The sequence below is a fragment of the Lepidochelys olivacea genome (genome assembly GCF_965140295.1).
Source record: "Lepidochelys olivacea isolate rLepOli2 genome assembly, chromosome: 3".
Classification (NCBI taxonomy): domain Eukaryota; kingdom Metazoa; phylum Chordata; order Testudines; family Cheloniidae; genus Lepidochelys; species Lepidochelys olivacea.
Window position 1 is genome coordinate 160,215,338 of NC_140413.1, and position 230,142 is coordinate 160,445,479.

At 41.5% G+C, this 230,142-nt stretch overlaps 5 protein-coding genes and 1 long non-coding RNA gene across 8 annotated transcripts; 3 read left to right on the top strand and 3 right to left on the bottom strand.

Annotated features, from left to right (window-relative positions):
• Window positions 1–7,547: 7,547 nt before the first annotated feature.
• WDR26 (WD repeat domain 26) lies at window positions 7,548–53,136 on the top strand. Of its 3 annotated transcripts, none has more exons than XM_084623516.1 (15): window positions 7,548–8,257; window positions 10,107–10,206; window positions 10,319–10,375; window positions 18,924–19,060; window positions 20,486–20,583; window positions 21,585–21,741; window positions 23,567–23,689; window positions 27,349–27,487; window positions 35,524–35,664; window positions 38,965–39,084; window positions 42,037–42,182; window positions 42,522–42,600; window positions 43,236–43,365; window positions 46,435–46,620; window positions 48,189–53,136. In XM_084623516.1, exons 1-15 carry the CDS (start codon window positions 7,896–7,898, stop codon window positions 48,212–48,214), a joined length of 2,001 nt encoding a protein of 666 aa, XP_084479642.1. In that variant the 5' UTR covers window positions 7,548–7,895; the 3' UTR covers window positions 48,215–53,136. The 3 variants fall into 3 exon arrangements, with proteins under 3 accessions (XP_084479642.1, XP_084479643.1, XP_084479641.1); XM_084623515.1 differs by having other exon boundaries at window positions 7,760–8,257; window positions 23,633–23,689; XM_084623517.1 differs by lacking the exon at window positions 23,567–23,689.
• A 6,990-nt stretch (window positions 53,137–60,126) lies between these two features.
• CNIH4 (cornichon family member 4) lies at window positions 60,127–74,430 on the bottom strand. The gene is made up of 5 exons (XM_084623288.1): window positions 74,304–74,430; window positions 71,528–71,596; window positions 68,036–68,148; window positions 61,668–61,808; window positions 60,127–60,336 (listed from the first exon to the last, which is right to left on the bottom strand). The coding sequence occupies exons 1-5, from the start codon at window positions 74,370–74,372 to the stop codon at window positions 60,309–60,311; spliced, it is 420 nt and encodes a 139-aa protein (XP_084479414.1). The 5' UTR covers window positions 74,373–74,430; the 3' UTR covers window positions 60,127–60,308.
• Window positions 74,431–76,525: 2,095 nt separating this feature from the next.
• Window positions 76,526–147,004, top strand: NVL (nuclear VCP like). The gene is made up of 23 exons (XM_084624654.1): window positions 76,526–76,715; window positions 78,308–78,381; window positions 80,254–80,306; window positions 80,424–80,523; window positions 82,416–82,470; window positions 83,094–83,363; window positions 86,857–86,983; window positions 87,300–87,376; window positions 87,672–87,806; window positions 90,044–90,145; window positions 92,145–92,262; window positions 92,994–93,138; window positions 96,224–96,494; window positions 99,419–99,637; window positions 101,172–101,276; window positions 103,304–103,366; window positions 105,646–105,765; window positions 108,370–108,469; window positions 117,707–117,813; window positions 130,203–130,279; window positions 133,509–133,597; window positions 140,849–140,919; window positions 145,860–147,004. Exons 1-23 carry the CDS (start codon window positions 76,659–76,661, stop codon window positions 145,902–145,904), a joined length of 2,580 nt encoding a protein of 859 aa, XP_084480780.1. The 5' UTR covers window positions 76,526–76,658; the 3' UTR covers window positions 145,905–147,004.
• Window positions 147,005–162,062: 15,058 nt separating this feature from the next.
• On the bottom strand, window positions 162,063–171,217 carry DEGS1 (delta 4-desaturase, sphingolipid 1). The gene is made up of 3 exons (XM_084622696.1): window positions 171,062–171,217; window positions 167,605–168,347; window positions 162,063–164,676 (listed from the first exon to the last, which is right to left on the bottom strand). Exons 1-3 carry the CDS (start codon window positions 171,141–171,143, stop codon window positions 164,530–164,532), a joined length of 972 nt encoding a protein of 323 aa, XP_084478822.1. The 5' UTR covers window positions 171,144–171,217; the 3' UTR covers window positions 162,063–164,529.
• A 688-nt stretch (window positions 171,218–171,905) lies between these two features.
• LOC311517408 lies at window positions 171,906–181,073 on the top strand. Its single transcript, XR_014710684.1, has 3 exons — window positions 171,906–172,156; window positions 173,183–173,275; window positions 174,116–181,073. It is a non-coding gene; the product is annotated as an uncharacterized lncRNA (long non-coding RNA).
• A 14,969-nt stretch (window positions 181,074–196,042) lies between these two features.
• FBXO28 (F-box protein 28) lies at window positions 196,043–226,409 on the bottom strand. Its single transcript, XM_084622232.1, has 5 exons — window positions 225,890–226,409; window positions 205,998–206,107; window positions 204,471–204,609; window positions 201,935–202,130; window positions 196,043–198,119 (listed from the first exon to the last, which is right to left on the bottom strand). The coding sequence occupies exons 1-5, from the start codon at window positions 226,103–226,105 to the stop codon at window positions 197,725–197,727; spliced, it is 1,056 nt and encodes a 351-aa protein (XP_084478358.1). The 5' UTR covers window positions 226,106–226,409; the 3' UTR covers window positions 196,043–197,724.
• Window positions 226,410–230,142: the final 3,733 nt, after the last annotated feature.

The following is a 230,142-nucleotide window of genomic DNA, read 5'->3' on the forward strand; positions in this document are numbered from 1 at the left end:
TGACCCAAAATTTGGGTCACTATCCCCACCATGCTCCCTCCTTTGAAATTTGATGTGCCTCAGGAATCTGACTAAGCATGTCAATTTTAGTAGACTTACAAAAGTCAAATCTTTAAATGAAGTTGTGATGCAACCATGTCATTATAATCCTGATTCTCTACTGTCTTGTGTGATTTTCACCTGTGTAATGTGGATTTAAAATGCTGACTGGTGTAAGCAAGTGGAGAATTCTGATCAGTGAATTATACTCCGCACAAGTGATACGAGGCAGTGGAGAACAGAGAGAGATACACTGATCTGATTTCAGGTTTGGAGCCTCTGAGTGTAACTCAATCTTGCATACATGCAGAGCCCTACTGAAAGTCAATACAGCTCTGCATGAGTGCAAGGTTTCTTGCCATACAGCTTTTATTCAGACTATGGCCAACTCCTGTAATATCTGTGTAATAAAGATATATGTGTGCATGCACACACAATTTATATACAATATATAGTCTATATTTAATATGTATTTGGTATTTATATACACTACTTATATACCAATGCACAGAAACACACATTACAGGTAGGATTGGTTGCACAGCCTATGAAGATTGCCCAATACTTGCCATTATAAGACCCTGTTTTCAATTGCTTATCATTTTACCAAAGCTGAACTGCTTAAGCTGAAATTTACCATGACAGGGGTTTGCCTCATGCTGACATTTTTGTCATTTCTGAGAACAAGGCTAGTAAAAAAATACATTGGTTTGCCAGTTTAACACACACACTAGCAACCTTTTCTCTGAGATGGTATAGTGCCCCTATGTTTTGGAGCAGAACTTAAGTTTAGCAGGGTGGCGATGGCCTGTGTGTCAAGGATATGTCTCTTGTATTTCTGTGAAAATCCACCCAAGTGTGGCCAAGTTATAAATCTTTGAAAAACTATTGCATTTCTAGCAAGTCTCTAGACATCCCTGTGGCCTGCACAGCTTCCCGCGGCTCCCATTGGCCAGGAACGGCAAACTGCGACCACTGGGAGCTGCAGGCGGCTGTGCCTGTGGACGGTCAATGTAAACAAGCTGTCTCGCAGCCCACTAGCGGATTACCCTGACAGGCTACGTGTGGCCCACGGGCCACAGGTTGTCCATCACTGACAGAGGATAACAACCTACCACTGCTATCAGTTGTCCATTAGCTGAAGTGGCAGATGTCTGCAGTAGATTTAGAAGTCCCAACCCCACGGATGACCCATAATGGATTTTTTAAAAGTTTTCTTTTTTGAAAGTTACAGTCAAAATAACCATGTTAAGAACATTGCAATCTTAATAAAGTCAAGCACTCAAAAGTTAAGAAATGGAGGACTTAAGGTTGTCCATGCAACATTAATTCAGTCCTTTGGTGCATATGCACTAAGATACAGTTTTAATTACATGATCACATTCTGTCTTTTCTACAGAACACCTGGTTCATTCAGTGAACAGGCTGGAACTGCTTTGGGAATGAATCAGCACTGTGTAGTAAAGAGAAAAGGAGTACTTGTGGCACCTTAGAGACTAACCAATTTATTTGAGCATGAGCTTTCGTGAGCTACAGCTCACTTCATCGGATGCATACCGTGGAAACTGCAGCAGACTTTATATACACACAGAGAATAAAAAACAATACCTCCTCCCACCCCACTCTCCTGCTGGTAATAGCTTATCTAAAGTGATCATCAAGTTGGGCCATTTCCAGCACAAATCCAGGTTTTCTCACCCTCCACCCCCCCACACAAATTCACTCTCCTGCTGGTGATAGCCCATCCAAAGTGACAACTCTCTACACAATGTGCATGATAATCAAGTTGGGCCATTTCCTGCACAAATCCAGGTTCTCTCACCCCCCCACCCCCATACACACACAAACTCACTCTCCTGCTGGTAATAGCTCATCCAAACTGACCACTCTCCAAGTTTAAATCCAAGTTAAACCAGAACATCTGGGGGGGGGGGTAGACTAACACGGCTGTTACTCTGAAACCTGTGTAGTAAAGGAGACCATCACCTGCAGCCATCATTTGTTCCAGAAGTAGGAAGATGTCAAAGGGCACACCTATCTTGCAGTGTCCATGGCTCTGCTGAAAACTGCCTCTTTCCATCCACCCCACCCAGGACCCTTAAAAAGGCCACATTCTAGACATTCAAAACTTTCCCCTTCTGGGATCCAATTTATTAAGCCCTGGAAAAGATTTTTAAAATAAAAAACTCAAACTTTCAAACTCTTCATCCAAATTTCAGCTAAGCCCAGTCCTTCCTCACTAAAGGTCTGTCCTCTTCACATTCATTACTTTTACATAGTCTCAAGTTGGGCAGAGACCCTCCTCTCTGAGGGTCTGTCTTCCTGCTCTCCCAACACTTCTTGCCTGAAGTTCAGCCTTCTCTGCTAACTTACAGCCTTGCAGAAGCCTTCTTATTCCCCGCAGCACCTGTCAACAACCAAATGCAGCTGTCTCCCCCTTTATAAGGCCCAGGTACCTTTCCTTAAGCCCAAGTGGGCAGCAGGCAATCAGTTCAGATGTATTGGACTGTAATAGGGTGCACTCACTTCTTGTGCACACCCTCTCAGATTGTCCCTACTCTGGGATAGAGCAGTGCCCCCAGGCTCCCTCCCTGGAGACAGTGTCTTCACTCTCTTGGGGCTTCCTGGCTATAGCTCTCCAGCTGTGCCACTGGAGTTCAGTTCCCCCTTTGGGGAGCCTCAATACCCAGGCCACTTCCCCCCAGTGACTAATGGGGGGTAGGGGTGGCCCAGGCCAGCCCACTACTCCAGGTCCCAGCCCAGGGACCCTGTAGATCACAGCCATCTGCTATGTACCTTTAACTATATCACATGGCTTCTCAAATTCCCAGGGCCACTTCTCCATGGCCCCAAACCATCTTCACCCTTACCTCAGGGCCTTCTCCTACTAGAGTCCCAGCAACCAGCTCAGGGCTCTTTCTCACTCTCCCTGGTTTCTAGCAGCACTGCTCTATCAGACACCCACACTCATACAGCTGCAGCAAGGCACTGAACACCCTGCTCTGGCCCTGCAGCTTTTGTTATACTAGGCTGCTGGGCCTGATTGGCTGTGTCCCACACAGCCACTGTAGGCAGTTTGGAGGACCCTCTCCACTGCCCTTTTTTGGGGCAGGGTGTGGCAGGGTCACAAGATCTCCAGCAGGGGGCCTCAGAGGGTCTGGTATACCATGTCACATGGACTCAGTGCCCTCTTAAACCTATTGAAGGTACTGAGATGAGTGGGTCTCATCAGGAGGTTCTGGAGTACCTGAAAGAGGGGCAGCAGCTTACACTTTCTATGTAGATGTGTGTCACATCTTGCCACATAAAGGACAGGTGTCAGGGGACTCTGTAAACTGTGCCAAACATATGCCCATGTTCATGTGTCCGTGAAGGAGCTGCCAACTGAGATCCCCAGTGGATCGTGGGTCCGGATGGTGTACTGGGGCTCTCCACCCTCCGCAAGTGACAGCAGGTCCCACCACTTTTGTGTTGGGGTGGGACATGAGGGCAAGGAAGTGGATGGTATGAAGCACATGCATGTAGAGATGTTCTTGGGGCATGGTTTGGAGAAGGGCCTGCTGGATGGTGCTCAGCCAGCTTAGGTGGTGCACTAGAGGTATCCGGGGTGGGGGAGAGAGGAAATCACAGGGCAGAGGCCTGATGATGAGAACTGGAGGGCTGAGGTTGAGGAGTTGGCAGGAAGTGCCCTCCAGCAGGATGTAACAATGCTGCCTCTGGTGGGACACAACTGAGAGTATCAATTCAGGACAAATTGCTTAGAGCAGCGCAGTCAGACCCAAACTGGTGGTTTTCCACCTCTCAGGCACACCACACCAGCCAAACAGAGAGGACTTTGGTTTCACCCCACTGGCTAACCATAAGTCATACAAGCAATTCCCTTAGACACTCCAGTTTCCCAGTATTACCACCAGTGCCACTTGTTATAGGGACGAATGGTTATGAAAACCAATTCCCCAGTAAAAGAAAAAAGAGATTCTCCTGATCCCAAAGGACCAAGCCCCAGACCCAGGTCAATATACAAGTCAGATCTTACTCACAAATCACACTGTTGCCAATCCTTTAGAATCTAAAATCTAAAGGTTTATTCATAAAAAGAAAGAAACACAGATGAGAGCTAAAACTGGTTAAATGGAATCAATTACATACAATAATGGTAAAGTTCTTGATTTAGGCTTGTAGTAGTGATGGGATAAACTGCAGGTTCAAATCAAGTTTCTGGAGTACATCCACAGCTGGGATGGGTCATTCAGTCCTTTGTTCAGAGCTTCAGTTTGTAGCAAGGTTCCTCCAGAAGTAAGAAGCAGGACTGAAGATAAAATGGATGGGTTTCCAGGGTCTTTTATATTCTCTGCCAGGTGGAAGGATACCCCTTTGTTCTTACTGTGGAATTCACAGCAGCAAGATGGAGTTTGGAGTCATGGGCAAGTCACATGTCCATGCATGACTCAGGCCGACACCACTGTTTACATGTTAGTTTGAATGTTCCCAGGAAAGCTCAGATGTGGATTGGCATCCCCCAAAGTCCATTGTCAGTTAAGTGTTTCTTGATTGGGCACTTACTGAGAATAGTCCTTTCTCAAGAAGCTGACCAACTGCTTAAATGAGGCTACTTGGAATCAAACACACTGAGATACAAGTACATAGCCAATATTTATAACTTCAACTACAAAATTGATACATGAATACAGATATCATAATCACAACCAGCAAATCATAACCTTTTTATAGACACCTCACATGGCAACCTTTGTAGAATATTTGCTGCAAATATATAACAGTGGCTGCAATGATGATCTATACAGTCACAGTTTATGTGAATACTGTCACACAGGACCACTCAAGATAGGTGACAAAAGCTTTCCTCTCCTGGAGCACAAAATGGTGGATGCACAGGGTAGTCAAGCTCATGCACTGGCCAAGCACCACGGGGTCCACCGGCCAAGCACCACGGGGTCCACCCAATCCCTCTAATTGTAGTCCAGGGGTCTCTGATTCTGGTGGTACTACCCAGGACTATCTTCAAGCACACCAAGGGGTACTCCACCACCTACATATGAAGATGTGCCTCTGACAGATGTATTAGCACTGGGACAGGCAGATCTAGGCCTGCCCAAAAGTTAAGGCCCACCCCCTCAACTAAGTGGGAGGAACCACTAAGCCCGAGTCACAGTTGAGTACTTGGGACAATGAAAGAGAAAACAGAAACAGGTTAAGGGTTAAAGTTATTAAGTCAAAGGTTAAAAATAAGGCAGCCAGAGGGGGACACAGAGCAGAGAACCCCGGACAGTGCCCATCACTCCTCAAAGGTGTCTAAGGAATTTGTAGACACCACCTGGGTAGGAACTCTACCCAGATATGATTGAAAAAGGGAATGGAAATAGACTCCACAGTCACAGAGTACCCCCATCCAACTTCCTTCTTCTGGTGTGATGGATGGCCATCTTTGCCAAAGCCAGGAGAAGATGGACGAGGAGGGGTGCACAGATCAGGAAAAGCAGGGGCAAATGCAGCTATAACCTTAGTAAGAGGTTCTGGAGGAGCCAGAAGAAGGGCTGCCACCTGATATACCCTACATAGATGTGTACTAGTGTCTCCCTCTCATCACAGGAAGGATATGTATCAGAGGAGTGCATGAACCACGTCAGGTACACGCCTGTGCTCATGGCTCAGAGGAGCCACCAACTAATATCCCTGGTGGGAAGTGAAACCAGAGTGGAGCACAGACTGGCCCACCAGGGTTCCTTGCCCTCTTCCAGTGGCAGCAGGTCCCGCCACCTGGTGTCGGTGTGGAACACGGGGGTGAGGAAGTGAATAGTATGAATGGTGAGTGCATACAGATCTTTTCCAGTCATGGTTCAGAGGTGGATCAGTTGGATGTTGTGCAGCCAGCTCAGGTGGCATGTCAGGGACAGCAGGGAGACTCACAAGGCAGGATGACAAGATCCAGAGGGCCAGCGTGAGGAATAGTCAGGGAGCACCCTCCTGCAGCACCTGCTCAAGGAAAGTTGGAGAAGCAGGAGACAAGGCTGCCCTCACCTCCTGGAGCACACAACAGGAGACATGCAGGGTGGACAGCCTCATGTGCTGATCAAGTGCCGCAGGTCTACCCAGTCCCTTTGATCGTAGTCCAGGAGATCTCTAAGTCTGCTGGTACCAGCCGGGACATCCTCTGCCACACCAAGGGGATTCCACCACCTGCACATGAAAATGATAGATATGGAGTGATAGATATGGAGTGGATGAGACAGATGATTGCAGAACGGACAGTATTGTGGTTATGGCAGCTGAATGCACCCTGGAGAATTGGAGTCCATCCCTGCCTCTGCAATGAATTCCTATGTGTTGCTAGACAAGTCACTTGAAACTAATTTTTTCAGATGTGGTCACTACTCTTATACTCCTCATTTCCTGGGACCAGATTTGCAAAACTGCTGAGCAATCACAGCTACAATTGAAGTTAATGGAACTGTGCTTTGAACACATAAAGTGCTATGTAATGATATGTACTCTGCCAAATTATATCCTAGGTATCTGTTTGGCATCCAAACTTACTGGGAACTTTTTACTTTTATCTCTGTGTCTCGGGAGCCCATCTGTAAAATGGGGATAATAATATCCTCTCACCTCACAGGGATGTTGTGAAAATAAATTCATAGAGGTTTGTGAACACTATGATAAAGTTCATGAAAAATTAATAATTCTGCATTGAGAGCAGGGTTTGACTAGTATGTTATTAAACAATGAGGAGAAAACAAAATATTGATTAGTTGCTCATTAAGTGAGAACTGTCTATACTATGCACTGACTGCAGTAGGCTTCTGTGGAAAAAATACTATGGGATCATGTAACTAAAGATGATCTCCTAATGCATAGGCACAAGGGGGCCAAATTAGGGTTTCACTTTAACTCTGGCATTTAACTTTTCAGTGATCACTTGGCAACCTTAATAATGTTCTTTTAGCACATTTGATGTTGGGGTGTGTGTGTGTCATCTATCCATCTATCTTTGTGTGGGTGTATGTGTGTGTGTATCATCTATATATCTAAGTATGTGTGTATATATACACGTGTGTGTGTATTTACACACTCGCCTACAGATGTGCATACACCTATATATAGTCTGTCCATATGTATTACAGATCAGGACACATGTACACAGTGTGTATACAGAGACATGCTAGGTAGGCACACCGGGCTGGGTGGGAGGCAGCTAGACAGGTGCGTGGCAGAGCCCCCTCTGGGTCTGTGCCCTCCCCCCATCCCCTGCCGCTGCACAAGCAGGGTGAAGCCCCGCTCTTCTCGGCCCCCCACCCCATAGGCTCCACACCGGCTCCGGGCGGCGGAAGTGGGTGTAGGGGGCAGTATAGGAATTTCCTGTGACGTCCCGGCCCGGACTCCATTAGGCTGCAGCTGGGCAGAGAAGTGACAAACCCAGCGGCGCGGAGCAGGCCGGGCGCCTGGGGCGGCCGGGCGGGGGCTCCAGGCGGCGGCGGCGGCAGCAATAACAAGAGGGAGCCCAGAGCGGGCGGCGGCGCTGCCTCCGGGACCCCGGGGGGGACAGGGCCCCGCTCCTCCTTCCCTCACCTCCCTTCCTCGCCTCCCCCGCCCCCCGGCTTCCCACCACGGCCGCTCTCGGCGAGGAAACTCTGGCCTCCGCTTCCTCCTCCTCCGACTCGGACACCGGCGGAGCCTCCCCGCCCCCGCGGAAGAAAGCCCGGGCCTCCCCGGCGGCGGCGGAGGGAGCAGGCGAGCCCGGGGCTTCCGCGGGCAGAGCAGGCCTCACCTCGTCCCAGTCCCCCTCGCTCTCCGCCGGGCTCGCCCCCCCTGCCGCCCCGCTCAGAGGCAGCAGCGCCATGCAGGCCAACGGGGCAGGAGGAGGCCAGCAGCCGCCGCCGCCGCAGGGGCCGGCGGGCCCGGAGCTGGGCTGCTTGGGCGCCCAGAACGGCGAGGCCTCGTCGGGCTCGGCCGCCGGGGAGCAGCTGGCTCACGCCAACGGGCTGCTGCCCTCCGCGGCCAATAGCAGCGGCGGCAGCAGCATCAGCCCCGGCGGCCTGAGCGTCAACAACGGGGTCCCGGCCGCCGGGGGCCCCGGCTCGGCCGCCGCGGAGCTGGGGGGAGGCGGCGGCAGCGCCCTGAAGAAGAAGAAGCGGCTCTCGCAGTCCGACGAGGACGTGATCCGGCTCATAGGGCAGCACCTCCACGGGCTGGGCCTCAAGTAAGTGCCCGCGCCTCTCAGAAGGGAGACCGATCCCTTTCTCCCTCATACGGCGGCGGGCTAGTGGGGGTAAGGGAGCCCCACACGGCGAGGCCCCGTTTTCCTCCCCTTCCCCTCTAGCGGTGCTATGTGGACCCCCCCCGCCTCCTCCTCCACAGGGACCAGAGGGAGGCTGGGTGGGAATGGGGCTCCGGGCCCCTCCCCTGCTGTAGGTCCGCGCTGATGTAGCTGAATTGCACATCGATAGGGAGAGAGGAGTCAAAAGTGGGGGAGGGGGCTGGCTTGGTGCAGGAGTGGGCCGGGGGAAAAGAATGGTGCTGGGAGACTTGTTCTGTTTTAGGGCACCATTTGTGCCCATGGGAGACAGACCAACAAATCTGTTTATGACCCACATACGTAAGATTTGGACGGTGGAGGGGAGGAAAGGGGCCGCCTTCTCCCACATACTACCTTGTCACAGCTTGATATCCCATTGTATAGAGAGATCAGTAAGTGTATATGAAGGGGAACTGTGGGGCAGACCTGATGTGTTGAAAATAATGACGTGAGGGGCCTGTCTTTAAGGCTCTTCCATTCAAGCTTTGTACATTCGAGACAGACGGTCTGAACCGTGGTGGGGAACAGGTAGAGCTTCCTCTGCCAGAGATGACAGTATGAAAGCCCAATCACATACCACTAAACTCAGATCAATACAAATGTGGTAGTGGGGGCGAAGTGATCTGGTGAACATAATGGAGCCTGGACACTTGGAGGTTTTTGTTTTGTTAAAGTCTTAAGAGCTCAGTGGTTAATTGTAAACAAACCAACCGAAGAATTAAACCAGTATTTAGGATTCTGACTGCAGAGCCTGTGTTCGTGTAATTGGATGAAAGCTTTTGTAGGTTTGGTTTGGCCATATGTCTAATAGCTTTTTCAAAGGCTATCTATAGAGTGAAAAAATTAAAATGACAAATAGGTTGGCTCTTCCGTGGCTTAGAGCACTGCAGTATTTTTGGGTGAGTATGCAGTGGAGGGAGGCGAAATAAAAATACAGAGAGATGAACCATCTGGATTTTATAAACACCCCTCTCCCCCTTTTCTAAATAAAACATAATAGCAACTAGGTGGATACTGAGATTTTCGGAGGGCTCCTATAGATGATGCCCCAGAAAATAAAGCTACAAGGGAAGTACCAAAGGAGAGATGGCAAACTGTTGTGGGGCTGGATTGATTCTAATGAACTTAGTACATAAAATAAAATGCACCACTGACATAGGAGGCAGATTCTCCACAGCAGGAGACAGCTTGTGACTGTTTATAGGCTACACCACAGTAAATATGCTATTTTTAGCACAAAAGGGGGAGGGTTACAAGTTAGTGGGTTTGCTTATTTTTTATTTTAAGGAACGAACCTTTTAAAGTCCTGACATGAACAAAGGCTAGGACTATCTCTGCAGACATGTTAATACAGAGCAGTGGCAGCCCTTTATACCCATTCTCTACTGAGGGTTATAGAGGCACATCTAGTGTTTATAACCTATATTTTCCTCTGTGCAGACAACTTGCTGCTAAAAACTGGTTTATTTCTATCTAGACATGCTTGTCCGAGATGATTAGTTAGTCAAAGACGACCATCTTGGCACTTCATGCAAGTTTTCAAACCAATCAACCACTCTTGTGGATAGAGAGCTGTCTATTGAAGTGAATTGAGTGATTGGAATACTTATCTGTTCACGTGTTTCTGAATCTGGTTATAACTCTTTTGCTTCATAAAAAGTCAGTTTTTATCTATTGCAGGCTTATTGCAGTGGGTGGTGCATTTTAAGGGTAAAATTGGTCAGTTTTTTTTTACACTGTATCTCTCCTGCAGCCAGACTGTTGATCTTCTCATGCAAGAGTCAGGATGTCGTTTAGAACATCCTTCTGCTACCAAATTCCGCAATCATGTAATGGAAGGAGAATGGGATAAGGTAATGTATGTGAGGCATATAGGACAGCACAACTACTGTTAAATGTATAGTATATGAAATGCATTTCATGGTTCTTCAAGCTTATGTTTCTTTTTTATACCAATTTTTGCAGGCTGAGAACGACTTGAATGAACTTAAGCCATTGGTGCATTCTCCTCACGCAATTGTGGTAAGAAACACATCTTGAATTGTTTCAGATATAGTTTGGAATAATTGTAGTAATACACTTTTTTTGTACCTAGTTGAGAGTTAATGTATTTATTTTAGTAAGCAGCTTGAAGTCTCGAGCACAATACTAATTTGGTCTCCTGTCATTTTGTAGTATGTGAGAGAGAGCCTAAAAATATTAAGACCAATACTCAATGCATTTAATGTGTAAATTTATTAAAGTCTTTCTTCATGGATTCAAATTGTGTACTCCTGTATATCTAATTTAAAATCCATACATTGGATAACTTCAGTTGAAACTGTTTGTTTAATTCAGTTACTTTAGAGAAATTCGAAAAGTGCTTCTGAGTTTGAAATAGCTGATTTTTATATGTTTTCTTAAAGAACCAAGCTTAGATACAATGTAGAATACCTAGGTACTGTGGGAGTTTGCATACTGCAATAGAATGTTATGGGAATATAGTCGCTGTTATAGAAAATGAACAATACTGTTGCTTTTCTAGCTAGCTTTTAAAGAACAAATATGTGTGTGTCACTCTTTGGAATTTTTGTAGAGCTTTGTCCTCTTTTAAATTATTTTTAAAGCAGACCAGTCTGGTAATGTGTGTTCACTCTGTTCACGCTATGGTTTCGATCCTGTGACTTGACAGAGTTACAGCTTATTTGGTTTTAATGTATGTGGTTTCAATAACTTTGTGGACTCTGACATACAAAGAGTTTCTGGTTTTATTTCTATGACCCAGGATCAAAATGGTTACATACAGCCCTAGTCTTTCTTCAAACATCTTTTTTACTATGTTAAATGTTACTGAAATTAATTGGACATAAGCTATTCAGTGTAGTTTTGTAGTATTATTTGCGGAGAAAAAAGTAACACTGCTTTTTGAAGTGCCTGTGGCTGTACACAGTGAGGAATCAGCTGATGGCTGCTTAGCTTTTTACTTCTAGCTGATTCATTTTGTTGTCAGGAGGAGAGTTTCCTGCCTGGTGGGGGAGGGGAAGAGAGAGAACAGGAAGTGAAGTAGGAAAAACAGATGTTTAACAAAACATCAGTGGCTGCCTGAAAGAAGTTACATCTTGTTCTGTAATTGTGTGAAAGTTTAACCCCTCCAAAGTCTTTTCTATTAAGCTATAGTTCTAGTACCTGTATTTTGCTTTGCAGGCTAATATTGAAAGGCAAGCTTTTTAAAAGACAGCAGGAAAAAAAACCTGGGTCAAGACAGACTATACAAACAGAGTATACCAAAATAATGTGTACATTTTCAGTGTCTCCTGAGGAGTGAGAATTCAGAAGCCTGTTACATACCCAAGAGTGTAGCATCTATTGAATTTAGAACTCTGATAACATTTACATTTTGGGGATATGCGTTTTCGCGATTCCGTTCAAAATGGTGCTGTCTATTCTAGTGCATGAAAAAATTGTCAAACTATGAGGATTTTTGTACAATAGGTAATCTTGACAAAAGAGGAAAACAAGGACGATTTGCTTTTAGAGAATCCAAAGTATGAAGAACAGGAGTACTTGTGGCACCTTAGAGACCAATAAATTTATTGGAGCATAAGCTTTCGTGGGCTACAGCCCACTTCATTGGATGCATAGAATCCAACATATAGTAAGTTGGAAGTTGCCATACAAACTGTGAGAGGTTAATTAGTTGAGATGAGCTATTATCAGCAGCCCTAACCTTGGGGAAAATGAGTAAAACTCATAGAAATGTGAATTTTGTTTTCAGACTCTACCTTCTCTAAACTAGGTTGATGCTGTAAAGTGTATTTTGTTCATCTAAACTGAGTCTGATGAATAAAAAATAACAAATACTGACTTTAATTTATTTTCTTACTACTGTACATGTGGCAGACTTTTTTAAATAAAAGATGTAAGGTACGGGGATAGGACTTTATCTGTTTTATCATCCATATCTTTAGAGTCAGATGTTTTAGTATTTGAGTTTTTTTTAAAAGCTATTAATAAACTTTTATAGGGGTGACCTATCAAGTTTTTTTTAACGTTGATTGGAAGATATTTGTCTGGATTATTTTATGGTTATTGCAAGATTTCAGTCCAATTTAGAGCAATAAGTAGCAACTGTAAAAGGAAAGCTCACTTGATTTTTTTTTAATTGTTTTTTACAAAAAAAAAAAGTCTAAGCTGTGACAATCTATAGAACATAATCAGATCTAATAAAAGATGATTAAATCTCTGGGTTTTGCACTTTCAGTGATGTTGTAGGTACTTCTATTTATTTTAAGGGGTGGGGTTATCTTTCTCCCACTCATGGCCCTAGTGGTGGGGGGAGTTAAATAATTCAGGTTTTTGTTTTTTTGTTTTTTAAATCACTAGTAATCTTACTAGTGCCTGGACTTCATCTGTTTCCACCCTATCATGAACAAAGTAAAACAACTCAATTCAATGTGTACACACTTTGGCAACTTTATATTGACAATCTTCTGGTTTCTGTTTTTAAGTCAAACTTTATCATAATTTTAGATTTTAAAAAATGTGTTCATTCAGCTGATGTTGAACAGCACTTAGTAGAATAAGTGCAGTAAATCGCCATATCCTTTAGGGAAAGAAATGCTGTTTGTGTTTTATGAACCAAGATCATATGGGTTTGGGTTTCTGAATCTCAACCTGGCAGTTTGACCACATGTATCTGAAGTTGAGTGGGCGGGGGGGGGTGTATGTAAAAAGTCAATCTTACTGACATTTTGCTGTAAGCTTTAATAGGCTAGGGAATCTTACTTTTATTGTGACTTGGTCAAGGGTGATCTGGATATCAAAATTTTCACAGCTTCTGATCAAAAATGAGCTATGTGAACATAGAGTTGTACTGCATGTATATTCTAAATTGTCTGTGAACATGGGCATAAAGTGCTTTGAGATCACAGATGGAAGTGCTATAAATGCTGCATATTAAGGTACAAACTACTGATCTAAGTTTAAACTTGTGGGTTCATTAAACAGCTGCTGCATCTGGCCTGAGCTAAAAATGAAAAGTAGCCTCCCCTCTTAGTTAATTTGTAAACACCACTGAAAGGCAATTGTGCCCTGTACTACCGTTGAGTAATATGGCTAGCCATGTCTATACTTCGTGTCACATAGTATGGGGGATGCAATTGGGTGAGGAGCCAGAAGAAAGCCTTATCCAGAGTAGTGGACCAAACATGAAAATCAAAACTTTCTTCTGGTGTTAGGTCAGAGGTGGGCAAACTACGACCCATGGGACCACAGGCGCCAACTTTTGTTGGTGCTGGAGGGTGCTCATGCCCCTCCGCCCCCTCCCTGCTCCTGTTGGACCTCTCCCCTGAGCATGCTGCATTCCTCCTTCTCCTCCTCCCCCCTCCCAGTGCTTGCTGCGCAAAACAGCTGTTTCACGGCACAAGCGCTGGGAGGGAGGGGGGAGAAGCAGGACACGGCAGCGCGCTCAAGGGGGAGGCAGAGGTGAAGCAGGTCAGGGAGCTGCCAGTGCGTGCAGAGCACCCACCAATTTTTCTCTGTGGGTGCTCCAGCCCCGGAGCACCCACAGAGTCGTGCCTATGCACGGGATCCTTCTGCCCGGCCGCTGAGCTCCTGGCCTGGGAGGCTAGCCCCCAGCCACTCCCCCACTGTTTTCCCTCCCCTGCAGCTCCTGGGGCAGTACAGCAGATCTGGTGCTCTGTGCTGTGCAGTGGCGTGGCTGACTCCAGCCAGGTGGTGCAGCTGTAGCTCCGTCAACCGCTGGTCCTCCAGGCAGCGTGATAAGGGGGCGGGGAGGTGGATCGAGGACAGGGGAGTTTGGGGGGAGTACTTAGGGAGTGTGGATGGGGGTGGGGTGGGGAACGGGGGGGTTGGATGGGGGCAGGGGTTCTGGGGGGGGGCAGTCAGGAATGGGAGGAGGGGTTGGATGGGGCGGCGGGGGGCAGTCAGGGGTCGGGGTTCTGGGGGGGCTATCAGGGAAGGGGGGGCCCATCAGGGGGCAAGAAGCAGGATGGGGGGCCGGGCCATGTCTGGCTGTTTAGGGAGGCACAACCTCCCTTAGCTGGCCCTCCATACAATTTTTGAAACCTGATGTGGCCCTCAGGCCAAGAAGTTTGCCCATCCCGTGTTAGGTGGTATTTTCAAAAAATGTAAGGATATCCACTTTGGTTTTTGGCCCAGGCCAGCATTTCAGTCAGTGCACTTGTAATTTCCAAGTGAAATTTCACTTGTCTACACTTGATTTGGGGTTATTCTGTCAGATAATGGTATTCATCCTAGCTAGGTGAATTTGAGCATCACACTTTTAAGAGAGATAGCACTTCTACCTGCAGTTATGTTCAATGATCATTTGAATTCCAACTGGGGGCTTTCAGGTTTCCTAACTCTATGGTATCAGCTAAAGGCTTGTCTACACATGAAAATTAATCTGGAATAAACTAGGGTGTGAATTAAGAGCAGATTAACTATTCCTTATTAACTCCATGTGGAATTAGTGTGTCCACACATGGAGGTTAATCAGGAGTAATTTGCTGTGTAGAGAAGCCCTAAAAGATGTAATGATTCCTTATTGGAAGGGGATACACTCCAGGATCCTCTCATGTTTTCCTTTTGCTTTCACTCAGAGGCCTTGTACCTGGTTACCTAAAAGAGAGTTGCTAGATGCAGCTTCCTCTAGTTTCAGTCAATGGCTTTGCTGGATTGCCTAGAGGAGGCTACTCAACAACAGGATAAGAGTTTCTGTCCCAGGAATGGCATGCACAGCCTCCCTGTGGACAGGAGAGCAGAGATCCAGACCAGTTTGGAATAACTTACTTTGCTGACATCAATCAAGTGACTTTTTTTTTTTGTTGGGGGGGGGTATTTAAATTGGGTTGAGGTTTTGTTAAACTTGCTTGAAAAAATTGTGCTATTGTTAAGTGCCACTATTAGTAGAGTATCTTATTTGATTTTTACAAAACTGCCATAGGTGGAAAAACAGAATATTGAAAGTTAAGGCCCTGATTCTTCAAACCAGACACATAACTTTACTCACATAAATATTCTCATTGACTTCAACAGGACTATTTATGCTAAGCATGTACATAAATGTTGCAGCATTAGGAGGCTAAAATTATATTTTTATTAAACTTCTCTCTTAGTGGTGGTGATTGTCACTTCAAAACAAAATTGCTTTGATGTTAACAATGAAAAGTTATTTAGATTTTCAATATACTAATAAAATTGTTATGAATTCGTTTTTTATATATGCAAGTCAGTTTTTCAAAAATAAAAGCCTAAAGTAAGGTTCCTAAATGATATACGAACACACATTCCATTGACTTCAAACCACAAACACAGATCAAAACACTTCAATTTTCTTGATTTCAATTTGAGGACATTCAGAATATCAAAAGATGGTGTTGCTTGTAGTTCTAGAATGGGCTATTTGCTTATCTGGTTTGCAGGGTTTTCACAGTAAGGATGTTGATGGGGCCCTGGACTTTGCTTTTTCAGCTTGGATGAGTATTTTAAGAGAAACCACTAAGAAGTTCATATTTTATATAGAATCTTTATATAACTAGGAAACTAAGAAAAAGTACAAAACATCCAGTTTCGTCCCGTTTTATAGTTTAAGCACTGACAATATATATACTTAAACCACGTAACATTTTTCAATCCTGATTTTGCTCAACCCTGTTCAAAGCTTAGACCCTAGCAATTCTCTATGTATGGTCACTTTAACATTGAACCAATTTTAGTGTTAATTATGTCATAGAAACAGCAGAATGCAACACTTCTTCCTCAATTCATCTTTAATGCTGTACATCAGGTTTAAAAGGAAAGGTTTAAAGGACTTTTTAAAAGGAAAATATGCTCTGAACCAACTGTGAGAATGTACATATTCAGCTGTCTTGGCAACAGTACTCTGCCTTGGTTGCTATACACAATATAAAGGCTGAACGTTGGTCAATTTTGACATGCTTCTTGTACTAGTATGGATAAAATGAGTCATGGAGACAGTGCCTCTGCCTTGCTTTTACAGGGATTTCCATGAAATTGCTGATATTGGCACAACAACAAAAAAAACATTTATTATTTTCTCTTCTCTTTTCTTCTTCCACAGAAATGGCTTTCATTACCTGGCATAATGGTCCTAAAAAGGGGTAGAGGTAGTGATTGGATGAAGTAGTTATCTCCATGCAGATAAGGGAAACCAAGAAAAAGTGAATGGATGGATACATAGGAAACAAAATATTGTCTGAGATAATGCTGGGAGAATTGGAGAATATTCAACACGAAGTTCTGGATAAGAACTGAGAAAACAAAGTTTTAAAAAAAACCCCACCAAACTTCAGTGTATGTGGTGATCACCTACCATGAGGAACCAACCCCTCCACTTTCCTAATAAGTGGATAGGAAGTATTAAAAGGGGAAGGCTGACTTCTAATGACTCATCACCCCAAAATCTGCAACATTATACCTGTAAAAATTGTACAGATACTCTGTTTTCTAATGGGCCTCCTCTTCATGCCGAATGCAAACAAACTGAATATCTGTGCACTGACAGAGAATAATATAAAGGGGGTTCTCACCTATCTGGTACAGGACATCAGAGTATTGGAAAACTAAGATGCTATAGTATGAAATTAGCTACAAATATCTGTCCGATGATGCATATCTAGCTAATTTCATACAATTCTGAAAGCTATACAATAAGTCAGCAGTTTTCTTTCATGTACATGAAAACTTGATACATGTGGTTTGTTCTCAAGAGTTACAGAAGGTCTGTTGCACTCAATGTTTTAATGAAGTGTAGTAGTCATAGGCTGTATTCATAATCAATCTGGAATGCATTCCAGTTGAAGGAAAACAAATATTTTACCTAAATGTTTTAAGTTCCCTCAAAAAGCATCAGACAAAACCACTACTAGATAAAATATTTAAGATCTATATCTCTCACCTAGTCAAATGCATAGCAGGAATGAGATTTTTATGAGACTCATTGTAGTAGTGTATCTTTCTCCATGCCATTGTGATGACTGTACTATATATCTGAAACAACATGAATGAGAGATAACTAATGTTCTTTTAAAATATTGCTTGCATAGTCAGTCAAATGTTAAATTGAGTAAAACTCAAATCAAGAGACAGTCTCAAGTAATTTAGCCTTTAGTCTTAAAACTTAGGATTTTTTTTAATTTACAAAAATTACTCTATATATCTTTCAATTAAGTTCTAGTTATTTAAATATTCTATTGTTAGCAGCTCAGAACATTTCAGCATTGAGCTATTGTATGGAAAAACAGAATTAAATGAAACTGATCAAATAGAACAGTGTAGCTACTCTATCCAAGGTGAAGTGCAAAAATGAACAACATGCAGTAAATCATGTAAAGTTAAGGTATCACAAATGTTTTATATTTCTTAAGTGTCTTGATTTGAAGAGGCTAGCACCTTGCTCAATTATATAATGCACTAATATGAGTAAATACATGTAGTGTTGAAAAGCTGATGGTCTTTGGGGTCTGCTGGACTCACATGGGGAAAGGCGATGATCAAATATTGAAGTGTACTTATGATCTGTCTTGCACTTCATTCAGTTTCTATAGAGATGGGGAAAGCATAGTAAGTCACTATTTATTTTATTTATTTATTAATTAAAAATTTAATTTTGTTTCACTCTAGATATTCTCAGGTTTTCCTCTTACCCCATTACTTGTTGAAGGCCTGGGATTTGTTTTTTCTCATGGCGATAGCCACTAGCAGCAGTGGAGACAGGCAAAAGATGCATACATCAAGTGGCTGTGCTTATATAAAGTAGAAGCAACTAAACGGTCTCACTTTCATCTTAAGGATCAGCATGTTAAGAAATTTTGGGGGCTCCACATTTTAAATGTGTAACTGAATGCGTTCCTTCATTTTGTGTCCATGAACATGTTAACAAAGTTAACATAATGACTATTGATGAGAAATGTGAGAAAATGTGTGAAGGTCACATTGGAATTCTGATAGGAGTGAATATACGCTAAGTGAGCCCTAAATGTGGGAAGCTATATCGTTCCGCTTTCAGTAAAAAGAAGATGGCAGTGTTAATACTTATGGAAAACAAGTTTAATTTGCACGGTGCCTTGTTTTGCCTAGTTGCAGAGTTAATACGTTGCTACAGCATGTTATACAACTATAAAGAGAATCCCTTGGTGAGCTCCTACATAATCTGTGTAAAACCAGTTAGGGGGTTGACTTGCTGACCTACTGGTCATGCTTTGTACAAGCATGCAGCATACTTTTTTTTTAAAGATTGGGCATGAGATTGAGGGAATCCCATGTAATCCTGGTTTGAAGGATAGTGACTGAAAGGGATATGGGTTCAAAATAGGGAGAAGAAGATATTCAGAGCTCCAGTAGGCAGGTGGAAAAAAATTTTTTGGGTCACTTCTAACGTAGTTACCACAATTATATTGAAAGACCAGGCAGAAGTAATGATACATTACATGTAGCTGTATTTCTGAAGGGTATAGTAGAATGGCTTCTATTGTTCTGTTTAGGCTCAAACATTTTCTGAAACTTCATTCAACCTTTTTCCCCTGACTGCTGCTTTCTGTCATGTCAGAGGATGAAGTTCTTGCTGTTACAGCAGAAGTACCTGGAATATCTGGAGGATGGCAAGGTCCTGGAGGCACTTCAAGTTCTACGCTGTGAACTGACACCACTGAAATACAATACAGAGCGCATTCATGTCCTCAGTGGGTAAGGGTGTTTAAGCTTGGACAATTAGTTCTACAGAATATCCTGAGGGATTGTGTAATTCTGTGGAAACAAGTGCTGGTCAATATTTCCTGAGCCCTCTCTTCATAACATTAAAAGTGCACATGAATCATGTGGAATAAGTAAAATTAATGTCTTGGTAAAACTGAAGCACTCTTCTCCCTTTTTGGCCCACTCCTGTTGAAGTCAGTGGGGAAAACTCCATTGCAGAAGTAGGGTCTCTTATCTCTTCCCCTCCTTCTTCAATCTTTAGTACTAACTTTGTTTTAAAAATCTGAATTATTTATGCTGTTGGTGATCACTACTATTTAAAATGGCAAGGGGAAGAAATTTATTATACTGACAGTATTGTTGTATCGTGATTCATATCATATCCTTATTCATCCAAAATAAGTGTTTATATATACTGCCTTTATGGTATCAGAACCTAAACTGATAAGGACTGGAATTATGTCCTTTAAAGGAAGCATGTTCAGTCTCTTTTCCTATAGCTGAATAATTCTCAAGTTGGTAGATGTAGGGGTTGGGTTGTTTGTTGTGTGTGGTTGTGTTGTTTTGTTTTGGAGTGGGGAGAGGGGGTGCAACATGTGCACAGTCTTTCTTTTTTTCATCTCTCCTGAAGACCAGTCTAAACAAGATCGGTTTTGTCTCTTATCCATTACCTTGTATTGGTACCTTCTCTCCTTAAAGCTTTCTAGTTAGTGACAAAGCAAAAGAGAACTAGAGCAAATGTCTATTGTCCATCACCCGGACTCCAACAATAAATCTTACTAATGCATTGTATCGTCACCATCCCAAGGACGAATTGCAGAGCCTGGTAGTGTTGGCGGCGTTGACAATGCAATTATGCTAGAAATTCAGAAATTTAGTATGATGCAGCTTGAAACACATCTGTATACCTCAAACACACTGGGATCAGTTAGCATAGTCAATTTTGTTTACATCTAGGTATATTTTGTGCCATCATTGACTAGTCAAACTTAATGTAAACTTCTGAGTCCACTGAGTTGGGATTTTTGTATTGAAATTCATAAGCTTTTGGGTTAATCTGCATGGGGGGGAAAACAAAATATATTGCTTACAAAATAAAGCATCATTGTTCCCTTCAATTTGCCCCAGTCTAGTCTTTGACTCCTCATACATTTGTCCAAGCTTTCACTTGAGTGCAAGTTGGTCAGGAGTGACTGTTTTGTGTGTCCTAAAGATCAATACATTCTGGCTGTAATAAGTTGATGTGAGAGGGAGGTCCCAAACAGAGGTCTCTCTTCTTAGAACCCCCTCTACCCCACCCCACTTAAATATGAATTGTAAACAGGAACATCTCCATATACACCATCCTTACAATTGAAAAAAAAATTTTAAAGGTTTAGACCATAATAGGATTTTTCATTCACTTTGTTTTAACAGGTATCTGATGTGTAGTCATGCAGAAGACTTGCGTGCAAAAGCAGAATGGGAAGGAAAAGGAACAGCTTCCAGATCTAAACTCTTGGACAAACTCCAGAGTAAGATGTTTAATGTTCAGCATTTAAATAGATTTTTCTAAATACACCCCAAATATTTTTCTAGTACATTCCATTTAATAGGATAACTTTCGAGGAAAGTTTATTCTAATTACACTTACTATCAATGACTGGTGCTTTATGGGGAAGGTAATTCTGGTTAATGGGAATGACTGAGTGATTTTTTTGTGGGTCTTAGGTCTTGTGCCTCTCAATCTTATGCTGTCTCTAGCTGTTTGTAATAACAGCTTTCAGTTCTCAGTGTCTCTGCTATATGTAGAAAGTATATGAATTGTTTTCACTGCTATCTGCTCTGTCAGGTTGCTTCTTCCATGTCACTCACTTGTGATAGGCCAACATGTTGGATGTATTGCAGCTGCCCTTGATATTGACTCGGAGACTGTCTGATCCTAGAGCATGTGGTATCTCATTTCAATTCTATGGGTCTATCATATAAAACAGTAGTTTTCAACCTGTGGTCCGCTGACCTTTGGGGTGGGGTGGTCGAAGATTTCCGAAGGGGTCTGCACTCCCATTTGAAATTTTTGAGGAGTCTGCAAATGAAAAGAGGTTGGAAAGCACTGCTGTAATGTGGTGGACTCTACTGCTCCATTAATAGCAGTACTAACAGTGTGTTATCTTTTAATTGGGAATTCCTCATAGTGAGTACAAAAGGTGGTCTAGTGGAGACTCTCACAGTTGAGGATGTTACTGGTAAAATCAGCATGCAGCAGTCTACTTTGTATAAATGAAACTTTTGCTGATCAAAAGCAACAGAGAGCTGAAAAAGTGTAGTTCTGTTTGAAAACGTCAGTGAATCTGAGTTCATCTTTGGGTCCTCAGTTACACAGTTGTAAACCAAGTTGAGCAGTTGGATTTTTTTAATTTAGAGCTTTTTATGGGTTTTTATTCAGTAAAGATCTCAAAGATAAAATGTGCATTTGTAATTTTTGTGGGTATTTTTTCTTTGTTTGTGTTTGTTTTTTTTTTTTAATTTTTTTAAGCATACCTACCACCGTCGGTGATGCTTCCCCCAAGGCGTTTACAGAATCTGCTACGTCAAGCTGTGGAGCTACAACGAGACCGGTGCCTATATCATAATACCAAACTAGATAACAATCTAGATTCTGTGTCACTGCTTATAGACCATGTTTGTAGTAGGTAAGAATTTCTTTTTCAACTTTTAAAATTGATGGTATTTTTTAAAAATATATAATACAATCCACTTACATAATATTGTTCCTTTGAAATGTAGGTACATTTGTTTCAAATTAGAACATGCTGGAGTACACTGGGAAAAGCCAGGTCCATTTAGCTGACTAACTTTAACTGTTTGTGCAGACAAACTACAGAACATGTATGAAGATGCTTCTTAATGTCTGGCTACTTCTCCTTAAGGGAATGAAATTTACTGTTTAATGTGATGGGTGTATGTATTGAGGATTTAGCCTTAATCTAGGTGCACAAACTCGCAATTTATTGGCTGCAAGTTTGATTATTCTGTCAGTGTCTAATAGCTATCAAATTGTTACTACCCATTCTTTGTCTTCAAACTTCTTGGATGCATAAGGTAAATCTATGTTTACTGTTCAAGGTCATATTCCAGATTTAGCCTTTAATTAATGAATGCTATTACATTTTAGAAGTTGAAATTAAATAAGAACATGCAATTCATTCCACTCTCTAATTCTTGGTCATAGCTAAAAATGTGTAATGCAAACTGAGTAAGACAGAACACACACATACATGTTTTTAAATTTGGCAACGTTTGTTTCATAAGAAAACACACACATTTCTTAACTCTTACATATGAGTGCAAGTTTCACATGTACACAAACTCATTGATTGTTTAGATAATAAAGGAATTTTTTAAAACTAGAGTAACATTGGTGTTGCTTAGAAATTTAAAATGTTGTGAAACTTGTGCAGGCACCAGGGAGGAAGTAACTCAATGGTGGTATATCATGCACACAGAGAAACAGTTGCTGTGTTTTGAGTATTTTTCTTCAGACAATTAAAGCTCCTCAGGGATCTAGCAGAAGTGACATGAATGTAAGGACAAAGTTTGTAGATATTTCAAAGGTATAATTAGGGGGTAAGGCCACAAGTTGCTGGACACTGAAGTAGCACAAGAAAAGGGGATGGTGTTTTATATTTTTGGTGGTTGGAGTAGCAGTTCAATTCTTTGGCTCATAATTAAGATTTTCTTCATATTAAATGCTTACTACAGAGAGCTGCTACTAACTTCTCAGTACTCCCCTGTAATTCTGTTTGTCTCTAAAAATTGCCAATATCTCCAACCACATGGGATTTTTAGCTTTAGACTATTTGGTATCTATTTTTTAAACTGAAGATTTCCATTTCAATAGTCTTTTCAATACTTTTATTTAGAATCTAAATGACCATCTTAATATAACTATATGTTCAAGTAATTGTTTTGGCTTTAGACTTTTGTGCTTTTAACTGCCACAACGTCTTAAATTCCTTTCTTCTATGGACTTTTGGCCATCTCACTTCATTTCAATTCTGGGGAATAACTAGTGGTTTGAAGGCTTTCTTTAATGTATGTAGGAATTGGGGTCCTTGTACTTAAGAAAGGATTCTTAACGTTAGGGCAGTAATAAATTGTGTACTGTATTGATTTTTAATACTTACTAACAGTCTAGAAGTGTGTTTAATGCTGTGTTTTGTATCCAGCTAACAAGAGAGTGATATCAATACAATCGAGACAACCTCCTTTAAGATGTAGTGATATAAAATAATACAATAATATTTGATAAGGGCCAAATGTAACGAGACTGGGCTTGTCTAAACCCCACCCAAAGGAAATATATGCCCACATAGGTCAAACTTTTATCTTTTTCTAATTTTGTATCCTCCACACCCAGACATGCATACTGGGTGTGTATGTATATGTATATATATATCAATTAAACCATAGTCTCATGTACCCCCTTTCTTCCCCTCCCCCCTTCCCCCCCAAAAGAAGACACTTCAAAACAAAGGCTTCCACTCTGTCCTCAACTCAACCTATTGTACCTACCTATTGCAGGGGTCTGAGATCAGTATGTGGTGCGCCGTACATGCTGCAATGCTTGGGCATAATGAGGTGAGTTAAAGACAGTGGAAGCCAGATTCTGGATTTTGTGTTTAGGCCTTTTTAAGTATGTGTAAACAAATTGATAGAATTAAAGTAACAGTAATCTAATAGTTTAAAAAGACAATGAAACTTGGATAATGTTAAAATTGATAGGATAGTCTACTGGTAACTTCCACTTTCATATTTATTATTATTATTATTATTATTTATTTTTAATGGCGTTAATCTGTATGGATTTCTGACAATATTGGAATCTGGCATGCTTATATCACATTAACAGATACAATACTGAGATAAACAGACAGGATTGCTGCTTCTCAGGAGGTGGAATGATGGAGAGGGCTCAGAGTGGTGGGTGAAGCTTTTTCACATTACTGGCCTTGTGATAATGGAGAATTTAATGGTGGGCAGGTGGGGGACTCTTTCCTGCATCATTTGATTTTATAATCAACCCAATTTTAACTCCCCCAACCCTTTTTGAGAACTAGAAAGTGGAGTCTGCGTACTTACCTGGTTCTCCTCTCCTACCACTTCAGTTTGTAGTTGTAGGATTATGCATAGGAAGATGACTTTTATTTAAAAAACACTGAAGGTTTTGGGAGCAAAGTGAACATTTCCTCTTGCAGATATTGGATTAGCAACACTGTCAGTTTTGATGGTGTCTGTTTGATTGATCAATGTTTTCATTGTAAACGCTGGAAATAAATTCACTTTCACGTTTTTGTTAAATTATTATTCCGGTAATTTTAATTTAGTTCTTTTGGTCTGTTTTTAAAGGATTAAATTTAGAATTCTAAACCTGTGAAAACACAGTAACTGGTGAACCATGGTGTTGACATGGTGGAATAAAGCATAAGGAAACACTAAGGCAGGGGTAGTCAATAGGTAGACTGGTGATCTGGATTTGGCCCACGGATGCTTTTGAATGGACCCTGAAATTTTTTTTTTTACTTATTTAAAAAAAAAAAAATCCAACAATTTTTTTTTTTTTCTCTGGAGTCTGGACCTTGATTATACCTTGACCAAGAAATTTGGATCTTGACAAAAAATAGAGTACCCCTGCATTAAGGGCTTGTGTACACTTGAAACACTACAGTGGCACAGATAATCCACCTCCCCGAGAGGCAGTAGCTAGGTCGATAGAAGAACTCTTTTTTTTTTTTTTTTTTTTTTTTTTCATGGCACGTTAGGTAGGCTTAACTTCATCACTCAGGGGTGTGGATTTTTCACGCCCCCTAATCAATGTAGCTGGATCAACCTAAGTTTTTAGTATGGACAAGACCTAAAGTTTAAGTGCGCTATACTGAGCAGATGAGTAATAAAGGACTTTTGTGAAAGCAGAAATGTAGAGAATCATAGAATATCAGGGTTGGAAGGGACCTCAGGAGGTCATCTAGTCCAACCCCCTGCTCAAAGCAGGACCAATCCCCAATTAAATCATCCCAGCCAGGGCTTTGTCAAGCCTGACCTTAAAAACTTCTAAGGAAGGAGATTCTACCACCTCCCTAGGTAATACAAGTATGAGAAGTATGATTGAGCATGAGTATTCAGTTAACTAAACAAAACCTGTTCAAACTACTATCCCTCTTAACCAACATCTTGTCTTGTGGAACAGAACTTGATATTCTTGGGTGGTTACATCTTCTGAAAAGAACAGTGATTGAATACCTGTTTAATACATACATCACTATCTGTGAGGTGCAACTTCTGAGCAACTTGCTTCGTTAGTTGAGTGAGAAAAACATCTCTCTTCTCTCCTTGTTTCCTTGCATTAGTGTAAGTTAGTTGCATGGACTCCTTGAATCTGTCAGTGACGGTCAGGTCTGCTGCTATAAATGATGCTTGTGTACCATGACTTTCATTCATTAAGTTGATATTTATATGTTCTTGCACAAAACCATTTAGTGTATTTTTTTTTAACCAAGTCCCATTTTTTTAAAAAAGGGATAGCAGCTTTAGAAATACAGTATTAGAACTGGCAGAGCAGTAGTAAACATTAATAACAAATTATGCTTTAAAACAAGTCTTCCTATAACCACCGTGTCTCAAATTCAGTTTACACAGTCCTAAGATCACAAACTTCTCGATTGTCTAGAAACAGTTACAGTACTGGGAAATGCCATTTGAAAATACCGTGTACCCCCTCAGAACATATTGAATTAGGCTAATTTTCTATTTAACCATTCTTAAAAACCACAAAGCCATGACGTTGGAGGCATGCCTCCAACTCTTTTTTCAGTTCTAACTAATTGTAAGGGGGGAGGTGGGGTGGTGTTTTCCTGCCTTATGTTTTTCTGATTTTTGGGAGGATATTGCTTGCTGCTCTGATTAGTGTAATACCAAGAGTGTTTTGCTACTTAAAGAATGCACAGAGAGTATCTTGAAAGGAATCCACATCTTTGGCATACTAAACAAATTTGTAGTACTTTTTTGCAGCATTGGCTTAATTACGTCACTGACTCTTACCAATAAAAATTATTGAATAAAGAGAGAGAACTTATTTTAGGACAGTCACTTGTGTCATGAATTTGTCAGTATTGAGTGTAAGGTAAGATTTTGTAACAATGTTTTATGACTAGTTTTACCTAAATTGTATTAATTTATTGCAGTAACTCCCTAGTCATGGATCAGGACTGCTTTGTGCCAAGAACTGTACAAATACATAAAAAATGGCTCCTGCTCCTGTTAACTTGTAAGCTCTATGGGGCAGAGAGTGTCTTGTGTTTGCACAATGTCTTGCACATTGGCATCTCTGGAAGCTATAGTGACATAAATAACACACGCAATCAGCCAGGTGATTTCAAACACTGCATAACTACTTGTAGTTAGTGCCAGTTGGTGAGCTGCAAACATAACCGAACTTCTCTCCATTTTTCTGCATGAATTTAACTTTTTGATGGTAGGATCTTCCTTGACACATAATTGGTGGGGAGGGGGATTAGCTGCTATTGAAATAGCTTACTGCTCTGTTTTTGTTTGCTCAGAAGTGGGGTAGTGTTTGTATGTAGCTTGCAGAGTAACAAAATACCTCAGTGATAAACACTATATTAAAAATCTTGTGAGTTTCATTTCTTGAAAATGATCTTGTAAAAGTTAGTATTTCCATTACTCCTTTTTAGCACATAATTAATCACTTCTGTGGAGTTGCCAGAAATAACTAAAGTGAAAAGTTGTGTAAATTGTTAATTTATTAACCTTAACTTTTATTACACTAGTGTCTAGAGGCCCAATCAGATTGGTGCATTGACTGTTGTATGTCCTAAAAAACTTTAGGAAGATCCAGTTAGTGTCCTGAAGATCTTATAATTTTAATTTGAGACGCAGTGAGTGTAACAAACAATAGGAAGGAATGGAGAGGGAAGTCTGAGGATAACAGTAAGATCTTGTGACTTAGTAGATTGGCTATATTCACATCTTAATGTTTTGGGGTCATTTAGGGGGGTTTCTTTAATGAATATGACTTTTTTTAAAATCACCAATATCTAGTGGCCCTCAAACTAGACTGATACTGGCTAGTTAATCTTCATAATGAGCTTTGAAGACGATCCTGTCTTTTTTTGAACATACATGTTAACTGCAGAAATCTTTACTTTTATAATTAGTTTTTACCAATTGTTTATCGGATTGTGTTTAACAAACCCTATGGTTTTGTTTTTGCTTTGTTTCAGGAAACAGTTCCCATGTTACACACAGCAAATACTTACAGAGCACTGTAATGAAGTATGGTTCTGTAAATTCTCCAATGATGGAACTAAACTAGCAACGGGATCAAAGGACACAACTGTTATTATATGGCAGGTTGATCCAGTAAGTGCTCAGACTTTAACGTGTGTGTTTAAAGATAAAAAAGACCTAAACTATCTGCATTTCTTCTAAATCATGCAGTGTTTCTTAAATTTTCATTGTGCTTTTGCCTAAGGCTTTCCTAAAGTTTTTGGTATTATTTCAGTGAAGACCTTTATTTTAAATCCTCTTTACTTTTAATTATTTGAATTATTTTAAATAGAAGTCCTGTTCACCATTTAAACATGCCACCCCATCTTTGAATGATAAAATGTTCACAGACCATATAGAAGTTTCATCAACTATCTACTAGTTGCCATTGTACATACAACTTGAGGAACTTTTCTTGATTCATGTTCTATGAAAACCTGGCAAAACTCATCAAGAAAGGATGTACAGTTTTTTTGATTTTTTTCCTTCAAGACTAAGTTCTCCTGACGTTTTAAATTGTTACTATATATTGCTTATTTTCTTCTGCTACAAGAAGCCAGCCAAATCTCCTTACCCTAGCTATTGTATATCAGTATCTTTCCTGTCTGTATTGTATTTTCTTGTAAATAAAATGCTTGAGCTGTCACTCTGAGATTATTCAGGTCCTAGTGATATGTTGGTGTTTCAACCGCATTATGAATTGGATGAAATTATGTTCAGTTACTAATTGAAAACATATTAGGAAATGTGCCACAAATACATATACATAATGTACTATATGATATATGTATATACATATCAACGTGCATGTGCACACACAATATTCTGGTTTCTTAGAGTTGTAACTCAAACCTTTTGAGAAGACTTTAAAAATTATACTGGGTTGTTATTACTCAAACCCCAGTTATAAATTTGCAAGCTGCTCCTGCGTCCTGCAGCAGGATCTGAGTTGAAGGACAGTCTCCTCTTCTTAACCCTCTTTCCCCCCTCCCCCAAAAAAAAAAATTAGGAGGGAATATACCAGTTGAACTCTTTACTTTTGGGGGAACGGTGGGGGATCTTGAAAATAGTTAACAGACGAGTTGTGTGTGTACATACAGCTTGGAAAAACTTACTGCTAAGGATTCTCAAGGCTTGGTGCTAGAGATGATTTTTAATTGGAGCCAGACCACTCTATAGTTTATAAATGTCAGGAGGCTGTTAGAAAAGAGTTCGTTGTTTTTGTGTTTTTTTTTTTGTAACATGGATTGAAAGTTCTAGCTTATTTAAGGAAAGCGATTTTAAGGGCAGATCTGTGGTACAAAATGGCACCTCCAGTAGTAGCAAGCAGTTTCATAGTGAATCATTAATTATATACTATTTAATCATACCAAAATAAATGCACTTTAGGTGTTTGAAATTGTGCCAAAATGTTAAGCAAGCAAGGGTCACTAGAAGAACAAACTAGTGAAACACAGCTTTTCTAATGGTGGTTATTTGGAGAAATTCCAAGAAACTGTATTAACTCTGTTAACAATCAGTAGATTTGAAATGCATTCCTGAGTAAAGCTGAAGGGAACACTTTTGTTACAGGACATATTGAAGATGGATTTAAATTGCATTAGGCCGTACCAGTCATTTGGTTTCATAGTTACCAGGGCATATGGAGTTCATTTATTTCTCTTCCCATTGTTTCAAGTAATTGTTGAACGTAAACAAAATAACTGGTTCGAGAGACTGTCAAACTTTATCCCAAACTTATTCTATTCCCTGTCTATGTGCTGATAGGGAAACATTCTTCAGATTTTCAGTCTATTTGAATCCTTTTGGGTTCCATCAATAGTTCAGCAAAGAGTATTCAGACCCTCATATTTGCCCTGAAAATAAACTTCTCCCCATCCCTGAAAGTCCAGTGTAATGAAAATGCTGCTGCTGAAATTCTTTCTTTCCTGTCACTCTGACTATCCCACGCACATTGAATTCAATCTGGTCTCTTGCATCAGCTTCAGCCTCCTCACCCAGAGGCTCTACAAACTTATCTGCCCCTATATTTTTGCTCTCACTTTCTCTGGCCCTTCTTCCACTACTTTCAGTCCTACTAGACTGCTCACTTACTCTGATTCTGTCACGTCAGTTAGTATCTTGACTTAAATGGGACCACTTATGGGGAAAGATACTCTACTCTACCTTTGGTCTTTCTGTTTTGCCTACTTGCTATATCTAGAAGAACTACCACGTGTCCTCTCCTCAAAATCCATCCTTAAAGACAAGCAGAATGAAAAAGTTTCCTGCCATGGTCGCCTTTTCCTGAACTATTGTTCCATGTCTTTTTTGTCTTGTCTTGTCTGTCTTAGAATGTGAGTTCTTATAGTAGGAAATGTTGTAACTGTTTGTTTTGTAAGGGGATATCAGCTTAGTGTTGTGAAAAACAATATAATTATGTTGACCCTGTTCAACACTTTTTGTGGCGTTTTTGGCTTTGAAATTGAAGTAAATCCATACTAGTTTTGTAGCTGTGCTGCCACAGCTGATCGCCAGGCACAAAGAAAGAGACTTAAAAATATTTACCAGAAGCCAATGCAGAAGCTTGGGGAATGGAGCTGCAGGGGCAGGGCCTTGAGGTGTGTGTTAAACTTACATTTGTTGTTATACCTCCCCTATAATTTCCTTGTTGGAAAGAAGATTAGATCTTTCCCTTTCCTCAGCGCCTCCTTGCAGTTGGAGTGGGGTGAGATCTGTCTCATGGAAGAAAGGTTGCCTGTTATTCTTCAACAAGACAAGGGCCATAGATTGATCCTCCGTTGGACTTTCAGCATTTAGGTAGAAACAGACCTTTCAATCTCTGGGAGTAACATGGGCTCCGCCTCCTAACTAGTTCACCAGTTTCTGACTCCACAACTACAGGCAGGTGAAAAACAGACCTCTCCTTGCAAAGTTTAGATTAATAACCGAATTCTGCTGGTCTGTTGCAAACTTCTAAAATCTGGAGCAACTGGATTTCAGAGTAAAAAGACCTAAGATTTTGGAAGGCATGGGGAGCACATAACTGGCTATAGGGGGGGATCTTTCCTGCCTGAGGTACTGCAGCAGCACGTTTTCCCCTTGCAGCAGCAGAACAGCAAGTGGTTTGGCAGTGAAACATGAAGAAAGGAGAACTTTGCTTTTCTTGCTCTTACCCCCATCATCGAATGCGTGGACAGATTTGTCTTTTGTGTGACAAAGAGAAGGATTTGGTGGTTGCAGCCTCTCTAGCAAAGGGATTGCCTAGGCGTCCCTCTCCCAGTGGACACAGAAGGAGGTGCAGGAGAAATGGCAGGTGACTGATGTGCCCTCCCCTAGCTGGTGAGGGCAGACGGTTTCTGACAGTATCTTAGAGCCTTCAGCCTATGTCCTCAGTCACTGAGGACCAGTGTGGCCACAGAGAGATCGTGTTGTTTGTTTGCAGATGGGGAACAGCAAGGTGAAACCAGTGAGGGGGGACTTTAGGACCTGCCCTCAGCCATTTATCTAGCCCTCTTCTGTGTGCTTTGAGCGGTTTTTCTGTTTGGGCACATCTCCACTCAAGAATCCAGCTCACCTGTCTATCCGGTCTTATCGCAGATTCTCCAAGGTTGGGGACTGCTCACTTCCAGGGTATGGCTTGAGTCAATTCAGTTTTATTAAATCACATATGACATATGCAAACACAAAAAGAAAAACTCCATTTAAAACAGCAACATCCATATAATGCATTAAAATGTCAATCGGAACTTCTTCAACGTAATGTGTGAAGGGCAAAAACTGCCACTGATTTAATTACTGGTGATTAAGAAAATACTAAAAACATTATCTCTTTTGTATAAAGTATTTATTACCATCTCAAAAGGCAAAATCTAACATGCACTCAAAAGCTGGGAAATTCTACAATCCATAAGAGGACGTGGATCTTCCAACACTCTCTATTTATATGGGCAAAAACAAAGATAGGAAGGAACCTTTCCATAGCAGCCTTTAAGGACAGCAATTTCCATGGTTTGAAATCTTAACTGAGTATTGCCTTACATAAATGAGGATTTGATAACTCATTCAAATATGGTTCAAAAACATGGGCAGTCTTCAAAATCCTGAACCATAGCTGCATCTTCGTGTTTGGTAGTATCTGTCACTCTGAGTAGTTGACTTAAGTTGATGTAAAAGATATTGATAATAAGTAAATAATAGAAAAACCTAACTTAGCTATAATAAATTGAAGAGTCTTCTACCATGGACATAAGGAATACCCGGGTTGTTCTCCATCTCCTGAAGGTAAGGACAGGACAATCTAAACCCTGGAAGTACCTCTCAGGCTCTCTGACCAGTGGAACCTTGGTTCTCATGGAACCTTCCTACCTGTGCCACCCAAGCACCCCTCCGCTTCCTTCACTGGGGGTACTGCCTCTCTCTGTCAGGGGGGAGTGGAATTCTCTCCAAGATCCCAAGTGAAAAAGAGCTGCCTTGAATAAGGCTAAAATTAAAACAGAGGGAGGGATTGTTGGAGAACTCACTAGGTCTCAGAATGCATTCCAGAGTTCCTGTATATATCCCAAGGAGTCCAAAGAGCCCCAAGCAAAAGGAGAGATATTGCCTATCCCCTTAACAAGAGGATGTGCAAAAAATGGATGCAACAAGCTGTACTCCATTTCCTCTCCTCGCCATCACAGAAAAAAGCCAGAGGAGTTGAAGGTAAGATTCAAGGCCCTGATGGCTAAAAGGAAAAGTGCCTAGACACATGTGACTCACCCCTGCGATCCTAGGTGTAAGTCTTCTGAGACATTGCAAAGTGTGTGGCAGGGTGTTTGTTTTGATATTGGTGCAGTTGTTGAAGTCCATCTGGTTATAGCAGGAAAACCTCAAAAGAGGTCTTGAAGAGTAAAATGAAGTTGGTTAGACTTTATCCATTATTAGTCTAACCTTAAGTGAAAGCTTGTTCCGTTTGAGCTGGATCCCCTCAGCTTTAACGTTAGATAGTGGTACTCGGCTACTTTGTTATCTACATTGTCGCAGAGGAGTGCAGATCTCTTGGCAGTTTGTAGATGGAGATGTGGTTTCTAATGCAGCTGGGACCTGATTCTTGGCAATTCATTTTCAGCCCATCAGAGAGAAGCAAATATCTTGTTCTTATGGGGCAATAGACTACTTTGCCAGTCCCTTCTATATTAGGATTTTTCATAGACAAAAGGAAGCTGAGACCTGACTTCAGGAATGGGACCTTCAACCCTGCCTTTAGTGTGTGACAACTTTTTGGACTACCAACCATGAGCTTCTTCACGTCCAGGAGGCACAGCAAAGTCATTCTTGTCCAGGAGAAGATACTTGAAGGTTGCTGCCATGGAGACACTGTCCAGCTGAAAACCCGCGTGTAGCTCTAACCATTCCTACTGTTCTCACTGTAGTCAGGTCCATCTGGAAGTGAAAAATGAGAGGCCCCATTATTACTGCGTAAGGGGACTTATTTTACAATAACAGCACGATAGAAGAGACCTGTCCTCTTTCTACACTGCAGAAGGACTGTATTGTAGCAGTGCTTCACCATGGGTTGCCTGGCATTTAAAAGGAATTAATTGGGGAGAGTTTTTTTGGTTGTCAGTTGTTCTGACAATCATGGTTACTCTGAGGATATCTTTTCCTGAATGTCCGCTTCAAATTCCTTCCAATTTGGCAAAGAGACTGGAACAGAGACTGATACTACGATTCCACAAGTAGTAGAAATCCTCCAAGAAGGCATAGCTTTGGGAATGATAAAGTTTCTGCATTATTTTGCATCCTTTGGTTAAGAAACTGGCCGAACAACAAAAACACCTCAGTGCACCTGGACATCCAGCAATTTCTAGAACAGCCTTGTTGACCAGGCATTTTTGTGGTTATATAAAATATAACCTTATTTTAATGCCCTTAGGCAAAAAGCCATTCAGGTGACCATATGGCTGTTAACCAATGCATTGACTAAATTCTGCGAAATAGTTCTTAAACTTCAGTGGGTACAGTCTTAGGAGGGAATGCTGCACGTTTCACTGCAGACAAGTTTTTTGTAAGAGAGAATCTGTTTATTTCAGTATCTTTGTTCCCTTTCTTAAAGCTCTTACACTGCTCAAAATTCTGTTATAGGATTTGTGGACCTTGCTTCACCAAAGAATAGGAAAACTCCTCTGTCTGAACGGGGGTGTGTGTGTGCAGTAGCAAGGTCTGTACACCCAGCCCATCTGAGGCAAACGAAGGGGTATATGAAGGTGTTCATGTACTTAAATTTAAAAAACTGTAAACTCGTTTCCTGAAGTAGGCATATGTTTTAAATTAAATCTAAAAATCTTAACCTAAACTGGAGAGCAACTTCAGAGGAAGGAGTTTAGGCTGCTGCCAGTGTCTGAGGTCTGTCTGCTTCAGGCAGTAAGCATTGGGCCTTCTGCATTAAGGATCTATGGACCTTGCTATTTAAGAGAGGAAATTTTCAGGTAAGCACAAATAAATAATCCTAATCTATCTCCTTTTCTAGCCTGTTTTCAGGTTCCATAAATACCTCCAGTGCCTGTCTTTGTGCTTGTCCTTGTTTTCCCAAGGGGTTGGTAATTAATGAGTCTAGTCAGTTTCACTGCTGCAGTTTGGACCCTTATGGGCAGCAGGGAAAATGGCAAGAATAGTCCTTGCTTTCATTCTGAGTGCTTGGGAAAATGTGAAAATGGCAAGAATGGTCTCTTCTGCCCATAAGGTTCTGATCTGGAGCAGTGAAAATGACTAAACTAATCCCATTTCCTCAGCTTTGGCTAGCAGCAATGAACAGTGACAAAGGAACTGGATCTGTGTGCAGACTCAGTACTGCATTGGTTCAGAAGGTTAACTCTGCACTCTTTACGTGCTGGGGTGATTTAGTGGAGTTGGGTGTTTGTTTTGTTTTTGTTTTCCAAATCTATGAAGAGACTTTTCAGTGTGGGAAAAGACAAACGCCACAAAGGATAGTGGGCAAATAGAAAATGTTTTCAAATAATGGAGAGTAAAAATACCTAATAAATACTCCCCTGATTGACCAGTTATAAGCTGTGATCACTATATGCTGCATCTTTAATGAGACTTGGGACAGACTCATGAGACTTGACACTAGTGTGACTACAGTGTCATGGGCCAGTACTCAGCTGGAACATTTCAGGGTTTGGATCAAGCCAGCAACTGACAAGGTGTTGAATACCATAAACACCTTAATATGTCAAATAGTGGATAAATATCTTAAGACTTCACTCTAATGAGCTGTCCTACCATTTTTATTGCTCAGCACTATCTTGCATTTTACACTCTACTACCATTTTAAAGTGATTCAGTAGGCAAAAGGAATGCCTGCTGTATTAACTAAACCGTCAGTATTAATGACTAAATAGAATTAAAACAAAGGCACTTCTTCATAATTGGCTGTCAGTCCTGAAACATATCACTTTAATAAGGGAGGCTCTTACATTCCTAAAACTACAAAGAACTGGAGGAAAATATTCTTATTATGGTCAATTGAATATTTTATTTTCAAACTAGCAGTTGGAAGTGTCGTAGCTGACTATGGCACTAGGATCCAGGAACTCTGAAATTCTAATCCTAATTCTGTCATGTTCACTGCCTGATCCAAGGCACCTCACCTAACTTCTGTCTTATTTAAGCATCTTGTAAAACTTGGTTAACAATACTTGCCTACTTCACAAGGGTGTAAAGACTGGTTCCACTGCATAAAGTTCCTACAGTGCTTTGAAAATTAAATATTGCATAATTGCTAGGTATTGTGCATAATCTAAGGTATGGGCCATATTGTAGTATTTTGCACAGAACTCTGTCAACAAAATAAAGGAAGAATATAACATTCTCAGAATACTTACTAGTACTTCTCTTTGTATGCTAGGGATCTTGGAAAGGCTTTTTTGTGTGTATATGGATCTACTCTATAGGGTAATAACTGCTCACTTACAAATAGAGATTTATTCTCGAAAGAGAATGTTTTGCTTTTAAAAGATAATGGCCAAATCATACAGGCCTGAATTGGGTAGAAATCCTGTCGAAACTCAGGACTAAACAATTTGAGCTGCTGTCAAGACAACCTCAGCCAAATTCTAATGTCAAATATTGACTAGTCTTTTTAATATATATGTATTTGTTTTACTTAGGATACACACCAGCTAAAATTGCTTAAAACATTAGAAGGCCATGCATATGGTGTTTCTTACATTGCTTGGAGTCCAGATGACAACTACCTTGTTGCCTGTGGCCCAGATGACTGCTCTGAGCTTTGGCTCTGGAATGTACAAGTAAGCAATCCAATATTAATACAAAATTTCATGTTTAACTCTAGCAGTTGGCTTTGTTATGCACTGGAACTGTTCAGTAAGGATGAAATCACTTCAGTAAGCTTGTTTCTATATAGGTGAACATGGAAACATTTGCAGTTTTTCATTTTATTAAAAATGTTGCTAATAGACCCAGATCTTTCCCAAATCTAGGTAGAATATAAAATGTCTATACTAAATGTTAACAGAACTGAAACTAATTTGTCAGTGAGTCTACTCTCCATGGATCTTCTGTCCTTTCAATTCTGGAATACCAAGGGGTGACTGTAATGTTTCCATTCCAAGTGATCATCCACACTAGAGAGAAGTTACTGTGTGGTGTTTCTGAAGTCTGGATGATACACTTCAAGAGGATTTATAAGGAGTGAATTCCTTTAGTGCCATGGTTTTTACAAAGATGAGTTGTAATGTTTCTAATGTTCAAGTGACATTTACAGGGCTTATCTCTGAGGTGAGGAAGTAGCCAGGAATCCAAGTTTTGTGGTTTCTTTAATTTTGTGATCCAAGTGGCCAGTGTGGTAGAGTCTGACCCATTCACATAGTGCTGAAATGCTTGTAGGTGTGATCCAAGAGCATTTGGTCCTGTCTCTTTGTTCAGTGTGTGAGACAGTTGAGAGAGTAATTTACTTTTGGCTTTAGAAGAAGCGTGTGGCCCATACAGACTGTGTCTGGCCTAAAGGACAAGTTCAGATTGTGAAGAATCTAAGGTGTCATTTAAAATAAAAAGGTTTCTAGCACCTGTGGCTGCAGAGATCACATTTGAAATAAAGTTAACAGTGTAAACCAATAATTATGTTTGCAGACAGCCTGAAACCATGACTGAGAGGTAAACTCTGTTCCTTATTAATCTCTGTTGGAATGTTGACTCTTAAAAGACCTTTCAGTATCAAGGTTACATATTCCATTGCTGATCATTTTAGGGGATGGGTGTGTAGCCCTTGAGAGAACAGGGAGTTGTTTCAGGGAAGGAAGTACATAGGGGAGAAAAGAGAGAGAAACAAAAGGCAGAAGTAGTGGCCTAAAGGGCAGCAGAGTCACTTCCTAAAATTTCACTCTGGTCAAACCTCCCAGTGATACCAGTGGGAGATCAATGAGGATTGAGGGGAGTATGAAGTTCAGAATTTATATCCCAGTAGATTTATATCTCAGACCACAGTGAAACATGGCATTTGGCCCTTTCAGATGAGTGTGACACTCCTACTTTACAATCCATGGACAAAAGTTCATCCTAGCATGGAGAGTTTAAGATGCAATATCCAGAGAATGGTTAACTGTAAGCTACTGTAAGGAAGACAACCCATTGCAGAGAAGCTAAATGAACTCTTTGCATTGGTTTTCACTGCAGAAGATGTGAGAGAGAATCCCACCCCCTACCCATTTATTTTTAGGTGACAAATCTGAGGAACTGTCACAGATTAAGGAGTCAATAGAGGAGATTTTGGAACAAATTGATAAATTAAGAGTCAGCAGGGGCAGATGGTATTCAGCCAAGAGTTTTTAAGGAACTCATATGTGAAATTGCAGAACTATTAATTGATATGTAACTTGTACCTTAAATCAGCCTCTGTACCAAATGACTGGAGGATAGCTAAGGTAACGCCGGTTTTTAAGAGGTGATCCTGGCAACTGCAGGCCAGTAAGCCTAACTTCAGTACCAGGTAGGGTGCTCTTAAATTATGGTAAAGAACAGAATTATCAGAAACGGCAATAAACATGATGTGTTGGGCAGGAGTAAACACGGCTTTTGTAAAGAGAAATCATACCTCTCAAATCTTTAAAAATTCTTTGAGGTGGTCAACAAACATGGGGACAAGGGTGATCTAGTGGATATAGAGTACTTTCAGAAAGCCTTTGACAAGATCCTGCACCAAAGACTGTTAAGCAAAGTAAGCAGTCATGGGAAAAGAGAGAAGGTCCTCTCATGGATCAGTAGCTAGCTGAGATAGGAATAAAGGATCAGTTTTCACAATGGAGAGAGGTAAATAAGGAGCATCCCCCATGGATCTGTCCTGGGACCTGTCCTGTTCAACATGTTCATAAATTATCTGGAAAAGGGGGTGAACAGTGAGGTTGCAAAATTTTCAGATGATACAAAATTTAAGCAGCTTTGGACTATTTGAGAAGAGTTACAAAGGGATCTTGCTAAACTGGGTGGCTGGGCAACAAAGTGGCAGATGAAATTCAGTGTTAAGTGCAAAGTAATGCATGTTGGAAAAAATAATCGCAACTATACCTATAAAATGATAGGGTCGAAATTAGCTGTTACCACTCAAGAAAAAGATCTTTAAGTCACTGAGGACAGTTCTCTGAAAACATCCGCTCAATGTGCAGTGGCAGTCAACCTAATAGAATGTTCGGAACCATTAGGAAAGCAATAAATAAGAACACAGTAAATAATATATATACACACATACACATGCCAATATATAAATTCATGGTACACCTACACCTTGAATACTGTGTGCAGTTCTGGTCTCCCGTCTCCCCCCCCGGCCAAAAGCGTAACTGAGCTAAAAAAATGAGATAAGTTAATGCAGGATGGGTCCATCAATGGCTATTAGCCAAAGTGGTCAGGGATCCAACCCCCTTGTTCTGGGAGTTCCTTAACCATCTGACTGCCAGAAGCTGGGAGTGGACAATGAGATGGATCACTTAATTGCCCTGTTCTGTTCATTCCCTCTGAAGCCTCTGGCCCTGGTTGCTGTTGGAAGACCGGATACTGGGCTAGATAAACCACTGGTTTGACCCACTATCACCATTCTTACATTCTTAAGATTTTTGGTACTCTGCTTTCTAGTAAAAAATAATGGACTGTCTCTGCATTCTTTTGGTTTCCTCTTTTCTTCACTCTTTCTGTGCCTGTCATTTATCTTTTCCCTTCCTTCATTGATCTTTCACTTTCTTCTTCCCTCAAAATCCATTAAATACACTCACTGCCTGTCCTGGCTTCAGATCTGAAGTGGAAGCAAAATGAGGCGGAGCTCATTGCAGCAGCTGGAGTCAGAACATGGCTGACAGTTTCCCATGCTGAAAGAAAATTAGAATGACCCCAGCTCCACCTCCTTGTTGCTCCCTAGAAGACTTTCATAGTGTGCAACCTTTTTTAAAAACTTTTTTAACCTTTTTATTCAATTAATGCAGTGAAATGTCCATAATTAGAAACACTAGGTTAAGTTTTCATGCACATCTGTTAATTATATGTCTGTAGGGGTGGGCAAAACTGGACTTTGTAGTGGTTGATTTTCTTTGTTTCCTCTCCAGACTGGGGAGCTGAGGACAAAGATGAGTCAATCTCATGAAGACAGTTTAACCAGCGTGGCTTGGAATCCAGATGGGAAACGCTTTGTAACAGGAGGGCAACGTGGACAGTTCTATCAGTGTGTAAGTTCTACCTGTGTGTTCATGTCCTCTCCGAACACTTGCTTCATTGCAGCTGAAAACAGCAGATTGTACTTAGGAGTAAAAACTAGGGCTGTCAATTAATTGCAGTTAATGCCTGCGATTACCTGAAAACAAAATTAGTACTTAACTTTTTTTTTTTTAATTGCATATCTCTGGGCGGGGAGGTAGCCTCTTGTGGAGTGGGGGCTGAAGCCCTGAGCCTATATTTAATATATGGAAAATATTTTAAAATATTTAAATAAATGGTATTCTATTATTGTTTAATAGTGCACTTAAAACTGTGATTAATCACGATTAATTTTTTTAATCGCTTGACCACTCTAGTAAAAACAGGTGTAACATGGTTAATGGGTCTGTTTTCTCTATCTGTTGAGGTAGTCACTAGAGAACATGTAATGAAAAATAATTTAACTTGTTATAAATTTAGTTACCCGTGGAATCTTTTGGCCCTCCTACGTTTGGAGGTAAAGTAGCATGTATACTAACGCCCTGACAGACTTTTTCATTCTTTGGTACCAAAGCAGGAGTATTACTGAAACAAACATCAATATGCTGGGTCAGTTTAGTTGATTTGAACAACTTCTTTAGCATTTGCTGACTTTGGTTCACAGGAATCATTGACTAGTGAACACTTTAGGCCAAGGAAGCTAGCTTTCTATAGAATTCATATTGACTATTTAAATTTCTAGCGTGCGAAGCTATCATTTTTTAACTATTTACATTTAAAAAGGGAGGGAGGAATCAGTCCTATGGATATGCTATGGAGTTCCATCCATTTGGGGGTCCGATTTCTTGCTGTCTGGGGGTATAGCAATGGCGTTGAAAGAGTTGAGGTCTTCGAATAACTGGCTGACTTGAGCCAGGAGTTTAGATTTCGACCATGTCAAACCTCAAAGGAAATGGGACAGGGGATTCTCCTGTCTCTGTGTTGGTTTGAGGGTGGAGATGGAAGGCGATTCCAAACAGTATACTAATTCTCATGATCACCAACACTTTATCCGATACGGGACAAGAGAACTCTTCTCTCGTGCATCATTCTTTTAGTTACTCCTACTAAAACCTCTCATCAAAATTCCTAAGGGTATGTCTACACTGCGAAATTAGGTCGATATTATAGAAGTTGATTTCTAAAAATCAACTCTATACAGTCAATTGTGTATGTCCACACTAAGCGCATTAAGTCATCGGAGTGCGTTCTCACTACCGTGGCTAGCATAGACTTATGGAGCGGTGCACTGTGGGATAGCTATCCCACAGTTGATAGGGGGGAGCGTTGAAACATTTGCAGCTGCGGGAGGAAAAAAAGGGAGAGTAGTAATGGGTAGACTTTCACCTTGAACCAAGCTGTTAACATTACATAGCACATGTGCCTTCGGTACAAGGTCGCATTTTGCCTCTTGTATTGAGGGCCTGCCGTTTTGCTGTGAGAGATCACACACGCAGGGCCAGGCAACAGAATTCGGCTTGCAGGCAGCCATGGTAAGCCACAGTCTTTCGGCTTCTTCAATCTTCATACCTTGTGGGAATGGTTTCAAACAGCAGCACCCTCCTTTCCCATACCAAGCACCCGTTGGGTTGGCCATTTAAAAGGAGGGGCTGCGGTTTTCAGGTTAACAGGTAACACAAACCCAACTAACATCCCCCTCCCCCGAATTCTCTGGGATGATGGCTTCACTCCTCCTCCCACTACGTGACTAGTATCAGGGAAGATCCTTGCTGGCCAAACGCAAACAGCTCAGTGTGAACAATGCTCCCCCTGCCCCCGGCATGGCTAAAAGTGGGGATGATTTCAGCCAAAGGCAAACAGCCCAGCAGGAACGGCCACCTCTGAATGTCCCCTTAATAATGTCCCTGGAGGATTTGCACTCCATCCCCAGACACATTAACGGACTTTTCTAGTAGCTGTATTGGCTGCGAATGCATCCCAAGTCTTCAGGGCAAATTAATCATTTAAACACACTTGCTTTTAAACCATGCATTATATTTACCAAGGTACACTCACCAGAGGTGCCTTCTCTGGCTTCATGGTCCGGGAGCCCGGTTGGGAGTGTATTGGCTCCAGGGTGATAAACAGTTCCTGGCTGACAGGGAGAACAGTTTCTCTGCTTGCCTGTTGTGCACTATCCTCCTCCTCCTTGTCCCCAAAATCCTCATCCCAGTTGCGTGAGACTCCCCCCTTGCAGGTGTCCACAGATGGGTGGGGTAGTGATAGGGGCACCCCCTAGAATTGCATGCAGCTCATCACAGAAGCGGCATGTCTGGGGCTCTGACCCGGAGTGGCCGTCTGCCTCTTTGGTTTTTTGGTAGGCTTGTCTGAGCTCCTTAATTTTCACACGGCACTGCTGCAGGTCCCTGTTATAGCTCTGTGCATCATGCCCTTGGAGACTTTTTTTCAAATATTTTGGCATTTCGTCTTTTGGAACGGAGTTCTGATAGCAAGGATTCATCCATACAGCGAGCAGATCCAGTACCTCTCATTCAGTCCATGCTGGAGTTCTTTGCAGTTCTGGGACTGCATGGTCCTCTGTGCTGATGAGCTCGCCATGCTGGCCAAACAGGAAATGAAATTCAAAAGTTCCCAGTGCTTTTCCTGTGTACCTGGCTAGTGCATCTGAGTTGAAAGCGCTGTCCAGAGCAGTCACAATGGAGCACTCTGGGATAGCTCCCGGAGGCCAGTACTGTCGAATTGTGTCCACACTACCCCAGATTCAAGCCGGCGATGTCAATTTCAGTGCTAATCCCCTCCTCGGGGAGGAGTACAGAAATTGATTTTAAGAGCCCTTTAAGTCGACAAAAATGGCTTCATCGTGTGGATGGGTGCAGGGTTAAATTGATCTAACACTGCTAAATTCGACCTAAACTCATAGTGTACACCAGGGCTTAGAAATCTAACTTAAAAGAACACCTTGGTTATATTTCCTTCCTAAACAGGATCTAGATGGTAATCTCCTTGACTCCTGGGAAGGGGTGAGAGTGCAATGCCTCTGGTGTTTGAGCGACGGGAAGACTGTTCTGGCATCGGACACGCACCAGCGAATTCGGGGTTATAACTTTGAGGACCTTACAGACAGGAACATGTAACTACCTTTTTTCTTACAAATTCTTAACTCTCATAAATCTAGTCCGATTCCCCTGTTGAGAAAACTGTTAGTCTGTGTAATGTATCAGAACATCTCTCTACATTGTACACTTTCTCTGTGGACCCAGCAAATACTGAAATAGAACTAGATGACTTAAACTCAGTTCTGGTTGTAATCCCCTTTCAAATATAATACTAATGGCCCACTTAATTATAAATATGAATGGAAGTATTGCAACTGAAAACTTTTGTGCTTTCTTGGTGTTACTTTTTTTTTTTTTTTAAATGTCCAAATAGTAGTGCTCCTAACATTATGGTGTCTGTCCTGTGATTTCAGAGTACAAGAAGATCATCCTATTATGTCATTTACTATTTCAAAAAATGGCAGATTAGCTTTGTTAAATGTAGCAACTCAGGTAAGTTGATAGATTTAAAAATACAAATAAGACTTTTTCTTTCCACTGCTAATTTTATTTTTTTTAGAAAATCTGAGGGAATTTTGGATCTGTAATGATATTAAACAATAGACAAAGCAGTATTCCATACACAACATATGAAGTTCACAGTATGTACATATATACAAATAAACAAATGTAGGATTCTCCAAAAGGGAAGATCTTTTTTTTTTAAGGCTTAACAAAACATAGTATGAAGGGAAATATTTTGACTGTAAATTACAAAATATCTGCTGCTAGATTTAAACACTTCATTTTACTATGTTTGGCTTCCCAACGTTGCAGCAATATTCTAGAGTTATCATCCGTGGAATATTGGTGTTCCACATAACTTTTCTTTATGGACTTCCGAATTTAAGTATTTTGGAAACCCCAAACTAGAGAATTGGGTGCTAGAAAAAGAGACAGGACAAGCATTTAAGCCATTGTTCTAGTGCATGAGATCCATTCGGTTTCACATTATAGTTTGTTTTATTGCCTAAGCTTGTTGACATGCCAAAAATGAACAAATGATAAAAGTGGAATACTTCAAAGGTAGGTGCTGGATATTGTCTTACAATAAAAATAACCTTCGGCATGCTCTTTGCCCCCCACAGGGAGTTCACTTATGGGACTTGCAAGACAGAGTTTTAGTGAGAAAGTATCAAGGTGTTACACAAGGGTTTTACACAATTCACTCGTGTTTTGGAGGCCATAACGAAGACTTCATCGCTAGTGGCAGTGAAGGTAACATCGGCTTTAAAGACTTCAGATGTCAGTTGATGTACATTTCAAGCACACACTGGGTATAAAAGGGGATGATGCAATGAATTTTTAATTAATGTTAATGCTGTTACCGGCAACGATCATCTGTAAAAGAAAGTTATTGTCCACAGGAGTGAACGAAAGTGTGTCTCAGTGCTGCTGAAGTTAGATACAGTAAGGAACAGTCCTGCTCTAGCAGAAAGGATAGCCTGTATGCTCTGCCTCTTCCGTCTCTCTCCTATAATGGGTTTATAGCACTGAGTAAGCTTTAACTATGTGCGGGTATGTTGGGTTTTTTGAGAGGCATGACATTAGCAGTTGTGCTTTTGGCCAAAATAGTTCTGTAGTGAGTAACTTAAGTTCATTTGATTGGTAGTTTTTCAAAGGCAGGTGTGGTCAGATAATTTTAATTCCAGGAGAGCAGTCATCTCAACTCAAGTGGAATTAATTATAATGGGAGGAAAAACAAAGTCTCAAATCCAGCAGTTGATGACATGGCAACTCTAGCAAAGGTTGTTCTTTTGTGACTAAGATTTGTGTTTTTTGTACTTAAAAATAGTCTATGGTGAGTATAGAATTTAGTTTACCGAACCTGTCCCAAACTGCTTTCGAGTGAACTAGTTCAGGCTTGTGAGGGGCTTAGCTCCTTCAACTCCCATTTGAGATCAATGGGACTTGAGGGGGCTGACCCCTGCTCAGGCCCAGTATTTGTAGTGCACAAAGGTAAACTGAGTAGCCACTGTTTGTACTTAATAGCTCAAAGTGGAGCCTCTTCAGAAAGAGGTGTTGACTATGACACACTTTCTTACATATTTTATTTTAGTGGAAACTGCAGAAAGATCTTTACATTTTAAACCAAGTTTCTCCTCTGTCATTACCTAGTGGAAGATACCAGCTGAAAGATAGCACCTCTAATGCAGTGTCATCCTCCTCATCTTTGAGCTAGTCTAGTGTGGGGTTTAGTAGTTGTGTGCCTGAAAGTTCAGGGCTTGTGTGCCTAGCCATACTGATGCTTTGTGTGGGGGAGTGTACACGCTACAGTACACCAGTCTTTTTTTTTTTTTTTAATTGACACTTCACTTATGACCTACTATGTGTGTGACATTAATGTGGTAATGAATTTTTCCAGGTCATCTTAAGAACAGCTTTTTTTATTTTTTTTTATTTTCAGTGTCTAAAAACTACCCAGCTGTAGTTGAAGCTGATGGCACCTTATTTAGATTCGGACTGCTAGAGGCTGTTGCCTCTTTGCACTGAATTGTTGCAAATGTGGCTGCTGTGAAAGTCTCTCTGTACAAAAAAAGTAACAGATTAGAATGCCATAACCTCTTAAATGTAAAGGTATGTTGTCAGCTAGGTAGGCTTTTTGCTACCACCTGCACTTATAGGAAGAAAATAAGAAGTCTCTTTTGAAAGTAAAATTGACTTCTGCCTTAATCTACCTGGTGTGTCCTTTTTCCTTTTACACACACATCCACTGTCAAGCACCAAAATACTGGCTTGTGTTTACACTTTGATTCTCCACACAGCAGATGCTGGGCTTATGGCCCAGAATAGACAGAGCACTGGTTTTGTTTTATTTGATAACAGAATGGATACTTATCTCTATCCTCTGAAATCAGGGGATAGAAAAATGTAAACACAAGGTGTGTATTTCATGCAAATACCATAATGAGCTGATTAAGCAGAAAGCAATTTCTCTACCAAATGATTCCCAGATCCTATTCTACCAGGTAGGTCAGAGAGTTGAGCCTGTTTTGTAAGGGCCCAGGGTAAGGTGTGTTTTTGTTTTTGTTTTTAACCTTCAGAATCACATTGGATTGTGTAAAGTGTTGTCTTAGTCTGTTCCTTAAAGCTTTAATTCTGAAAAGGTAGTCTAGTAGTGTACGTACATGTGAGTAGATAGTTTGTTGTAGCTCAGTTTACGTAGCTCCATTTGAGAGAACCTGATGCAGCCTTTAGTAACAAGTCAATCTACAGGTTTGTCAGAAGCTGTTAATCTACATTAGGAGACAATATCTCATTTTAACTAGTTGGTCTTAAATAAAATGCAGTTCATTATAAAGCAGTGTGGGGGTTTTTTTTATTTGAGAGATTTGCAATGGATTATTTGACCAGTTACTATTTTTTTAAAATAGGAGTTGCTACTGTTCACAAAAGTAGGTTCTTTAGAATCCTATTTGAAATCTATGTAGTATGTAGGTCTCTACAACTTCAAAATGCCATACAAACATTTAATTAATCCTTACCTTGTGAGGTTGGTCAGTAATTGTTTCTACTTTACACATAGGGAAACCGAGGCACAGCAGAATTTTAAAGGTGTATGACCCCATTAGGTCATTTACCAAGTTGGTTAGAATTTTTGGAGGCCTCAGTACCAAGACTTGTACTTTAACTATGCTAAATGCAGCCTTATTTATTACTCATAAATATTGCATCTTAACACAAGGTCCATGTAATACACATGGATTGTCCTCTAAATATTGTGTTTATATATATCTATATATAAAACATATATAGATACATATAAATCTGTGTGTATATAATATAAAAAATTATATAAAATCTCTATAAATTTTTATATAATTTTTTATATCTATCAAGACATTGTTCATTGATCACCAGTATTTTGCTTGAATCCACTTGCAACAGCATAGCCTTAACTTAGAAGGAGGTTGATTTTGTGTTTCTGGCCATGCGTTGGCTGACCATTATAAGATTCAGTGCCATCTTAAATGCTTTCCCTCAGATAATGAGCTCACTAGCGTTGTAAGTCTTAATAAGACATGTCTGCGTTGTGCCCACACTCTTGATTAGATCCTCTCTTTAGACCTTGATTTAGACTTTAGTGAAACCAAAATCTTGTTGTGGTGTTGCACATTAGCAGGGTTCAATTTTAGAATTTGCAACACTTAATTTTTTTTGCAATACTATGTTTTAGGTCTCTGGAAGAGTGCAATTTTAATATGAAAAAATTAGGAGATTTATGTGCTTAGAACATTTTAATTCAATATTTCTCATGCTTCTGCTTCAAATCGATGTTTCTTTTAGATCACAAAGTGTATATTTGGCACAAACGTAGTGAACTGCCAATTGCGGAGCTGACAGGGCACACGCGTACAGTTAACTGTGTGAGCTGGAACCCGCAGATTCCATCCATGATGGCCAGCGCCTCCGATGATGGCACTGTTAGAATATGGGGACCAGCACCTTTCATAGACAACCAGGATATTGAAGGTAAAGCAACTTCCATGTATATTTAAAAAGAAACTGTAATAGAAAGCTTCTGTAATTGAAATAATCCATCCAGTTGCTTTGGATTTCTTGACAATAATTAAAACATACAGTAAGAATATAAATAATATAGTAAACAACCCTCAAACAAAATTGAGTTTCCTGAAAAAGGCCTCAATCATCAGACCACAAAATAATCTGTCTACATATTCCCCCAAACATATACAGCTGGAAAGTGATGCTATCAGAGGCATCCAGGAACCATTTAAACCCCCAACATGGAGCTAGAGTGGATTATAATGTCCCTAGATACCTCAAGATGGCTTAACATTGCCTGTGTTCACTGCATGTAGAATAACAAACTGTTATGCAAATATTAAATAACAAATACTAACCTCACTCTGGAAACAGAATGAGGTTATTTAGCCTTAAGTGAATTTAATGCCCCTGAAAGATACTAGATAGCCCTGGTGACTAGTCACTTCCCCAGAGAACTGGTACAGCACGGGCAGTAGAATTGCAAGTTTTCCCACCCACTGTTGTCTCAGTTCTATTGAGGAAATTCCCTGTATTACAATGAGGGTATTTCAGTTTCCATGTCTATTCAGTCCCTAGCCCTTCTACTGAGATTGCTAACAAGGTGGCTGCTGATGGTAGCTCTTGTATGAATACTTGCCACTGAACAGCTGTCTGGTGGTAATGACTTAAACTAAATCAGCCCTGTACTTTGTATTCTATTACCAGTCCCAACAAACCCAAAATGCTTTCCAGCTCACGTTCTCCTCATTCCTTTCCCTTCACATTTCTACCACCTGTATGCTAATCTAAAATTTAAGATCTGCCTCCCACAGGAAAGCAAATGCCTGTATAACATGAGTAACAGGAAAAGTGGGGCAGGGGGGTAAACTTTAAGTAAAAACGATGTGGATTTATTTTATATAGTGCTCTTGTATAACCTAGGTGGAATAGTTGGATTAGTGTCCTGATACTTCAGGAATCTGAAAATAAGCAAACAGTTTTTGTAATTGTTTTCACTTAATGTTCTCTGGGAACTTTTGAAGCCCAACAGGGCTGTCTCCGTAGTGACCCTTTCCCAGTATAGATCTATATCTAAAAATTGTCAGAGTAAGTAAGAGATTCCAGTAGGAAAAAAATCATGTCCGTTCTAAATCAGTGTCCACTCCATTGCTTATTTTTAGTGTCACTAATTTTTTTTTGTTTTTTGTTTTAAGTAGTGTGTGTTGAGTAACAAAAAAAACCTCTCCAAATACTGTGTATTAATCTCCTGAAAGAGAGGAGAGGATATTTGGAAGTCGGAGCGTGCTACTTTTTGTTAAAGCGAAAAGATTATTGGTTACATACATTAATAGAATGCAAAAGAGTAGCTCCCCTTCAGTGAGGAGGATAAAATCCATAGCACATGATTACTCTGAAGCGTGTTAAATTTGTGTGTATGTTGCATGTATATAAGTAAGTTATAATTATATATCTTGTAGTGGAGGTTGTTACACCTTGAAAAAATTTCTTATCCAAGTTTAATCTTTTTTACCTTTCATCTTGTCTTTGCTCAGAGGAATGCAGTAGCATGGATAGTTGATGGCGAATTTGGAGCAGACGACTTCTCTTTAACTTAAAATTAGTCGTATTTTAAATGGCTTGGGATTTGGTGCAAACAACATGATTGATAGCTGGACAGACATGCTCGTCATGAAAAAAGAACCATTTCTGAAGCCCGATCGGGGCCAAACATTTACCACCTTGCTTCATAGTAACCAGTTGAGATGAAGCACGTCGTCAGAACGATGTTGGACGCCGTGTCGAATTTCCCCCCCCCCCCCCCCCATCGGTTGTGAAGAACTGTGCTACATTCAGGCTAACCATTGAACTCAGTATATATATTTTTTCCCTCCTGCCTTTTTGTCTGGCGGGCTACCGTTCTTGTTGCTCTTCTGTGTAATGAAGTTTAAATGCTTGTTTGGAAAACTTTATTTAACAGTTTAGAAGGCTTGATAGAAAGAGTGCTTTAGTCTGAAGAGTATACATTGGATAGGAAAGTATTTCCTTCTCTTGTTTCTCTAAATCTCTCTCCGCCTTATTTAGCTTGAGATCTTTGCAGCTTGGTTCATGGACTCTAGCCTTGCCCATTGCGCAGTATATATCAATCCAGACGATAAACCAGTGAACTATGTCAAAAGCACTCTCAATATCACACTTGACAAAAAGTTTTGTACTTTTCACATAGCTCGTTGCCCTGTAAAGGGGTTAACAGCACAATTTTTTTAAAAAAAAATAAATTATTTATAGGATTAAAGTGACTTCATTTGTATACATTTGGAATTTAAACCAGCTTAAAAAACAGTGTCATGAAATGCAGTATAACTGATGCTCTTTTAGAGTATCATGCAAGACATGGTCAAAAGCAGTGGCTGGAAGGAGTTTTACACAGGCTACGTAAAGTATTCTTTTAAAAGAAACCTCATTTCCCATCTTAATGAAGAAACAGAATTATTTAGAAGTGAGAGCTATCAAAATGCACCATGAGACTAGTAGTTTAATAAACAGGACAAAGGTCAGTTTTTAGATTACATAAATACATGCAACAAGTTTTTGTCTTAACTTGTGCAACAATTCTGATAAAAGCTTAGGAAGGACCTGAAACAAGGATAATGTTGTTTTGCTTTGTAATTTTAAAAGTACCTTTATCATCCAAATTACAATCCATATTGACAATTTGTATAATTTTTCCCCTAACTTAAATACAACTGCAGCATTTTCCTTAGTATTTGACTAACAAAGATGCATAGATTTTTGTTTTTTGAGGTATTTTGAAGTTTACAGGTTTAAATGTGTCTGCTGGACCTTGTTCTGTGCTGGTGCTGTGAATAGCCTGACATTTTTAGGAATGGTTCCTTAATTTCTTATTAAAAAGACAGTTTGAGTACTGTATGCTTCTCAAAATAAACAGGTGGCCTGGTATCTCTAGTGTGCTTCTGCACTACTCGGCAATTGATTATGGAATGGTGTTAAATTCCCTCTTCTCAACTGGATGGTGAAGGTAGTATCAGGGCTGCCATGAAGTAAAGAGGGAGCAGGGAAGAAGGCAGGCCATCATGAAAGATGTGAACAAAAGGGTGGCTGAGTCTCCTACTGGGACTAAGTAAGTACTCTAGTGTCCTCCTTGGTTGGTTGAAGGGATAACTGTCCATGGGAAGAAAAAACAGACTTGTGGTTGGGTAATGGGAATGGAGGAAATAACACAGTCATAAGACCCTTTTTTTTTTTTTTTAAAGGGTGGGGCCAGGACCCAAATGGATGCTCCCAAGGCATATAATACAAGAGAGATTCTAACAGACTATGGCCATTAGGTTCTTTGACTCTCGCTTGTAATCTTAAACACTTAAATTATACACACTTTTTGCTGAGACCAATCCTTAATTTGACCTCATCCTATATTTTGATATTTTCCCATCTGAAATAAGAACTGAATTTCAGTACCTTCAATCTCGTTCATTTGTCTTCAGCTTCCTAAAATGACTTTAAAATTCAGCTGAAATGCTTTTTAAACAAATATAAAATAGTGTTTAATATTGGAATTCAATATCTGTGTAGACTTGGATTACAAACAAACTTTAAACCAAAAAATGGAAAATTAGTTCTCTTCTCTTGACCTGCTAATTCTGGAGATCAACATTCTGTTTCTCCTGCCACCGTTGATGGCATGTCACAGCATTAAGATGATCGTCTTGGTTCTGTGGTGTCAGTGATACTCGTACAGGTTTCAGGAGAAGCAAAGAACACTGAGCTCAGTCTTGGCAAGCTAACCATTTTGGTTTAAATACAAGTCAAATATCTGAATTTTTTACAGTGCTTTACATCTTCAAAGTAGCGTACAATTGATAACAGCAACTGTGCTGCTATTTATACTTTCCAGGCTTCACATATATTCTATTAATTTGGCATTTTAAGCATTTTTAGAGCATTACTGTCTCCTTTAAACCTAAATAAAAATCTCTTCTCCACCAAGAGCATGTAATGCAGTCACTGAAGGGTGTTTTTTTTAACCCTTTATACTTTTAGATGACGTGGAGCCCATTCTGTCGTTCTTTGTTCACCCAAAAACTAACACTGACTTCACTGGGAATTTTGTGTGTGTGTAAGGAATGTGGGATCAAGCCCCTAATATAAATCCAGAAGATTGATTTGTGCTTAGTCACTTCACAGGATTTTCAGCATAGCGCCTATAGTTAAAACTATTAGCAGGGACTCCCTATCTAGTGTAAGCTACAGTACAGCACACTTGAGTCAGTACCTTCTTTTTCATTGAGAATTGTGACAAAGAATATTAAACTTTAATTCTCTTGCCAAAATACTTATTTCTTCTCTTCCTCCTCCACCCCCCCCCCCCCCCCCCGGGCAAGCTTCTGGACTTTAGAGTCTACTCCTAATGTATACATGGTGAACACTTTGGAATGGGGTTAGTGAGAAGCACATTTTGAGATTGCCATTTAAATTTAGTTATGTAACTCAACTATGCAATATAGATGGGAAGGCTTCTGTACCAGCTAGATGGTGTGGTTCATTTCTAGAAGTCTGTCTTACCAAGTTTGCTATATACATTGTGCCTGCGTCTTACACGTGATATGCAGATACTGATAGAAAGGTGAGACTGTGGCTTTATGGTACTTAGTCTGACAGCAAGATTACCTGTAGGCCTATAGGCTGTGAATGATGACTGGCTACTGTTCTAGACTCTAGACTAAAAAGAGCAGCCTAAACTATTCTTAACATGCTACCACATAGTCATAATGTGTGGTTTGAAAAGTACCAATACTTTTTGCCCATAGACCAAAAATAAGACTTTGGCTATGGAAAAAGCAAATGCAGTAGACTCATCTGCAATGTGTTCATTTCCATGTGCTTAAAAATGTTCCTAGGCTGGGATCTAAGGGTTGGAGCAAATAAGAGTCCTATTTCTCCCCAACAATCAGTTATGTCTAGTAACTGATGCTATACTTCTGGGGGAACATACTGTAAGCTTGGTTTTTTGCATTTTTTTTTTGTAGCTGTTGATTAAAATATTCACAATAGCTACTCATTATCAGCAATGTAAATCTTTCCTGAATTATGCTTAACCATTTATCTGAATGTGCCTGTGCTGTTCAGGTAAGTAGTTTTTTGAGAGAGATGATGGAACGCAAAGGGGGAAATAAGCTGCTGTTACAAATCTCTGTTCTGAAAAACTTTTATGTCCAATTCCCTCATTCTTTTAGTACAGGTTCTTCAAATGTAAAAGAAGTAACCCTAATAATTTTAAAACTAGTGCAAAGATGCAAGCTGGAAAACTATTCAACTCTTGCCAATAACTTGTCATCCTGGTTTCAAGCAATTAACGTCTAATGCAATCAATTCACTATTGGCAGTATTTGTGTCTAGTGGCATCTCGCTGCACCAATAAATAATGCTCCCAATTCAAACAAAAGTTTGAAGGTTTCTTTATTAGGATATTGCTTCCTGGAAAGTAGAACTGACACAAAATCAGTCTATGTTGAGTATATTATATACATAAAGGTGGGGGAAATCAACATACAGGTCTAGTTTACAGCCAAATTTGTTGGCTGATATGAGGGACAACCAGAAGGAGAGAAGACAGACAGACTTTCAGTAGACTTTTTCAAATCCATATCCCTAAAACAATAAGTTGTCTCAATTTAATTTATTTGAAACTCCTAGAACGAGGAGCACCAATCCTATATATGGCTTTAAAAAAATACACATTGGTTCGTGTCCATTTTCAGCTACCATACTTGATTTAGGAAGAACTGCTAATTTTAAAGACAATTAGCAAAACTTCATTAACTCTTGTACACTTTTTTCTTTTTAAAACAGGGTGGACTTCATTGAATTGTGCAGTGTTGAATTGCTGCAGTAGCTGCCTCTTGTTGCTGAAACACAAACTATAAACCCATTTCCTGTCTGCTAAACCAGATTACCTGGGTTCAGTAAAACAGCTAAGTGTGAACGTTTTCCTATTTGGTATATATGAGAGAGAGAGAGTGTGAGTGTGTGTGTGTATTACATAGACATGGAACCAAGTGTTCTAGGTACTGGTCATGTTTTACTGCATACTTTGTCATGTTGTGTGTATGTGAAATGTCCTCTGACTACAGGCATCAGTTAATATCGGTATATTTTTATAAATTTGAAATTCAGTGTGCCCCATCTTTCACTTAAACATTTTTCCTTGTTAGGGAAATGTGCTAGATTTGAATCTTAACATTTTTAGGCACAGATGGAAAAAAGTTATTGGCTCCTTGAAAATGTATGGGACAAAATGGATCATCAAAGCATGTATGTACTTACAAACCAAGCTGTAGAGATCAAGAAAAGAACTTTACTGTTGATCTCAAGATTTCTAAATTGTCAAGATTTATATGGAGTTGTGGTGGAACTAGTTAACACTTAGAGCTTTTGGTATGTAATGACTATTTGCTATGGACTGATATTAAATGTTTCAAAGGATTGCGTTCTTAAACTTTCTGGATTTTTTGTTACTGTCCTCTTGGATTATATTTAGTAGTTTAAATTTCTTTGCTATATTACATTAAAATATAAGAATGTTGGGTCTCATATTTATTTTTCACTTGTTTTACTAATTATTTACAGAACACCCTTTGTTAACTTTTTTATTTTATAAATGTGTAGTATTTTAAACATCTTTAAAAAGAAAATTGTTCAATTGGAACTACATAACTTCTGATTTGTTTTTATTAGGGTTTTTTAAAAAAACACTTTTTCCATGTCGGTGCACAGCACTTAACAGAAATGTTTGTATTCCCTTTCTTCAGTTCAATAAACAGAATGAATAACTGGACTGAATAGTTCTTAACACTCCTAACCTTCAGTTACATGGCTGTCAATTGGCTGTCCATTACACCTCAGATTTGACAATTAAAATAGAACTTTCAATATTTTAGCATTTTAGTGAATATTTTCCCAAATATGTATTTGAATCTAACTTAAATGAAGCTGACCCTTTCTAACTTGGCTCAAAATATCTATGTGTAGACTCCTAGGCTTTGCTTGTTCAGGTTTAACCTACACTAGCTGTTTTGTAATACTTGACACTTACAGCACTTTACTTTTTAGCATCTTAGTCTGTGCTTATCTACATCCTATTAATGTGTGCACTTTCAAAACACAGTACAAGCACTGACTGACTAATCCTTCCCATTCATATGAGAGGGCAATAATCTAGATAGTAAATGCTATAGGGTAGGGATTGTCTTATTTTTTTATACAGCACTTAGTACGGTAGGGTGCTGCTACATTGGACCTCCCAGGTAATGCTGTGCAGCGGTATTTAAACTACTTTTTTTGGGGTAGGTATTTCCCAACCACCTTAAGTCAGATCCTGCTTGAGGCTAGCATTGAAACTACAGTGTTGACCTAAAGGAGATTCCTCCTCCTAGCTTCCCCTTTTATTGCATGAACTACATGCGTTCACTTCCCCTGCTCTCTGTTCTCTTACCTGATATCGTGATGTTGATGCCAGTCTCCACCATCTAAACGTTAAATTTTCAAATAAGCACCTTCCTTGCTTTCTGCTACGGGGCTCCTTACAAATTTAGAGGAGAGGCTTTGTAATCCTCTGCAAAGCCACGTCTTTGACCTTTCAGTTCGTTCTTAAATCTCTTCTTGGCCATAACCCCTACAACAATCTTGACAACAGAGGCAGCTGCTGCCCTGAATTCACTGGCTATCAGTCTGACTGTCACAATGTTTCCTTGTGCTCCTCCTGGCTGTCTCTACGTGTTGCCTCTTGTTATATACTTAAATTGTAAACTTTTTAGGATGCTGGGACCATTTTTTAAAGTGTTGGCACAGTCTCTGGTGCAATAGCTCCTAGGTCCTACTATAATATAAACAATTAGTATAAAACTGTACCAGTGTTGAAAAGACATGAAAAAGTTAAAGCCCAAGGCTGACATACTATTAGCAAGCTTTTAAGGGCTTTCTGTAAAGGACTAAGGCCCTCTCTTGTAAAGTGATGCTAAAACACTTTTGTTCACAAAGGAGTACGCTCCCTCCTATTGATCATCTAGAATACATCTTTCTCCCCCCTGTAAATTCTAGTGATAGTCAGATTCTAAACACTAAAATCTGAATCATTCTACTGACTTCTGTAGTAAGGTAGAATGAAATCCAGACTAACTTTAATTGCTAGCTGGAAGTATGAAGACTCTACTATGCATTCCTCTCAGGCTATTTGTGCTCAGTGTCTTCTGATAACTATATATTTTCCTCTAAGTCCTCAGACTGTGCAATGGTTCTGTAGGATGTTGGCACTCATGTCCAGCTAATGTATTGTTAACACTTCTTACAGCTACCACAGGTACGTGATAAGCTCATGACTAAGAGGGGAAGTGACCTATGCTATGTTGGGGAGGGCCTACAACACAATCCATATTATTCAGATTCTGAAAGGTTGAGAAACTGCTGCTGTAGTGAAAGCCTGCACCTTGGTTAGTGTTAGCCCAGCATGTGCCCATTTCAACCGTTGAGCCAATGTATGTAATATAGAGACAGATTATTAGCTCTAGCCTGTTTGTTTTTGAAAGTAAAGTTATGTTCATATCTGAGTAGTTTGATACTGTAATTAGTCACTCAAGTATAGTTCCTTAAAGTGCTTGTTTGGCCATACAGCTGCTTATCAGGGGAGAGATTGGAGTCAGTCATATTAAGATACTTGTGTGGGGCAGGGAGGGTAGAAGAACAGATGGCTTTTGAGTGGTTTTTCCATTCCACAGTAGATGTTACCAACAAAGATATATCTCTACAGACATCAGGAAGGGAATCTTCTTAGTTTAACAGCACCAGCATCCAAGCTTAGGCTGCACTGGGTCTACCCTGCCCACTCTTCACAAAGTGAATTCTGACCATCACCACCCTAAAAGTCAATAGAAACCATTCATATAGTCTATGTATGTATTAATATAGGTTCTCATTATTTCTCTTCTTTCAAGGTGGTAGCACTAGCTGAAATGTTCTTAGCTTCTGCAGTGTAATTATACATTGAGGCTAGTGTCATTTCTATTATGAAATGCCATTTAATAACTTAGCTATCATGTGACAGAAGGCAAGACTTCCCTTTCTTTCTGCCCTCTCCCCTCTTAGTCACCCTAAGCCTACTGAATGTCATGGCATTAAACCAACCATTAGTTTTACAGCAAGGTCTGAAATCTGTATTGCCAAAGAGCAAGTACAAAACCCCTAAATTTTAAGCAATCTGTAAAGATGAAGTGTTCATGTCTGCTCTTCACCATTTACTTGCCCCATATATTCAAATCAGTCTGAAGCAACAGTCACTGCCCTGAGCAGTGAGTCTGTGACAAGAGGGAGAAATGCAGCAGCTATCTGGAAAACCATTCCTTAGTAGTTGTCTTTTCAAGAGGGCTTTTTTTAGGACTGAATCAGCACCCTACTGAAATCATTGAGGGTATGTTTCTACTCTACCACCACCCCACCCCCAGATCTTCACCCCTTGTTACAGACTCATGCTAACAGATATCAACCTAGTGCACTAAAAATAGCACGGATGTTGCAGCTCAGACTCTCAAACCCCCAGTAATGGAGAGTACTTGTTTCCCTGACAGTAGCAGAATGTGCCACAAGGATGCCATATTAAAGTTACTACAGTCCTGAATACAATCTGCTGTGGGTACTTTCAGCCCACAGCTTGAAAGCCCAAGCCACAGTCTCTGTGCTATGACTTGTAGTGCATTAGCTCAAGCCACACGAGCTTATGTCTGATAACCTTGCCAGGGGGACATTAGGCTTCCTTTTCAAGATACAGTTTTCCGTAAGTGGTGATATGTACATAATAATGAGATTTGGAAAGGTTTATTTTTAAAAGGAGGCAGCTTTAGTCTTCTAGTAGCACTTTTTTCAGATGGCAAGGTGGTTAGGGATCTCACCCTTGGTACTCACCTTGGTTGTTCCTTGCCTCCTGCCTGGAATTATGTTAAATGACTTCACAATGGGCATTTAACTGGTGTACATACATATACATTGAGCCACATGTCCAGCTACAGCAACCTTTCCTTTGTAAGCACCACACATTTTCCCCCTGTAGCCCTCAAGTACAATGGTTTATTTACCACTCACACAGGCCTTGTCTCTACTGGCAATTTCAAGCAAATCTCCTGTGTGTCAGTGGTCAGAGTGTTGCTATAGGTGAGCTGTCAGCATTTTCTACCACCCTTTGGACCATCCACCATATTGCAGTTATTTTAAGAGCTCTAACAGAATGTCTTTAGACTGTTGACCTTCATATTGAGAAAACACCTTAGATATGGTAGCAGTTAAAGGGACTGGAGAAGAGGTGCATTGCTGAAGTCTTCCCACATTGTTTCAGGGAAATATGGTAAGAAGTATAGGATAATACAGTAGGGAGCATCCATTCAGCACAGAAATAGGCTATGAATTTCAAATGCTACACTTGTTACTGCCTGGGTACTGAAGTTCTCAACATGTGTTACTTTGTGACATCCCAAACACCAAAAGGTGCAATGCAAACTTGTATGAATAGATACTACTTGGTTCCCTGAAGTTAGTGGAATGCACCAAGAGGATTTCCGAGAGAAGAGGTGATAAAGTTACTTCTATCCTGAATGCAAGCCTGAGTGAGCACTTTAGCCCCCCCAAAAAATCTGTGTATCCACGAGACAGAGGGAGGCTGTAGTTAAGAGCATGGAGTCAGAAACCCAAGTTGTAATCAACTCTCACTTTTATCCTCTCTGCACCTCCCCTTTCCCATCTGTAAAATGGGGATAGTACTTATACCACTTTTAGTAAAGCACTTTTGAGACCTATGGACAAAAAGCATTAGATATTAGTATTAACACTACCATGTTCACTTTGCTTTGTATACTCATCTTCCTCTACTTATCCAATCTTTTAAGACAGGTTTTCAGTTGAGCTGCAGAAAATTTCAAAACACTTGTTCTTTTCAGCATAGCTCTTGGGGGCAGGGAAGAGCATACCTTAAAAGATGCCATTTGTATTGTTTCTGCTCCCGAACTACTGTTTGGCTCCTGATTTAGTTACCTAGATTGAAGTATGAATGTTAGTATGTATACTTACTGGTCTAGCCATGGAGGGAGCCTTCCATCTCCAGCACATTCCTAGGAGCAAGGCTGTGTCATAATACACTTAAACAGCACAGAACCCTACTGTATCATCTATGCTCATAATCCTTTCTAGCTATAAGACAAATAGAAAATTTGACCCTGCCTCCTAACAAAAAGCTACACTGGACAGGAGGCTGCTTTTACTATGCCATTTTACAGAGAGATGCTTTTTTTCCAACCTCTATTCCACTGAGCAACTATTTTAGTCTTCCTGCCTTAAACGACACTACTACTGGATCTTTAATGTGAAAGAGCAGAGGTCACCGGTGCTGCTCCTCTATGAGACTTCTAAAGTTAGTGAGCAGTAATGAACCTTGTGTAAGGAGAACTACAAAAGGTAGTTCAACTAGGAACTAATGGCATACTAATACCAAGAATACATTTCCAACAGAATAAGACATCCATCAAATGACTGTACTGATTAACAGTGGGGAAGGTGGTGCACAGTTACAGGGGAGTGTGTTAGCTGGCCTTTTGTCTGCCAGTTAGAAGCCATGGCTTTTCAGGCAGGTACTCACAAGGCACAAGTGCTGGGAGAGGTTAGAACTATTTGTACTAATTCAGGAGTTGGTAGCAGCATTAAGCTTTCTGCATCCTATTTTTCTATAGCTATTGACAACCCACCCTTTCCTTAGTTAGGTGCATATTTGCATGATAGCAGATGGCATTGCAGACTGGATCTGACAATACATAGAGCATGATGGGCATCCTACTTAGCTTCTTCACTGCTACTGTAGATTATGGAAGCATTCTTCAGGAACATTCAATTGTAGCATCTCCAAGTGAGTGTACAAAGTACATGGAGCTGCAGCACAGGTCCAGTTTGCCTTTGCACATATGGTAAGCTAGGCAGCAGTAGAGAGATAGTATTCTTACTGTTGCCCTACTACCTATTCCTTCTAGGATTAACATGAGGACTCATTAAAAAACAAAACCTTACTCTCCCCCATTTTCTGGGCTTCCTAGCACATCCTCTCTATGCAGGATCTATTATTTAAGCTCTTTAAGGCTGGTACCATCTCTATTTTGGATCTTGTGCAGAGCTGAGTATACTGTTGGCACTTAAGTAAACATGGTAACAATGCAAACTATTTTGTCTGCTAAACATAATTGGTTTTGATTTTGGAACAACTGGTGTCCAAACATGGCACATTTAATGTCCTCAAATCTAAGGCCAAGGCTATCCCAGCAAGAAAGCTAAAGGCAAGATACTGAAGCTTGATTTCTCCAACTCTAAAAGGTCTTTAGTGCTGGCCTCAAAGAATAAGAATCTGCAGCAATTATTTTAGCATCAGTTTAATTTCAACTATAATTTTTCATATCAAATTGAAGGGATACAATTGCTCTTTTGGATAGCATCTCTCATCCCTTCCTGTCTGAGTCTTGCTAAGACTTTATTTTAAAAACATGGACTGATTGATCTAGAAAAAGTGGCTTGCATCATCAAAAAGAGTAAACACACTGACCGGAAAATAAAAATCCCTAAAAATGAGTTTAGGCTCAGCTATGTGATGTGAATGTGGCATGGGGAGAGCAGTCAAAGAGAACGTTAGAGTTGACCATCATGGAGGTATCTGACAAAAGTATGTTGATACAGAACACTATTCTTTGATAAGTGTTTTTTTTGATTCACCCATCTTGAAATGGGAACAGTAAGTTATTGGATAACTAGAGTGAGAGGTCCTTTAGCTTTACTGTAGCTTCTGCCAGTCTTCCTGTCCTTTGCTGCAATGTGTTGATTACTCCCGCGTGAGACTCCATATGTAGGTTAATGTATTATGTAGCAAGAGTGTAAGGGAAAAGAATCATTCATGTTTCTCTTAGGTTGAGACAGATAAGTTTACACTAGAGCATAGAGCAGGATCGCTTTTGCTATTGGGGCCTTACCCCATACAGAAAATAAGATAATGGAAGTGTCTTTTTTTTTTTTTTTAAAGGCTACTTTCATCATAATGCTGTTTCATGGAATAGCTCTAAGCAGATAAAAGATCCATGTGGGTACAAGCTGCTCTGGAGCACCAGCCTGTAGCGTGCACTGTCCACTACAGGGCTCCAAAATAGATCTTCAGACAACTCGACAGTCAGAGGCACTTACAAAAGGCCTTTATGAATGAGCAGATGTATTAAACCTGCACTTAAATTTGGATGTGGACCTTCCACTGGTATAGGCCTGAGCAGAGACCTGCTAAACCAGGCTGTCTTTTCTTTAGAGTGCAAGGTGCTGTGCTACAAGATCAGTTCCATATAAAAATTGAATCTAACAAGATCTAATAACTGTTTGTTCCTTTCATACCACACAATCAAATTGCTACAAAAACTGTCAGTTTTTAAAATATTTTATGTTAAAAATACAGCAAAAATATTTCTTATTCAAAGACGAAAAAATATACTGCATGACGACACCAGTCCAGGTATGTTCGAAAGTGTCTCTGGCTCCACAACTGTTCACTGGAGTGAGTCGGATGGTTCAGAATTTGGCAACTAACCAGTTCCTTTTCAATTTCAGTCATTTATCAAAGCCAAGATCATACTGTGGCAAGACAAAAAAGAGGAAATCAGTGTATTACTGAAGCATATGCAAATCTCTGAGCACCTCATGGTTGGATGCATCTCATTTGCTTAAGCAGAACAGAGATCACATCTTCACCTTTATTATGAAGGCAAGATTTGCAGAGATTGTAAATCCCAGCATGCAATGATCCATCTTGAAATGAGCAGGTGGCTATGTCACAGAACTCATCGAGTTGTAGCTTGGCCAACCCTATGGTAAGGTTTGCATGAGACATGTCTATTAAAACAAATTTAGTCCCCAAGTAGCTCCCTTACTGGATAGATATTAACTATCACTTTTTTTATTCTCCGTGTTAAATCCACTTAACACCCTGCATGTTGCTTCCAAAAGATTTTACACTAAGATACTTTGCCCAGATTTCCAAGATATGTAAGGGTTAAAAAAATATACATTTACATATGTACATGGAACAAAGCTTAAAAAAAAAAAAGACATGCCCTGTAGTTACTCACAATCCTTCTCACTGTGCACAGGACAGCATAATTTAAAAAGGATGCTTGAGGAGTTTAGGCCTCAAATTTATGTTTTGAAAAGTTTTATAGAAAATTTGAGATTAAATGAAATGTTTCAATGAGAGGAAAAATAGGCTTCATTATAACCAGATATGAGAGAGAAACTGTTATTAGACAGATATGAAACTACCCAGTGCAGTTGCAGCCAAGATAAAGTGATAAGCCCAGAGTAGACATGCTAGATATGACTAAAATTAAGTCAGATTTTTAAATTTTGTTTTAAAAAAAAAATCTAAAGTTCTATCAATAACAGGTAAGTGAAACACCATCCCATTGGCCCTCATTCTGCCATTTACTTTCCTTTAAATTTGAACTACAAATCAAATTAATTTGTACCCTTTGCTGCTCACTTATGATGGATTAAGTCAGCTACAGAGTTTGTGCGCATTTGTTTTCAAAAGAGCTTTCCCACCCCCTACATTAGAAGTAGGGAGTCTTGAATCCCTTCTTCCCTGCATAATCTAGAATGTGACATCACAGTTAGAAGCTGGTGCATGAAGGACCGATTCCCTCAAACTAAATCATCCTAGTTTAGAAGTTAGTCAGGCCCACTCTTAAATTTCTGAACAAGGAAACAAATCAAACTGATTAAGATAAATATTTTGAGAGTGCATGTTCAACCTGGAACTGACTGCCACAAGGTATTACTTGGGCAAAGAGCTTAAATAGGCTGCAGAAGGAGGATAGATATGCAGTTACACCGGCAGAATAAAGAGGATATGAAATAGGGGTATGACAATTCCTTTGTTCCTATGCTGCACAAGATTTAAGACTAACCTGTAAAGGTACATGAAGAAACAAAGCAGGTGAAAGCCTAGCTTAATCATGGCTTCCTTCATGTGCGATTTCAATTGTCCCCGATTATGGATCTCTGTGGGGTCAAACACCCCCATGTTCCCACTTGGCACCATAATGAACCTGAAAGGTTTAAAAACAAAATAATTTTAGTCTCAGTATTTAAACAAGTCTTAGTGAAACATCTGAAGGAAAACAAAGACTGCTCCCCATTTTAAGAGTCATTTTCTAATTCAGTACAAAGCAGCTGTTCTCATAAATTTCAGGATATTGGATATCACCTAATCTTTGCATCCACAAATGAGTTGGACAATAGGTGGCCATGGGAAAGCTATAAATATACCTACATTCACATATTAAAGTTTCAGTGGTAATAACTGATTCCATATGAGTTCTCTTACTGCTTGTAGTTACCAAGATTTATGGAGAAAGTGCCCAACGAAAGTGAGGAGGTGTGTTAATGTGAAGAGGCTTAAACCTAAACACACTAGTGGTTTTGCTAGGATTCTGGGCAGAATTAGCATCTTCCACTGCCAGATACAACTAGTTAAAGGAAATGTGTTCTCCTGGTTAAGGCACTATTAATGGGCTGTACAAAATCTGGGTTCTAGTCCCACATCTGTCACAAACATCCTGTGTGACCATGGGCAATACACAGTCTCTCCATACTTCAGTTCCCCATCTGTAAAATGAGGATGATACATCCCTTCTTCTCAGAGGTGTGTGATGAACACGTTTACTAATATATGGAGGGCTCTGATTCTGTAGTGCCATAGAAATGAAGAAAACACCTTTTGTAACAGACCAAATCAGAGAGCAGGCAGGAATGAGAAGAAGTGCTGTTGACCTCATTTTTATTATGAGATGAGAAATTCTAAGTTTTGTATTCCTTTGTTACATAACCTAAAACTCAGATAATCATAATTTAATCCATTCTCTGAGGAAAAGGGTAGCAGTATTCCAGAGGTGAAGCAAGTGAGAACAATGCTGGAGCAAGGACCGTTACACTCCTACTTGATTCTGACAAGGTGCCATTTGATATTTTGGACCAAATTTTCCCCTTGGATGTTTTTTGGGGCAAGTGAATAATAAGCATTTGAGGCCAGAATTTGGTGCTTTGCTGTATATAATGATAAAGTCCCACCTATTGCAAAGTGCAACATGTAATGGATGACATCTGACCAGCTATGCCAGAATGTTCAAAGACAAAGTCACCTATATTTGTCCAAAATGGTTGAAGGGGAATATACTAAACAAAGCACTGATTTTATTTTATATTTCTGCAATTCTCCTGCAGCAGCTGGGTTCATGCTACCACTCAGAACTTGAGACAGAAGTCCTGGCCTCCCACTTCCTAGGCAGGCAGAATCTGAAGCATCTGTGTGTTTGCTAGAGCAGCTATTCCATTTGTTTAAAAGTGGTAAAGCCATTAAAAAGGTTATTCAGTGTCTAGTAAAAACTAGAAATTCCCCAAGGTTGATTTAAACAGCTAGGCTGGGGAACAGGAAAGTCAGTTGATAAGAAATAGAGAAATTCAAATATTTTTAGTGTGGGGTCTGAGACAGACATTGGGTGGCCCCAGGATAAAGAACAAACAAAATCAGAGACTCAGCATAGTTACCAAAAAGCAAAAAAATTCAACCCTGAATAAAGCCACTAAAATAAATTTCAGCATCATATGAATATCAAACAAGTATTTTCACCTGACATTACATTTTACCTGACTGTGTTTCCATTACAAGACCAGTCTGAATATGTCCAAGACTGCAGCCCTTACCTCAAATGACCCAGATTAATATCCAGTTTGGATAGCCCCTCAGCCCTACCTTCCTAGAAGTAACAGAAAGACTAGTTGGGCATATCCTTATTAAACTCCTGCTCTGAGCCCTCTTTTCCTGATCTCAGAAGTGTAAATCCAAAACAACCTTTGGTTGCCTCTGCATACAAGAGAAACTTGGCTCCCCTACCATGGTACCGAGAAGCTTTCCCCCTTTACCTTACCAAACATAGGGGAAAAGATATTGCCAGCAAAGAGAGAGACTATTCATAGCACTAGTAAGCCATGCAACTCCAGAGTAAATTCAACCAGAATACAGCCAGGACAAAAGAAAGAAATCCACTCCATATTATTTCTCTGATTCACTTCATCTGTGATCAAAGTGCCATAAGGCAGATTAGGACACAGAAAATGCAGGTCTCATTAGAAACAATTGGAAATGAAAGAATTTCAGTGTTTGAACGCAAGTTTATTCTTGTTTAAATTTTTAAAAAAATAAATGTTGGCTAATTGTTTCTTTATTTTTACAAGTAATCCCTAACATTAAAGTAAGTGAAAAGCTGGAGACGAAAGTTACTTTCCAGTTTACTTTGTGGTGCCTCAATTAAATAAAGCAAAGAACATGAACTTTGTGCTAGTATGAAACATATCCTGGTAGTGCCTCTTCCATGGGGAACATATTGCATCATTTTCTTAAACTGCTTAGCAGATGAATGCCACACTTCTTTACCTGCTTTGCCTTTGGGGTAAATGTGTGAACTGCTGCCCTCACTGGAGGGTTTGGGACACACAAAACAGGAAGAGATGCAATTTTAAATTAAAGCTTGTAGAATTTTGAGTTATTTATTGTTATTTGGAGTCAGTTTCTAAAAAAAAAAATTGCAGTAATTAGGTGACATATTAAGAGCACTAAATAAATAAAATAAATAAATAAATATAGCAAAGAAGTTGCCAATACTGTTCCTAGAAATACACGTCAGTGCTTCACAACCTCCACTCGTGACATGGAGCTGCCATCTTAGGGGCACAGGCTTGTATTAGATTTTCCTACAGGGCATAAAGCCTTGAGGCAAAGGAGGGCTGAGAGACTTCAGATCCTATTAGAATTCACTAGAAATGAAAGCATTTCAGTGCTGCGTTAAAGTAAGTTTCTTAATTCTTGTTTAAGTTTTAAAGGGTTGCCTACTAAAAACAAAAATCACAATTTTTTTAAACCTATTGTTACAAGCAACATCTAAGATGCCTATAACTGAGTAAGTATTTTCACCATTTTTCAATTGCTTTACTTTACCTCTGAAGGACCTTTGCATATAGACATGCTCCCAGTTTCCTAGCTTGTTTGTGTGGGGTCTTTCACACAGCACCAGAGAAGAAAAACATGCTACTACTACCACCACGATTGGTAGGGTTACTTGGGCAGCTGTGGCGCTTACTACTACTTATATTTCACTTTTTTTGAAAGTGGTTAGATTTCAAGTTAACTGTGTCCCTTTAAGTTGAAAAACTGGGTACTGAAAGCAGAGTGTTAATACAGAAGCCCCAAATGGTGCCTCATTTGAGACTGCTGTAAAAAGTATCACCGCTATCCTGCAAAAAGTAGAGGAACTGAAAGTTAAGTGACCAGATATCTTACATATCCCAGACCCTGAACAAGGAGATCAGGTAGGATTTCTAAATAGCTGACCACCTGGAATCTTGGGAATCTCCCCCCTTTGTTGCCTCAAGCAACTCTGTTCCTGTAAAGCTGTCTCATATTCAGCCTCATTAAGCAGTATAGGCCTGCATCTGACCCCACTGGGGCACACTGGAATAACCCTATTCATGTCAGATCATCTCTGACTCTATGAAACTTTCACTGAAATTAATGGGACTACTTGTGGAGTGAGATGCTACTCAATATAAACATCAGAATTTGGCTCACTGAACTCCATGACAAAACTTCCATGCTATTTGTGTGGTAATCCTAACATACAGGATTTCAAGGGGAATTAAAAAAACAAAAAAACAACATGACCCTAACTTTGTCCACACGAACATTCACCCTGGCGACCAGCCTCTTAACAGAGCACAGTTTTGCTAAGATCATAAGGAAGCTAAGAAGACTTCTTCAGTTGTTTGTTTTGTACTCTACACAGCTTGGGATGAAACGGATAGTCTGGCACCACTCAAAACTCCTGCAGGTGCAGTAATTTTGTTGTAGGTCAGAACTTGGTTTCTGAAATGTCATTAGCTCAGAAAGAAGATTCTGAGTAATCTTTCTGACGATAGCAGTTTAGAGTTCATGCTCATAAATGGATTATGATTTAATATTTAATCCTAGTTTCACAAATGGAAACTCCCACAACTCTTCCTAAATGTATTCTGACAGACCCGTGCATTTTTTGTTGTTCATCTCAATACAATATTTCCTGTACAGACAGATAGTAGCGGGGACCATATCTGGATTCTATCCCTACCCATACCACACACTTTCCGTGTGACATCAGCCAAGTCATTTACTTCTCTGCACCTCCATTTGCTAACCTGTAAAATGGTTCAGTTACATACTGACAGCGTTGTTGGGTATATTTATTAGTGTTTGTAAAGGATGCCAAGATTCTCAGACGGAAGGTGATATTAAAAACGCAGTTTGTAATTCTGACCTGCAGGGGAAGGAGAAGTGCAGAACCGAATTGTTACATTAAATTTGTCATACCAGCTGTAAATTAAAATTGAAAAAAATAAACCTGGATATTTGTGTTCAGAAGGTCTATTACTTCTGGGTGACTGACATCTAATAATTAAACTTAATCGGACTATTCAAAATGACCTTTGAGAATTGTTTCTTTTATTAAAGATGGGGAGGGCAGGCATTGTGTTGCTCTCTATAACCTCCACTTGCCAACAAGGAGCGACACTGACAGGCTACTTTAAATTTTCTTCCAGAGACTGGGACACTACAATACCTTTGAGTTATTCAAAGGGGAAATAAGTAGGAGGGATTTTCAAAAGCCCGAGGAACGCCCCCAGAAAGTCTTGCAAGAAAAAGTACAGCCTTGCTGCAGAAAGAGTCTAACCCAAATTAGTCAGTTACCAAGGTAAACAGTCTTTTTGAGCAATATCACTTAGTTTATGTAGCATCTTTCATGCATTTATACCACAAGACACTTCACAGCCAAACGCAGTCTACGTACACAGATACAAGGGAGGTACTGTATACAAGTTAGAGACTCATGCTACTCAAATGCTATGGGCTGACTGGCACTTTTCTATGAGCCAAGGGCAATAACAAATTTGTATGTCTTGTCTAAAAACAACTCAAGCATAATTATTCTGACTTATCTTTCATGACAATATGGAATTGCTTCTCTGAGTTAAACATTATACAACTAAATGATAAGCATTTGGTCTTCTGGCCACATGCACTTCATCTTACAGGTAGCTTCTGGAGGAAGGTTAATGGTGGTTTGCAAGGATCTTGCTCATGTTCTTCATTAATATGGTGACATTAGCGTACACTTTCTCTGTACCGCAACCGAACAAGTGCGAGAAACAGGTCCCTGTCCTAAGGAGTTCCCAGTTCAAAAATGCAGCAATACTAGTACACACCACACAAAATGGAGAGAGGGCTTTATGCTATAGGTGTGGGGTGTTTTTTTTTTTTTTTTATAAACACACACACACATTTAAGACAGGTAGATGGAGCTTGATACACAAAATGGCAGGCTGTTCAAGGCACAATGGAGATGGCACAAAATCGAGAGTGGACAATGGAGGTGAAAGAAGCAATGAACAGGAAGTTTGGACAGAGGCAGAGAGAAGGGAAGAGTCATAGCCAAGTGTAGCACCTAGGGCCTCATCTATACACAATCTTTGAATTGTTATAAACAATATTGGTGCAGAAATTAATAGTTAAAGCAATATAGCCTCCTTGCATGGACACTGATATACCCTAACGGTGCCAATATCAGTGTTGCTTATTCCTGTAAATTTTATACCAGTACAACAACATCCACGACAGAGGTTGTATCACTATACCCACATAGTTGCAGCAGTACAAGAACTGTCTTTACACCATCTCTTGGTGAGATTTTAAAGTGAGGGGTGAAACCTGAAAGAGGGGAATCTAACAAGCACATGGGCATCGGACACAGGACCAGAGCAATGAGAGGAAACATCTTGGCACCAGAGCTTTCAGTATTTCACTCCATTAACATGCTACTATTTTCAAAGGCTCAAGCCATTATATCCTTGAAAACCTGAGGCTGACTCACAGTAGCAAGGTACTTCATCATTATAAATTTTACAACAAAAACAACAGACTGAAGAATCTCAAATTCTCAAACTTTGTTGAATTTTCACCTAAAAGCGCTAGAGAGGCCAATTTTCTAAACTTTTGGGCTAAATGGGAAATTTTAAAAAGGTCAGATTTGTGAACAGTTTCAAAAGTGCCTACAGTGAATTAAACAACTCAAGGATATAAATGAAATATCCAGTCACGATGTATTGGGACAACATACAGTTTATCTTCAAACTCGAGTCTGAAAGTAGTGAAATTTCAAGAGAACACGAAAATAAAATCCTGTGCACTTACCTATATATATTCCAGGTTGCTACCGGTAAATTAAGGAGGAAGATGAACCAGTGCAATGAAATAAGCATTAATACAGTGACAATAGTATGGCCAATCAATTCTGGGAGGACCCACTGCAAAAAAGGAAATATGACAGAAGTTTAAACATTTACACAGAGTGCGCCCCCTAAAGGAACCAACCCTTAGTGTAATTATGTCAAAACCTCTATGTGTACACATAGTGGATAAAAACTGATAAAAAAAATTAAAATCAGATTTCTTTTTTAGAATTAAAGGGGGTTTTAAAATTAAATTTGCAATGATGACAAACTATGTAAAGGCTTAAATTTACTTTTTTTTTTTTATTTAGCATATGGTTTTAATTGATTATATTAGGCAGTCAATGTTTGCTGCCAAAGTTTTAAAGAAAATCAAAGTACTGAACTGGTGGAAGTCCCTGGTTAAGCACCTGGAAGCAAAGTTTGTTGGAAGTGCTACACCAGCTTCTTCTGCACGTGCAGAGAATGTTTTCTTCATTTCAGTTTACTCAACTAGTGATTACATCATTCAAAGTTGAGAAACCACTTGGAAGTGAAAAAGCAGGAAAGCTTATTTTCCTCTTCCAATATATGAATAAAAAATAGTTGCAAGATGACATCTACTAATTCTAAAATCTTGAGGCACATGGTGACCAGAAACAATCACTTCAATTCACTAACTACAGATAACATTTCCTTTGGTAAGTAAATCAGTTAGTTTAAGATGCAAAACGTGTTCTGATAAACTTTTTTCTTATGTTTCCAGCACATGTAAGATAAAGTTATTAGTTTTATTTAACTAAAATGCTGTTTTTGAGCATTTTTAGTTAAATTCCAATTTCCATCCATATAAATCACACACACAAAATCTAGTGAATAAGAAATGCATCATTCCCCATTTTCTATTATGAAAAATAAAAATTAAGAATCTGATAATATACATATGTTAAGCTGTATAATTGTTTAAACATATGTATATAGACAATAGTGTAGCCTCCTGGTTAGCAAAAAGAAGTTCCAATTTAGGGTAAAAAGGATATACTTAGTTGGAAATCAACATGTTTGAGTGGTTACTAATCAATGAGAATCAACCTTACTTTAGGAAAGAAAAAACTCACAAATGCAAAACAATTAAAATCTTGATTTTAAATAATTGATTTCCTGCAGGCAGATTTAAATCATGATTAAAATATTTAACTTGAAGTAATTTAAATCAAAATCTACCCTGTTTGTCTAAAGAAAGAGTTCTGGAAACATTTCCCCACTGTATTAGAGATCTATGTATATACCGCCTTTTATCCAGATACCATGGTGATAAGCCAGAGAAAGAACCTACATAGCACTCAACTATATGAATCGCTTCAGCTCCACTGAAATGCATCACATTCTGGGGTGAAACACAATAGCTGTTTGCACACAGCTACACTACACAACAATTTAAGGCAGAAAAAGAAGAATATTAAATTCTAGATCAACTGCAAGGAGCGTGGGATTTAGGTAGGTAGAATGTAATGAAATCTGGACAGGACATGAGTCACAAACCCACTTTTTTGGGAAAAGTGTCACAGAAGGTTGAACAGTCAGGTTCTTCATTTTATCAGTTTCATTAGAAGTATTTACTCAGCAAAATGATTCCCTACACTTGAGGATTTGCTTATTTGTCCATACAAGTCAATTCACCAAAAGTGTAACCTTCACCTATTTAACTCTTGGGGGGGGGGGGGGGGAGAAGAGTAACTGAGTAGGAAAAGAGACACATTCAACTGATCTGAAATAGATTTTTTCCCATCATTTGATATTTGAAAAATGTTTTACTATGAAATAACTTTTTAAAGTTCTCAGATTCTCTACTCAGAGTCCAGTAAACAAACAAAAAACAAACCAAAAACCACACACATGAATGCACAGTGACACATATTTAATATCAATCACTAGTTATCACTTTGGATAATGGACATCTGAACAAGTAAAATGTACACAATGTGAACAAAATGTAGCGTGTGTCCACAGAGGTGGGGACCATCTCAAAACCCAGAAAACTGACAAATCAATCCTTTTATTTATTTTTTTCCTTCATGCTGCCCTGGTTACAGTGCAATTAGCCCACTCCTTGGTGTTTGTTCAATTTGATACAGTCTCTGAAAAAATATCTTGATTTGCGGAGAACAACAGTACCCCCAGGGCTCAGAAAATAGGCAGCAAATCTATCAACAATGTAAAACCAACCAAAGCAAGAAAAGTGACCCACCTCAACAAGTGTAGATCAGTGTCTCAGACCTGAGCTACATGGAAAAATGGTACCAATGGCTTAGAACTTGATTTAGTTAAGTTGGAGCAACCCTCTTCAGTGGACACACTTGTATGTAAAAGGGCCTTATACGGATTTATCTCAAGTTGGGAATCTTCATCAGGAGGATTTAATTTAAATCTTTTATGATCTGTAAATGTTGATTTCACTTAACATACAGAAATGGGGGGGTGGAGGGGGAATCCATTGACAGCAATAAGTATATGCAGCCTTTACCACACCTAGCAACCACAGGGATTTGGTATCCTGCTATATGACCAGGCAGAGGCCCCCTATAGTCACCAACCAGAAGAGCAGGAGGCCATCTCTAGGCAGGAGCCATTCAGCAGCAGGGTGGCCTCCCGTACAGTCAAGTACTCATCCACCTCACTGTGGTCCCTCCAAGGGGGTCTCTGCTCCATACAGCAAACGCAGCTTCCCCTGCCCTAGAACCCACAGGGATCTGGCATTCTGGGCTGCACACCTGTGCAGGGAGCCCCCTGCAGCTCTGCTGTCATCAGCCCCGTGGCTGTGTAGAGAGTATGCTGGAGCCTCACTGTGAAACTGAAAATTTAAAAATGATAAAAACTAATAAAGGCTAAAAATAATCAATATTATCTGTTGAAATTCAAAAATTCCTGAATTCTGCCAAACCTAATCTTATGCCACTCAAACCAAAATAAGTATGTCCACACAAGAGGAACATACCAATTTAACTTCGTCAGTTTCTAAGCAGATCTAGTTAAAATGCTACAATTTCTCAGGTAGACAAGGCCTGAGAACTGCTCTGGTCAAAAAAGGCCAAGAATTATAGCCAGATTTCTAATAAAGTAACTAAAAAGCATTAGAAAGATCACAAAACCATGTCACAATTGGTCTGCCTCATCCCCAGGGATAGAGGCAGAGAATCTAGAGATTCTAAGCAAAGTGCTGCCTAAGCTGCACGTATACGGCCAATTTATTTGTCTGCCTCAAAAGCACCAGGGACAGGGGGAATGCCTCACAGTTCACACTGTTGGACATAGGAGAAAGGTTCATTCTAGGAGTTGAGGTGAGAGAAAGGCATGGGAAAAGAAAAAGCAACACCCATCACCATTCTGAGATTCACAGCACCCCCTATTGTTTCCAATGGTAGGACACAGGATCTACTGAGTTTTATCAAATTAAATGCAACATAAGATTTCTTACTTTATTTAGTTTTGAACAGCAAGATCTTGCATTAATATAGTCACATTCCAAATCTGATAGTGTTATTATCTGAAGTCCAAGATAAGGAACATCTTTTGTCATACAGTAATTCAAAGCTATATTTTAACTCTCACAGTAATTAGGTACATCGTTACTATAGGACAGAGGAGTTAAGGCCTTAACTGGGACACTCTTTTCTGTTACAGCAAAACTGTCACAGTTACATTGGAGGTAAATTACATTTATTGTCCTATTTTATTCTCTTTACTATATCACATGTGTGAGGAAAAGATGTGGAACACAGTGGAGTCAGCACACAAGTGATCTCACAATGCTTTTTACTAATGACTGTCGGCCAAGTGCTTCAACACACTGAACACAAATTAGGGAACTCCAGAGCTTGCTTATTTCTCAACGCAGTTTCCATTCCTGGGCCTTGTCCTACGACACTTATTTATACAAATGGTCCCTCTGACATCAATTGAATTTAGCCCCTTACTAGCCCCGGCCCCTCCCTGCCCCACTGGACCCCTCCCGAAATCCCTGCCCCGGCCCTGCCTCTTCCCCGAGTGCGCCGCATTCCTCCTCTTCCCCCCTCCCTGCCAGTGCTTGCTGTGCGAAACAGCTGTTTTGCAGCACAAGCGCTGGGAGGGACAGGGGAGAAGCAGGATGCAGCAGCGCACTCAGGGGAAGAGGCGGAGGCGAGCTGGGGTGGGGAGCTACTGGTGGGTGCAGAACACCCACCAATTTTTCTCCGTGGGTGCTCCAGCCCCAAGCACCCACAGAGTTGGCACCTATGCTTATAACTGAAAACAAATACAGTATTTCTTAACTCACTGAGAATACTACCATCAGACAGGGGTATTGAGAGTTATAATTAGTTCACATTTGTGTGAGTGCTTTGAGATCCCCAATGCAAAGTGCTAGAAAAATGCAAACTAATGTTTATTTTATAAATAGTGCCCAGATGCTCTGGTGATGGATACTTTGAAATGTATAATCATGACATTACTCCACAAGAAAAACAAGAGGTGCTTTTAATATCAGAACTATTATTTAAAGATAATCTGTGAAGGAAGAAAAATGTGCACTTTTTTGTTCTTTTACATACAAAGTCACCTGAAAGGTTTAAAAACATTAGTTCTGCTATTTTAAAAAAAAATTAGCAACGTCAGGTTTCTCTATGTTCGGCTGGAGAACAAGTGGGATGCTATCACAAGAAACTGATTCCAGAAGAGAGAAGGGATTTTTAGTCAGAAAAATTCTCTTTGAAAAAAGATTTACCCCCACTTCTCCCCAAATGAGGTATAAAAGTTCATACTCAAGCTCTCCAGCAAAAACAAGACACTTGATATTCCTGATGTTTTTAAAGGCTTTCCGGTTTTGATTTACCTTAGAAACAAAACCCTTCAGGCCATCGTTTGTGTCATGATGAAACAAGAAGAGAGATTTTAATGAAGACCCAGTGCCCTTTGCATCCTAACAATGCCATAAAACAATAAACAAGAGCGATTAGAGAAACCTTGTGTAAGGAGAATTACAAAGGTAGTTCAACCAGGAACTAGCGGCATACTAACACAAAGAACACATTTCCAACAGAATAAGACATCCACAGAATCCAGAGAACATTGGATTACAAAGGTTTCTCAAACTTTTAGAGGTTTTTGAGATTTAAAACAACACTTTAGCGCACCTCTCCTCCCCCAAATCCAGTTATCAGGATAACATGAACTATATGGAAGCAGCACAGTGTGCTTTTCCTTATGTGGACTATGAGTGTAAGCAGCATATTGCAATTAATTGAAATTCTGTATTTAGAGGATTGGATACTGCATGCTTTCATTACTGAACCATGTTTTTGCACATTCTTCTGTGTTATAGAAATGTTTTCACGTAACAGCTTATTCCTCTGCTGCCTTTTTGAGTCCTAGCAACATTCTCCAACTTCCTTTTTACCCGAGCAGTTTCAGAAGAAACTAATGGCTGACAAAAATTCACAAGTATTTTGAATGCTCATGTATCTAGGGAGATAATTCTGTGGAGAGCAGAGTTCAGTTCAACACCCAGGTAGGTGATTTGTACATTTAGTCATAGCAACAATCAGAATCTTCTGCACCTTCATGGATTATTGTTAGATAGCTATGCAAGATGTGCTGTATCATGATGAAATTGGAACAGAACCCAAATCTGTGTATGACAGAGGAACATCCATGTTTATTGTACAAATTATTTTTTAAAATCCTTAACTAATTGTTCTTCATCCTCCAATTAAAGTAGAGAGCCAACAGTGAGAGACAAATGTGCGATTTAAAAGATCCTATGTAAATTACTAGCAAATCATTCCCAAAAACACAGAGAAATTCACAAGGATGACTATCACATTATTCATCCAAACAACAGAATAACTATATCAGAGAAACAACTTCGGCCCCAAATGAGATTTTGCAAAAACAGGATTTGACAAACCCCCAACATCTACAGATGTTGCTTTCCTGACTGTTAAAACAACATTTCAATGAAATCAGGCCTTTATGCTTAAACATGTCCCCGCAGAATTAGGAGCTACTCACCTTCCAACCCCCATCCCCCGGGTATCATGCCACCCCGGGAGTGTCCCAACCCGGGATACCCCAGCCCTCCCCCACCCCGGGGGAGGGGTAGCACCCCTTATCCCTCACCAAGCCCCCCCTTCCTGGAGTTGCCGCCCCACGCCGCGAGCACCCCCGGCTCTGCTCGACACGCCGCCCCCTCCCCGGCCCCTTCGCCCAGAGGATACGAAATACACGGAGAGGAAGATCAGAGCGCAGCAATCAATAAGCGAGAAAACGAATACGACGGACTCCATGCCGCTGCCGCTGCCGCTGCCGCCGCCGCCCTGCCTCCGGGCCACCGTATACTGCCGTTTCCGGCTCCCTTCCTCCTACCCCGCCCACCGTCTCCAGCTATAGTGTCCGCCCCCTCGGGAGCTCACCCCGCGGCATGCTGGGAAGTGTAGTCTTCACTTCCCTCCTTCGGCCTGCAAAGGCTGCCCAGGGCGGTGAGGTGGTGGCCTGCTGGGAAGGGAGGCTTGGACCCATCCTTTGGGAAGAGGCTGGGAAAATCCCGCACCTGACATATACTAAAAACAAGGAGGCGTCCTTGTGGCACCTTAGAGACTAACAAATTTATTTGGGCATAAGCTTTCGTGGGCTATAACCCACTTCATCAGATGCATGGACTGAATCTATACAGTACGCAAGTATAAATATACAGCACATGGAAAGATGGGAGTTGCCTTACCAAGTGGGAGGTCAGTGCTAACGAGACCAATTCAATCAGGGTGCTTGTGGCCCATTCCCAACAGTTGATAAGAAGGGGTGACTATCAACAGAGGGAAAATTACTTTTTGTAGTGACCCAGCCACTGCCAGTCTTTATTCAAGCCTAATTTGATGGTGTCAAGTTTGCAAATTAATTCCAGTTCTGCAGTTTCTCACTGAAGTCTGTTTTTGAAGCTTTTTTTTGTTGAAGAATAGTCACTTTTAAGTCTGTTATTGAGTGTCCCAGGAGATTGAAGTGTTCTCCGACTGGTTTTTGAATGTTACAATTCTTGATGTCTGATTTGTGTCTATTTATTCTTTTGCATAGAGACTGTCCAGTTTGGCCAATGTACATGACAGAGGGGCATTGTTGGCAAATATCACATTGGTAGATGTGCAGGTGAACGAGCCCCTGATAGTGTGGCTGATGTGGTTAGGTCCTGTGATGGCGTCCCTTGAATAGACATGCGGACAGAGTTCACACCAGGATTTGTTGCAGGGTTTCATTCTGTGTTAGTGTTTCTGTTGTGTGGTGTGTAGTTGCTGGTGTGTATTTGCTTCAGGCTGAGGGGCTGTCTGTAAGCGAGGACTGGCCTGTCTCCCAAGGTCTGTGAGAGTGTCACACACTATAGGGTATTGCTGGAAGGGGCTGGGATACTGTGCTGATGAGGATGGGATAGGAACCTTACACAGAATAGAATCCCAGTAGCACATCTCCCCCAGACTCCCACCCAGGAATCCTGGACCCCAGTCCAAACCCACCCACTTCCTTCTCCCAGGAGAAAGCACAGAATCCTAATAGCTGCCACAGCTGGGCAAATGGGGTGGAGGGAGGTTAGCATAGGATTTAAAATAATAACTTTTACATTTAATGCTCGTGACATTAATAAAACAAAACCCATGAAAGTTAGGGCATTCCTAAAGTTAAGGTTCTTATTGCATTACTAACTGGGCTATGTGTGCACATCTTGTTATTTCAATAACATAATTAACAAGAGAAACAGAAATGTATAATACTACCTGCAGTATGTGCAAGGCGGACAAGACAACATTGTGTTAAAGTTCCAGGAGGAGGGGGGAAAGGATTGGAAACGTCCAACTTGCATCCTAGACTTGTAAAACTTAGTGTTGTGTTGATGCCTAAACTTTGCATTTAATTTACTTGGCTTAATCATAAGGCTCCTAGGCACTGTGATAACACCAATAATAAATAATAACCTGCCATTGACAGACTGATTCTGGCATGGCTTTAACTGAAACGCTGTTCTTTGTTGGGTCCTCAGTGTAAGCACAATACAACCAACTTGTTGTGCCTGACTTTAAAAAGACATAGCTGATGTCCACGGCTGAATGGGATCTACAAAACAAGGCAAGTTTTATGCCTGCAGCTTCAGTAATGGTGAAGTGAGCGGCCAATGGCTGGACAGGGCTTTCCTACGCTGAAGCGAAACGATATAAATGCAAAATGCCTGAAGGAATTTGGCTTGGCTCAGACCACAGGCAGGAATCTTCAGCCCCAAAGGCAGAATGGTGAGAAAGCCCCAGGCAGCCGAGGGTCTTGGGCCGGGGGCGCCTGCTATGCAGGAAACGCACCGTAGGGGATCCCTAGCGCAGAACAGGTCTTGTTCGTAATACCAGGAGTGCCAATAAAGTTGCGGTATTTTGACTGGGGCCTTCGGTCGGTGGTTTAGGTGGCTAGACGGGTGCCTGCATAGAATTCGAGAGTGGCTCTCTGGGTTGATCTCGTTCTGGGGGCGCGTCCGCAGGGTTTAGGCGGCGCCCGGCCCGGGCAGCCTCGGTTCGCTTGGCGAGAGCTGCCGGAGGCGCTGGGCCATGCGGGGCCGCGCGGGGAGTTTTGCGGACCCTCGCCTGAAGCAGCGAATCAAGCAGGTGCGGATTCCCTCCCCCCGCTTGGTCCTGCCGGTCCCCAGCCCCGGGAAGCCAAGTCACGCCCCCCCCCCCCCCCCGCGGTTCCCTCGCGCGCTCCTCCAGGGCGGTTGAGGGGTTGCCTTGAACGCAAAGCAGGGGCAGCCCGCCGCCGCGCCGCGCGACAGACCCGGCTCTCCGCGGGCCCTGGGGGCGGGGGCGGGGAGCGGCTGTGTCATTTGTCGGGGCCAATCCCAGCGCCACGCGCCGTGTGTGTCTGTAAAACACGCTGGGCGCGGTCCTTGGGCTCCATGCAAGTTGTCACCTTGTTCCTGGGGCTACACCAGCTGGGCACCCCCCCCCCCCGGTCAGAGAGAGCTGCGATCGCACAGTAATGGGTGCCTTTAGAAAACCCGAGACAGCTAGGCAGCTACTGATTTGAGGGAGGGGAAGCAGTGGTTTCACTCAAGTCCTTTGGAGTTGGTGGTGGTGATCCATGTGAGGGTGTGATTATTGTGAAAATAGGTCAGACTAAAAGTCGCAAATAAAAGCTGGTGTAATGCTATAGCATTTGAGTCACATACTTTCTGTGGCACCCCCCCCCCCCAAGCGCCTTGCAAAGATGAATTTATCTTCACAACACCCCTATTAGGTGTTAAATTATGACCTGCAACTTACAGACTGGGAACTGAGACACACAGAAATGAGGTTGCACAGAAAGTTTAGTAGAGGCAGAAATAGAACCCATGATTTCCATTTCCAAGTTCAGTGCCTTGGCTGCAGGACCATCTTTCCTTTATTGCAGTTGCAATGATACTCAGACCTAGCTTCAGCAGCCAAATTAGCTATCATTACTGAAAAGAGCCACAGAAGTGTGAATGTATTGTTTCATTTACTATAGTACTAATCATATTTAAACAATATGAGGGGGGACATATTTAGGTTTTAGTTTCACAGGAAGTAAGTTAATAACTTAGTGCAAGTTTATAACTTAATTGGTTTGTAAGATAGTAAAAGCATCCTGATTGCTTAATGACTTAAACTGTGCTTCCTAATGTGTGTCCTGCAGCTCTTTGCAGCACATATGTGTGATTTAATTATTAACCAATCTGAGTATCACTGTTCTGTTGGTTGAAGTCTATGGAGTTGCCCCAATTAATGACAATAGTTAGTTTGGCCTCCAAATATAATGTACTACTTTTCCCAGTAAATGTGGCCGGTTGGCTGTGTAAATAGTTAATAACAGGTTTCAGAGTAGCAGCCGTGTTAGTCTGTATCTGCAAAAAGAACAGGAGTACTTGTTGCACCTTAGAGACTAACAAATTTATTAGAACATAAGCTTTCGTGGGCTACAGCCCACTTCATCGGATGCATAGAATCCACAAAAGCTTATGCTCTAATAAATTTGTTAGTTTCTAAGGTGCCACAAGTACTCCTGTTTTTTTAAAATAGTTAATAGTTTCCTGTCAAATTATTTAGCAATCTGATAACTTTGTGCAAAACAAATTCAAACTGTTTAGATTTTTCAGTTTAAATTTTCTCTTTTATGATAACTTGTGAAGGTCAATAACTTCAGCAAAAAGATTTTTTTCATTTCTATAAACTCTGCATTTCAGTACCTAAGCAGTAATAAATGTGGCCGATATGTGGACATTGGAATTTTAGCAGCTGATTTACAGAAAACTTACAGGTGAGCAAAAAACTTAATCCTTGCATTCTGTTTTGTTTTTTTAAATAAACAATAGAAATAGTAATATGTATTTGCATATCTGTTTGTAAAAATGTAAATGTATTTCTCATGACAGTTCTGAATTACCCTTATTATAAACTGGGATTGAAAGTTGCTTAGTACATCACTGATCAAGGAAGAAGTACAATCAAAATAAATTGTTTTCACTGCAAGATTCTGTTTGGCTGACATATATCTAGTAACTTACTTATATTGCAGTAGCACAGAGAATTATAGAAATGTAGGGCACAAGAGACCTTGAGTGGTCCTCTAGTCCATCTTGTACTGAGGCAGGTCCAAGTATACCTAGATCATCCCTGACAGTTGCTTGTCTAACCTGTTCTTAAAATACTCCATTGACAGGATTCCATAACATCCCTTGGTAATCTATTCCAGTACTTAACTATCCTTATAGTTAGAAATATCTTTCTTATATCTACTCCAAATCTCCCTTGCTGCAGATTAAACAGATTGTCTTGTCCTGATACCTTCAGTGGCCATGGAGAACAATTTATCACCATCTTCTTTAAAACAGCCCTTAATATATTTGAAGGATGAGGGAGTACCTGATAAGTTGTCTTTTCTTGAACGTATATGTGCCCATTTTTTTAACCTTTCCTCATAGGTTATGTTTTCTAGACCTATCATCACTTTTATTGCTTTCCTCTGGACTCTCTTCAATCTTTATGAAAGTGTGGTGCCCATAACCGAACACAGTATTCAACTTGAATACTGCCTAGTAGAGCAGAACAATTACTTCCAGTGGCTTATGTACAACTAGGGTGACCAGACGTCCCGATATTATCAGGACAATCCTGATATTAGGGGCTTTGTCTTATGTGGGACCCTATTATCCCCCACCTCTCCATCCCGATTATTCACACTTGCTATTTTGTACCTGTGTACAACACTCCTGTTAATACACTCCAAAAGGATATTTGCCTTTTTTGCAATTGCACCATATTGTTGGCACGTATCAGCCACAGACTACGAGCCATTGTGCCAGGTGCTGTACGAACACATAACAGATAGTTCTTGCACTAAAAAGCTGACCATTGAAGATTGACAAGAGACAACAAGTCGAGATAGACAGGGAGCACAAGGAAACAATGAGACGGTACTGATATTAATCTATCATTTGCCTAACTTTCCTAAGTTGTTTTTTTTTTATGCATCACAGCAAAAAGAATTTTAAGGCAGAATTTGAAGGAGGGCAAGGAGGATGCTTTGTCCGTGTTTGTAGCCTCTTTATTGGGAGGATGTTTAATTTATGGTCTGTTAGTGGAAGGGAACTCAGCCATTTGATCATGAAGTTGGGAGAGCACATTCATTGCTAATGATGAAAGGGGCTGAATTTTTCATTATCATGCCTAAAAGGAAAAATAATACTATGGCTGAACGACCCATCCTTGTCCAGTCCCTAGCTCTGTATGTGTGATTTAAAACAAACAAGCCTATTATGAATGAAAATCCTCTTGGCTGTCTCTTCTTTTATATTGCCACTCACTGCTCTACATATCCAGCTGATGATGCTGGTCATAATATCCACTAAATGTCCTTCTGAAGGCTACTAGCTAGAGACCACTGTGATTCACTTTGTACCTTTTATACCAGAAATCGAGTTTAGTATGATGCCATTTGAGTTACACCTAATCTTTTTTAAAAGCCTGGAATAGCTCGAACCAAAGTCACTCTTCCACATAACTGGTTCCAGGGTATACTTGTGTAAAAGATGGTGGATTGTGTCACTTTAGAAACTTGTATCTACATTGAGAATGACAATACATGAAAGAAGGCCTCAGTGAGATCCTAACCTATACAATTGTTTTTCAGTGCAGAATATGGACGAAGAAAAAGAAATGCCTTTCGAATTCAGGTTGAGAAAGGTAAGTCTGTTAATATCATGACTGAAATACGAAGAAGCTGTAAGAAGCTCTCTGAATTACTGACTACGCTGTTGTTGAGCACTTGCTGCCATCTACATTGTTCTGGGTTTTTTTCAGTGTTTGGTATAATCAGTAATGAGAGAGAATTTGAAGATTTAACAGCTTTAGAGAATGAACATGTGGCAAAAAGAGCAAGACACAGACGAGAAGAGAATGAGTAAGTGGAAAAACTTGTTGCCTTAAGACTACTGTAACAACAATGTCAGTATTTAACATTTTCACGGTGCTTTGTATCTTTAAAAAACTTTATATTACTATGAAGGCCCTGATCCTGCAAGCAGTTCCACACAGGCGGGCCCTTGTACCCTCCTAAGCCTGGTCTTTGCTGGGAAAAAAAATAAAAAGGGCCGGGGGGGGTTCTTAACTCAAGGTACATTCTAATGAACTAGGCCCATAGACTTGAACTCAACCTGCTAACTCACATAAAAACTAAAACTACCTTTTCACCCGGATTAACTCAATTAATTTAAGAACACTTTGTGTGTGTGCGGGGGGAAGGGGGGTGAAGACAAGGCTACAGACCCCCAAATCAAAGGGATCCTCATGGGTAGAAGGATTCACCTTCCTCCTGGATAGGGCAGTTTATAGGGTTGGGGCCTGTCTGTTAAATCCTTACTAGTCCTCTTTGTCACACAGGTGTTATCACTATTTTAGACATTGGAAAACTGAGATGGAGAGTTTCAGTGAATTTTCCAAGGGCACACAACCAGTTAGTGTTAGAGGTGAGATTAGAATTTGGATTTCCTGGCTCCCAATCCTGTGCACACTCCACTAGAACATTTTGCCTCCTTAAATGTGGTAGAGACTACTTTGCATTAAGTACTGGAAAATATGCCTCCCTTTTTATTAGTGCTAAAATATTTTCTCTCTCTCAGTTAGAGTGACAGTAATAGCCATTTGTATCAGTGTTTTTAAGACAGGCTATGTTGAATTCAGTACAAAATACCCAGATCTTCTGAATTTCAGTAATCAAACCACTTTTAAAACAAGAGTCTGTTGGCTTTTTATTAAACCTACTAAATATTAACGTTTTCCTGTGCAAGCAGATATCTGTAATGACAGTCCAGAGGACAAGCATTGGCAGGGAGAGATACAATGACTGCTGTTCTGCCATTTTAATTTCTAGGGTTAACAGCACAGGGATAATCTGGGTTCATCCAGGTCTGGACTCATCAAGGGGAGGCAGCCTAGAGTATAGCTTTTGGACAAATTCAATCAAGTGTTTGCGTATGGCTAAAGAAATCAGAGAAACTTTTTAATTTTATAGTAATTTTTAATTTTATAGTAACCATATAATCTGTATGTGTATTGCTGTTCTTGAATGAATGGATTGACGCTGGCATTAGCTGTTCTGAGTGTGATCATGTACCTTCTAGAGGCTACAGCCTGCTTAAGCCTTATTACTGCCACACAAACATGAATATTTCATGTCTTCTCTCAGTTGCTGTAAATATGTACTGAGGTGTGTTACTGAAGTTTTAAAGTATTTTTTTAATGAAGACAAATTCAGCAGTTAATTTGTTACCTATTAGTCAAAAGAAGGCTAATAATAGAGAATATATTTTTATTTGTTAAAATTACAAAAACCCCTCTCCTCCTTGTCCCCTTGAGGTATTCTGCTCATGATTCCAACCTTTTTATCTTTGGTTTGAATTCTAGCCCCAGAATTTTACAATAAATACAGCTTTAGTTCCTCAAAGACCTCCAGCCACACAAACTGAGTGAGCTGTTCCAGCAGGCTTTGAAGTCTGATTTCAGGACTACGAGAATCGCTGCATCTACTATAGAGAGCCCAGCTGGTGGTGGAAGCACTGAGGAGGGAAGGTTTTCCCCCTTCCACAACCAGACTTAGATGGGGGAGAGGGCCATCAGAAGAGTTTTTCTATCTCTATCCTCTGTCCCACACACAATAGTATTCTAGTCCTAGCACGGGGAACCTAGCATCTTCCTAGGGGAAAAATATTTCTGCTATTAGTTGTGCAGATGTCTCATTGTGCTGTTATGGTATGTTGAACACATAATTTCTGCCTCCTTACTTTTGTGCTAAAGGGATGTGGAAAGCTACACAGACGACTCAGATGATGATGATTACTCAGAACATCTAGTAAGTCCATATTTCACTCTGTAAGGTATAATGCAATTGAAATGAACACAGCAGTGCACATATGAAATATATCTGTGCTCTTTACTTAAAATATACAAGAGTTTTAAAACAGAGCTGTGTGTATACCATCTGGTAAAGGCCCAAACTTTGGTTTAGAATTCATATAATTCCTTATGGTGAGACTTGTTTTTAAAAAATATAGGTTCCAGTGCTAGTGGTGTTTTTAAAAGTCAGCATCCTAGAAGTTGTACCAGCCACAGTATCTCTGACCAGCTATGCCCCCTCCATTCTGGCTGGCCATGCTGCTCCTTGGTTGCCAAACTGCTAATGGCTTGGCTGATGCCCTCATTCTGACAAATCTCAGGTGGCTTGTCAGAATGAGCACGTCAACCAGCAATCCCCAACTGGAGACCTTGTAGAGTCAAAAAGATTATTTCCTGAGGAAGAATGAGGCAGGACTGTGGCTAGGGGCCGTTTTTGAAAAAGGGGAACATAGCAAAGGCGGGGGGAGAGGGCAGAGTAGAGACTCTAGAATCGCACTACGACTGTTTGCTTCCTAAGGGAGATATCTGCAAGCAATTGTTTTTGTTTTTAATTTTCTTTTAAATACATAAACTTTGCAGTCCACAAATCACTTGAACAGCTCTCTGCTGACCTTATACCGGAAAGGAGATCCTGATTCTCTTCTGGCAACTCCGAAGAATGAGCCAACAGAAACCAGTACCCCTGCACAAGTGACAGTACCCAGAACAAGTGATCTTCCATCTGGCACCCCACTTGATACTAGGATCTCTGAAGGTGGATGGTTTATTGATAAAACCCCAGGTAGAAAAGAAGACAACTTCTCAATTGACCTGTGTGAGGAAGAAGAGGAAAGGAAACAGATTTCTGAGGTAGCTTCTCTTTTAAATATGATACCACTTAATGAGGCATATACGCTGGGGCTTAGTACATTTCTTACCTTATGAGACAATACTTTGAACTACAGTATGAAGAACAGATTTGTTCTTCCTCATGCCCCCAAGATGCACATTGTATACAAAAACAAGTTTGAGCCTTTAATGGGCAATGCAAACCTGTCTTTTTAAATACACCTACAGTGTTTCAACAGAGAGGTTGCTGCATTGGTGGATGAAGCAGTGTGTGGATTTTAACTTTTTTGAAGTGTTCTGTAAATATAAGATGTTACGATGGAAGACTGGCTTAGTTGCTTGGTGCCATCTTTTTTCAATAAGTATTGTAGCTGCCAAAAATGTTCTGGTGCAAACAACACTAGATTATATGTTCTTATGCAAGACAAATTTGTACTGTATCAAACTCTTTTTTTTTTTTAAGACGCCTTCTTTATGTTTGAGATACTCAAGATTAAAAGACTGGGGAAAAAAATTAGTCAAAAATAGTTTCAGGAACCACACATGACCAAGGTACCCTGCCCATTTTTGTGGTTTTACAATCACATTTTCTTAATTTTTTTTTTTTTTTTAATGGCTTCTCCTGTTGCTGTGTGAAAGTCTCACACAAACAGGGGAAACTGACAGACAGGGAAAACAGTACAAAATGCTGTCCAGAACCATAAGCCACTGGGTGTTTCCCTTGCTGAGGCAGAGAGGTAAGTTTTTTGCTGGAGCTTAACCTGTGCAACAGCTCCTTGCCACACCCTTCTGTCCACCTCACCAGCAAACTCCTTGAGGTTCTGCCAGGTAGGTAGCATTCAGTGAACCCCAGTTCCTGAGTTCCCCAGAGACATCTCTTTGTAGTATCCAGCCCCTATCACTGGACAGTCACAGAAATTACCAAGTTCGCTGCCTCCAAAGAGACAGGGAACACGCCAGCCTGTTAGTCTAGCTGACTTTAATACACAGCACTGATATGGGTTATAGTAAAACTAAGCATAAGTTTATTGATAAGGAACATAGATTTAAGTGATACTGAGAGAGAGAAAAAGACAGGTCTGGTTACAAATAAAAAACCCCAACCTTCTTTTTAGTGACCAAACTTAACTTTAGCAAACTGCAGTCATTGCTTAAACAGCTTTCTCACTTACATCAAGCTATCAGTGTCTCCAGCCCCTCAGGTAGGTGGATCCACTATTCACAGAATCAGAGGATGCTGATCCTTTTTCCCCTATTCTTCCCTTTTATAGTACAGAATACTTTTTAAATGAATCCCTTGAAAAGTCAAGTTGGGCTATTTCCTGCACAAATCCAGGTTTTCTCACATCCCCCCCCACCCCCATACACACACAAACTCACTCTCCTGCTGGATTTGTGCAGGAAATAGCCCAACTTGATTATCATGCACATTGTGTAAAGAGTTGTCACTTTGGATGGGCTATCACCAGCAGGAGAGTGAATTTGTGTGGGGGGGTGGAGGGTGAGAAAACCTGGATTTGTGCTGGAAATGGCCCACCTGATGATCACTTTAGATAAGCTATTACCAACAGGACAGTGGGGTGGGAGGAGGTATTGTTTCATATTCTCTGTGTATATCTAAAGTCTGCTGCAGTTTCCACGGTATGCATCCGATGAAGTGAGCTGTAGCTCACGAAAGCTCATGCTCAAATAAATTGGTTAGTCTCTAAGGTGCCACAAGTACTCCTTTTCTTTCTCCCCTGCTGCTAATTCTTTGGGGTACAGGCACTAAGTCCCTTCATCCTCTGATCAATTTGTTTTCTCAGTTGGCTCGATCACTTTGTTTAACTCAGATGCAAATGTACTTTAATTGTCCTTTGTTTGTAATCAACTGTTTTTCTATCAGCCTGTTAGCTTGAACCATGCAGACAGGGAAATCTACATTCCTTTGTTGAAATCCGCATGCCTCCAAAACTTATTTGAAGAGCATATTTCTAGCACATATGCATAACTCTTTATATACAGTCCTTCCATACATCTCTCAATATTCACGACAGTGTTACTAGATATTATATAATACCTGACAAGCCACTGTTTGGCTAAATATTATGACACGTGTGTTGAGTAGGCCCTTTGTCAGTTGACATAAAGAGGCCCTTAGGTCCACAATGTACAAAGTAAACAAGCTGAAAAGAAATAAATTTCTTTGATGTCTTTCTTTCAGTTATAGTAATTTTAGGTGTTCTTTAACAAAAGTCAGCAAAATGCTTTCAGGCAGAAATGTGATTACATTGACCCTTTAAGGCAATGTGTTCTCAGTATATTTAAAAATATCCTTATGGTGACACTGCGACCCCAGAGCCAGTTTTTAAGAATGGAAAGTGTTCAAAAATAGAACCAGGGGATTTTCTTCTTGGGAATATACAGGAGTTTTGGGATTAAGAGACACCCAGGACCTTTTTGTCAGTGGATAAAAGGCATGTTGTGGAGTTGATGTTTTTCTTCTCTAGTGGACAAGGCATATCGTCCTATTCACTCACCACTGTGCTGGCTGATTTACATAACGCTGATGGTGGATGTGGAAGGTTGTCATTTTAGCCCTAGTTAGCAGTGTTTACCCCTACAAGGGGAGATGGCGTAGCAGGGGGATCATTGTGGAATAAAATGTCCACCAAATTGTGTTGAAAACAAAACACATAGTTAACAAGACGCTCAATCTCATCTGTCCATTCTCTCATTTGTATTTTTTTTGCATATACAGCGATATTTGCACAATATTTACTATAATATTGGTGGTGATTAGTATGTGTATTACCACAGCACCTAGAAGCCCTACTTATGAACCAGGATCCCACTGTGCAAAGTGCTGTACAAACATAGTGTGTTACTGGTAATTAACATTGTTTCTAATGGAGGTGGTTTATTTTTATATATATGTATATAAACACCACACACACACAGCTATATTAAGAGACAGTGGTTGTTACTTTACAGTAATTATGCAATTCAGGGCTTGTCTGCATGAGAAAACTGTCCAGAATAGCTACTGCAGAATAAACTATACTGGAATATCTATTTCAGAATAGTAACCCACATGGATGCCCTTATTCAAGAAGAAGGGTGTCCACACAGAGAGTTATATTGGAATCACTATTGTGCTTTAAATTTGCAGCCTGCCTTATTCCGGAATAAAGTTCCTGTGTAGATGAGTCCTAATTTAAATCAGATTTTTATTCTTAGATCTTTTCCTAGCTTATGTATACACATTTTTTCTGGAACTTTCGTGCCAAAAAAAGAAAAGACAGATCACTGTAAACAATCCTTAGTAAAAACCAAGTCATAAAATGATTTAGATACGGAAAGGATTGATCATACCTTGTCTCTTACCAGTCTCATAATATCTATGCATAAAACACCATATTTGTCTTCAGATTTTGTTTGTTCTGCTCTTTCAAGTGTCTGTAGAAAAGCTCAGTCACTTATGTACTAAATATTTGAAGACTCAGTCATATCATTCTGTGTTTTTATGCTCTAGAAATCAAAAGACCTTTTGTTTTTGGAGAGTGAGGGAAAGAAGACAAAGAGCAAGAGACGAAAAAGAAGGAAAGAGGAATCTCAAGATGTAGATGAAGAAATAGAATCTGTTTTGCGTAAGCAGAAAGGTGAAAGCTACTATTTCTGAAGTGACTTTTCGGGTATGTTGGTTGTTGGCAGCTGTAGCATTTGGAATCAGAGATATGCTGCACTTCTGAAATGTTGACTTTTCGGCTGGAGCCTTTCAGGAAGACGTTCATGCTTCATGTTGTGCTAGAAAATAGTCCAGTCGTGTGACTGTTGTATAAGAAATAATTTGTTCTATATAATCTTTTATCCAAGTGTTCAGATCGGTGTCTGTCTTGTTGGGGTTTGCAGCCACTGGCTTCTGCGGTGTCCAAATTCTAATGACTTCATTTATTCCCTTCCTTTTTCTTCCTGCAGTTAAAACTAAAGGACTAGAGCTGCAGTTCCCTTTAGTGAAATTTGACGATGTGGGAGGCAGTGATGAAACTCTGAAGGTTAGTTTTAATTAAACCGTTGCTAGGTTACTTACGGGGTAAAGAACCTAGTGAATAAAACTACATATATACAAAATGAGGGAACCGGAGCCGAAGCAGGACTGATTTGCATAGCAACTCAGCAAATCATTGGCAATGATTGATAAGGGCAGCAAGACTAGCTATAGATCTTAACCCAAACTTACCTCCCTAATATCTGTCACTGAAGTAAGTGAGACAGAAGTTATCCTTCTATGCATTTTAGTGTTTACATTATTTTCTTCTATCTACTCTATTTTTATCTTCTTTCTAACAGGAGGTGTGCAAGATGCTGATACACGTGCGTCACCCTGAAGTATACAATCACTTAGGTGTGGTCCCACCTCGAGGATTTCTTTTACATGGACCACCAGGGTGTGGAAAGACATTACTAGCACAGGCAATTGCTGGGGTGAGACTGCCCTAATATGTGCTTTCCCTTCCTCCTGTCTGCTCTTTTAATCAGACTTAAGATAGAGATAGGGCAGATGGACTAGAACGTTCTCCTCTTTGCTTTTATCTCTCTTGCCTCTTCCCATCTTGTCTCAAAATAAACATCCATTAGAACTTAAATAACAGAAATGCAATCTGAATCAGAATTATTCCTTGACAGATCCTCATGCAGGGGAAAATATTTTATTAAAAGCTCAGTTTCTTCTTGAAAGCACTCAAAGGAATGGACTTTCAACAAGCCATATATTACATTACAGTTTGATCTGTTTACAGTAGAAAAGTATTCAGCCTGGATATTTTAAAAAAGAAGGTGAAATCTGTTTTGGGATGTGACATGGCTGACTCCATGGGGAGGTAATCCTATGACATTAAACTTGGAAGTTACCATACAACAACTGTTGGGCCTTTGTCAGATAAGGTGATGGTCTGTCCTCATCAAACAACCACCTCTACAAGTGGCATCCTTATAGCTCAGGGATGGGCAAACTTTTTGGTCCATCTGGGTATGGAAATTGTATAGCGGGCCATGAATGCTCGTGAAATTGGGAGTTAGGGTGGGGATGAGGGCTCTGGCTGGGGGTGCGGGCTCTGGGCTGGGTCCAGAAATGAGGAGTTCAGGGTGCGGGAGGGAGCTCTGGGCTGGGGCAGGAGGCTGAGGTTCCGGGGGGGAGGGGGGGACTCCAGCTGGGGGGGGGCAGGCTCTGGGCTGGGGATGAGGGATTTCAGGTGCAGGAGGGTGCTCCGGGCTGAGACCGAGGGGTTTGGAGGGTGGGAGGGAGGATCAGGCCTGGGGCAGGGGGTTGGGGCTTGGGAGGATGTCAGGCGCAGGCTCCCAGCGGCGCTTACCTCAAGCAGCTCCCGGAAGCAGCGGTATGTCCCCCCTCAGGCACCTGCGCATAGGCGTGGTCAGGCAGCTCGGCGTGCTGCCCTGTCTGTAGGCGCTGCCCCTGCAGCTCCCATTGGCCACAGTTCCCAGTCAATGGGAGCTGCGCTTGGGGCAGGGGCAGTGTGCGGAGCCCCCTGGCTGCCTCTATGGGTAGGAGCCGGAGGGAGGACATGCCACTGTTTCTGGGAGCCGTGCGGAGCCACAGCATGCACAGAGCAGAGCAAGCTGCCAACCCCACTCCCTGGCGGGAGCTCAAGGGCCAGATTAAAAGATCTGATGGGCTGGACACGGCCCGCGGGCAGTACTTTTCCCACCCCTGTTATAGTTGGTGTCATCAGAGAGGTCAGGGATTGTTACTGCATTTTATTACTGAGGATAAACTACTTTCTACTTGTAGAGGGTACCTGCAATTCAGGGTAGAGACAGCTTATGGCACTATGGAGCAGTTGCACTATCACTGTCTTTGTGCCTGTTCTGGGGGTAAATGGAGGACTTTTATTGCCAGGCTTGTCAATACAGTATCTCTTTTTTGTTTTTTATTGCTGTATTCACTTAAATGGCCGTAGGTTATATAGTTTGGAAATTATACATAAATTATGAGCTATTGGAGCACAGCTTTTTTCAAAATGAAAACTTGCAGGCTTTTATTGTGTAAAGTTGATAGACTCTTTTGGAATTAAATCTTGGGTATTTTTAGCCTACACAAACATGTACTTCACTGCAGGCTGGGGTGTAAATCTACCACATGCTTGTCTGCCGTGCACTAAGTGTTGGTGTGGACCCTGCAGATGCACACTATCTGTTGTTTGTTTTTGTGCTTTGATGTACTCCCATTTCAAAGCACACTAAGGAACTGTTAGGGTGCACATGGACATTTAGTGCTCAGCAAGCTAGTGTAGGGTAGATTACTCTCAAGTTTGCCATGAACTAAATGTTCATGTTGACAAGCCCTCTGTTAGTTTGTCACTGAAATTCCTCATAGTCTATACACTGATGTCTGATCTAAGTGTTTTGTAATCGGTGGCAATGCTATTAAGCTGTTAAAGTGGGAGCAGGAGACGTGGATTCTGTTCCCAGCTCTGTTCATTTGGTTAAGTGCCTCTGATCATTTAGATATAGGGGTGTTGCATGGGGTTTCTAAAACACTTTAAAAATTTCTCTTGAAAGGCTCCTTAAAAGTGTAAGGTATTATGATAACATAAATTGTATAAATACTGGTTCTAGGAGACCTAGTCAAAGAAAATCCTGCTAAGAGGAAATATTTTTGAAGTTTAGAGATTTCATAACCATGTTCTTTACATTTATTTTAGGAACTTGGACTGCCGATGCTCAAAGTAGCCGCTACTGAAATTGTATCAGGAGTCTCTGGGGAGTCTGAACAGAAGCTGAGAGAGTTGTTTGAACAAGCTGTGGTGAGGCCAGGGAGCTGAGCAAATAAATTGCTTGATCCTTTCTCTTCATAAAACCTTTTAATGGTCCTTTTCTGCTGCTGCAATTTGAAATGAAGATTGAATTATTTGTATTACTGTAGAACCTAGGATCCTCAGTCATGGATTGGGACCCCATTGTACTAAGTGCTGTACAAACCCAGAACAAAAAGACAGTTCCTGCCCCAAAGAGCCTTCAATGCAAATATAAATTATAATACAATTATTAATGTATAGTCACTGTGTCAGGCAATTCACTACATAAAATACTTGGGTTTTGTATATACTGGAGTAATTACTACTCTGTGTTACTTAAGAAGTTGACCTCTTCATTAGATCTGTGAATTTGGATACATTAGTGATATTAGTATGAAATAGGGAATTGCAGGCAAAGATCTAGGAATCTAAGAAAAATGTTAGGATTAAATCTTCCCATATCTGCACAGTCTTAAATAAACAAGAGCACTGCTGGATTACTGGCTGAAATCCAGCCCAGGTTGGTGATGACCAAACACTGATGTGAGAGTGTCTTGCTCTATGTCTCGTTCTCCATGAGAAGCAAAGAAAAGCAGAAGGGGTTGAGGATACGCTACTTATTAAAAATCACTTTTAAGTAAATCTCTATATAATTCCCTAGAGAGTCCTCCATATCTGCCTTTTGAGAATACTTGCTTTTCCATTTCCATTCCCCACCATCCCCACTATTTTGAGGCCTCAAAACATATTTACCAATCTTCTTCATGGGATTCAGAGGAAGCAAGGATAGTGGAGTCATGATAGTTTGTCCCAATATGAACCCGAGCTGTTGTTTTGAATTAAAAAAGCCATTATTACAAACAATAAGGAAACAAGAACCAAAATCATGGTATGAAATGGATAATGTGGAGTGGCTTTTTTTTAATTAAAATATTCTTTGCTTTTAAAATGGTTGGCCCTTAGCTATCAAAATTAACTTTTTCAGTTGAATTTATTGTATGAAGCATGTTTCAACTTAAAAAAAAAAATTTTTTTTTTTTAGCTTAGCCATTTACATTTATTATCTTAAATTGCTTTTTCAGTGACTCTTGGGTCTCATGAACAAAATACTTTTTTATTCTAGCATGTGCCATATGCCTGGTACTATAATCCCTGTATAGCAAAATTATGCTCTTTCTGTACCAAAAGTGCTGATAAACTCAGAGAAATAATGCTCGAGCAGCTAGGTGGCGCACATGCTGCACTGGCTTGACAACTTTGGGATGTGCTTTTAAACTGCCTTTCTAGATGGGAGGTAATGGCAGACCTGAATGGAGAAGCCTCTCTGTTATTGCCTGTAGCATACTTTTTTTTTAGGATTAGTTGCTGTTTAAATACACTGGTGAATCAAAGTACCAAGTAAGTGCTACTTTTTATTAGCTTTGTCCTTTTATGAACATGGAGTTCATTAAATGAATTGGTATGGAAATCTATAATGATTTATGTGCTCCCTGCTTTCGCTCCTAAAACATGATCCTATTCTTCTAGTAATCTGAGTTGGCAAATAGTTTCCATTATTGCCCATGCCTGCCCCTTGTCCGTTGCATGGTATTAGCGCTCCAGGTTCTACAGCATGAGTGACTTCTTGCCAAACAAAAATTTAAATGCCTCAACTTCTGTCTTGGGCTTGAATATTTTCAAATCAACAAACAATCACGACAATGCGGTGTCTGTAGAAGACATAAAGCAACATAAAATATATTTTTTAAAAATCTCATGCTTTAGTTTCCTGAAGATCTCAGCCCTATGCACGGTTCCATAATGTATTTGGCTTCTCTAAGAGAATGAAGAGAGCAGTGTTTGGGAGCTGGGGTGCTGGGGTTTGAGAATGGGTAGTTGTTCAGAACACATAACAGCACTTGCAGTAATATCTTTTAAGCTTTGAAATGGGAGAAGCACTTTTCTTAAATTATTACTTCTTATATGCTATGTGTATCGAGAGTGATTACCCTGGTGTTCTTGTTCCTAGTCCAATGCTCCATGCATCCTTTTCATAGACGAGATTGATGCAATCACCCCAAAAAGAGAAGTCGCCTCAAAAGACATGGAGCGGAGAATTGTCGCCCAGCTTCTAACCTGTATGGATGGTCAGTTTCAGCAATGAAATTAACATACTTTTATTTTTTAAATTAACCTCCCCCCTCTTTTGAAGTCCAGTTTTGATTTTCTTTTAACTTGTTTAAAATTAGAGTTAAATTGAGCTCTGAACAGTTGTGGTAGTTGAAGATCCCAAAGTATTTTTGCAGAAGTGGGGGATATTAAGACCAATTCCCTGGTTAAAATAGTTTCCATATAACTTATTTCTGCCTTATTAGATTTCCCCTCGCGATCCAGTGTGGCACTCTTCGCTTTTTCTGGATATCGTGGTATTAACTTCCTGTCCTGTGTTGCAGTGTCATTATATGCCATTAACAGTTGCCGCATTTCATCCTAAATGCGGCTTCTTTTGAGTGTGAAGAGAAAATATTCCTGAAGGTTGTTATTTACAGATCCATTTATACAGCACTCTGGAAACCCTTTCAGTGCTATGTAAACATATGTGTTGGAAAAGTGATATATAAATGTTTAAAATGCCTGAGGTTGTATAAAGCACAAACTATGTTGCTAGTGGAAATAAAGATAAATGCCTAGAAATTTTCATGGTTAAAAGAGAAGCAGCTTCAGGATGTTTAGCATAACAGTAAATGGTTTCCCAACTATGATCAAGAGTAAATATGTTCTTGCAGCATGTGTTTAAGAAGAGTAGCATTAACAGTGATGTTCCAATAGGAAGATATAGCTCTTTTCTGAGTACTTGTTTATTGCCTTCCATCCTCAGACCTGAATAATCTGGCTGCCACTGCTCAGGTCCTAGTTATTGGAGCTACTAACAGACCAGACTCGTTAGACCCAGCATTGAGGCGCGCTGGAAGATTTGATCGAGAAATTTGTCTAGGGATTCCTGATGAAGCAGCTAGAGAGAGGTATATCTTAGTAGGCCAAGGCTTCTGATTAGTAAAACTGTTGCAAATTAGTGGGCAGTTAAGGACAAATATATAGCACGCATAACCACATGCACCCAATCAGCCTGCATGGGTAAGTGGAGAAGTGGTAACAGTGTGTATATCTCTATGCTACCTGTCCAATCCAGGGCTGTTCCGTGTGGATGAATGTATAAATCTCCTCTTAACATTGCATTAACAAGTGTTCTGGGCAACTTTAAGAAGAGAATAGACCCTGGAGTTGGCAATATGTATTTTGCTGTTGAGTATTCTGTCATTGAATCTCCTTATTCACCTGTCATGGCTACAGGGCACAACTGCACCTTAGATTCTTTGTAGTACCTCTAGAGTAGACTCCAGAGGTGACAGGCTTGACTTCTTGCACCGAACTCTGAGTGGAACCACGTGGCTCAACTATACTTAGAGTGGATCTCTAGGCTGCAGCTGCCCTGTTTCCTAATCATGTTACTGCAATAGGCCCAACTGCATTTGGCACCTATAAACCCTTTCATTCTGGGGACTTGTGACCAGTGGGTTGATTAAAACAGTTCAGAAACAGTGTCTTCAAAACCAAGATTATTTATTAATTCCCCAAGGGTACAAAGTCTGTAGAGAAAAGAGTAAAAACAATGAAAAGCCTGCCCTTGTGTCTTGCTTACAAATGTTGGTAAGGAAAGAGTAAACTGAGCTAATCCTCGTCTCTTGTTAGGAAAAACAAACTGGTCCGCTTGCAGTGTGCTCTTTCTGTGTCCCCTTGCCAGCCTGTCAGCTTTTGCTGACCCTCTGCACAGTCTGTGGCCACTCAACCAACACTTTTCTACGTGTGAGGTCCTGTAATAGTTCATTTTGATCTCTTTTCTCAGCTGTGGCAAAACAACTATGTTACCAGGGTTGAGGCAGAGGAGTTGCATCTTCGCTGCTATAAATCTGGCTATTGTGTTCAGGTATTTGGGATGCTCCTCATCTAGGCCATTTATTTTACCTTTCCTTTTACAATCCCTTTTGACTCGATGGTAAATAACCCGTCCTAACTAAACACACAGAGGTATGAACCATGTTCTTTTTAAAAAAAAAAAAAAAAAAAGGTAGATATTATGTAGTTTGTCTTATCAGCATTTTGATATTTCACAACTTGTGCCGTTTCAAGGAGCAGGAATGGTGAATGTGAGTAGAATCTTCAGTAATCTTCCTCCCATGTGAGAGAGATTGTTTAGACAAGAAAATCTTGATCATTGTTTTGAACAGTTGAAGTTGGGAGTCTAACAGCATTCCTCCATATTGTTGTTGTTTTCTGCAGTTCCTGCAGATGTGGGCCCACAGGAACTACCAATATTGCTGCATTTTTTTAAAGAATGGAAAAAAAAAATCAATCTTCTTTATAGGAGCATGACAACAGTGTAACAGAATAAAGGAAAAAGTTACAGGCATTGTTAGTGTTTCATTTAACATACAGTGAATCCATAAGATAGAGGGAATGTTTCCGACTGGTACTAAGTGGCTAGTGCTGTTCGTTTAATCTCAGTTATTTGAAGATGTGTACACATCAGTTGTGCATGCAGGTTTTGTTTGCTCATACACATCTTTGTGCAAATATGAACTCGATTTGCATGCACATATTAGGCAGCTTTCATGCCCGCTTCTAATCATACACTTATAAAAAATGTAACCTTTTCTGTCAAGGAATATGCTTTTATTATCTTAAATGAAGGAATGATAGTACTTAGATCACAGGCTGAGCCAGTCACTGTTACCTCTATACCTTGAGTCACTTCCTCCCCTTGAACTGTTGTCAAACGAGCCAAAAAATTGGAAGAAAATAAGTCGATGCCACTAAAAATAAATCAAAACTAAAGATACTTAGTTTTGTCTGTTAGGTGGGTAAAGAAAAACATATTGAACTTTTTAAGGTAATAGTCATTTAATAAATTGTTCCATTCAAAGTTTTAGCACAGTGCTAGCAGCTTGGATCAGTGCCGTCCAGTCAAATGGCAGGTTTTTTTTAAATTTAAAAGGACACTTAAGTGGTGGATTTCATTTCTCTGGTTTGTGATGCCTTTTAATATTTCCCTACTGAAATAAAACTTTGCTGTTTGTAAAAACTAGGTTAGCTCCTCTCTCCCAGATTTCTGTATTGCTGGAAGATAATATGGCTCTGTAAGGTTTGCATCTTTATTTGTCTTATCAGCATTCTTTGCAGTCCTCAGGTGGAACGATTGTTGGGCCTTGGGGAGGAAATCCTTTAAGCTCTGACATGGAGAATGCTCTAGGAGAGAGGAAAAGTATCCCTGTTCTAATAAAAAATATTTTAATGTAAAGGGAAGAACATAATTGATGACATGATTTAAGTGGAATCATCTTGGATTAGCGAGTAAATTGTATTGCTTGGTAGAATTTACAAGCATCAGCCAGAGCAACATTCTAGAAATTCCTTACTATTGCTCTATGCCTCTATCTGCTGTATCTTTTCTCTTGAACACTTTTATTCTCATTAGCTATATAGAAGTGCTTCAACCTGCTCCATACTTAGATTGTGCCTTTTTAAGGCTGGACCTTAAACTAGATCTGCCTGCTCATGTTCTGCAAACAAAAACGGGGTTCTTGTAAAGAATGCAGCAGGTACAATGTAAATAGATGTTGTCATATGCAGGAATGTGAACCAAGTAAACACTTGAGTGGGTGGTAACCCATTTGAGTTTTGGTGGAACCCAGTTGGGATGTCATGTGACAGTTTAAATTCAATGTTGGTTTGTTAGGTTTTTTTTTATTAACTCAAACAAAACCTGTAGCTGATTATAATATATGTTCAGCAAAACTCTTAACCTTTAAATGAGCATCACCTGGCTGATGCTGTAGGTTTCTTTTAGTGTGAGTGTCAGGAGAAAACATATAGCTTAATTTTGTGTCTCTCAGCATTAAGCGACTCTCCAGTTAAGTGTGAATTATTTGCCTCTTGCACCATTAGGATCTGCACAAGTGAACTGAGATGACTTAAATCTCTGAGCAGTGATGTTTGCTTTCATATCGGAGGGAAAATAGTTGCAACTTCTATTTTTTTTCTCTTACACAGAATTCTACAGACTTTGTGTCGAAAACTTAGGCTCCCTGAATCTTTTGATTTTCATTATTTAGCCCATATGACTCCAGGCTATGTAGGTGCTGATTTGATGGCACTTTGTCGTGAAGCAGCTATGTGTACAGTAAACAGGGTCCTGATAAAGTTGGAGGAGCAGAAATGGAAAGGTGTACGGGCTGGAGAAGCAATGACTGAGCAAAGCTTGGAGACTGGAACAGAAGCACTAGTGGAAAAGGATACTAAACATCCAGAGCTTCCTGCTAAGGTATTAATCCATTGTTACACTCATTTCACAATGCCTTAAAGACTAACCAGTTTGTTTGTGAGCTTCCCACTCAGTCTCACTAAACATTTCTGATCACAGCAATATTCAGTTCTAAATTATTTTTTATGGTTATGTAGCATTCTTCATCCATCTGGTTTATAATGTACTTTTCCTAAATGACAGTACAAACTGTATGGGTATTATGACACCAAAACGTTGTATAACTTTTTTGCTGCACCTTGGTGCTAAAACTATGGGTCTGGTTCTCCTAAGCTGATATCACTCATTGGTGTTCAATCTCCTCTACTGTATGGCACCATTGCCTATTTTGGGGAAGCAACATTTTAAAAAGGGTAAAAGTTGGATCTACAATACGGCTTAATGCAGAAAAAGTCATTTGTGCATGTGTAGCAGGACTGGGGCTCTGTTTCAAGCCAGAGTGTTTGCAGGCAGCGTGATAGCAGAATATTTGGATGTCTCAAGATGAAACAGTGTGGCCATTGAATGTGAGCAGCACCCATCTGCTGTAAATTTAAGTACTGCCCTTGGAAGCTTCCTGAAAATGTGTTGTGCACATTAGTTGTTCTCTGCCTGCATTCTGCAAGAACTGCTTCTGGTTTAAGAGCTGATATTTCAGGGTACTCTAAACTCTACATGCATACTCGGATTCTGCTTATATAAATATTGTCCAGGAAAGTAGTTTTAATTTAAGTAGAGGGAAGATGAAAGACTCTAATAAGCAGCTGCATTAGGGTAATGTAATCATGACTCATGCTCCTCACCTGTTTCCAGAACACTAGGAGTGAGTGATTTTGTTGTTGTTGTTTGTTGTTAAGGCAAATAGCTGCAACTCTCATGTCAGCATGATCAAAGAGGTTTCTGATTATTGGGGAAACACTCAGGGATCTGTATACTAAGGACTGGTAAGATCAATTCTGATGACAGTATCCTAGGACTACATTAGACAGTCAACAGTAACATATGCTTATTATAAAAATAAACACAAAAAAATCTTTTTCTACAGCAATTCATCCAATCTACAAAAACCAAGCATTCACACCTGTTGAGTTTCACCCCTCAAAGTGATGTAGTTGGGATTTTTGGGGGGGGGCGGCAGGTGGGAAAGGGTCTGAAGGAAATGTTGGACACTAGAAAAATGTTAGTCACATGGCCATTTTTGAAACAGTCAAGCAAACCTCACCCGACATTTCCCCTCCACGAACTGCTGTGGGAAAATCAAGCAACCAAAAGACAGAATTTTGTAGACCTTTTGAACCTCTACTGAAATGGAAATCCTGGAGCTACCATCCCACCTTAATATTACCATACCATGTTAGGACCAGAGGAAGAGTTAATGGTGCAAGGTGGAGTTATTTGGTCAAGGAATTCTCTGATAAAAGCCTCTCAGTAAGGAGCTGATTTCAATTATCAATGCTTTAAACTCCAAATGCTAGGGAGATTGTTCCTGCCGAAGACCTGCATAGTATTCACCCTCTCCCTTCAGAGTCTGTCTGGACCACAGTTTGCCAGATGGGGCAGTGTTAAGCAATGCAAGGTGCTCTCTGTCATTCACTGCCACCGTACCCAGAGCCTGAAGATCAAACACCGATCTGGTCAGCTTCGGGGAACAAGAGAGGGTGACTGGAAATTGCATATAGCAATTGCACAGCATTAACCACAGAACCTAAAAATAGATGCAGTGATGCAAAGAAATGTACTGAAAGCTTGTTATAAATGAGCATCGACTTTTAAGGGCTACATACAACTGAATGTAAATGCATGGCTGAAATTCCCAGTGCTGCTACGCAGAACCAGTAATTTGTTCTCTGTTATGAGCAATTGTGGCACCTTAGAGACTAACCAATTTATTTGAGCATGAGCTTTCGTGAGCTACACTCCTTTTCTTTTTGCGAATACAGACTAACACGGCTGTTACTCTGAAACCTGTTATGAGCAATGACCTTTTTAAATAGAATTAATGAATTTTGACAGATTTGTTGGCAGTCCCAACAGAAGAGGTCAAGAACTGCATGTGCAGCATGGAGAGAACTCTCTCCAGAGCAGTGTGGGAGAAAGTTTGTGTTACCACTGCCCATGTTAGACTTGTGTGTGTATATATACACACACACCTCTACCCTGATATAACACGGTCCTCTGGAGCCAAAAAATCTTACCGCATTATAGGTGAAACCGCATCATATCGAACTTGCTTTGGCCTTGAGCATTTCCATTATTAATAGTCAGCAAATCATTTTTGTTAGAACTAACACGGTATATGCAGTATCCCCCCCGCTCCTTGTCCCCTCCTTGTCCGCTGAGTACTCCCTCCAGAGACCTCCCACCCCTAACCACCCCTCCTAAGACCCCACCCCATCTAAGCACCCCCTGCTCCTTGTCCCCTGACCGCCCCCTCCAGAGACGCCCAACCCCCCTCTCCCCTGACCACCCCCCGAGACCCTCTGCCCCTTATCCAACCCCTCGGCCCCCATCCCAGCACCTTTAACACGCCACTCAGAGCAGCGTGTCGGAGCCAGACATGCTGACTCGCGGATCCCCAGAGCAAGCAGCCCCACCCCCCAGAGCGCTGCTTTACTGCATTATATCCGAATTCGTGTTTATATCGGGTTGTGTTATATTGGGGTAGAGGTGTGTGTGTGTGTGTGTGTGTGTGTGTATATATATATATATATATATATATATATATATATATATATATACACACAAACATACATATAAAATGATTTAAACTCCAGGGTAGTCCGCCTGTTACCTTTCTCCAGTGTTAAATTCACACGCACTGTGTCGTGAATGTTGCCACATTGGACTCTTGACAGGCTTTGGCTGTAGGGAAGACCCTGAGAAAAATGGTATTTGTTCTTAAAATCTTGTCCTTTGTTTCTTCTTCCCACCGCCCTCTCCCTCAGGATGAATTGCAGAGGCTGCTAGAGTTGCTAAAGGAGCAAAATCCCCTGCTTGAGGAGCAGCTACAGAAGCTCTGCATCGAAATGAATGATTTCATTGTTGCGCTGTCTTCAGTGCAGCCCTCTGCCAAGAGAGAAGGCTTTGTCACCGTCCCTGATGTGACATGGGCGGATGTTGGAGCCCTGGAGGACATTCGGGAGGAGCTCACTATGGCAATACTGGTAGGCATGAATGCTGTTTAAAGTCCTGTTAGGGAGTGCCAGGTTAAGATATCTAGCCGGAGTCAAACTTACATAATGTTTTCTTTGGGCGTATACACAGGGTCTTATGTGTACCACAGCAAACTGGTCCTAAATTTTATGACAAGGTCCCAGGATTCTGCAGCACGCTGGTGCAGCAAACTGGAAATTGTGCTGCACTTTCATTTAAAATTATAGCATTCAGAGAGATGTCTAACTAATATAAAAATGAATCATAATAACAATCAAACAGGCTCTGTTTTTTTTCTGAGATTTAATTTATTTTACACTGTCCCCACACTTGTTGAGTTTTTGGTGTGTTGTGAATTTTTGAAGTGATGGATAACTGCATGTGAAGTATCATGGAAGTTTTGGCAGCTGTGTTGGGGTAACTGGGGATTTGGTACCTAGAGGAATGAGAGGCCGTTTGGTGTTTTGGGATAAGCATATCAGCTGGATGCTTCTGCCATGAAATAGTCATCTTAGCATATGTGCAACTTGCCTCAGGAGGCACGTGACCAGGATTCATGACCGAATTTGGTCTGCTGGTTTCTGATAGGGAGTGCGACGTGAACGCTGATCCATGTCCCCCAGCGAAATAGTTGATGATGATGATGATATTTAACTATGAAACAAAAAGGTGGCAACACCTGATTGAGGTGAATAAAGGAGATTGCACTTCTCTGAGCTATCGTTTTAAAATATCTGTAAACTCAAGAGGATACTTGCATTGATTTACACACACACTTTACATTTTCAAATTTTATCTTCACAAAATGGGCTAGGAAAATATTTTACTTTTAAAGGAAAGCCTACATTCTAGAGCATAGTTCTGTGGCAAGGGATAGATTCTACTGCCAATTCCATAGCCACGGTACATGGTGCCCTCTACATGTACCTAGAATGTATTAGTGCATAATTTTGTCCATGGTTCTGTATGTCTTTATTAAGATCCTGATAGCCAATTTTGTAAGGCCTTGTTTCTAGTGTTGAATCTGATGTTTACTGCTGGTAAAATATTCACAATTTTATGAATGAACATATACAACTAACTTTCTCTGGTTGATCTAATTGGTCTTGGTTAATGATGAAACATTTATGGGGACATTTATTTTATGGTTTTGAACTGTTAGAGTGAATTTAGGTCTAAGACTTTTCTGACAATTTGCTAAACTTTATTTTCTAACTTGTAAAATAATTGTGCATGCATTTCTCACTGCAATTTCCTCTTCCTCAACAGGCCTTTACATAAACTGGGTATTCATGGTGGGCTTAAGTAATAGGTTTTTAATAAAACTGTTTAGAGTCAATGTCTGCACCTAAATTATGCACAACATAGTCATTTGCTTCCACAAGCCAGTACCTACTCACCTATTTTTCAGCTCCAAATATGCCCATATTTTTGCTTGTTCAGTTTCGGTGCAGAGTTATGCACCTTTTGCTTTGGCTTTAGTTTGCAGTTAGATGAAAATTGAGTAATTTCTGTCACTGATAACTGTTTGGGTTTTTTTTATAGGCACCTGTGCGGAATCCAGAGCAATTCAAAGCTCTTGGCCTGACAACTCCAGCTGGTGTTCTACTTGCAGGGCCTCCTGGGTGTGGCAAAACACTTCTGGCAAAGGTAGGAGTTTAGTAATTCACACCCTGCATATGACTACTGGAAGATGGGAGAGAACCAAAATTAGACCAGAGAGTCCTAGAAAAGAAGTAGATCTTTTTGTAAGAATGACCAGTTGGCTTCTAACAGAAAATAACTGGGTCCAGGCCATTGTCAAGGTTCCTTCCCCACTCTGAACTCTAGGGTACAGATGTGGGGACCTGCATGAAAATCCCCTAAGCTTATTTTTTACCAGCTTAGGTTAAAACTTCCCCAAGGTACAAACTGTTTTACCTTTTGCCCATAGACAGTTTGGTGGTGGCAGCAATAAAGTCCAACAAACATATAACCGGGAAAGAGCCCGCTTGGAAACGTCTTTTCCCCCCCCAAAATCCTCCCCAAATCCTACACCCCCTTTCCTGGGGAAGGCCTGATAAAAATCCTCACCAATTTGCATAGATGAACACAGACCCAAACCCTTGGATCTTAAGAACAATGAAAAAGCAATCAGGTTCTTAAAAGAAGAATATTAATTGAAGAAAAAGTAAAAGAATCACCTCTGTAAAATCAGGATGGTAAATACCTTACAGGGTAATCAGATTCAAAACATAGAGAATCCCTCTAGGCAAAACCTAAAGTTACAAAAAGACATAAAAACAGGAATATACATTCCATTCAGCACAACTTATTTTATCAGCCATTTAAACAAAACAGAATCTAACGTGTATATATAGCTAGATTACTTACTAAGTTCTAAGACTCCATTCCTGTTCTGTCCCTGGCAAAAGCATCACACAGACAGAGAGAACCTTTGTTTCTCTCCTCTCCCCCCCCCCCCCCCCCCCCCAGCTTTGAAAGTATCTTGTCTCCTCATTGGTCATTTTGGTCAGGTGCCAGCGAGATTATCCTAGCTTCTTAACCCTTTACAGGTGAAAGGGTTTTTCCTCTGGCCTGGAGGGATTTTAAAAGTGTTTACCCTTCCCTTTATATTTGACGGCCATATAATAGGAGTTGAGCTCCTGCACTTACCCCATCAGGAGTTGGAGTACAAGATTTTCTTTGGAAGTTATTCAGTTTCTTAGTAAAATAATTACGGTTTAACTTGAATGGGGCAAAAACAAGGCAAAGAATTAAATTATAAAAATAAAATAGTAAATAGAGGAAAGAAAATGGTTCATTTATAAGGTGCTCATCACTGTGGAATTTTCCACTGTGGGGGGTGTGATCAGACCTGGTTGGCTGTGCTCTTTTTTTTCTTTACCTTATTCCTTCTATTGCAAATGCTCTTGCGTTCCTGATGGAGCATTACATTTCTTATGGCCTTCCTCCCTCTCCAGCACCCAAAATTTTCTGACCAGTTGTTGTCTTTGAACATCGAGCGCTGTTTATGGGCTGAAATTTTTGTGTAGCTCTCATCAGTCAATGAGAACTGTGCAGGCAATGTCTTAAAAATAGAGCTGGGCACAATTTTTCTGACAAAGGGTTTTTTTGGCAAAAAACCTTACATTGGAGTTGGCTGAAATATTTTGTGAACTTGTAATGAATTTCCTAAAGTGTTTCAGCCCCACCAAAAGATCTGAAAAGGTTGAAATAACTTTCTTTTTGAATTTTACTTTAGTTTTATGTTTAAAAAAGGCTAAAAACCTCAGAAACAAAATGTTTTATTTGACCCAAAAATGATTTTTTTTTTCTTTTTCATTTCTCCCAAAAAAAATAAAATAAAAACCCTTTTGTTTTGGATGAACCCAAAACTTTGTGTTTGTTTTTAGGGAGTGGGTAAAGGGATAGTATATCTCCTAATGAGCTTTGTATATTTTGACAAAGTCTTGACAGGTGATCTCCTTTTCCTTGATGGTCTTTGTAGTTCAGTGGACAGGATAAAAAATAATATCCCAGCTCAGTGTCAGCATCTGGAATCTTGCCAAACCAGTCAAGGAGAGAAAATGAATCGCATTTTTATTTTTACTATGATGATTCCCCAGAGACTTCAGAAAGTCTACTGAGGATAAAGAGTGGGAGCTGAATTATATCTGTCTTGATCTTTTTGTTAGGCTGTAGCAAATGAGTCTGGACTGAACTTCATCTCTGTGAAAGGTCCTGAACTGTTAAATATGGTAAGTTTTTTGCTTATGGCACCTTGGCCTCTGCTGTTCATTGAATTATTGGCTAAAGCCTGGGACAAGTGAGAATCCTAACCGTTACATAGATGATAGTTTGCACAACAAAAATTGCATTGTATAACCTCTTCCTCGTTCTTCTAGCCCTTATGGCAGGCAGGTTGCTCTCTAGAGCAGTGGTCTCCAACTGTTTTACGCACAAGATCGCTTTTTGAATTTAAGTGCAATCCAGGACCTACCCCGCCCTGCTCACTCCATCTCCTCTCCCTCTGTCACTCGCTCTCCCCCACCCTCACTCACTTTCACTGGGAGGGGGTGTGGGCTCCGGGCTGGGGTGAAGGGGTTCGGAGTGTGGGAAGGGGCTCCGAGATGAGCCTGGGGCAGGGGGTTGGGGTGCAGGAGAGGGTGCGAGTTGCAAGCTCTGGGAGGAAATTTGAGTGCAGGAGTGGGCTCCGGACTGGGGCAGAGTGTTTGGGTACAGGAGGGGGTATAGAGTGCTGGCTCTGGGAGGGGGCTCAGGGATGGGGCAAGGGCTCGGGGTGCTGGCTCAGGCCTGGGGGTTGGGATGTGGGAGAAGTGTGGGCTCCTTCCGGGCGGCACTTACCTCGGGTGGCTCCCTGTTAGTGATGCAGCGAGACTAAGACATGCTGTCTGCCTGCCCCGGCCCCACGCTGCTCCTGGAAGCAGCCAGCCCTCCCCTGGGCGCGGGGGGGAAAAGGGAGGCATATGGCTCCAAGCACTGCCCCTCCCTACGGGCATCATCCCCGCAGTTCCCATTGGCCATAGTTCCCTGTTCCCAGCCAATGGGAGCTGCAGGGGTGGTGCTTGCAGGCAGGAGCAGCATGTGGAGACCCCTGCCCCTCCACCCCAGGAGCCCTGCCCTAACCCCACTGCGCCGCTGGACTTTTAGTGGCTGGAGATCACAATCGACTTGTCAGAGGCTCCAGGATCGATCAGTCGATCGCAATCTACTGGTTGGTGACCACTGCTCTAGAAAGAGGAAAGAAGAATTTTAGGTGGCTTAGATCTGTCCCAGTTCAAACAACCTCTCATGGTAAAGAAAATGAGGCCGTGGGGGGCCTGGTGAAGTAGCCAGTTACTTGCATCTTTGCCAGTATGTAAGAAAGACTAAGGACAAATTTTCATTCTTAATGGGAGCTGTAGGTCCTCAGCATATCTACAAATCAGGCCACCTACCTAAGCAAACTAACTACTAAACTAACTTGAGGCAATCAAGCTTGAAAATGTTATCAAAACTCATTCCCAATCTACTTTTAATAGAGGTTTAAACATCAGAAAAGATGTCAATGTTCAAGATATGTTGCTTAAATGTCACTGCTTTTTATGATCAACGATTAACACTAGTTTGAAGCTTCAGTCTCTCATATTTCTGAGCACTGGGCTTAGAAACACTTACAGTAATTAAATTTTAATATGTGCTACAGTTGATTCAAAGTGAGAAGTGTGTTGAGCACAATGGCTTCAGCCTTAGTTTTTCAAAGCAGAGTTGGAGGAGTGTAACACTTAACTGCTTATCGGTAGTGGGTGAAGTAAAACTAGAAACAATGGATTTGATTGATTGTCCTGGGTTTCCTAAAGTCTGCTGAAAGAGATCCCCTTAGGCAGGGAAAGAGAAATCCGCCATAGTGGGGATCCCTGTCTCCTTAAGTGCAAAGAGAAACTGTTTGACTCCTGAACTCTGAGAGTTTTGAAGATAAATGAGTGCCAAGTGTAACAATGGTAAATGAACATGTTTGGAAAAATGAAACATTCCTATTCAGAATTTGAACAAATTTTTTTACAAGTAATGACTGACTGCTTTTGAGTGAACCTCTCACTTCTATTTCAATTGTTCCTTTCTATATTCATATTATTACAATATGAACTTCAGATGATGCAAATCTGTGGATGACTGTGATAACTAAAATGATGTGACCGGCTGAAGATCCATGAAGGTTCTAGTGAAGAATTTAACTATTAATTCTTAGTCAAAACACCACAGATATAATTTTTTTTTAAAAAAGGGGGGGATTCTTGCCTGTTTGGCACTGAAGCTGTGTTGCATGTAACATTTTATCAAATGTGAGCATGTGTAACTGAGAGACATCACAAAGATAAACAGTTCAGATGTAAATTTGTCCCCAATTAAAAAAAATGATGTGGCAGACTTAAATGGAGTGAACTGGCAACCCTCAAATTATGGGTTAAATTGGGGTTGTCAGGCAACATGTAGATGTCTCACGTAGTTTCATTGAGCTTTGTCTTGCTTATTTCAGTATGTTGGTGAAAGTGAGCGTGCTGTACGTCAGGTATTCCAGCGGGCCAGAAATTCAGCCCCTTGCGTTATATTCTTTGATGAAGTTGACGCTTTGTGCCCTCGGAGATCAGACCGTGAGGTGAGTCTGAAAACACCTCCACAAGTAACTTCACTCGGTTTTGGGTTTCAGAGTAGGGAGTGTGTTGTGTAAACTGTCAAATACTGTCTCATTGGTCCCTTCCTCAGAGACCATTCAGTCTGCTGTCTCCCAGAAACAATAATTCAATTTCAGGGTTGCCCCATAGATTTAAGCCAAAGATAAAAATGCAAGCACCAAATATGGAATTGGGTATGATACCTACTCCTGCTGATCTCTGTGCTCATAGGTATATGCAAATCGCTCTTGGATTATGGAAAATTCCTCCAATTGAGATATGTTAGTTTGGGAGTCACAATATTTCTTGTCACTGGAAAGCCATAATGGAAAATAGTTTGCAGTTTAGTGTCGTAACTGCAAAATCGGGCCAAATCCTGAACCCTGTTTGCAGTAATGATGGGAACAGAAGCTCCTTTTTGTCATGTATGCTGAGTCTGTGCTGGCCCAACCAATAAAGGAACTGTTTTATGGCAGGAGCAGAGTGGTATATATGGCCTTCATAGCTGCTTCACCAGAGGAACCCATCTGTCTTGATTGCCTTGTGGAAGAGAAACTTGAGCATTGTCCACATGTGGAATTAGCTCCTATTTAAGTCATCAGTGTAGCTGCACCAGCACAAATTCCCATGCATACAAGGAAAGCAGCAATTTGCATTGGTGGAGTTGATGCCTGCTTGAAATCAGAGTTCCACCAGTGCAAATCGCAGCTTTCCTCATATAAGCTAGGGATTTGGGCTACAGCAGCTACACCAATGGCTGAAATTAGGCTAATTTTAAGTGTAGAGCACAACTTTGTTTGGATGAGTACAGACATGTTGCTATATAGATGTTCAAAGATGGAGCCCATTTGAAGTTTTCTACAGCTACCTGGAGCTTTCATGCCCTCTGTGTAGCCATGGAGTCACTGTGTCTGTGCATTGTCATCGGTGGGTTGGGCAGAGTGCAACTCCTTCCTATGGGTAGGAAGGAGGGAGTTTGAGCAGCTTGCCTCTAAGTACCCTGTTCCTACCCCATCTTCAGAAAGTGCAGAGATTTATATTGTTACAAAGCACAGCTAGGCTGATGAGTCCCTGCCAGGCCTGCGCTGTGAACTCTATAGGACTTGGATTTGGGGCCCAAATCAATATAAACGCTATGGGCCTGGTTCATTTTGTTACTCCAGTTTTTACATTGGTGTAGCTTCAGTGAAATTACATCAGCATAAAACTGGAGTAATGCAGTAGTGAATCAGACCCTAGTTATGTATTGTTCCTCAACATAATTTTAAGAACTCCCTGTCCTACGGTTATCGAGCTCAAGGAAACTGGTGCTGTTTTGCCTACTATGCTCCAGTATCAGAGCTATAATTCTTGTGGTGCGTAGTTGGGATTCTTATCATCTTAGGTGTTTCCATTTGCTCTTTATTATAATGTGTGTGTTTCTACCATTGATTGGATTATCTGTCAAATCTGGACAGGTTGATGGTTTTGTATATTTAATTTCTGAATAAAATTATAAATCTTAAAACAACCAACTAGACATCTGCAGAATCACCAAACAACCTCCTCTTGTAATTGAGCCCTTGTCCCCTACCCCCCATACCTCTCCACCTATTCTTCCTTGTCATGTCTACTTACATTTGTGTGCTAATAGAGGCATATTTCTAGCCATTGCTCTTAGCCTAACTTTCATGAAAAGCAAAGTTCAATAGGATTCCACTTTTTTAAGAGAGGCTTATAAGTCTACTTCTGCTAATAGAATCCCTGTCCAAGATCTTGTAATTTTAAAGCATGTGTTGAGTAGTATACAATAGAGTTTAGAACAGTAGTAGCTATAATGGGGATGTTAGTACAGTAGGACCTCAGAGTTATGAACACCTCGGGAATGGAGGTTGTTGATAACTGAACAAAACGTTATGGTGATTCTCTCAAAAGTGTGCTACTGAACATTGACTTAATACAGCTTTGAAACTTTACTATACAGAAGAAAAATGCTGGTTTCTTATTTTTTTAGTAGTTTAACACAGTACTGTACTATGTTTGCTGCCTTTTTTGGGAGGGTGTCACTGCTGCTGTCCGATTGTGTATGTGTCATTCCAAATGAGATGTGTGGTTGACTAGTCAGTTTGTAACTCGGGTGTTCCTAACTCTGAGGTTCTACTGCATTTAATTATGAGTTGAGTTGAGCTGGTCAAAATGTATTTGGTTTAGAAGTTTAATTGGGCAGGGCTCTCAAAGCCTATGTATATGTGGTTTTTATTGTCTATACTTAAGCAAGACAAACAGAATGGCCGGTGGTTCAAGCGGCGAGTGCTTCACAGGATAGCATAGTCCTAATTTTTTTTTTATTTAATGAGGAGGAGGCGGCTTGTCACCTCTTACATAGGAGATGTGTGCCAGGTGCAAAGGTGGCGTGACACATGAAATTGGGTTGGTGGTGAGCAAAGGAGATGAGGGAAGTGGTCAGGAATGAATCTTGATCAAAGTGCTGCGAGAGAAGCATAATCTTGGAGTGGTATTTTGGAAGACTAATAAGTACTTTTTTCTGTATTTAAATGATTCACTTGCTTGCTTTCTCAATTTTGCTGGAACCACATTATTGTTTTCAGGCAGGTGCCAGTGTCCGTGTGGTAAACCAGTTGCTAACAGAGATGGATGGTCTGGAAAATCGTCAGCAGGTTTTCATTATGGCTGCTACCAACAGGCCAGGTGAGAAACAAAAAACAAACAAACATGCTTGCTTTTTTTGCCACAAAGGGACTCTCGGGTTTAAAAGAATATATTTTAAAAACAAGTACTTTTTATTTGTGTTTCTAAAACCACCTTAACTTACTGCAACTGAAACTACTTTCACTATTTAACTCTTCACCATTTATGTTTACTACTTATGTTTCTCTCTGCTTGAACGATGAAGAGTCATTTTCTGGTTCTCATTTACTAACAAAATGATGCAAGGTTTGGGTTGCAAACACTGCAGGAGATGTGAACTCAAACACTATTTCATAGAGAAGTCAAGAAAACATTTCTACATGAAGGTTGTTTTAAAACCTTAATTTATATAATCTTCTTTAAGGCTTAATTGACTGTGACACTTAAAGCAGGTGTGTTGTCTTGCTTGTATTTTTTGTTTGCATTCTTTAATATTCAGATGAGGTCAGGTGACTTTCAACTAACCTTTTTGTGTACATAAAAGCACAGTGGTTGTTCAGAGTAAGACCCTGGCATAGATCAAGTTTCATGCAGATAGAGGTCTATTCCAAGTTGTCACAAATAACAGGATGTGAAATGAAGTTAACTTGTTCAGATATAAAGCTGTCTCAGTTGGTTCCTGAATCAGAGCTTATTGAGGTCAATGGAAAAATTGCCATTGACTTCAGTGGGCTTTGAATTAGGTCCTTGGAATTTAGAAAATAAGATTAGAACTAGTGCACACAGTGCATGCTCCTTTCTGCTTATATTGTTTACAGCTCATCTGTGTAGTTTAGGTTTATGGCTTTGTATATATTATACCAGATTTTCCATATATCATCTCCTCGCTCCACTCCAGAACCTTCCTTCTCTCCCCTCTTCACCCCTCCCCTCCGCCCGAAAAAAAAAATTATTCTCAAGAACCCTAGCATGCTCTATTTTTTCAGTTGCCTTCCTCTCATCCTGGACATGTTTCTGTTTCTGACCACTCTGTCCCCATTGTTTGTTGACTCCTGAAATCTTGGGGTATGTCTACATGGCAAGCAGAAACCTATGGTAGCAAGTCTCAGAGCTCAGGTCTACAGATTTGGGCTCGCGCTGCAGTGTTTAAAAATAGCTGTGTAGATGTTTGGGTTGAACCCTCAGGCTCTGAAGCCTAGTGCCCTAGGCTCAGCTCCAGCCCAAACATTGACACAGCTATTTTTAGTACCACAGTGCAAGCTCGAATCTGTAGACCCGAGCTCTGAGACTTGCTGCCATGGGTTTCTTCTTGCTGTGTAGATGTACCCTGGGTGATTTTCATATATGCTAGCAACAGCTTCTCCACTTAATACACACAAAACTGTCTCTTTTTTTTTTTTTTTTGTTTCAACATGACACTTCTTAAAACTCACTCATTACATTATTTGTATAATAGAATCGCTTATCGACCAAACTGAGGCCAGGGTCTCATTCTGCTAGGGATTGTACAATCAGAGTAAGAGGCATTCCTTGTCCTGAAGAATTTTCAGTCTCAATGGACAAGGCAAAGAGTGGGTACAAAGAGAGAGAACTTAGAATGAACAATATGAAGGTCTGCAAATGCTGTGTGTGTTCTGCAGTTCTTTCAGTGTTTGTGGTTTTTAATTTGAGTGGGGTTTTGTTACGAAGGAATTAGATAAATAGAGACAAAGGAAGGGAGAGGGAACATTGAAGAGATGGGGATAAGGTACCTGGGGAGAAGGCGACCAGGCAAGGCATAATGAGTAAAGCTGAAGTAAAGGGACAGGGAGGGTGGGGAATGGAGTGAAATCCAGACAAGGTAGGCGAAAGAATGTCCAGAATAAAACCTGAAAAAAGCAGTCTGGTCTCATCGGTGCCCTAGAATCCCTTCTGCAACTGCTTGTCTCTGCTCCTTCCAGCTGAGTTTCTGGTATCTCTTCTCTGAACTCATGGCTGGGTGGAGGGATGGGGCAGCACAGGCCGTGGTGCCGTGGTGTATCCCCAAAGGGAGGCTCTCCCATGCATGATTCTGGGTCTGAGAGTGCTTGAAGGAGGGGTAATTCCAGAGGGGTCTCACAGCCATACAAAAAGGGGTCGGGGCAGCTATCTCTTGAAACTACATGTCTGCTCCAGTTACAGTTGTAATCCCCACTTGGCACTATGTTTTATTATGCTGTTGAAAACTTTTGAGCAAGTACTTCTTATTAGACAATGGGGGCATTCCATCACACCTTATATCTATCAATCGAACTTCCTGTAACTGTCAAAGCACACTTTAAATTTTCGGTTTTTTGTCTGGTAAATTGTCAAATGTCCAGACTTAAAGAACAGGCATATCATCTGCCTGTGCCCCTACAATGTTAATCCCGCCAAACAGAGAACCTCTTACTTGGTATAGGTTCAGTTCAGTACCACATACCTTTAGCACTAGATAAATAATATTGGAAATCTGTTGTTTGAAATGAAATATGCAATCTGGATCCAAAAGGGCTTTCTCACTCACTATGAACAGTCTCCCTCCGAATGTGAATTGTGGGGTGAAGGTATTTTGGCAGTGTACATGCTGCTGTTCTGAAGAGCACAGATTTGCATTTCTTCCTGCTGAAGAGTACAAATACTTCTACAGTTCTGCTTTAATGGCTTCTTTCAGGTCATATTCATGTTCCCCATAGGCTTGACTGCCTTCACTACTCCTTTGTCTACCTGAAGTGATTTATCAGCTGTTACCTGCATGCAATGCATCCACTGGGCACCAAGGCAGGTTCCGTACTTGGAATCTGCTCCTGGAAACAATCAGTACTTCCTGAGTATAGCTAATGAACTCCAAGCAAAGGCTATTAGAAAAGTGCACTCTATGACTGGTACATTATTTGCAGTTACAAAAGGGAACTTATGACTTGGGGGCACATAGTAACTTTTTTTCCCTAGCACCATCTCTCTAGGAGACTGTTTAAATTACATAGAGGCTGTTACCTCATTGTGCCCATTGACGACAATGGGAGATCTTGAGCACTGGATCAGGCCTTTAATTCCCTTACAATGCATACATAGAGCACTGAATAAAGAATGCTGCAGGATGTAATTTCACAGTGTAAAATACTCAGTTTATGTATGATCACTTAAAGATAATGACCAGCTAATATTTTGGATGCAGAAAGAAACACATGCATGAAGATGTTAGACTTCTTGGATGTGTTACAGCTGGGAAAAAAATAGGATTAATAGATGAAGACATCTTGGCAGAATTTACAAATCTATTATTGTATGTACAGAACCTTGAAATGAGCTTTTTGTGCCCAAAGCAAGTATTTAATAATGAGTTTTTAGGAAAATTGAGACCTCTAGCTCATCAGGCTTCATGGATGAATGTATTACATGGCATAAAACCCATTTATTTAAAGTGTATTTGGTGAAAAGATCTGGAATTCATGTGAGAAATGAACCAAACAAAGAAAATGAGCTATCATAGTTACTTAGGATGTGATCCTTAAACTGATGCAGTTCAAAATGTTTAATAGATTATTCTGACTCTTGTGGAATTGAGAGAAGCTCTGTTGGAATTGCTCAGAGAAAAACAGACAACTGTGAATACACAATCTGAAGTTGTTCAAGAATCCAAAAATTCTAGCTTACTATCCTAATGGTAGAAAGATCACACAATTTTTTTTCTGGTCTCTTCAGTTTTATGTATCATGGCAGACTATCACGCCTCCAGTATAGTTATGGACAAATGGTTGCTACTTAGGCCTTGTGCACATACAGTTTGTTCTGCTTTAACTATTCTGGTATAGTTAAAGCAGTGCAACACCTTCTCCCCTCGTGTGGATGCAGTTTGCTGGTATAAAGGTTCTTTATCTTGGTATAGTTCCTCCCATATGCAAAAGGGAATAAGCTATGCAGATACAGATTACCTTTATACTCGTATAAATGCAACCACACTAGGGATTGTACCAATATAACTATTGTTTGGGGGGGAAATGACACCCCTAACTGAAATAGTTATACTGGTACAAAATCTGTGTGTAGAGCAGGCCTTAGTTTAATAGTATCAGTATTGCCCAGACATAAAAGTAAGACTGTAACTTCCTTTAATACTGTAGAGCTGTTGGTAATGGAGACACATACTGAACTTTTGTAAAAACTTTTAAAATATAAAGCCCTTAGGAACTATCTGATTCCTACTTTATGTAGAGAGAAGGATTTATTCTTCACCAGTCCTGTGAAATCTGTAATGATGATGGCGTCACATGCTAAGGGTTCTGAAACAGGACTTCCAACTTCCCCTTAAATACAGGATGTTTCTGAAGTTCTTGTTGCACATACCAAATGACCTTGATGAACTCTCTTAAATCTTTCTCATTACTGCCATAATATCAGAGATTCGATACCCTAAACTTAATTGTATCTCTTTCCTTTTGTATGTGGAACCAAATTCCAACTGTCTAGTTAACCTAAAGAGAATTAAGCCTTAGCGCTCCCAGAATTTCAAGAAATTCAGAGAATGCAAAAGAGGCAGAGTGCTATCTCAGGTAAAGGTCTTTAAAGCTCAGATGGGGTCAAATAATTGTACTGTGTTTTCACTCCACTACCTTCCCAGAATCTGGGATCAAAGACGTCGGTCATGTCTGTGCTACAAAGTTTGGTTGACAAAAGGTACAGCCCCTGAAGTTTGTGTATTGCTCTGGCGCATGTACACTTGGCTGCTTGTGTCAGCACGGCACATACTAAGAGTGCTTGCGTTTAATGTAAAGTGTGGCACGCCCTGGGTAGGTTCCTCACTGTGCCCCGCACTACCATCCAGTGCGATCCCTTTTGGGACATTTTTGCAATGCTTTGTGGCACAGTAGCAAGTGGCCCAGGGATTTGTGGGAGATAAGGTCAAGTTCCCACCATGCCACTTTCTACATCCCATCATACTTTTCACATCCCTGAATTTTTGCTCCATTTTTAAAAAAAACTTTCTCATAGTCCACATGGCACTTGTCGGTATCCACCATCTCTCTGACAGAAGCATGGAGCCTGCAGACCTCAGCACAATTCTCTTGTCTGTTGCTAATACAGGATGCACAATTCTCTAGTATTTGTGCAGCTTGAGGGTGTATTGCTGCAGTTGGGGTTGTGGTGAGCATGATGCAGAGGTGTTTGAGCACAACTGGATGCTGATGGACACTAAACAAAATGCTAGGTTGCTGATGGCGTTCACAAAGCAGCTCCACGTGGCAAAGTGCCATTTCTGGACCCAATAAATGAGCACTGATTGGTGGTTTGGATAATAATGCAGGTTTGGAACAGCAAGCAGTGGCTGCAGAACATTCGGATGCAAAAGGCCACATTTCTGGGGCTGGGTGCCAAATTGCCTCAGCCCTCTGGTGCAGGGACACCAAAATGAGCAGCGTTGAAAGTGGAGAAGCAATTGGCAATCACGCTCTGGAAATTTGCAACACTAAATTGCTGTCAGTCACTGGGCAATCATTTTGGAGATGGAAAATCTACATTGTGACCCAAGTGTGTAAGGCCGTAAAATGTCTCCTGCTACACAGGACTGTGATTCTCAGTCATTACTGTTACTCTTCTTGGAGGTACCCAGGGTTGTGAGGCACTTTGCTACCACCTGCCCTTAGCATGAGGAAGCCTTGTGCTTGTCATGCGTCAGCCCCCTGACTCCACCGGCCTCGGGCAACACAAGCATCCTCCCACCCCCAGCCTCCACTGTTCCTCTACATGTTAGCAATTGGATGCTCCAATCTCTGAGCATAGCCCTAGAGTATCCTTCTCCTATTCCACTGGACACTTAAAGATTTGAGAAGTAGCAAGTCAGAATATTGGAAACAAATGGTAACATGTAAAATAAAATCATAACACTCATTCTAAAGCCTAGATCATTACCAAGATACTCTCCTGTCTACTGAAGTTTAGCTCACCCAAAACCTTTGCAGCATTTTCCAGACAAAACATTCTGACAGTTTGTCTCTTCGGTAAAAGATCTCAGGCATCTCTTGGTACCCTTAGATACATCAGGACAGTTCTTTGTTCTTTTTCATAAACAGGACACCCTTGTTTTTGTTTTGTTTTTGTTCTTCCCCATGGTCTCCCTCTCTTGTTGACCTTGCAATCTTTTAATTAGCATCTTGCACCATATGCAGATAGTCTTATGTTTTGTGACCAGAAAGGGAGATAAGTGTGTGCAACTTCCTGCTTGAAAGGAACCTGCTTAATACATCGCTGCTTGATTACCTGCCTTAAGTTCAAGACTTTGAGAACATAGTTTCCAGAATAGGTACATAACTTCTTACATGTTATTCAGATACACATTTTGAAATGATTGACGATCAGTGGGCTACTGGCTTTTGGTAGAGACTTTACATGTCACCCTTTGGTAAACTATTGTACATATGCTTGATCCAGGGGACTCTGTAAAACTCTGTGCATCTCCTGTGCCCTCTTCCATTTGGTCACATGCTGTCTACTAAACTTTGTGGTGTAGCCCAGGCCTTAGTTTACAAGAACGTCAAGAATCATTGCTATAAGTAGGGTTTGAATTGTTCCAAAATTCTTTAGAAACCATTGTGGATTTTGGTCTGCAATAATTAGTAACCTGTCTCATTCTATTGAGTATATTAAATTTATCCACAAACCTTGTTGACTCTTGTCCTAGCTCTTTAGGTAGCTCTGTCACGTAGTTATGTTCTCTGTTGTGTAAGTGCATTTTGTAATTTGCGTGGCGTGAGATACTTATGGAAAAGGGTTGGATGTTATCCAAAATGATTAAACAAATGCTGAGCACCACCTTAGGGGGTGTGTTTGAACATTGAGTAAATTTTTCTTTCCCCATTACAGAAGTGTAGTCATTCAGGTTCTCAGGATCATTGAAGGGCCAGTGACTGAAAAAAGGGGTAAGAGGAAGTATAGACTAGTAGTTAAAGCAAGTGGGTGGGCGTTAGAGCTGAGTGTTTTACTAGACTTTGTCACTAACTTATTGTGTATCCTTGGACAAGTCACTTAACCTCTCTGTGCTTAACCTCCTGTTTTGTAAAATGGGAATCATATTTACCATATAGGGGACTTGTGAGGCTTAATTTAATATTTGTAAAGCACTTTGAGATCTTCAGATGGAAAGTAGAATAAAAGTGCATAATGTGGACTGTTTGATACCATTGCACTGAAAGCAATTCTTAGCTATTGGAATGACTTCTTGTCATCTGTTCTTAATGTGGCATAACTTTCCCCATAACACACACACACGTAGCAGCTGGAAAGTGTATTTGTGCCAGAAGAGGCTAATGTTGTTGACAGCACTGTGCTTAGAAGAATAACGGGAAAAAATGCAGGACTGGGCACCAATCTTGGCTAACCCTTCTCTTGCCTGATGAAGAGTCTACAGTACATCACTCTTCAGTCTGTGTCCTTCCACCATTATACCTGCAGTAGCTAACACCACTAGAGGTATGTCTGTGTGCCATGGCTATGGATGTACTTCCTGTCCTTTTTCCTGACTGTGATAGCCAGCTACAGTAATACCTGACTATGATGTCATCCAATAAATTTCCTTAGTCTGTGATTTTAAAGAAACCAGGGTTCTTCAGCAATAGGGATAAATTGCCTGTGCCGCCTTACCCATCACATCTACATCTAGCAGCAGATTTCTCCAACTCCTCAGTTCACAAGAGGTGAATTTATGGCCATTAACCACTTGGGGACATCTGAATGCACAGTCTGTGTATTAAAATGGATGCATGACTGCTATATCTTGGTGAAACGCTGGTTTGTTGATGGTATTGCTAGAAGAAAAAGGTGGTCAGCACATCTTTGACCTGTTTATTTCCTTTTATATCACAGTTTTCTCTCAGAGGTGAAGGGTATTTAAGACACCGAATGTAACTGTAACCTTTGCACAAAACAGAGTACAGTTCTAAATCCAGGATTATCAGTAGTAATAGTAAATTATGGTAGCATGCAAATGCCTCAGTCTCCTTTGGGGCTCCACTGTGATAAGCACTGTACAAACACAGAAAAGAGAGTCTACCCCCTGAAGAGCTTATATCCTGCTGGATTCCCTTCTTTATTGCATCACTTTAGGCTGGTATGAACCTGTCTTGCACCTCTCATAATTTTTCACACCTCTGAATTTTTGTTAGTGCATATATGAACTATAAGGGTATTAGGATCTTTGTCTGGATTAATTGATCTTTTCCAGGCTTTTTAATATTAGGTTTTCTTAATTGTAACATTAGTATGTAGTTTGTAATAGCTGTGTTTCCTTGCATCCTTTCTCAACCTTCCTACCTGCCTGCAAAGAAATTTATATTTTTAATAAATACCTTTAGACTTTAATAATCTTGTATGCAAAGTGGCCCCCATTACTTGGGTGTTTGAGCACCTAACAGTCTGTATTGTATTTATCCTCAAACACTTCTGTTAGGTATGGCAGTGCTATTATCCTCATTGTACAGCTGGGAAATGAAGGCAAAGAGAGAGGCTAAGTGACTTGGCTGTGGTCACACAGGAAGTGTGTGGTGGAGCTGAGTCTATCCCAAACCTGAGACTAGAGTCCTAACTATTGGACCATCTTTCCACTCTTACTACAATAGGATTTTAGTATTTATGGGCTGCTGCTGTGATTGAAGACTACATATATGCTGGTGGTGCTTAAAAGCTCCCATAGATTCCAGCAGTACTTAAAAACAGTGAATGGGCTCTTGCGAACATTTGACTTCATGAAGGATTCCAGTTTCTCTCATCTCAGTGTTCATTTCTCTCCCAAGGCCAAACAAAATCTGGAGTCCCTTGTCTGCACTGCCTCTCAGGAGACCAAGGTCATGTGCTGCTTTGCAGCTCCATCTCATATTTTGATATGTTCAAAGAACATATCCTCTCCTCTGTTACCTTCCAGAAAAGTAAGATCCTATAGCAATGCAAATGAACAATAAAAAGGAGGATTGTTTATAAGAATGTGTTTTCACCTGCATAGCTATACTTTGCCAAGATGAACATTGATTTTTAATTTACCTTTTATATTACTTTAAACATTTTTGGCTATAGTTGATTTGGCGAGAATTTTTGCCTTACCCCCAAGAGAACAAGCTGAAAATATTTTTTCGTTTTGTGAATTAATGTGGAACTCCCTTGTTCAGCTATGTCAGCACCCTCCAACCATTCAGTCTCTCTTTCTGTTTTTTTAACCTGATTGGTATTAGGTACCACTGAAATGGTATCTTAAAGACACACTTCTCGTATTGCATCTAATTTCAGGATTATATTTTGTCTTCCCCTCCGCAGACATAATTGACCCAGCTATCCTACGCCCTGGCAGACTGGATAAAACACTCTATGTGGGTTTGCCACTACCTGTGGATCGACTTGCTATTTTAAAGACCATTACCAAAGTGAGTATTTGGAAAGAGATCTATACTATGAGAGGTCATTCTTCTTCAAGTGACTGGTCGTGTGTATTGCACAGTAGGTGTGCATGTTCGCCACATACATTGGGGCTGGAAGATTTTCCCCTAGCAGTACCCGAATGGGGAGCACGACTGCGCCCCCTGGAGTGGCGCCTCCATGGCGCAGTATAAGGGGAGCCGCATGCTCCCCCCACCTTCAGTTTCTTCTTGCCGCCAGCGAAGGTGCGTCGGAACTGCCGTGCTCCAGCTTAGCTGTAGCTTGTCCCCAGAACTTTTCCGTTCGCTTAGTGCTAGTACCTCTTGTTAGTAGGTTCTTTCAGTCAGTTCAGTTAGCTAGAGTACCTGGGCATGGGGTATGCCCCAGGGCATGGGGTATGCCCCAGGCCCTGGGCTTCAAGTCGTGTGACACTTGCAGGCGTTCTATGCCAAGAAGTGACCCGCACACGGATTGCCTGTGCTGTTTGGGTGAGACTCACATCAGCGACCGCTGTAAGATTTGTAGATCTTTAAACCCTGAACAAAAAGGGAAAGAGACATTAGACTCCGGGCCATTCTCATGGAGTCAGCGCTAACCCCAGCTCTGGCGCGCTGTGCCTATTTGGCTCCGGGCACAGCAACTTCGGTACATGGTGACCCTTCGGTGCCTTCCACTAGCTGGCACCGCTCCCGATCTATGGGAAACAAGAAGCCAAGGAAAGGCCCATCGTCGCAGTGGCATCGAGACAAAGTAGGGGTAGAGGCTAGACCCATGTCGGGCAGCCCTCGTTCCCCTCCAGCCCCTAGGCCTCCGACTCATGTTGAGTGGAGTAGCCCGGCCGCGTCAGGTCAGGCCTCTCCAGATGTCTGGATGCCTTCGATGCTGGAGGCCTTGCAAGCGGCTCAAGACATCATGATCATGTCAGTTCCGGAAGTGCCACCAGTGTCAGATCCTCGCTCCAGAGCCAAACCGCTGCTGGGCTCCCTGCAATTGCCCTAGCTCGGCACAGATCTTGGTCAGGAGACCGCTCCCGACCCTGCTCGGCGCCCAGCAATTGTTCGGGACACAGTCCTCGTGCATCGCCGTTGATGCCAACTAGACTGTCTGGTTGGGTGCCATCCAAATGGGGCTTCCGGCACCGCTCCACACCATGGAGCGATTACCGACATCACCGAGAAAGGCGTTGCAGACAGTCACTGAGTCGTCGGGGCTACCGCAGTCAGTCATAGCACGGGTGCCGTCGCCACTCCCGGTCAGACTCCTGCTCTCGCTCCCCACTGAGACACTGCCACTGCAGCTAAAGGCGTAGATCGCCAGCACCGCGGCCGTCAAAGGTCTGAGCGTCAGAGCAGATCGCGGAGCAGCAGCTCTGAGCGGTACCACGCCTCTGCGTCAGGGTCGCAGTCCCGTGGACGCTGTCACTCCAGGCACCGCCGTTCCTCCTGCGATAGCACCGGGTCACTTGTCAGCCCGACTTCCGCTCGCAGCCGCCCCTCCTTGGGTCAGCCTAGTCAAGCCGGCCAGCTGGTGCCACCAGTGCCGCAGCAAGGCAGTGGCACGGGACTCCGTGGCAAGGGCAGTGGTACCAGTGGGCACCGTGACCTTCGATGCAGCCCCAGGTGGGGGCTCGCTCAGTAACTGGAGCTTCAGAGGTGCCATCGGCCTTGCTCTCTAGGGCCCTGGGAGCTAAATCGGTGGGACATATGTCCTCGGCGCCACGCCCGGAGTCCGACCAAGGGGTGGACCCTCCAGTGCCGGCAGACACTCAGAGCTCCATGCCAACCTCCTCCCCAGCTCTGGATGACACAGTTGCAGCCCCTCTGCCCCGCAAGAGGACTTCAGAGCACACCAGGAGCTCCTGAGAAAGGGTAGCATCGAGCCTTAACCTCCAAGCAGAGGAGATGGAGCGGCCCTCAGACTCCCATTTTAATGTCCTGTCCTCCCCGGTGCAGGGCAGGGTGGCTCTGCCCCTCCAAGAGGTAGTGGCATACATTTCGAATGCCCTGTGGCAAACGCCAGCTTCCCTGGCTCCCATTTCAAAGAAGGCAGAGTGCAAATATTTTGTACCCGCCAAAGAGCATGAATACCTTTACACCCACCCGGCGCCCAACTCCCTGGTGATCAAATCTGTCAACCACAGAGAGAGACAGAGCCAACCAGCTCCCATGCCCAAAAATAAAGATTCAAAGAGACTGGACTCTTTTGGTAGGAAGCTGTATTCATCTTCAAGCTTCCTGCTGCGGGTGGCTAACCACCAAGCTCTCTTGAGCAGATACAAATTTAACTTGTGGGGCTCACTGCCAAAATTCGAGGTCTCCCTCCCAGAGCGAGACAAGAAAGAATTAAAGGTGCTGCTGGAGGAGGGTGTGGCTGCCACCAAAGCTGCCCTACAGGCGGCGTCAGATGCGGCGGACATGGCTGCTCGATCCATGGCCTCGGCGGTATCCATGAGGAGGGCATCATGGCTCCTGCTGTCCAGGCTGTCCACGGAGTCCCAGTCAATTATGCAGGATCTCCCGTTTGATGGCAAGGCCCTGTTCGCAGAAATGGACGCCAGGCTGCATGGCATGAAAGATTCCCGCACGATCTTGCAGACCCTGGGCCTTTATGTACTGCTGGCCAAAGCCAAGTTCAAGCCACAGCAGGCCGCTGCCCGGGCTTCTCAGCCTAGATATGAGCCTGCCTATAACAGGTCTAAGGACCAGAAGGGGCACCCTCAACGGTGGTCGCATCCTACCCCACAACCTGGGCGCCGGGGGTACCCAGGCAACTCCCGAGGGGACTCCCCATTCAATAAAGCTTCCCTTCCGCAATCGCTTATGTACTTTTCCTCTCCTCTCTGAATGGTCGCAGCTAACCTCAGACCAGTGGGTCTTCAACACCATCTCTTGGGGCTACACGCTGCAGCTTGTCTCGCCCCCGCCCAACCACCCCCCATTCCTCACTGGTCTGTGGACCCATCACATGTGGACCTGTTAGAGCAGGAGATGGGCCGACTCCTCAGTCTGGGAGCTGTGGAAATGGTGCCCGGGGAGTTCAAGGGCAAGGGGTTTTACTCCCATTATTTGCTTATCCCCAAGGCAAAAGGGGGTCTCAGGCCTATCCTGGATCTGTGGGACCTGAACCAGTTCATGGTCGAACTCCAGTTCCGCATGGTCTCCCTGGCCTCTATCATACCCTCCCTGGACCCTGGCGATTGGTACGTGGCCCTTGGCCTGCAGGAGGCATATTTCCATATTCATATATTCGAGGGGCACAGATGCTTCCTCCGGTTCCTAGTGGGGCAGAACCACTATCAGTTCATGGTCCTTCCGTTTGGCCTATCCACTGCCCCCAGGGTGTTCACGAAGTGTATGTCGGTGATGGCGGCCTACCTCAGGCGCTGGGGGGTCCAGATCTTCCCCTACCTGGACGACTGGCTGGTCAAGAGCAGCTCCTGGTCGCAGGTGCGGGACTACGTGGCGCTCCTTCTGTCCACTTTTGCCAACCTGGGTCTGTTGGTAAACAAGGCCAAGTCAACATTAGTTCCAGTCCAGCGCATAGAGTTCATTGGGGCGCTCCTGGACGCCTCTACTGCCACGGCCTCTGTCCTGCTGGGCAGGTTCGAGACCCTGAAAGAGCTAATCGCCTCGGTCTCGAAATTCCCCATGACAGAGGCCAGGGTGTGTGTACAGCTCCTGGGTCACATGTTGGCGTGCGTGTATGTAGTACACCATGCCAGACTCCGAATGAGGCCCCTCCAACTTTGGTTGGCCTCACAGTTCTCCCAGGCCCAGGACAGTATGGACAAAGTGCTCACCATGCCCGACCCGGTGATCACCTCCCTACAGTAGTGGTCCTCCCCGAGCAACAGGCTCCAAGTGGTCCCCTTTCAGAACTTGGCCCCGTCACTGGAGCTAGTGTCCGATGCATCAGACCTGGGTTGCGGGGCCCATATGGAGACAGTTCAAACCCAAGGACTGTGGTCGACCACGGAGTTGTCCATCCACAAATGTCAGGGAGCTCAGGGTGGTACGCCTGGCATGTGTGGCTTTCCGCTCACACTTACAGGGCAAGATAATCAGGGTCCTCACGGACAACACGGCCTCCATGTTTTACATCAACAGGCAAGGCGGGACCCAGTCCTTGGCCCTCTGCCAAGAAGCCCTTAGGCTGTGGGACTTCTGTATAGCCCATGACATCTCCTGAGGGCCTTCCACCTGCCGGGAGCCCGCAACATATGGGCCGATCATTTGAGCAGGGATTTCTCCTCCCAGCACGAGTGGTCTCTCCACTCAGAGGTGGCTCACCAGACCTTCCGAGTGTGAGGAATTCCCCAGGTGGACCTGTTCACAACGAGGCAGAACAATCGTTGCACCCGGTTCTGCTCCAGAGGGGGTTTGGGACGGGGTGCTATCTCAGATGCCTTCCTCCTGCCGTGGTCAGGCCAGCTTCTCTATGCCTTCCCCCTGTTTCCCCTCATCAGCAAGGTCCTAGAGAAAGTGAAGTTAGACAAGTCATGGGTCATTTTAATCACCCCGGCTTGGCCCCAGCAGCATTGGTACGGGACCCTCATGAGCCTAGTGGTGGCCCTGCTGCAGCCATTGCCTCTTCGCCCGGATTTGCTCTCCCAGAACCGAGGCCCTCTCTTCCACCCAAACTTAGAGGTTCTGCACCTCACAGCATGCCTGCTCAATGGCTAGGCGGGGAGGAGCGGACGTGTTTGGAAGGGGTCCAACGCGTCCTCCTGGAAAGTCGGCGGCCGTCCACAAGCTGAGCCTACTTGGCAAAGTGGTCCAGGTTCTCCAGGTGGGCTGTTGAGCAGGGTGTTTCCCTGACGGCCACCCCGATTCAGCTTATCCTGGATTACCTCCTCCACCTTAGGACCCAGGGCCGCGCACCTGGTGGCCATATTGGACTTCCATCCGCCTGTGCAAGGTCGTCCGGTGTTCTCCTATGCTTTGACCAGATGGTTCCTCAAGGGATTGGACCGTCTTTTCCCATATGCTAGGTTCCCTGTCCCACAGTGGGATCTGAACTTGGTGTTGTCCCATCTCATGGGACCCCCCTTCGAGCCTCTGTCCACGTGCGCCTGGTCTCATCTTTCATGGAAAGTGGCCTTCCTGGTTGCCATCACGTCTGTCAGGCGGGTATCAGAGCTCAGGGCTCTGACCTCTGGACCCCCATACACGGTTTTTCACAAGGATAAGGTCTCCGCCTTTCACATGGGCCAGGGCATCTTCCTGCCTGTCCTCTGTCCCAAGCCTCACGCATCCAATGTGGAACACCTCCTCCACACGCTCGATGTGCGTAGGGCGCTGGCTTTCTACCTGGAATGGACTAAGCCGTACAGGAAGTGTTCACAACTGTTTATTGCTTCGGCTGAGCACATGAAGGGGCGGTTGATCTCCACCCAGCGCCTCTCTCGCTGGATCACCTCGTGCATCCGCACCTGTTGTGATCTGGCAGGAGTTCCCCCACCACTGATTGTGAAGGCACACTTGACGCAAGCACAGGCCTCATCAGCTGCCTTCATGGCCCACGTCCCAATTCAGGACATCTGTAGGGCCACTGCCTGGTCCTCTGTTCACACGTTCACCTCGCACTATGCGATTGTCTCCCAAACCAGGGACGATGCCGGGTTCGGTAGGGCTGGGAATCTGTGAACTCCTACCCATCTCCAACAGATATAGCTTGGAATTGTTTACTGTGGAATACACATGAGCAATCACTCGAAGAAGAGAGAGTTACCTTTTTCCGTAACTGGTGTTCTTCGAGATGTGTTGCTCATGTCTATTCCACATCCCGCCTTCCTTCCCCTCTGTCGGAGTTGTCCAGCAAGAAGGAACCGAGGGTGGGGGGAGCACACAGCTCCCCTTATACCGTGCCATGGAGGTGCCACTCCAGGGGGCGCAGCGGTGCTCCCCCTTCGGGTACTGGTAGGGGAAAAACTTCCGGCACCGGTGCGTGTGGCAAGCACGCACACCTACTGTGGAATAGACATGAGCAACACATCTCGAAGAACACCAGTTACGGAAAAAGGTAACTGTCTTTTTTTTAAGTTGTGTGGAATAATACTATACAAACTACAATCACAGAAGAATTGCAGGGCCCAGTTTGACAAAACATTAAAATAACTGGTAATAAAGAGTAATTATAAGAAGCACCCAACTTTTTTTTTTTTAACATAGTAATTAAGGTTGATATGGACCAACAATAATAAGTGATCAAAAATTGCCTTACTTGAGAATTAAACTGAAAATGCTAGTTCCCATGTTATGTTCACAATTAGGACAAATTAATGGGATTCATTCCTTCATAAGAATGTGCATACAATGCTTTTGTATATCTGTTGGGTCTGCTATCTTTGTCACACCAAGGTGTTTGATGGTGGATTTATAAAACTTTAGACACAAATTCCAGCTATAGACCTTATTCAGCAGTAGTTATTTATGTGATTCCCATTGGGATCAATAGGAGACTTGGGTTTGCTAGGGCTGCAGGAAGAGGTAGATGTAAAAAAAAGATTTTTTTTTAAATTGTGGATTCCATCTGTGGGTAGTGGCTTACTCTGCCCAGCATGAGCTCTGGATTCTGTTCCTGCTGCAGTGTGTTTCTCTCTCTTAGGTAAAGAGTACAGCATAACAATACTGTCTCAGTAATAAGATATGAAGAGTGTTTTGAATTATTCAGAAGCACCTCTTCCTTTTACTAAGGGACTAGTGTGTTGGTGGCTCTGAAAGAGTCCCGTCAAATTTCCTTGAATTGAAAAATTGGCTGAGGCTTGTATCTAAAAAAGGGATGGGACTTTAAAGACTCCACGAATGATGTGGAGGAAACCGTGAAAGAGGATTTAAAAAAAAAAAAAAAACACAAAAACTCCCTTGAAATTGTAGGCAGTGTTATGGTTGAATATATGTGGGCTATTAATAAATCTCATAATGGAAGGCAAAATGTGGAGAGAGATTGGAACATGTCTGCTTCTGTCATGACTCATGCAAGAGTCTGACTCCCACTAGGACTCTGACTTGCTTCAGATATATTTCTCACACGTTGTTCTTGTATAATAGCATTGTGGAAATAAGCCTCTCTCCATTTACTCAGCCTACCTGAAACAACCTAGTTACCTTGTCAGTTATTGGCTCTGAAGCCATAGAGGGGACTGTTCTTTGGGGTGGTTTTTTTTGTTTTTTTAACGAGTCAGTTTTGAGGACACATTATGGGGGATGGGGTTGTAATTTTAACAATTTCTTTTTAAAGGTGACCTGTTAAGTATCTCCTAAAAATTGGGCTTGTGCCATTTTTTGTTGTTGTTTTGTGGTATACAAAGAAGACCCCAAAAGCTTTTTGGAGGAAGAAAATGTTTTATTGTGGTTGGGCTTTACCTCCTCCCTTCTTGCCCTCCCCACCCAATTCAGCTGGAGAATTTATGGGGATCTTGGAGAAGTCTTGAGCTACTCTAATTCTTTAAATGATGGAAGAAAGGAATATTTTTTAAAGATTCAACACTCCCAAGTGTGTGTTAGGCATTGGAATTGAATATGTTTCGGTAGATACAAGTTTTAAACAGTCTGACTAAAAGTTCCTTCCCTGAGAGCCCCAGCCCTGCCGCGTGGGGCTGAATTATAATTTTCAGGAAGTCATGGAGGTGTTGTAAAATCACAGCATCCGTGACTGACTCGTAGCCTAAATCATTGCACTAGTTTTCCAGTCACCATAAAGTCTTTAAAACTAGATAAAGACCTGTATTTCTAACGTAAAGAAACAACAACACACCTCTCCAGGTAAAGGTGATAGTATGTAGGAAGGTTGTGGGAGACATACCCTTTCAGGCCTTTTTTTTGCATCTTAAACAAAAAAGGACACAAGCCTTTTGCAGATTATATTTAAAGTACCTGCATCAAACTACTTTTTTATATGCATGTGTTCAAACTTGTCATACCCAAATACAAGACACATTCAGGATGGAGGTATGTGTCTTTGAGTGGGTGGCTCTCACCCATCCCTTTTCTGAGGTAGGGGGTGGGGTTGTGTTTCACTTCTAGAGCTCTAAGAAGCCCCTTGCTGTCTTCTCCCACACACTGTACACACCCTCCATCTAAACACTTTTACCCACCAGCGGAAGAGTTTGCCTGAAGCAATTGGGAGGAGGAGTTCTGAAGTGATGCAAAATGTTCCAGCCCTTCTGCCATTTGGAGGACTGAATGCAACATCTTGTTATCAAGCGCAACTCCTGCCAATCCAGGAAGCGGGATGCTAGGATACAGCTGTGGGGTTCCAATGCAAAGTTGATGCTTATTGGAATTGGAGATTGGAGACTGCTTGGAAATTTCTACTAATTCTCCATACCAAAACCTATTGAAAATGAGAAGATGATTTTGAAAAGCTAATCCTCAAGTTCAACCATAGGTTCAGACCTCACCATGGTCAACTCTGCCCTTCAGTCTTCCAAAGTAACTAACTTGAGGGCCATGCAGTTCACTGTAAAGATCCCATAGTACTTGTCATGTGAATGGAAGCTTGTCCCCAGCATCTCTGTTCAAAACTTCTCCTTCCCTGTACTATTCTGCAAGTAGAATAGGTCAGTAGCTCTCAATCTTTCCAGTCTACTGTACCCCTTTCAGGAGTCTGATTTGTGTTGCGTACCCCCAAGTTTCACCTCACTTAAAAAGTACTTGCTTATAAAATCAGACATAAAAATACAAAAGTGTCACAGCACGCTATTACTGAAACATTGCTTACTTCCTTATTTTTACCATATAATTATAAAATAAATCAATTGGAATATAAATATTGTACTTACATTTCAGTGTATAGTATATAGAGCAGTATAAACAAGTCATTGTCTGTATGAAATTTTAGTTTTTACTGACTTCGCTAGTGCTTTTTAAGTAGCCTGTTGTAAAACTAGGCAAATATCTAGATGAGTTGATGTCACCCCCTGGAAGACCTCTGTGCACCCCCAGGAGTACATGTACCCCTGGTTGAGAACCACTGGCATAGGTAGCTGCATTACAGTGGTGATATTGGGTGTAGATGGGATTCTTCAGATGAAAGGTCAAGTATAAATGTAACCACTTCTGAAAATTGAATTGTCCAAAATTTGCCTGCTGAGAAAAACATCATAATATGAAAAAGTAAGGCTGTTCCAATTATGACTCTCCTGTACTGTAAGACCACTGGGGTTTTTCTTTAAATGTTCAGCTGCTGGTTATATTGCATAAAGATGGACCTTCTGAGAGAAAGACTTCACAGAAAACAATTGGTTTACAAGCAAATATAAAATATCTATTGAGTAATCTCACTCCTAGGTTGTAGTGTTCCAGGCTGAATTATGTAGCCATGGAGAGTGGAAAATATTACATGTTAAAATAGGGGATAAGATGTTTTTTCAGCACATTGCAAAGAATTCAGCCATACATTCTGGATACATAAACCTGGAAAGTGTGGATACATGGACCCTTGTTTGAGCACTGACATTGTGCTCAACACTGTATAAAACATAAGACAGGTGTCATCACTATTGAGTTTACAATCTAGTTTAGATGCACATGGCACAATGGGTAATAGTACAAATTCAAGCTGGTACAGAAATCTTGCCATAAATCCAGTGTCTGTTCAGTCTGTGATTTTTAGCATCTAGCAGAGTTACGAACTTAAGCTCCGAGGCTCATCTTTTGAAAGCGTTATGCAGGTGTTCAGAACAGAGACACTGGACTTGTGGCTTGTTACAACAATCTGAAACCCACTAACTGCCTCTTCTTGTCCTAGGACTGCAGAGCTGTTAACAGGCTACTCTACCTTGAATGGTTTCTTAGAATATGTGCTACTTATGCTAAACAATCTGTTCCACCTTTCGTTTAGCTGTGACACTGGAAATACCTTTCCCAGGCCTGAAGAACCTAGGGGTGACAGTGGACGAGTATGAGTCAACAGTGTGCCCTTGTTGCCAAGAAGGCCAATGGCATTTTGGGATGCATAAGTATCCCAACAGATCGAGGGACGTGATCGTTCCCCTCTATTCAACATTGGTGAGGCCTCATCTGGAGTACTGTGTCCAGTTTTGGGCCCCACACTACAAGAAGGATGTGGAAAAATTGGAGAGAGTCCAGCGGAGGGCAACAAAAATGATTAGGGGTCTGGAACACATGACTTATGAGGAGAGGCTGAGGGAATTGGGATTGTTTAGTCTGCAGAAGAGAAGAATGAGGGGGGATTTGATAGCTGCTTTCAACTACCTGAGAGGTGGTTCCAAAGAGGATGGTTCTAGACTATTCTCAGTGGTGGAAGATGACAGGACAAGGAGTAATGGTCTCAAGTTGCAGTGGGGTAGGTTTAGGTTAGATATTAGGAAAAACTTTTTCACTAGGAGGGTGGTGAAACACTGGAATGCGTTACCTAGGGAGGTGGTAGAATCTCCTTCCTTAGAAGTTTTTAAGGTCAGGCTTGACAAAGCCCTGGCTGGGATGATTTAATTGGGGATTGGTCCTGCTTTGAGCAGGGGGTTGGACTAGATGACCTCCTGAGGTCCCTTCCAACCCTGATATTCTATGATTCTATGATAAGAAGAGCTCTGTGTGGCTCAAAAGCTTGTCTCTCTTACCAACAGAAAATGGTCCAATAAAAGATATTACCTCACCGACCTTGTCTCTCTAATATCCTGGGACCAACATGGCTACAACTATGCTGCATATGTTTCTCCATTATTTGATTTCAGTCTACTTCTTCCCCAGAAAAATTTCTCTTAAATAAAGCTGGAAAACATTTGGCTAACCAACATTGTTGACCTTACACCGTGCTTTAAGAATATCTGTATAAAGGAGGAGAGGAAGTAGAGACATAGTTCTGTAACACTTTATATCTGGGTGGGCAAACTTTTTGGCCTGAGGGCCACATCTGGGTATGGAAATTGTATGGCGGGCCATGCATGCTCACAAAATTGGGGGTTGGAGTGGGGGGGCGGGGTCAGGGTTCTGGCTGGGGGGGCGGGCTCTGGGGTGGGGCTGGGGATGAGGTGTTTGGGGTGTGGGGGGTCTCTGGGCTGGGGCAGGTGTTTGGGAGGGATGAGGGCTCTGAGAAATGAGTTCAGGGTATGGGAGGGGGCTCTGCTGGGGCAGGGGGTTGGGGCCCATGCTGTGGGGTGGGGCTGGGTATGAGGAGTTTGGGGTGCAGGAGGGTGCTCCAGGCTGGGATTTAGTGGTTCGGAAGATGGGAGGGGGATCAGGGCTGAGGCTGGAGGTCGGGGCGCAGGAGGAAGTTGAGTGCAGGCTCTGGGTGACGCTTACCTCAAGCAGCTCCTGGTAGCAGCAGCTTGTCCTCCCTCCAGCTCCTAAGTGGAGGCACGGCCAGGTGGCTCTGCACACTGCCCCGTCTGCAGGCGCTGCCCCTGCAGCTCCCATTGGCTGTGGTTACCAGCCAATGGGAGCTGTGGGGGTGCCGCTTGGGGCAGGGGCAGTGTGTGGAGCCCCCTGGCTGCCCCTACGCATAGGTGCTGGAGGAGGCACACGCTGCTGCTTCTGGGAGCTACGCAGAGCCACAGCATGCATGGAGTGGGGCAAGCCCCTGACCCCACTCCCTGGTGGGAGCTCAAGGGCTGGATTAAAATGTCTGACTGGCCAGACGCAGCCAGTGGGCTGTAGTTTGCTCACCCCTGCTTTACATTAATCCAAGACCAAAGGGAACAACTGTGATTATCTCTGACTTCCTGCTTAATTTCCTTGAATTCCTGTTTGAAATACAGCACATATGGGGGGGGCGGGGCAGGGAATCTTTATTTAAGTATTTCCAGTGATGATGAATCCAGTACAACCCTTGGTAAATTGTTTCAGTGATTAATTACCCTTACTATTAAAAATTTGCAGCTTATTTTCAGTCTGAATTTGTCTAGCTTCAACTTTCAGCCTGTGTATCTTGTTATATACTTTTGTTTGCTAGATTGAAGAGCACTCCAATTATCAAATTTCTGTGGCCCACGTTCTTGTAGACTGTGATCAAGTTACCCCTTAACCTTCTCTGTGATCAGATAAATAGATTGAGCTCCTTGAGTTTTTCCCTATAAATCATGTTTTCCCATCCTGTATTCCTGTAGCTTTTCTCTGAATCCTCTCCAGTTTTTCAACATTCTTCTTGAATTGTGAACAGCATAATTGGACAGTCCTCCTCCTCTCTGTAAGGGTAATGCTGAACTTGACTCATCGAGCATCAGCACTAGAATTCAGCATCGTTTTCTGAATCAATTCAGTGTCAAATGGTTCTGCAGACCTTCATTCTTGTCCATTTCTGAGGTGTACTAATCCCCCGCTAATCAGGAAATTGTACAGCCTGACCACATGATCTTTGTGTGATAGTCACTTTGGAGGTTTCTTATTTCTAAAAAAATACCATTTCTTTTCTTCTCCCATCACTCCCAACTCCTTAGGATGGTACCCGACCCCCTTTGGATGTTGATGTAAACCTTGAAGAAATTGCTTATGATCGGCGTTGTGATTGCTATACGTGAGTGTCTTCTATTTTTAATTCTAATGCATGCAGTGAGAAATGTTTTACTCATGTTAATGTGTTTTACATTATTATTAACAGGAACGTTGGACTTGCTGACTCTCAGGGTTCAAACGCCTTTCCCTCTATTTCTGTCACTTACACTTGAAGTTTTTCCAGGGATTTTCTAAGACGTTGTAGATGGTACAGGTTTCCTCTTCCTACACAATAGTCTGGTGGTAGTGTATTGGTGGCCTAACTGTTGCCAGGGTGTGGTGGTGGTTTTTTGTAGACATCATGGGAAAGGAGAGTTTTAAGGAGAGTGTTGAAGGATAATGAGGTGGCTTTGCAGATATTTATGGGAAGCTCCATCGAAGCATGAGGGGCAACATTGGAGAGCACGCAACGGTGCTTATTTGAAAATTTAACAGTTGGGCAAAGAAAGCTGGCATCACAGTCTCAAGTGAATGAGAGATGATAGGTAGAGCGGGGATAGTTTGTTAAAGGCCTTGAAAGTGAAGACAAGCAGTTTGTCGGATGCAATAGAGAAGGGGGAGTCAATGGAAGGATGTGTGGAGAGGAGTGATGTGGTCAAAGTGACAAAAGATAGAAAAGTCATCTCTGCAGCAGCATTGTGAATGGATATCCGAGTGGCAAGACTGCATTTGTCAAAGCCAGAGGAAAAGGATATTGCAGTATTCAAGATGTGAGATGAGATCCTGGATGAAAGTTCAGGGCTGAGAAACTTATCAGATCCTTTCTAGCAGTGAATCTAACTCTATGAGATGGATGTGTATTTATAAATAAAAGATGAGGGTGCTGGGTGCTCCTGTTACAACTTGGCCCAGTCTCCCCCTCTGGAAGTGCTGCTGTAAATCAATTCCAATCCCCGGCCCATGTACTTCTAAGCCCCCTTGTTCTGGGTCCTGACTGATCACTGTTCTTAGCTCTGGGTCTCTCAGGCACACTCCCTAGTGCAGACTTCATGTCTGACACCTTTCTTGCACAGTGGAACCCAGCAATCCAGGTGTCTGAGCCCGCAGAACTGGTGCCACAGCCTTCTGAGCCCATGTTGCTTAGACATGTTCTCCACTAGAGCCCACCTGGCTGTGGGAGCTCGGTAAGCTAATGAAACCCTTCTGGGACACTATGGCATTAAAGCAAGGAACACAGGCTCAGGAAGGGAGTTGTTTAATTATTTAAGTAAGTCCAGCTGCAGATGAATGGTTTTTGTTTTTAAAGGGAGGTGGTTGTTATGGAAAAATTGATGTACCAATTTCCTACCCAACAAAAGAGTTTCTTTACCACAGATACTTTTACTCTTGAAAGCACTTGAGAGTTACGGATCTTTGGAAAATAACACAGCCCTCCTGCTCTGATCTCACCCCCCTCCTCCCCCTATTAGTCTGAGGGCTGGTTAGTGGCCCTAGGCCAGGCAGCCCGTCCTAGCTTCCATCTTCTTAGTCTGGTCCACTTGCATGTGGTGGTGTCCCCCACCATAGCATGAGGACACTATGTCCAGGACAGACTGACCTTGTCAGGATTAGAATGGTTTTCAACCCCATGTGGGTGTCTTAATCCAATCTGGAAGTTGCATTGCCAAGTGAAAGTCACAATGATTATTATGATCACAAAATGGAGGTCACAAAACAACACGTGTTTCCCAGTTAGACCCAGACATAACCCCAGTCTATAATAGCCCCCACAAGCAAGGTTATTTGACAATACTTTAAATGAGCACAGGCTCCCACTTTTCCTGGTCCCAGCTGTTGGTAAGGAGGTGGGGGCGTGATCAGAAAAAAGTGCTTGGTAATTCCAGTGGGGTTAAAAGATATAACACAAGGCAGCTGGTGGCCTGCCAGGCTCAGCTGGTGGAAAATGAAATAAAGGAGAGGAGGTGAAGCCTGGGGAGAGAGCAAAGTGAAGAGTACAAGCCCATGTCAAGGCTGATTCCCCACTCTGGCACTTCGAGTGCAGAAGGTGGGGGCCCGCAAGGATTTTTAAAATTAATACTGGCTACTCCAGACTGGTAGTAAACTCCCAAGGTCACAGCTTCTCTCTGACCTTGGATGGGTAGATGCTGCCACCACCCAAGTGCAAAAAGAAAACCCCCCTTTTGAGAACCCAGGAAGGAAAACATGGGAATTTCTTCCTGTGGTGTACCCTCAAGCCCTTCACCCCTCTTCCTGGGAAGAACTGAGAAAAAAAACAAAGGAAATCAGCTGTTGCCACCAGCCAATTAAATAACGTATGCACAAACCTCTTAGGGACACAAAAATCCAATCCTGTTCTTAAAAAAGGTAAATTTTATTAAACCCCAAAAGAAGGGAAACACATCTGGAACTTAGGCTTTTTGCTAGATCTTAAAAGAAACAATTACAAAAATTAAGCATCAAGATAGCTCTCTTGAGGTTCAGCATAAAGGTTACAAGCAAAACAAAAGCAATCTGGGGTTAGCACAGAGGAGTTCACAAGCCTTACAAAATAAAAGAAATAAACCTAATAGCGTCTTCCTAAACATTTCTGATCTACTTACATATCTGGGTTTCCAAAGCAATTTCTAGGTATACTTCTGATGATTTTCATACCTGGCCTTCAGCTTCTCACAGCATAACTGCTGCCCTGTTCCCCTCTTTCCTGGAGAACAACAACAGTTGCATGGGGATAGGGAATGTCCAGGTGCCAATCCATTGTGAGATGCAACTCTGACTTAAAAAAAGCTAGGAATGGCTGCTGTACTTGGTTCTTGTCTACAAAATAAATTCAGAGCCAAAGTTAATGTCTGAAATACCTACTCTGGATGCATTAGGTGGTTCTCAAGAGTGCACGTTTCAGTGAAGAATCAATAAGCCAGCTGTTCCCTCCTCTTGTCTCTGTGTCAGGTTTATTCAGGATCAAATGCACTGTCGTTTATAATCTTCCAAGTGATATAGGATCCTCTGAGTGAATCTAACTCAACTATTGTTTTTTGTGAAGCATATATAACCTTTGTACCAAATTCTCTATTTTCTGCATTCCCAACCCCAAGGTGTGTAAATTACTGAGAGAAGTAGATCTTTAAACTCACCTTGATCACCACTTGATTTCAGATGCTTTTTATAACCAACAATTTTTTTTAAACAAATACACTTTTTATACTTTCTCTGCATCTTTTGCATTCTCCTGGCTGTATGTATGTCATCACAAATAGAGATGATGGATAGAAATGTATCCTAAAATGATCCATTCTATTTGTATCTGTCTCTAGGGGGGCAGATCTTTCTGCTCTAGTGCGTGAAGCTTCAGTTTGTGCCTTGAGACAGGAAATGGCCCTACAGAATGGGAAGAGCAAGAAAGGTAAGACAAGCATATAAAGTCTAAATGGAACAGTGGGAAGACGATTAAGTGGTGAAAGTAGTTAAACTAGTTAAAAGTCATAAACATAATCTGCTTGAACTCTTGGAGGATACTGGGCCAACCAAACCTAGGTGGGAAGGTTTCTGTTGAGAAAAGATATAAACATAACCCTTAGGAGGCATTGCTTTTAAGAGATAGTGGTGAATACAATAGGTGTACGAGTATGGATTTCCAGTAAAGATGCTGAAGTTAAATTTATTAGAAACTGGGCTTTTGCTTAAAAACTTGAGTAGTATTAGAAATTCAAATTTGGGCATGGAGTTGCAGGCCTAATTTTCAAATATTTATTGTAATCAATCTGACTAAGGTACTTTGTGAAATTGTCTGGTCCCTTGCATGAAGGATTATCCATTTTGATAGAGCAGATGTGGTGCTTGCACATGTAAATTGCACACATGTAATTGTGAATACTTGGGCCAGAAATTGTTTGGTCTTGGGAGAAGATGAGTCTCTTTTTTGGGCTTGGGAAAATATTTTTGATTACTATGCTTTTCCCAGGGAATGGATCTGTGTTTTAACCTTCCTCTGTGCAAAACCCAATTCTGACATGCTGTGTGCTCTCAAATAAAACTGACATGAGGAGCAGAACACCTTTCATCTCTCTTTGGTTCTGGCCAAATAAAAGTTTTTAAATTTTTCAGAATACTAATAGAAGAGCTGTCACTAAAGGGACACCATCAATTGGAATACTGGTCTTTTTCAACAGTGAGTTAAGTTGTTCCAAGTACTGCATCTGCCCATAAGTCCCTCTACCAATTTTTGTAGTTTTAAAATCACATTTTCCTGTTTTTAAAAAAATGTTTTTTTTCCTCCCCTCTTGCTGTGCAATCCCCCACAAACAGGGAAAACTAATTGGACTGAACAGGGAAACTGAAATTCATTCTATATAAAGTGCTGTGAAAGGCACAACGTAAAAATGGAGGGTTTTTCCTCTAATTTCTTTGTTATAGTTACCTTGGGTATTACTTGTAATAGCAATAGGGTCATAAAAATTCAAGTGGAATTCTGGTGCCTCAGAGCCTTTGGCTTGCTTCCTGCACTATGCAAGTCTAGTTGTTTAGTATATAGTCTGGGATTGTGTGAAATGCATTTTTAAGCCTTTTTAGAAGATCTTAATCCAAAGACCTAAAATAATTTGTAATTTCTGGTGTTCTTAGGGGCAGGTAGAATACATTTTAGAGGATAACTTCACATTTGGAATGAAAAAATCCCTGTGCGGTCACTATCTGACAACCATTCTGTGGTTTCAGTGGCTATGAATTGTGACATTTTTCTAATCTAATTTCTGTCTAGCCCCACTCACCTTCTGTCATACTAAGTTAATAGAACTGCATGTTAGTATTTCTCTTAAAGATTGTGCTCGAAGGGGATTTTATATATGAGAATACTGAGGTTTTACACTGTTAACACATGGTTAATTGTATGTTAACATACTGTATTGTAGGAAGCACTTCTGCGTTATGAACTACATGGCGGCTTTTAAAAAAATGTATGGCCTGCCAAAGAGTTTTAGTGGATTTTTTGGGCCTTTGCTACCTTAAATTTGCCCATCCCTGCCTCGGTCTTGTATAGAACTGTTCATCAGTAGATCTCAAAGTACTTTAAAAAGGGAGGTGTAAAGTACTTCCACACACATCCCCTTTGAGCCCCCTGCACAGGAGCCTAATAGAGATCCAGTCTTTGCACCAGGGAGTATGACTGCTTGAGGCTAGCTCCCGTTGCCCTCTTCAGAAGGAAAGCGGAATAATGGCCCACATACCTTCTGCACTGGTCAGCAAAGCAGGCCTCCCCTGAGAAGGAGCACATGCTATGTCCTGTAAAAGGGTGTAGCAGCAGCTGTGGTTCCAGATGTATTGGGGCTGCAAAGGTTGTGCACCCATGCTGGAATGCTGAGCCTTAAAGGCAAATCCAGCCTTTATTTGATTTCATTTCAAGATCTAATTGAAAATGCATTTGTCCTGTCTACCTGTTTTGGGTTGGGGGAAATCGTTTGGTGTGGGGGGCAGGGGGAGAGAGATCTGTCCCCAGGGTGTTCTCTGTCCTTCATCAACCTGTATGCTGTGAAAGAGAATAAGGTAACACTTATTCTTTAGCATTTCTTAAATATTTCTCTTGCTCTGTTAAATAAATAAATAAATAAAAAATAAAATAATCACCTATGTGGCTAGCGATAAGCAATGGAGAAGAAATTTCTCTCCTGCTGGCATATCATCTTGACATTTCTTAATGTATCACTGGAGACAGAAAGTAACTTCAACAATAAAATAAATCTATATACATAATTATTCAGTTTAAATGGGCTTTTGTCTGATTGCATCATGATAATCTCAGTGACAATAAATCAGGTCTCTTTGCTCCCCTGTCTTTCAAAGTGAAATCTTGGCAAGGACAATAATTCTCCAGTGTCTATCAGATCAAGGATGGTATATTTCCCATGGAGTTTGCATGCAAGATTAGATAATTGTTTGAATGTGGGTCCGATACCATAGTGATGAGTAGTATAAAAATGTAGTAGGGTCTATTGGGACCTTCAGCTGCTTAATGATGATGGTGGGAAAACAGATACTTTTTTTAAAAGTTAAAAACAAAATTAAACTGTCCTGGTTTACCTTTTTTGTTCTTGAGTTCTAAAGACAATCTCGGATTAGTCATTACTAAACTCCTTAAGCCCCTCCCCAAGTGACTTAAGATAAACCCAAAAAGGGCCTCGTTAGGGGTCTTATTCCTTCACCCACTTACTTCCCTGGTCCTTCTCGCATGAACAGAGAGCAACAATACCCGAAGTCCAAAAGGTGCAAACAATTTGATGTTTATTGGGGTGAGCTTCCAGCAAGCATGATTCCAGTTTCCTTCCTTAGTATCCTCCTTCCCACCTCTGACACCACAGAGCCTTACACCTGTGTCCCTGTTCCCATTCCTACCCTTAGCCAAACATGATTCCAACTTCCTTACTCCCATTCCCTGTTCCCATTTCCCCCTTTAGCAAAACATGATTCCAATTTTCTTACCCCCATTCCCTGCTCCCATTTCCCTCACCCTCCCACCCCCTCCCACCCACACCCACCCACTTCCTTATTGACTACAGATTATATAGTAAAACTTGAGTTCTGCTTAGCTATACCTTAACCAATCATTTTCCTGAAATTTAACTAACCAATCCTAACATATTGTAACATGATTATGTAACCAATTATATCCCATCACCTTAATTAGTTTACACCCAGCAAAATTAATTATACAGCAGACAGGAACAATCACAGAACCAGAGAGATTATACAGACAAACAATAGCAAAGTGGGAACTATAATGACAAAACAATACAGAAGTGAGGATTTCACATCCCAGCTATTGATAAGTGAGTTCTTGCCAGACAGGATGCTATCAAACTAAGTTTCCTTTTACATTTTCTAGGCACTTCCCTTTCTCTGAAGGTGATAGGAATACAATCCTGTCCTGATAGTGCCTAACAGCCCAATAGCACCTTATTTCAATGTGACTAGTTTGGAATGTGAGGATGTGACTGTTCGCTTCCTAGCTTATGGCTGCCTCTGCTGCTTAGCCAAAACCTTAGCCTAAGAACAGGGCCTCAGACTGTCACAGTAAGAGAAGGCCCTTACACCAGCAGACAGTGATTTTGATTCTTTCTTTTATACCTCTATAATTAGCCAAGTGATAAGAATACACCTAAATTCTTAGAGTATAGGCCTTTATAGACAGGCCTGAATATCTATATCCTAACAGGCCTCTTATACTGAAATAAGAATGTCTGCATGGGAGGGCTTGTACCAGTATAACTATATCAGTTTAAATTCATGCCTTTGCATATAGCATGGGTTGGCAACCTGTGGCACGCGTGCCAAAGGCGGCACATGAGCTGATTTTTAGTGGCTCAGCCTGCTGCCAGTCTGGGGTCCCGGCTGCCAGCCCCCCTCAGGCCACTGCTGGCCTGGATGGATGGAACCCCGGCCCGGCAGCTGGCTGAGCGGGGTTGGTGACTGGGACCCCGGCTGGCAGGGGCCAGCGGCCGGAACCCCACACTGGCAGTGGGCTGAGCCCATTACTGGTCTGGGGTTCCGTCTGGGGTTCCAGCCGCCGGCGCCTGTAAATGTAAAATGTGTTACTGGCACGCAAAACCTTAAATTACAGTAAATAAATGAAGACTTGGCACACCACTTCTCAAAGGTTGCTGACCCCTGCCTTAGATCATTGTAACTTTCCTTAGATTCTAAAATCATCAGGGTGAAGAAAGTCTTTTACTATGTTTTTGTACAGCACAGTTGGGCCGCTGTCCTAACTGGTGTGTCTAGCTAGTATTGTACTCTATTACCATTTTTATTATTTGCATTAAAGTATTCTCTCTTGTTTTCCCAGGTTTGGATTTAGGCCTCTCTTTATGTCTGACTGTAGACAAGGGCATATATCAAACAGTGCATCTGCCATCTGTCTGCTAGATGTAGGTAGTCATTTTTGCTGGACCTCAGGTTTACTCAAGTGTTTCTCTGATCCAGGAATTGTACAGGAGGCCAGGCTGTTGTTACAGGTTCAGTGCCTCTTCCAAGCTTTACTAGTTAGAGAAAGCATTCAGATCAAACTTGGAGCTCTGGCAGACTATTGAGCACATACAGATAACTGAGGTGTTATCTAATGTGTGGCCTACCATCTCCAGGTCACAGGTATGACTCCATTCTGGGTCAATTAGGGACCAAAAGTCATTGCTGTCCAAGTGCTATTTTGGTGGCTTTTATTAAATGAATCTGATTTTTATTGCCCTTCTTAGCAGACAAGTGTCCACATTGTGGAGGGACCACCATGATGATTGGCCCCTTTGGGAGTCTCTGCATAAAGACCATGAATTAAATGGGCCATGGAAACAGGAATACTCTCCTCTCCCTCAGATGCTTTGTCTACATTAGGGGATTTTAAAAATCCCACTATTGCTATAATGTGGTGCAGTTAGTAAGTGAAAAATTTTGTTGGTTTTTTTAATTAATGTAGATGAGGCCCTAGAGGTGATTTCTCCAGTTCAAAGTAAAAATACTAGTTTCTAGTGTTGTAAAACCTTAGTTGACCACCTTTTAAGATATTAATCTGATGATCTGTATTTCTAGCATTTTACTTATTTTTTAAAGCTATTATAGGTGCCTATCAAATGCTCCTGCTGCTGTCAGTAAGATAGATACTGAAACCCATTGAAAGGGAATTCTGGTCTATTGAACTGTTGAAAACGCTGAAGTAAACATTTGGGTCACAACAGCACAGTAAATTGGAGATGTTTATACTATTGCTTGTTGGACTTGTGGACCTGACATGGCTTAGAATTAATTTAGCGTGAAATGCTTACAGATCTCTCGATAATTCAGTGTGTTCCCCATGACACACTCTGAGTCAGTCACAGGGAGTTTCCAGATGTTTGTCTGTGTGGTATAAAAGAGGGGATGAGGTGGAGGAATGCTGAGCTAGATTTTACTTTACCTTTCTGGAAGAGATATCATCGTTACCTGAGCCCCATCTGTGTGGAATCTTGCTCTAGTGGTGGCTATAGTTTTAACCAACATTTTTACTGACTTACATTAAATAAACCCACAGTGGTTAACTATGTTCATGAGAAGTCCTGGATTGACAGGACTAGATGTTCAAGTCCTCTGTTTTACCAAAAAAAACCAAAAACAAAAGTACAGCATGAAAAGTGGTGGTGCAGGATAGTGAAGCTGAAAGTGTCTTAATGAAATACATAATAAAGCAATCACCAAAGTTTTTTAAAAACACACATTCTGCTACATTCAGCACGTCTGATGTGAAGCTTACCTATGTGCATGATAGATAGTTGTACTAAATCTATGTACCGATTTGATCCTGTTGTCTATTAAATCCACATATATTATGTTTCCTAGTGAGAGCTGAACAATGCACACTTCTTTTCCATTCGTTTGGAATGAAATTCAGTTTCCCAATAGACCTGTTATCTCAAAGGCTGTGTTTAAGACTCATTAAGTCTAATTATTTATTCATGTAATTTCTGGATGGAAGTGCTGGAAAAAGAAACAGCCTGATATGCATACAGATTATGCAAGTTTGGGTGGGTGATGACATGGGTAAGCGGTTGCCTGGGTGCTGGAGAGTGCCAAACAATGTCAATATGGTGCTGGGATGAGCTGAACTGCCTGGGGGTTGTGTAGAATACTTGGAATGTTGTTGAAAGTTTTTTTTCCTAAATGTAAAAAAAAAAAAAACAAAAAACCCCAATATGTGTATAATATGTAATCTGATGAGAGCGTAGGACTGAAAATGAGGAGCCCTTACTTCTGAAGCTAGCCCTGTCATAGATTTTCTCTTTGATCTTTAGCAAGTCAGGGCATGTCCACACTATGGAGGCTATAGTGGCACAGCTAAGGCACTGCAGCAGTGCTCCTATAGCATAGAGGCTTGCTACAGCAACGGAAGGGTTTTGTCCCTCAGTGCAGTTAATCCATCCCCTCAAAAGGCTGTAGCTCAGTTGAAGAAAGAATTCTTCCAGCAACGTAGTGGTGTATATACTGGGACTTAGATCAGCTTAACTATGTGTCTCAAGGTATGAAGTTTTCACACCCAGGAGTCAAGTAGCTAGGATGACTTAAGTTTTAGCTGGTTTCAGAGTAACAGCCGTGTTAGTCTGTCTTTGCAAAAAGAAAAGGAGTACTTGTGGCACCTTAGAGACTAACCAATTTATTTGAGCATGAGCTTTCGTGAGCTACAGCTCACTTCATCGGATGTAGACCAGAGCTTGCTTGTTGTTTGTTTTCGGAAGTGTTGAGCACCTTGAATTCTAGCTAAATTTGATGGGAGCTACAGTTACTTTGAAAATCAAGCCCTTAATCTGTAGTTGCGAACAGTGATACCTAAAACAACCTTGTGAGGTAAGTAAGTATTATCTCCATTTTGCTGATGGTGTAACTGATGGAAGGGACTTGCTCAAGATCACAGAGTCTGTATTAGACATGATATTGAAATTCAGGAGTTCATAAAGCCTGTGGCTCAGACCTCAGCCAGTTACGCAGAATAGACCAAGCAGTTAGTCAAATGCAAAGACTTGAGATATTGTCACTAATGGCAGTCTGGAAGTTATTTGGAAAGCAGTATGTGGGTGTGTGTTTTATATACTGAATTGGGGGTAAATCATAGTCATTAAGTCCATTGTATGGTGTTCTTTTTAAGGAGAAATCAAGATTAGCCGAAAATACTTTGAAGAAGCATTTAAGAAAGTGAAATCATCTATATCAAGAAAGGTAAGAGAAGCTATAAAATTGTGGGTCAGTGAATATTGTTTAACATCACACAAAGCCAGTTGAGGATAGGAAGTGAAGAATGCTATAGTCCCTAGAAACTGGTGAGAAGAACTGAAGTCAGAATATATTTACTGTGTTTTGAATCTGTTCAGGACATCTGGGTTAATACTCTAAAAGATCCCATGGCAGTTTTCATAAATGAACTCAAGCATTTTAAGTTCTCTGTTTTAAGTCTCATCCAGAAAGATTATTGCTCTTCCAGCACCACAGTGATGAGAGAGTTCAGTACTGGCTTAGGGAAGTATACCTCCTTAACATCATTTTCTGCAGCATCCTGGATTTTTCAAGGAAGTTTCCAATCCAAGAACTGACTCTAAAGATACTGTTAAGCTTGTGAGATCTGATGAGATCACAGACCAGTCTTGTGGTTGCATTATGTTTTGCTTCCACCATGCATGCACCTACTGAATGGAGGGGAAAAAAAAAAAAAAAAAAGCTCAGTACAGCGTAATATGTAAAGATAACATCTTTGTCTTGAGATAAGATGCTGTAATAAGAAAAAGCAATTGCTTTTTTTCTTCTTCCTGATTATCAGCCTTTTCATGCTTTTATAAGTCAACATCTAATTTGATCATATGTTTGGAAGGTCAAATCATGAACCATTCTCTTTTTGACGCATGGCAGGTAAATTTGTTGAGTATTTACTATCGTTACTTCTCAACATTCATTTCATGCAGTGTGACCAGAGGATAATTATTTGGAATTTAGATAGTGCCTTTATTGCTTTAGGGCCCCTCTCATAGAAAGGTTCCACATGTCTGCTGGCTTGGAAAGATTCCATGTGTTTGCTGGCTTTATGGACTTAAGTCATGAAGCATTGAAATCACTTTCATTACAGTATGATTGTGAGCTAAAAATAAATTAGCCCGTTCTTCTACTGTCTTCAAACTCAAAATGTGCTAGGTGTAAAATGATTAGATAAATGTTCTTAATACCCTCATGGTAACTAATATCCCTTTACTGGTGGATATTATCTCAAAGAAAAAATGTCATTATTTTCAGCTATGAATTTCTGTAGTCAATATATGTATTAACCTGTGAAACTCCTTGATGCAGGATAATATGGAAGTAAATGGCTTGAGTAAGACTTTAAAAGATTGGTACTTGTAAGAATAAGACCAGTAACTGCAGTTACCCTGCCTAGGCTAAAATGACATCTGTTCTGAATCCTCATGCTTTTGAGGCAGGGGAGTTGCATGGCAGGCTTGTGCAGGGTAGATTTACAACCCAGCTTGCTACAAACTAAGTGTTTATGTAAACCACCCTTATTTCATTAGAGCTGGTTAGGAATTTTGTGACTAAACATTTTTTGTGCTGGAAAATACTGAGTCATCAAAACCAAGACATTTCACAAGAATGAATCCGCTTTGATGAAACTTTCATTCTGGACCTAAGAAACCTTCCCATAAAGTTTCTGGTTCCAGAGAGACACCTGCCCCAGAATAGCCAGTAGCCTATTGGTTAGGGCACTCACTTGGAATGTGGGAGACCCAGGTTCCAAGTCCCTTCTCAGATGCTCTCTCTGTCTCTCCTATTGGTGCTGTTTTACTTTGTGTAAATAATTAAATATTCATTAAGCTGGGACTTGGATCTCTCACATCCCACGTAAGTTCCCTAACCAACTGGCTGTTGGCTATTCTGGGGAGAGGGACTGGAATCAATCTGTCACTCTGTTGCGCACGCTCATTTTTTGTGAAAAAAAAATTTGAAAGGGTCCTCTGTTTCGTCCTAATGCAGAATGGGAACATCTCTCTAAACAGTGTTCAGCGAATGGCAGAACTGACGTTGTGCTTAGCCTCTGGATGCACCTGGCATATTTGTACTGATTTAAAGTCATTATTTTAGACTGCAAATAGTACTTTCACTGGAGATTTAACAGATTATTAACCCTTGTACACAGTACTCTTTATCCCAGGGTTTTTAAATGTGGGAGCGAAGTTTACTCTTCTCCATTCCCTCTACTTTTGCCTCGCTTCCTGCTCCAGCACTCTTTCCTTCCTCAGCTCAGTAAATGAGGCTGCTCTCCTCAGCCCAGCTTCAAGCTGCTCTCTCTCTGCCAGTTCCTGCCCAGCCTGTTTTACTATGTTTCTGGCCAAAGAGGATTCAGGACCAGTCTGGATCTGTGAGCAGAAGGCAGTGGAGGAGATGGGATCAGTTTGGTCTCGCTCACTATACTTGCCCCTCCTTCCAGCAAGGTGGATTAAAAAAAAAATCCCTTTTTTAAAAATAAAAAATTGATTTTTTTTGTTGAAATCGATTTTTTTTAGCTGAATAGATTTTACCTTTTACAAAAACGTATTTAAAATTAAATTTGAAATTATGATAACCTATGTTAAGACCTAACTTTACTATAGTGCATTAAAATCATTTAAATTAAATAAAAAATAATATTCAAGCAATAACTATTTGTTGCTGAATTTTAAAGAAAGTCAGACCACTGTACTGATGGAAGTCACTGGCTAAGTACCTGGAACTAGAGTTTGTTGAAAGGCTAAACCAACTTTTGATAGTGGTAGATTCTTCTACATGTGCAGAAGAGAGTATTTTCTTCATTTCAGTTTATCCCACTAATTCAGTTCAATGACTACCTCGTTGAAAGTTAAGAAACTGATTGAGAGTAGAAAAAACAGGGAAAGCTTGTTTTCCACTTTAAATCTATTAGGTGGGAGAGGATGGGGTCTAAAATTGTGAAGACAATGGTGACCAGAAACAATCACTTCAATTCACTAACTACACATAATTATTATTTATTTATATTACCCTAACACCTAGGAGGCCTAGTCATTGCTTCCTTTTTATAATAATCAATTCACATTAAATCCAAAACATGGTTTGATAGACGTGCTTTTTGTTTGTATTCAGCGCAGTTAAAGTAGTTCCATTTAACTAATAAAACCACAATTTTACAGTTCTATTTGAATTTTTAATTGAATTCCAATTTTTATCCAAGTAGGATTTGACAAAAATCAGGGTAAAAAAATTAATCAAGTAAATCAGAAATGCATAATTCACCACTTTCTAACAATAAAAATGTGAAAATTAAGAATCTGAATAAATGTGTGTTAAGCTATATAATTGCTCGAATGATTGTATGCAAATATAGTGTATCCTGGTTACCAAAAAATTACCAACTCTAGTATAAAGTCTATTTTTTAGTTTCAAATGAACATATTTTAATGGTTACCAACCAGGGAGAATCAACCTTTTTTAGAAAATAACTCAACTGAGAAGTACAAATTTAAAACCAGATTAAAATTTATGATTTAAATCAAGGTTTCCTGCTTGTTGATTTAAATCTTTGATTAAAATCACCGTACCCTGCCTTCCAGTAGAACATTCCCAAGAAAGCCAACTTTTACCCCCCCCAAAATGCATTATGACTTTCTACGTTCCATTTGGAAAGCTTTGCTAGATCTGAGCTGCTTCTCCTGCTCCTAATGGAACAATAGCGACACTAACCACTGCTTAATTATGGTTTAGACTTCCACCTTTAAATCATACTAGTTGAAAATAAAATATTTTCTATATATACTAAGGGGACAAACTTCAAATAGCTGAATTAGGCTGAAGGTCACTTTGTAAATCAGAAAACCCTCTTTAACATGGCACGATGGTAGTAGGAGTCCCATTCTTGCAGCAGAAAACTGGGAAATTTATTGGAAATGGTAATGCTAATTTAAAAAAAAAAATTCTCTGTTTCTAGCCTGGGTGTGTAGAATTCTTATCTTATAGCTTTGTTCCTTCCTGAAGTTCACTTGGGCTGTTAGCTAATAAATCCTCTGAACAGAGTATCGGTGTGAATGCTCCCTTTCCTTTTAGTGTGTGGGATGGGCCAGCACAAGAGATTCAGGCAAGAAGAAATTCTCTGCTGTGCTTTCTGTTGCCTTTATCTAAACACTTTCTATGCTGCACAAGCTCTGAGAAGTGCTCTCCAAAGGCAAGAATTCAAGTGGTTGGAGAAGTACATATTTGACGAAGCAGCGTGTAGGACAATTGCCTATTTGTTACACTGGTAAAGACTGGAATGGGATTGTTTTGGCTAGTTGCTGTGCAACCAAAGATAAGGTGAAGTGATGCTGTAGTAGAGTTACATAATGCAATAAAACAACTGCTGAATTGTTCACATTTTAGGGCACCTGTTCTCTGGTGGTGAGGGTGTTTTGGAGTGCAAAAGTGCATTTTGAACCTTATTCTTTACCCCATTCCAACTGCTGCTCCCACTCAGCCAGATAAGTTTGATCTGGCAAATAATATAGACATTAGCTGCATCACCCCATCCTGCACCATCTTGTGGAAGAAGATCAGGAATAGGAGCAGTCTATATGAGAGAGTATAACAGTTTAGCTAATTAAACTGTAATTTAAATCAGATTTCGTTAAACCAGGGCAAAACCCTGTCTGTGTGCATGGTCTTTGTCATTTCCGTTTAGGATTGGGAATAGGCATAAACTAAACCAGAATAAATTGCTCTTAAACCAGAATAAGACCCTATCTGCACAGGGCTTTGCATGTTTAAATAAATTGGTTCAAAATCACACCTTAAATTTAAACCAGTGCAGTTCTGTGCATAGACAAGGTCTCAGACAAGCATGGCAGTGTCTTATACTTCTTATACAAGAACTCTGCTAACAGAGTCTTCTGTTAATAATTACAGATTGTTGGTGACTTGTCTTAAGTGAATCCCATAAAAGAGATCCTCTTTAGCCTCCAATTGGATTTTCTTTTGTAAATATTTTAGCCAAATATTAGCCACCAGGCAGAGATAATTTCTGTTTAGTTTTCCTAGTGGAAAATGTGTATAAAGTCACCTTTAAACATTGCATGCATTCTTGCTGTGCTGAAGTATCTTTTCTTTTTCCCCACCTAACTTGTCATTGTTAGGATCAAGCAATGTATGAAGAGCTGCGTCAGTCGCTGAGCAAATGATAAAGTTGGCCAACTCCTGAAAGAGACCGTCATTCTGCTTTGTTGAAGAGGCTCATAATGGTAGCATCTGATCTCTTAGAATTGTATCTCCTCAAACACAGCTGGAACAGAAGTTTGACCATGGTTTCATTTGACTTTTTACTAAGTGCTGCATCTGCAGCAATCTGCCATGTTTTAATTACCACTCTGACAATGGTTAAGTTGGGATTGTTAAACAGAGTAAAATGTAAGATGGGGACTTTCTAGTTCTGCTTCTCACCAACCCTCTGATTTTAAAACTACACTTTTAGGCATAGAAGAACAATTTCTAAAATTCAGTGCTCTGTTAACCCGTGAACTATTTAACAGGCAGAGAAGCTATAATGAACATCCCTTCAAAACGTTAGACTTTTCAAACAATTCATTTTCAGTTGTACATGAAAAGTGCACCTTCTCAGAAGATGAGCTCTGTTATTCAGAGCATTGCATTCTGTGAGGAGAGAACTAGGTAAGTGGGCTGAGAAGATGTTGAGCCATATGCTATTGGATCATTTTTAACCCCCCCCGCTTCCCAAATTTGGGTCTGATCTGTTTTGATGGGTGTGTGCCATCATAACTGAGAACCCTTGAGAACCTCCCTTTCATCTTATTAAAAGGAACTCCTCGGACTGAAAGATGGTTTATTTTAAAGGTTCATGCAAAGGATTAAGAAATGGAAGTCTGCAGCCCGCTGCTATAGTGTGTGGGAGGAGGGCTCCACCTTAAAAGAGCAATAATTTTACTGTCTCAAATGCTCTAACAAGCTGGGTTCATGTACCTCTTAACAAGGAGAGGAGAAATTGTGACATCAGTAATAGAAGCAAAAAGTGAAAGATACTATGCCTTATCGTTACTATCTCTGTTAATGATTTTGAATCACTCTTAATTTAGCATATTCTGACAAATCTTCTGAAGTAGAATTTTCTCATTGTTACAATATGGGCCAAGCAAGATGTCTCAGCTGAAATTATCTGAATAGTTTTCTCAAAAATATGTATCGTTTAAAGAACTTTCCCATATGTGTTTACAGTATGTTTCTAAGAGGATCTTAGCTTATTAAAGCAAATTTTTTAGAAAGCCAACTTATCAAACTGCTCTTTGGTCTTTTCATATTCCTTAGCTTGCACATTACATCAGCATAGTCAGTTTCATTTTTCCTTATAATCAGGTTGGGTTCTTGGTGCTGCAATGTTTGGTTTTTAAACACTCCAGGGAGATAAGAGTTGTGTTTTATAAGCCTTTCTTTTCCAGGCTGAGCTAAACTATTTGCTGTGCTCCTGCAGTGAAGCTGTAATCCAGAAAGCTGACTGCTTTCTGTGGAAACGGTGGCTCATAACTTCCCTTCCTATAGGATCAAGCTGAAACAAGTATAAGAGGGAGCATTAATTTGAGTAGCTAATATGATGGGGCTTGTCTTCACAGAGACGCTCAGGAAAGTTAAGATGAATTAACTAAAAGTGCGAAGCTAATACAGATGTGGGCTTGTCTACACAACATGTTGCTGTGCAGCAAGCCAGGATGTCGAATGCCAGGGCCATACTCCAGGACTTTCACTGCGGTGTAGCAGTGTCCACATGGGCTGTTACAAGTAGTGCAGCAAGTGGTGCACTGTAGAGTTGCAGTCCAGTTTGCTGCACAGTAACTTGCCATGTACGCATGGGCTAAATTAAGGGAGGATTAAGCTACAACCAGCTACGCCCACTTTCCTTCTGAGGGAGTGTGTCCACTCAGGGTTAATGCACTTTAATTTCCGCACATTAACATTGTTTGCAGTGTTGTAGCCAAGTTGGTCCCAGGATATTAGAGAGACAAGACGGGTGAGGTAATATCTTTTATGGGACCAACTTCTGTTGGTGAAAGAGACAAACTTTTGAGCTACACAGTGTTCCTCCTCAGGTCTGATTTAAAAAAAATATATATATATTACCTCACCCATCTTGTGTGTCTAATATCCTTGTCTCGCTCATTAACTTCTCAGCTTTAGTTGATTCATCAGAACTTTCCTGGGTGTCCTCTTGTAGACAAGCCCCTACATTCTAAGGGATTACCGAAAACTAAAAGGATGTTGATTTTTACATAACTAAAGGATATAAATTTACACCGTGTAGAGGTTAAGCACAGGAGTTTATTAAGTACAGTGCTGACGGAGTGTTACCTTGCTTATTAGGCTTAGAGACACTGTTAGTTAATTGATTACAATGGAATATATGGATTTTCCATGGGCGGGGGAAAGTGACGGGGTAGGCAGTTCCACAACCCCGGATAGGTCTAGCAGCAAGACATGATAGCACAGTAGCCAATGGTCAAAGGTTACATAGTGTCTCCGCCCATGGTCTTAAGTTAATAAATTAACATTTAAATAGTACTTTAATAAATGTATTAGTATAAAATACATTTGTTGAATTTTGAATTGGGGTTTATAGGAATGAAGTAGCTCCTTTGATTGTTTAAAAATACATATCTAGGGGTAAAAGCAAAGAAACAGTGAAAGAATATGGCAATAAAGATTGTTTTTTAAGTTCATTTGTGTTTTAAGGCAGGTACTGGTCCCTGGGAAAGGGAGGTGGGAGGAGGCCATATTTTAGCAAAAGCAAGGTTCTCTTTGGTTATTTTGATTTCTTTTAGCTAGTGCTAGGCTTTTGACCTTTTGACCAAACTCTGGACTTTGGGCCTGTACACAAATCCATATACCAGGTTATTACATCAGCAATGGATTTTAACCCTTCAATAACAAAATTGCTCTCTTCTATTTTCTGAAAAATCCCCTTTTTAAAAGGGAGACATTTTGCTCATAAGGAGAAATATTTAAAGCAAACATCTTTCCAATTGTTGTCCTTGAGCAATGTCACTCTTTAAAAATGCTCTCCTCCTCCCTTTGCCTGAGCAGTTATCGCTGCTAAATCAGATGCATGGTAAGGGAAATATGTGACTGGCTCACATAGTAAATATAAATGCTTTTCTGATCATTAATTACTTGCCAAAACACTGAAACCTAGAACAGTAAATATTTCCAGACGAGAAGCTGTAAAACTGTTGATTAATAGACCTGTCATAAGCTTTTCCCCTACACAATTGATAGCACATTATGGGTGCTCTGTTTCCCCAAACACCTCAGGAAGAGCAGAAGGAGAGGGGGTTAGCTATAAGGAAACAGTGACTCTGAATTTGGCAGATGTGTTCCTTTCTGATGGAAAGTCAGAATGCCCATTAGCTCCAAGTTATCTGTGCAGGAAGCAGTATTCGTTCTATGTCAGTGTAACCTTGCAGGAAACAGGAGCAAAACAGGCAGCTCTGAAGCATCTGGTTACAGTATTATGAGAAAGAGTTGATTGCTTGCAAAGAAAGTGCATGCCAGTGTTGGCTGTGAAAGTATTAACGCCACTACCCACTTCACTTTGAGAGAATGCAAACCAACTGTGGCAGTGACTTTACTTTCCTTCATTTCTGCAATAAACAATGAATGAATCATACTATATAAATCAATTAAAAGTAACCAAACCATTTTTTTAAAATTGTCCGTCTGTCACTCCCAATTTCCTATTTATTGCTGGAGCTAAGGCTTAAAGATAAAAATGCAATTGTCACGCTATCACTGAGTTAAATTTATTATTCTAAACGTAGTGTTTATAGTCCTCCTTTCCAGGGCTTACTGTATATGGATATTTTATCCTACACATTGGGAACTAATCTCCAAAATGAAGAACTAACATACATTCAACTAGTAATACCATTTTTGTGGCATAAGTGAACCACCAGATGTTTATATCTACTCTAAATTGTCGCCTCCTAAATGTGAACTAACCCACCAGACTTGGTTTGTTTATAGGTGTGAAATTATAATTTTAGATATTCTGACTTGAAAAGTCATGACTCTACTTGTGCTGAGTTTAATCAATGATGGTTATGTTTCTGGAGCTACATGTTGCTGTATCCCTCTCTTGTGAAATCTACACTGACACACGCATTCTACCTAGGCTGTGGCCAACATAAGTGGCAAATCACAACATGCATTGATCTCAGGACTGGGAAAGCCAGTTATATAAGCTAGATCAGTCACTCAACTCCCATGTGCTTGGCAGGGGTAAAATAAATCATGCACACTCCCGCTTGGATCTAGAGTAATTTTAATTTTACTAGGGCTTGAGATGTTTACACGGCACTCGGTACCATGGAGTCCAGATCTTCTCGCTAAAGCAAAAATTAGCTAAGCCATCTACCTCATATGTCCTTACCTCTTTTTGCCATTTAAAATACTCAGATGAACAGCTTTGTCTTTTCCACTTGAAATAACTTTTGGAATATTTTCTTCTTGGGCATGGTGCACTGCGAAGGGAAAACCTACTGCCAAATTTGAATCTAACTCATATTAGACTTTAGAGCAGTGGTTACCAACCGGTCCATCACGATCGACTGGTTGATCCTAGAAGATCTCCCGGTCGGTCGCAATCTCTGGTGGCACAGTGTGGCTGCTGCTAAGGCACACTCCCTATTCCGGCCCCGCTCCACTCCCGGAAGGAGCCAGCGTGGCCCTGGGGGTGGGGCGGCAGGGGTCTCCCTCTGCGTGCTCCTCCTGCCTGCAAGCACTGCCCCCGCAGCTCCCATGGGCCAGGAGAGCTCTGGGGGTGGTGCTTGAAGAGAGGGGTAGCGCGCGGAGCCACATGCCCACTGCCCCTCCCCCAGGGGCTACAAGGGCGCATTGGCCCCTTCCAGGAGCAGTGTGGGGCCAGGGTAGACAGAGGCCTGCCTTTACCTCGCTGCACCTGCCGCTGACTGGGAGCCAACGGAGGTAAATGCTGCCCAGCAGGAAGCTGCACCCCAAACTCCCTCCTGCACCCCAAGCCCCAGCCCAGACCCCCTCTCAGAGCCAGCACCCCATATCCCCTCCTGCACCCAAACACACTGCCCCAGCCCAGAGCCAGCACCCTGTACCCTCTCCTGCACTCAGTGCCAGGTTTACAATGGCTCCACGGAGCCGGGCCCATGCTCAGAAGGGGCCCCAGCCTGCTCCGTCTGCGCTGTGTCCCGAGACCACACTGGCTCCTCCCCGCCCACCACTTGCTCCGAGGGCTCCTCTCTGCCCCCTGGCTGCACTGGCAGTCTCTACTTCCCACCATCTGTGGGGCCCTGCCTGTCTCCCCGGAGCTGAGCTGCCTGGGACTGGTGCAGAAGCCTGGCCAGTCTCAGCCAGGTGCGGGGGGAAGACAGCGTGGAGGGCTTGGCTGGGCCCCTCCAGGCAAGTACGTCTTGAGGGACCCCGGTCGGGACAGGTCCTGGCCTGGCTGATTGTGCCACTCCTGAAGGGCTGGCGCGATTGCTGGTCCTGGGAGCAGCCCTGGCTGTGCTGCTGGCTCAGCCCAGCAGACAGTCACCTCCCAGCAGGGTCGGTGAGTGCGGATGGGAGGCAGGGCTTGGGGGAGTGGGTCTGGGGGGAGCCGGGGCGAGGGGGTGTGTGCTGGGCTATGAAAGGGCGGAGAGGATCTGTGTGTGTTGGGGCACTAGCGAGTGGGGGTTCTGTGGGGGGTGCTGGGCAGTTGTGGTGGGGCTGTGGGCGGGGTGGTGTGCAGGGCGCTGTGCATTTGTGGGTGGGTCTGTGGCAGTGCTGGGAATAGTGGGTCTGGGAGGCTTCTGGCCATAGGGAGTCAGAGGGGTGTTGGGGGGGGGCCTTGTGTGGAGTGGCATGGGCCCACCCCCAAAGGGAAGGGGTATGCTGGCAGCACAGGGCCGGGCAGGCCACTGTGCGTCTGGCAACTGCTGGTGTGTAAATAGTGCCCTTGCATCGGGTGGAGCAGGGCCACCCCTGCCATGCCATGCCCCATTGCTTCTGGCTGGCCCCTTGATCCGGGGCCTGACCTCCCCGCACCATGCTCCATTGCTTCCACGGAGCCCACAAAAGGTTAATCCGGCCCTGCCTGCACCCCAACACTCTGCCCCAACCCGAGGGAACAGGGGTCTCTCTCTGTATGCTGCTCCTGCCTGCAAGCACCGCCCCTGCAGCTCCCATTGGCCAGGAGAGCTGCGGGGGGTGGTGCTCGCAGAGGGGGCAGTGCGCAGAGCCATGTGCCCCCCCCAGGGGCCACTGAAGCGCGTTGGCCCCTTCCATGGGCGGTGTGGGACCGGGGTAGGCAGGGAGCGTGCCTTAGCTTCGCTGCGCCCACTGCTGACCGGGAGCTGCCAGAGGTAAGTGATGTCTGGCGGTAGGCTGCACCTCAGCCCTGAGCCCCCTCCCAGAGCCAGCACCACATACCCCCTCCTGCACACCAACCCCCTTCCTTAGCAGGGGAATCTCACCCCCCTTCTGCACCCCAAGACTGCCCCATCCTGGAACGCCCTCCTGCACCCCAAGCCCCACCCTGAGCCCCCTCCCAGAGCCAGCAACCCAAGCCCCCTCCTGAACCCCAAGCCCCAGCCCTGAGCCCCCTCCTAGAGCCAGCACCCTGTACCCCTCCTGCACCCCTGCCCCAGCCCTGACCCCCCCTCCTGCAACCCAACACTCTGCCCCAGCCCGGCGCCCCCTCCTGGAGCCTGCACCCTGACCCCCCCCCACACCCCAACACTGCCCCAGCCTGGAGCCCCCTCCCAGAGCCAGCACCCCATACCCTCTTCTGCACCCTAAATTGCCTCCTGCACCCCTGCCCCAGCCCTGACCCCCCTCCTGCACCCCAACACTCTGCCCCAGCCCAGAGCCCCCTCCCACACTGCGAATCCCTTGGCCCCAGCCCAGAGCCTGCACCCCATCCTGAAACCCAACCCCCTAGCCCAGTGAAAGTGAGTGCCTTTTTCAGGTCCCCCAGAAATGTAAGCTGAAGCTAAAAGTATCAAGAGTAACAATAATTTGATTAGGTTGATACCAAAAGGCCATACAGCAGTACCATAGACTCCATACCACAGGCAGCTTAAAACTGACTCTTGGGTGGTATTGAAGTACAGTATGAGTATTTTGTTCTCTGGGAGTATCAGAGGACCTACGACAGGCCTTGAGCCACTTTTATTTAAAGTGGAAAGAGGAGATTTTGTTCCTTTCTTTTACTGGGGCCCTGGAACGGTGACCCATGTCTTTTGCTCCTTAGAGGAGCAGTGCTGCATTGTACCCCTTTCAGCTGCAGAGGAAGACTCTGCAGCAGGAGCAGTTCTAGCTGTTTTGCTGACTAGCATGGAAAACTTTTTTGGAGTTCCCACTCCAGCAACTGCAGAGCAAAAACAACCAGTATGCATCAGACCACCCTGCTCACCCACCCCTAGAACTGGCCCTGCTTAACAGGAGCAGCCAAGAAATGTTTTGATGAGGATTCATAGAACTAGAAGGGATCTCAAGAGATCATCTAGTCCAGTCCCCTTCACTCAAAGCAGGACTAAGTATTATATAGACCATCCCTGACAGGTGTTTGTCTAACCTGCTCTTAAAAATCTCCAGTGATGGAGATTCCACAACCTCCCTAGGCAATTAATTCCAGTGCTTAACCACTCTGACCATTAGGAAGTTTTTCCTAATGTCCAACCTAAACCTCCCTTGCTGCAATTTAAGCCCATTGTTTCTTTCCTATCCTCAGAAGTTAAGAAGAATAATTCCCCCCCCCCTTCTTCTTGTAACAACCTTTTACATACTTGAAAACTATTATCATGTCCCCTCAGTTCTCTCTTCTCCAGACTAAACAAATACAATTTTTTTCAATCTTCCCTCATAGGTTGTGTTTTCTAGACCTTTAATCATTTTTGTTGCTCTTCTCTGGACTTTCTCCAATTTGTCCACATCTTTCCAGAAATGTGGCACTCAGAACTGAAGACAATACGCCAGTTGAGGGCTAATCAGCACAAAGTACAGCAGAAGAATTACTTCTCATGTCTTGCTTACAACACTCCTGCTAAAACATCCCATAATGATGTTTGCTTTTTTTTCAACAGCATTACACTGTTGACTCATATTTAGCTTGTGATCCACTATGACCCCAGATCCCCTTCCGTGGTGCTCCTTCCTACGCAGTCATTTCCCATTCTGTATGCGTGCAATTGATTATTCCTTCCTAAGTGGAGTACTTTGCATTTGTCCTTTCTGAATTTCATCCTATTTACTTCAGATCATTTCTCCAGTTTCTCCAGATCGTTTTGAATTTTACAAAATTCACTTGCAACCCCTCCCAGCTTGGTATCGTCATACCATATTGCTATTCCCAGAAGACTGTGGCGGGCGCCAGACACCCCACTGCCGAACTGCTGCCACCGAAAAGCAGCAGCAGCAAGAAGTGTCGCTGCCGAAATGCCGCTGAGAAACGGCAACGCTTCTCAGTAGCATTTTGGCAGCGGGGTGTCGTGCGGGCACACAAAAATGCTCCAGCGGATGCCATGGCGCCCGTGGGCACCGCATTGGGGACCCCTGCTCTATGCCATTATCTAAATCATGGATGAAGTTATTGAACAGAACCAGACCCAGAACCGATACCTCTGGGAACCCACTCGTTATGCCCTTCCAGCATGACTGTGAACCACTGATAACTACTCTCTGGGAACGATTTTCCAACCAGTTATGCATCCACCTTATAGTAGCTCCATCTAGGTTGTATTTCCCTAGTTTATGAGGTCATGCGAGAGAGTATCAAAAGCCTTACTAAAGTCAAGATATACCAATCTACCACTTCCCCCCTATCCACAAGGCTTGTTACTCTATCAAAGAAAGCTGTCAGGTTGGTTTGACACAACTTGTTCTTGACAAATCCATGCTGACTGTTGTTTATCACCTTATTATCTTCTAGGTGTTTGCAAATTGATTGCTTAATTATTTGCTCCATTATCTTTCAGGGTACAGAAGTTAAGCTGACTGGTCTGTAATTTCCTGGGTTGTCCTTATTTCCCTTTTTATAGATGGGCACTATATTTGCCCTTTTCCTGTCTTCTGGAATGTCTCCCGTCTTCCATGACTTTTCAAAGATAATGGCTAATGGTTCAGATATCTCCTCAGTCAGCTCCTTGAGTATTCTAGGATGCATTTCATCAGGCCCTGGTAATCTGAAGACATCTAACTTGTCTAAGTAATTTTTGACTTGTTCTTTTCCTATTTTAGCCTCTGATCCTACCTCATTTTCACTGGCATTCACTGTTAGACGTCCTGTCGCAACCAACCTTCTTGGTGAAAACCAAAAAAAAAGAAGAAAAGGAGTACTTGTGGCACCTTAGAGACTAACCAATTTATTTGAGCATGAGCTTTCGTGAGCTACAGCTCACTTCATCGGATGCATACCGTGGAAACTGCAGAAGACATTATATACACACAGAGACCATGAAACAATACCTCCTCCCACCCCACTGTCCTGCTGGTAATAGCTTATCTAAAGTGATCATCAAGTTGGGCCATTTCCAGCACAAATCCAGGTTTTCTCACCCTCCGCCCCCTCACACACAAACTCACTCTCCTGCTGGTAATAGCCCATCTAAAGTGACCACTCTCTTCACAATGTGTATGATAATCAAGGTGGGCCATTTCCTGCACAAATCCAGGTTCTCTCACCCCCTCAACCCCTCCAAAAACCACACACACAAATTCACTCTCCTGCTGGTAATAGTTTATCCAAAGTGACCACTCTCCCTACAATGTGCATGATAATCAAGGTGGGCAATTTCCTGCACAAATCCAGGCTTTCTCACCCCCCTCCCTCCCGGGAACACACACACACACACACACACTCTCTCTCTCACTCTCACTCTCCTGCTGGCAATAGCTCATCCAAACTGACCACTCTCCAAGTTTAAATCCAAGTTTAACCAGAACGTCTTGGGGGGGGGGGGTAGGAAAAAACGAGGGGAAATAGGTTACCTTGCATAATGACTTAGCCACTCCCAGTCTCTATTTAAGCTTAAATTAATAGTATCCAATTTGCAAATGAATTCCAATTCAGCAGTTTCTCGCTGGAGTCTGGATTTGAAGTTTTTTTTGTTGTAAGATAGCGACCTTCATGTCTGTGATGGCGTGACCAGAGAGATTCAAGAGTTCTCCGACTGGTTTATGAATGTTATAATTCTTGACATCTGATTTGTGTCCATTTATTCTTTTACGTAGAGACTGTCCAGTTTGACCAATGTAAATGGCAGCAGGGCATTGCTGGCACATGATGGCATATATCACATTGGTGGATGTGCAGGTGAACGAGCCTCTGATAGTGTGGCTGATGTTATTAGGCCCTGTGATGGTGTCCCCTGAATAGATATGTGGGCACAGTTGGCAACGGGCTTTGTTGCAAGGATAGGTTCCTGGGTTAGTGGTTCTGTTGTGTGGTATGTGGTTGTTGGTGAGTATTTGCTTCAGGTTGCGGGGCTGTCTGTAGGCAAGGACTGGCCTGTCTCCCAAGATTTGTGAGAGTGTTGGGTCATCCTTCAGGATAGGTTGTAGATCCTTAATAATGCGTTGGAGGGGTTTTAGTTGGGGGCTGAAGGTGATGGCTAGTGGCGTTCTGTTATTTTCTTTGTTAGGCCTGTCCTGTAGTAGGTGACTTCTGGGAACTCTTCTGGCTCTATCAATCTGTTTCTTCACTTCCGCAGGTGGGTATTGTAGTTGTAAGAAAGCTTGACAGAGATCTTGTAGGTGTTTGTCTCTGTCTGATGGGTTGGAGCAAATGCGGTTGTATCGCAGAGCTTGGCTGTAGACGATGGATCGTGTGGTGTGCTCAGGGTGAAAGCTGGAGGCATGTAGGTAGGAATAGCAGTCAGTAGGTTTCCGGTATAGGGTGGTGTTTATGTGACCATTGTTTATTAGCACTGCAGTGTCCAGGAAGTGGATCTCTTGTGTGGACTGGACCAGGCTGAGGTTGATGGTGGGATGGAAATTGTTGAAATCATAGTGGAATTCCTCAAGGGCTTCTTTTCCATGGGTCCAGATGATGAAGATGTCATCAATATAGCGCAAGTAGAGTAGGGGCTTTAGGGGACGAGAGCTGAGGAAGCGTTGTTCTAAATCAGCCATAAAAATGTTGGCATACTGTGGGGCCATGCGGGTACCCATAGCAGTGCCGCTGATCTGAAGGTATACATTGTCCCCAAATGTAAAATAGTTATGGGTAAGGACAAAGTCACAAAGTTCAGCCACCAGGTTAGCCGTGACATTATCGGGGATAGTGTTCTTGACGGCTTGTAGTCCATCTTTGTGTGGAATGTTGGTGTAGAGGGCTTCTACATCCATAGTGGCCAGGATGGTGTTATCAGGAAGATCACCGATGGATTGAAGTTTCCTCAGGAAGTCAGTGGTGTCTCGAAGGTAGTTGGGAGTGCTGGTAGCGTAGGGCCTGAGGAGGGAGTCTACATAGCCAGACAATCCTGCTGTCAGGGTGCCAATGCCTGAGATGATGGGGCGCCCAGGATTTCCAGGTTTATGGATCTTGACTTCAAATCCAGACTCCAGCGAGAAACTGCTGAATTGGAATTCATTTGCAAATTGGATACTATTAATTTAGGCTTAAATAGAGACTGGGAGTGGCTAAGTCATTATGCAAGGTAGCCTATTTCCCCTTGTTTTTTCCTTACCCCCTCACCCCAGATGTTCTGGTTAAACTTGGATTTAAACTTGGAGAGTGGTCAGTTTGGATGAGCTATTGCCAGCAGGAGAGTGAGTTTGTGTGTGTGTGTTCCCGGGGCGGGGGGGAGAAGGCCCACCTTGATTACCATGCACATTGTAGGGAGAGTGGTCACTTTGGATGAGCTATTACCAGCAGGAGAGTGAGTTTGTGTGTGTGGTTTTTGGAGGGGGGTGAGAAAACCTGGATTTGTGCAGAAAATGGCCCACCTTGATTATCATGCACGTTGTGAAGAGAGTGGTCACTTTGGATGGGCTATTACCAGCAGGAGAGTGAGTTTGTTTGTGGGGGGGGCGGAGGGTGAGAAAACCTGGATTTGTGCTGGAAATGGCCCAACTTGATGATCACTTTAGATAAGCTATTACCAGCAGGACAGTGGGGTGGGAGGAGGTATTGTTTCATGGTCTCTGTGTGTATATAATGTCTTCTGCAGTTTCCACAGTATGCATCCGATGAAGTGAGCTGTAGCTCACGAAAGCTCATGCTCAAATAAATTGGTTAGTCTCTAAGGTGCCACAAGTACTCCTTTTCTTTTTGCGAATACAGACTAACACGGCTGGTACTCTGAAACCTGTCAAAAAAAAGAAGTCATTAAGCACCTCTGCCATTTCCACATTTTCTGTTATTGTCTTTCCCCCACCTCATTGAGTAATGGGCCTACTCTGTCCTTGGTCTTCCTCTTGCTTCTAATTTATTTGTAGAATGTTTTCTTGTTTCCTTTTATGTTCCTAGCTAGTTTGATCTCATTTTGTGCCTTGGCTTTTCTAATTTTCTCCAGACATACTTGTGTTGTTTGTTTATATTCATCCTTTGTAATTTGACCAAGTTTCCACTTTTTGTAGGACTCTTTTTTGAGTTTTAGATCATTGAAGATCTCCTGGTTTAGCCAGGGTGGTCTCTTGCCATACTTCCTATATTTCCTGTGCAGTGGGATAGTTTGCTCTTGTGCCCTGAAGTTTATCAAAGAACCAGTACTTGCTGGGCCATTTTTAGAGGACTGCTTGAAGCCTGAAAGGTCTTGTTTGCCCAGGTCTGAGTAAGGTCTCACTGATTTATCGTAAAGAAAAAGTTTTAAGAGCTTTCCTCACTAAAGTTTGTTTAGAAAACAAACAATATTGCTCAGTGACATGCCCTTTATCAACACACAACAAACATTTTGAATACCCATTACTGAGGGGGTTAAACTACCTTAATATAATGAACAATTGTTACATTTGGGTGATTTTTGGTCACCCAGAAAGCTCAACACCTGCTAAACAAATAACTGGAAAAGAGTTCACCTGAACTGAAACTAACTAAGAGGATGGATATATATATATCCACAGGTTCTGAACACAGGGTTACTTCTCTTTGTTCCATTTCTTAGCCATGGGTGGGAAAAAATAGAACTGAGTTGGTTGGCCTTGCTCTACCCTTTATGCCCTCAGTAGGAGGTGAACAAGGGCACTCAAGGCAAAGGTATGATCCCACTGGATAGTGCTGGCCAAAAGATTCTGATCTTGAGTGCATGAGGTATATGCACATGCAGAGTGGAAGACATGTAGATAAGCACCTGGAGAAGGAAAAAGTAGTGGATGCAAGGCAGTATTTTGCATTTGCAGAGGGCCGCATCTTGCTAGAGCTTTTTACCTTTATTTTAGCAGTGATATAATTTGTAATTGGGGGCTGGAAGCTGACAGCCAAACATCAGATAGTTTCTACATAAAAGTAGGGCATCTGGGTTGAGAGCAACGGTCAAAGCGCTCTGACATTTTAAAAGTCTATGCAGAGAGTCTATGCTACACGTGGCTGTGTAGTCATGGCACCAGCGCTGGGAGACAGCTCTCCCAGTGGTATAAAAAAACCCACCAGGTTAGCAAACAGGTAGCCATGGGTTCAAAGGGGTGGGCCTCGTCAGTCCTTTCAGTACAAGGATCAGGTCCCATGTGGGGGTAGGAAGTTGAGATTGATGGAAGAGGTTTACTATACCCTTGAGGAACCTTTTTGTAGTTGGGTGCAACAGCACTGAGTAACCCTCTTCAGGTTGGTGAAAGGCTGTAATAGCCACTAGGTAGATCCTCAGAGAGCTTACAGGAAGTCTGAACCATTTTGGGTTAGAGCATAGTCTAGGACAGTGGTCCCCAAACTGTGACGTGCACCCCCTCCCCACGGGAGGAATGCCTGGAGGAGCACAGTAGAGCCTGGGCCAGCAACACCCCCCCCTCCCAGACCTACTCTGCCCCTAGTCCCACCCTAGCTATGGCCCTGACCCAGCTGCCGGCCCCTTCTCCAGTGGGTGCAGACATATTCCATTACTGGTAAGGGGGTGCATGAGTAAAAGTTTGGGCATGACTGGTCTAGGATGTGTGGAAGAGTCATGGATGCTAGGGAGATTTGTTGGGATGTGCACCAATTCTGAAATCTTAGACCATTTCTGCAGGTATGTATGTTGTGTCAAGGACTTTCTACTGTGTGATAGATCCTCTTGTACCTTTCTTGAACAGGAGCTTTCTAGGTCTTGGAACCAAGCAGGAGCTATGCCTTGAGGCAGAAAATCCCCAGGTGAGATGTAGGGTACGTCCTTCGTTCTGCTGAGCTGTCACTGATGGTACCGACACAGGCTTGCATACCCGGAGCAGCTTTTTAGAGGAGTGCTTACTCCTGTCTGTTAGTGCTGAGTCAGTGCCTGTGCCCATCGGGTCCATGGGCCTGCCAGCAATACCTGTTGCTGGTGGTCTCTGGGAGCCATGGGTGCCAGACTGAGATGGCCTTGGTGTCAGTGATATTGAGCAAGATGGTGATAACTTATGACTATCTCGGTGCTCCCTATGGCAGCTTCCTGCTTAGATCATTTGTGAAAAGGGTTTGTAGTCTACTTTTTTGACCCACAGCCCTTAAAATGCAGAAGGTTGTAGGGAGGACTCGCATCGACCAGCCAACTAGGGTCAGAGAGCTGCCTTGATGAAGATAATCTTCTGGCAGAGCTCTGTCTTTGCGGGATCCTGGCCCGAGTTGTTGGCAAAGACCACACTTTTGTTGTATGTGGCTGTCCCCGAGGCAACAAGTGGACTGAGTGTACTTATCTGTGATGAGGATAGCCTCTTTACAGGCATACCGTCTTGGGGAAAAAGTGGGAAGAAAAATGAAGTCATTCCTTTTTTTAAAGGATAAAATAAAAAAATGGGGGGAGAACCCCTAGAACTATAACTAGGAGACTAACTATAGGTATGTAGATTAAAACAATAGTCTTAATGAACTGCTAATGGCTCCATGTCTAGCCAAGGGCGGTTGAGAAGGAACTGAGATGCATTAGCCCACATGTGCGGACTAGCCTCGTGGTGCAGCACGAGGAGAGACAGCATATTTGTGGTCCCAACAGATACTGCTCCTAAAGTCCTCTGATGAGCAGCACAGGGATGCAAGCACACCTACAGTGGAGTGAGTAGGCATAGGGACACTACTCAAAGCAGCAGAGGATAGGTTTTATCAAGTAGTAGGAAGGTTTTAATGAAGATGGTCCATCCCCCATTCAGGCACTGGAGAGCCTTCTCAGCACAGAAGAGTTTAGATAATGTCCCTCACAAACACACCCTGAAAACTTGCTAAAAAAGTAACAGCAACCAGGAAGACATTGAACAATATATTAGCTAATAATTTTACTTAAAAATCATTTTAACATTTTATCTGACAATTTCACTGCCCAAACACACAAATGTTAGTCTTCCAGATGCCCATCTGCTTCCAAAAGTTAATTAAAAGCAAGCTGATCCTTTACTTATAGACTCATAGATACTAAGGTCAGAAGGGACCATTATGATCATCTAGTCTGACCTCCTGCACAATGCAGGCCACAGAATCTCACCCACCCACTCCTGCAAAAAACCTCTCACCTATGTCTGAGCTATTGAAGTCCTCAAATTGTGTTTAAAGACTTCAAGGAGCAGAAAATCCTCCAGCAAGTGACCTGTGCCCCATGCTGCAGAGGAAAGAGAAAAAATCCCAGGGCCTCTTCCAATCTGCCCTGGAGGAAAATTCCTTCCCGACCCCAAATATGGCGATCAGCTGAACCCTGAGCAGGTGGGCAAGATTTACCAACCAGATACCCAGGAAAGAATTCTCTGTAGTAACTCAGATCCCACCCCATCTAACATCCCATCACAGGCCACAACCAATACTCCAAGGTCCTCCTCCTCCTTCGTTACTTCTAATTGATGCGTCCCCAGCTTGTAACTAAAATTCTTGTTATTAATCCCTAAATGCATGACCTTACACTTTTCACTATTAAATTTCATCCTATTACTATTACTCCAGTTTACAAGGTCATCCAGATTGTCCTGTATGATATCCCGGTCCTTCTCTAAATTGGCAATACCTCCCAGCCTTGTATCATCCGCAAACTTTATTAGCACACTCCTGCTTTTTGTGCCGAAGTCAGTAATAAAAAGATTAAATAAGATTAGTCCCAAAACCGATCCCTGAAGAACTCCACTGGTAACCTCCCTCCAGCCTGACAGTTCATTTCAAGCTGCTTCATATTTCTGCCCTTTATAAAAGTTTTTGGGGAGGTTAAGCTAGATTTAAGGTTTAGATATAAAACATTACGTTTGAATCCAATGAAAGTTAGTTTACTAGCAAGGCATCCAGCACAAACGCCACTTTTCCAGTGTTATCCAAAAGCATTTATTTATACGTTTACCTTTAAGTACTGAACTTAGCTGACTATACTGCTGTAAAGAAAGCATAGTTAGGAAAAAAAAGTGATTGCAGTTACATGGTACACTAAGCCAGCTATTTTGTCATAGGCCCCAAATAAGTTAATTTGTTGTAAGTACCTAAACTTTTGTAGGGAGGCTGTAAATTTAAGCCACTAATATTTATGAATTAACCAAATTCAGACAGGCCTAAATTTTTAAGTGACTCAAGTTAGGCACCCATAATCACAAGGTCACTATTCAAAAAATAAGCATCTACTCCTATAGCAATCAGACCCTTTTAAAGTGGCTTGAGAAGGGCAAAAGAATGGAAACACAGGCCAAAATGGTTTTTCAGCCTCTGTTGTAAAGACCACCACTTAATGGAGGCAATTGATGACAGACATGCAAATTTGGGACTGCTGTTTTGGGTCAGATTTTTAAAGGTGCAACTAGGCACTTTTGAAAAAGCCCTCTTGGTGCCTTTAGAAATCTGGCCCTATAAACAATCACTCTAAAATGGCAGAAGGGGCATCAGCATAATTTTCTGTTTTTATATCAATTATTCTTCACAGAACATATCTAAGGTATCTGCATTTTTTTTTAAAGAGAGAAGGCAGTGAAAAGGAGAGAGGCAAGATTAGAAGATGCAGAAATTTACAGAGCCCACTTCCTGTTCTCCAGACATATTTCTAAGTAGATACTAACCTAGAATATATGGGAAAGGTTTTTGTATTAATGCAGTTTAGTTTTTAATTCTTTATTTTAACTACATCATTAAACATGCACAAATGAGGGATAGCTCAGTGGTTTGTGCATTGACCTGCTAAACCCAGGGTTGTGAGTTCAATCCTTGAGGGGGTCATGTAGGGATCAGGGCAAAAATTGAGGACTGGTCCTGCTTTGAGCAGGGGGTTGGACTAGATGACCTCCTGAGGTCCCTTACAACCTTGATATTCTATGAAAAACTGGTTACAATAGCTATATTTCCCTGTTCAGGAGGCACCTAGTCATCTGTATACCTCAGGTGACATTTTTCCTAATTATCTGAAGTAATTACATTTTCTAGATGGAATAAGTATGTCATAAAATCTGTCAATTATAAGGGCAGCCCTAAGGGTGGGATCCATGAAGAGACTCAGGCATTGCAATGCAGAGTATCAGAGCAGCTAATGTCAGATGCCTGAACAATCTCAGGGACACCAGTTGCCAAAGCTGAGTTAGGCCTGCAGGCTGCCTACCCAATGAATGGGGAAGAGAGGCATCTTAGAATATGATCCACAGAAACAAGTACACTAGGCAGGGAGCACCTACACTAACCCATAGGAAATGCTAATGACATAAGGATCCCTCTTTGGAAGGGGTAGGGTTAAGTCCAGGCTACCTGATTTTAGCAATCCACAACTGGGTCCCAGCTAGCTAGAGGCAGCTTGGGAATTTAATTTTTTTTTTTTATGGTAAGTGGGGGCAGCACCATCATTGGCAGTGTCTCTACTTGTGAGGTAAGTCCCTTTTCTTCATGTCAGTATAATGCCTGCATCTGTAATTTTCACTCCACACATTTGATGAAGTGGGTTCTAGCCCACAAAAGCTTCTGCCCAAACAAATCTGTTAGTCTTTAAGATGCCACGAGCCTCCCTGTTGTTTTCGTGGATACAGACTAACACAGCTACTCCCTGGTACTCAGCCTCATGAATTAGTTTTCAATACTAGTGGTAGTAGAGTTGTCATTACTGATAAAACCTGGATCTGCCACTGCTTTAGTTCAGCAGCGAATGAGCCAACAAGGCAGATTCACTCACTGACTAACTGTGGTTTAGATGGTTATTTTCTCCCCTACTGCCCACCCCCAAGAAGTTGAGACAGAAATAAGTTGAAATCACATTTAATGAAACAAGACTTAAGTTAATGTTAGCTTAGAATTAAGCTTATCAAGTATGAACTTTAATACCATAATTGACTAAGTTATGAGCATGGAATGGGCAGCATAGGACAAGCCAGAAGTGTAAATATTTTGAAGTATCTTTTATAGGTCTAGACAAGCCAGAAACAGGTGTTTGAGTACAAGATTTGTTAGCTGCTGTGAAATACATATTCTAAAACAAACTTAAATACTATTTTACACATAGATTGAGCATATTAAATCATGTGTTTTGTATATTAGTTACACTAATGACTGTTAGAATGTTTAGGCTAATGTCTAATTAGAATGGTAGTCTAATTAGTCTGAAGAGGTCTGTTTTAGGATACACTAATGCATTCTTGTAGATGTCTGAAATTTAATAATTCAGGATACAAATAAGCTTCTTTAGCAAGAATTCCTTGTACCAGCTACTTGAAAATATCCTAGATCTTGCTTTGCAGAGTCTTTTGGTTGGCAGAAGTTTAATCCTGTTTCACATCACCCTTTAATTTCCTTTTCATGCGTGAGTAAGGGCTGATTGAGTCATCCATCACAAAGTCATAAAGCACTTTTATCCAGGAGTTATATTGTGGAAGATGATCATAGTATTCAGCTGCTATTTTCTTCACCTAAGAGGAAAAAATTAAGGTTTATTCATATTTAAGCTCAAGACTTCTTCCCCTCCAGTGTTTCTGCCAGTATTTCTAGAAGCAGAAGAGAAAGTCTTCAAACAACTGGGAGTGCTAAGAAATTTACTTTTAGCAGCATTAGCTGATTATAAATTTAGACCTTATAGGTTGTCAGTTTCAAATTTAAAATGAAATGGATTTTTAATAAACCTGTGGGGTTTTTTTTAGTAAATTGTATTCACCCAATGTAGAGCTATCAAAGTTTTAACACGCATTGTTGGGAGAAGGCAAAGCTGTTTTAATGCCCAAGCCAGCTGCTTGCTTAATATCTGATTACAGGCAAGGCCTTTTTAGGTACTCCTAAACTAACAGAGGTGGGATCTACATGGGATATTCAGCCCATCATGGTTCTTTCTGTGTCCAGAGTGTGTTACACTCTTCCCCCTCCCCCCAAAGAAGTGCCACTGGTCTGCTTTTGTTTATCTGAATGAGGCTACGGCTACACTACAGAGCTTACAGTGGCACAGCTGCACCACTGCTAGTACAGACAGTAAGCAGATGGGAGAGAGAGGTCTCCCATCAACTTAATCACTCCAGCTCCCACAAGCAGCAGTAGCATCAGCAGGAGACAGTCTGCTAACATAGTGCTGTCCACACTGGTGTTAGGTTGGTGTAACTTAAGTCATTCAGGAAGGTGGTAGCGTGTACATAGCCTCAGACTGAACTAGAACTGAGTGGTGTAACACTTGGTATATAAAAAACAAACGTTCACCCAACAGTGGTCCAAGGAGTTTATACACAGAAGGGGCTTAGAAGCAAGGGGACCAAAGTATTGAAGACGACTGGGTTCTGAATTGGGAACAATCAAGCAGTTGGCACAGAGCTGAAATGGGGATGTGGGTAGGGAAGAGAGGAGAGAAAAAGCTTGAAAATTTGGGTCTGAGATTGAGACAACTGGTCTGGCATGAGCATTTGAAGCCCCTGATTATAATCAGTCAGGGCAGATATATTGGTGCAGTAACAGCTGATGAACTACTCTGAAATGGAAGACTAATAGTCAGGGCAACCTGTGACACTTATTGACCAAGTACCTTTTCCCGGTACCTATCAATACAGTACAGCAAGCAGCCTAGGAACTTCAGATGCATCTGAGACTATCAGTGCTTTCTGGGCACTGAATTTAGAACATTGAGATACGGATCTTCTAACTGGTCTTCTCAGAGTAGAAATCCATTAAGATGCCCTCATTAATGATTCCACAGGGAGAGGCAGAATAAATATTCCCAGTTCAAAACCTGCAGAAAGGCCAGTTGTTCCCCCACAGTGTGGTTTGCATTAAGTATTCCAAAGGGCATTTGTTAATATATGTTATGCAACTTTACTACTTGCTCTTTTTTGAACTGCAACAACCTTTAGGAATCTTAAATTCTGAAGAAATTATGTGACATGATTGAAGACAGACTTATGTATAATGGTTACTTGAAGGATTTCTCAGATTCCATTGTAGGACATAGGAATTAAGTCTTAAAATTGCTAAACAGCTGCATCTCACATGTGGAGGTAGTAATATTGACAAAAAACAAATCAATACTGTCTCCATTGCAGCTTCAGAGGAAACTATACCAGTTGGGAACTAGTGAAAAAACTCAGTTGAGATGTGGCCAGAGTACTGCATTTGTGGCAGTACAGGTGCAGTTAAATTGGCATGCAGATATAAAAAAGCTTTACTTAATGTTTGTGGTAGGATGATCCATCAAGAATTTCAAAACTCCCCCAATGTTAGTCTGAGGTAAACATTTAGTTTTTGCTGGTTAACATGAAGCTGTTAATCAGTTTGCTAAAAATAGTCAAGAGAAGCATCCCTATGTAAGCAGAAGGGATCAGACTAGCTATGCAAGCTTTTATTTAAGAGAAATGCACAAACTAAAATGCAGTCTTTTTTTAAAGAATGTAGTTTCACTGTTCTTGTTTCCTCCCATTTTTGTTTTATAGTGAGTGTTTTTCTACTGCTGTGTGGGAAAGAGAAACTGAATTATTACAAAAAACCAAGTATGCAAGGTGCTATCAAGTACTACCCAGCAAATAGAAAAACAGATTGCAAGGCTGGATGGGGGGGAAGGACAATTAGAAGTAACACTTAAGATTGCTATAACAGAATTATTTCACATAATGTAGTTTTAAGTCTCTAGTGGATACTTAAGGTACTGCTACTTTAAGTGTCCTACTTCAACCAAAAATTTAACTAAAACAGGGGCAGGCAAACTACAGCCCAGATCAGGCCCGCTAGCTGTTTTAATCCAGCCCTCAAGCTCCCACTGGGGAGCGGGGTCTCAGGCTTGCCCCCCTCCAGCCAGGGAGCAGGGTCGGGGGCTGCTTTGTGCAGCTCCTGGAAGCAGTGGCATGGCCCCCCCTCTGGCTCCTATTCATAAGGGTAGCCAGGGGGCTCTGCTCTGCACACTGCCCTACCCCTGCAGCTCCCATTGTCTGGGAACTGTGGCCAATGGGAGCTGCAGGGGCAGTGCCAGCAGACAAGGCAAGGCACAAAGCTCTGACTCCTAGGTGGAGATGTGGCCAGGCAAAAGGGAAATGTGCCCCAACCCCCTGCCCTAATCCCCCCTCCTGCTCTCTGAACCCCTCAGTCCCAGCCCAGAGCCCCTTCCTGCACCCCCAGCTGGAGCCCTCACACCCCCCTTCCCCAGCCCAGAGCCCGCTCCTGCACCCTGAACTCCTCATTTCTGGCCCGAGCCCAGAGCCAGCAATCCCCACCCCTCAACCGCAATTTCGTGAGCATTCATGGCCCGCCAGACAATTTCTATACCCAGATGTGGCCCTCGGGCCAAAAAGTTTGCCAACCCCTAAACTAAAACAAGCACTGAAGTAAGCTTCAGTTTACCATTAGCTTTATATAATTCTTGAAAGTGTACTTACCAATGGAAGGTTCTTGCCAGGAATATTGGGAAAGTCATGGTGTTCATTGTGGTAGCCAACATTAAAAGTGAGCAAATTAAGTGGCCCATAATAGGAGTAAGTCTCATGTCCCTTTAAGAACATATAATGTTCAGCTATGAAGTGTCCTGAAATTGGGTGCAATCCCAGTCCAAGTATTGATCCTGCAAGCATGTAGAAGGCTGATTTAATTCCCAAGTAGTAGTATATTACAACATCAAAAGAGAGCTGAGCCAACAAGTTGATGATTTCCAATCGAGAAATTGGTTTGGGATTAATGCAGAGAGGTCGAATAGCATAGAAAAAGGGCTGAAGAACAATCCATATGAACTTCCTAAAACGAGTACAGAAAAACCAGCCTTCAAAGTCAGTAGGAATGTCCACATCAATTCCATCACCTCCTAGATAGCGATGATGATCCATGTGGTATCTCTTGAAAGATATAGAGTATGGGAGGCCAAGAGGGAGATTGGCAAATATTCCAAACCACCGATTCCACATAGCTCTGCAGTTGCCAAAGGCACTATTGTGAGAGATCTCATGAATAGCCAGAGTCATTGAGTGACTGATGCAGCTGCCAAAAACGTACGCCCAGAACATAACCCATTTCCAGTCCAAGTCTTTAACTAGATAAAATGCAATCAACTGCCCAAGAACCATCAGTACAACCACCCAGATCAAGTTGTAGTCTGGCTTCATTAAAGCTTTTATTTCTGGATGTTTAGCTGTTATGGGGAGAAGATAAACAGTTACATGCAAAGAAAAATGTCACAAGTACTCTTTAGTAGAGCCAAAGTTTTCTCAGCCACACAAACAGCTTACTAGTACACCTCTCTTCCCCCCCCCCCAAAATGGATTCCATTCATTAAGGAATAAGTCCACTCAACTCAAATCTTCCTACATTTTTGGTAATTCAATTACATTAGTAGTTTGCATGTACGTGTTGGGAATTGTTTGAATGCTGTAGGCATGTGTATCCCTGAAATATTGAGCAAGATCAAAGAGTGCTGCTGTAGTTTAGTGGTACTTGGTGTTATTTTCATCTAGAAACCCAAAGCCTCTTAATACTTAGCATGCAATTCCACAGTTTGTTACAGAGTTAAAATTAATCCTACACCTGAGGCACATATTACACCCTTTTTAGGGATGAGAAAATTAAAGATAAGCAACTTCAGACTCATCTTGGGCAGACATGTAAAGATTCCTATTTATGAACTGTCATTTTTACTTCAGTAATTAAGCTTCTGAAAGTACTGTTAGTTGCATTAATATGCCTTTAAGACCAAGAGTGTACAAGCAGCATTTGTTACACAACCCACCAAAGATTTATAGTCCTTGCTAGAGTTGTATACATCACAGCTGCCAGATAATTATATTTCAGGCTCTATACCAGCTTTTACCATAGGTACAGCCAGGGAAGATGGCTTGGGAAGCTGTAGCAAAACAAGGCAGACAACCCAAACTGCAAAAGGTCCTAACCTTAAGTGGTCATGGACAAGGAGACAGCATGGTCGAAAACTTGATACAACTTCCTGAGGCTTAGTATTACCTTCCCAGAACAGACAACCTCAGCTAATAAAACTGCTCTTCCTCCACATCCCACTCTTGGGATGACTTGGTTGTGCAGAGGTGTAAGCTACACTTAATTTAGGCAAATCTGGACCACTGTCATAAAGCTAGTCGCAAACTAGTCAGAGTACTGACTATTTTGTACACTTCAGAGTGTTAATGCTCACTTTAGGGTTTAAAAAGTAACCTCTGCATTTGGTATAGTAGTGTTTCCCAGCCTCAAGAAAATGAAATTAAAGTGAAACCAATCCCCACCCATCAGTTAGAGGCAGAACCACCATAATTTATATGTAGTGTTTCTTTTTAGCAATTTGAGTTCTATGTAGATGGCCAAAAAAAAAAATCACACACACACTAACAAGTAATGTTTCTGTAATATTCCCTAGTGCACTTTAATGTAGCACTGCTTCAACGACCACGACATTCACACAGGAAGGAACCTTTAATGCACACCAGCAGGGTCCACATGGACAAACTAATGCACAGCACACTAGTGCACTTTAGAAATCACACCCCAGTTGTCTGCATTACTGCTATGTAGACAAGCACTCGGATACAAGGGCTCATTGCCAGTGTTAACTGAAAAAAACACCCCAATTTAAAAAAAGGGAAGTGTTCATCCGGTCACAACTGATCAGAAGTCCTATTTAAGTCTCCTATGGACTTCTCCCTAAGTAGTTCTTCATGTCCGCCCCTCTACTTCAGGGGTGGGGCAAGGTCTGCTTTTTGCAAACACTGTAGTATAGTCACCATTTCCCTTTCCACCACCCTATAAGCACTGTCAGTTTCGTATATAACTGGCCACATCCATCACTGTACTACACAGCCCAACAGTACACATCATGAAAATGCGGCCTGCTTCACGATTTCCATCTCAAACAGTTCTGCCAGCAAGATCAAAATACAAAACTCTTCTTAGAGCTTTTCCTCCTCCTCCTCCTCCTCTCCTTCACGTGTGTATAAGTGTACCATTTCCCAGGCCATCAGTTTTAAGAAATATTCCGGAGACGTTACCGGAAGCCAACCCACCCGTCCTCCCTCCAGCGCGTTACCTAGAAAGAGGCTAACGACCGCAGCGAGTGCACTTGAGAGGGGCATGACAATTTGATGAGTGTCTGACCACAGGACAATCCCCTCCCCCAAATCAGCTGAGCGGAAGACAGCCCAAAATGACTCCGAGGGCGAGGAGCCTCCCCGTGCGCGTGCAGAGCCGCTGGCCAGGAGGGCGGATCTGCAGGGTTGACTCCGGCCTCTGGACAGTCCAGAAACGCCTCATTCCGGGGCTCTGCTCGCGGGCCGCCGAGCGAGGCGTCTCGCCCCCCCTCTCAGCAGGGCTGGGGGGGGAGGGGGAGAGAAGTCCTGGCGGCAACCGCGCTGCCCGCCCCGACCCCAGGCCGGCCGGAGGGAGGAGCGGTGTCTAGCGGTCACGGATGGGGTGGGCCCTTCGAGGCGCCTGAAGAGCTCGGCCTCCGAGCCTGGCTCAAGGGGCCGACCCGTTTGTCACCCGCCTGCCCCCCTTCCTCGGCAGCCATTTTACCAGGCTCGCCACCCCCGAAACGGGCCCTCTCGGCGCTGGGGACACCCACGAGGCCTCCACACACGCCACCTGCCCTCGACCGGGCCGCCCCGGCCCGCAGGCAGCACCCCTCCCGTGCGCGCAGGGCGACAAGCGGGTCCGGCTGCCAGCGGATACGGCGAGCCTGGAGGCGACCGGTTCCCTGTGGGGAGGCACCAGGCCCTTCCCCCCGCCGCCGGAACGGGTAGAGCCCAGGGCACCTCCGGCTCTGACAGCGAGCCGGCTGGGGGGAGACACGCGCCGCCAGCAGGACGCCCCGGCGCTGAGGGGAAGCTGCCTGGGCCCCTCGCTCACCTAGGATCGCTTTGCGGCGATCGGCGTGGGGCTGGTCCGTATAAACCCACTCGAAGTCCTCCCGAGCTACCGCGTTCCCCATCGCTGCCGCGCCCGCCCGCCCGGACGCCTCCTCGGCTGACTCGACTGGCACGCGGACGGAGCTTGGCGGCGCCGCCGCTCCCCCTTTATATAGCGAGAAGGTGTCTCGCCGGCTACGCCCCCACTGCTGCTGATTGGCCGGGGGCTGATGGCCTCACCCCCCACCCCTTGCTCAACCCGTTTTTACTGACCCCCACCCCCACCCCCTTTGTGCTCTACGAATATTTACAAAGATTTTAAAGGATTAAATAACGGTGTTTGCAGATAATATTCGGGGCCCCACGGGGCGGGGCAAGAAGTGACGTAGGCGGCGGCGGGAGCCTAGTGAAGGAGGACCGTTAGGTAGTTGGCTGGGGCGGGGGTGGCCGCGGCGCGAGCGCTGCCCGCCCCGGGGGAGGCCGGGTCTGTCAGCATGTCACCCTCCTCGGGTAGGGGGCGGGGGGCAGAGGGGAGCCCCCGCATCGCCCCTCCCCCAGACACCGCTCCCTCGTGCCGCCCCCCCCCCCAATACTACGTTCTAGCCTCCCCCGGCTGCTTCCCTATCCACCGCCTTGCCAAGCCCCGCTTCTGCGGGCCCGGCGTGTCCTCCTCGCCGCGTGTCCCCACGTCGCCCCCCCCACCCCCCATTTGGGGTGGGAAATAATGGGGGTCATACAGAGGCGCGGGGGCTGCAGAGAGTCCCTGAAACAGAGGATGGCCATGGGGCAGGGGAGGTTGGAGGGATGCAAGAAGCCCCCCCCCCCCCCCCCAGTGTGTGCGAAACGCTTGGCCTGCGTCAGCAGCAAAGCACCCTCCTATCCTGGCCGGTCACGGGCTGATTTCCCAGCCTCTGAAATGGTGCTAACACGCTTTGCGGGGCTGGGGGATCCATATGTGCACACACGATGCTGTGCAGGCATGACGTGTTGCTGTGATACTCATGTATATCTGTGTGCACGGCCGGTTAGCTTGAGGTGTATGACACCAAGGTTGCCTCTAACCAAACTCTCCCTGCAGGGAAAGCCCTGGCTCCAGGTAAGTGGTGCTTTAAGGGCTTTGGCTTCACAGACCCAAAGGTGATGTTTTTTACAGCCAGATAAGGAAGGCGTGATAGTTATCGCACTGTAAAATCCTAAGTGGTGACAGAGGCCCTTGTATTTTTCCCTGAGGAACCTAGGCGAGGTCAACACTAGATCCCAGCCAAGGGTTGACCTCGCCTAGTTCACCTGGCAAAAAAGTGAGAGTGCCCTGTCTCCTCTGTGTTTTTACAATGGGATAGGTTAATGCGCATGACCTATCACAAGATAAAAACACGTTTCTGTCAGTCACAGTTGAGGTAGCTGGTCTATCAAGTGGCATGGGCTGAAGCTCAAGTAAGACTGATGCTGGAGCTAGAGATGCAGTCCGGACTCCACTACAAATACAAACACCCTGGGCTGCTGGTACAATCACTCTGTGCAGCTTGAGTGGGTTTCTTTTGGTGTGTAGTGGTTTAGTGGTTTTTTTGTTGTTGGTTTTGTTTTTGGTTGGGTTTTTTTTTTGTTTGTTTGTTTTTTTCATAATGTCAAGTGTTTTCACTCAAGCGAGGCTAACTCAACAGGAGTTAACTCTGCTGTGGATATTATTAATCTTGTCTTGTCTTTGGAAGGTTTATGTCTCTATTTGAGGCTTGCTTTCACTACTGTGTTAGCTCCGGAGTTGGTTGAGGTAACACACCTGAGTTATATCTCGACTTCACACTGCAGTGAAGACAAGCCTTGAGTCTTGGAGGACTGAGAGTGGTGTACATAGTACAGATACTGTGCAGTAGCAGGGAAAGTGATCTGCTTCTAAAGAATGCAAATCTAGTTCTCTGGCAGAATATTGTCCACAAATGGAGAGGATGGGCAGCAACTAGGAAGCTAAGTCAGGTGATGCAAAGATTCTGAAGTCTGTTGTGAACCTAAGCACATTGCCTTGGAACAATATGTGCCCATTGTGTTTGTACTTTGACTCAAAATGAATGAATGTACTTTGTACTCAAAATGAAAATAATCAAAATCATTCTTTTTAAACATACAGAGAACTGATTATCATACGATGAGGTGTAATGCCCTACCTGCAAAGTTCCTATACTATGATGGATCCATCAAAGTTCAGAAGGAGCCAGTCAAGGTAGGTTTTTATTATCATTAATATTTATACTATGGTAGTGACCAAAGGCCTACTTGGGATTGGGGGCACCACGTGGTGCTGTAGAAACAGAAAAGAGACAATCCCTGCTTTGCAAGGTTTTCAGTCTAAAAACATACACAGACAAAGGATAGGACATGTGGAGACAACATAGGAACAAATGAATCTGGTGAAGTACAGGCATAGCTTTGTTAGCTATGTGAATTTTTTTTAAGTGAAGTACTGGTAGTGAGGAAGAGAATAGGACAAGGAAAGTGGGAAAGGAGAACAGTCACAGCTTGTCACCTGCCTCGATATGAAAGCTGGATTTTGTAAACATCATAGCAGAGGCAAGTCTTACAGAAGGATTTAAAGTAGAGCTGTTGATTAGTCACAGTTAACTCACGCGATTAACTCCAAAAAATTAATTGCAATTAATTGCAGTTTTAATCGCATTGTTAAACAATAGAATACCAATTGAAATACATTAACTATTTTGGATGTTTTTCTACATTTTCATATATATTGTATTCTGTGTTGTAATTGAAAATCAAAGTGTATATTATTTTTATTACAAATATTTGCACTGTAAAATGATAAACAAAAGAAATAGTATTTTTCAATTCACCTCATACAAGTACTGTAGTGCAATTTCTTTACTGTGAAAGTGCAATTTACAAATGTAGGGGTTTTTTTGTTTCATAGCTACGTGCAAAACCAAAACAATGTAAAACTGCAGAGCCTGCAAGTCTACTCAGTCCTACTTCTTGTTCAGCCAGTCGCTAAGACAAACAAGTTTGTTTACATTTACAGGAGATAATGCTGCTCTCTTCTTATTTACAGTGTCACCAGAAAGTGAGAACAGGCATTTGCATGACACTTTTGTAGCTAGTACTACGAGGTATTTACGTGCCAGATATGCTAAACATTTGTATGTCCCTTCATATGTCAGCCACCATTCCAGAGGACATGCTTCCATGCCGATGACACTTGTTAAAAAAATAATGCGTTAATTACATTTGTGACTGAACTCCTTGGGGGGAGAATTGTATGTCCCCTGCTCTGTTTTACCCACATTCTGCCATATAGTTCATGTTATAACAGTTTCGGATGATGACCTGGCATATGTTGTTCATTTTAAGAATACTTTCACTGCAGATTTCACAAAACACAAAGAAGGTACCAATGTGAGATTTCTAAAGATAGCTACAGCACTCGACCCAGGGTTTAAGAATCTGAAGTGCCTTCCAAAATCTGAGAGGGACAAGGTGTGGAGCATGCTTTCAGAAGTCTTAAAAGAGCAACACTCCGATGCAGAAACTACAGATCCTGAAACACCAAAAAAGAAAATCAATCTTCTGCTGGTGGGATCTGACTCAGATAATGAAAATGAACATCCGCTGGTCCGCACTGCTTTGGATTGTTATTGAACAGAACCCATCATCAGCATGGACACATGTCTCCTAGAATGGTGATTGAAGCATGAAGGGACATATGAATCTTTAGTGCATCTGGCACGTAAATATCTTGCGATGCTGGCTACATCAGTCCCATGCTCTTTTGAAAATGAGGCCCTGCGTGAAGTGCGTGCAATCTTGTAAAACAGCAGTTTGAAATAAGGGCAGCAGTGAGGATTTTCTTTTCCCTTTCAAAAATGAATGCTGCAAGAAAAAAAGAAGAAAAGAAAAAGAAAAGTGGACACTGAGTGTCAGATTTTCAACAAAGAATGGAATGCAAAATATTTTTTTACAAACATGAACTCGAAGGCTGTATGCCTGATTTGTCAGGCGAGCATCGCAGTGTTCAAGGAGCATCGCAGTGTTCAAGTTTGAATTGCCATTTTTCAACAAAACATCCTAATTATGGCAGCAATTTAACAACTGAGGAATGGGCAAGAAAAGCGGAGAAACTTGCCACGAACTTAAAAGCTCAGCTAAATATTTGTGCAACAGGGTACAGTTCAGGAAGCCACCTCAAAGGCAAGTTATGTTCTGGCGTTTGAAATCACTAAACAAAATAAGCCTTTTGCTGAAAGAATGCATGGTTGATGTTGCTGGCATGCTATGACCGGACTACCAAAACAAATTTGAGAACATTAGTTTGTCACAGACAATTGTTACTCGCTGTGTAGAAGTGATTGATGAACATTTGGCTTCTGAGTTGAACAAGAAAGCCCAGGGCTTTACGTTGTTTTCGTTAGCTCTCAATGACAGCACTGACATTAAGGACACAGCACAATTATTGATTTTTTTGTCAGAAGAATTGATGACAAATTTGAAATCACAGAGGAATTTTTATCAATGGAATCAATGAAAGGCACAACTAAGGGATCGGATTTATATGAGAGGGTGTCTGGCTGCCTTGAACATCTGAAGCTCCCCTGGAGTAAACTGACAAACGTAACCACAGATGGATTGCCAAATTTAATTGGGAAAAACGTAGGACTTTTAAAAAGAATTCAGGACAAAGTAAAAGAAGATGACCCTGATAAAGAGGTGATTTTTCTGCATTGTATTATATACATCAGGAGGGCCTCTGCAAAAATGTCCTGGACATCGATCATGTTGTTCACACAATAGTGAAAATAGTGAATTACATAAGAGCGAGGGGACTTAATCATTGGCAATTCATTTCCCTTCTTGAAGACACTGATTGAGAACACCAGGACTTACTTTATCATACAAAGAAAAGGAGTACTTGTGGCACCTTAGAGACTAACCAATTTATCATACAAATGTCCACTGGCTCAGCCTAGGAAAGGAATTGCAGCAATTTGGGAGTTCAGAGATGAAAGTTGCATTTTTCTGGAGATGCAGGGGAAAGAAAATTATTTCCCTGAATTAAAGAATTCAAACTGGGTGTGCGACCTTGCTTTTGGTGGGGATCTCTTGGCACATTTAAATGAACTTAATGTGAAACTGCAAGGAAAGAATGTGTTTGTACATGAATTGTATTCTAGTGTGAGAGTTTTCAAAGTCAAGTTAGTCTTGTTTTCAAAACAAATTAAGGACAAAGTGTTCGCTCACTTTCCAACACTGAAATACTTGGAAGTTTCGCCGGAGCAGACAGAAAAGTACAGCAAAATATTGAGTGACTTGCACGGAGAATTTTCTTGTTGATTCTCTGACTTTGAGAAGATAGAGAAGATGCTGGAGCTGGTATCATGCCCACTGTCATTTGACTACGAGGGACCACCGCAAGAATTACAAGTGGAGCTCATTGATCTCCAATGCAATTTCAACTTGAAGGAAAAGAACAATTGAGAAAAACTGTATGAGTTTTATGTCCCCTTGAGTGAAACAAAGTTCCCAAATATCTGCAAGGTGTCACAGAAAATCCTTGTTTTGTTCGGCTGTGTGTGCAAACAAACATTTTCCCTGCTGAATTACAACAAATCTGCTTTGCATTATATTCAGCAGTAATGCAAGAAACCTACAGGCCTGTATCCTGTAAGACATTAGCTTTAGCAAGTTAGCATAAGGCTTGAGGCCTATGAACCTTGAACAGATAAGCTTTGCATAGATAAACGGCCCAACGGAAAACCCAAAGTATTTGGGGAGCTGAAAATAGAGTTTAAGGGGAAGTTCTGACCACAGGTACATGAGTCAACCACAGAAGTGTCCTGGCAAAGAACTGATGTACATAACAGGTACATGAAATATGTCTAAGTCTAGCCTGCTTGCTCGCCTATATATCTTTTCTTATAAGTTTCTTATTTTCTTATGGGTTTGATTATTTGTTTTATTATTATAGCTTTACATTAGAGTATATTTTGGCTGTAACACAAGGGACCTGCAGGCCACATCCTATACGTTGAGCTAAGACAAAGTTAGCATACATAAGTTTAGGACCTTTCACCTACATCAGTGGTTCTCAAACTTTTGTACTGGTGACCCCTTTCACATAGCAAGCCTCTGAGTGTGACCCCGCTTATAAATTAAAAACACTTTTAAATATATTTAACACCATTATAAATGCTGTAGGCAAAACGGGGTTTGGGGGAGGGAGGCTGACAGCTTGCGACCCCCCATGTAATAACCTCGTGACACCCTGAGGGGTCCTGACCCCCAGTTTGAGAGCCCCTGACCTAGATAGATGGTGATAAGCTAAAGCATAAGGTCCATGTATGGCTGTGACCTTTAACATAGAGGATGCATTAAAGCAGGTTGGCATAAGGGCTTTCCTAAGGTCATACCCTTTTAAACTAAACAGGTACATCACAATTTGGAACTTGGAAAGAACCAAAATAGCCAGTTAGGACAGAAATAACAAATGTGATACCTAATCACAAAAGGGCCATGGTATCAAATTGATGCATATGATAATAAGTTGAGATCACTGATATACTAAGCTATAGAAAAAAGACACTCCAACGTTAGTAAGGTGAGGAAATACAAATAAGGAAGGGGAAAATCCCTTACAACAATGCGTCAAACATAGCGGCATCAACGTAACATATTATAAAAGTGGCATCCCAGCCTAGGGGCAGTAGAGAGAGAAAGATGTAGTCCTTGGGAGGTGCCAGAATGATGGCCCCTGGTGATGATGGGGAAGGTGATGTGATACTTATAAGAAGCACACAGGATCTTTTATAAGAGAGAAGGCAAATATGCCGTATTCATTGAGAATACAAAAGTTAGCATATGCTTTTCAGTCACACACACGTACACATCATGCAAACAGTCCTGCCAGTAGATGTTTTTATAGTTACCAGTCTGTTGTAGCTCGAGTCAATCTAATGGCCAGTTAGATTGAACACGAGTGAGGAGCTGGGCTCTGTCAATCGCGATCCGATGCTCCGAGGTTTTGGCAGGACTGAACCCAGAGTTTCATGGCAAAACACTCCAGCTTTATACTTGTAAATTCCCATTTGAGTCCATCAATTTTGCAATGTCATCCTGTAATCATTAGTCCTTAAGTGGTAGTAATCTTGGGGTTTTCCCCTGTTATCATTTGATGAAAAGAAGAGGAATACTTGTGGCACTTTAGAGACTAACAAATTTATTTGAGCATCCGATGAAGTGAGCTGTAGCTCACGAAAGCTTATGCTCAAATAAACTTGTTAGTCCCTAAGGTGCCACAATTACTCCTTTTCTTTTTGCGAATACAGACTAACACAGCTGCTACTCTGAAACCTATCGTTTGATGGTTATTGTCAGGCTTCCCATCATTATCTCCTATTTGTTGCCTTGCCTTCCGGGGCGGTTGCCTCACCTCTGAGGCCATCAATGCTGCTAACATGTTTAGCATCGGATACAATGGATGTTTTCTGATTGTCTCCTGGTGTTTCCAAGTCTCTCACTTTTCTTGAGGATCTGGACATTTGTGATGGGTTTCACACCTTATCTTTTCCTGATGCATTCATTCCTCATTCACACAAACAATCTCTCACAGAGAAGACAGCAGTATTTTATACAGTAGAATACATTGTAAATTAAACTTCACTTAAATCTTGTGGTCAAAACAGTTTACATTTTTCAGAGTAGCAGCCGTGTTAGTCTGTATCGGCAAAAAGAAAAGGAGTACTTGTGGCACCTTAGAGACTTTAGAGAATTTATTTGAGCATAAACTTTCGTGAGCTACAGCTCACTTCATCGGATGCATGCAGTGGAAAATACAGTGGGGAGATTTTATATACACAGAGAACATGAAACAATGGGTGTTACCATACACACTGTAAGGAGAGTGATCAGGTAAGGTGAGCTATTACCAGCTATTATCAGGAGAGAAAAAAAAACCTTTTGTAGTGATAATCAAGGTGGGCCATTTCCAGCAGTTTACTTTGTGGCTCAGGCCTTTAACATTCGTTTAATCTAATTAACACAGACACAATACAAGATCCTGTCTTTTACTCAAAAAGAAAAGGAGTACTTGTGGCACCTTAGAGACTAACCAATTTATTTGAGCATAAGCTTTCGTGAGCTACAGCTCACTTCATCGGATGCATACTGTGGAAAGTGTAGAAGATCTTTTATACACACAAAGCATGAAAAAATACCTCCCCCCACCCCACTCTCCTGCTGGCAATAGCTTATCTAAAGTGATCACTCTCCTTACAATGTGTATGATAATCAAGTTGGGCTAACACGGCTGTTCCTCTGAAACCTGTCTTTTACTCACTAAACCTTAAACCAAAGAAATGACTAGAGGGAAGTTTATAATGCATATAGGAAACAAGATCCCAGTCTCATTCCTTTCTGTTGTTCAGAAAGGGTGGCTGGCAGAATTAATTCAAAGTTTACATCAATTTTTATAGTACAGTTATAAAATCCTGTCCCTACAGTGATGGTGATGAGAAAGATGATGGCTAACATTTCAGGTTGTTCTACAGGAGATGGTATGAGTATATGGATGTACAGATGTACATTCTGTAGTATCTCTATCTATTTTACTAAGTTGGGGTGTTTGTGACTGTGTTAAATGTATTAAACTATATTTGTAAATATAAAAGAGTTCCTATAGTGTGAGTGTTGTAACTGTACACATCGGGGTTCCCAACTATATAATAATTTGAATAATACTGGCCTTGATCTTGGGGCAAGAACCTGGCAACCCTAAAAGTGATAACTGGGGATTCTTAAGTAATCAATATAATTAATACATAAGCTAAAGGTCAGGCAAAAAGATGCACATCTCTCTCCCTCCTAACCAGGGTTTTTCCAGGCTGCGTGTTTCCCTGCCTATGCTGTGATATCAACAGCAAGCTAGACTGCCTCTCTCTAAAAATCCCCAGGAAAACCCGTCAGTACTGTTTGTCCCATCAATACTGTCTGTCCCAAAAGTCCATTGTTGTCTCCCCCAGTCTGAAATTCATAACATTTCCTACAGTTTACAATAATACATAAACTTTGTAGTCAATACAGAGGATTCCAAAGATACTTAAACTTAATTCAATAAAGTTTGTAAAGATATTGGCAGAAAATTGTCATATCTGTCACAATTCAGATCCCCTCTTTGTAGCACACACACAGTGTGAAAACCCCTAGTTGTGATCTTTCACTTCTTTACAAGACCTTGTTAGGGATCTTAAATAGCACAAAGAACCTTGATAGGGCATTCTCCATAGGTGGACTTCACTCTTCCTGTAGACAGAAAGCAACATTACTCTCTCCTTGTATCCGATGAAGTGGGCTGTAGCCCACAAAAGCTTATGCTCAAATAAATTTGTTAGTCTGTAAGGTGCCACAAGTACTCCTGTTCTCTCTCCTTTCTGGGGTTTAAAAAATAAAAATCTGATCATTTGTCCAGGCTTCATGCATAGAAAAGTTTACTGATCCTGCAAGCGTTTGTATTGTTCTTTCCCAAGAATTTTTTTGTCCAGGCACCTCAATATCTGTGCTACTGTTAACTACGTAAAAACTCCTTAATTTCACAAATGTAATGTTAATATTTGAGCCTGTCATAAATATAAAGGGAAGGGTAACCACCTTTCTGATTACCATGCTATAAAATCCCTCCTGGCCAGAGGCAAAGTCCTTTTACCTGTAAAGGGTTAAGAAGCTCAGGTAACCTGGCACCTGACCCAAAATGACCAATGAGGGGACAAGATACTTTCAAATCTGGAGGGGGGGAAAAGGCTTTTGTCTGTCTGTGCGATACCTTTGCCGGGAACAGATCAAGGATGCAAGCCCTCCAACTCCTGTAAAGTTAGTAAGTAATCTAGCTAGAAAATGCATTAGGTTTTCTTTGTTTTGGCTTGTAAAATTTGCTGTGCTGGAGGAAATGTTTATTTGTTTTTGTCCTGTTTTTGTGTCTTTTTGTACCTTAAGGTTTTGCCTAGAGGGATTCTCTATGTTTTGAATCCGACTGTCTGTAAGATTAACTTCCATTCTGATCTTACAGAGTTGTTCTCTTATCTTTTTTTTTGTTCTTCCAATAAAGTTCTGTTTTTTAAGAATCTGATTGGGTTTTTTTGGGTCTTAAAAATCCAAGGCTGGTCTGTGCTCATCTTGTTTATTCTCAAGCCTCCCCAGGAAAGGGAGTGTAAGGGCTTGGGGGGATATTTTGGGGAAATAGGAACTCCAAGTGGTCCTTTCTCTGATTGTTTGTTAAATCACTTGGTGGTGGCAGCATTTACCTAATCCAAGGGCAAAGACTTTGTGCCTTGGGGAATTTTTAATTTAAGCTGGTAGAAATAAGTTTAGGGGGTCTTTCATGCGGGTCCCCACATCTGTACCCTAGAGTTCAGAGTGGGGAAGGAACCCTGACATAGCCTAATCTGTAATTCCTTCTCCCAACATCTGAAAGACTGTTAGAGGTCCAGGCTGCCAGCACAAGCCTTTTCTGATTTCACATTCAAGAGAAGCGCCCTACGACCTAATGAAGTTAAGTGGAGAAGCTCTTAGACTTCATTATTTTTAAATATGATATTCTTCCTTCCCTAACTCCAGAGGGCTGATGTAGTTCTTCCTGAATGTGGAAAAAGGAAATGATTGTGTTTTTTGGTGGAATGAGTTTTGTATGGCTAACTTTTAATAACATTTTAACTAAAAAGTTAGATGACACCCATATTTTAAAATAATTTTTTTCTGATTATTGTTCTGTTTCCCTCCACCCACACTTCCATTACTGTATTATTTGCTAGCCATCCTACTGTACACATGAAATCCTAGAGCTATAGATTAATGTTTTATACTTCTTAAAAACTGGGAGATACACACATTCAAGTGTTATGCAATATTGGTTCTACCTGTAATGTTTCTCAACATAGTGGCCACTCCAGTCAAGTCAGAATTGAAATTGGGAAATGATTATTTTATCCTCAGGTATATGTCTTTATTCTTGTTATATTCTTCCCATTAATTTCCATTTAAGAATTAATGTAGTCAGTTACTGCTGCAGAACCTTTTTCTCATGTTTCCTGTTTCAGTCTAAGGAAATGACTAATTAAAAACACAGTTATAACTTGATGTGTGCATACCTTGTCTTGATGAGAGCACAGTCTCTGGTACTATGACATTAGAACTGATGCAGAAATTATATTCAGGAGAACAGTGTAATAGTAGTGGCATAAAGACAGCTATAATATTTTTGAGGAACTATAAACTGGGTAATATGTAACCCTATCTTTAAGTCCATAAGAAATAGGGGTGGAAATTCTCTGCTGCAGTGTAGAGCTTACAGCACAAGAGTGGGAGTTGCATGATATACGTTAAATTGGAGGTTCTGCCACTGACTTTTTGGGGGACTTGGCAAGTCACTCCTTGCAGTGTTTCAGTTTCCCTGTAATGTAAAACTTCACATAGATGTTGTAATAGCTTAAGTAATATGCATATCAAAATTTGATATGTTCAGATGGAAGGCAGTATAAAAATGTGAACTATTACTCTATTTGGGTCATTGTAATGTAATACAATACATATTCAGGTATGGATTTTTAACACAAATCTGGACACTGTACAAACTTCCACAAAATTAATCCAGAATGGCCAAGAAATTATTACTCCAAACCAACAAACAAAATAAGTAAAAGATAAACCAAAACATGAGAGATGTTAGGGGAGAGGGAGAGAAAAGAAGGAAAATTTGTCAAAAATTATCTGACTCAAATGGAAAGAACCTGCCTCTGGTCTTGCAGCCAATCATCAGGAGTCTAGCAGACATATCTAAGGAGAGATTTCCATAAATGAGATTCCCAGATGAAAAAAGGCACTACCCCTGCTCTGATCCAGTTGAATGTGGGGATAAAGAGCATGAACAACTGTACAAATTGCTACTATCTTGGAACTACATAGGGGAAAAGATGATCACTGAAGTATGGTCATAGAGCATTGTTTGCAAGTACAAAAATTAGAAAACATATCGCCAAATGTTTTCCTAGTCCGAGACGTTTGGTCTGCTCCTCTTTTCCTACGAATATTAAAAGCAGCTCAGATTGTCCTTGGCGTTCAGCCATGCACCTTTCATCCTCACTCCAGAGGAGCTGCTTTCAAAGTTGCATTGAAGCACTAAATTATTAATAGTTTAAACATAAATGTAAAAATAATTCATTATTCAATCATAGTGACAGGGACCCTGGACCCTGAAGAGACCCTAAAAGGCATCTCAGGTGGAGCAAACTGCATGGGAGGCCATTCATAAAGCTTTAACACATTTTCCATTTTGTTTTCTGACTTCTCCTCCAGTCTGAGACTTTTGGAACATAATGAACAATAAGGAGAAAGATATAGGGAAGAAGAGATAAATAGGATAGAAGGACACGATTTCCCCAAATAACATAGCTAAACTATTTAGGAATCACCACTTGGGACATTTTCCTGCCAAAAGGTGGCTTCTGCAGAAGAATGAAAACCAGCCTATAGTGTTTTTCATAATGGGATAGATGGATGATCTTGGTGGCAGCTTTACAGATTTTCTGTGGTGGTTTGCTGCATTGTTGTCTCACGATATCATTGTGGAGAGTGTTGAATAGATTCTGATCCCTTCTGGGACCAGCTTATCCTCAGCTGTGTACTTTTCAGTAATGCTGAGCCTAAGCCACCTGCCACTTGTAGAAGATTTAGAAGTTTTCAGGCTCAGACTTTTTGTTTTAATTTAGCACAGTAATCAGCTGAGAATTGGGCCCCATCGTGCTAGGACTGTCCAAATATAGAATAAGAGACAGATCCTGCCCCAAAGTATCAGAGGGGAAGTGGGTTTTTTTTTACCCATGAAAGCTTATGCCTAAATAAATCTGTTAGTCTTTAAGGTGCCACTGGACTCCTCGATGTTCCTGCCCCAAAGACAAAAAGCAGAAAAAAAGATATATAACACACAAGCAGTGAACAATATAGTGACTATAAATGTCATGGTAGTTCCACATTTATTTTCTTTTGTTATTTAAATCCTTTCTATGGGATTATGTTAGCAGACAAGATGAAGGAAGAGAGTGGGCAGGAGAGGTTGACAAAATCAGCCAGTAAGCACAGGTGATGCAATGTTCAGAGTTAAAACTGGAGAAAACAGGCCAATGACATGATCGGTGGTCATCAGTCCTGTCTGAATGGGTTTTATGTACAGTAACTCCTCACTTAACGTTGTCCCGGTTAACGATGTTCGGTCCCTGACATATTAGAGAATATACTCCTTTAGAGTCCTGCAATGTTCCCTTATAATGTTGTTTGGCTTCCCCCGTTCTGCCTGCCCAGCACTCCTGCCAGGGAGTGGGGTGGGGGAGCGGGGGCTTGCCCTGTTCCATCTGCCTGGCATTCCATCTGGGGAGCAGGCAAGCCCCCACTTCCCCATCCCACTCCCTGGCTGGAACGCACAGTGGGCAGAGCAGGGGCAAGCCCCTGCACCCCAACCCTGCTCAACCAACCCTGTCTCAACCAACCTTCACAATCATCATTGGTGAGTACAGTATTAAATTGTTTACAATTATTTAAAACTTGTACTGTATATGTATACAATGTCTTTTGTCTGGCAAATAGAATTTCCCTGGAACCTAACCCCGGCCCATTTACATTAATTCTTATGGTGAAATTGGATTTGCTTAACATCATTTTTCTTAAAGTTGCATTTTTCAAGAACATAACTAGGATGTTAAGTGAGGAGTTACTGTAGTTGTTTTCCTGGGTTCAGTCTGTGGCTGGTTCTTCCCTGTAGTTTCTTTCCCAAAAGTCATATGGCTGGAGAAAAAGAGGACGCCATATGGGTCCTAGTGCCCTGGGAAGGGCTGGTGTCCCCTGAACAGTGCTGAGTTTAGGGAATGCTAGAGTGCAGGGTGAAATTGAACTGAAAGAAGATGTTTTCCTGAGCTGGCTGGTATATTTTAATTGCAGGTCTCACACGGTAAACCCTGTTATGAACAGAAGCCTTAGAGAGGAAAGAGCACTCACCTCCCTTGATTGGTGAAAAGGGAAAAGCGCTGTCATAGAGATCTTCATTTGCATAAGATAGCTACCCACAACTCCTTTCGTGACACTTGGGGAGTCACCATAACTATATACAAACTTGGATTTTGGGGAACAGGGGTAGTGGTCTCCCAGACGGAAGGGGTCCTTTACAAGTACTTAAGGTTTTGTTCATAAATCTGGAGTATTTTGACTTCCTTTCTATGGGAAGAGATGGTGGTGATTGAGGATTTAGTAGTGAGAGAAGACAGCAATAGAGCTGAGTAGTTTTCAGTGAAGTTCTATCTGCCCAGCCCCCTAAAGATGAACCACTCAACTAGGTTAGGTGATGGTTCCTCCATGCAAGCATCTTTCTTGGGGCTAGAGACAGATCTGCATAAAGACACTTGGACTGGTGCTGCTCACTGATCCAAAGTATGAGTGGGGTTTTATGGGTGGGTGAGGTGGTGCATTCTTAGCATTATTACCTGTGGGATGTTTTCATCAATGGGGGGAAGGGAGGGCTATTTTATTTTTTATTTGCATATATATTTTGCTGCTGTGTTTTTCCCAAATGTGATTGTGTACCCTTTCTCCAGTGGTTTTCAAACTATTTAGGCTACATACCCCTTTCCAAATTATGTAGTCTACTGTATACTCCTGTTGTCAAAAGTTTGAAGGCTTTATAGTTTTGAAAATGCAGTAAAACTTTCTAGTTACAAGACATGGTATCAAAGAGCTCATATCTGTCATTTAGCTTATAATTAGATTTTACAAATCCTAATAGTAGAAACATTTTCCTGACATTAAATTTTAAAAACTATTTTTTAAAATATTCCTATGTAGTGTTGATTGTGAACCCAAATACAAACATTCCTTGTCTCTTTGCAAACTGAAGGTATGTTCCTTATCCTGGGGCTTTATCTGAGAGGCAGTTTGGAAAATACTATTTCCCAAGGTATTGTATTCATGATTAACACAATCAGATAGCTTGAGCATAGAAGATATTTGCATCCCTTGATCCCTGATGCACATAGTGCTATTAAACATCTCAATGTTGTAGTAAAAAGAAAAGGAGTACTTGTGGCACCTTAGAGACTAACCAATGTATTAATTTATAAGGTGCCACAAGTACTCCTTTTTGCAAATACAGACTAACACGGCTGTTACTCTGAATGTTGTAGTAGTCACGTTGGTCCCAGGATGCGAGAGAGGTGAGGTAATATCTTTTATTGGACCAGCTTCCCTTGGTGGAAGGGACAAGTTTTTGAGCACCTCAGAGGTCTTCCTCAGCTCTAGAGAAGGTAACCATCTGTAGCTCGAAAGCTTGTCAATATTATCTCCCCTACCTTCTCTCTCTCTCTCGTATCCTGGGACCAACATGGCTATAAAAACATTGTTATTAAAAGCTTTCATGTTTCAAGGTCACAAGGCAAATAAATGGAAAAACAGTCAGTATCATCTTTATAAAGCAAGCACTAAGGCAGAGTTGCTTGAAAAATTCTAGCAGCCCCACTGACTTATGTGTATGAATCAGCAAAGGTAGTGTGGCTGTTGTCCTAGCTGACTTTCTTCTTCTGAGTAAATTCTTTATTAGCTGAAGTTGTTACATTCTCCCCTCTCCAAAGGATCATTTTCCAGCATAGACACTTAATCCCAGTATGCTTCCTAGAGCAAATCTACTTTCACTATACGCTTTACAAAAGTGATTCTTTAAAGGTCTTCAAATGCAAATGAAGCTCTGAAGCAATGAACACAAAAGCCTGGTAAGGGCTTATTTAAAACCACGACTGCATATTATCAGTAAGGTAAAATGGTGGTTCCCTTCTCACTTGAAAATTTATCCTATCAACTTTGGCATCCTAGCTCAAATGTTGATTTTGGAAAAAGCTGGTGAGCCTATTTCAGCAGAAAGAGGAGAAATTTGCCTCTCAATAGTTATTGGAGAGGTGATGAGTTCTCTCTGCTTTAAGTCAGAATGTCACCTATTTCAGAATTTTCCAGTCAATCCTCTCATAGTGGTAGAGAATATTGTCTTCAGAATTTATATATTAAGAACCACAATTTCTCCAAACTGAAAGTGCCAGATGGATGTATTTTAAGGTCAGGCTTATTAACAAGTCCAGGTCTAGTGAAGAAATACACATCACAAAATGAAAAGGAGTACTTGTGGCACCTTAGAGACTGACCAATTTATTTGAGCATGAGCTTTCGTGAGCTACAGCTCACTTCATCGGATGCATACTGTGGAAAGTATAGAAGATCTTTTTATACACACAAAGCATGAAAAAATGGGTGTTTACCTCTATAAAAGGTTTTCTCTCCCCCCACCCCACTCTCCTGCTGGTAATAGCTTATCTAATGTGCTCACTCGCCTTACAATGTGTATGATAATCAAGGTGGGTCATTTCCAGCACAAATCCAGGTTTTCTCTCCCCTCCCACACAAACCCACTCTCCTGTTGGTAATAGCTTATCTAATGTGATCACTCTCCTTACAATGTGTATGATAATCAAGATAGGCCATTTCCAGCACAAATCCAGGGTTTAACAAGAACGGCTGGGCGGGGGGGTAGGAAAAAACAAGGAGAAATAGGTTACCTTGCATAATGACTTAGCCACTCCCAGTCTCTATTCAAGCCTAAGTTAATTGTATCCAATTTGCAAATGAATTCCAATTCAACAGTCTCTCGCTGGAGTCTGGTTTTGAAGTTTTTTTTGTTGTAATATCGCAACTTTCATGTCTGTAATCGCGTGACCAGAGACATTGAAGTGTTCTCCGACTGGTTTATGAATGTTATAATTCTTGACATCTGATTTGTGTCCATTTATTCTTTTACGTAGACTGTCCAGTTTGACCAATGTACATGGCAGAGGGGCATTGCTGGCACATGATGGCATATATCACATTGGTGGATGTGCAGGTGAACGAGCCTCTGATAGTGTGGCTGATGTTATTAGGCCCTGTGATGGTGTCCCCTGAATAGATATGTGGGCACAGTTGGCAACGGGCTTTGTTGCAAGGATAGGTTCCTGGGTTAGTGGTTCTGTTGTGTGGTATGTGGTTGCTGGTGAGTATTTGCTTCAGGTTGGGGGGCTGTCTGTAGGCAAGGACTGGCCTGTCTCCCAAGATTTGTGAGAGTGTTGGGTCATCCTTCAGGATAGGTTGTAGATCCTTAATAATGCGTTGGAGGGGTTTTAGTTGGGGGCTGAAGGTGATGGCTAGTGGCGTTCTGTTATTTTCTTTGTTAGGCCTGTCCTGTAGTAGGTGACTTCTGGGAACTCTTCTGGCTCTATCAATCTGTTTCTTCACTTCCGCAGGTGGGCATTGTAGTTGTAAGAATGCTTGATAGAGATCTTGTAGGTGTTTGTCTCTGTCTGATGGGTTGGAGCAAATGCGGTTGTATCGCAGAGCTTGGCTGTAGACAATGGATCGTGTGGTGTGGTCAGGGTAAAAGCTGGAGGCATGTAGGTAGGAATAGCAGTCAGTAGGTTTCCGGTATAGGGTGGTGTTTATGTGACCATCGCAAATGGAATTCATTTGCAAATTGGATACAATTAACTTAGGCTTGAATAGAGACTGGGAGTGGCTAAGTCATTATGCAAGGTAACCTATTTCCCCTTGTTTTTTCCTACCTCCCCCCCCCAGCCGTTCTTGTTAAACCCTGGATTTGTGCTGGAAATAGCCCACCTTGATTATCATACACATTGTAAGGAGAGTGATCACTTTAGATAAGCTATTACCAACAGGAGAGTGGGTTTGTGTGGGGGGGGGGGAAAGGGGAGAAAACCTGGATTTGTGCCAGAATTGGCCCAACTTGATTATCATACACATTGTAAGGAGAGTGATCACTTTAGATAAGCTATTACCAGCAGGAGAGTGGGGTGGGGGGAGAGAAAACCTTTTGTAGTGGTAAACACCATTTTTTCATGCTTTGTGTGTATAAAAAGATCTTCTATACTTTCCACAGTATGCATCCGATGAAGTGAGCTGTAGCTCACGAAAGCTTATGCTCAAATAAATTGGTTTGTCTCTAAGGTGCCACAACTACTCCTTTTGTTTTTGCGAATACAGACTAACATGGCTGTTACTCTGAAACACATCACAAAATGTATACCTTATTAGTATGAGACGCAAGGGAATATTGGTATATAGAGAGATCTCATAAAGAGATTGTACTAGTTTAACTAGGAATAAAACCAGTCAGCACCAAATTAAGCCACATTGACATTAGTTGTAAATACATTTAAGTGTTCACACAGGCATTTGCACCAGTTTAAATTATTTTAACTGATTTTTTACTTAAATCAGTCCAAATTATATGTGTGTGTAGAGACCAGCCCATATTGACTCATGCTGAAGAGACATTCCTTTGAATTAAATAATACTTATCTATTCAATGTGTGTGCTTATCCAGATGGTTAAGATTGCTGTTTTATCAGAGCAAACTCCACTGCACTGATACTTTAGTCCTGGTGACAACATTCCTTTCATTTGAACCTACCTATCTACCCAACTACAAGTGTGTTCAGTTGATCCCGTACTTATCCAAATATATTGTTGCTCAAGCACTATGGATAATTAGGATTCTGCAGCAGCTAGATAATGCAAAAGTTTAAAAAGATGGTGTTAATGTCTTTAAATTTATTTTACATGGTATCTAACGTGATGATTTGTTTGAGAATTACATGTAAATTTAAGACTAATGTTTCAGTGGAGTACAACCATCACTCAAACAATATTGATGTTTTACAGTATTTTTATATCTTTAAAAATACGAATCTTACAGAATCTGGATATGAACTGCTAAGGAATGCAGCTTGTTCCTCACTGCTATGTAATCCTTCGCCACTCGTCCACATTTAACTTTGATACCTAAAACTTGCAGAATTGAAAAAATGAAGAAATTACATTTAAAATAAAAAGTTAAAGTGAAGGAATGAACAGGGCTATTCTAGTGTTAGGTGATAAAGAAGAATTCCAGATAGATTAAGAAATAATATCCATAAAAAGGTCAAAACATTACTAGAGATTATAAAATGTCATTTCTTATTCAAGGAATTCATGTGTAACAACCTAGTAATATTTTGACCTTTGCGTATGCTTTTGCAAAGTTAAATTTGGGTATGCTGTATGAGGCTAGGTCTACACTTGGAGCAGTTTGCTAGTGACAGCTGTACCAATATACTAAAGCAATACAAGAGTGAATAGATCTTATACCAGCAAAATCGTGCTTTTGCTAGTTTAGCTTACTCCAGTTCCGCCTGAGCGGAATAAGCAATACAGGTAAAAGCGTAGTAGTTGGTATAAATTGCATCTACACTAGGAGCTTTTGCCACCACAACTATGTCAGTCAGTGATCATACCTAATCAGGCCCCTGATCTACATACCTATTGCAACAAAACTTTTAATATATACCTAGCATGGGTTAGGTGGGGTGATGTTAGCCGACGGCCAAGGATGTTTGGTGAGGTGCCAGCTATGCCCGTTTATACCATCCGTGACTTTAACCGCTAGGATGCACGGTCCCTTCGCGGCGGGCAGCCCGGGCTAGGCTGACGGATGCCCCAAGGTCCTAACCACCCGTGACGTTAACTGCTAGAGCTCAGAGCTCCTTCGCAGCGGGCAGTCAATACTGACTGACAGGTGCCCCAATGGCAGCACTAAGAGCCTCTCCACACCCGTGACTTTAACTGCTAGAGCTCAGAGCTCCTTCGCAGCGGGCAGCCAGGATTGACTGACAGGTGCCCCAAGAGTTTGCCCCGTGGAGGCGGCACAACTCAACGCTAGGCTCTTAGTACTCTCACCTAATGGCCAGGCTTTAGAGCCAAAACGGCTGAGGTTCTTTAATTGTGTTGGCTGCTTTACAGTAAACCAGAGAAAACAAGTCAGGCTTATGCACAAATGGTTACCAAAATTTATTAAGCTAGATTCTAATCATGTGGTTACAAAATTGCTAGTGCCTACTTATTTAAATGTAGAGATGTTACACACACAAACAAGTTACAAAACTGAAGCCACAATCCCAAAGAAAGAAAACAAAGTATAGAGCTCTATTTCAAAATATATGTACACTAAAGATAGGAGATCAGGTGTGGGTGCTTCTTACCCTCCTTGCATCTCTCGATTCCAGCGGTGCCAAGCCAGGATCGGTCACTCAATTCCACGGAAAGACGAATAAGGGACAAGGCTTAGGGACCCTCTTAGCTGCAGAAGCCTTGGGAGGCTGTCACTTATCTGACCAGCAGATAGATAGTGAAAAGCACTCAAAAATCATGGTGCTGTAGGTCCCCTACTTATACCTCTGTACTCCTTTATTCTCTTTCTCCTTTCTGATGCCAAATTGAGGCTGGTCTGTCTGGGTGACACCAGCTTTCGCAAGAGTAGTTTACACTTGCAAGGGAGAGAAACAATAAGTGTCGACTACTGGACATTTCTTTTATCAGGGTAAATATTTTCCCACCTAGGATGTTGGTGTGTGTGCGCGCATCACGCTATTTAGTAGGGGCTAAGAGCCATGTCTGTCACAGGGCCTCTGCCTGCTGTGAGCTTAATCGTTGTATCTGTTCCCAGAGGCACATTGTAGCAGCACACCTGTGCTTTTCACAGCTTCAAAGGCTGTGCTGGAATATATGTTAAGTGCCCTGTTCCGGCTTCCTCCTGTGTTTCCAGCAATGCTGGTCTGAGGGGGGCGGGGGGGGGGGGCTGGCTACAGGTGAACTAGTGGTTCGGTATTAGGTGGCAGTGGAGAATAGGCTGCATCCTTTAGTGGTTATTTCATGTCAGTTTAACGTTTCTTTTTTAAAAAAAAAGGTGTAAGATTTGTATATAAAAAAACCCCCAACAACAGCTGTTTCATGGCATCAGCTAGACTCCATTAAAACATTAGCTCTTGAGTTTGAAAATTTTATTTTTTTTAAAATGCATATCAGATTAAATGAGGTTGGTAGATCAGGTTTGTAGGACAGGAACTTCATTATCAGGTCTTTTATGATGTATCTTAATAGCAAGGCTTCCCACCTGAAGACTTGAGCAAGTCTGTAGATGTTGGGTGGCAGCTTTTACCCACATTGAAACAGAGTGCTTGATTTCATAGATAGAAAATTGTATGGGTGTAAAATTTTAATATTGATCAGGCTCTCTACATTTCCTTGTCTTTCTCCCAATTTTCTAGTCCACTCTTCCATGGCCCCTGCACCACTCATCTCTTCACGCAACATGCCCTGCTGTTACCTGTTCCTCCATCTTTCCTCCCTCCCTCAGGTAACACAAGTGAGTCAGTAACAGATCAATTTATATTTATAACCTTGTTCTGTTCATGCACTCTGCATGAATTTCTGGCTCCAGTTCTAGCCATAACTAACAGGAAAAAAAAACCCAATATGATCCATCTTTTCCCTTTAAAGTTCATTCTGCTGTGCACTGCCATTCTTCACCTCGGCTGACAAACAGGGACTCTCTTCATGACGGCCCTGAAAACCCAGTAAGAAATGAAGGTTAAATTTCCATCAGGAGGAAAATACAAATAGCTCATCACTTTTGTCTTTTTTTGTTTTTAAATAGTAACGTTTGTTTCCTGGCTCCTACTAGCTTCCAGAAGGCCAGGCAAGTGTTTGTTAGGTCTTTGCTCTTCAGGGCTTCCTTGATCAGCATGCCACTGCTCATTACAACTCTGCTTTAGTTAACCACTTTCTCAGTACATGGAGTTCCAACGTGTTTGGTTGTATCTCTTTGGAAAACTACGATGAACTCTTTCCCCACCTCCCTATAAAAAGTAATAAAAGGCACTATTCCACAGACCTAATCATAACAAATATGGAGTGTGTACACCATACCATTTTGAAGAGACAAGCCAAAACAAACTACTTTCAAAAGTGAATTTCAGGCACATTTGACACAATGTAACTTTAGAACTCCTCTGATTTTTATGAAACTTCCCCAGACACACACTAGTCTGCAATAAGGTGCATCATGCAGTTTCTGGAAGAGTGGTGTCTTTTGGGGAAAGTTATGGTGTGTGTTAAACTGAGTAATTACAAAATTTGTAATTTTCAAATAGGAAACTTGCTTCAACTTTAAAAAGCACCTACCTTCTCTTCATAAAGTCACTATATCTATAGTTCTAAAAAAGCTACTCCATGAAAATCTGAGGACTACACTGCCTTCAGTTTCCTTCTACTCTGAACAGGTGATTGTAACCCTATTAGAATTCTTTGAGAGTGTCAACAAGCATGTGGCGGAGAAGGGTGATCCACTTGATATAGTGTACTTGGATTTTCCAGAAAGCATTTGACAAGGTCTCTTACCAAAGGCTCTTAAGGAAACAGTCATAGGATCAGAGGGAAGGTGCTTTCATGGATCAGTAACTGGTTTAAAGATAGGAAACAAAGGGTAGGAATAAATGGTCCGTTTTCACAATGGAGTGAGGTGAACAGCAGGGTCCCTCAAGCATCCCTACTGGGACATGTGCTGGTCACTCTTTTTCCAGTTATTATTGAATATGTTGAAAAGTGAAGTGGCAAACTTTACAGATAACTACCCTGAATAATTTTGTTAAGTCCAAAGCTGACTGCAAAGAGATCCAGGGGATGTCACAAAACTGGTGACTGGGCAACAAAATAAAGTTCGGCATTGACAAGTGATTAGTAATTCACACTGGAAAAAATGATCTCAACTACACGTATATAATGATGGATTTTAAATTAGCTATTACCATTCAAAAAGGCTCTTGAAGTCACCATGAATAGTTCTCTGAAAACTTCAGTTCAATATGCAGGAGCAGTTAAAGATGTTAACAGAATGGTATAAACTATTAAGAAAGGGATAGAAAATGAGAGAAAATATCATAATGCCACTATATAAATCCTGGTATGTCCCCCACCTTGAATACTGTGTCTAGTTCTAGTCACCCCATCTCAAAAAGGATATAGAGGAACCCGAAAAGGTTCAGAGAACTGCAACAAAGATGATCAAGGGTATGGAACAGCTTGGATACAAAGAGAGACTACAAAAATGCAGCTGGTTAGCTTAGAAAAGAGGTGAGGAAGGGGGAATATGACAGAGGTCTAATGAATCGTGAATGATGTGGAAAAAGTGAATAGAGAAGTGGTATTTACCCTTTCCCACAATACCAAAACCAGGGGTTACCTGATGAAATTAATAGGCAGCAGGCTTCATACAAACAAGAGGAATACTTTTTCACACAACCACAGTTAACCTGAGGAACTCATTGCCCTGGGATGTTGTGATAGCCAAAAGTATAACTCTATTAAAAATAGAACAAGATAAATTCATGGAGGATAGGTCCATCAAAGGCTATTCGCCAGGATGGTCAAGGATGCAACCCCATGCTCAGAGCTACCCTAAACCTCTGCCTACCAGAAACCAGGAGGGGAAGAAAGAGGTGAATCACACTATCTGCTCTATTCTTTGCATTCCTCCTAAAGTTCTGGTCGTGACCACTGTCAGAGACAGAATAATGGACTAGATGGACAGGTCTGACCCACTATGGCTGTTCTTATGTTCTTAGATACCTAATGACTAAGAAACCTGAAAGAAATAGGATAAGTCTTTCAGGGGAATATTTCATAGCATGATTTGACTTGGGAGAGGAAGTACATTAGCTTGCTGGTATTGTTTTTACCTGAAGAGAAAATTTGCTAAAGAGAACTATTATGCAATATATTTGGTTTTCAGTAATATCCAAATGCATGCTACTGCAGACTTGAATAGCAGAAAAATATAACTGCACTTCATAAAAATGCAATTTTTAGTTACAAAGCTTTTGGCCTTCTCTAGACTTGAGAAGAATGATGCAAAACTAATGCCAGTTCCACCTTTAAAAGTTTTGGTGGCATAGTTATGTTGGTTAAGGGTGGGATTTTTTGTGCTTTGTTTTAATAATTTATCTATGCTGGCAAAAGCCCCCCTGTAGATGTAGTCATACTGGCAAGAGTGCTTCTGCTGGTATGACTGCATCTATACCAGGAGGGTTTTGTCAGTATAGCTATACTGGGAAAACTCATATAAACTTGTTTACACTAAGAATACCTCCTCTATACTTCGTTTAATTCAGCATCAGCAACAAGGTATTAGTGAAAGCAGTTATTTTACAAGAACAATTATTTACCATTTATACCAAGTGATTAAATGTTTATAGTAAGCTTCCTGATCAGGTAAGACTTACATTTATTCCATCTACACAAAATTTACCTCAACATTATTTTCCTTCATTATTATTCATTAATGTACATAAACGTGATGCAAAACTATCTGTTAAACAGGGATCCATGGGTAACAACGACCTACTGCATAGGCATATCGTCAATGGATTCAACTCGGCACTGCTCCTGATTTTAGTTAGCATAATGTTAATAGCTAATCAGCTTGAAACTCCTATTAGTTTCAGAAAAAGCTGTGCAATTTATGACAGGAAAGGCCAGAAGAAACTAAAACTAGTGAAACCCTAAACTAATGCATATGAACAAGCCTATTCGAGGAATGCAATTACTGTATAGGCTCTTTATTTGTGGTTAAATCTTTCTAAACAAGAACCTGTTAAAGGAATAAGCCCATTAAACAAATTAAAGCATGTGTACCAAGTCATAATGCATAGAGTAGAGTAATTAAACCTGTTAAATGATGATCATGCTAATTTTTGTTATAACAAAAAACATTTTAGAAATGAAAGAACATTCAAGTGTTTTGTTGACAACTGTTTCTCCAACAGGCCTTTCTCCTATAACAGTGTTATAGTTCAAAAACCAAGTTCTACAGACTAAGAACAGCTAAAAGAAAGGCATCTGCTATTAAAATTTGTTCCAGATTGATATGTGAATGTTTACCCATTGCTAATACGTTTTATTTATGGAAACAACCCACTGTAAAATCTCTTTGAACTAGCAAAAGAAGTTTATTTAAAAATTAAACACTCTGCCAAAAACTAGACATTAAGTTGTAACGGTATGTTTCACGGGAAGCACTTGATATGAGCTAAATGTGTTTAAGAAGTAAAACCTAGGATTAATAAAATTTAAAGAAAAAGTGAACTATCACAAAAGAGTTGACAGAACAAAATCTGATTTCTGTTTGGTTAATTTGAATACAAGAACCACATTGTGTGGACAGACATAGAAGATATAATAGTGTTGAACTTGCACTTTAACCCATGGTACTTCCCAAAACCTTAAACTACCACCAGTAAGTGGCATTTTTCAGTGCGATGCCCAAATTTAATTCCACCTAAACCGAAGGCAACAGTTGATTAAAAGAAAACATAAGTCGAATGATAAAGCTACATAGTTTAGTACATTAAAATAAAACAAGGACAGTGATATTTGTATAAGGTTCCAAAAATATACAACTGGAAAAAAATAATCACTGTACACAACAACTCTGAGGTTGTTAAAGTGACCAATCAAAAGACTGAACAGTGCAAGACATGCTTTTCCAGTTACAAGCTCAAAACAGAAGTGCAAAAGAAATTAAAGCTTTTTTGTCTGAAGTGATTTACCTTTTAGGATAAGGAAAGCTAGAATATAGTTAAGTATTACAGAGCGCTCTTTTCCACAACATGAAATAGTTTAATTTTTTTTCATAATACAATGTTTCACTCAAACTGTGTCCCACTAGCCTGTTTTGTTAAAGGAACAGATAACTTTTGTCCAATAGTTGTTTAATTTTGGCCTATGAACCAGAGGACCCATAGTCAAAAACAGCTGAATTCTGAAGCTTTGGCTTCGCTAGAGTACCTGCAATCTACAGGTAGTGGAAGCAGCAAGTAGGCTTGCTTAAATACACTTTCCTTTCCTGCAACTGGTTGACAAGTGGTCTCAAGACCTCCTCACTGTCAGAAAGCAGCTGTGCTGAAAGCAGATGCTAAGTTATGGCTGAGGACTAAGAAATTGCTCTACAACTCTGGGAAAGTAGAGGTTTAAGAGCAACTCCAGGCAAGTGCTTTTAGTGAGCTGCCTAAGCAATGCATGCAGCTATTCATGCAACTGTAGAATATGGCTCCAGAGACTTAGAACTAGGGTGTGTGTGTATGTGGAAACTGGATAGAAGTCCCTTGCTCATAAGTTTACAAAAATATATAGCCAATACTGTAGCATAAGAAGTCACTTTTACTCATTACATAGATTCCAAAAAGTATTAACTACTTTTCAGACATTCCAGACAAGGTCACTTGTAACAAAAAAGTCAACTTTTTTAAACAAGATTTAAAAAGTAGGTCTTTTCTTCAAGTGAACAGGACATCTGTTTGTACGCTTAACTTTCTAATCAGTCAAGACTGGATTTATTTAAGATCTCTTATGTGAATATATGCATAACACAAATAAGTTTACTTTAACACGTATCATCTGCACAGAAAAAAGGTTAACTCTTCAAAACATGATAGAGCAGGTCTGGTTAGTACAAATCTATTGCAAATTATAAAGATCCTGTGCATTAGGCCCACCCAGACAGAAGCAGAGGGAAAAAAGTCTCAACAATGAGAGAAAGTTACTGTTCAAGTCTATGTGGTGTTTTGAAGAGCCAGCAGCCTAAATGACACCATGCTGCTAATCACAGTATCCAGACAAGCAAATTTGCTTGGGCTACTAAAGCAGTGTAATCTTCTGGAGGTGTCATTTACTCCAAAGTTATTTTCTGTTTCGAAGGCGTTTGGATTTCCTAGGAGAGTCTATGGATTCAACTGCCTTTCTCCGTTTCCTAAGGGACTCCTCATTTGAACCAGAACCTGAAGAACTTCCTACTGCACTTTCCATTACTTCTCTCAGTTTGCGTTCAAGCTCAGCCAATCGGGCATTCTGTTCACCTATGATTTGGGTTTGCTCTAGCAGTTTCTGGTCTTGGTCTTGGAGCTGTTTCTGTTGTTCTTGCACTTTGGTGCGAAGCTCTGAAATTTCCCGCCTTAGAACAGTCACACCTGCACCATTCGTTTTGACTTGCTGCTGGAGTTTGGTGACTTCCTGCCTTGAAGGGTTTTGCTTGGAGAATAGTTGCATTGTTGTTAGGGCTGCAGAAGGACCTGGAACTTCAGAAAAAGTGATTTAAGATTATTTTTTCTGCATTGTGTTAAAACAAAATGTATCAAACTGTGCCCCAATTTACACCCTCTGTTCAATTCTGTTGACCAATCCAGAATCTGAGTAATTAGTGGTTTGTAAAATTGTGAACATATAAATAGTATTTACAGATACTCAATATATAGTAAATGAATAAGACTTTATAATGGTTTATAATGATTTTACAATGGCTTGCACATGATACGAGTCAGGGCACAATTAAGTCCAATGTTTCAGGTTTTAAGAGGTCAAAGCATAAGCGATTTTCAACTTCCTGAATAAGGAAAAACTATTTTTTGCCTAAAATACGAATATTAGATTATATTCTAAACCATTACATTAAGATATCAAAGGTGTGACATGCACAAAGCCAAAAAAATAGACATCACTTTGACTAGACTTACTGCAGGACATGCAGTAGACCAGTGGTTCTCAAAGCCAGTCCGCCGCTTCTTCAGGGAAAGCCCCCACCGGGCCGGGCCGGTTTGTTTACCTGCAGCATCTGCAGGTTCGGCCGATCGCGGCTCCCACTGGCCAATGGGGGCTGCGGGAAGGGCGGCAGGTAAACAAACCGGTCCGGCCCGGCAGAGTCTTTCCCTGAACAAGTGGTGGACCGGCTTTGAGAACCACTGCAGTAGATCACTCATTGGATATCTGTGCAATGCCAAGGAATTAATAGTATGATCCAAAGATAACTCAACTTAATTCTGAATTTTTTTGTGTTTGTCAGCTTGATGCAATGTTTGAGTTTCTTTAAAAAAGTGACAGTTAAGAGGAAAATCATGAAAATTCAGTAATCACCACTGAGTGTGCACAATCTATTCTTTCAAGTCCTCCAGGACTCAAGAAACTTGAACGGTTTCAGAGTAACAGCCGTGTTAGTCTGTATTCGCAAAAAGAAAAGGAGTACTTGTGGCACCTTAGAGACTAACCAATTTATTTGAGCATGCGCTTTCGTGAGCTACAGCTCACTTCATCGGATGCATACCGTGGAAACTGCAGGAGACATTATATACACACAGAGACCATGAAACAATACCTCCTCCCACCCCACTGTCCTGCTGGTAATAGCTTATCTAAAGTGATCATCAAGTTGGGCCATTTCCAGCACAAATCCAGGTTTTCTCACCCTCCGCCCGCCCTCCCCCCCAAACTCACTCTCCTGCTGGTAATAGCCCATCCAAAGTGACCACTCTCTTCACAATGTGTCTGATAATCAAGGTGGGCCATTTCCTGCATACATCCAGGTTCTCTCACTCCCTCACCCCCCTCCAAAAACCACACACACACAAACACAAACTTGTGCTGGAAATGGCTCAACTTGATGATCACTTTAGATAAGCTATTACCAGCAGGACAGTGGGGTGGGAGGAGGTATTGTTTCATGGTCTCTGTGTGTATATAATGTCTTCTGCGGTTTCCATGGTATGCATCCAATGAAGTGAGCTGTAGCTCACGAAAGCTCATGCTCAAATAAATTGGTTATTCTCTAAGGTGCCACAAGTACTCCTTTTCTTTTTAAGAAACTTGAAGTAATTTTTTTCAAAAACAACTACTGTAAATTGACGTGATAGAGCTATTACAATCATGTAAGTTTTGTTTAAACATTTTAAAGCAGTATTTCACCCTTTTGGAAAGGATACGCAAGCCTAGAACAACTCAAATGCATCAATCTATATGAATGACTTTACCTATGTTACTATAGAGATAAGGCAAATCTTGAAAAAGGCAGCATAGCCTGAACAAAGGAGTTTCAATTTCATTGTGGGGAGAGAACTGAATCCTTAAGCACCAAGTGCTGTTACAAGATCACAGCATTGTGGAGGTATGGGGAGATAGTAGGCTACATCAATGTATCCTATGTTTTTTGAGCCATGGGGACTTGTGCTATGTTCCAATCTGCTGCTCATGCCATTAGTGGGTGCTGTTCATTCCACTTCCCCCAAACACTTGCTAGCAGAGACTCTCAGTTAAGTTAAGGCCAGAAGGGACCGTTGTAATCTGTTCTGACCTCCTGCACTACATGAACTATAGAATTTAAATTAGATTCCTCTGTCAACCAAAACCTTCTGTTTGAACTACAGCATAGATGTTAGAAGGACATCTAAACTTGATTTAAAAAACTCCAAGTAATGGATACTTTACTACATCTGTTAGTAACCTAAGGTGTTGGGACTGAGCCTGTACAGATATCCTACACAGGATAGTGGACATACATCTTTTCTGCTACTTTTGGCCATTATATGCTCAGATCAGCAGCCTGCCTCAACATTTGGCCCATACAAAGTAAGTTGTATGAAAAATGTAACTGGTCATGCAAACAAAAAACAAAACCAGTTTGAGTGTTAACTTATCCAGTTTAATATTTTACAGGGCCAAGAGGCCTTTTCCATGTTACAGACTAAACTCCTATGAATATTTCATTTGAAAACAAAACATTTGGGTTCTTGTTACATAAAGAATCGAAGGGTGCCTTAGCTTTCTCTTTGTACTACAATAACTTAAGCTATCTCATTTGTTTATCCTATTAATAAAACTACAAACATCTTGAATTGTGGCTTTGTTTGCTAAATTTCAACCAAGTGTGATTATAAAGTCTCATTCATTAGTGGCACAAAAGTATTTGTTTAATGAATACACACTATGCATAATTATAAAATATATTCAAGTCAAGCAGAACAAAGCCTCCTTAAATTTTCAAACAATTACATTCCATACTCAGGTTTCAAAGTAGCAGCTGTGTTAGTCTGTATCTGCAAACAGAACAGGAGTACTTGTGGCACCTTAGAGATGAACAAATTTATTAGAGCATAAGTTTTCGTGGGCTACAGCCCACTTATTGGATGCACAGAATGGAATATATAGTAAGAAGATATACATATATACATACACACACATACAGAGAAGGTGGAAGTTGCCATACAAACTGTGAGAGGCTAATTAGTTAAGATGAGCTATTATCAGCAGGAGAAAAAACCTTTTGTAGTGATAATCAAGATGGCCCATTTAGACAGTTGACAAGAGGTGTGAGGATACTTAACATAGGGAAATAGATTCAATATGTGGAATGACCCAGCCACTCCCAGTATTACACATATCAAATCTATCTCCCTATGTTAAGTATCCTCACACCTTCTTGTCAACTGTCTAAATGGGCCATCTTGATTATCACCACAAAAGGTTTTTTCTCCTGCTGATAATAGCTCATCTTAATTAATTAGCCTCTTAGTTTGTAATGGCAACTTCCACCTTCTCTGTATGTGTATATCTTCTTACTATATGTTCCATTCTATGCATCCGATGAAGTGGGCTATAGCCCACGAAAGCTTATGCTCTAATAAATTTGTTAGTCTCTAAGGTGCCACAAGTACTCCTTTTTTTTATTCCATACTCAATGTCCTTAGGATGCAAAATTAATTTTCATCAGGAGACTGGATTATAATGGGGTATTCCACTGTTGAGGGAAACAAACAAGGGAGTAAAAAGAAAAGGAGTACTTGTGGCACCTTAGAGACTAACCAATTTATTTGAGCATGAGCTTTCGTGAGCTGATGAAGTGAGCTGTAGCTCACGAAAGCTCATGCTCAAATAAATTGGTTAGTCTCTAAGGTGCCACAAGTACTCTTTTTCTTTTTGCGAATACAGACTAACACGGCTGTTACTCTGAAACCAAACAAGGGAGTGAATCCTTTCTAGAAAGTGGAATGTTGTGAATTCTCCGACAACATGATAGACAAAAACAGCTAGATAAAAAGTTAAAAATACTAGAGGTTGAAAGTAATACCTGGGGCAGCTCCTATGAGACGACCTGATACATCTGATCCAGGCAACTTTCTTTTTAGAATTGGAACAATCTTCTCATCAAAGTATTCCATAGCCATGGATGAGATGTCTCTTAATTCCTGAAGGACTTCATGGGCTCTCTGAGGGGCTCTTGTAGAGTTTACGTACCTTAGCACACGATAAATTTCATCAATCACCTAAAATATTTAAGAACCATTAGATGTTCTGTTAAGTTCAAGGGAAAAAATTAAGATAGTTATTGGTATAGTCTGAAATTATAGCAGTGATCTATTGATGGGCAGGTATTTCATACCCATTACACTAGTCTGTTGCTGTGTTCTTCCTAATTTTAAACTAATCACCTGAAATGAAATGCTGTATTTTACAGTGGAGGTAGAATCTGAGTTGTCATTGTATCTTTAGAAACTTTTACTCAGTAAATTTACTATAATAGTTATTTTTGAACTTATGAACTAATCTGCATAACCACTGCATGAAATGTAATGTAATGGAGCATCCCACATTAACCTGGACAGCAATTAGCAACTTTTCTTTTCTTATAACATCTACTATTAGTACATGCCTTAAAATCTCTCCCATAAAGTTTATACTCAGTACAGTATGCTTAGTTCTCCAAGGAGAACTCCAAGATCATAAGCAAATTCTTAGCAAATACACTGGGAGTGGCTAAGTCATTATGCAAGGTAGCCTGTTTCCTCTTGTTTTTTCCTACCCCCTCCCCCCCCCCCAGATGTTCTGGTTTAACTAGGATTTAAACTTGAAGAGTGGTCAGTTTGGATGAGCTATTACCAGCAGGAGAGTGAGTTTGTGTGTGTATGGGGGTGGGGGGGATGTGAGAAAACCTGGATTTGTGCAGGAAATAGCCCAACTTGATTGTCATGCACATTGTGTAAAGAGTTGTCACTTTGGATGGGCTATCACCAGCAGGAGAGTGAATTTGTGTGGGGGGGTGGAGGGTGAGAAAATCTGGATTTGTGCTGGAAATGGCCCACCTGATGATCACTTTAGATAAGCTATTACCAGCAGGACAGTGGGGTGGGAGGAGGTATTGTTTCATATTCTCTGTGTATATATAAAGCCTGCTGCAGTTTCCACGATATGCATCTGAGGAAGTGAGCTGTAGCTCACGAAAGCTTATGCTCTAATAAATTGGTTAGTCTCTAAGGTGCCACAAGTACTCCTTTTCTTAGCAAAGCAGTCAATTCTGGCAAAAGCACTCTGTTGGCATAGCTGCATTCAGTCCAGGAATTTTGCTGGCAAAAACTAAATTGGCTGAAGGGTATGATTTTTTTTCTACACTCCTAGCTGACAGTTTTTGCCAGCAAAATTTTCTAATGTAGACTAAGATATAGTGCTTTAATGCTTGCGAGGCACTCAGATACTATGGTGATGGGGAAATAGACACCTGAAGGTGTTTGCCAATGACAGATGTGATTATGAACACCATGCTAGTGTCTGTATAACTAGCTTAATCTATTGTGTCACATACACATAGGGGGAGGGATAGCTCAGTGGTTTGAGCATTGGCCTGCTAAATCCAGAGTTGTGAGTTCAATCCTTGAGGGGGCCATTTAGGGATCTGGGGCAAAAACTGGGGATTGGTCCTGCTTTGAGCTCCTGAGGTCCCTTCCAACCCTGATATTCTATGAAACACTGCAGTGGAAATAAACAGCAAATTTACATGACAGCTGAACATATATGCTTAGATTTTGACATACCATCTTGTTTTGTTTAGGTCTAACATATATGCTAGGTGCTGCACCACCACAGATAATATATTCTAAAATAGCTATACAAGGTATGCCAATGGTATTTCTATTTTTAGGGAAAAACAAGTGTTCCTCTCATCTACTGAAAAAACTCAAGTTCAATTGGTCTTTGGCCTAAAATGCTTAATATCAACTGATACTCAACAGATGGTGTTAGGAACACATTAAATATATATTTTTTTTACAGAAGTGTACCAAAAATATTGCACAGGATAATCTGGGTGACAAGAGTTTGTGGTGGAATGGCCTCCAGTTTGGTGTTTACAGTTTGTAAGTCTGGACTACTCAAACTCTACATACAGCATCTACATACTTTTAAGGAATAAACTGTAAGTAGAGTTCTATCTGTTCAAAGGTCTCAGTAGCACACATATGAACAGTAAAAGTGAACCTGCAAAGAACAGTGACCAATTCAAGCATTTTTAAGGATTTCTTTAAATGAACACATTTATTATTAGAAATATGATCCACGAGTGGCATACTGAGTTCATTTAAAACAAATAAACACCCATTTTCTATGTTGAAACATTAATATAAAGCCAAAAAACAACTCATTCAGACAAGCACATCTATTCATAGGGTAGCCATTACAGTACACAGGCTCCCTATAATATGTCTAAGTACATCCAGAATGATGCACTATACTATGTTTTTAGGCAGCTACAGCTGTTAATAATTTAAAATTGCAGGAATATGATATTTTAGCAACAGCACACATTCATACAAGCAAGCAATTTTATATTTTACCTTTCCAGGTATGAAGCAACAGAGATTGGAATCCACATATTTCATGAAAGTCATATTTAACAGAGAGAGCCTTGTTTCTACAGCAGCAAGGATGTCTGCATGGCGAGCTAATGAATGGTTTCTTCTTTCTGACTCTCGCCTAGAAGAAAGCACACAGAAACCATTAAATGACACCACAGACTTAGCAATTTTAAGCCACCAAAAACTGAAGTATTGCAACAGTAGTTCTTTTAAATCCTTCTGTTCTTAAGAGCCCAGATGTAAATCAAGATCCAACAGGCAGCATCAGGTGTATTAGTCAGAGTTTCTGAATCTTGTATCACATGGCCATTTACCTGCTGAGACTCAGAAAGAAATACAATTACTTCCAGTAATTTTGTCCCTCTCAAGAGATTGCTGCAGCTGTCAAGAAAGAACCAGCTAGCAAATGACTCTGCATGTTTGCTAAACACTGGAATAATTTTTAGATCTATTTGTCAAATTTGGTTCTCCTTGAATCATTACTGTGAAAAAAAAATTATCCAAATTATATGCATAAGTAAAGGCATCTTAGTTTTTAAAAAATTCCAAGATTAAAAATATTAAAGGACTAGAAGGAGTAGTCTTAAAGCAATGCAGCGGGGCAGAGTGCTTCAATGTGATTTTGTCATCACTACTCATTTGTGTTCTGGTAACTGACCTAAACACCACCACCACTAATAAACAGCAATTCAGCCTCCATGCTTCCTCAGTCCCAAGCTTCATCTGAGCTGAGGGAACTGATGACTGTTCAAGCTTTTTTGATGCTGGGTAACAATCATGAAATAAAATGAAACCATTTAAATCATGACAATAAATTAGGCTGAATTATCAGGTTTTAGAAGTGAGAGGCAGCTTCTCTCATTCACTTAGAGACAAACATTGTCTTCTAATGCCCATGATCCAGCTCCAAATTATGTTAGTGGATACTGTGTCCATGCACTTGCTGATTGGCCCTTAGCTGAAAAATACATGAAAAGAAAACATGCAAAATTAGATCATGACTTTCTAATCCCAGGTAACATGAAAAACGTGTTTCACGTCTACCCAATTGCACAGGTAGGTAAAAATCCTTTTAGCCAAGGTAAGTTAGTTGGAACTCCTTTTGGAGCAAGTTATCAGAGCTCCTAGATTTGCCAGAGGAGTTAATTTTGAGTAATATTGGACACTTCCTCTCTCTTCTGAAAACACTTCAGTTCCTGACAGGCTGGGAAGCAAAACAGGATACAAAACAAAATAGGATAACATTTATCTATACAAACAGACTTTAGGGTTGGGCTAAGTGTTTTTGCAAGAAAAATAACCCATAGAATTTTACCACCTAAACCAGATAATTCCAATTACAGCCAAAATATTGTCAATGTTTTTCTAGAATATATTAATTTAACTAGATAACTGAAGTAAACTTTTACAGACTTAGCTTTACACTTAAGAAATAATGTTACTGTGTTCTTACTTACGTGTTTTAAGATATAGTATTTGGAACGCATAGCTGTAATTGGCACATACCTTGGAAGTTGTGCTTTAACCTGTTTCTGACACAAGTTGTGATATCTTTCCACTTTCAGAAATCCCTGATTTAACATTCGCTGGCAGACCAAGTCCATTCGCTTACAAACCTATTTTTAAAATACAGAACAAAGGAAACTTCAAATGTCTCAAACCAAACTACAGGTTGTTTTCATGATTAGTCAGTCTGTGCTTGTTCAATGGTGGAAGATTAGTTTTTATTCTTTCTGATTTGCAAACTAATCCTAAATTGGATAAAATGTCAACTACAATACAAAATAAAATTGTTTGCCCTTTACTGATCCTGTTATAAAAAAGGCAACTTCAACACTCATTCAAATCTGTATCACTTCTTCCTTCATGTTAATAGAAGTTAGCAGCAGTTCAGTTTAAAGGCTCATGTTTAAAGACTCGTTATTTATGTCCACTAATGGTCCCAGCCATATCCTCCAAAGAGAGGTAGGACCAGATATTTCAAAAGTTGTTTAATATATCAAAGATGACAAAACCCCAGTTTGCAGTTAATTTCACATCCAGAAGCTTTTCGCCAGAGCATTTTCTCTCAGAGAAGTCTGAAGAAGTGCAGAGGGACAAAGACTGATCTTGGACTTTTTTGGGAATTGTCCCACTCCGTAGCAGGGGTTTTCATAGGCAAGAATTTTCAACCTTATGGAAATGTTTTATAACGTAACTATATATTGTTTGGTTATCATAAGCAAACCATGAAAAATCTAAAAAAAAATACAGGTTTGAGCTAAATTAACATGGTATTGGTGTTGACCATCAGACTCACTTGGCATGCCACAGGCAGGGTAGGATCCTCGTGGGTAACCACCTGTCTCCCACCACTAGGTTTCCATGGAAATTGTAACTGTGTAAGGATGCATGTGTAGGGATATGGGACAACAGTCTCATTGCCCTCTGATATCATCCTCACGGGGTATTACTGAGTAGTCATTAGGGTTTAGAATCTTGCAAAAATGGGATTCCTTTATACACATATTACAGGGGTTTTGTAAGTTGAATTGTGTAGTAATGTAGAGGTACCTGAAGTTGAAATTACAGTTGCATTGGGGCCCAGTGATCCACACTTTGAGGTGGCAGGAGACTTGATTTATGTTTTAATTGCCGCCAGGAAAGCCACAGCAGTTCAGAACCTGCACAGGTTCATGCTACCTTATCTCAGTCCCTTCAGCTCTCCCGCCTGTGTCCTGATCCGTGTACCGCAAGCTTGCCCTGGGCTGCTCGGTGGGTCCTGACAGGGTAAATATTAGCTAAAAGTATGTTAGCCATGGAGTGGAGAGAGAGAGAAGAACCCTTATCCCCTGTGTTTTTCTTGGGACTTGTTCAAGTAATTGTTGAAACCTGTTATTAAGGGGTTAATTATTTAAGGAGGGACGCCTTCACATATGTATAGTGTTAAGTGTTTATTGTGCACTGTTAGAAATTAGATATTAGGCTAACCAATACAGTTTAGGGTTAAAGTGAGTAAAACAGATTCAGACGAGACTTCTGTTATTAACCAAAATACAGCATAAAAATATACTATATATCCTGGAGGTTTTTTATGAATGAAACATAGCCAGGCTATTTTTAATCACCCTAACTTGTGGGGTTTGATCATATGTTCAATGTAATGTTTAATATGTGATATGTTCAATGTAGTAGTGGGGGAAAGTACAGGAAGCTATGTTACAATGCCTTAATGCCTATCAGGGGATAATTACTCAAATGGAAAATGAGAACGGTAAGTATAAGGCCAACTTCCACCAAAGCAAGGTGTTAATAATCCAGGAAACTAAATTAAATAGTAATATAAAGGAATGGCTGAATAAAAAGTATCAAAGAAACAAGGGAAAAACCCTCTACTTACCAGAAAATACCAAAAGCTTTGTTTACCCGCAGATCTTAGAGACCGTAATAATGCATTTTGTAGCTCATATCCTATAACCTGCCAGGCTAACAGTCTCTGTGCCTTTAATTTGTAATTTCTAAATAATCCTCAGCAACAAAGCCACCAACAGCTAACATGTTGCTGTAAAAGCTGAAGAGGATGTGTGTCTAGGGAAAAAAAGGCGAAGCAGGCAAAGCAAATTGCTTCTAACCTGAATCTGGCAAAATAATATTAAAATTAGGGACCCATAAAACATCTAATTACAAGGTTCAGCATCCTTTTAGACAAGGCTATATCTAATGTATGTGTATAAGGTAAAGCAAACCCTGCTTACTACCCTTCTAACCTGCAAGTGGTGGGGGAGGCAGTAGGAAAAGGAGAGAGGGTGAAATTCAATGTTATTTATATTGTTTTGTTACTTGCATGTTTTTATTAGCCATATTGTGGCTCAAGTTGTTAATGAACATATTCCTAATTTAACTAATCGACTGTGCATTATTATTCCAAAAATAGGTAGCAAGTTAGTTGCAGTTCTGGACTTACCCAACAAGGGAACGAAAGCCAGGAAGTATAATCTTTTTCTGCTTTACACAGAAATTATTCTTTTAAGGAAGCACTGAAGCTTCTAACAATCAAAATGTAGCAAACTTTGCTACCCACAATATAAACCGTGGTTGTTATTATAGCTCCTAATTCACCAAAGTAAATTGTTCAACTTACCTAATTGCAATTTTCCCTAAATAATAAAGCACATATTAATATTTTTTTTTCTTTTTAACCCACTTGTGTTTTAATTTAGGATTTAAAGACTCAAGGAAATCACCTTTGGCTCCTGACTAAATTGTTAAACTTATTTTATAGGCTAACCAAGGTGTAAACCCAGAACAATTAATGATTTCAAACTTCAGGTTTCCTGGACTTGCTCTAAGCCAGTGGTTCTCAACCTTTCCAGACTATTGTACCCCTTTCAGAAGTCTGATGTGTCTTGCGTACCCCTTTCACCTCACTTAAAAATTACTTGCTTACAAAATCATACAGGAAAATACAGAAGTGTCACAGCACACTATTACTGAAAAATTGCTTACTTTTCATTTTTGCCATATAATTATAAAATAAATCAATTGGAATATAAATATTATACTTACATTTCAGTGTATATAGAGCAGTATAATAAAAGTCATTGTCTGTATGAAATTTTAGTCTGTACTGACTTTGCTAGTTTGTTTTTTTTACATAACCTGTTGTAAAACTAGTCAAATATCTAGATGAGTTGATGTACCTCCTAGAAGACCTCTGTGTACCCCTAGTAGTACGCATATCCCTGGTTAAAAGAAAAGGAGTACTTGTGGCACCTTAGAGACTAACCAATTTATTTGAGCATGAGCTCACGAAAGCTCATGCTCAAATAAATTGGTTAGTCTCTAAGGTGCCACAAGTACTCCTTTTCTTTCTGCGAAGACAGACTAACACGGCTGGTACTCTGATACCCCTGGTTGAGAACCACTGCTCTAAGCAAAAATGTTTATTCCCTTGGTGGTATGGTTTGGTGGTATGTTGGGATTACTTGTTTGTTTGATGGTTATATGTTTTATGTCATGTGACTAGATTGATAAATTGTTGCAACAATATTTTTGTGCGCTAAGGTGTGAATAAAACAGTTAATAGGAAAATAATTTGATGGTACCACACAGTTTCAATATTAGAATTAGGGTTTAACCACCATGTGCATGTTCCTATAAGACAGCAATGATAGTTCCATTTTTGCAAATGTCAATCAAATATAAGTATATTTGTCTCAATGAAAAAATTAATTGTAACTAATATATATATAAATATAAATAAAATTTTGATTTGGAGTTTGTCAGGACCCAGATTAAAATTCAGAAGTTCACTGAGCAAACTACCATAATATTAATGTAAGATTAATAACTATATTAGAGCTATTAGAACAGTTTTATAATGTTACAATATATATTTGGTTATCATAATCAAACTCAAAGAAAAAAATTAAAAAAACAGGTTCTAGCTAAAGTAACATGGTGTTGGGGTTATCAAGATAATCACCCCAACAAGTAACTGTGTGTGTGTATTTCTGTTCTGCACAATATACTGGGAAGAAATCTTGCTGACTTATTTGTTTTGGGTTTTGCCCTTGTAGAATGTGTGTCATTCTTGTATTTTGTTTTTGAGGGTTCACTGCTCAGATTGTTTAACCCTCACATATGGAGGAGCACTTGGTTGTTTTATATCACTCTCTTGCTTTAGCAAACCGCTTTCATGTTTGCAAGGCAATAGATCACTGTAAATGTATAATGAATCCTTTAAGCTAAGTTATTTGCCACAAAAGGAGCATGATGGAAACAGGATCCCTTAGATACCTCAGATTTTCAGGGATAGTAAAAGGAATTAAATTATCAAATCAAAAGCTGGTAAATGCCCATAACATCAAGTCCCACAACATTGTACCAGGAAAGGGACATGTCTTTACAGATATTCAGAAAACGATCCTCAGAGGCGACGAGACCCAAGCCAAAACCGGCTCAGATAAAGTCAGGTATACTTTAATAATGTACCTGACAGCATTATTCCTCCTCTGCAGCAGCCCTGATGTCCTGATAGTTGGTTTGGTGAGATGCCTGGCCAACTAAATGCAGACTTGTGAGCTCCAGTATTTGACTACCATATGAAGGAAGCTGAGAAAAAGGACTTTTCTGTAAAACTCCAGATGGTGAACTCTAACTCTGTAGTAACTGTGGTCTGGAGCCAACAGCAGCAGCCCGTTGTAAGGATACCATTTGGTGCACTGGTGTCATCTTCAGAGCAATATGATCTCATCCCCAGATAGCAGTATACTGAATTTGGGGAAGACTAATAATCAAAACATGGGACAGTATTGAGGTTATTGCCTGAGCTAATGGTGTCAATGTACAAATATACATTAGAAAAAAAAAGTATCTAAAAGGGGTCGCCATGGTCAAATTGGTTCCCCATTCCCGTAGTGGAATCAAGGAAGCCAACCCCTAGTAGGTCCTATCAAATTGTAAAGAGTATACTAGGTGAAAGACAATGAGGAGTACTTGTGGGACATTAGAGACTAACAAATTTATTTGGGCATAAGCTTTTGTGGGCTAAAACCCACCTCATCAGATGCATGGAGTGAAAAATACTGTAGGAAGATATATAAATACACAGAGTACATGAAAAGATGGGGGTTGCCTTACCAATTCGAAAGCGACAATTCAATTAAAGTGGGCTATTATCAGCAGGAGGAAAAATCACTTTTGTAGTGGTAATCAGGGTGGCCCACTTCAAACAGCTGACAAGAAGGTGAAATTCCACTGATGGCGTATTGCTCTGAAAAGGGGTATCAGTACATTGGCAGATGCGATATGGCTGAGGTGAACACATCACCATGTGGCTAGAAGGAAGATACCAACAGAATCCATTGTCATCGTCGTTGGTAGCCTAGCAGGCTAACCAAGCATGATGCTCTTATGAGAAGGGTGACATATAGTGGAGATGGTCAGTATTGTGTAAAACCAAATATCAAAGATCTTTTTATGGCCAATTTGAGTGCAAGGTCAGAGGGTCAAAATTTGTTACACCCCAAGGGTGGCAATTCCCCTTTATCTCATCTATTGTGTTATGTAAAAAGCACAGGTTTAAGCAAAGGATAAAGCCCTAAATTTATGAGATAGGGTGATTGTTAACGAGCCCTGTCAAGTGGAGGACTTAATTATATTCACTGCCTTGCCTTCATCATATTCTGTCTTTATTATATTCAGCAGTAATGCAAGGAACCTATAGGCCTATATCCTGTTTATTAATCTTTATTAGCTTCAGCAGTTGGCATAAGGCTTGAGGCCCATTAACTTTGGCATAGATAAATGGCCCAATAGTAACCCCTAAGTTTTGGGGAACTGGAAATAGATTGTAAGGGGACCAACCATAGAAACATGAGCTAACACCAGCTTTTGAAAAGTTTTTGAAAGAACATCCAAACACAAGAGTGCCAGGGCAACAAACTGACATATATGATAATAAGTTGAGATCATTAATATACTAACCTATAGAAGAAGGGCACCCCAACTTTATTAGCGTTAAGAAAGAAGAGAGGAGAAATCCTTACTGAATATGCATTAGACATGGTGGCATCAGCATATTATAAAAAGCTGTATCCCAGCCTGTGCACAATAGGGGAGAGAGAGATGTAGCCTTTGGGAGGTGTCAGAATGATGGCCTCTGGTGACGAAGAGGAAGGCAATGGTGAGGAAGAAGATAATGGCCAACATCTCAGACTGGTTTGCAAGGGATGGTGTATGGATGTTCAGATGTACTTTCTGTATTCTCCCCATCTACCTTACTGAGTTAGTGTTTGTGACTTTGCTTAATATATTAATAAATTATTGTAAATACAGAAGAGGCCTACAGTGTGAGTGTTGCAGCTGTGCACATCTGGGTTCGCAACTATATAGTAATTTTAATAATACTGGGCCTGATCTTGGGACAAGAACTTGTCAATCATCAAACTGGGAATTCTTAAGTAATCAATATAATTAATATATAATTTATAGATTGGGCTACAATCCTGGGAAAGGGATGCCCAAGAAAGCACAGGGATGGCTACTCCCATTATATGGCTGTTCCTTAATGAGCTATGCTGCCACTAGCTATCATCTTGTGGCTTTATACAAAAAAATATCACTGGGCCAAATTCTGTCCTGGTGTAAGCAAAAACAATTCCTATTGACTTCAATGGGAGCTGCACCTACATGTACCTGGGCTGAACTTTATGTACAGAGGTTCCGATGGGTCATAAATACTTTAATCTCTCAAAAATGCCAAAGACCTATGAGCCAGAAGTTGAAATTTTAAAAAGCATATACATGGAAAATTTTATTAAGACAAAAACCATGAGATGCAGAATTAAAGCATCTCAGATACATTTCTGTTCACTTTAAACTGACCAGTGTCAATAATGCTTCCTTAAAAGCGTAAATAAAATTATTTTAATCAAAAAATATTTCTCCATTTCTAATGGAGTCTTTAATTGCAAAGATCACACAGTACTGAGTCTAGGTCTTAGCACAAAATAGATATTTTACAAAACAGAAAGCCAACATGTTGAAGATTTTTAAATATATTTTATAAGGTATTTGTAAACTGAATAGCCAGTACATAAATTACAACTGGTATATTTTAACGTGTCATGTTTTCAGCTTATCAGTAATTGATATTGCCTCTTCAAAGGTTGACTACAAAAGGGAAGTGGAGATTCTTTTAAGGCTACATGTATGTGCTGAATGCCCCCACATTTCTCTGCTGAATGGAGAGCATTCAGCAGAGAAATATATTTTTAAAGAAAGAATTTAAAAACTAGCTGCTCCTCTCTGAAAGTTCTTAGCAGCTCAATTTGCTAGATGTCTGAAAATTAATTGTCAGCAATAGGAGCTCAATCTCTAGTAGGCACAAAACAGCACAATATTTCCATGGGGGGGGGGAGTATTTGTGTGCGTGTGTGTTGTTTTTTTAAAGAGAAGTTAAAATGTATGTGCCAAAAGCCCCCATAGTGGTTAGTGAGGGCATTCAGCACAAAAGTCTAGGATGGACTCAACTGCGTTTCCCATTACATTTAACTTCTAAGGTTGAAACATCAACATCTACTTTGAATTTACTGGTTTGTCAGTCTCAACACTACATTTATTTGGTATTTTCACTAAAAAGAACTCTATTTAACAAGCTTTGAGCACCTGTTGTATGAACCTGCAGTCTAAGCCAAAAGATTTGTGTTCCATTTTGTTCGTTTTGGACACTACAAGAATGGTGCATAAACACCTCTTAAATATAAGGTCGCATTTGTCTTCAGGGACACATGCCCACATTTGGGCTCAAGATTTTCAAGTCAGTATTTACCATATATTCTGAACAGTTTCACATTTTCCTATTAACAAGTACACTGGCCACGGGACAGCTGCAGAAAGATTTACAGGGAGCAAAATTTGTTCTCCGTATTTAACAGAATGGAAAAAGCTAGGTGGAAGTCACTATTATTTTGTCTCTGAAAAGAACTGAGATAAAATCTGGGGCACTATTAGAGAATCAAAAAGTGCATAATCATTGACAGTCTAACGCTTTAAGAGCTAGTATACTGTGCTGCCCTCTCAGGCTCTGTGCGCTTTAGTACTTGCTGAAGACTAGGAAGATCCATAGGAAAAAAAGGATTCCTGAAAGGTAACATGAAGAACCATTGATCTTTAATTCTAGTGCAGTTCTCCCCCACACTCATCGATGGAGTCAGCTAAGTAGTCAGTTTAAAGTGTTGGTGTTTGAAAAGAAAAAAAAATCAATTTGAAGGAAACTTTATGGCAGCTAAATTAAACCATATTTGTTCCAAGACAACCTCTCAGAAGTATTACTCTGGTCCAGAAGCAGGGAGTCACCTACATAGTGCTGTATGAATACCTAAAATACCAGCTAAAGAATTCTGGTTTCAAATATAAGAAGCTTGAATTCTAGTGTTACTATACATGGCAAAAGCTAGTATATAAAAGATAGGTTTCAGAGTAGCAGCCATGTTAGACTGTATTTGCAAAAAGAAAAGGAGTACTTGTGGCTCAAATAAATTTCTTCGTCTCTAAGGTGCCACAAGGACTCCTTTTCTTTTTATATAAAAGAGATTTTTCTGGCAAATACATTGTGAAGTTTGTCACTGTTTAATTAAAATAGTACAATAGACAAATAATCTTAATACAATTTTTGTGGACAGATTCATTGCAAGATATGTGAGAATATTCATCATCAAGTTTATACTGACATCTAGGGTATATATATAAAAAAATATTTTCTAGTGTGTTCAGCTATCCCCCAGGCAGTAGCCCTCAAAAAGTAATCCGAGCTGCACTCAGGATAAATTGAGATATTTAAGTATGGGGTTTATTAACCTTACATAGGTAAAAATAAGAACAAGCATCTCTCTTTTGCAGACAGAAAAAAATCAGCTGTGGTAAACTTAATTCCTGTATATTACTTAGCTTCAGTTGTGCTAATTATCACAAGTTTGAATCTGAATGTAAACTGATCAGGAGTGCCAACAGCAATTGAGAAAAGAATGTCTGAATCTATATACTATACCTGATAAAGCCCATCCTCCTTCATTAAAACATAAGGCGACTATTTAGTCATGAGTATTTTTAATAGAAGTCATGGACAGGTCACGGGCGATAAACAAAAATTCACATGGCTGGCTGCAGGGCCGTCCAAGCGGCTGGCGGCGGTGTGGCTGTCCCCGGGGCCAGCTGCTTGGGCGGCCCTGGGGTCAGCCATTCTGGCTGCTGCAGAAGACACAGAGGTTGTGGAAAGTCACGGAATCCGTGACAGACAGAGCCCTATTTAAATCGCAATTTCTATATTATATTGCACAACAGAAAATTTACATTTCCACTTGGAAGTTTTAGCCTCCATTTTAAAAGTATTAGTAAATATGAAACCGAATGAATTAGTAAAAAATATCCTTTACTTTGCCAGTTGCTACTTTGTTACATGTGGCCAGGAATTATTTTCAAGGACCAGTTTTGAAAATCAGCATAGGAAGATTAGTCTCAAACAGAAGGGTTTTCCTCTAGCCAGCAATAGCAAGCAAAATAGCATTACTATGTTGGAAATGGTCTATACTATTTCCTCAAGAAAGTTTCTGAATGCAAGTGATTTGAATGGACAAAACAACCATTACTTTTAAAATGTAAATTTAATCTGTTCATAATGATCATGTTTACCAAGCCTCACTAGAGGACTTTCCTACTATCATAAGTCTGCGGCAGACCTCAAACCTGTCAAGTATATTCCATGCACCAAACTGAGCACTTTAAAGTTCTTCCAGAAAAATCTCAATGAAACTGAAGAATTGGAACTAGAAAGAATAATGTAAGTCACCACATGCAGAGCAACCATGTGAAAGCTTTACAGAAATTAAAAATATATTTTCATTAATTTTTCTGTAGACAACTGAAGTGGTTGACACAATCTCACAGATTTAGCAGCTTTTCCTTTGTAGCACAGATCACGTCTGCCTATCCTCACTAGAGAGATTTGACAAGCAGTGAGATCATATGAGAGAGAAAGTATGCAAAATATTTAGATACACTGCACCACAGCCTGGAGCTCCCTTATACTTTATAAAGCTTCTGTTTCAGATTATTTGAGCCATCTTGTTATAGAAATTATCAAGGCCTTATTTTAAATTCTACAATGAAGTAAAATGAACAGCCATAGATTTCCTGAAGTTCTTAGTTCTGGAATAGTAAAGCTCTAGTGTACAGCTTGCACCATTTTTTCTTTATGTTTTGGATGTAGACAGAAAAGGGAAGTATGCATACAACCTGCTAAATATGAAGTTGGTTATAAGTGCCAGAGTTCATGACAACATTGTCTTCAGTGAGTACATGTGGAGATTAATCCTGGATTATTCACTCCAACCACCCTTGTTGTGGCAGTAACTTGAACTTGAGCTCATTTCCAGGATACCACAGCTGTATAGAAAACTGAAGATGTACACATTTATTGTCCCACTGTTTAAAAAAAAGTGTCCATTATTCAAGCCTCTAGATCCATTTATGTTTAAATACATTTTAAAAAACCACAATCTAACATATTGTCTACAACTGGCAGCAACAAATCCATCCCAAAACTAGTTCAAAAAATAACTTACAGCCACATCATCCCTACCCAGTCCTTCAGACAAGAATGTCCATCACACGCAAACCCACCACAGACAAGAACTTAAGTAAGGAGATGGGCCATCACTGTGGCTTGAAGGTCAGCAAACCTAGACCCCTGAAGACCAACAAAAGTAGCAAGTTCAAATTGAGGACCCCTCACCAAAAATGCCATTCCTCCAAGTACCTTAGAGACTAACAAATGTATTTGAGCATAAGCTTTCGTGAGCTACAGCTGTAGCTCACGAAAGCTTATGCTCAAATACATTTGTTAGTCTCTAAGGTGCCACAAGTACTCCTTTTCTTTTTGCGAATACAGACTAACACGGCTGCTACTCTGATTCCTCCAAGTGTCAATTCCCAAATCTCAGGCCTAGAATATCTCTTCTGAGCTCAGCTGTCAGAACAGAAATACCAGGCTCTTATATAGCACTTAACACTAGCTGTCTACATGCTTTAACAATGGGAATCATGATATTTACTTCATATGAACAGAGGGTGAAACTGAGGCAGAGGTGCAGCAACTTGTTTAAGGTAACCCAGCAGGTCAATGGCAGAGCTGGGAATAGAATTGAAGTTCAGCATTTTAACCACTATACAATGCTGCCTCACATTCAAAGCGTTCATAGAAAGAAAAGCGGTATCTGTCAGTGTTTTATTTTTACTTAAACCCAGAATATTAGTGGAATGCTTTCTGAATGCCATCAGGATATTGATTACCTTCTCAGAATATCCCTTCCTCTTCATCCTGTCTTTTTCAATAGCCAGGTAATCGGACAGAGTTGTTGCAGAGTCATTGAAACCTGAGAACAGAAGTCTTTGCAAGATGGAAGATGTGCAAGTTTCCTAACCAACAGGATTACCAGATCTTTTCAAAAAGCTTGACCAGCAGGGTGCAACTTCAATCAAAACCTCAAGAGTTCCTTATGATTAGATATGGGCAGAAAGGAAATGCATAAAGCAGACCCCCTGAAGGGACCTTCATCTGAAGGACAGATGGTCAGCTACTGTTTTCCCCTGGATTCATCTGTCTGGAGTAAAACTTGGGTACTTTAAAGTTATGGCTTAGTGCAAATAGAGCAGACATGAGACTCCTTAGTTGTTGAATTGTATTTCCAAATACCTATTTGTTTAGACATCATACTTATAGATCTATTTCCCTTCTTAACCAGTCAGCTGCATTTTATATACAGCGCTTTAAATGACAGCAGATGACACTCTGCCCTATGAAGCATAGTGAATGTTTTTCTTGTGGAGTGAGATGATCTCAGTCTTGCCTGATGAGATGACAGACATCACAAACAGGTGATGTGCCTTTACTTCCGCCTTTAATGACAGAACTACAAGCTTTATGGCTTTTAACACAAATTATGCTCCTTTTGGATTCCTAGAGCCAACCTCTCCATTGTACTAAAGAGATTTCCTAGTGTTGTGCCCTCCCTGCCCTTCTTCCACTCAACCTACATCTTCTTTTCAGTTTATCTGGCTCCAATATATCTCACCTGAGAAAAATCTGATTGCATCAGTCCCCTGGGGCGATACAGAGATATCAAAAGAATAACTGAAATTAGAACATTTGTATCCTCCAGAGTGCTGATCCAGGGACAATAGAAAGGACTGAAGTGATCTATGTAAGCAAGTCCAACTCACTAGGTCAGTTCACAGATTCCAAGGCTAGAGGGGACCACTTTGATCATCTAATCCAGTGGTTTTCAAACTTTTTTTCTAGGGACCCAGTTGAAGAACATTGTTGATGCCCAGGATCCAACAGAGCTGCAGATGAGGGGTTTGGGACACAGGAGGGGGTTCCGGCCTGGGGGAGTGGGGGCTCAGGGTTGGGGTGCAGGAGGGGGTCAGGGCTCTGGGCTGGAGTTGCAGGCTCTGGGGTGGGGCTGGGGAATAGGAGTTTGGGGTGCAGGAAGAGGTTCCAGGTTGTGGGGGGGGGAATCAGATCTGGGGCAGGAGATTGGAGCACAGGGTTGGGGTGCGGACTCACCTCCGGTGGCTCCCGGTCAGCAGCGCAGCTTGGGTGCAGAGGCAGGCTTCCTGCCTGTCCTGGCACCACAGACCACGCTGAGCCCCGGAACCATCCAGCAGCAGGTCTGGCTCCTAGACAGAGGCGCGCGAGCAGCTTCGCACGACTCTCGCCTGCAGGTACCGCGCCCCCCTCCCCACAGTTCCCATTGGCTGGTTGAGAGTTCCCATTGGTTCCCGGCCAATGGGAGTGCGGAGCCAGTGCTCGGAGCAGGGGCAGCATGTGGAGCCCCGTAACCCCCTTGCCTAGAAGCCGGACCCGCTGCTGCCTGCTTCCGGTGTGCAGCACAGTGTCGAAACAGGTAAGCACTAGCTTGCCTTAGCTGGGCAGCACCACCAACGGTTGGCGGTGCTGACCAGAGCAACCCAGTGCCTGACATGCCGCGACCCGACCCAAAGTTTGAAAAAACGCTGATGTAGTCTCACTTCTAGTATAACACAGGCCATAGAAATTTCCCAAAATAATTCCTAGAGCATATCTTTTAGAAGAAACATCCAATCTCGATTTAAAAATTGTCAACAATGGAGAATCCACCATGACCCTGGGTAAACTGTTCCAATGGTTAACTACATTCACTGTTAAATATACAACTGATTTCAAATTTGTCTAGCTTCAACTTCCAGTCATTGGATCATGTTATACCTTTCTCTGCAAGACTGAAGAGCCCATTATTAAATATTTGTTCTTCATGTAAGAACTTATAGACTGTGATCATGTCACCCCTTAACCATCTTTGTTAAACTAAATAGATTGAGTTTTTTTCAGTCTATCAATACAAGCAGGCTTGGAAGGGCTACATTTTTTATTTGAAATTCCAGTAGACATACAAACCAATGAAAAAATATTTCCATCAATAAATGGAATTTCCAGACAGGCAAAATGGGGGGAAAAAAAAACGCTGCTTGAGAACTTAAGAGTTTTATTTAAGTATATTAGGGTGGTCGATTAATCGCTGTTAACTCCCGTGATTAACTCAAAAAAAATTAATTGCAATTAATCACACTGTTAAACATAGAATACCACTTGAAATTTATTAAATATTTTTGGATGTTTTTCTACATTTTCAAATATATCTATTTCAATTACAGCCAGAATACAAAATATACAGTGCTCACTTTATATTTTTTTATTACAAATATTTGCACTGTAAAATGATGAAAGAAATAGTATTTTTCAATTTACCTCATACAAGTACTGTAGTGCAATCTCTTTATCATGAAAGTGCATGTTACAAATGTAGGATTTTTTGTTACATAACTACACTCAAAAACATAACAATGTAAAACTTTAGAGCCTACAAGTCCACTCAGTCCTACATCTTGTTCAACCAATCGCTAACAGAAACAAGTTTGTTTACATTTACGGGAGATAATGCTGCCCACTTCTTAATTACAATGTCACCTAAAAGTGAGAACAGGCGTTCTCATGGCACTGTTGTAGCCAGCGTCGCAAGATATTTACATGCCTGATGCACTAAAGATTCATGTGTCCCTTGATGCTTCAACCACCATTCTACAGGAGATGCGTCCATGCTGATTATGGGTTCTGCTTGATAACAATCCAAAACATTGCAGACCGACGCATGTTCATTTCCATCGTCTGAGTCAGATGCCACAAGCAGAAGACTGATTTTCTTTTTTGGTGGTTTCGGTTCTGCAGTTTCCACATCAGAATGTTGCTCTTTTAAGACTTCTGAAAGAATGCTCTACACCTCATCCCTCTCAGATTTTGGAAGGCACTTCAGATTCTTAAACCTTGGGTCGAGTGCTGTAGCTATCTTTAGAAATTTCACATTGGTATCTTCTTTGCCAAATATTTTGTCAAATTTGCAGTGAAAGTGTTCTTAAAACGAACAACATGTGCTGGGTCATCATCAGAGGCTGCTATAATATGAAATATATGGCAGAATGCAGGTAAAACAGAGCAGGAGACATACAATTCTCGCCCAAGGAGTTCAGTCACAAATTTAATGAACACATTTTTTTAACGCGCGTCATCAACATGGAAGCATGTCCTCTGGAACGACGGCTGAAGAATGAAGAGGCATATGAATCTTTAGTGCATCTAGGACGTAAATATCTTGTGACGCCAGCTACAACAGTGCCATGCAAATGCCTGTTCTCACTTTCAGGTGACATTGTAAACAAGAAGGAGGCAACATTAGCTCCTGCAAATTATAACCAAACTTGTTTGTCTGAGTGATTGGCTGAACAAGAAGTAGGACTGAGTGGACTTGTAGGCTCTAAAGTTTTACTTTCTTGTTTTATTTTTGAATGCAGATTTTTTTTGTACATAATTCTACATTTTTATGTTCAACTTTTATGATAAAGAGATTGTACAACAGTACTTTTATTAGGTGAATTGAAAAAAATATATTTATTTTGTTTTTAACAGTACAAATATTTGTAATCAAAAATAAAGTGAGCACTGTACACTTTGTATTCTATGTTGTAATTGAAATCAATATATTTGAAAATGTAGAAAACATTCAAAAATATTTAAATAAATGGTATTCTATTATTGTTTAACAGCACCATTAATCGCAATTAATTTTTTTAATCGCTTGAAAGCCCTAAAGTATATTTGTTTTGTATGGCATGTGACGCTGTCAATGTGTTTTTACAGATATAAAGCTTTAATTTTTTGAATGTGTGTCTGGTGTCATTAAAATAATTGTCTGACCCCCCTGCAATTTCCTGCAACTGTAATAATTTAAATAGATAAAAATTTAAAAAAACTTAAAACCCATAATTGTGAGGAACTGTGAACATTTACATTGATAAAAATAAAAAACTTAAATATTGATATCTGTCAAAATAATAAAAACAAATTCTAACAAGCCTAACTACAAGTCATGTTTTCTAATCTTTTAATCAATCTCCTGGCTCTTCTTTGAACCCTCTCCAATTTATTAATATCCTTCTTAAATTCTGGACACCAGAACTGGACACAGTATTCTACCAGTGGTTGCAGCAGCGCAAAATACAGAGGTAAAATAGCCTTCCTACTCCTATTTGAGATTCCTGTTTATACATCCAAGGATCGCATTAGCCCTTTTGGCCTCTGGGAGCTCATGTTCAGCTGATTATTCACCATGACCCCCAAATCCTTTTCAGAGTCACAGATTCCCAGGATAGAGTCCCCCATCCTTTAAGTATGGCCAACATTCTTTGTTTCTAAATATATACACATTTACCTGTATTAAAACACAAATTGTTTGCTTGCATCCAGTTTACCAAGCAATCTTGTATTAACGACCTGTCTTCTTCATTATGTACCACTCCCCCAAATTTTGGGGTCATCTGCAAACTTTATTCGTGATTATTTTGTTTTCTTCCAGGTAATTGATAAAAATGTTATAGTATAGGGCCAAGAACAGATCCCTACGGGACCTCATCAGAAAAATTACCACTCAATGATGATTCCTTATTTACAATGTTTGAGTCCTGTCCATTAAGCCACTTTTTAAAAATCCATTTAATGCACGTCATGTTAATTTTATTTTGTTCTAGTTATTTAATCAAAGTGTCGTACAGTACCAAGTCAAACCCCTTACAGAAGTCTAAGTATACATCAATACTATTACTTTATACTTGAGCATTTGTTGAAGAGTTTAAAGCAGATTACTACCTGAACTCCACAAGATTTCTGGGGAACTATGAAAAAGATTTAACATAAACATTGGAATCTCATTGTCTAGAACAGGTTCTACGGCTCCCATACAGCACTAAAAACTTGCATAATTCCTCTACTGGATTCAATATGGTTGCTGATTGAACATATTAATGAACTGTTTTAGTTTTAGAGTGATCCCTTTAAATAGCCTCAGACAGATAAAGTGAAGATTATATATTTACATTCCTGGAGGAATAGAAGCCAGAAGTGTTTACACTGAGATTCTTGATGTCAGCGGATGGTCGGAAAAGAGGTGTGTACTTTCTTTCTCTTGGAATAATTATCCTCTGCATCTATCTTTAGAGAAATGCCTTCTGAGGAACTTGGTGAAAGGATTTGTTTTTCGCTTTCATTGAATCAAAAATTAAAGATGGAATAGACCCACTGAATTATTTTGTTCATCCTTCATTCAGTGCAGTACTGTTCCCTACAGTATATTTGTTAATAGTTTATCCAGACTAACTCTAAATATTCCAACAATAGGGCTTCCACCGGCACTTCTATTGATAGTAGCTGTCTTCCATAATAACCAATTTCTTTGCAAACCAAGCATTTTTGAGTTCAGAAAAGGGAAAAAAAAATTATTTTCCCCTCAATAAAAGCAGTCCACTACCACAAAATAGACCCCCTAGGTAAATATAACACTTTGCTTTCATTCAAGAATCTCAGCATGTTTACAAACATTCATTTAGCTTCACAAACCGGTGAGGTAAATATTATCCCTATTTTACAGACAGGGAAACTGAGGCAGAGAGGGGTCACATTGCTCAGGCAATGTCACACACAAAGACTGTGGCGGAACTGAAAGCAAAATCCCACAATTCCTCGTACTATACTTTAACCATCAGTCTTTAATAATGAGCCATACTAATGAAGTTTGCCAAAGTAGTATATACAAAGATGCTATTAAGGTTTCTTCATAGCTGGGCAGGTCTGAAATATAGCCTACTTTCAAAATAACACATACATACACCTTAGTGAGGATTGGTGGACTTAATCCATCCTGGAGGAAAATACTTACTGATATCAGCATGTGAGGTGCTGCATAAACAGAAACGGAGCCCTGTCTCCAGGAGTTTCAATTTAATATTAGAATCAGACAAACACATTTTAGAACACTGGCAGATTTTGTAAAATATTTCTCCCAGAAATGTAGTCCAAATTACTGTAGAAATATGTTTGTCATATTAGAGTTCTAATATTTGTTTTGTTACACAGAAAGTCTAATTACATGTTCTTAAAATAGAAACAGTATGGCACACAAATTTAGGAGGGTTACATAAGCTTCCTAATCCTTCTACTTCATTATCCACAACAAGTAATTTATTGGCTTGGTCCAGAGTTTATACTCCCTTGCTATTCAGACACTACCAGCATGATGTACACTGATCTCAGTTACATCTCTGCACATTTTTTGCACCTTAACTCTTGACCTATGTCTGTCTGAGTGAGACAGTAGGGGTGTGATCCACAAAGGTACTCAGAAACCTAAGTCCTGTTTTTAAGTGCCACTGCAATCCACAAAACTCCCATTCAACTGCCACCTAACCTGTAAATGCCTAAACTCACTCAGCACCTAAGTTTTTTCCTCTGGGCATGTGTACTGCAGCCTCACCCTAGGCACCCTGGTGCCTATCGCCTGCCTGAGCACTATTGCCTCATGATAAAGGTTCAGATTCCTATCTCCTGCCTAAGCCCCAGAATGATTCACAAGCTGGGAAAGAGAAGGTGTTCAGCTGCTTAAGTCACATCCAGAGACCTGATCTGGTAGGCAACCTCTGGGCACGGTTACCATATTGTGCCCCTCAGGCAATCCGGGCGCGGGGGGGGGGTAGCAGGAGGGAGGAAGAACGTTCCTTAAAACCTTTAACCTGGTGGATAAGGTACTCGCCAGGATGTTGGAGAACCCCAGTTCAAGTGCCCTCTCCTCCTGAGGGGGAAAAAGGGATTTGAACTGGGATCTGCCAACTCTCATATGAATGCCTTAACTACTAAGCTATGGAATATTTTGATATGGATCTTCCTCAGTCTCGCCTATTTAAGTTGTTACACTTTAATAAAACAATTGAATAATTAAATATTAACTGGGCCATTGAAAGAGTTAAAATGACTTTATAGGAGTGGTGGGCAACCTGCGGCCCGCACGCAGCCCGTCAGGGTAATCCATTGGCGGGCAGCAAGACAGTTTGTTTACATTGACCGTCTGCAGCTCCCGGGGTCAGTGGTTCACCATCCCTGGTCAATGGGAGCTGTGGGAAGCGGTGGCAGGCACATCCCTGTGGCCTGCACCGCTTCCTGCGGCTCCCATTGGCTGGGAACAGCGAACCGTGGACGTGCCTGAGGACGGTCAATGTAAACAAACTGTCTCACGGCCTGCCACCAGATTACCCTGATGGGCCACAGGTTGCCCACCACCACTCTATAAACTAGTGATTAGACCACTCACCTGAGAGGTGGCAGATCCCTGTTCAAATCCTTTCTCCCCCAGCAAGAGCAGAGGGGACTTGCACTGGGAGTCTCACAGACCCTGTGTGGGTGCCCTAACCGTTCGGGAAGTCCCCATCCCCAAGCCATTTAGTTTCAGGCCCCACACGCAATTCAGGCAGCAGGACACCTCTTCTCCAGGTTGCTAGCAGAGCTACGCACTTCCCTGCAGTCAGCATCTCCCAGTGGCTATCTTAGACATCTCCCGGTCTAGCATTCTGGTTTTGTGGATCTCATTCTAAGGTGCCTATCTCTCCCCATTCATTCTACAGGCAGCCTAGGAACCTAACCCAGGCTTTGTGTTCCTGTGATTTTCTAAACATTAGATGCTGCAGTGCTGAACAGTGTGGTGCCTAAGTCCCTTAATGGATCTGGGCCTAAGCTCTTTGCAGCAAAGTTCTTATCTTCCTATACATTTTCTATATATCATATACACTTACTGTACTACAAATAATAAGTAGACATGTGGACTCTAATCTAAACCCACAAGGAAGCATTTCACAGGAGGAACAGTCTTGGAACATAATGCTACCATTTCTAAAAAACATGGAGATAGATGTACCAGTTAAGTAAGGAAACCAATGCGCAGACAAATAGCATGCCTCCCGAGGCAAATACACCAAAACGTTTAACACACAGGCTCTTGTTTGGGTTTTCGGGGGGTGGGTGTGTGGGAAAGAAAAAGGGACAAATGCATCCCCCAACTAAGAAGGTACTGAACAGGAGACAGTGTGGGGGGAATTGCCTGGCTTTTCCACAACTCCAGCACAGTACTGAGGTAAGATCGGGCCAGCGGGCAACATCAGACTGCAAGAGATGGTGACAGTGGGCCCCTCTCCCCTTCCGCCCACCTCGTTTCCCTCCTGACAGACCTGAGTAATTGCATTAAACAAAACCCGGGGGGGGGGGGGTATTTCACCCTAAGCCTCCCAGCAGCAGGGGCAGACGTGACGGACTCGGGGGCGGGCAGCAGCAGGGCCCTGGGCTCAGTCGGGCCCTGGCTTGATATTCTCCCCTTCCCCTTCCCGGCCCCCCTCGCCCCCCACCAGGCGGAGCTGATGACCCACCCCCCCCTCGCCGGCCGGCCCCTCACCAGGCGGAGCTGGCTGGTCTCGTCGTAGGAGAGGAACCCGAGGATGCTCTCGATGGCCACGATAGGCAGCCCCACCAGCGTGTTGCTCTGAGGGAGCTGCTCCAAGAGCGCCTGGCCCCCCTGGAGCTGGGGGGCCGGAGGCGGGGAGAGGCGCGCCGAGCCCATGGCGCCTCCTTCCCCCTCCGACAGGAGCCGCTCCTCCGCCACCGCCGCCATCTTGGGCCCTGTCCCCCTCCAGTCCTCGGCTGCGGGAGGGGGGACTTCCTGTGACAGCACTTCCGCCCCCCGCCCGCCCTGGGCGCCGCTAAGGGGGCGCGGGGGGGTGTCCTGGGGTGCCCCCACAGGGGCGTTTTGGGCCCGTCCCCTCCCCAGTTGTGACCCCCCGGGCCCTTGGGCGCCAGTGGCCTGATCCCCCTGCAGGCCCCGTGCTGCCGCTGGAGCGGCCTGGGGCCGCCGCCCTGAGCACCCCAGTGTGCCCCGCTTTGTGACTAGCCCCTGCCCCCAGCGGGGAGGTGCCGAGGGGGAGGCAGTAGGTGAGTGAGAGCGGCTGGAAGCGGGGTGTCATCTACGCTGAGCTGAGCCTCTGGGGCCAGCAAATCCAGCCCGGCGCCTCAGCCCGCGGGAGCTGCTGGCTCTACGGGGGGTCGCTGGCGAGGAAGGAGGGGGCCTGTCCTCAAAGAGCTCACATTGCGAGGCCCACAGGCAGCGAGCTAGGGGGCAAGGAAGGAGAACAAAAGGGATGGCTTTGTGGACAGACCCCTCAGCCAGCAGACCGTGCTTTTGTGGGCTGAAATACCCCTGGCTGCCCCTCCACCATGCCCTTGTTGAAGGCGGTGGGGTGGGGGGCATTTGAGACAGCTCCAGGATTGCCCCACACAGGTTCTGAAGCAAGTGCCCGTCTTCCCTCTGTAGGGCTCTTCCTCTAAGAGGCTCTGTTGGACCACCCTACCTCTCAGAACTGCCAGCTGTCCAGGCACCTTGTCTTTGGCCCCAAGGCCTCCTGCAAAAAATTGGAGAGACTGAACATCCATGGGGTCCCCCAGCCTCCTGCTGCTCCATCACAGATAGGAGATGGGGTTGTGTGTGCATGTAAAACAAATGGGTGACCACTTCTGATTGTCACTACTTGTATCACAATAATACATAGTGCAGTTGTAGCTGTGTTGGTTCCAGGATATTAGACATACCAGGTGGCTGAGGTAATATCTTTTATTGGACCAACTTCTTTTAGTGAGAGAGACAAACTTTTGAGGTACACAGAGCTCTCTTTTCAGGTCATACATGGAACAAATCCTATTTCCAAAAGGTCAGTGAACCACAGTCAATATTATGGGGGAGTTCTCTGCCATTATCCATTCTTTGTGCTCTTTAGGCAGCACATAGGGAGTGGAGGCTACTCACAAGTCCCCAGCTGGCAACATGTTCCCATATGTTGTATGAGCACCTTTCTGAGCCTATCACCATCTTGCCCCAACCTGTCAGTACCAATGGCTAATTGGGGAGGGGCAGGAGCAAGAGGAGCCACCACCATGGTCAGAGTTCTTTCCCCGTTTCTGCGGAGTGGAAGCAGCAAGAACCAAAGGGTGTGTTTCAGAAGGAACAGGTCTAGGAGCTGTTTTAGCAGCCACAAAGGAGCTCCTGGTGCCTGCCTGCAGTAATTGAGGAGTACCACAGTACCTCCTGAATTCCATAGGAATAGTAGCAACAGCACAGGACAAGGAGACCACCACAAGTGAGGGAACTGAGGTGTCAGTGTACCTCAGCAAGGAACCTAAGGAACTTCGTTTTTCATTTGGTTTAGGTGTTACCCTTTCCGCAGCCCGTGGGGCAGAGGTGGGTTGGGTGAGGACAGGGAATGGTTAGAGTATATGGTAGATTGGGGACCTTAGCCAGCTGTCCCAAATTAGAGCAGTTCTCAGACTGCTCCTATGGATCCAGAGAATATAGCGGGTAAAGTATAGCCAGAACAAACCAAATTCTGGTCACAAGTAACACCTCTGAAGTTAATGAAATTTCATGGAAATAACAGCAAAATCTGCCACCAAAGGGATGGGTTAGGATAAAAGCACCTAGAATATAGTTTTCTTTGGGCCTAGAAAATGTCATGATGGTTCTTGTTGTAACTAATGACTTTCTAGCTGCCTAAAATCCCTGTGGATTTCCCCTGCTACGATTAAAAAGTAACTAGTTATTTGTTGGTTACTAAGGTAAATGATTAGGGGACAGGGATTAACCTATGATTTTCAAAGACAATCCTGGGAACCTGCCTTTCTCAATGGAAGAACTATTCAGCTAAGGAAGGAGTAATTTGGGAGCAGCAGAGAAACAATGGGAAAGCCTTTATATATATCATAATGGCATTCCAAAAATGTGTCCTGAAATGAATATTTCCTATTTGGTAGCAGAACATTATATGCCATGTACATATTTGGAAGCATTTTGCATTGTTTTTCCCCCACTAATGTCTAAAACTACAAGCCAATATTAGAACAAGGCCTCCCTTTTTCCTCTATAATTTCAGGATCTGACAGCCTTTCCAAGACAAACCTTTAGTGGTTTCAGTCCAGTTATGGGGATTCACGATAGGTTTGTGACTTTGCACATATAGTTCAGGCAGACAGCTCATTAATATTTTCAAAATTAGGAAGAAAAAGCCATTTACATTAGTTATAAATGTGTTTAATTGTTTTGAATGCTTAACTTGAAAAGTTTGTTTTTAAGATATAGTTTTGCAAATAATTAGTAATTAGTCTGCTGAGTTAAAGCTCAGACTCTGCTGAATCTTAAGTTTTGATTCACATTGTGATGTTTTCTTTTTTCTGTATCATATTTTAGAATGGTCAATTTGTAAATGATCCAGTGCTTAATCTTGAAAAAAATACATCATCCTTATCTGTAGATGATCCACAATATAGCCTTAATAGTGACTTACCATTTGAGCCCATAGTAAGAGCCCATCACCCCAGCAGTAACTCCTAGAAGTATCATGTAAGGTAATAAAGGTTTTAGTGCATCCCAAATCATAGACCAGCAGTTTTTGCAGTCAGTGTTTACAATTGATGCAGGATATAATTCCTGTATCCTGCTACAGCTGTCACCGGTCTAGATTTTTACAGAGCTTGCAGGACATTAAAACTGTCTTGCAATAGCCTTAGGGCTAATGCAACATCATAATATGATGATGGTTGTCTATGTCACACTGAATTTTTTGGGTAACGTTCAGCAAAAATGGTTCAGTCATTTCCAGGAAGGAAGGTAGGGAAAAATAGGCTGTTTTGTTAAAAAAAAAAAAAAATTTACAGTTGTTTCTTTGAGAAACTACAGTGCCTCCATACTTGGGAGTAGGGACATGAAATTTGACAGGGGAGCTGCCCTCGTGTCAGAGATGTGGCTTTTGCTGTCCCTTTGAAAATCTGCCAAATTCGGCCAAGTTATAAACCTCTGAAAAAATCTCAGTTCATCCATACTTAGCCTTGTTAGAATTTGACAGAGGAATTCTGAGAATTTCATCTGCCCTGAACATGCACCATCCCTCCATGCCAGCCGAACTGCCCATGTGCCAGCCCCTCAGAGCAACTGAACATGCTCCAACCAAGGGCTGCAGGGGCTGAACAAACTTTTCCTATAATTGCTCCTCCTGGCTGCCTAATTTTTGAATGCTTGACTTTGCAACCCTAGCATGCTGTTAACATTGTTTTTTGTATGCAGTATAGAGTAGATACAGAGTAGAATTAGTGTGGAGAGAAATATAATATAGTACAGTCCATTTCATTTTAAACTCCTCAGGGTGACTCCTCCTGCCAAGACGTTTAATGTGAAAAAGTATGCAGATAAGATGCTTATTTGGAAGCAAAAGTTTATCTAGACTGAGAATTGCACCAGCTTAATTAAACTGGTGCAACCCTCTGTACGCATAGTGTTTGGTTTGTTTTTTTTAAACTTTTAGTGGCTTATGTTGGTTCACATTAGTTTAATTGGGAACAGGTTTAAATTGAACCAAAATGAACCACTCTTATACCAAAATACATATTCACATAGAGGTTTTCACTGGTTTAAGTAAACCAGTTTCAGTTAAACTGGTGCAAATTTGGGTGTGTACAAGTCCTAAGATGTAAAATACATATTAAAAAATTTGGAATCTAAACTGTTTATTCAAAGGAGTGAATACAATAGTGAATGACTCTGGCCATGGCATGAGACACAGGCAGTAATACCCTCGCTCTGCAGAACACCAAGGTATACCTGCCTAGCCA

What these genes read in the sequence shown, in the direction of transcription:
- CNIH4 (XM_084623288.1), bottom strand. Translation starts at nt 74,372, where the DNA reads ATGGAGTCCGTCGTATTCGTTTTCTCGCTTATTGATTGCTGCGCTCTG. An exon ending in TCTTCCTCTCCGTGTATTTC is followed by an intron (nt 71,597 to 74,303) that starts GTATCCTCTGGG and finishes CTTGGACTTCAG; the next exon opens with ATAATAACACTATCAGATTT. An exon ending in TTCTTCATGTACCTTTACAG is followed by an intron (nt 60,337 to 61,667) that starts GTTAGTCTTAAA and finishes GTCTTGCCACAG; the next exon opens with TATGATCTTGGCTTTGATAA.
- DEGS1 (XM_084622696.1), bottom strand. Translation starts at nt 171,143, where the DNA reads ATGGGGAACGCGGTAGCTCGGGAGGACTTCGAGTGGGTTTATACGGAC. An exon ending in TCGCCGCAAAGCGATCCTAG is followed by an intron (nt 168,348 to 171,061) that starts GTGAGCGAGGGG and finishes TCCCCATAACAG; the next exon opens with CTAAACATCCAGAAATAAAA. An exon ending in CTGGCAAGAACCTTCCATTG is followed by an intron (nt 164,677 to 167,604) that starts GTAAGTACACTT and finishes TTTTCCTCTTAG; the next exon opens with GTGAAGAAAATAGCAGCTGA.
- FBXO28 (XM_084622232.1), bottom strand. Translation starts at nt 226,105, where the DNA reads ATGGCGGCGGTGGCGGAGGAGCGGCTCCTGTCGGAGGGGGAAGGAGGC. An exon ending in GTTGCTTCATACCTGGAAAG is followed by an intron (nt 202,131 to 204,470) that starts GTAAAATATAAA and finishes TAAATATTTTAG; the next exon opens with GTGATTGATGAAATTTATCG. An exon ending in TCTCATAGGAGCTGCCCCAG is followed by an intron (nt 198,120 to 201,934) that starts GTATTACTTTCA and finishes CTTTTTCTGAAG; the next exon opens with TTCCAGGTCCTTCTGCAGCC.
- NVL (XM_084624654.1), top strand. Translation starts at nt 76,659, where the DNA reads ATGCGGGGCCGCGCGGGGAGTTTTGCGGACCCTCGCCTGAAGCAGCGA. An exon ending in ATCCAGAGCTTCCTGCTAAG is followed by an intron (nt 96,495 to 99,418) that starts GTATTAATCCAT and finishes CCTCTCCCTCAG; the next exon opens with GATGAATTGCAGAGGCTGCT. An exon ending in TTTTAAAGACCATTACCAAA is followed by an intron (nt 117,814 to 130,202) that starts GTGAGTATTTGG and finishes CCAACTCCTTAG; the next exon opens with GATGGTACCCGACCCCCTTT.
- WDR26 (XM_084623516.1), top strand. Translation starts at nt 7,896, where the DNA reads ATGCAGGCCAACGGGGCAGGAGGAGGCCAGCAGCCGCCGCCGCCGCAG. An exon ending in TGGAAGGAGAATGGGATAAG is followed by an intron (nt 10,207 to 10,318) that starts GTAATGTATGTG and finishes CAATTTTTGCAG; the next exon opens with GCTGAGAACGACTTGAATGA. An exon ending in TTATATGGCAGGTTGATCCA is followed by an intron (nt 27,488 to 35,523) that starts GTAAGTGCTCAG and finishes TGTTTTACTTAG; the next exon opens with GATACACACCAGCTAAAATT.